This window comes from Ostrinia furnacalis, unplaced genomic scaffold, assembly GCF_004193835.3.
Source record: "Ostrinia furnacalis isolate ACB-3 unplaced genomic scaffold, ASM419383v2 OfSCF0283, whole genome shotgun sequence".
NCBI lineage: Eukaryota > Metazoa > Arthropoda > Insecta > Lepidoptera > Crambidae > Ostrinia > Ostrinia furnacalis.
The window spans coordinates 214,684-503,041 of NW_021130522.1; the positions used below are offsets into that span (position 1 = coordinate 214,684).

At 37.5% G+C, this 288,358-nt stretch overlaps 14 protein-coding genes across 25 annotated transcripts in view; 7 read left to right on the plus strand and 7 right to left on the minus strand.

Annotated features, from left to right (window-relative positions):
• The first annotated feature begins 49,805 nt into the window (after window positions 1-49,805).
• LOC114358284 (synaptonemal complex protein 1-like) lies at window positions 49,806-54,773 on the plus strand. Its single transcript, XM_028312204.1, has 2 exons — window positions 49,806-50,164; window positions 53,538-54,773. The coding sequence occupies exons 1-2, from the start codon at window positions 49,806-49,808 to the stop codon at window positions 54,388-54,390; spliced, it is 1,212 nt and encodes a 403-aa protein (XP_028168005.1). The 3' UTR covers window positions 54,391-54,773.
• A 4,769-nt stretch (window positions 54,774-59,542) lies between these two features.
• Window positions 59,543-94,397, minus strand: LOC114358344 (uncharacterized). 2 transcript variants are annotated; one of them, XM_028312288.1, is made up of 11 exons: window positions 94,167-94,397; window positions 72,857-72,985; window positions 70,032-70,823; window positions 69,530-69,702; window positions 67,879-68,540; window positions 65,630-65,799; window positions 64,634-64,918; window positions 64,288-64,383; window positions 63,718-63,967; window positions 63,182-63,378; window positions 59,543-61,662 (listed from the first exon to the last, which is right to left on the minus strand). In XM_028312288.1, exons 3-11 carry the CDS (start codon window positions 70,821-70,823, stop codon window positions 60,487-60,489), a joined length of 3,801 nt encoding a protein of 1,266 aa, XP_028168089.1. In that variant the 5' UTR covers window positions 72,857-72,985; window positions 94,167-94,397; the 3' UTR covers window positions 59,543-60,486. The 2 variants fall into 2 exon arrangements, with proteins under 2 accessions (XP_028168089.1, XP_028168082.1); XM_028312281.1 differs by having other exon boundaries at window positions 64,634-64,942.
• A 3,604-nt stretch (window positions 94,398-98,001) lies between these two features.
• Window positions 98,002-100,549, plus strand: LOC114358392 (E3 ubiquitin-protein ligase SIAH1). The gene has a single exon (XM_028312354.1). It carries the CDS (start codon window positions 98,409-98,411, stop codon window positions 99,252-99,254), a length of 846 nt encoding a protein of 281 aa, XP_028168155.1. The 5' UTR covers window positions 98,002-98,408; the 3' UTR covers window positions 99,255-100,549.
• A 322-nt stretch (window positions 100,550-100,871) lies between these two features.
• Window positions 100,872-117,397, minus strand: Rabex-5 (Rabaptin-5-associated exchange factor for Rab5). Of its 2 annotated transcripts, XM_028312308.1 has the most exons (11): window positions 117,027-117,397; window positions 116,514-116,676; window positions 115,500-115,682; window positions 114,748-114,971; window positions 112,808-112,917; window positions 112,065-112,231; window positions 110,621-110,754; window positions 105,590-105,700; window positions 104,345-104,455; window positions 102,716-102,850; window positions 100,872-102,010 (listed from the first exon to the last, which is right to left on the minus strand). In XM_028312308.1, the coding sequence occupies exons 2-11, from the start codon at window positions 116,659-116,661 to the stop codon at window positions 101,048-101,050; spliced, it is 2,286 nt and encodes a 761-aa protein (XP_028168109.1). In that variant the 5' UTR covers window positions 116,662-116,676; window positions 117,027-117,397; the 3' UTR covers window positions 100,872-101,047. The 2 variants fall into 2 exon arrangements, with proteins under 2 accessions (XP_028168109.1, XP_028168103.1); XM_028312302.1 differs by lacking the exon at window positions 117,027-117,397 and having other exon boundaries at window positions 116,514-116,983.
• Window positions 116,514-121,993, minus strand: LOC114358398 (DNA oxidative demethylase ALKBH2). Its single transcript, XM_028312367.1, has 5 exons — window positions 121,824-121,993; window positions 121,516-121,697; window positions 121,020-121,199; window positions 120,779-120,942; window positions 116,514-117,397 (listed from the first exon to the last, which is right to left on the minus strand). Exons 2-5 carry the CDS (start codon window positions 121,683-121,685, stop codon window positions 117,258-117,260), a joined length of 654 nt encoding a protein of 217 aa, XP_028168168.1. The 5' UTR covers window positions 121,686-121,697; window positions 121,824-121,993; the 3' UTR covers window positions 116,514-117,257.
• On the plus strand, window positions 117,440-120,832 carry Ttc30 (tetratricopeptide repeat domain 30). Its single transcript, XM_028312331.1, has 3 exons — window positions 117,440-117,449; window positions 117,547-117,670; window positions 118,837-120,832. Exons 2-3 carry the CDS (start codon window positions 117,617-117,619, stop codon window positions 120,769-120,771), a joined length of 1,989 nt encoding a protein of 662 aa, XP_028168132.1. The 5' UTR covers window positions 117,440-117,449; window positions 117,547-117,616; the 3' UTR covers window positions 120,772-120,832.
• Window positions 121,994-122,278: 285 nt separating the features above from the next.
• LOC114358383 (uncharacterized) lies at window positions 122,279-125,353 on the minus strand. The gene is made up of 3 exons (XM_028312342.1): window positions 124,947-125,353; window positions 123,687-124,845; window positions 122,279-122,506 (listed from the first exon to the last, which is right to left on the minus strand). The coding sequence occupies exons 1-3, from the start codon at window positions 125,050-125,052 to the stop codon at window positions 122,344-122,346; spliced, it is 1,428 nt and encodes a 475-aa protein (XP_028168143.1). The 5' UTR covers window positions 125,053-125,353; the 3' UTR covers window positions 122,279-122,343.
• Window positions 125,354-125,369: 16 nt separating this feature from the next.
• Window positions 125,370-126,222, minus strand: Coa8 (Cytochrome c oxidase assembly factor 8). Its single transcript, XM_028312377.1, has 2 exons — window positions 125,692-126,222; window positions 125,370-125,583 (listed from the first exon to the last, which is right to left on the minus strand). The coding sequence occupies exons 1-2, from the start codon at window positions 125,977-125,979 to the stop codon at window positions 125,371-125,373; spliced, it is 501 nt and encodes a 166-aa protein (XP_028168178.1). The 5' UTR covers window positions 125,980-126,222; the 3' UTR covers window position 125,370.
• Window positions 126,223-126,314: 92 nt separating this feature from the next.
• LOC114358416 (MICOS complex subunit MIC10-like) lies at window positions 126,315-128,285 on the plus strand. Its single transcript, XM_028312390.1, has 3 exons — window positions 126,315-126,543; window positions 126,977-127,159; window positions 127,295-128,285. The coding sequence occupies exons 1-2, from the start codon at window positions 126,459-126,461 to the stop codon at window positions 127,123-127,125; spliced, it is 234 nt and encodes a 77-aa protein (XP_028168191.1). The 5' UTR covers window positions 126,315-126,458; the 3' UTR covers window positions 127,126-127,159; window positions 127,295-128,285.
• Window positions 128,286-131,635: 3,350 nt separating this feature from the next.
• Window positions 131,636-141,456, minus strand: LOC114358369 (uncharacterized). Its single transcript, XM_028312318.1, has 8 exons — window positions 141,313-141,456; window positions 140,961-141,075; window positions 138,943-139,115; window positions 137,924-138,061; window positions 137,590-137,691; window positions 135,039-136,239; window positions 132,989-133,121; window positions 131,636-132,600 (listed from the first exon to the last, which is right to left on the minus strand). The coding sequence occupies exons 1-8, from the start codon at window positions 141,441-141,443 to the stop codon at window positions 132,500-132,502; spliced, it is 2,094 nt and encodes a 697-aa protein (XP_028168119.1). The 5' UTR covers window positions 141,444-141,456; the 3' UTR covers window positions 131,636-132,499.
• A 5,292-nt stretch (window positions 141,457-146,748) lies between these two features.
• NGR-A35 (neuropeptide receptor A35) lies at window positions 146,749-215,401 on the plus strand. Its single transcript, XM_028312400.1, has 8 exons — window positions 146,749-146,834; window positions 158,219-158,361; window positions 172,736-172,962; window positions 200,748-200,853; window positions 206,365-206,462; window positions 211,271-211,439; window positions 212,306-212,398; window positions 213,851-215,401. Exons 1-8 carry the CDS (start codon window positions 146,749-146,751, stop codon window positions 213,883-213,885), a joined length of 957 nt encoding a protein of 318 aa, XP_028168201.1. The 3' UTR covers window positions 213,886-215,401.
• Window positions 215,402-221,978: 6,577 nt separating this feature from the next.
• On the minus strand, window positions 221,979-226,052 carry LOC114358437 (uncharacterized). Its single transcript, XM_028312409.1, is given in 6 exon segments — window positions 221,979-221,986; window positions 222,034-222,210; window positions 222,909-223,006; window positions 224,262-224,382; window positions 225,771-225,842; window positions 225,977-226,052. Coding segments are annotated over 4 exon segments (399 nt in total). The 5' UTR covers window positions 224,378-224,382; window positions 225,771-225,842; window positions 225,977-226,052.
• Window positions 226,053-235,109: 9,057 nt separating this feature from the next.
• LOC114358222 (transient receptor potential cation channel trpm-like) overlaps window positions 235,110-288,358 on the plus strand; it is a 60,379-nt gene continuing 7,130 nt past the window's right edge. Inside the window, exons 1-20 of one of the 10 annotated variants that reach the window (XR_003656367.1) lie at window positions 235,110-235,365; window positions 240,024-240,207; window positions 250,427-250,616; window positions 252,355-252,566; window positions 253,384-253,536; window positions 256,135-256,332; window positions 258,809-258,966; window positions 260,202-260,392; window positions 260,925-261,070; window positions 263,291-263,512; window positions 264,605-264,838; window positions 265,225-265,347; window positions 265,422-265,613; window positions 270,427-270,513; window positions 272,859-273,057; window positions 273,652-273,793; window positions 276,029-276,171; window positions 278,937-279,105; window positions 286,993-287,166; window positions 288,087-288,249. Coding sequence is in view for 9 of the 10 variants with exons in the window: in XM_028312110.1 (XP_028167911.1) it covers window positions 235,124-235,365; window positions 240,024-240,207; window positions 250,427-250,616; window positions 252,355-252,566; window positions 253,384-253,536; window positions 256,135-256,332; window positions 258,809-258,966; window positions 260,202-260,392; window positions 260,925-261,070; window positions 263,291-263,512; window positions 264,605-264,838; window positions 265,225-265,347; window positions 265,422-265,613; window positions 270,427-270,513; window positions 272,859-273,057; window positions 273,652-273,793; window positions 276,029-276,171; window positions 278,937-279,105; window positions 286,993-287,166; window positions 288,082-288,249 (3,527 nt within the window). In the remaining variant the exon portion in view is untranslated. Of the gene's footprint in view, window positions 235,366-240,023; window positions 240,208-250,426; window positions 250,617-252,354; window positions 252,567-253,383; window positions 253,537-256,131; window positions 256,333-258,808; window positions 258,967-260,201; window positions 260,393-260,924; window positions 261,071-263,290; window positions 263,513-264,604; window positions 264,839-265,224; window positions 265,348-265,421; window positions 265,614-270,426; window positions 270,514-272,858; window positions 273,058-273,651; window positions 273,794-276,028; window positions 276,172-278,936; window positions 279,106-286,992; window positions 287,167-288,078; window positions 288,250-288,358 lie in introns of all 10 variants that reach the window. The other 9 variants (XM_028312110.1, XM_028312144.1, XM_028312119.1 and 6 more) reach the window with 9 other exon arrangements.
• LOC114358274 (transient receptor potential cation channel trpm-like) lies at window positions 262,178-262,748 on the plus strand. Its single transcript, XM_028312192.1, has one exon. It carries the CDS (start codon window positions 262,433-262,435, stop codon window positions 262,637-262,639), a length of 207 nt encoding a protein of 68 aa, XP_028167993.1. The 5' UTR covers window positions 262,178-262,432; the 3' UTR covers window positions 262,640-262,748.

Sequence of the window (288,358 nt, forward strand, 5' to 3'; positions counted from 1 at the left end):
GGCACATTTCGTGATTTTTTACCCGCCAAATTAACTCGGGATGCATGTTCGAGTAACCACTAAACGACACGTGCGTGGTCACGTCCTAAGGGTGAAAGTTCTTTTTTTACAGAGAAGTTTTATGTTTTTTAAATTAGGTTCATTCACTGGCATTAGCTGGAAATATTACACCACAGATTACAAAATTAATCTAAATTAATAGCATGAAATTGTATGCGGTTTTTGGTTTGTGGAAGGTAGTTTTGCCATTCATTCATACTTTTATTTATAGTTTCCTACTCTTTCCGCAATTTTGCACAAAATATGATTTAATACGAAGATTCCATCATAATAAACCACCGATCGCAATAAGGATGAAGTAATAACAAACCTAATAAGTAATAAATAACTTCCGAGAAGCCTCAAATAAACCTATTCTACGTCGACGTAATTTTAATACTTATTATTATTCAAAATCCACGCGTTTATCGCACACACGACCGCTATCAATATCGCCTTTACTGCTCAGTTTACGACTAAATCAACGGTTTCATCTTGTAAATGTAACCCTTAAGTCGGTCATAAAATTATGCGATCCATTCAAAGTTGGTGTTGCAATAAAAGAGAGATGATATAGATCTTACAGTTTGAGTTTCAAGTCTTTGAAGCCCGCATCGTTAAGTATTTTTTGCNTTTTTGTTGCACTAATTATTCCGTATTTTGTAGGATTTTCAGTTTTATGTCATTGCGTCACTTGAAAGATGAGCAAACGAAATAGTTCGCAATAAGAACGGATTTTATTATCACATTCGGTAGGGTATGAAATTTAATTTGATGTGTTTTTATCGGCGCTATAAAATAAGATTTCACAGAATGATTACATTTTACGATTGCACATTTGTGCCGTATAATATTAGATTCCTTTGCCACATTATTATAAATTTAAAAAACAATTGACCATAGCCAACAAACGTCAATGTCAAATTAGCAATGTTTAGTTTTCGTTCGGCGCCTTAGTTCGGCGCTTTTTTCGTCGATTGTTTTATTTTTTTTCGGGTCGTGTTTTGGAGTTGATTACACAAAAATAGTAAAAACAGTGCTTATTTTTGTTCAATTTTCACTACCGTAGTTGTTTTCACTGCGAAATTAACAAATGGAACGCTCCAAAGAGATTGTTAACATAAAATTGGTATTCTAACCTAAGATTTTGGAGCAACTGGAATCAGGATTACGTCAGTATTATATTATTATTTTTAATAATTTAATTAATTTACTATTTAGTAAAGATTTATCAATTTTATCTATCTTATGGCTGATTTTTCAATCATCAGATATCTTTTAACTGAAGAATAAGTTTGGTACATTGACAGTTACAGTATGGGAAATATGTCAAAATGACAAGTTTCTTCTTCAGTTAAAAATTATCCGCCGATTGAAAAATCAGCCCTTAGACGAAGAGACGCCGTTTGTTTTGGACTACTGGCGCCATCTATACGCTACCGAGGAAGGGCGAGAGCTTTCTATGTAAGTTCAAGATTTGTTGCTACGTTTTCTGAATGTAATGATACAAATCGTTGTAAAATATTTACATTTTGATTTTAGTTGTTTTTGGTGTCACTTTTGAGATTTCGTTTTTGCTATGATTCCAGAGTTTTATAGTGAACTATGATCAATTGCTGACTGTAACAGAGTAAATAATCCGTAAATGAAATGACGAGTGAAATCACATGGAATTCTACATCGGATCAACTCGGTATCTTCAAAGCTCTCAAAAAGGAATTCAAGATCCTTTTATGAAACCAACCTCCACGAAGACGCTTCGCAAATCTTGTAATCGAATCGCGATGCAATATCGCGGCATTAAAAATGCTAAAATACCTCAGGCAACCTACCATTACCGTTACAGCCAGCCGTCTAATTAATACCCTCGCCCACTCGCACCTCGGCGGGACTCGAACCCGTTTTGAAACCCTGGAGTGTTTACAGTGCACGCCGCGCATCTACAATGCAAATCCTCAAACCATATCTACTATTCAATACGACTTACACCGCGCCGATACCACCTACGAATACGAAAGCGAATCAAGACTATCGATTTAACTCCACACGAGGGCCGTAGAAAGAATTCCTTACAACAATGAACCGGTGTAACAATAAATACCTTAATGATATCCCGAGATCCGAGAGAAAAGGCGTCCGGCGGCAGGCAGAGACCCGTCCCACACTTTTCAACAGAAATCCACTAGAACAACTCGTGCAGAGAACATCACAACATGAAATGGCACAATCTTATTCACAACACTGATGGGAATCCACAGCACTGGTTTGGTTTTGGTACAAAAGATGTTTTTTCGTAACACAACGCGACGCAGCGCTTCCCTCCGTGGGTCGACCGTTGCGCGCGGCAGCCGGGCACTCACTGAACTGGTTTGTCGGGGGCGCGGGCGCGCGGGGGGCCCGGGTGCGTTTGGCTCGCTTTTATGAAAATATTTCGTGAGTAATGCACATGTTATGTTTGAGTGCGTCGGCCTAGGAAGGCCTCNCCACGACTAGGGCATGCAATTCGGATATCCGGATATCCATATTATTCGGATATTCGCCACATTTATTATTCGAATAGCATCTATATAATTATTCGGTCTTTTCGAACAATACGAATACGTCTTTCCTATTAAAAACTTGTAAAAATATCTGACCGCAAACTACTTCATAAAACTTAAAACTATTAAAACTGCAGGCAAGAAGTTAGCGGTAAGGTTAGATGAATGGACAAGTACGCGCAATCGCAGATATCCCTTCAAGTGCCAACCAACATTCGCGAAAAAGATTAAAGTGGCTACTACTAGGCATATGGTTTCCGATGGTGCTAGTGTTATGGTGTAGTTATCTCCTGTTGTAATGAGATTTTTTGTTCGTAGTAAATCAACAGGAGCCCAGTGACTCAGTTGCCCTCAGTGGTCATGGTTTCTCAACTGTCCTGGAATCTACTAAGGAGACTCCTGACACTAGCTCTTTGCAGTCTGCTGAATAGGAAGCCTTCAATGGTCATGAGTTGTTGGACTGATGAGTTTGGATAATTTGAAAGTTTATCCTTGCTTGTAGCGGAGTGTGTGGCTCTTTATTTCCTCTCTGACTGTGGGCAATGGCAAGTTCTGATAGATGAGCCTGTTGCTGATATACCACGGGATTTGGTAAATCAAACGTATGGCTTTTGTCTGGAAACGCTCGATTATGTCGAGATTGGAGTTGGCAGCTGTTCCCCACAACTGTATCCCGTAGGTCCAGATAGGTTTAAGGATAGTTTTGTAGACCATCATTTTGCCACCTCTTATATGCTTTCTCCATTAAGTTTAACCAGTGGGCAGGAGTTTCTTCTGAGAGTGAAGGTTACATAAACATGCACAGATTTTTCTCCGTTCGCTTTAATACGCCATGAATGGTACCATTTTCTCCATTTCCGTCAGGTTTTCCTGGAGATTTCCTGGATCGTCGTGTGTTGCCATTGTTAAATTGTCGTCAGCAAAGGTTCATGTGAATGTATTTGCAGTTGTTGGCAGGTCTGCGGTAAACAATAGGTATAGCACGGGCCCCAAGACACTAACCTGGGGTATACCGGACGTTATATTGCATAGGGCAGAACAAGAGTCTCCAGATCTGACTTCAAAGCATCTGTCTTTCAAACACGACCTTAGTATTTCGTAGAACGGAAATGGGAGGTTCTGTGTCAGTTTGTATAAGAGCCCTTTATTTATGCCAGAACTTGTAGAAGGCTTGACTTATGTCCAAGAACGCAGCTGAGCAGTATCGTTTCTTTTATAGTGCTTCTGAGATGATGTTTATGGTTCTGTGGACCTGTTCAGTTGTGGAGTGTCTTTCCCGGAAACCAAATTGGTGTTCAGGTATCAGATCACCGATGTGGGGCTTCATTCGTTTGAACAGTATTTTTTCGAATACCTTCGATAGCAACGTTTTTTTTTTCAAGTAGTTATTGAAGTTAGATGATTGTATTAAGCAAATTGATCCTTATTAAAATGATTATAGACAAAAAAGTGTTTCTTTTAATTTACATTATATTGAAAATAGCAGTATTCGAAAAAATCGTTTTATTCGAAGTATTCGAATAACATAAATTTTAGTATTCGAAATATTCGAATACCAATATCGAACGAATAATGCATGCCCTAGCCACGACTCAGCATTGTATCATGATGTGTTGTCGACGTCGAATATAAAATAATCANACGGCCTCGGATCTTTTGATTGAAGTGCAGCAAATACCGCGATAGATAAAGCTGCTAAATGCAGCAGGTCAAGCCGCTAGATGCGCGGCCTTTGTCCCATGCCACGCCGCGTACCTGCCAGGTACCTACGACCGGGCTGCATTTCTATCAGCAATCAAATTTACAACGTATTGCTACTTGTTTGGTATTAAGTCCGTATTATGCCTTCATTACCGTTGCTTATTATTGCGAGTTACTGTTATTACAGCTAACATATCGATGGACAAAAGGCACAGAGTTATCAGTTCAAAGAATCTCCGTGAAGCTTCACAAATAAAAGCTTAGGGCATGCTCTTATTGCATCCCATAAGCGAAATTAAACTCACATCCATGATTGAGGCGAATAATGAATTGGATGCAAACATTCCTCAAGATAAGAAGTTAATATAAATTGAAGATGTTCTGACAGCCTTTTAAACTTCAAATAGGCTTCTGTTAGCAACAACAGTACCACTAATTAAAAAAGAGGTACTAATAATAAAATTAAAGATGATAAATAAGATCCTGAAGCCATTGTAAACAAGGACGATAAAATGAAGCACGAAGAAAAATTTTGTAAATTATTTTGGCAATATTGGTAAACTGCAAGGTTTCTCCAAAGTTCCAGCTTCTTTTGTTAAACCTCTAGTTAAATGACCTCTGCTTAACATCAACTTTAGTAAATTAGCGGTACCAAATGTTTTGGCGAAGAAAACATGAGTTGCAAAATGTTTCTGAGAAATAGCTGACTTAGTTGTGGGTATATTAAGCTATGTATTGTAAGATTCTACATACAAGCAATCTTTGTACTCCACCATTACATACAAAGTTGCAATGTTTCTTGCATTCTATCCTATATCTACATAGTTAATTTTCATGCTTAATGCATACAATTTGGTTGCACAAATCTTCTCAACAAACAAGAAAGGAAGAGAATTAACTATCCCAACCACTTCAGGAAGATGGTGAAATTGAAACAGTATTGTTGAAAACTGGAAGAATTTTACTGGAATTACTTCAGATCGATCTATACTTACTTTTATACCGAAAAATTGTCTGGGTGAGACGGGCATTTTTTTTTTATTGAGAAAACCAACAGCGTGTTTATACAATTTAACCATACATAAATTTAACATACAATATGGCCAATAACAGGTTTCCCTTAAATTATTACCAATAGTACTAGTAAAGGTTGGAATGCTACCAATACCTATCCACACAAGTTCACACAACACTACCTAAACAATACACAACAAAACAAAGCTCATCCCGATAGCCAACTCAATGTCAGTTGAGAGACAGAAAAGATATTATGTAGTTTACATCCTACTATTATTTTATCAATTAAGTATACTGAAATACAATGTAAGTAGGTACTTACTCAATAAGAAAGATATTCTAAAAAGAAACAATGTATCTACCCACGCTAAACAAATAGGCACCTATTCACTATGTATAAAATTATATTTATCTACAAACAATATCATTTCAATTGCTCTTACAGTGTTTCTTGTTTGCATATTACCGTTTTTATGTTCTTTTTCACTTACAAATTAACCTGGAGAGTCGTAAAAATGATTTAAAGCTTTAGCGCCAATTGTTTGTATACCTTCATAAGCCATACAATACCCATCGATATTATGTACAATCGATTTAAATGCAGTAGCATCAGTGATGATATCGTTATTAATAAAAATGTTATGACTAGCCCATAGTGTTTTAAAGAATAATCATGATGGATTCAGAGATAAACGGAAATAAACAAACTTGATTTGTTTAATACTCAGGGATATTGTATTAGCATCCGAAATTGCTTTTTGATTGTTTTAAGCAAATATTGAGTAAATAAAGATATTACCTATGCATAACATAGCTATGCTGTCTTTGTTATTTTATAAACATTTTTAGCAAAAAGATTTAATTAATTGACTTATGCCCGTTTTCACCATCATTCCCTAATGTTTAAGTGACCCCTATGTAAACAAAATTCCTGTTATTTGTTACCATAGGGGTCACTTAAAAATTAGGGAATGATGGTGAAAACGGGCATTAGACGATTAAATATCTCAGACTGGTATTGTAAACTGACAAAGCTTTTTGAGCTTTAAAAGTTTATATAAAGACATTTAAGTTGATTACTTATTGTACCTACTGACCGTGTAACGCAACGTCTAGCTAGACCATGAGGTCTGTCACTACTTGGAAGTGAACCCACTGCTATCCCTCTCTTCATGTCGATATTTAGCACTCGCAACGTTTCCGATACTGCTCATAAGACCCAGATTAAGGGGCACTTCCACCGTTAAATTAAAACCGAGTGAGAGGCAGCCTAGAAATTTTACGATATTAATAAACCTCTATTAGCAGACAAGACGGTGTACCGCGGCAATTCTGAATAATAATTATGGGGCAACGTTTGGCCGACATTTTAAATTGGTAGGCTTAAAAATACTTTGAATCTACGGTGGATCAAATGCTCATGGATTCCAAGTGCACGCCCTAACATAAACGATTTTCAGGACATTGGTTAATGGAACTGAAAATAATAAGCACAATGCACATATTGAATCGGGAACGGTGATAAAAAAATAATAATTCTAGCATCACAAAAGTTCTCGAATTAAAGTGCGAAGAAATAGAATGAAAAAGCGATCTTTAATATTCCAAATCCAATACCAATAAGCTTTATCACAGAACACAGAAAGGAAGAAACACAAATATTAATAAAAGTGTGTTATTTACAAAGTTCGCGTTTGTTTGGGAATAATATTAATGAAAACCTGAAAAATGTTTTGGGATTCACGTGTGGAATTTAGTTCTCCGAAAAGAGGGCTGAATGGGGACGAACCTAATTTCAAAGGACGTGAAATACCTCAAGTCCGGCTTTGAAGATCGCATGTGACCATAGACAATGAACGGATCTTATCCTCGAATACCCGCGATGACCTGCCTCCTGAAGGATAGCAAATCGGCTGAGGCTCATAAATTCTTCCATCCGCAATTCGCTTACAAAATCTTCGATGTCAAAGCGGGTATTTATATAAAAACGCATTTTCAGAATTGCGGTGTCCTTTGATGTTAATCCTTGGATTTGGGTTCAACGATTTAGGGGATTCTTTTGCCCGCTGTGTGTTTATATGGAAATGTATCACGGTGCACAATTTAGAGTAATTGAGCCTTCCATGCCCTTCCATGTAGCCTTCATTGAGGTTTAAAGAAGATTGGGTCCGATTTGGCTGGTGGTGGTGACCACAAGGTAGACAGAATCATAAATAAAGGTGGCGCTGTATGCAGGCCATTGCTAACCGGCCAATCTGGAAATCATTGGGGAATGCTAATGTTCAGCAGTGGACGTCCTGTGACTGAAATGATGATGATGACGTTTTGGTTGGTGGTGAAAGAACGCAAGACGAATGCTAGTGGAAATTTCTGATGAAGTTTGCCTTGCCTTTCTGGCAGGCTTTGCAATTTTATACATTTTCCTGACAAAAAAATGGTTGGTGGTGGAACGGTGTGCATTACTAGCGACACCTAGCGGGGGGGTAGGGATTACCTGTCGCCCCCTGTCGGCGAGACGCGTCAAGTGTCGTCAAAAACTGGGAGAGAATTGGTGGATTTGACGCTCGTTTCGACTTGATATTTGAATGTGTTACTGGAAGTACAAAACATTTATATATATTGTTGACCGATTAAACTGGTGGTCTGCGAACCGAAATAGTGGTAGTAGTAGTGTAGAGTAGTAACCCGTGGTAGCGCATTTGAGTTTAAAATTAGTCTAATCTTATAAATGGGGCAAATGGTACATCCTACTTAACGTTTCTATGAATACTTAGGAAAATTTGAACAGATAGTTAAGTATTTGACTGTAACCTGAAGATCTAGATGAAACATAATGGTGTTATAGCATTACTCGTATTTTTGCGTTAATAATTATTAACTTTATTTTTACCCGTTAGTTTTTTGTTGTATTTAACTGCAGGATATAAAAAATGAGGGTTTCAACCAAACTGGCTGAGCTGTAAATCTTCAATCTTAAGATGGAAATGATACTCCTTTTTATTTCCATATAAGTTTCCCGGGTTTAAGTGTTGTTTTTATTGAAATTAATAAAACTTGGCGATGTTTTTACCGCCGGGGTTTTGTAATAAAACGAAAACATTTTGGGGAGTTCATAATTTTCCAATGAAGTTATGTTTCTCTTGTGATCAAGTAAAATTTTCGAATGAGAGAAGTGTTTCATTTTTTAAATGAGCCATTAATTTAGTTGATTGTTTATAGTTTTATTTGGATGTAAACTTTTCTCAAGGAACCTAACAACATCTTAGATTTTATTGGGCGTTTGTGATAATCGATGTTGATATTGACTAGACTATACTAAATTATTATTATTAAAATAATCATACAGTCAGATACAGCTACAATAAATTACCTGTAGTAACTAGTGTAAAAGAGTCCCAGCACATGTGACCACTAATTCTACTGGTGGTGCGTCTGTGATTCATGAAATAATCTAAATATATTTAAGGCCCAGAACAGACGGTGAAACGCAACTGCAACGAAACTGCAACTTTGTGATGATTCTGATGAATGAAACTGAAACTGAAAGTTTCAAACTGGTCGCGTCATGCGTGGTCTCTCAACGGACGCTATGGCAGAAACTTAGATGCAACTCAAAAGTAACTAGCAGTTGCAGTTTCGTTGCAGTTGGTTGCATTTCACCGTCTGTTCTGGGCCTAACTTAAAGGTGACTGACTGACTGACATAGTGATCTATCAAAGCACAGCTCAAACCACTGGACAGATCGGGCTGAAATTTGGCATGCAGGTAGATGTTATGACGTAGGCATCCGCTAAGAAAGGATTTTACGAAACTCCACCCCTAAGGGGGTAAAACGGGATCCACGCGTACGAAGTCGCGGGCGGCCGCTAGTGAAATGTAAGAACCCTTAGCACATTTAAATTAATCATCTAGTGTCGGCACAGAGTAAGTATCGGCAAATATCTAACAAGTGTGCAGCGGCTCTATTAAAGTTCCCTTACGAAACCTGAAATTAAAGGCAATACATTAATAAAGCGACCATTAAACTGCAATTTTATTTAACTGCCACCTGTCACTCAATGCCAATTAGGCAGAAACTATCGAGTCACTCTAGGCTAAGTCTATAACTTACTCAAGTTAGGTTCTGAATTTTAAAGTCAAATCACCGGTCGTTAGAGTTATTTGGAAACTTTGGCCAGTGATGGGATGGGACCTTGCCGATGTCTATACCGCTATCGATATAATGAACTAACAAGCTTTTTGATACAGTTTTTGGACCATAGTTAGTAAACTAAAGCATCGCTTTCCATCAGGTGACATGAAGTTAAGGGTCTTCCTCAAACTGAAATAACTACTCCTTATAACAAAACAGGGTTTGTTAGTCAATATTCACGCCCGTATTCACAAACATTACTATGGGGTCTCACAATGCGCGTGGACGCACAGGGTGACACAGGAACCAATCACAGAGCTCTATTCAACGCGGTGCGTTCGATTTGCTGCTTTACTTGACCTACGGGCGTAAGTCGCTGTAAGATTTTCGAATTTTTTAATGTAGTCTTGAAACATCATACGAATATCTAACTATCAGATGCTCATAATATACCAGCTTGTCTAGTTATAAGCTTACTAAAATTTTATTTCTGCGGTGTTAATAAAATATAATCGTCTCACCATAGTAGTGCACAAGATCTGGGGCCTAGCCCTAAGATTAATGTGATTTCTGACAAAAATATCATTGTTGAAAATCCTTATTTCTACAAAAGTATCGATATACGAGTACCTATCTACGTGTTTGTTCACATCACTGCTTATAGAGTAGACCTTTAGTTATTTTAATACAACTCATTTGTCTGTTTGAAATATTGAGATGACAAGTTCAAATAAAGTTGTTCTGTTTAAGTGGAGCCTTGTAAGAATTTTAAAGTGCCCAAAGCAATCAAATTAAAATAATTGATGAACAAATTTTCCAAATACACGAAAAGAAAAGAACATGATCTCTGAATCCTTCAGTTTATGTTGAATTTCATAATTACAAGAGTATTCCTATCTATAAATGATCAAACATGTATTTCAGGTTTTTCAGAATTCATCCCTAAAGAGAAACATAGACTAACAGTTTGAAAATCAACATTGGTCACATACCTACTCGTAGTCTAAAAATTAACACGAAAACAATGTGCCATGAAGATTTTCTGAGTGAGAACGAAAAACACGCGGGCGAAGCCATGGGAAAAAGCTAGTCTATGTAATGTATGTAGGTACAATGTACTGAGATGTTTAATTTCGTGTACGAGTATAGTTCTTGCAGCTCACGAAGGCGAGTGAGCTTTACTTGTGTGTGTACGTGTACATGCACATAACGATAGTGTAACGTCTATCAAAACTCTTGAAAAAAACGAACAGTAGCGAGCCACCACACATTAAAGCCCACTCGCCTTCGTGAATTGAAAGAACTACCTATACTACCTACTACCTACCTAATTAATTTATTTCTTAGATCGTCTTTCCTAGGTTTTACTTATTTAGGTAGATACTTAACTATATTTTATGAAATAACTTCCTTGGTTTACGGTATTGTATGCTTTTTAATACTAAGGAAGTACGTAAATCTGTACTAGAGGAAGGACAACATAAAATTAATAAATATACTAGTAATGTACTGTAATTTCCTGAAGTACTATATTTTTCAAAGTTTGTACATAAATTCTCAAGGTTTATAACCCATGTTTATTATTTATTTCGCACTCGGCTATTTCCCGGTAGTGAAATCGATATTGGAATATTAATTTATAGCTATTAGAAAGGATATAGACACGAGTATATTATACGTAGAATACCGTAATATACTTACTTAAATATCAATATAATAAATTATGATATGCCTTTGCTAGATATTAAGTAACACAAATCTAACAAACTAGAGATACTTAGGCTGGATTGCAACACCTTAATTTAACCGTCAGAATAACAGTAACCGGCGCTTTTTGTATGGAGTTTGACAGATTTTTGACGTTTTTCAAAGTTAAAGTAAGATAGTGCAACTCAGCCTTATAGTTACACATGCTCAATACTAGCACGAAAACATGCCATTATTGAGCATTGATATTTAGTGAGTGTTCAGCAGTGGACGTTCTATGGCCGAAATGATGATGATAATGATCATAAGCGTGAGTCGAGACATTGCTTAATAAGCATGCTCATTTCAAGTTGATCAAGCACGCTTCTTTTAAGCATGCCTATTAATAAGCATGCTCATTTCGAATTGTTCAAGCAGCTTGTTTAATATTAAGCTTACTAATAAGCATTACATTTTATGAGCATGTGTCTGTACCTTAATCTTGATGATCGTATTACAACCATTACTAAAATTTCAATATTTGTTCTTAGCTTTTATATTTACTAGAAATATACAAATATAGATATTTTATTTGGTTTAAAACACTGTGGAGTAATATTTACATTTCAGTGCTAGACCAAAATGTACAGTCATTGCGCTGCGAAGAACGCCTACAGATGCTAAATCACGGTTAATGCTTGCTTTCCACTTAAAGCTACTAAATAAAGCCACTTTTTGTAACATTATGGATGCAATAAATTATTGAGTGTTGAAAGCTCTATGCGTTATAAAACTAAACTCTTAGACTGATTTAGATGAAACTTTACTTCAACGTCAGCCCTGCACAGAATAATCCTACAGCTGAAAATAATTACGAACTTCAAAGCAAAACTTCTTTTAAAGCTCTAAACATCAAACAAGTTAATTTTCAATTAATTTAATCATTAGATATCTAGTTATTTTGTAACAGTAAGCATCGTGTGTGTCGTAAAAACTTAAAATTGCTTTACAAAATCGTACGGGGAAGTCTCATTTTGACAGATATTAAGATTAAGTACAGTCAGGGAATGAAAAGGTTCGTCAGATTTCAAATTGATTCCTTCAACGAATCGCGAGCACATATTACCTTTTGAAACTATGTTACAGAATAATCTTGAGTTAGAGAAAATAATCTTTAACTGTTCGTCAGTAAAGTTCAAAATTATTCAGATCAAAGACGTTGTTTGACGATTTATCTTGTCAAGAAGATTATTATGATTGATAAACTAAAACCTTCTTGTTGGTTTAAACTGCCATTATTATTTCTATTAAATAAAAAAACTATTGTCAATTGGTCAATGTCATCATTGCATTGCACTGATGGGATAGAAAAATAAACAAGCAAAACCTTATTTGTTAGCAAACGTCATATTTATTTCAATGTTAGCAGCACTGTTTCTTGCACTGTTATGTTGGCAGGTTTGACTCTTACAGAACCTAGTGCAAGCGAAAACCGACACTAAGGTGACGAACCTTTTCATTCCGCGACTGTACTTACCTAAGTATTTCGTTTATGTGTAAATAAATTTTATTGAGCCAGAATTTAAGTTTTAAAGCCAACTATAGCATCGAATATTATATCACCCAGTGGACCACAGAAGATGAGCTCACCTTAACCGGTGCCCTCTGTGACCCAAGACGCGTAACTAGGAGTTGTCATGCGTTTACTTGGATTCACCTTAGGTTGTCTAAAGGACAATTTTGTATGGTGAACTTTGTTAAGACACGACCTAATGATTTTAAGCCGACAATTTACGTATTAGGTGTGTTTTTGTCACAAAAATATAGGAACGTATGTCTTTTTTTTTATTCACAACGAGAAAGCTCTTGGCCTGTGTCTCACCTGATGGTAAGTGATGATAAGGCCGAAGGTGGAAGCGAGCTTCACCCGGAAACCTCAACCACGGAGGAACTGGCTATCTTACCTCTAACTGCCGGAACACAACAATGCTGTTAACATTGTTGTTATGGCGACAGACTTAGGTAAGATGGTGGTAGCTAGCCAGGCGGACTTAGAACAAGCCCTACCACCAACCAAACCGAACAGAAAAATCTGCTCCCACTGGGATTCGAACCCGGGACATCTGCGTCTGAAGCAGGTGGTCTTACCACTAGACCACAGAGGCGGTTAAAGTCTTCTTCTTCTTCTTCTTTTCCCTAGCCCTTTTTCCCATGATTTAGGGTCGACTTTCCTTGTTCTGTGGCGAAAGGACACTCTGTCCTGGGTTGTCGAAATATTTATGTTCTTAAGTAAGTATATCAAACTATTTTAGATTTAGTGCTGACTCTACCATCTCAACTGGGTCACCTGTTTTTCAGTAAGACGAGGTAATATTTCAAACTTTTTTAACTGGAGTTCGTTTTATCGGCAAAGAAATAAGTTAACTAAGAAATAAAAATTTACATTAAAATAGGTACTTCGGCTAATTATTATGTGACACACCTTTTGTTTTCAGGCCTATAATAATCGGTTGGGTTAGTTTTTCACCACAAGCATATTATATTATATAATCTAGTTATAGTATTTAATAATCCCGCCGGTCTTATTTTCCGGCGGCGTGTCTAGTCAATTAAAACTGTTTGATAGCGCCTCTAAATACTCTGCAATATTATCCACACATGGAATCTGCATACGAATAGTGGTGCCATGTTGTCGAACGAGATTGTAACGATGCGACCGAATTAAAAGATTTTCGTTCTTTACTTGCAAAAGTACTTTAGTGAAAATTATTTATTACGTCCGCCATTTGGATCACTGTTTCACTTTGTGTTTTTTTTTTCATACCTGGTAGACCTCCGACGATAAAATGACTCCATTTTATGAGTAACTGTTAAGCTATGCACAAACTGTAAAAAGAGTAAGTAAACGCACAATTTAGCTTAAGTGTAAGCAAGTAATTTAAGTATTAATTAAAAAAACCTTTCATCTGTGTAGGTAATGCACATAGTTTCGCCAGCTGCTGTCTGTCAGACAAAACATAATAACAAAATAAAAGTTGATAACTAACATCAGTTGTTTCAGTTGTCCCATACCGTACGGATACCGATGTATTCTCGTTTCTCATACCAACCCAATCGCAAGCGAACTAGCATCAGTGCATCTACGATATAAATTAAGTATCTTATGGCCATTCTTAAAGTCGCACGCACGCGATATTAATTATTTTATAGCATGAGAGTAAATAATATAAACGATGATTAACACTCGCAATCAACTCCCGGGGGCGAGGCTAGTTTTATTGTTGTTACCTGAGAAATGCTGTTGTTTTCGATGTTAATGCTATGAGTTATAAAAGCTGTATATTATGAACAATTTATTTGAAATATGCGTTTTAATCAGATCTATAGAATTAATGCTAAAATATTTATGATTAAGTTAATGTAAGAGACAGAAGTAGGCTCTCAAAAGTCCTGGGTTCGATTCTTGGGTGGGTAACGAGTCTCGGAAGCCACAGTTAACTTCTTAAGACTTCACCAAATAATCTCTAATAGAAAGGTAAATGTCCCATAGAAAAATAAATAATAAATACGTTTAAAAAAAAGCTCTACATCTTGTAATTTTTGGTTTAAAAGGTTATGTAGGATTTACATTTAATTATAAAGTTTGACACGGGCACATAATAATAGAAAGAAAGAAAAAACGTTTATTTGGTAGGTACTAAATAATAAACTAATAGTCTCACAAAACTAAAATTTGAAACAATTTATGATTCGATAACTGTGCTTACCATGGGTTTACTTTAGGTGTGCGACTGCGTAAAAAATGACATTAAGGCTGGGTTGCACCTTCTTTTTTTAACTTCAAAAATCTGTCAAACTCCATACAAAAACAGCGGTTATCGTCATAGTTACCGTTAAAGTTAGGTGGTGCAACCCAGCCTAAATGTAAGACATTTGTGCAGCGCCCCTAGCGGTTACTTTCAAGAAATAAAACCTTCATAGATTTTTTTGACGTATTCGCTAGCGAGCACACCTAACGTAAACTCATGGCAAGCACACTGTACTGTACACCAATTCATTGTTAAAAATAAAAATCGCTCACAAATCACTATGTAACAACTCCATCTTACCCTTCACTTATCACAGACTAACATTATTATCCATTCTAAACCTTATTTATGATAACAATGCATACCTAAATCGAGTTAACCAATCCCTTCCATTTCTGTCGGTTGATGTTTAGATCAAAGAGCGCTTAAAATTCTTCAACATGGTATTTTAGTATTTAGTTTATGTCAAATAAAGTAACACGTGCTGCAACAATAAATAGATCTTGTCGGGAAGGAGGTGACGTGTATGGTGATATGAGGAGCGGAGAGCGTTGAGATAAGCAACAGCGAGTTTTGACTCATTGAGCAGGTATATCTCAAATTGTTTCGTTTCAAAACGACCCGTCCTACGCTTCATGTAGTTAGAATATGCTTTTAAGTTTTTTTTTTACTTTAGTAGTTGGCTAAAAAGCTCTCTGGGCCTCAATACAAAAGANAAGGCCTCGGATCTTTTGATTGAAGTGCAGCATGTACCGCGATAGATAAAGCTGCTAAATGCAGCAGGTCAAGCCGCTGGATGCGCGGCCTTTGTCCCATGCCACACCGCGTACCTGCCAGGTACGGCCGGGCTGCATTTCTATCAGCAATCAAATTTACAACGTATTGCTACTTGTTTGGTATTATGTCCGTATTATGCCTTCATTACCGTTGCTTATTATTGTGAGTTACTGTTAATACAGCTAACATATCGATGGACAAAAGGCACAAAGTTATCAGTTCAAAGAATCTCCGTGAAGCTTCACAAATAAAAGCTTAGGGCGTGCTCTTATTGCATCCCATAAGCGAAATTAAACTCAAATCCATGATTGAGGCGAATAATGAATTGGATGCAAGCATTCCTCAAGATAAAAAGTTTATATAAATTGAAGATGTTCTGAGTTTCTGACAGCCTTTTAAACTTCAAATAGGCTTCTGTTAGCAACGACAATACCACTAATTAAAAAGAGGTACTAATAATTAAGGATGATAAATAAGATCCTGAAGCCATTGTAACCAAGGACGATAAAATGAAGCACGAAGAAAAATGTTGTAAATTATTTTGGCAATTTTGGTAAACTGCAAGGTTTCTCCAAAGTTCTCTTCGTTTGCTAAACCTCTAGTTAAATGACCTCTGCTTAACATCAACTTTAGTAAATTAGCGGCACCAAATGTTTTGGCGAAGAAAACATGAGTTGCAAAATGTTTCTGAGAAATAGCTGACTTAGTTGTGGGTATAATTGTAAGATTCTACATACAAGCAATCTTTGTACTCCACCATTAGATACAAAGTTGCAATGTTTCTTGCATTCTATCCTATTTGGACTACATGGTTAATTTTCATGCTTAATGCATACAATTTGGTTGCACAAATCTTCTCAACAAACAAGAAAGGAAGAAACTTAACTATCCTAACCAAATCAGGAAGATGGCGAAATTTAAACAGTATTGTCGAAAACTGAAAGAATTTTACTGGAATTACTTCAGATCGATCTATACTTACTTTTATACCGAAAAATTGTCTGCATGAGACGGGCATTTTTTTTTTATTGAGAAAACCAACAGCGTGTTTATACAATTTAACCATACATAAATTTAACATACAATATGGCCAATAACAGGTTTCCCTTAAATTATTACCAATAGTACTAGTAAAGGTTGGAATGCTACCAATACCTATCCACACAAGTATACACACAACAAAACAAAGATCATCCCGATAGCCAACTGAATGTCAGTTGAGAGACAGAAAAGATATTATGTACTTTACATCCTACTAATATTATATCAATTAAGTATACTGAAATACAATGTAAGTAGGTACTTACTCAATAAGAAAGATCTTCTAAAAAGAAACAATGTATCTACCCACGCTAAACAAATAGGCACCTATTCACTATGTATAAAATTATATTTATCTACAAACAATATCATTTCAATTGCTCTTACAGTGTTTCTTGTTTGCATATTACCGTTTTTATGTTCTTTTTCACTTACAAATTAACCTGGAGAGTCGTAAAAATGATTTAAAGCTTTAGCGCCAATTGTTTGTATACCTTCATAAGCCATACAATACCCTATCGATATGTACAATCGATTTAAATTCAGTAGCATCAGTGATGATATAATAATAAAAATGTTATGACTAGCCCATAGTGTTTTAAAGAATAATCATGATGGATTCAGAGATAAACGGAATTAATTAAATGATTAGTTTATTCAGGGATGTATTAGCATCTGAAATTGCTTTTTGATTGTTATAAGCAAATCTATAAAAATAAAAATGAATTGCTGTTCGTTAGTCTGATTAAAACTCGAGAACGGCTGGGCCGATTGAGCTGATTTTGGTTTTAAAATGTTTGTCATAGTCCAGGGTAGGTCTAAACGGTGAGCAAATAAGGAAAAATTGCGATGGCTTATTTATTGCCTTTAAGGCGGAACAGAGTTCGCCGGGTCAGCTAGTATGAAATAAATAAAGATATTATACCTATGCTGTCTTTGTTATTATTAAACATTTTAGCAAAAAAACAAAGCTTTTTCAGCTTTAAAACTTTACTTAAAAGACATTAAAGTTTATTATTGTACTGACCGTGTAACGCAACCTCTAGCTAGACCATGAGGTCTGTCACTACTTGGAAGTGAACCCACTGCCTTCTCTCCCTTGACGTCGATATTTGGCACTATTTCACTTTAAAAGTGTATGAGGACTTTAACACTGATGTTGGAACTGACCCTGCATTTAAGCTCTAGAAACTAAACCATGAGTTGTCACTGCTTGGAAGTGAACCCACTGCTATCCCTCTCTCCACGTCGATATTTAAGCACTCACTCGCAACGTTTCCGATACTGCTCATAAGACCCAGATTAAGGGGCACTTCCACCGTTAAATTAAAACCGAGTGAGAGGCAGCCTAGAAATTTTACGATATTAATAAACCTCTATTAGCAGACAAGACGGCGTACCGCGGCAATTCTGAATTATGGGGCAACGTTTGGCCGACATTTTAAATTGGTAGGCTTAAAAATACTTTGAATCCACAGTAGATCAACAAATGCCCATGGATTCAAAGTGCACGCCCTAACACAAACGATTTTCAGGACATTGGTTAATGGAACTGAAAATAATAAGCACAATGCACATATTGAATCAGGAACGGTGATAAAAAAATAAAAATTCTAGCTTCACAAAAGTTCTCGAATTAAAGTGCGAAGAAATAGAATGAAAAAGCGATCTTTAATATTCCAAATCCAATACCAATAAGCTTTATTACAGAACACGAAAAGGAAGAAAAACAAATATTAATAAAATTGTGTTATTACATAGTTCGAGTTTGTTTGGGAATAATATTAATGAAAACCTGAAAAATGTTTTGGGATTCAGTTTTACGTGTGGAATTTAGTTCTCCGAAAAGAGGGCTGAATGGGGACGAACCTAATTTCAAAGGACGTGAAATACCTCAAGTCCGGCTTTGAAGATCGCATGTGGCCATAGACAATGAACGGATCTTATCCTCGAATACCCGCGATGACCTGCCTCCTGAAGGATAGCAAATCGGCTGAGCCTCATAAATTCTTCTATCCGCAATTCGCTTACAAAATCTTCGATGTCAAAGCGGGTATTTATATAAAAACGCATTTTCAGAATTGCGGTGTCCTTTGATGTTAATCCTTGGATTTGGGTTCAACGATTTAGGGGATTCCTTTGCCCGCTGTGTGTTTATATGGAAATGTATCACGGTGCACAATTTGAAGTAATTGAGCTTTCCATGCCCTTCCATGTAGCCTTCATTGAGGTTTAAAGAAGATTGGGTCCGATTTGGCTGGTGGTGGTGACCACAAGGTAGACAGAATCATAAATAAAGGTGGCGCTGTATGCAGGCCATTGCTAACCGGCCAATCTGGAAATCATTGGGGAATGCTAATGTTCAGCAGTGGACGTCCTGTGACTGAAATGATGATGATGACGTTTTGGTTGGTGGTGAAAGAACGCAGACGAATGCTAGTGGAAATCTCTGATGAAGTTTGCTTTGCCTTTCTGGCACGCTTTGCAATTTTATACATTTCCTGACGAAAAAAATTGTTAGTGGTGAAACGGTGTGCGTTACTAGCGCACCTAGCGGAGGGGGTTGGGATTACCTGTCACCCCCTGTCGGCGAGACGCGTCAAGTGTCGTCAAAAACTGGGAGAGAATTGGTGGGTTTGACGCTCGTTTCGACTTGATATTTGAATGTGTTACTGGAAGTACAAAACATTTATACATATTGTTGACCGATTAAACTGGTGGTCTGCGAACCGAAATAGTGGTAGTAGTAGTGTAAAGTAGTAACCCGTGGTAGCGCGTTTGAGTTTAAAATTAGTCTAATCTTATATGGGGCAAATGGTACATCCTACTAAACGTTTCTATGAATACTTTTTGAACAGATAGTTAAGTATTTTTTTTTTTTTAATTTTTTTAACTTTATTTTTACCCGTTAGTTTTTTGTTGTATTTAACTGCAGTATTTAAACATGAGTGTTTTCAACCAAACTGACTGAGCTGTAAATCTTCAATCTTAAGATGGAAATGATACTCCTTTTTATTTCCATATAAGTTTAAGTGTTGTTTCCCGGGTTTAAGTGTTGTTTTTATTGAAATTAATAAAACTTGGCGATGTTTTTACCGCCGGGGTTTTGTAATAAAACGAAAACATTTTGGGGAGTTCATAATTTTCCAATGAAGTTGTGTTTCTCTAGTGGTCAAGTAAAATTTTCGAATGAAAGAAGTGTTTAATTTTTTAAATGGGCAATTAATTTAGTTAACATATTAATACCTGTAGGTATTCATAGGATCATTTTTGTAGAATAACTAATCACTTTCTTAAAAGTTACTTAAAAGGGTCAAAAGTATTTTAATTGTATTGAGGTCATACAAATAGACACAAATTAAAATACAATTTATTTTGTGTTAATAATCAATTACTATATTTAAATTTTTATGAATCAAATCAAATCAAAAACATTTATTTCTTAGAAAGTGGTAACAAGATATTAAATAAGAACGGGTTCAGCACCTTCTGCCACTTGTGGCGTAGAAATATTTACATTATAGCATTAAGTATGAATGTCAGTTTTTATGACAGTCTTAAATAAATAAATGTCCTTAGACATTTTACACAACGCTTCTAGTCCCAAACTAAGCAAAGCTTGTAATAGGCACTAGACAACGAACAATAAAACCTATACTACATAGAATGTAAGAACCCTAGCACATTTAAATTAAGCATCTAGTGACGGCACAGAATAAGTAAGTGTCGGCAAATATCTAACAAGTGTGCAGCGGCTCTATTAAAGTTCCCTTACGAAACCTGAAATTAAAGGCAATACATTAATAAAGCGACCATTAAACTGCAATTTTATTTAACTGCCACCTGTCACTCAATGCCAATTAGGTAGAAACTATCGAGTCACTCTAGGCTAAGTCAATAACTTACTCAAGTTAGGTTCTGAATTTTAAAGTCAAATCACCGGTCGTTAGAGTTATTTGGAAACTTTGGTCAGTGATGGGAAGGGACCTTTCGATGTCGATACCGTTATCGATATAATGAACTAACAAGCTTTTTGATACAGTTTTTGGACCATGAGTAGGTATTTTTGGTCCATGGCAAACTGAAACAACAGGGCAAACCTGAAGCTCACTTTCACCTTCATCAGGCGAGATGCAAGCCAAGGGGCTTTCTCAAGGGGTTTGTTTGTCAATATTAGGTCACAATTAAGTAACATTTTCAATTTAAATGTAGTCTCTGAAACATCATACGAATACGTAAGTATGTGATGCTCATAATATATGCAGCTTGTCTAGATGAGCTTACCAAGACATTTTTCTGCCGTGTTAATAAAATAATCGTCTCATCATGGTTAGTGTACAAGATTTGGGGCCTAACCCTAAGATTAATGTGATTTCTGACAAAAATGCCAATGTTGAAAATCCTTATTTCTACAAAAGTATCGATATACCTACCTACGTGTTTGTTCACATCACTGTTTGTAGAGTGGACCTTTAGTTATTTTAATACAACTCATTTGTCTGTTTGAAATATTGAGATGACAAGTTCAAATAAAGTTGTTCTGTTTAAGTGGAGCCTTGTAAGAATTATTAAAGTGCCCAAAGCAATCAAATTAAAATAATTGATGAACAAATTTTCCAAATACACAAAAAGAAAAGAACATGATCTCTGAATCCTTCAGTTTATGTTGAATTTCATAATTACATCAGTACTTCTATCTACAAACGATTAAACATGTAGGTATTTCAGGTTTTTCAGAATTTTTAGGGGAAAAGGAGGAAAGAGGGTGTACCAATGGTAACATACCTACGCCCGTATTCACAAACATTACTATGAGGTCTCACAGTGCGCGTGGACGCACAGGGTGACACACGAACCAATCACAGAGCTCTATTCAACGCTGTGCGTTCGATTTGCTGCTTCGCTTATGCAAGTATCGTTTGTGAATGGCCGGCGTAACTGGCTTTTATGAAGTAACTTCCTTGGTATACGGTATTGTATGCTTTTTAATACTAAGGAAGTACTTAAATCTGTACTAGAGGAAGGACAACATAAAATTAATAAATATACTACTAATGTACTGTAATTTCCTGAAGTACTATATTTTTCAAAGTTTGTACATAAATTCTCAAGGTTTATAACCCATGTTTATTATTTATTTCGCACTCGGCTATTTCCCGGTAGTGAAATCGATATTGGAATATTAATTTATAGATATTAGAAAGGATATAGACACGAGTATATTATACGTGGAATACCGTTATTATATTTAAATATCTATATACCTTTGCTAAATATTAAGTAACACACGACTAGCACAAAAACATGCCGCTGTTGAGAAATTGCTAATTAGTAGCATGTGTATCCAACAGTGGGTATCCTACGGCTGAAATGATGATGATGATGAGAAGCAGGAGAACCAAAGCAACTGACATAGCCCGCAGAATCGCTAAAATCAAGTGGCAGTGGGCGGAGCTGATGGCCACTGGGACAGGAAAGTTCTTGAGTGGCGACCACGAGCTGGAAGACGTAGCTTAGCGTGGGCAGGCTACCACTAGGTGGACCGACGATCTGGTGAAAGTCGTGGGAGGTGCCTGGATGCGAGCGGCGCAGGACAGGCCTTTGTAGAAATCCTTAGGGGAGGCCTTTGTCCAGCAGTGGTCGTCTTTCGGCTGAAAAGAACGAACGATGAGGAGGAATGTGTCAAAACATTGCTAATAATAAGCATGCTCATTTGGAATTATTTAAGCACGCTTGTTTTAAGCATGACATTTTATGAGCATGTGTAACTGTACCTATAACTCGATGATCGTACTACAACCATTACTAAAATTTCAGTATTTGTTTTGTGCTTGTATATTACTAGAAATATACATATTTTATTTGGTTTAAGATACCGTGGAGTAATATATTTACATTTCAGTGCTAGACCGAAATGTACCTACAGTCATTGCGCTGCGAAGAACGCCTACAGATGCTAAATCACGGTTAGAGCTTTCTTTCCACTTAAAGCTACTAAATAAAGACACGTTTTGTAACATTATGGATGCAATAAATTATTGAGTATTGAAAGCTCTGTGCGCTTTTAATTCTCTATGCCTGTTAAGTAGATGTTTGTTACTTCCACATGCATGAACTAACGCTAGATTCATTTAGATGAAACTTTACTTCAACGTCAACTATGCACAGAATAATACATAGCTGAAAATAATTAAGAACTTTAACATACAACTTCATTTTAAAATCCACAACACCAAATGAATTATTTTTAAATTAACTGAAACATTAGACCTCGTTGTTTTTCTAATAGTGAGTTATTTTATGAGTATTTTATTTGTACAGACAACAATAGAATCACGAATACAAGAAAATGAATTACCTATTATAAACTAAAACAAGTTTCAACAGTATAGCTCTTATAGTTTCGGAAAAAAATGGCTGTGACATACGGACGGACAGACAGACGGACGGACGGACGGACGGACGGACGGATAGACAGACAGACATGACGAATCTATAAGGGTTCCGTTTTTTGCCAGTTGGCTACGGAACCCTAAAAACATAGACAAATTGAGAACGTCCTTTTAAGTCGGTTAAAAATACTAATAAATAATAATAAATAAGTGTTAAAAGTGTAGTTTATGTCCTAAAAACTTCAAATATGCGTTTTGACAGCTATTAAGTAAAGCTGGGTTGCACCATCTTAATTTAACTTTGGCAAATGTCAAAAATCTGTCAAACTCCATACAAAAAGCATCGGTTAATGATATTGTTACGGTTAAAATAAGATGGTGCAACTCAGCCAAAGTATTTCGATAGAAGTTTTGAATAGATGATGTTTATTGAGCCAAAAAGACGAGTAACTAAATTTTAAATCCCAATTATAGCATCGAATATTATATCACCCACTGGACCACAGGAGATGCGTTCACCTTAACCGGTGCCCTCTGTGACCCAAGACGCGTAACTAGGAGTTGTCATGCGTTTACTTGGATTCACCTTAGGTTGTCTAAAGGACAATTTTGTATGGTGAACTTTGTTAAGACACGACCTAATGATTTTAAGCCGACAATTTACGTATTAGGTGTGTTTTTGCCTAAAAAATATAGGTACGTACGTCTTCTTCTTCTTCTTTATCCCCAGCCCTTTTTCCCATGATTTAGGGTCGCCTCTCCGTGTCCTGAGGCAAATGGACAGTCTGTCTTGGGTTGTCGAAATATTTATGTACTTAAGTAATTATATCACACTACTTTAGACATTTTTTTAGTGCTGACTCTACCATCTCGACTGGGTCACCTGTTTTTCAATAAGATGAGTGATAATATCAGGCAGGGCACATAGCACGCAGAACTGACGGCCGATGGGGCAGCAAGGTTCTGGAGTGGAGGCCACGTACCGGAAAATGCAGCATGGGACGTCCACCCACAAGGTGGACCGACGACCTGATAAAGGTAGCAGGAAGTCATTCCGGGAGGCCTATGTTCAGCAGTGGACGTCCTATGGCTGAAATGATAATGATGAGTGATTTTTTAACCTTTTTTGACTGGACTTCGTTTTATCGGAAAAGAAACAAAATAAAAGCCAACGAAATTCAATTGACATTGAAATACGTTCGGTTAATAATTATATGACACATTTTTTGTTTTCAGACTTACAAAATGTTCGTTTTGTTTTTCTTTTCACCACAAGTATTAAATTATTAATCTAGTTCTAGTATAATCCCGCCGGTCTTATTTTCCGGCGGCGTGTCTAGTCAATTAAAACTGTTTGATAGCGCCTCTAAATACTCTGCAATATTATCCACACATGGAATCTGCATACGAATAGTGGTGCCATGTTGTCGAACGAGATTGTCACGATACGACCGAGTTCGTTAAAGGCTTATAATTTCGGTTTTTGATTACAAAAATGCTTAGGAAAAGTAATTTCCTATGTATTTCTTTATGATTTATTTAATTTAAGACCAAGACGTGACATCATTATTTTAGCCATAGGACGTCCACTGCTAAACATAGGCCTCCGCCATAATTTCCGGTTGGTAGAGGCTTGCATCCAACGCCTAAAGAAAAAATCTCTTTTCATATTGCACGTAGCCACCTGGCTAGGTCCGCCCACTGCCTGGCGCAACAAAATAAAAGTTGTGAGTTTTGTAATACCGTTTAATTTGTCCCACATCATACCAACCATAGAGATATAGAGAGATGCCAACTAATGCGCTGAGTTCGCACACACAAAGAAATCAAAATACGTGCTCATTATCCACTGCAGTATCAGTATTCAACGTTCAAATAATCTTTAGTACTACGCAAGCAATGTCAACTGTTTACATTATGACGTCACTGCTGTCATCATTGCTGTCACGAGCAATGAGTTCTGTTTTTGGGCATATTGCTGCGACACCGGCCACGCCCATTTGTCACATCTCCCTTTAGTTTCTGTGATCTGTAATACCAACCTATTCTCGTTTCTCACACTCACGCAGTCGCAAGCGAACTAGCATCAGTGCATCTACGATATAAATTAAGTATCTTATGGCCATTCTTAAAGTCGCACGCACGCGATATTAATTATTTTATAGCATGAGAGTAAATAATATAAACGATGATTAACACTCGCAATCAACTCCCGGGGGCGAGGCTAGTTTTATTGTTGTTACCTGAGAAATGCTGTTGTTTTCGCTATTAATGTAATGAGAAACGTTATAAAAGCTGCATATTATGAACAATTTATTTGAAATATGCGTTTTACGGTCATTCTCCGGATCTGGATTATTTTGTTGATTACCCCGACCTTTTTTATTTTTTAATTTAGAATAAGTTTAGGTAAAACATTTCAAAATAGACATTATTACGAGCATATTTTTTATATTGGCCCATCTGTAGCAAGCAGGAATAAAAAGTTATGCGACATCAAAATTTTCATGGTCGGGGTAATCAAAGTTGGGGGTCAGAGTAATCAAAAATAAAACAAAATATTTTATTTTCTAAAGTTTTTTTTAAGTTATGGTAAAATAAATGTTATTATAACTAGCCATTTGTTATTTTGATGTATAAACGACAATATTGTAAAGTTTCAACAAAATCTGTTAAGTAGTTGTTGCGTAAAAGAGTAAAAAACATACTGTATAATTACATTAAACATATCGATAATGTATAATTACATTAAACATATAATATTAGTGACTCAATTTCCTATGTCTCCTATATGGGACAGAAGGCGTCCACAACAGTCCTCCATCGCATTCGGTCTTGAGCTTCGTGTTTGATCTCGCTCCAAGTCTAAACAGTGCGCCGCTATGTTTTTTTGGCGCGACCACGTTTGCATTTTCCCTGGAGGTTCCAATCTAGAGCCTGCTTGGGGATGTGATCGGGGTCCCTTCGGAGAGTGTGGCCGATCCAGTTCCACTTGCAGCGTTTATTCTGCTGAAAGATCGGTATTTCGTGGCGGCGTTCCAAAAGTTCGTCGTTTGAAGATTTTGGAGAATTCGGTGAAGACAGCGGCTGAAGAAGATCTGCAGCTGGTGCGAGATAACCTTAGTGACCTTCCACGTTTCACGCCCATAGAGCAGAACTGGTTTGACGTTGGACCCGAATATTTTGATCTTGCTTGGGTCAATTTCCGTGACTGCCATACGGCTCGAAGTTGTGCGAAGGTAACTCTGACCTTGGCAATGCGCGAAGTGATGTCCTCTTCGGTACCTCCAGGCTCTGAAACGATGCTCCCGAGGTAAGTGAAATTGTGTACTCGTTGGACATCCTCTGCACCAACGGTGTGCAATTCCTCACTCCAGATCGCATCTCTTGGGTCTTCCGGTACTGATACCCTTGCTTTACCCTTTTTTCGGCACAATAATTAGAAGCCCCTATGACAGTCGTCTGGGAGTTCCTCTTCCATCCAGATGTTTTCGAATACAGGTGTCAGGACGTTAACGGCGGAGTTTACATCGGCTTACAGCATTTCAGCGGTGATAAGGTCGAGTCGAGGGGTCTTGCCAATTTTGAGGGATAATATTATGTATTAATAGGAGATAGGATTTCATTTTACTAAAGGGTAATTTTGCTTATTAAACGTTATTTAGTTAATCATTCATTAGTAAAATTACAGTATAATTGATTACTCGGTGACAAAAGTCGGGGTAATCAAGGTCGGGGTAGTCAAAAAATTAAGGTTTATCCTGAGCCCTGCCCAATCTGTAAGTTGAATCCCATATGTTTTAATACAGAAAAATGCGGTTACATGGACCATTATTCCTGTACATTCTCAAGAACTTTCCATGTAAAGAAACCTAAAAAAACAGGATAGAGTAAATCAATCGTACACTGAACCAAGGTCGGGGTAATCATATTCTTATCTCGATAACTCCGAAATCCTGCGACGAGTTGCATTACCGATCACCTCGGCACGCAGGCCACCACTAAAGGTTCACGGGGGAGGATAGAGCTCGTTTCTAAATTGCGTTGCTAGGGACGTAGGCGCACATTAGTGACGTGTCGGGGTAATCACGGTTAACGCCCGGACACAACTTCAAATAGTTATTTTACAGAACCTTTTAGTCATACAGTGTGAGTCACGTTAAAGTGTACATATTAAAATAGATGAAACTAGACCTATTTTTATCGACAAAAAAGAGGTCAAAAATTTTTTGAGATTTTTTTTAATTTTTTTATAGATTTTTTTTTCTTTCAATTACTTATTGTCAAGAAAACATAATAAATTTTAAACTAAGCGGTATATCTTGATAAAATAAAAACAGTAACAATACTAAATAACAGGCAATACTAAAAAAATACATAAAATACACAAAAAAGGCCAACAAATAATAAAAAATTATACTTTTTGAAAAAAATCCGCTTAAAAATTCGTGTTTTTTTGGTTATTTGATAAATTTCTCCAAAAAATGCCCCTATAACAGGTAGTTTTTATTACTTTGTATTATTCTCTATCATATTACCTTCGTAAAACGAAAAATTACATGTCTNAACCAATCCCTTCCATTTCTGTCGGTTGATGTTTAGATCAAAGAGCGCTTAAAATTCTTCAACATGGTATTTTAGTATTTAGTTTATGTCAAATAAAGTAACACGTGCTGCAACAATAAATAGATCTTGTCGGGAAGGAGGTGACGTGTATGGTGATAGGAGGAGCGGAGAGCGTTGAGATAAGCAACAGCGAGTTTTGACTCATTGAGCAGGTATATCTCAAATTGTTTCGTTTCAAAACGACCCGTCCTACGCTTCATGTAGTTAGAATATGCTTTTAAGTTTTTTTTTTACTTTAGTAGTTGGCTAAAAAGCTCTCTGGGCCTCAATACAAAAGAGATTACCCTGGATGAACGCAGGTGTAAAACTCTTTAGCTTTTTGTTATAAGGGAATAAACCTGTTAAAACCCATGGTACTACCGCTTCAAGACAAGTATTGAGAAAAAAAAATGAAATTTTATTGTACAATATGATTAGCACAGAGTTTGTAATGCTAAATGCATTCTCTCCTAGTTAATCAACAATGACCTTGCGGTCAAGTAATTCTAAGAAGAAATAGGTACAAATAGTGATTGTTTCAGCTATAGCAGCAACAGCAGTGTATAAAGAGCTTTTTTGAGCTTTTTGAGAAATAAATTCCCTAACCATATTAAGTCAGTTGGTATTCAAAAATCGCTTGACCTATGACCGTAAACAAGTAACAAGCAAGCGAGCGGTCACCAGCTGCCGGCGCAAGTGGATTAAAACAATTGATTAATTCAAGTACAACTGTTGAATGGGCTGGACCGCTTCCAGATGCCGTTAGACATGCAGTCCTTGTTATAATTTAATGACGTATGAACATTTATTTAATTTAATTGCTGTGTGCTGAAATAGCTTCAAGAACAATTTAATGGTCTCTCTACCTGAGTCACCTGGAAGAAATCGCTTTCATATGTGCCTTTCTATCTTTGTGCGGTGTCCATTGCATTAAATGATTCTTTCTTTCTTTCTAACCTTATGAAATAAAAATGACAGTCCGATGTTTGGGATCGCATAAATTGCAAATGTAATGTATCAGTCGTAACTACATACTTACCTAATTGTGTGCCAGGTGTGTTATAGTAACAAATACACAATTTATTACAATTTAAGGCTTGAAATTAAAATATGACCATACTTTTCATATCAAGGTTGGTAGTATAAATAATACAGTAAGTATACGTGCAATTTTAAACATAAACGTAGGTAAAACCTAGGTGATACAATCATACACCTACTTCAACATGTTGTCTGACATTATCGTGTTCCAACAGCACTGGCACAATTATGTTATCATCTATTGACATTTCTCCGACAACCGTGGGAAATTGCGATAAAAATAATGTATGTTAGAAATATACAAAAATAATATGATTGGTATTTTAAAATAGATGTTTGTATGTTTATTTATAAGTACAATTAAACCAATTTTATGCACCTCATAGACATACATAAAGGAACAGGCAACAGGCACCTCTATTTCAGACCGATTAAGTTCTGGTGGACTGATGATAATGGTTATAACTATCAAATCCAAAGTTGTTCAGCGCCTCTTATAATTCCCCAAATCTATCCCGAAGTACTTAACTATTTAAAATATCATTAGCTAATTTCTTTTAATATCATTATTGGAATATCTTTTCAATTCAACAATAAAAGCCATTTCAAAAGTCCACTTCTCTTAATTCCCGTAAAATTCTTAACGGATTCGTAAAAGAAGAGTCAGTAATCGGTAGATACACATCGGATCTCAGCCCCAATAATTAAAGAGCTACAATACCTAATGACGTGAACAAAAAACTGTCTGAATGCGATCCGATGCTGACAAAAACAAGTCGCCGGTTGAGCAAAGGAAAATAAGTACAGAGGGATAAGACACAATCTGCGGATCAGTTACTGCCTACGTCGGGCGAGCTTCTGAGATACGAAGACAAAACTTGTGACCACTTCTCAGCACTTTACCACCTCATAACATTAACCTGAAGCAATTTATATTGAAAGTATTGGGACGAAAGTGAAGTGATTGAAAGTGCTCTTAAAGCTTATTTGCCTAAATTATAAATGATTTTTTTGTAACCGTGTTATTAATTTTCCATTAAAAATCTTGTTCATGCTTACAGACAATAGTTACAGTGATTTTACTTAATCGTAAATCACCAAGTAATAATAAAATACTGATTTTTAATGAAGAAACTACTACTTTGCCTGGCCCATTCCCATTTTATTTGGGGTCGGCCCTCCGCGTCATGCGTCTCCAGGCGGCTCGGTCCTGGGTTGTCTTACTGTTAACTTGGGCTTCTTTGAGGTCGTTATTGATTACGGACATCCATGTAATTCGGGGTCTTCCTCGTCCGCGGGGCTTAGTTTGGATGTCTAGCACTTTTCTGGTCATATGGTCGGGTGGTCGCCTCATGACGTGTCCGTACCACCGCATGGACCGCAGTGGACCATTTCAAATACCTAGGGTCAGTCATGAGTAAAGATGGGTCGATAGACACTGATGTCACCCATCGCATAAATACTGGGTGGATGAAATGGAGAGAACTATCCGGCGTGCTATGCGACACCCGAATGCCCGTGCGCATAAAGGGACGAGTATACAGAGCAGCCGTCAGACCAGCCATGACATACGGATCCGAATGATGGCCGCTCAAAAAGCAGTACGAAAACCAATTGCACTGCGCTGAGATGAAGATGCTCAGATGGGCAGGTGGTGTAACTAGGCTGGACCATGTAAGAAACACACACATAAGAGGCACCTTTAAAGTGAGACCTATCCCAGCTAAATTGCAGGAGAGCCGTCTGCGGTATTTTTAATGAAGAAACATTTAATTTTAAAGATGCAGTTTTCTACACCTTTCAAAGCATCGTCCATTCTGCGCCGGGTTACTTTTATTCAATGCCCGGTCGTGCTTACAAAAAGTTTGATATTAAGTAGAGACGATGTGTTGCGAATGGGATGAATCAGCGGTTCTCCATTCGGTATTCGGTCCTTTGGTCAAAAGGTCCAACACTTCGAGGCTTGGAGTTCGTCTATTACTTAGTTTTGTTTATTTCGACCTATTCATCGAGTGTTTTGGAAGTTTAGGCAGTAAACTAAAACTTAGGAGTGTCTATACTTGTTTTTTCATTATTTCTAAAGTCAATAGGTATTATATTAGTTTCTTTTGTGTATTATAATAATGGATATGACCGAAGGCGTAGTGTGTTGTAAATTACATAGAATTGATATGATTTATGGTAAATTCTGGAACTTATTGAAATAATATTATAGACAGCTTTTGCGTGTTTTACCTAGAAGCTTTTACAGATAAAATATTCACTAAAATATTTTGCTTTGAAGCTAATTTGTGGACTCATGAATCAATTATTTGATATACAAACTATCATCGAATCGTACTAATATTATAAATGCGAAAATTTGTATTGATGTCTGGATGTTAGGATGTCATGATGTATGTTTGTTACTCTTTCACGCAAAAATGGTGTCTATGGGCGACGGTAATCACTTACCATCAGGTGATCCGTCTGCTCGTTTGCCTCCTGTCACATAAAAAAAAATTGTTTGTAACCTAGATTAACATAGGCTAAATTTATTCCGATCTGTGACACTAAATTTCACGCGGGTTAAGCCGCGGGCAAAATCTAGTGTTTAATAAAAACTTTTTCTAGCCGTTTTAAAAACTTAATCTTTAATTATCAAGGATAGAGACAAGAAAGACTGATCGTAGCAATATTTCACATTGGTTTAAAATAATATGACATTCCCAGTTTATTAGACTCGGGGGCTCAAGTCTACGATCAGACTGAATAAGTCCTATAGATAGGGTTACCAGATGTAAAATTCAAAATTCCGGAGAATATGCCTAATTTTCAATGAAAAACCAAAGAAATCTTAAAAAGTCGCATTTTTATTGTTTTTTTACACTGCGGATTACAAGGGACAGGTAGGTATTGATTTTAATTGTACAAAATTAATGAAATTAGGGAGTTTTTTTTAGTTTGTTTAACTTTTATTAATGAGATCATTAAAATGTAGGCATGAACGACTGGTCGTTTAGGGACAAGTCGAAGGAACCCGATCGCGTTGCAGGTCACCAATGCGCTGGAGCGACTAAGTGAAAGCAGCAGTGGGAGACGGCGTATGTGACTGCACCAGACAGTCTGCCAATAGAGATAGATGGAGGGAGATCGTGTGGAGAGTTGTATCCGCCTCTACAACCGATGTGAACAACGCCTCAACGTGACCACGACCGCTCTGCCAAGAGCGTAACGAATAGGAAGATGCTAGTATTTTATAAGAAATTCTAAAACCCTGAGTTTTCCTTAGAAATGCAAAATCCGGCCGCAATCCTGAGAAGAGTCCAAAAATCCTGAGATCTCAGGACAAATCAGGATTTATCAGCATATCTCAGGAGATAAATATGGTAACCCTACCAACAGACGACAGCATCAGACTATTATTTTTTGTTAAAAAATCGCCTCTATTACTAAGGGCATACGATTCCACAGTACAGCTTGACGTGTCATCTGTATCTGAGGCTCAGGTCTTCGATTCAGACTGAATAAGTACCTTGATTGGGTTCAATGACCCCACACCTGGATCAGATAGGTAGATCGACTGTCAGTTAACAAACGGTACTCAAATGTGAATTTAGACTCAAGATCAGCTTCAAGTTGTGATTGATCAAATAAAAAGCTCAAACGATCTCATGAATCTACGCTTGATTCTGAATCGAGTTTTGAGTTAGACACTCAGACACTAGAAACTTACAGCTACTGTACCTGGTTTTATGTATGACGTATATTATTAAGCTCATAGCAGACTTATCAACTCGGAAAGGGATCAACAATGTATCGCCTTTCGCGCACTGTCAATCGCGAGGCGATGCGTTTATGTTACGGTGCAGATAAGTGTGCGTTGCAATGTGGTGTTTCATGCAAAGAATCTCAACGCCTCGAGTTGATACGGCTACGATTCCTTTCCGGGTTGATAAATGTGCAACGGCCTTAAATCGATCATCGAACTCCTATGTTCTTCTGATTAATTTCGTTCGGGTCCAATGACAGTTTAACTTTCCCCCGGGAGAAACTTGACCTTCACTGGTTGGGTTTTTATGGCGGTCAAGCTGTAGATCCTGGCTACACAGGAGTTGCAGTGGTGGGAACGAGAGGTGGGAATAGTCCCTAACTTAAATCGGTCAGCTATCCTCAACAGCTAACATTGTAAGTAGGTAAGCTTAACTTCACAATCACATACTTCCCCATTACTATGTAGGAGCGGTTTTTACAGAACACACCGAGACAAGAACACTCACATAAATTCTAATTCTAGCAACATACAGGGTGTTTTTCTGAAAGAGTATCTTGCATTTTATCCGACTACCGAAAAAGGGCTATTTTTGTTGTATGTAGTTATTAAGATGAGTATGTTTCTATGACTCACTCTCTAGCTTAAACCATTTTGACAAAGTTTGATGAACGGAACAATAAAATTTATTATGAACTTCATATAAACGTGCAACTAAGATATGGATACGTTACATCTATGCTACTCGCGAGGGAAGTAACTAGCATTTATCTATCAGAATAAAATTAACAAAAATTAAATAACTAATGAGAACTAAAAAAGTATTCTCTTTCTCCATACCAATTGACCGATCAGCTGTATTAATCGTCATATTCGAGTCGGTCGAGAATGCTTTAGTGCATTAAATTCGCTGATTGAGATATGATGATTGAGATTTCATTATTGAATGTCGGTTCTTTACAAACATTCTGTGATTGAGAATCAGTATCACCAATTTCAGATTGTTGTTTAATATCCAACCAAATATCAGTTACCTACTCAATTCAAAAATGTCCATCTTAATTTACAGAATGAGTTAAGTAATAAAAAAGTATTTGAAGATAAAACTTCACATACTTATTCTTACTTGACACACCCTGTATAGGTGTATATCAAGATGCGAGGAAGCAACCAGTCTAGTCTAGCCGCATGTCCCTATCGCCCGCCGACCTAGATTCAGGGACAGTCCCGGAGTTTGTCTAAAGCTACCATTCCTGTGGGACCACTTGGGACGACTTGGAAATCAATTTTATTATTTTATCTTGGAGTAGACGCTTTCTATTAAACGAAGGGAGTTTTAAAGGGATTTATTGATAAAAGTAAACAAGTAAGTAAGTAGGTATTATTATCGTTTTAGAAAACGGGTCTTAAAAATACCAAAATTAGAAAATCGGTTGACTCTACCTACTCAAACATTTACGCCCGTATTCACAAACAATGCTTGCTTAAGTGAAGCAGCAAATCAAACGCATAGCGTTGAATACAGTTCTGTGATTGGTTCGTGTGTCACCCTTTGCGTCCACGCGCACTGTGAGACCTCAAATAAATGTTTGTGAGTAATAATATGGACGTTACTTAGTTCTTTTAGATAAGTACAGCAGGAAGTTTTCCATATCCGAATATTAATAACTTTAAGAGCGTTGTAGCAAAAAGTTGGCGTTCGAATTTTAGGTTTTTATTGCTTGACGTCGCGTAGTGAGTGCGCAAACTGCATTTATCTGTACAATTTCAACGCTGCGTCGACTAAACGATCTTAATCCTTAGTTGTATCGTACCTAAGACAGTACATCATACATAATAATAAAGAAATAATGTATAATTTACCTATTTGATTTTTTCTCAGATCAGACTTTTAGCAAAATCAAGTTACGTAATTAATGTATTTTTTACACTAGTAAATCCCGCGACAAGTTTTTAATCTTTAAATTGAGTAAAGTAATAAGTTGATGGGTTTGAAAGAATTTATGTTTTATTTTATTCTTTTTACAGCACCAAAAGCTTGTTTATGAAAAATATTTACAATTTAAATTTTACTTTTGACTTTTTAGTTTTTATGATGCGGGATGGAAAAATTAAAATTAATTCTGATTTTGTGACGTTTCCGCACATAAATATGGATAGGTTAAATAAATAGAATGAAATGTATGAAAACGAGCGTGCCATTTTTTAAACGTTATCTATAATATCTGTGTCCATCAAAGAGCTCGTAACTAAACATCGTAAGCGCCATTCACAGACCGGGGTCCATAGCGGCGCTGTTTTGTTTTTCACACAAATGAGACGTTTACGGTACCTGGGAACGATATTTGTTCGTGCTTCCGGTACTCGGATCATTCAGCTCGGGGTTGACCTTTAAGGTTATAACATTGTTTCTTTGATCCCTCTGACGTAGTTGGGTACAGCGACAAGGTGAATAACACTTGGTGTTGTTGAGCGAATTTCAATTGTGTTGATTGGGTAATCGATTAGAAGCCTTAAAGAAGGCTGAGTTGCACCATCGTACTTTAATAAATAACAAACGTCAAGTCTGTGAAACTCCATACAATAAACACCGGTTATGGTTACATTTATGGTTAACATTAAAGTACGATGGTGCAACACAGCCTTCTATTTACAGCAGAACCTGTAATTTTTTTTAAGAACCCATACAAGGGTGTGCGGTTTTTTTGATGATTACTGTCTGATATGTCAATGTATTTAAACCCTTTTAAAAGAGGAAAGACTTTTTGATACATAGTGGTTTGTATGTTATATCAAACCCTACATTAGGGGTCATCCATAAAGTACGTCACACGTAAAGAGGGGGGGAGGGGGTCGACAAAGTGTGACAAGGGGTGGGAGGGGTCCTAAGTTTCGTGACATCACATTTCAATTGTTTCAAATATTTGATATAATGTTGATTTCATAAAAATCAATGACTTCCACATCGCACGGTTAGTAGCGGCCTGCATCCAGCGCCTTCCCGCTACCTTTATCAGGTCGTCGGTCCACCTTGTGGGTGGACGTCCTACGCTGCGTTTTCCAGTACGCGGCCTCCATTCCAGAACCTTGCTGCCCCATCGGCCGTCAGTTCTGCGTACTATGTGCCCGGCCCACTGCCACTTCAGCTTGCTAATCCGTCGGGCTATGTAAGCGACTTTAGTTCGTTTACGGATTCTTTGACTCTCTATACCTAGTAATTACTAAGACTTTGAACTCTATATTTTTCTGATAACTTTTCCCGGGACAAACTCAGCCTTCACTGGTTGGGTTTTTATTAGCAGTCAAGCTGTTCCTGGTTACACAGGAGTTGCAGCGGTGGGAACGAGAGGTGGAAATAGCCCCGTTAACTTGAGTGACACAAACTAGTTTTAGTAGGTAGGAAATTATTTTTAACTACCGGCCGCCCGCGACTTCGTACGCGTGGATCTCGTTTTACCCCCTTAGGGGTGGAGTTTCGTAAAATCCTTTCTTAGCGGATAACATCTACCTGCATGCCAAATTTCAGCCCGATCCGTCCAGTGGTTTAGGCTGTGCGTTGATAGATCACTATGTCAGTCAGTCAGTCACCTTTGAGTTTTATACATATTTTATATGTATTTAAGATATGTGCATAAATTATGTAATCACATCATTTATCAAATATGATTCCTTCCCTGTACATAATATGCCGTTTATTGCAAAATGTATTCATTAAAAAAGGATACTCATTAGAGATAAATGATAATATAATCATAATCATAATACCAGGCCTAATCAGATTATAACGACAAATTCCAGCATGATCTACATAATCTAAAGAAGGAAACGTGTTAAACGCCTATGGCAACTCATTAAATATAAACTACTAGCTTTCCGCCCGCGGCTTCGCCCGCGTGGAATTTTGTCTGTCACAGAAAAACTTTATCGCGCGCGTCCCTGTTTCAAAAACCGGGATAAAAACTATCCTATGTTCTTTCCCGGGACTCAAACTATCTCTATGCCAAATTTCATCAAAATCGGTTGCGAGGTTTAAGCGGGAAAGCGTAACAGACAGACAGACAGACAGACAGACAGACAGACAGACTGTATTAGTTGGGATGGGTCTATTGCTTCTTAAATCAGTCAGTACCTGAGCTATGGGAGCAGGAGCGTGTGTTTAAGAAGTAAAACGTCAGCAAAACTTCTTATGCTTCTGATTTCTATGCTCCGTCATGTCACAATCACAATACAGGGTGACCAAGAATGGGTGAATCAAACTGCTAGGGGAGGTAGCTCTACTAATGTAGGTACTATCCCTAAAAAATATGAAAAAAAAAATGTTGAGTTAGGATTTTTTTTTTAAATAAAGTGCTCTAAACTCGAAATCTAGTCCATTGTTTTCAAAATTTTGTTTACAGATAAACGAAGCGATCATGTACAATTAATATTAGTAAGAAAAAAGTACAAATAAACTCCAAACGCAGCAATTATAGCCAGATACCTACTTGCAAAGCTGATTTATTTTCACTATTTCAAAACAATTTTTGTGTCCTTTATTTTTTTTTTTCATATATTTTAGGGATAGTACATTAGTAGAGCTACCTCCCCTAGCAGTTTGATTCATAATAAACAGATATTTTTTTAAAACTAAGGCAAACTTAACTCTAAACAAAATAAAAATATAAACTTATTTATGTGCATCTGTACCGAGTGATCTTTTTTTCAACTTTTAGTAAAAGAACAGAGATTAATGGGAAATGTAGTAAACAATAATAAAAACTAATAGCATGGGGTCACAAATTTCTAAAACTTTAGTTAAATTTGTTATGACCAAAAAACTGGAACACTCCATCCAGACATTTTACTCAAAAATAAAAGTTTGATTCACCCATTCTGGGACACCCTGTATATCAATGGCACCCCTCCCGTGCCGCTCCCATACCTCAGGCACTGACTAAGTTAAGTGCCAGACCTATAGCGTTGTAATGGCCACGACAAGTCACAACTAAAGCCTGGTCCGTGAGCACGTAGAATTTTGTCCAATGACCCCAAGCTACCCATCCTTATCGCTCGCGCGTAATTATATTGCTGTCGCGACTGTGCGACGCGCGCCCGCAGTGAGTGTGCGAGCGCGACAGCAACATAATTACGCGCGAGCGATAACGATAGGTAGCTTGGGGTCATTGGACAAAATTCTACGTGCTCACGGACCAGGCTTTAGTCTCTTCGATACACTCATTAGTATAAAGAGTTGCTAGTTTAATAACTAGTCTGCTAAGTTGAAGTTTTTTAAGTGGTAAGAGCTTCTAGCGTTATTGTATAATCTTGAAATTTTTAGATGAAGTTCACTAGAGGTTAAGCTTTCATAGTTATGCTATTTTATCTAGACACGCGGCAGCGCGTGTCAAGCCAAGTTCAAGGAAAGGAACTGGATGGCCAGCGCCGAGTGTAATATTACACGTACCATTTGGTGCCACTTTTGATCCTTTAAGATTTTACAAGAAGATTTGCAGCGGTGGGAACGAGAGGTCCTCTCTATTCTAAAGGACTATTACCAATAGTCTCGTTAGATACTTATTATTAATGAAATAAGTAAGTACTTACTTGGTAGGCGACAATAGCTCGACGGTGTCAGTTTCGGACTCCAGATTCGAGGGTTGGTAGTTGGAACCCCGTCGTCTGCTGGTTTATTGTGTTGAACTCACTCCTAACACAAGCATTAACTTAACTGGAGAGCATCAAATCCCTATACATGAACAAAATCTAAAACCCTCCGAAGACTGTTAGTTCTTCTTTCTACACAACGGTCAAACAACATCCTTCAACTAAGTGACATACCGTTAAGTCCTTTAACCTCCTGCGTACATTTGTCCTACACACAGTACATAAAAAATAAAAAGTCTGTTGGCTTCATTTTACTAGAAAACACTAAACTATGTAACTTTTAATGTTACTTGGCAACACTAATCTATGGTAAAAAATAAAAACTTCAACTATTATCTGTAATTTGGTCTAAAATGGCGTCCAGAGATAATACTGTGACTTTGATTCCGCGCAAAGGTAAATAAATCTTTATTCATCTATAGAAATAATAAGTAAATATGTGTTATTTTGTGTTAAATAATATATTAGTTGTATAAACTAAGGATTTGAAGTTCTATTTTGTTGAAGAAATAAATACTGTGGTCCTACCCTCAATTTCATTTTATATGTCCTTTGCAAAGTACAATAGCACGTAATGAATACTAAAATTCTAGAGTTCTGATGTTCTATGTAAAGTACATATACGTAAATTTAAGTTTTTTACAGCGGTTAAAAAAAGATATCATTGCAGATATCTTGATGATTCCAAATCGGACTTTTCTGGTGATGATTCCGATGAAAATCCTGAGTTATTCCCACCAAAATTCCAACAAAGAACAAATGACCATCGTATCAGTGAATCTAGTAGCTCGGATGAGGGAGAGATAGCTTTGATCACTCCTGTGGATTCTCAAACATCTTATGCATCATCAGATTCCTCATATCTACCACCAATAAGAGGACGACTTAGTATTGCATCGCGGGAGCGGGGATATTCGCGTGGCTTTAGACGTGGCCGTACCGAGGTGTTGGTTCGCCATCGGTATCTACACCAGATAGCTATGCAAAACAATGCTAACACTCAAAATAGATGGCTAAATGACACACTAAAAACAGAAAATCAAAAAAATGATGCAACCTGCCTATTTTCCAGAACATAGTGTAAAACAATCGCGCTGCAGAAGCATTGGTTGTAATAAAAAACTACAGTTCTCTGCAAAAAATGTGGGATCTACCTGTGATTCACTCCTAATCCCAACTTTTTCACCAATTTCCATGTAGAATTCATAAATTTAAGTCTTAAAAAATAACTATTATGAAGAACTGACTGATCTCTAATGTTTCTAATGTTTAATTATAGTGATTTTGTAAGAGAAAGTTAAATTTTGAGAATTATGTTGATAAACATTTGAATTTCGTTAATTTTGATAAAAATCAATAAAAATAAATATTATACATCTAAAATTGTTTGAAATAACCTATTATTTGTAGTAAATTCTAGATTAACCCGCAATGTCCTTTACAAATGACATTTTCATTAAATACCGTTGTCCTTTATAAAGGACATAGTGAAAAACAAGATTTTCCAATTTAATAATTTTTTTTCTATTTTTTTTATACTAACTTACCATAATGTAATGCACTACAAAAATTTCATAACGAAACTCTAAAAAAAGTATGTCTGGTACTCAGGAGGATAATTGTGACAATACTGGAATTACCTTAAAAGCTTCCTGGTGTCACTCATCTATCCCATTTATTAGTGTCCACTATTCTATAGTAACTACACATTATGTTTCACATTCTGAACCTTATGGCTCTTGTTATAAGATTCAGGAGATGCATTCCATGGCAAATGCACATTGTATTGCACATTGTGAACCTTATGGCTTTCGTAATAAGGTGCGGGATAAGAACGAGCTGCACGATCATTAGGCCAGTGGCTTTGGAAGCTTGAGATGCAATGTGTAGGGACACCATTAGTTTTTTTGCTATTCGGGATTTTGTACGACTAGTGGAATACACGAGTGACGTAATGAAATAAGTTGATTTTTTTTACATATAAACCCAAATACAAACAGATTGTTTTGTGGAAATCCTTGGGGGAGGCCTTTGTCCAGCAGTGGACGTCTTTCGGCTGAAACGAACGAACGAACGAACAAACAGGTTGGTACTTGGAAGAATGTAAAATGTAATACACTATTTTTGCCCTGTGCTGATTCGAGTATAATGATTATCAAAAGATAAATACCGTTGTTAAAGAGTGATTCTGTTATCATACACCCAATAGTTGGTCTAATTGTACAGAGGAGGTTTTTGTGCCGTTACACTTTAGAGAGACTTTAGATTTATGCTTCTTCTATGACCTGTCTCGTCATATGTCGCCCCTCCCTTAATTTCGAACTCCTCCTATGTTCTTCTGATTAATTTCGTTGCGGGTCCAATGACAGTTTAACTTTCCCCCGGGACAAACTTGACCTTCATTGGTTGGGTTTTTGTGGCGGTCAAGCTGTAGATCCTGGCTACACAGGAGTTGCAGTGGTGGGAACGAGAGGTGGGAATAGTCCCGTATATGTCGCCCCTCCCATGCCACTCCCATACTACACCCGTAGTTAGTTACCTATGTGGTTGACAGACTTAGGATATCACTTTAGCCTTTAACAATCTCATGGTCACCCCACTGACCCCATAGCACTAGTGGGCGGCGTGTGGGCATGACGCGATGACCATACCGATCCTAACGAGCCTCCAGCTAAACGATGGTTTACATCTTAATCTAAGTTTTGAGCTATGGAATCCATAGACTATGCAGATCAGATTCTAGATTCTTATGTCGGGTGTGGTCGACCTAGATTTGTCTGATAACAGATAGAAACAATGGGAAGCTAGATAATAATTCGAATATTTAAACTTGTACCTAAATAAAATAGGACGTTGCTTTCACAAGACTTCGATCGGTAGGTATTGCAAGGAAGAATAGCTTAATTTGGCACTAGTAACAAAAAGATGATTTTTCAAAAAGGACACTTTAATTACTCGAACATTATACTTAAGGACTTTACACTAAGCCCGCCGATAGCCCAGCGACCTGATGTCGGCGGCTTTATTTCAAGAGAAACATGTCTTTCTATATCTTTTGTTAATATGTCAAAAGACGACAGATGTCGGCGAGTTTGGTGTGTAGACTGCATTAGGCTTGCTTCTTTTGCCAATTATCACACCGTTTTTCAAAATATGTTTTAAATACCTGCAACAGAGAAGCTCTTGGTCTGCATCTCACCTGATTGAAAGTAATGGTCAGGCCGAAGGTGGAAGCGAGCTTCAATCTAGCTGCCGAATCATAACAAAAGGTTGTAGCAATTTTATATTACATACTACTACTAGTACCACTATACACTAACACTGCGTTTCAGAAATTAATAACACTTTTATAGTAAAAACTAATTTTAGACACGAAACCTTATAAAACTCTTCCAATGCTATTTATAGTTTGATTAATTGTGGCTTGATACCTTCATCCTTATTTTCCCTTAACATCCCTTCAACCTTCACACATGCGGGTTCACTGACCCGTCGTTAAGCCGGTTTCAATTTTCAGGGGGTTCCGTATCAATATTTTTACAGTGTACTGTTACTATCATTAACTGTTCATCAACCGAATGGATTTTTATCTATCAGATAGCCATTGTAATAACCGTAAAAGGTTGACGATTATGATGTGATTTGGTAAAACAATAAATGGTTATCGGGGTAGTAAAATATTAATATTTTATTTGTTTTGGCTGTTTTTATTTTGGATTATTCCTGTTCTCAAATTATAAATAGGTATTGTGAGAGTAATTAGAACGCTACCAAAGTAAGATTCATATCGTAAAAGAAATTAAGACTGAGTTGCACCACCTAACTTTGACCGTAACTTTAACATTCATACATAGTTATTTTGATACTGAAATAAATTACTTATGTTTGTATGTTACTTTCTCAGTTCTTTAGTAGGAATAAGTGGAATAGTTTTGACACTCAAATGGGCCTTATTTACTTTCAAATATAAATAAATTTATTATCATCATTCCAGTCACAGGACGTCCACTGCTGAACGTAGACCTCTACCAATGGTTTCCAGGTGAGCCGGTCGGTATAATATAATATATACCTGCTGGATGCAGGCCGCTGTAATATAGCGGCCTGCATCCAGCACCTTACTGCTATCTTTAAGAGGTCGTCTGTCCACCTTGTGTGTGAAATAATCCTATCAGAACTAAAATCAAGCCTATGATTGGTGGCTTATAAGAATCAGAATAAGTAGAGCGTGACACTTCAGAAGTAGGCAACAAGCTTTATTCACATTTTATACAAAATCGAATAGAATCAAAAGATTTTTTTATGCATAACAAGGCAGGTATTTGACCGCAATCGCACCTGGTGTTAAGTGAGATGCAGTCTAGGATGGTACATATCTGCCCTGTAAGTGCCTATTTATTTTTTCGCTTGTTACATCGAGAAGCGAATGTTAAGGCGTGTGCACACGAGCAGATGAAGTCCAATTTAAGGCAGCGGAACAGTTTAACTTAATGAGACGGGCCGCGTGCGCGCGACGCGAGCTTTATTATGCCATAGGGTTGTGCACACTGCAAGATATGATTGTTAAAAGATAGTATGGCGATTTTAAATACCTAACAAAAGCCCATGAGGGCTACTACTGCACAATATTTCACACTTATTACCAATGCAAGGACATTTGCATGAATTGAATTTTTTATCTATAGCTACTGAGTTCCTAAACCCACAACGAAATAAGGATAAGATAAAACCAGAGAAAGTCCTCGAAGAAAACCGTCTTGGAATCTGAAACGAATGAATTTGAATTAATTTCGAACTAATAATGTCGATATGCTACTGTTGTAAAGCGAGAGACAGATGACTGAAAGAAAAGTTTTCTTTTTTTTCTACTGACAAACCTTATGTCGGCTTATTTAGTCAATTGACTAGGAATAACGTTTTCAACCCACCACTGGCACTCTCACGTAAGCTATTTAACCCCAAAAAATCACAGTTATAATTTTCATCAAATGAAAAGAGCGTTGAAGGGTGGCGCGGCGCTTCTTGTCTCCTCCGAACACATAAAACAGTACTGAAAATGTTAGTTCATATTTTGACCGACCGCTCATTACGATAGATATAAAGTAAACTTACATATTTTCTGCTTCGCTTTCACTGGGCTACAACCCTAACTCCTCGCACGTGAGCACACGTGGTCACAATATTTACACAGGGGACGCTCTCTGCATATTTTGTGCTTATTACGCGTCGCTTGAGATATTACAGCTTAATCTGGACGGCGTGCATGTCGGGAGTTTATTTGGGAAATAGTTTACGAACTGACCGGCTTTTGAACAGTAGGTGAATAAATCCTTTGGCCTACAGTTAGGATTATTTGTAGGTAGTTTTTATGATATTTTTATTTACGTTTGTGCATAGGATTTCATGCATATTTAGAATTCTATAATAGCTCTATATCAACAATAAGGTTGTTATTTATACATTACATAATAATTGCAGGATTATATTACTTTTAATCAGTAGACTCAGGCGATTATTACTTTTACTACGTCATAATCCCCTGGGTTTACTGATCTAATTTTTTCTTCGAAATATCAGGGTAACAGATTTGAATCTCGGTGGTTCTGTATATTAAACACTTGAGGCATTAATACTCAGAAAGGATGTTCCATAATCTTGCGTTTCAACTAATGCGTCCAGTAGGTACGATAAAAAAGTCAACTTTTAACAACATTCTGATAGGTTTTAGGTATACATCATAACTTCGGTGACTATTTTGATAAACAAAAAGGAATAACGTAAAGAAAGGCAAAGAATTCTGAACTCTAATATGTTCTAAGAATCTAATATTTCTAATAAATAGCGACATACTTAGTAGTGAAAACACCAAAAATACTCTCATCAATAAAGAACAATAAGTCTGTCTGTATCACTCAGACGTTGATCCCGCTATAAGACGAATACCTAGAAGTGTATTAATGCCCCTAATCCCTAGGAATTACTACTAGTTACAGGATATTATCTTTCTGTTGATATTAAATACACGCACGAAAACTCGCTTTAGGAAAATTAGGTTAAGTGATAGAGAAAAAGAAGGTAGTAGAAAAATACTTTGTGGTAAATATTAGAACCACTATTAAGTAAATAGTAAAAGATTAGAGTAATGCCCGTTTTCACCATCAATCCCTAATTTTTAAGTGACCCCTATGAAAACAATTAAAAATTAGGGATTGATGGTGAAAACCTAATTTGATGCAATCTTAATTTCATACATAATATTTCCTAGAAAATTCTACTTTGTTAATAAAATATCACTGGAGGGAAATTCAAATTGAAAATTTATTTATTGTGAAAATAGTCGGGAATAAGATACTTAAGTTTTTTTAATCTTCTCATTTTGTTCTGATCGCTTCGGGTTTCTTCTCATCAATATCGTTTAAATAACTATCTCTAAAAGCATTTTTTTACCTGAACATCAACATTGAATGTACCTAATTATTTTTGCACCTTAATGAACTCGAATATTAAAATATTATTAAGTCTAATCCGCATACATCCTCCCCATCGATTAATAAATCGGTGATCGAAAAAAACACAGATCACAGAAACTAAAGGGAGATGTGATAAGGGGGCGGGGCCAGTGTCGCAGCAATATGCCCAAAAACAAAACACATTGCTCGTGACAGCAATGATGACAGCAGTGACGTCATAATGTAAACAGTTTACATTGCTTGCGTAGTACTAAAGATTATTCGAACGTTGAGTACTGATACTGAGCACATTATTTTGATTACTTTGTGTGTGAATTTCTAATGCGACACTGAGTTTCGAACTCAGCGTATTAGTTGGCATCTCTCTATATCTCTATGGAAAAAAAGCATAATCGATTACTTTGAATAACAATCGCGCATCGATGTACAGCAAATAAAATTTGTTCCAAAATATCACCTATTACAACTACATAAAGTACTATCTGAGTTTAGCTTGATGTACCTCATAAAAATCGGCTCGCACTTGACCGCATTGTCTATCCCTGTCATTGAGGTCATCGCCCCCGCCCAAACAATAAACAGATCAGGTTTTATGACTTGTTTACATTAATTTATGAGGACGAAGCTTATTGGGCTAATTCTCGATAGTGCTGGGTGTGTATCGATTGTTGATATCGATAGATTATTAATTAATTAGATAAATTAATAATGTATATAATTTAACCGCCTCTGTGGTCTAGTGGTAAGACCTCCTGCTTCAGACGCAGAGGTCCCGGGTTCGATTCCCAGTGGGGGCAGATTTTTCTGTTCGGTTTGGTTGGTGGTATATCTTACCTAAGTCTGTCGCCATAACAACAATGTTTAACAGCATTGTTGAGTTCCGGCAGTTAGAGGTAAGATAGCCAGTTCCTCCGTGGTTGAGGATTCCGGGTGAAGCTCGCTTCCACCTTCGGCCTGATCACCACTTACCATCAGGTGAGATGCAGGCCAAGATTAGAGCTTCCTCGTTGTAGATATATATAAAAAAAAACAAGTGTGTGTGTTGGATTACTAAAATCGTTTATCGATTGTCGATATCGATACATTGGACAGAGTATGTGTATGGTGGTGTGGTGGTGTGTATGGAGTATGAGAGGGGGGCGCCCCGCACAAGTAAATACGCGTTTTGTTTTGCTCCGTATTCAAAACATAGTTTCGAGTGAAAAAAGTAAACGTATACTAAAGTGCCGTACACCATTAGTCAGCTAATAAAATCCTCAACAGAATAAGTATTTGAGTGAAGCAAATTAGTGAAGTAATATCCAGCAAAATTGAAGAATTTCGTGGAAAAATAAGACCGGCGGCCATTGCCCTTGACCTATTAAAGCGCACGCTACGACCATAAAGCGCTTCAAACGGCTGCAGTTCCGTGCGATAACTAGACGCCAAGTTGCTGTAAAGCGCTTTTTACGCTGCACCGGTAACGGTATACGAAGTGAACAAGGTGTTTTGTGATTGTGAATTTAGCTATTTTTTGCTGATAATATGCAAAANTCCATCAATCCATAGACTATGCAGATCAGATTCTAGATTCCTATGTCGGGTGTGGTCGACCTAGATTTGTCTGATAACAGATAGAAACAATGGGAAGCTAGATAATAATTCGAAGATTTAAACTTGAACCTAAAATAGGACTTTGCTTTCACAAGACTTCGATCGGTAGGTATTGCAAGGAAGAATAGCTTTATTTGGCATCAACAACAAAAAGGTGATTGAATATTCAAAAAACTATCACCATCAACTATCGCACCATTTTTACCCGACTGCGCCAGAAGCTGTTCTTTTTCTTGTCATGTCGACAACAAACCTATACAGTGTCAGCCCAAAACTCCTTTACAAGAGTGGCGTTATCAGTAGCATTCAAGTCTTCCTGCGTGCAGTTGGGCACTCAGGGCTTGACATCGTATGCTTCATCGACTGGGGAACAAAACCGCATGTGAACTTTAAGTTTGAGCCATCCAAGAATCCCCACCTGACCAGATTGTCCTTACTACGGCCTACCGTCCGTCCGAAGTCTATTTAAAGACGTCCAGGTCAGCCAAGGGAGCTCATGTCTAGGTGGAGGACTCTTAGACATAGGGACAAAAGGGCAGGTAAGATCAGTAGGTTATTTAAAAATAATGGTAGGGCAAAAAAAGAATGAGACATGTATAGGCTCCTTAAGAGCATTTAACGATTTGCAAGAACTAATTTAATTAGTCTAAACAAATAGAGAAAATTTTGATTTTGATTTTAATATGTTTTTTATATCCACAACGGAGAAGCTCTTGGCCATATAAGATAACCAACCAATAGGATGTTTTAAGTGCCGAAACACAACAATGCTCTTATTAACATTATAAAATGTATCATGGCTTACTAATAAAAATAGTGTAAAGTATGGTTTAGGTTTAAAACGTAGTACTAGTACGTTTATTAATAAAACTCATACTAAAAACTAATTTTAGACACGAAACCTTATAAAATTCTTCCAATGCTATTTATAGTTCTATTAATTGTGGCTTGATACCTTCATCCTTATTTTCCCTTAACATCCCTTCATCCTTCACATGCGGGTTCACTGACCCGTCGTTAAGCCGGTTTCAATTTTCAGGGGGTTCCGTATCAATATTTTTACAGTGTACTGTTACTATCATTAACTGTTCATCAACCGAATGGATTTTTATCTATCAGATAGCCATTGTAATAAACGTAAAAGGTTTACGATTATGACGTGATTTGGTAAAACAATAAATGGTTATCGGGGTAGTAAAATATTAATATTATTATTACGTTTGTTTGGGCAGTTTTTTTTTTATAATTCCTATTCTCAAATTATAAATAGGTATTGTGAGAGTAATTAGAACGCTACCAAAGTAAGATTCATATCGTAAAAGAAATTAAGACTGAGTTGCACCACCTAACTTTGACCGTAACTTTAACAATCATACATAGTTATTTTGATACTGAAATAAATTACTTAAGTTTGTATGTTACTTTCTCAGTTCTTTAGTAGGAATAAGTGGAATAGTTTTGACACTCAAATGGGCCTTATTTACTTTCAAATATAAATAAATTTATTATCATCATTCCAGTCACAGGACGTCCACTGCTGAACGTAGACCTACCAATGGTTTCCAGGTGAGCCGGTCGGTATAATATATATACCTGCTGGATGCAGGCCGCTGTAATATAGCGGCCTGCATCCAGCACCTTACTGCTATCTTTAAGAGGTCGTCTGTCCACCTTGTGTGTGAAATAATCCTATCAGAACTAAAATCAAGCCTATGATTGGTGGCTTATAAGAATCAGAATAAGTAGAGCGTGACACTTCAGAAGTAGGCAACAAGCTTTATTCACATTTTATACAAAATCGAATAGAATCAAAAGATTTTTTTATGCATAACAAGGCAGGTATTTGACCGCAATCGCACCTGGTGTTAAGTGAGATGCAGGTTAGGATGGTACATATCTGCCCTGTAAGTGCCTATTTATTCGCTTGATATATCGAGAAGCGAATGTTAAGGCGTGTGCACACGAGCAGATGAAGTCCTATTTAAAGGCAGCGGAACAGTTTAACTTAATGAGACGGGCCGCGTGCGCGCGACGCGAGCTTTATTATGCCATAGGGTTGTGCACACTGCAAGATATGATTGTTAAAAGATAGCATGACGATTTTAATGACTACTTATGTTTTTGTGATAGAATACTGACAATGGGCTACTGAACAATTCACACTCATTGTCAATACAAGGACTTTTTCATGAATTGAATTAAGGTTATCTATAGCTACTGAGTTACTAAACCCACAACGAGATATGGGAAAGATAAAACCAGAGAAAGTCCTCGAAGAAAACTGTCTTGGATTCTGAAACGAATATAAGAATTCGCAGTAATAATGTTGATATGCTAGTAACTGTTGTAACTTGTAAAGCGAGAGACAGATGACTGAAGTTTTCTTTTTTTTTTCCACTGACAAACCTTATGTCGACTTATTTAGATAATTGACTAGGAATGAGGTTTTCAACCCACCACTGGCACACTCAATCTACACCAAAAAACACAGTTAAAGTAAAACGATATATTAACAGCCTCGCTTTCACTGGGCTACAGTCCTAACTCTCGCACGTGAGCACACGTGGTCACAATATTTACACAGGGGACGCTCTCTGCATATTTTGTGCTTATTACGCGTCGCTTGAGATATTACAGCTTAATCTGGACGGCGTGCATGTTTGGAGTTTATTTGGGAAATAGTTTACGAACTGACCGGCTTTAGAACAGCAAATCCTTTGGCCTACAGTTAGGATTATTTGTAGGTGGGTTTTTTTTTTTTTATATTTACTATTGGGATTTCATGTACATTTAGGCTGGGTTGCACCATCTTACTTTAACTTTGTACAAACGTCAAAAATCTGTCAAAATCCATACAAAAAGCACCGGTTAACGTCAAAGTTAGGTGGTACAACTCAGCCTTAGGATCTTATAATAGTTCCATCCTACCAACCGGGCGATGTGGAAATCATTGGAGGAGGCCTATGTTCAGCGGTGGACGTCTGTGGCTGAAATGTGATGATGATGAATAGTTCCATACCAACAAAAAGTATTCTTTATAACTTACCTATTTGCAAGAAGAAATATCAGGGTAACAGGTTCGAATCTCGTTGTTTCTTGATATTTATTAAACACTTGAGGCATGAATAAGGTCCTATATTAATACTCCGAAAAGTTGTTTTTTACTACTAGATACAACATAATCTTATAACAGCTTTCCTTTAGCTTAACTTTTGGAATGATTGTATGTTAAACCAAAGGGAATAACGAAAGAAAGGCAAATAATTCTAACACCAGAACCAATCAAAGAGTTCAATTCAACGCTGTGCGTTCGATTTGCTGCTTCGTGAATACGGCCGTAAGAACTCTAATGTTCTTAGGATCTAATATGTATTTCTAATCCCATCAAAAACAATACTTGTCAAAAAAACCAAGTCTCGCAACTCAGCATATGCAAAAAATGGCGCCCTATGGAATGTGTGCGGGATGTAAAAGTAAGCTAACGAATAGACTCTTTATGATATGCTGTAAGTGCAGCGAAAAATACGATATAGAATGTGCTAACATAAATGAGAAAATTTTCAATCTGATGGACAAACAACGAAAATCACAATGGATATGTCAAACATGTAAAAATAGTGTACCCAAATCTGACAACCAAAATACACCACTACGGGGATCATATTGTACACCTGAAGAACTTAATCCTCCGTCAAGTGAAAACTTGCCTGTTTTTAACCAAATATCGCCCGAACACAACAATATCACTATAAGGAAGCGAATAGAAAACACCAAAAACGACACAGCAAACTCAGATGACCTAAGCCTGCTAGGAGACACACTAAATACAGATGACAGAGACACCACCTTGTTGAAGAACCTGAACGAAACAATAGTATTACACCTGAAAGAAAATAACCAATTAAGATTTGAAGAATTGAAAAGATTGTNCATAAAACCGCATAATTCAAAAAATATATACAATTGTTTTAGGTACAACTCTGTCCAAGGTTCAACAGGTTCCCCTATATGTCTGTCGTTACACAATATATTTCAGAAGCAAGCAATTACTTCATCTAAAGTCACTTTTCATTATTTTTTGTAAGGAATTTTTATGAGGTACTTATTTATTTATTTTTGGGAAACATACAGTTATAATATAATTTAACTTAAGTGCAGTAAGAAATTTGAAATTAAGTAATGAAATTTTATAAACATGAGTTAAATGACCATTACTCTTAAACTAACTGACTTATCTTATCCGTTATAATTTTCCTTGAAAGTTCATAAAAAGCACTATTGTTATGAATTTTTCCAGATTTTTTAAGCCAACAGTTTAAAGTAGGGGGACGCCCTACTCAAACAAAAATTGGCACTTTAAACTTTAATAATTTGCAAACAGATTCCTAAATGGAAAAATAATCTTAGAAACCCCTAAGCCATTTTTAAAGACCTATCCAATGATACCCCACACGATGGGGTTAAAGATGAAAAAAAATCGTCCTTACGATAATGTAGTCCGCTCTACCCTAAAAAAATTGTTTTTTCCAAATTTCATTTTACCGTTTTGTCGGCGTGATTAATATACTATACCTCCACAAAATTACAGCTCCCTACTGCCAATAGTTTCCAATCAAAACCTCGGACAGACAGACAGACATATCGAAACTATAAGGGTTATCAGGACTACGGAACCCTAAAAATACCTTGTACAGTCGATCGTGGACATATGTGCAGTCGGTAAAATTCAGCGTCAAGGTTTGCTTAGAAGTTTCAGCGTCCACATAGCAGTCAATATTCGCAACGCATACATTGTCCCCATAGTTAGGGAAGTATACAACAAGTCCATCTTTAACGGTCTTATTAAGTGCTGAAAAGGTTTTATAGCATGAAAATTCGTGGTTACTTATCTTTTCAACCGACTTCAAAAAAGGAGGATTCTCAATTCGACCCGTATGTTTTTTTTTCTATGTTTGTTACGCGATAACTCCGCCAATTATGAACTGATTTGAACAAATCTTTTTTCGGCGTATAGGTAATACCTCAAGGGTGGTCCCATTTAAATTTAATAATAGAAAAAACAACCCCCAAGGGTGGAAAATCGGGGATGAACTTTTTTATACGCAATATCTCCGCCGATTATAAATAAATTTGAACGATTATTTTTTTGTTGAATAGGTATTATCAAAAGGATGGTTTCATGCGAATTTGAAGAAAATATTTCACCCCCAAGGGTGGAAAATTGGGGATGAACTTTTTTATACGCAATATTTTTAATTTTTAGTTTTTTTTTGTGTTCACGCATTTGAAGTCGGTTTTATTTTTTTTAAAAGTTAATTATTAATCTTAATAAAACAAGATCGAAGAAATTAAAAGACCTTTATATGTAGAACCGAACCGTTGGTCGATAATTGGGCCCGATTCTAATTTGTATGAAGAATCGACCGATACCAAAACGGTGTAATTTGCGCACTTTCATACAATATCTCCATACTGATTAACAGCCCGACCGGACTCAACTACGGCCAACTAAAAGTCGGTAGTGTGCGCCCAGGCTTAAGGAAGACTACAGACTTTTTTATCGGCCGATAGTTTCGGGTTGTTGACATGAAAGTGCGGTCTTTAGATACACCGATTTGGTATGGGTCAATTCATTATAAAAATTAGAAGCCATTGAAACAATCGGCTGAAAAAAGTCTATAGACTGCGGGGATTCTAAAGGTTGCAGTTGCAAATGTTGCAATGCAATTTAAACCGGAGAATTGAAAAACTATTTATTATTGTAGAGAATCATAACTTACCAGCGTTTAGCGTTTCATTGACTGACATGACTGGTTCTGTTTCACAGCTTTCGTAATAAATTTTTACCTGCCGACAATCAATCCATGCTTATGAAATGTTACTAATGATCATAATTATGCTTTATCGTTCGTTCGTTTCTGCCAAATGACGTCCACTGCTGGACAAAGGCCTCCCCCAAGGCTTATCACTTTCTATCAAGTGTTTATTTTATTAAGTAGAAAAAAGACAATTTCGTAGTGTCATTTGGCACTAGTTCAATCTATATATTTTGTGAATTAATTCATACTAAAAAACCTAGAAATCGCAGCTGACATATTAGGTGATTTTTCGACTACAAATATAATATTATGCTTTGTTCTTCTATCGGGGAGGTTGTTACAACTAAGATCACCTTTTATCTATAACCACAGGTTACTAATAAGTTATGCTATAACGTAAGACTTTATGAAACTACTAGCTGTGCCCGCGACTTCGTACGCGTGAGTGTTTTGAACATTTTGGTTTGAGTTTAGCCTGCTATGTCCTAATGAAAAGAATATTACCACCAAATCTGTAGATGTTGAAGTATAAAAGTTAAAAAATGAATTCATATTTAAGTAGGTTCTTACCTAAAAAGGATTTGTTGCAAAATCACAACCTGTATAATATATTTTAAATCAAAGACATCGATGTGAGTTTTATTATTGTTTTTATTTGTTCAATTAAAACTGACACCTTAAAAACAGTACATTGTATTCTTTAAACATTATATTACATTTAAAAACAGTACATTGTATTCTTTAAACATTATATTACATTTTTATAATATAATATAAATACATGATAAATATAAATAGTCAAATACAATATTTAAATTCCAAAATTTCTTTACAAAATTAAAATTATTTCTTATCAGACGGAATATTCAGTATAATGATAGGGTCAACTTCCAGTCTTTGGACAAAACACCCCTCAAACGTATTTAATGAATATTACTACAAATGCAAATTGCAACTTATCACCTTTCCTTCCTTTCCATCATCCGAATCTCTTGGTTGTTTAATAAGTAGAAATGCTATCTTTAATCATTAAATATCTGTCCAATAGCCCATAGTAGACCCCTTATTAATTAAAGTTAAACCCTAGTTAAACTCAGGCTTAAATTGTCATTTAGTATGGAAATGTCATTTTAATCCAGGGTTCATCTTAGGTGTAACTTATTAATAATAAGTGGGTAAGTGTCCACTGACTGGAAGTTTGCATAAAGAACAGCCTCTTATGAATAAAATACATGAAATCCAAAGATTTCAAGTAAGACTGCCAAGTGGAACGTGTAAAAGTAGAGACGACGGCACTGTGTTACGTAGGTAGTTGTGATAAATGCGATTTTACAATAAAAATAAATATATTATGTGCTGGTCGTCTGTAAATTCACATTGCAAGGGTGTTGTGACGCGTAGTGTTTCGTAATTCACATTGCAAGGGTGTTGTGACGCGTAGTGTTTCGGAATTCACATTGCAAGGGTGTTGTGACGCGTAGTGTTTCGGAATTNAACCTGAACGAAACAATAGTATTACACCTGAAAGAAAATAACCAATTGATAGTTGCAGAGCTGAAAAATACTATACAATCTGAAATTCAAAAAGCAATTTCGAAATTAAGAGAAGAAGTTAACGACAAAACGAATACACTGTCAGAACAAAATTTGAAAACAAATGAAGACATAAAGTTAATAAGCACTAAGATAAAAAAACTACAAATGGAAAATGAAAAATTGAAACAGGAAATAGAAAATTTATCAACCAAGGGAATGTTACCTGCGAGCAGAACGGAATGCTGTGATACAAACACTAAGAAAATTGTACTTTACGGCTTCGTCGAATATTACAAAGAGCCTGAACACGACCTGCACAACAGACTCATTGAATTATTCCAAGAAACCATGAATGTAAACCTAATGGGATATATAGAAAATATGTACAGAATAGGAAGAACCGGTAAAAATAACCGCCCACTTGTAATTGAGCTACTGAGCAAGCGGATGGCGAAATACGTGACTAATAACAGTCATTGCTTCAAAGGAACCCGACTCTCAATATCTACATTTTTGGACGAGACCGCAAGAAAGGAAAGATACTTACTACGGGAAGAGATGATTAAGGCAAGAAAAAAGGGTATGCATGCAATAATCCGCAATAACCAACTATTTGTAGACGGGAAAAAGATGGAAATAAAGCAAGACACGAGCCCTAAACAAGATAACTACAACATTATAAATGAACCAAGAGACTACCAGATAAAGAGCAAAAATGGTATAGAAACACACCCACCAGGACAGTCTAGCAAGAACATTCAGAATAATTTATTTCGAAACCACAGATCTACAATTTAAAACGCTATTTCAAAACATACAGAGTCTCTATAACAAGAAACATATACTAGAAGCCTTTATAGACCAAAAACCAATATACAATGCAATATGCATAACTGAGTCCTGGCTAACACCTGAAAAGCTGGAAAATATGCATGTTACCGGTTATAAAATAGCATCCTCATTCTCCAGAACCAAACGAACTGGTGGTGGGGTGTGTATCCTACTGCAAGAAAATATTGAATATAAAGAAATAATTGCTCTCACTAATATGTCTATTGAGTATGTTTTAGAAGTGTGTGCATGTGAATTATTAAACGAAAATTTACTACTAGTAACTATGTATTGGAATAGAAGAGAGGAAGATGTCTTTCTTAACCAACTAAAACTAATTCTAAAATATATAAATAGTAAATACTCAAAAATAAATGTGATAATAGGAGGTGATTTTAATATAAATATATTAGATAACAGTCTGAAAACAAACCAATTTTTAGACCTCATGTTAGAATACAAATTCACACAACATATAAAANCGTAGTGTTTCGAAATTTACATTGCAAGGGTGTTGTGACGTGTTTGGATTTAATATTCACAAACTTTAATAACAAAAAATTATTCACAACCGTCGAGGAACTGGGATTTTCAGACCATAGTGGAACAGTTATTCATTTAGATATACCCCAAAAAATTAAACCAACAGCTTGGTACACTAACAAAAGAAATTTTAATGAGAAAAACATGCTACAATTTAAAACTCAATTAACCAATATTAACTGGCATGAACTTCTTCCAATAAATCAAGATGTAAATGTAAATTATAATATATTTAATAACACACTACTAAATATTTTAAACGAGAGTATACCTATTTGTAAAACAAAATTAAAAACAAAATTTAAAAAGTACTGGTTGACAACGGGTATAAAAACATCATGTAAAAATAAAAGACTTTTAAAAATACTTGTACAAAAAACCAAAAACTCAATAATTACACAATATTATAAACGATACGAAAAAATACTAAAANCTGTATCTGCTGCAGCAGATCTGGTTCTCAACCATGTACAACTTCAAGAACAATGACATATCGCCCAAAAGTCTCTCTTCGAAACTGTTGTCTCTCTTCGGACACGTCATGTTTATTTCTGTATTTATTTATCGAATTATAGTCACATCTATAAATAATAAAAAGACCTTAGGTATAAGCCGTGTGGCTCTCTATTATGATTTGATTTCGTGCTGCGTTGGATTTGTTTTAAATTTTATGACTTTGATTTACAACCGTCGTAATAATGCGAAAATTATTTCGCAGATCAATGGAATCAGCAAATTGTTAAACAGTAAAAATTTAATATTGAATTTTAGGAAGTGGAATTGGTATTTGTTTATTCCTATTTTCTTAAAATTTGCATGGATGGTTTATTTATCAGTATACTTGGAGGGGATCGCTTATCTTGTGTGGGGTTTTCCTTTAATATGCTTCGATGTGTGCATTTATCACGCAATAAGATCTATTAGTTTGCTAAGGATGCTGTTGCTTTTGTGGGTTAAAGAAATCGAAAATGATACTGACATTTCTGAAGAGGACTTGGAATATGAGAATAATAAAGTGACGGTATTGAAAATATTTTTCGATATTATTGAAACTTTTTCCTTGATTACGGGGACGTTTAAAGTGATGGTAAGTTTTTTTAAATGATGTAACAAGTGACTCTTAGGCTGAGTTGCACCATCTGACTTTAACTTTGACAAACGTAAAAAATCTGTCAAACTCCATACAAAAAGCACCGGTTATTTATTGTTAATGTTGCGGTTAAAATAAGGTGGTGCAACACAGCCTTAATATTTTAACTACCTAGTGAGTTTTAAATATAGATGTCAATCATGAAATCTCGATTGTTCAAGGTGGCGTACTATATTACACATAATTTATTTTTTGGTTTATCGCAAGTGAATGTTTTAATCACAATCTTACTATCTTTCCCTGAACATCATTATTGGGTGAGTAAAATTGAAGCGAGCAGTGTGCTCATAAGTGTACCTAATGGTTGATAGTTTTGAAAAAATACCTATATAGTATTCCTTCTTTTTGCAAATGGGTACATTCTTCATCTGCAAATCCTACTATCCTATTTCCTACTAGTCTATAAGACTCGTCGTAAAGCGACTAATATTATAAATGCGAAAGTTTGTGTGGATGTCTGGATGTTTGTTACTCTTTCACGCAAAAACTACAAGACGGATTTTGATGAAACATTACAGTATTATTGTTTATAACCCAGAATAACATATAGGATATAATTTATGACGATCTGTGACAAACTAAATTTCACGCGGGTGAAGCCGCTGGCAAAAGCTAGTTATGTCATATTTTAACTTTTCTTAAACCGCAATAAAGACTTGTCGTAAAGCGACTAAGGGACAAATATGCGAACATCAGGTTTCCGCAACCCGTCTGTCCAGCGTGGAGACTGAGAGTGTAGGCTTAATTGTCAATTCACCTCTGGTATTAGAGAGGGACAATGATTTAACATTACTTACCTATATTATTTTCAGTTCTTTAAAGTCTATCCAGTAATTTTACTGTGGTGGTTAAAAAATATGATCATCATAAGTGCCCTCTGCTCGGTATGCGAGCTCTTTTACTCCGGCGTGAGAGACGCTGAGGTGGCGTGCTTAAAGTATATGGGCTCGAGGAAAAATACNTACTAAAAAGTGCTGTAACAATAGCGAAAAAAATACACTATAAGAGAATAATGAATAAATCTAATAATAAAGTAAAAAGCATGTGGAGTATCATAAATGAACGAACTAATAAAACAACAAAAAAGGAAAAGCAAAATATAAAACTAAAAATAGATAACAACCTTATGACAAATCCAAAACAGATCGCCGACTACTTTAATTCATTTTTTGCCTCTATTGGAAACAAGAACACACACTCATCCAATAATAGTGAACCGTCAGGTGTCCCAGTGCTCCAACCTATTGAAAACACCATGTATCTTAGACCTGTAGAACTTCGCGAAATCAACTTGATCCTAAAAAGCCTAAAATCAAAAAAAAGTCACGGGTTAGACGAACTTCCACCTATCCTTTTTAAGTACTGTGCAGATGAACTAACTTTGCCATTATTCAAATTAATAAATCAATCATTCGATGAAAGTACTGTACCTGACCAACTGAAACAGGCTCTAATAAAACCGATTCATAAGAGTAATTCAAAATTTGATCCTAATAATTACCGCCCTATAGCGCTTCTACCCACTGCTTCAAAAATTTTTGAAAAAGTCATGTGCAATCGTATTTATTCTTTTTGCGAAAAATACAAAATACTCGACGACTGCCAAAATGGGTTTCGAAAAAATAGATCTACAACTCTTGCAGTATATAAATATATTCAAAAAGTACTTGACATCATCAATAGCAAACAATATGCAATAGGAATTTTATTAGACATGACCAAGGCATACGATAAAGTTAGATTCAATATCCTATTGGATAAGCTACATGGAATAGGTATACGCGGAAAAGCCTATGAATGGCTTAAGTCATATCTAGCCAATAGGGAACAAATAGTAGAAATAGAAGTTTTTGATGAAAATACTAACACAATAGGAAAAATTCGTTCTAATAATAAATATCTAAATGCCTCAATACCTCAAGGAAGTGTTATTGGGTGCTTACTTTTTCTCTTATATATAAACGACCTGCCTAAAAACATACAGGTACCAAGTGTTCTATTTGCCGACGATGTATCCTTGCTCCTCCCATGTAAAACAAACCTAAATCTAGATGTAACTCTGAAGAATGTACTTACCACAACAGTAAACTGGCTGCAAAAACACAATCTAGAAATTAATTTCAAGAAAACTAAATTAATGTCTTTCCATCCACATCAAAAGCCACCTATAAATATAAACTTCACCTTTGAAGGGGCTCAGTTGGAGGTAGTTAACGAGTTTACATTGCTCGGATTAACAATAGACACTCATCTTAGTTGGAAACCCCATATAAAAAAAGTAAGAGCAAAAATATCCAGTTTCTCATATGCCCTCCGTGAAATTAAAAAGACCACAGACTTATCCACAGCATTAACCACCTACTATGCATATGCCCATTCATGGCTCTCCTATGGAATTATATTATGGGGAAATAGCACTGACGCACCTACAATTTTTACTCTACAAAAAAAATTAATTAGAATACTTGTAAATATAGAACAGACGGACACTTGCAAACCACATTTTAGAACACTTAAAATTTTAACTTTACCGTGTATCTACATCTTAGAAATATGTAAATTTGTCTTTAAATACCCTGAATTCTACACTAAAAGAGAACATGTCCAAACCACCCATCAACTTAGACACAGAAATAAATTAAACTTACCTTATTCCAAAATGTCAATGTTTTCTTCCGGTCCGTTGGTAATGTCTATAAAAATATTTAATAAGCTACCCAATTTTCTCAAAACCGAAACTAAACTGAATATCTTTGTTAAGAAATTAAAACTCTTCCTTATTAATAAAAGCTATTACAACATTAAAGAATACTTAGAAGACAAGTTCTAATAAAAATGCAACTAAGTATGTATGGTAAAATATAATATAATGTGCAATAAATAAACCTCAAATGCTATAAATTTTAAATAAATAAATATACCAGGTATACAATAATAAATAAATATGCTAAGTATATAAATTTTAATATAATAGGATATAATATACATAACATACCAAAACTAAATCCTGCCAAAAAAAGTAGCCCTAAGTGCAATAATTTAGATGAAAATATAAATATAAGTATAATGAATAATAAATATTAAATAAGTATAATAATAATAAATACAGATTAAAAATAAATTTGATAATTAATAATCATAGAATAATTAATGCAATAAATCTAAAAATCTTCCTCTCTCCTAAAATGCAGTGCCCGACAGGGTCCATAATTGTATCTTACCTTACCAATAACACCTTTTGTAAACATTATGGAAGCAATAAACTATTGAGTATTGAGTATTGAGTATTGACGCGTAGTGTTTCGGCGCCCGCAGCTCTCATGTCATCGTGTATTTAAATAATAAATTACTCTTTTAAAATGTATGCAGAAATAATGTACACACCCGCCCCGTAGCAATGTGAATATACCCCTTTATTTTATTCCGTGGCACCTTTGCATCTCAAAAAAAAATAACTGTGAACAGAATTAATATTTTTAAGGCTGAGTCGCACCACCTACCTTGACCGTAAGTTTGACGACAACGTTGTTTTTTGTATAGAGTTTGATAGATTTTTGACGATTGTTAAAGTTGATGTAAGATGGTGCAACCCAGCTTAAGACTAGATTTTTAATTTTGTAATAACACTTTAGTGTCCTCAAATATTTTTATACGCTTTATAATTTCATATTAATTATATTAATATTAAATAATGCTGTACAAATGTTTACAATAGTTTTCAATTAACTTAACATTTGTCTTCACGTTTCTTATCTAAACAATACTACAAGGTACTGGTAAAGTTTACTATTATAACTATTCTTAATCTTTGGAAAACATAGCTACCTGGCATCCTAAATAAATACTTATACGTACAAAGTCTATAATAGGTGCACTTATCCTATATTTTATATGAACACAACAAAGGAATTTAAACATGGATTTTAAACGACGAAAGGACTAGAAACGGCCTTGCACATATTATTCTCCATATAGTTTCGTTCTCGGGCAAGATACGTCATAATACCACTGTACATAGACAAAGTGTAATGTAGACAGCAGACAGATAGTGTTTTAGAATGTTCTTACGCAATATTGTCGAAATTCTGATAAAAAGCACTCGCAATACTCAGCAGCCTAGAATACCCAACAACTTCACATACATTTCCTACGTGTAGGTACATACCTAGCATCGATAGGTTGTAATCAAGTATAACAGAACCAACAATTTTAGACTCAAACTCACTGTCTTACGAAAGGCATTTAAAATCTGTCTCTACATTATACATTAAAGCACTGTACACCTGGAATGACTGACCCTACTTGCGACCTATTTGGAAGCGCTCGCTGACGTCGCGGCCACCTTGAAGGCAGCTCGCTCCCGGCGGCGGTCAGGAGAAGCGCGAGTCGTCCGGCGACGTCAGTGACCGCGGCTTCGACGTCTTAGCCTCGATCGACGACGCGCCCTCCGTCCCGGCGCGCCAGCCCGGCCCGATGCTCCTATTCGTATAAGTGGACGACGTGACCGGAACCTTCCTCGTCTGCTTTATCTTCAACTTATTCAACCAGAGATCTCTCGTCTTCTTATTGCCGACAACGAAGAATATGAACAGGACGAACCCCTGATACGTGGCCGTCAGATTGAAAAAGTAAGCCATCACGACGTTGGACGCAAAAAGACCGAAAATCCACGGCAAACCGAACAGAAACACCAGGAGGCAGCTGACCGAGGCGCACCGGAGCGCCTCGTTCGAGTCGCCGTGCCTCTGGATCCTGCGGGAGGCGAACACGGAGCGCACTATCAGGAGGAATAGTACCCAGTTCGTGAGGAGCATGAGCGCGATGGGCGCGTATACGGCGAGGTAGAGCCCGAGCCCGGTGGGGTAGCAGAAGCTCTGCGCCGGCTCGGCGTCCTCCAGGCGGCCGGCGTAGGAGCGCGGCGCGGCGGCCAGCAGCACGCCGACCACGGCACACGGCGCTCCCCACGCGAAGGCGGCGGCGCGCAGCAGCTTGTGCGACACGTCGCGTGTGAACACCAGCACCAGCCGCCGGTACGACAGCACCGCCGCCACCAGCATCCAGCAGAACGACGCCAGCACGCCGTAGTGCAACAACACGCCCACCAGCATGCACGGCACGTCGTAGCGCTCGAAGTCCACGAACACGATCGCCAGGAAGCATGCGGACACGAGCAGGATGGCCGCGCACAGCTGCAGCCAGATCTTGTTGCTGTAGTCGCGGCGCCACGAGCGGAACAGCGCGGCGGTGAGCCCGATGAGCAGCAGGCCGGCGATGGAGAAGCAGCAGCCGACGACGGAGAGGATCTCGAGCGCGCGCTCGTCGCGCTCGGAGAACACTGTGCGCGGCACGAGCACCTCGGCGAAGTGCGTGAGGTGGTCGCAGCGGCAGGTGTCCATGGCGCCGGCTTGCGTGGCGCGGATGAGCCGGCAGCCGTCGCGCGCCCAGTCGCCGCCGGAGCCGTCGGCGCGGAACTGCCAGTACGCACACACGCGGCTCTGGTTCCGCTCCGGCGTCCCCACCAGCGGCGTCAGGTGGATGTCGATCACCTGGAAATTGTTACATTTCTCAGTGAATTAATAGCGAAGAAATACGAGCTAATGTTATGGCATTCTCGGGCGAGATCATGCGCAAGCCTCCTCTTTTACAGGCGTCTTCAATGCTCAAGCGAAGCGGGCGGCAAGCCTCTGCAGTTTTATCGTTCGACATACGTAATAATTTTTTTGCCATTTAGCACTCGATTAGAAGCATATAAGTATGTTTTGTACAGAATTACCTACGGAATCCATTTTAGAGTCGATTTTCAATTACATCACTTAAGATGGGCATTCCTAAATTAGAAGCGACGGTAAAAATGAACTAACACTTTTAATAATCACCCGCTCCACTGCCGTTTTTAACCAAAACCGATTTATCCCAAACCGGGATTTGAATTATAAACCAGCAGATCAATTCCAGAATAAAAACATATCCATGACTTACATTCTGCTATCATATTTATTGAAAATGTCCACAAATTGAATAATAAAAGTTCGACATATTATTATAGGTACATTATTTATTATTTCAATAATCTAGCTAGAAGGATATGAAATTGTTCTGCTGATTTCTAATACACCATCAAATATTAAAGTGCCCAAAGCCCTCCATTCCAAGCGGCACGTGGTATGCATGTGTGCTTCTCTACTTGTGTTCAAATTATTCAATTAAGTGTAGATTTAAACAAAATACGCACGTAAAAACTAAAAACGTCCAATGGGTCTCGCTCATCAAACGATATACATAATAGTAATATTGTCCACTACAACTTTGCTAGACATCGCAGTACATCTTTTACTCTCATTCGCTTGCAATCGACTAAATAATCACCCACCCCTGTAACTTCTGTGTAACCAGTACCTACGGCTTGAACGCCAATAAAATCTCAACCAGTGAAGGTCAAGTTAGATAAGTAAGCGATCATTGGAACCACAAAGACACAGATCAGAAGAACTTAGGAGGAGTTCGAAGTTAAGGATCGCCTTCCCTCCAGTGCAAGATATGTGCAAGCGTCACAAACAAGAGCGTGCGGTGCTCTGTGCAGATAGGCAGTGTTTACCAGGCAATCGGTGTTTTGTTAAAATCAATGTTTGGATGTTAAAGCTCCCTGCCTTCAAACATAAACCAAATCTATTGCCTGCCACTGGCTGCAAGATGCTAAGTGAAGAAGGCTAACCAAACCATAACCAAAAATTAAGAAAACCTCCACATTAAAGCTGAAAAGAGCGTTACTGCGGCGTATGTAGCTATGGAAAGGTACTATAGTTATTGTAACCCACGTTGTTCAGAGCGGGTTCACCACTATAGTCCAGTGGCGTCTAGATAGACGGCTAGCCTCCTCTCAACTTGCCCAGGCCCCCGCCATTTTAATGAGAATCTGAAGTTGCGCTCAATGTGTTAAAGACTGCCTCAATGACTGGAAGGCTCGTTGGTAAACTACTGTGACGCGCCTCACGGGTCACGGACTCCGGCAGGTGCACCACCGCCTAAGACTCACTGCTCACAGCCCTGTCAAGCTCATGTCCTCACCTCTCCCCGCTCGAAGTGCGTGAGGTTCTCCACGTTGACGCTGAACACGCGGCTGTTGACGCTGTACTCAGACTGGAAGGCGCGCTCGTTGCGGAAGGCCACGAAGCTGATGCGGCGCGCCTCGCGGGTCACGGACTCTGGCAGGTACACCACCGCCTCTGACTCACTGCTCAGCAACTCGGAGCTGGTTAATTCACCTGAAAGCAGACGGAATTTTGTCTATAATAGGATATTGACTTTCTTGGAAGATAGTATTAGATTCTTTGAGAGAGCTGAACGCGATCCTAACAGAGTTTGTACGGCTGAGATAAGCTAGACAATCATGAACTTCGATGACACCTTTCATTGTGGTTATAACTAATTACAACTGTTAACTCATTATTTTTGGTAATAAGTCGCTTATCATGGTTCTCTATTTTACTTAAGCGCTTTTTCTAATAATCGTTTTTTAAACATTACCTACCTATCTACCCGATAAGACCGGCTTTGTGTTTTATTCTCTTTAGTTAGTTTGTGTGAAATACGCAAAAATTAACCTTCTAGAAAGTCAAATGTTGCGTTGGTGAAGACGTCAGTTCCTCTAGCGTCTGTCGTGGCAACTACCCGGACGCCTCTGACGGGGTTGTCCGGGGTGGCGTCCGCCATCATCAGCGCCACGTTGTCCCGCACCTTGATCGCGCGCGCTTCCCCGTCCAGGATCGCGGTCGAAGCCAGCTGGTCCAGCAAATGGAGTAGGTCGCTGGGAATCTCTAGTTCTCCGTCATCCACGTCTAAGATTTCGTTAACCTGCAATGAGTATGTATTAGCATTAAATTAAGTAGGCTGCCTAACCCCAGTTTAGTTCTCAACTGACAAACATCATCATCTTCAGGTCATTTATCCCTTGACGAGCACGACCCTCTCTTAATTTGTATTATCAAAAGCTAATAACGGGCTTAAAATCGAGTTTCTGGAACCATCCTCCTACAGTCATTTGTCCGTTATTGTACTGTTTACCAACACAATTTTCTGTCGGCAAATGTTTCGCTAAATCTTACAATCGAGCTTAATTCCAGTATGTATTCGATTAATTGAAGTTATTTTTTTTATCAAAGATCGAAACGTACCTGGTCAAAAGGCCGTTCAAGACTCTCCAGGGTCACTGTACCATTCAGGAGAAGATTTTCTAGTTCTGTAATAACCTCGTTCAGCTGCTCTTGAGGCTGAAAAAAAAATTATTAGATTTATATGTGACTATTAAGTATACCAAGTTTTGAGAGATAACACATGGTACAAACATGTTTTTTTATGTTAGGATGACACCTCAGTTAGAAACATTTAAGGATTGGAAAATAAATAATTAGAATATCGTGTTACATGCAAACAACAAGCGAATAATTAGTCATGCCTTAATTTGAAGGTAAGTCATAGAAGATGAAGATGAAGTTAGTGTTGACAGCGTCATGCACTTACAGGCCTCTGCGTGGTGGAGGGCAGCTCAGGCGATTCAGTGGTTTCCTCAGAGAGCTCAGTAGTTGAGTATGGAGTGTTCACTGTGCTGACTTCTGTGGGGTCATTCGTGGATAAGTGTTCTGTGGAGACGCTCCAGGATGTGTCCGGGTTAGTGATGTTCACGGTCGTCTCCGGGAAAGTGGAATTGTTCGGTTCGGTTGTAGTGACGTTCACAGTGTCCACTGGCGGTGTCGGCGGCGGCTTGATCTCGGAGGATTCACTGGAACTGGAGCTACTCTCTCTGTGCTTGAAGTACAAGTGGTTTTCGGTCTACAATAAAGCAGCATGTTATGCGCCTGTTAGTTTAAATAGCATTAGTGGCTTTTGATTAAAGTGCTGGGTACATTCATGTAGGCTCGATTGGTGCGATTCCTTGCGCATGTAGTCAAAATACTTAGTTTTGTTAAATTTTCAGGTCATGCAAATGAATGCGTAATTTTACAAGTTTTTAGATAAATACATACCTACATATTTCTTAATGATGTCTGGGGTCTGCGTGGGCAGGCCTCCTACTAGGTGGACCGACGATCTGGTAAAGGTCGCGGGAAGAGCCTGGATGGGGGCAGCGCAGGACCGTTCATTATGGAAAACCTTGGGGGAGGCGTTTGTCCAGCAGTGGACGTCATTTGGCTGAAACGACGATGTCTGCCGAGGCATTTTGTAAGGCCTCACGAGGGAGAAGGATAAAGAAGGTCATCAGTATAGATCAGTCTTTCCCAAAGTAGGCGATAACGCCCCCTTGTGGGCGCTGCAGGCTTAAAGGGGGGCGGTAAGAGACCCAGAAAAAAAATCGGGACGTTGTGTAGAGGCTTGGGAGGCGTCATTTACTAGGAGGTCTCTTAGACACCGACTGAGCACTCGACTCTCGACTACAAATAGGTGCGCTAAAAAGAAATTATTCTTAAAGTGGGCAGTAGACAAAATAAGTTTGGGAACCGCTGGTATAGATAGACCTACCTTATTAGGCAGGGGTATAGCGGTAGGCATCGGCGGTATAAGGGCGAATTCGGCGACCAGCTCTGTGGTCGTCGGGGTGCAGTCTGGTTGAGCCGTCTCCAGCCACTGCACACCCTCGTTGAAGTCCCCCACACACGTGAACACGCTGCAACCAGGTGTCTCTGATTCTCCTGCAACGATATTAAAACCAGCTGATAAATGTTCACCTGAAGTGGTGGATAACACCGGTCAACAAAAAAAAAATGTTTTGCGCATGGATTTCACTTATTATATTCTGATTATACAAGGTGTTAGGTAAATGGGTATATGAGCCGACACTAGCCCATGTTAACATGGTCATATAAATGGTATGGTGAAGTCAGAAAATTGATATCTTCATTTTAATTATTTTAATTTTCATACAAATCGGATTTTATAAAATTTATTTTGTATGAAAATAAAAAAAATAAAATGATAATATCAAACTGACTTCACCATACCATTTATATGACCATGTTAACATGGGCTGGTGTCGGCTCATAAACCCATTTACCTAACACCCTGTATAAGCTTTATATAAAAAGTGCGATTACAAATTGAAAATATTTGCTTTTTAAGAAGTTATAGCGATTTGAATTTTCCATTCTCATAGTAGAATGTCTATAAAGATGCACGTTACATCCTCATTGGGATACATTTATAAAAGCAAACTCAGAACAATTTTTTGTTGTTATTCTATTTCTAGGTATTAATTTCTAGGTATTAAAGCACCTACAAATTTCCTAAAAATAGATTTGAAAGGCACAACTTTTACATATTATTCATTAATGTAAACACCTATTTAACACCTACCTATATCATATACGATAAACACTTATGGATAGAAAATCAATCAAGATAATTTGATAGTACAATAATTTATTTAAAGCCTTAATTCTTTGAAGATCCAATACCATGACCGAGGTTTTAACAGTCATCTGTGACGGCACCTCTCAATACAAGTGCACTTTAACTAACACGAGTGTAGGCAAATATTAAAACTGAACACAAGTATCGCAAAACATTGTCTTCACCTTTGCGAACGCGTAAATTATAATAGAGCCTTAAATTATTTAAAACTCGTGATTTTTAAATGTCAGTGCCCAACAACAGTTAACTTTTTACTACTTATCGTTTAGATAAACTCGGATTAACTTATTTAGGTAACTGCTCCATAAATGTAATAACTGTAATAACTTTTTGTGCTGTCTTTATTATATTCCAATTCATAAAATAAGATTTTGTCAAATGAATAGTTGTCTTTTACATTAATTTAGTAATAATTGTTCTCAGTACAGGACTTATTAATGAGTTTGATTGAATCCCACGTTGGAAATAATAAATTACTCTTTTGTCAAGATTTTAGAGCAGTGGTTCTTAACCGGTGGTCCGCGGACCACTGGTGGTCCCTGGAGGCATTCCAAGTGGTCCACGAAGACATCGTAATAAACAAGTGACGTGACGTGATGAGTCGAGTCAACACAACGCAAACGGCGCACAGTGGGCGAGAAATCGACCTCCCCTTTCATAGGATTTGGAAAAAAATATAAGTGGTCCCTGACAAGACAGAAATTTGGTAAAATGGTCCCTCGTGACTTAAAGGTTAAGAACCACTGTTTTAGAGGATCATTGGAAGAAACGAGCAGTGTCTCGCCTTTGACCCATGAACCGGCACTAGGGACTAAATGAGATGATTATAATTGCGTGACTCACCACTTGTGGCTACTTTATGAGTGTAAAACTTCGCTAATTACCATTTAACAGTTCTCAAATAATAAGCCAAAAAAATCACAACTTATTTGACCCATCACCTATATCCTTATAATAACTACAGGGTGACTCCGAAATCGTTGGCATCCTTTTAATATAAGACTCTACTCATGATACATAGTGCATTCCCTAAATATGAGACAAATCCGATGAGATTTTTTGTCATTATTTTTACTATGTATTTCTATTAGTATGCTCTCTTATAAAGAGTTTAAAACTATTGTTCAATCAACAACACATCAGCCTATACATTTTATTGCAAAATAACACTTAATACATCGAAATCAGATGCTACACTATTAAGCTTGATGTGCTGTCGTCTGAACAAGATTTTAAATGTTGAAATTTTAACTCATTGGATTTGCCTCATATTTGGGAAATGTACTATGTATCATGAGTAGTCTTATTTTAAAAGGATGCCAACGATTTCAAAGTCACCTTGTATAGCAACACCAACTTACCAAGTTTTCGGCTGGGCAGAGACTCGAAACCCTTGCAGACGTACGCAGGCCTCATGAAGACCACATCCAAATAACTGAAGCCATCCCCAGTATACCCGAGGGATATCCTCGTGCCTGGAGGCAGCGGCTTCATCTCAGGGCCCAGCTCGATGTGAAGCAACACCGTCCTCAAGTCTAAATGTAATCTCTTTATTCTCGAATCGCGTATCACCTCCGCTTCAGACATTCCCCACACATCTTTCTCCCCCATGAATGATCGCAGCATTCCCTCGGTGATGTTCTCGGAATCGCCGAACTCTTCAATGTACCGGGTCCGGTTAAAGATGAACTGTTTGATCTTCTCCTTCCAAGATCGGTGCAGTGAGTCTATATACTTGACGTTGTAGTCGCTGCTGAGACGGATCTTGGTGGCGTAGAGGTTAAGGGTGTCTTCTTGACGCTTCACAAACAATGTCTTGTTGGACGCTGACACAAAGTAGTTTTTGTAGTCTCGCTGCATGCACCAATAGTAGCCGTCGTACGTCGGATCTAGGTGAAACTTGTAGTCATCATCGTCCTTCTCAATTTTCACTTGCGAAGCGTAATACTTCATGGAATCCGTGAAACAGCGGATTTCGTTTTTCTTTATGGGTCTGTCAACTGTTAATACTAAATCGTTGTCCCTGAAAACAAAAATGTCTGCTGTAATAGCGCATACTTGGGCCACTTAATTTATTATCTTAGCTGGGGTACCATATAATTAGGTATATTTCAGTTCTAAGTTACCTACAAGCCTGAAATACACTACTAGTAAATAATTCATATTTTTACATAATTAATTCTACACTAAGAACTATTTAATAAATATCCCTAATTAAATTAATTATTGTTATCACAAATAATAATTAACATTTAATAATAGAGCACTATTTTAGAATCTTTATCCTGTATACACTTTGAGTCTAATAAATATAATGAATTAATAGATTTATTAAAGGAAAAACAATTGAAATGACAGATATCAATACTGAATAATCAAATTCATATTTATTTATTATTACTTTTCGTGTCTATTTACGGTAAATAATTATTGATTATTTGTCTGTATATCAAAATAGTTTGTTTCCCTAATATATGTAAATACAAAAATAAATTGTCATTTCACATAAAAATTACGTTCGTCTAGTATTTTATCAACAATCCCAATCCCAACTAATATTATAAATGCGAAAGTAACTCTGTCTGTCTGTCTGTCTGTCTGTCTGTCTGTCTGTCTGTCTGTTACGCTTTCCCGCTTAAACCTCGCAACCGATTTTGATGAAATTTGGCATAGAGATAGTTTGAGTCCCGGGAAAGAACATAGGATAGTTTTTATCCCGGTTTTTGAAACAGGGACGCGCGCGATAAAGTTTTTCTGTGACAGACAAAATTCCACGCGGGCGAAGCCGCGGGCGGAAAGCTAGTATCATTATAGACTTGCCTAGTAGAGCGACCGTTATCCAGTAGAGGGGTCAGATATCTCTGGATATGCCGACATTATTAATTGAAATGAAATGAACTTACCTTAATTACCTTACTTTAAGTAACAAAGTCATTCATCGTTATATGAACGAAATTCATCATCAACGCTTAACTACTTGATTTTAATACCTGGGTAAATGTTAAGACTTACTTTTCAACACTAAGTTCCAACTTGATGTGCTCTAGCTTAACCGGTCTCTCGCAAATTACTTTGTAGAAGATGAAAGAACTGTTGACCAGTTGCCATGTCTCGTTGGCGATCGCAACATAACGTCCATCTGGGCTCTCGGAAACTCTATCAAAATGCCATTCGGATTCTGGAACCTGAAAATATTTACGATTAGGCTGGATTGCGGCAATAACCGTAAGTTTTGCAACTCTGAACCTGTTGTCATGAAATCTATATAAGACAAGTACTTGAGTCTCTCTAAATAAGGTAACAAATTCCTTAATTTTAAAAACTTTATGCCAATCGTTAAGGAATGAGGGCTATTGTTTTAGCGCTCACCAGTTAGCGCCACTGTAGAGTAAGGTCCTGTCAATCGCCAGGGGTGCCAACTGTTAAGTATAAAAACGATAGCCCTCATTGATAAAGTGCTCGCGCTTTTCATTAGTGCCATTCTCATATCCATTTATTACTCACATCAACTTACCCTAGAAGTATCAAATTCCGAATCAAGCCTCAGCAATTGATTGTCAGGAGTCATAGTAAAACCCAGCGGGAATGGGTACATAGAGCGTGACTCCGCTATATTCAGAACCGGACTATTCAGGAGCCTCCAGCCTCCGTTGATCACGGTGCCTCCTCTCTTGAAGCACATGTCCTTCGCTTGAGCGAACGTCGCGCGCAGCCCGCCGCCGCCGGCACCGCTCACTACCGTCAAACACGTCGACGCCGGGCTAAAGAACCGCGTGGAGTTATCAAACCCCTTACAATCTTTCCTAATTCTCTCATCGCTGTCTGGATATGGCTTCACAAAACAATATCTATAATGCCTCTCGTCCGCGTTACATTCCACCGCCGTAAAGTTACTCACTGGGTCTATCACCACGCATAACTCCACGTCAATTCCCAGCGACGCGTCGTATTTCACATCATACGTGTTATAAAAAGGTCTTCCGGTGGAATCTGTGTACGACCAATCCACGAATGGTCCTCCCGGATAAGTAGATTTGAAGTCTGTCCATATAACATGATTCGTTTTGGTTAAGTTCAGACTGTGGTACAGTTCAGTCGTGAATATGTTGCCGGCGCAGTCTTTGAATTTGTCTGTGAATAGTTCTGGGGTGTTTTTGAGGCGGTAGCAGACGGGTTTTCTGTCTGTTGTGTAAGCGAGGTCGAATCCGATGGGGCATAGGTGGGTCTTCGGTTTCTTCGCCGCGGCGTGCTGGGCCAGCGCCAGAAGCAGGGCCGCGCTGGCGAGGAGCCCCCGCGGCAGTCGCATCTGCAACAGGAAGGCTCGTGTGATGAGTTCCGCTATCATATCTGACAGATACGGCCGCCAATCAAGCACTTACAAACGCAATTATCGCTACACGGACTTTATCGTGCTGATTGAACTACGGCAACCTTTTGTTTTGCTATGTCATAGTAGAATCAAATGTTTTGTAGTCCGCAATAAACAACATTTTAACTTTGTTAGTCCTAGTCCATAGGGAATTCGTATATTTTTGTAAATAAAGTTAGTAGTTGGTACTGAGTCACCGAGGTCAGTGCTAGTGGTCATTTAAATGTGCAGATTACGTTTTAGGGAAACACTAACAAAGTACAATGACATGTTATCAGGCTTATCGTTTTATTTGTTGCTAATTTGTGTATTGTATTATTTCAATTAGGAATATCCAATACTATTATTAATAGAGGGGTACTAAATAGTATTTTGGTTGCCATAAAAGTGCATTACGATTACTTATCTAATACTATACTATGGTCTCATTCGTATTACGCATGACACAAAGCGAATCTGGCAGATGATGCCTTCATTGCAATCGTTCACCTTGTACAGTCACGGAATGAAAAGGTTCGTCAGTTTTCAAATTGATTCCTTCAACGAATCGCGAGCACATATTACCTTTTGAAACTATGTTACAGAATAATCTCGAGTTAGAGAAAATAATCTTTAACTGTTCGTCAATAAAGTTCAAAATTATTCAGATCAAAGTTGTTTGACGATTTAACTTGTCAAGAAGATTATTATGATTGATAAACTAAAACCTTCTTGTTGGTTCAACCTGCCATTATCTATTGAAAAAAAAACTAGACATGTTGTAACATTGCACTGATGGGATAGAAAAATAAACAAGCAAAACCTCATTCGTTAGCAAACGTCATATTTATTTAAATGTTAGCAGCATTGTTTCTTGCACGGTTATGTTGGCAGGTTTGACTCTTACAGTACCTAGTGCAAGCGAAAACCGACACTAAGGTGACGAACCTTTTCATTCCGCGACTGTACATGTACAGTTCTATGGCATCAAAGCTTAAATAAATAAATAAACCTCTTAACTTCATAGCCAGACCCTAGCAAACCATTTAGGTAGAGCACACAGCTAAAACATGACAAATACTTGAAGGTGGCCAATGGCCATTGCATTATTACGTACTCCAAACGGGCAAGTTAGTACATAATAACAGTACGAGGATATTCGTGCAGGCAAATGGAATGATCTTGATATCATGATAACGTAATAATAAATTCAAATTCAAAATTATTTATTGCGAAACATAGGTGTTATATTGCACCAATCAATATACTGTGCGTTCTGCAACCAGCGTAAATGGTCAGCCACAAAAAACAACTAATCTCTTAAAATTCTTGTGTCACAGTGTTTGCAACAAAACTCCTCCGAAACGGCTTGACCGATTGTTATGAAATTTTCTGCGTGTAACCCATAGGTCCTAAGCTGCCCGCATCCAGGCTCTTCCCGCGACCTTTACCAGATCGTCGGTCCACCTAGTAGGAGGCCTGCCCACGCTACGTCTTCCAGCCCGTGGTCGCCACTCGAGAACTTTCCTGCCCCAACGGCCATTTCATTCATTCGGTTCATTGTGGAAAACCTTGGGGGAGGCCTTTGTCCAGCAGTGGACGTCATTTGGCTGAAAAGAAAGAAGAAGAAAGAAGAACCCATAGGTCTGAGAATAGGATGTAATCTATTTTTCATGCCCATAGTTAATGAGGGTTTTTCAATAAATAAAAATTCTTTCGATAACTACCAAAACTCTATTTTGAGGTCAGAGATTGTACTAACTACGAGTAAGTAATCGACTAGACCAAATAACGGATATGCTCACTTGCTAATGTAATACAATATACCTACTTATTAATTATTATCCTTGTCCCACTTACGATTTGCCGGTAGGTGGCCGTCAGTGTAATTCCCATGATAAAAATATTACGTCTTAATAACCATTTATTTCCGTAAATATATCCCGGAACGAAATTAACACCCTGTATGAATTGTAAAATGAGTTTTTTACCTTCGCGGTCAAGCGTGGTCGTCCGTTCCGCTGTCACCGCACATCGTTATCCGGCCTTGCTTCCCGGAGATAAAGCACAAACTTGCTTGGTCGCCCGTTTTCTCACAGATTAAAGTTCCGCTGGTAGGTCTGAAACAAAAAGTTTATTGTTTACTTGACTCGTCGAATACTGTTACCGTGACATCACAATAGTGTAAACAGAATCAGTAGGCAACAGTCTGCTTAAAATCGTGTAGGTATGTATTAATATTTCTTCGTAACCATTCAGTTAGCTTCTTGACACACGAAAATGTAAACATAACAGAACATCCGAAGTTTAACTCTTAATAGAACGACTCATAGTAACAATTTATAGTCAATTTGAAGTACATTTTATAAGCTTATCAAACGCGACTCTCTCATAGACTTTTTATGCCACCAGTTCGTGAACTTAAAGGTACTAAAAATATAACTATACAGAAAATTGAAAGTCATCAAGATTTTCAGGGCTAGATAAAAACAACAGCGTTTTTGTAATTATTGGTTAATTACACCATTAACGACATAACATCTAAATAAAATGGATGGCCCTTCTGACACTTTTTTCTTTTGCACCTGTACCGTAATTCGCTCTGGGAACCAGGTATTTAAGCCATAAAAAGATGCCGCCGTATTCGGGTATTACAATTATAATTAGAATTTAATTTCACGCCATTTTTAGCATCGGATCGCTAAGTAGCTCCAACATTACGTGCTGCTTGCGTAAATACTTATATTTTGTGCATGTACTAAGAGCTTGTATTATTTATGTAATTTAACAATTAATTGGTGTTCTTGATGAAATTACATTTTTATTAAAATAAAAATAATTGTATATTAACTATTTGACTTTAATAGAACGACTTGTTTTGGAAAAAAAATAACTAAATAACGTTAAATTTTAGTTGACCATATTAATTTAAGTAATTAATTAAATGTGGGGAAATATGAATATACCTAGTGTAGCAAAGCGCATGAGCAAAATTGTGACATTGAATGCATTATTTACATTATTCACTATAGCACACAACATATTAAGTAGATACGTAGATAGTAACATATTAAAAAAAATTTGGTATTCTTATTCGAGTTTCCAAGTAAAATGCCACTTAGCTTTTTCTTGAAATCGATTTAAAGATAATTTTTGTAAGGCGAAGGTTAATTTTAATGTTTTAGTTCGAATGCAGTTTTAATGTAACCTGTATTAAGGACAATGCAATCACTGCATTCTTTGGTTAATAATGAGTGCGTCGCAAGGTCCTATTGTAAAAAACATAAGCCTCCTTCTAGCGCAGTCGGATAAAAACGGTTGCGGGTAAATATATGTGACAATATTTATGCGCAACTTTTAAGCGTCTAATAAATATTTGTATTTTTTGTAAGTTTGTTTTTATTTCTTATCAATTGATAAGTAAGTACCTAATAATCTGTTACGATAATATTTTTATTGTGTAAAAAAACCCTAGCCAATGATATAATTATGTAGGTAACACGTTTATTGCAATAAATATGCTCCTCTTATAGCATAAAAACACACTCATTATCTACCTACATAATTATTATATTATTAGAGATGGAAACATGTTTGTAACGCATATTCGTGTGCCTAATTGTTACATGCTATCAAAATCATGCTAAGAACTACCTATTTAAATAACTAACTATTTAAATAAATCAACTTTTTATGCCAAACATCTAACCACTCTAATAGAACATTTTCAATGACGTTAGATATTGTCTTATACCTAAACCCTGATGTTATCGTGATGCTGTATCAAATACTTTACCTCAAATTCAAATAATTTATTAGCATTTACATCATCATCATTTCAGCCAGTCATTGCTTGATAAGTTTATCATTGACGAAATGTAGTATAAATACGAATTACAGGACTTATGTAGAATCATAGCAACAATAAGCACTATTAACTTGGATTAATATCATTGCCTGCAGGTTACATGTCATCTCAATTAAAACAAATAGCCACAATTTTGTACGCTGATGGAGCTAGCGTGATCCTCAGCAATTAATCTAGGAAGTGATCGGTCTACGTCACGTAAAAACCTGTTATTATTTATGTTGTTACACGTTATTAAGTTCATTCATTGATTTGACGCTGGCATCTTTACAGAAATGCTAAGCGGATGTCTCATTATCATTTCAAACTGGGCATTTAAAGGTATATTCCACTTGATCACCCAGGTGATCAAAGTGGATTTCAGGCAACACTTTGGAGTACTTTGATCATCCATGGATAAAATCACCTAGGTGATCAAATCAAAACCATGAGTGATCAAAGGACACCAAAGTGTCATCTAGACTCCACTTTGATCACCTGGGTGATCAAATCCAGGTGATCAAAGTGGAAGACGATGGACGGTGGTCGCCAAATGCTACCCTAAAACGATGTTAGAGGCAGAAAAGAACAAGACACGGTAAAGACTTCTAAGAGGTATTTGATACAATCTTGTGGGATTCTATTTGGCTATTGCACAAGTCATTTAGTAATAATATTTATCGTTAAAGAAACGTTGTAATGGGCATTCGTAATTATCGGGTCAAATTGTTATCATAATGTGTATAGCGCTTAGCTTTCCCCGGGTAAACTGAGGAGGCTATCGCTGCTTTCCGAAGTAGTCAGTGTTCAATGAAAAAGGCAAACATTATCTTTCGGGATCGGGATATAATGCTGCTAGATGCTTTCCTTAACTTTGAACTCCTTCTATATTCTTCTGATTCATTTCGTTGCAGGTCAAATGACAGTTTCAAAACTTTCCCTCTTGACAAACTTGACCTTCGCAGGTTGGGTTTTTATTTGCGGTCAAGCTGTAGATCCTGGCTACACAGGAGTTGCAGCGGTGGGAATTGTCCCGTTGAGGTGCGTTCGTCCGTTACGTCGACCCAGCCATCAGAGAGTACCTATCTTCGCCTAAAATTTTATTTTATTTTTATTTTCACCAACTTGTACTATATCTTCACAGGTCAATAAATAAATGTAACTTGCCATCAATTTAATACCAACATATTTACGATATTATGTTCGTGCAGAGTCAAACAACAATATAAATAGCAAAAAATTGTGCAGGTGGCAATCAAAAGTCGGTCGTTTATCAATATCTTTGTTGGACGTGTTTTATCTGTTTGCTTTTAGCACACCTTGCAGATTGCGACGGTGACGTCACGAATACAACGAATCTTCATTGTACATGTGCACTTAGGATTTCTAGGTTTCAGATTGCTTCAGAATAACGAATCGGAAAGTGTCAAGGAATCAGGAATTCCCAAAATAATAGTATCCTAGTAAGAATTTTGCTTCTATCTTTAAAATCCGGGAAAATTTTAATCTATCTAAATATTGTACTCGTATATTTTATGTCAACGTGAAATTGTGAACTCTGTCAGCTTATAATATAACGCGTTAGATTGTAAACAAACAGTGGGTTAGGTTAGGTTAGATTGTAATTTAACTACGTCAGATTATAATCTGACGGAATTCACAAATTTACGGTGACATATATAACTCAAAAGTGACTGACTGACTGACTGACTGACTGACTGACTGACATAGTGATCTATCAACGCACAGCCAAAACCACTGAACGGATCGAACTGAAATTTGTCATGCAGGTAGATGTTATTACGTAGGCATCCGCTAAGAAAGGATTTTACGATACTAAGGGAGTAAAACCGGATACACGCGTACGAAGTCGCTGGCGGCCGCTAGTATTTCATAAAATTAATTCTTTTGTTAATCAGTTAACATGTCGTTTGATGTACTTAATTAAATTTTTCGTACTAAATACATAGGTACGAGTATGTATCTACTTAATTTATTTAACGAGGCCCGTCCCTAGCTCTGATTAAAGATAACAGTAGTTCAAGGTGACTAAACTTCGCCTCGGATCGTCTAAATGTGTCATTTTTCAGTAATTTGCACATTTCAGCTAATTTTGAGTCAGCACGACTATTATTAAAGACGAGATTTTCGCAGAATTCGTAAGTTTTCGAGGATATTGAAGCCAGATAAATGAGATACGAATGGCTTATACAAATACAATCTTAAGATAATTAATCCATGGGAAATATAATCCAATTTAGGCCCGATTCGACCAAACTTTTATCCGAGAATAACTCCAAGTATAACTGGCACATTGACAGTTTCAGTATGGAAAATCCTTGTCAAAACTGACGATTTATTCTGAGATTAATATTTACTCTTTTTTGGTCGAACCCACGCTTAGTAGGTAGTAGAACCGACATTTAAGCTCTACTTGAAATTTAATAAACTGTAGCATTGGATGACCTGCCTGATGGACGGACGATATCATTATTTTTCCGAGCATTGCTGGAAGGTCTGGTTCAGCAGTGAACATCAATGCTGGGGTGATGATGAGTTTCATTACAATGAATCATCGATAACAACCGTGGAAAAGTCGGAAAACGTGCTGATAATATTACCGAAAACTTATCTAACACTTTGATTATGATACACATTCGTGTAAACCTTTAATGACCATGATTTTCCCTGAATGGTGGGTGGAAGGGGAGTGCTGCTAAATATATCATTTTTTATCTTGATATGCAATCTCATACAATATACTGGTCATATTAACGACTATGTTTTCCTTAATATTTCAAAGGTTTTTCAATTTCAATAGTTACTGTTTTGAACAAAATCCTCTATTCTATCAAAATTAGCCAACTAGTTGTACCCGTGACTTCGTACGCGTGAAAATTGGATCATTTTTCCCGTTTTTTACAACATTTTTCGTTGATGCTCCGCTCCCTTTGGTCGTGGTGTGCTTGTAGTTGATAGAAGCAGTATGTTTCCTTAAGTTTTAGAGCGTCCAACCAAAAATAGTCTTCAACTTTATAATATTAGTAGAATAAAAAATATAGTATAATGTGCAATTTGTGCATTACAAATTAACTTATAAGTCTATTAAGAAATACTCAAAGATTGTTCAGTTTTGTTTGAAAGAGTAACAAATTCTCATCCAAGCTCACAAACTGTCACGTTTATATTAGCAGGATTACTCATACTCATAATATACTCAAGTAAATTCTAAAATTATATGAAAGTTTGCTTAATCCATCAAAAACGAGTAAACATCTTCTGAGAAAACACTTGACTTTGCAATGTCGAAGACATGTGATCATGCCGTGGAATCAGATAGAGTTAGATATACCTTATTATTATATTACGTACTTCTAAAAAACGTAAGCGTTTCTATAACTTCAAAAATAAGCATTTTTATTATAGCGTTATTGGTAGGTAAAGGATGAGAAGTAAAAGAAGTGTGCAAGTTCAGTGCGTTTACCATGAGTTTACGTTATGTGTGTTCGCTAGCGAATGGGTCAAAAAATTCTATGAAGATTTAGTTCTTGAAAGTAGTCGCTAGGGGTTCTGTAGACAGTCGCTAGCGAAGTCGTCGAAGAAGCTAGTAAAGTCATGGTAAGCACACAAAAGTGTCAGTCTAGCCATACCTTGAATTGAATGACCTAGGCGACCAACTTGCTGACTAATTTAACTATATGGCTGCTACATTAGGTAGAGCTTGGTCGGTTTGGATCTTTGTGCATGAAGAAGACTCGGATTCAAGTTCTGTTATGGATGACTTGACTTTCCAAAATCATTTAGGCTAATCTAAATATATTATAACTCAAAGGTGACTGACTGACTGACTGACTGACTCACTGACTCACTGACTAACTGACTGACTGACATAGTGAGCTATTAACGCACAGCCCAAACCACTGGACGGATCGGGCTGTAATTTGGCATGCAGGTAGATGTTATGACGTAGGCATTCGCTAAGAAAGGATTTTACGAAACTCCACCCCTAAGGTGGTAAAACGGGATCCACGCGTACGAAGTCGCGGGCGGCCGCTAGTTATTTCTACAGTTACACAAATCATTTAGCGCGGTAATTGCTACGTTATTCGGTGTAAAACGCCCCGACAAACATTATAATAAGTATCTACCTTCCAATAGGCTAGTTGCCTAAAAAAATTTTTTTAGTCCGTAATGTTTAATATCAAAAAATATTGGACACGTATAATTTTATTTGTCAATCTAACAAATAATTACATAGTTATGGTGCGTTGAAGTTGCGCACGACGTCACAACGTGCGGCATTTTTAAGCAAGCGTTGACGTCACGGGCCTCTTCTTATGAACTTTGGGGCGCTTTATCTCTTTAAATTTTCATTAGTTTGAAAAAGTGAAAAATAGGTGTAGAGTATTTTTTGATAAGTTAACTGACGGACTAATTAAAACTCTTGCTTTTTGACCCAGGCAACATCCCCATTAGTCTAATAAACATACATAAGGTTGGCAATGATAATACAATCAGACTGTGTTCGCCGCATTTGCTCTGTGACTCAGCCGAAGCATTCCGAAGGAAGCAGATAAGTTATCGGTTAACAAAATAATGCAGATAGGTTTTTTCTAGTCACCTGAAGCAAATAAACGCAGTGACGTTTATTCGTCATGATCCTGGGTTGTTAGAACAAACGACAATGTGCGTATTTGTTTGTTTCTTCTGTTTATAATCGCTCTATTTGTCTTATAGTATTGTCAGTAAACACACAACAATCTAAAAGAGTTGCTGAAAAAATTTAAAATCTTTTTTATCAGTTTATTTGATAGGAATGGACGACAGGTTTTCATATGTATTCGAGATAAGAGCTGAGACTCACAACATTTAAATCTCTTGTCAATTATGCTCATCAAAACTATGTATATGTATATTATAGGTTCATTAAATCGATCAAAGTTCAGTAAAACCAATCTGGGTTAAATTACCACGCCACCATGAGCAGACTGCAGAGGGTGTATTATAACAGACTGTGCGTGCAAGGCATGTGACATCGACACATTTTGTTATAAGCCACTGAAATTCAGGCGTGCAGTGCTGTAATCCTTTGCAGCGGCAGCAAATAAGTAGTATTGTGTTTTTCGTTTCGTCGTCGTCGTCGTCGTTTCAGCCAAATGACGTCCACTGCTGGACAAAGGCCTCCCCCAAGGTTTTCCACAATGAGCGGTCGTTCATCGTCGTATGCAATGAATGAGTTTTTCGTTTATTATTTTTTATTTATTTATTTATTTGGTTCACCAATACATTGTTACACTAATACATTTTAGTTTATCAAATGCAATTATTAGGACTAAGTGTACAACTATAGGTAAGTAGGTAAACACCACATGCATAAGTCAGTTGTTAAAGAGTGTAAGTATCTAATATAAGTAAAATTTTAATGCAACAATTGTTTTTTTTTTTTTTAATTTTGTAACTGTCCACATTGCATGCCGGGGCAGCCTTTAATTAAGACATCACATAGTTCTTAGTACTTTTATTTACAATAATTCTTTTTCATGTATGCGTGTCTGTCTTGTTGGTTGTCCAAATAAATAAAATAAAATAAATAAATAATTGATTTGAGACCTGCAATATTTAAGTCTCTTGTCAATTACGAGTATGCTCATCAAAACGATATTACGTGGTCATTTAAAAACTTTGTTTGCGATATCAATGTTGCATCCCTACTTATTCGACGTATTCGGTAAGTATCTAAATCACCACCTGTATAATGGATGGATGAATGAATACTAGATTGATTGATTTATTGCTACCTTATTAAGTTTTTCCAGATGCAATAAAATAGTATTCATTTGCACAAAACACAAATAGAGATGTTAGGTTATTCAATAAGGAAGATTGCCTTTAATAAGCCGCCTATGGCTATCGTTGCCTACGAGGAAGGCGCGGCATTGCTATTGCCCCAAGTTGATGGTGCAATCACCAGAGAATCAGCCAGTTATTACTCACTTAAGTAAGTATACTTGGTACTTGCCAAGGAAAAATATTGAAAACGTTATTTCATCACGATTAAAAATAGTTTTCTTAGTTATCATTATGCTCCATGATATTTTGACCAATGCCTACAATGCTTGAAAAACAATACCTATAGTCGAATTTAGGCTGATTTTCCATATTTTCACCTATCAGTAGATACGAATTCAAAATTTTGCAGGACTTGTATGGCTTTACATTATTTTAACACCTAGTCTTTCTTGGTAAAATCTACCTACAGTCTTTTTTATACTTTAATTTATTTGGGAAATAGGAACTTTTCGGAATATAAACATTCTCATTAAGATAAGTAGATACCGCCCATTTAATATGTTTTAAGTTCAAAGTGGGCAGGCCTCCTACTAGGTGGACCGACGATCTGGTTAAAGGTCCCGGGAAGAGCCTGGATGCGGGCAGCGTAGAACCGTTCATTGTGGAAAACCTTGGGGGAGGCCTTTGTCCAGCAGTGGACGTCATTTGGCTGAAACGACGAAGTTCAAAGTAACATCATCCTTGTTTTATACGTATTCCTACTGAAGATATTACAAATGTTGTGCGTACCTATGACTTGTGGTATATTAATGAAACGCTAAGATATTAGAATGAGTTGTTATTGCTCAGATAATGACGGCATTATCAAATGCAATATTGTTTGTTTTATTATACACAATGGTTTAATTTAACTGTAGTTTTACGACCTGTTTACATAATCATAATGGGCCCTCCAACCACAGATAGCTGCAGTATGACGTTTCAACGGGAAATAAAAATATTTTTATGGTGCGGCGCGGATTGCATTTTGCTAATAGACTATAATCCGGGCCTTTTCAAGGCAAGAGTGAATAGGCACTTACAGGGCAGATATGTACCATCCTAGACGGCATCTCACTTAATACTTATAATAACTTATTCTCATTATTAATTAACGTTAAATAATTATTTTTCTATTTATGTATTATGTATATTGTTAACTCGATTTGTATGTTGTGTGCACTTGTTATTGGAGCTGCAACAAGTTATACTGTATAACCTGCTTTAAACGTTTTGTATGTTATGGTTGTATCCCTGTTTTGTGCACCAAATAAAATAAATAAATAAATAAATACTAGGTGCGATTGCGGTCAAATACCTGAAGGTTAATAAAATGTTTAATTAACGTTTTGCTAGGGGAGTGTTGGCCTCCATGTGCCTCTAGTAGAGACGATCGTACTCCTGCAGTGGAAACTACCTAAAGTGACATTCTGCGAAAGTGACTTTTTAAGAAGGTGACCAAATTCGCGATGACATTTTACGAATAACGATTTGCGTTAAAACCATGCTGTTAAAAATCAAAAATATTTATTCAGTTTAGACCACAAGTGGCACTTATGAACGTCAATAGAAAATAATAAAAAAAGAAAAGGTAGCCCTTATGGGGCACTTTACATGTCTCCTTATCTTTTGGGCCCTACCAGCGCTTCGAGACAAACATATGGCAAGTGCTGAGAAGAACGCCGGAACAAACTCAGTTTGTAATTGTGTTGATAATAATATCTTAATATCTGGACTTTCTGGTCCCGTGAAAAAATGCTTATGTACCAAATGAAATTATATTTACTGGAATAAAATAAGAATGGATATTACTTATAACACGCATGCGTGGTAAATCGCCAGTGAATGTGCAGTATGTTTATATTAGTGTAAGCTGAACAAAAAACAATTTGAGTTCTTTCGCAGTATACAAACAACATTATTGAATTTAATTGTACGTATGAACAGCTATAAAGAATTTGAAGCATTTTGATACTTACAATACACACAGTTTCAAAAAGTAACTTCAATTCATGGGTAGTGTCAAATACCCTAGTTTGTTAGTGTTTTCTGCAGCATATAAACGGCGTATCTTTTTTACCCTAATTTAGAAATTTAATATTTTACAGCTTGAATGGACAATAAACCTAAGTATTATGGTTTTAATTTCAATTCGATATCTCCACGTGTTCTCAAAATCTTGAGAGTCAGATGGACAACAAAATCATCTTATAGGTATGAATTCCGGTTGGTTTTCTTTTGATGTACGGAAGCCTAATAACGGTCATCTAAATATCGAATCAAGTCTAGACGCAGACCACCGACTTTTTGGCTGATAGTTGAGCCCGATTCTAATTTGTATGAGGAATCAGCCGATACCAAATCGGTGTAATGTGCGCACTTTCATACCATGTCCATACTGATTAACAGCCCGACCCAACTATCGGACGACAAAAGGTCTGTAGTCTGTGGCTAGACTTAATTTAATACATGAAATCTTATACAAAACAGGTAAAATACAGCCTTATGGTAGTGACTTAGTGCAATTAAACAAAAGTTTACGTACATTTAAACAAAAGCGTAAGTAATGATTAAAAGTATAATAACTTCCTTTAGAAGCAAGAAGTGTATTTATTCGCATGACATGTATTATGAAGTATGTACAATATGTAGTTTTCCTTAAACCGATACGATCTACTTTCACGCGCCATATAAATTAGCTTTAATAGTCGACAACTGTGTTTCTTATTATTATTGTAATAACAAATCTTTGCATTGCAAGAACAATGTAGTTCGCGGTGTCTATGCGCTTTGTTCTTTTAATTTCAGTACGCAACGGATTTTAATGCTGTTTTCAGCAAGAAATAAAGTGATTTTTAAGGAAGGTTTACCTTATTTTAACCGTAACAATAACAATAACCTGTGCTTTCTGTATGGAGTTTGACAGCTTTTAGACGTTTGTCAAAGTTAAAGTAAGATGGTGCAACTTAGCCTTAGAAATGTATAATTTACATATCACATATGCGAACTCAGGGCGGTAATATGCGTTATAATCGATCGCTAGTAAGATTTAATTTGAATTTTATGGGGAACGACAGAAACTACTGCCACAAAACATAGTAACAGAAGACAATAACTGGCAATTGGCAAGTAGGTACTTCATTTTGCTTTCGCACACAGAAGCGTGTTTCAAACGGGCGACATTCACAGACAGGCGCTTGCACTGGTTTAGACTGGTTTGCGACACTTTGTATGTAGATTGTCTTCTGCTCCCATCTATTTTGTGCTACTCATAAAAAACTGAGTTACCTACATCAACAATTAATTGTGAAAGGCTCATACTTTCTTCATTTCAGTAAACATTTGTATGAAGGAAGTACAACTTCCGGACTTGTATTACATCAATCTTTACCGTTAACTAACAGAAATTTTAATTAATAATAATACATCAAATCAACTGTAGGTACCTACCTATATCCGCTCGTTAAATAAATAGGTGATGCATACTTACGAGTATGTATTTAAGGAACTGTTATAGATTCATAACATGATGCGTAATAATCATTGGACTCTTAAATACAGTTTTTAATTATAATTTTGGTTAATTTAACGAATTAAATCTCTTTCAAATAAGACTTTAATTGGTGTTTTACCCGTCTGCGCCAGAGTTAAGGAAAGGAAAAACTGATTTGATTGTTGAAATAATTTATATTGATCCATCAATTTTGCCTGAAAGAACGTTGAGATAAAAACAGAATCGCTGTTGAATTGACTGGCAGAAAACATCCTAAAGGTAACTTGATATTTCTCACATATGGATAGAGGTAACTTTAAGAGATATCTTACCTTGGTGAAGCTTATTGTGTGTATAATTGTTCGACAAATACAAATAATTTATTTGCTCCAAAGATTGTATTTCCAAAAATGTGATATTTTAAAACCATGGTCATGGTCAATAAATGGTCGTCTCTCTTTCAGCTATAGGAATATAATTCTAATTCGTGAAGTAGTAAAATCACTGTTAACAAGACCAGACAAACTTGATGGTGACGCTCACAATAAGTATTGAAGTGGAACTATAGATGGCATTGCCATCGGCCCTGACACAGTGCAAGAGCATGGCGACTCGGATATCGAAAAACTGATCTCGATGAATCGATTAGTCGAAGAACAATCGTTTTTTGCCGCGGCGGCAGTCATGCGCGAGCGGCCGCTGTTGAATGTCTCTATCACTTTCTTGCGAGCGATTTCTTTGTCTCCACTACTAGAGAAATTCAATTATAACAACAAAAAATTTAATGTTAATAAGTTGTAACGACGATGCTAATGGCAAAGAAAAGAACGTCGAGTAGTTTTTTTACTGACTAGTCAAGTTGGACCTGCTTACGTATTTTCATTAGACCAGCCTCCCACTTGGTGCACCGACGACCTGGTGAAGTTGGCGGGAAGCGGACAACGCAAGATAAGTCGATCCGTGGGGATCATGAACGTTCACGAAGATATTGTTTAGTTAGGTATAGTCAGTTGAACAGTTTGTTTAAAGTCATTCTATTAAAAGATAGAGCTCTTCGCCTTTTCCTTAGAAAAATGCATGCAATCTTACTTATTAAATATTATAAATGCGAAAGTTTGTGTAGATATCTGGATGTTTGTTACTCTCTCACGCAAAAACTACTGAACGGATTTTGATGAAACTTTACAGTATTATTGTTTATAACCCAGAATAACATACATTTAGGCTATAATTTATGACGATCTGTGACAAACTAAATTTCAGGCGGGTGAAGCCGCGGGCGAAAGCTAGTTGCAAATAAGTTATCGTTAAGCTGTCAATTTGTTAAATTGAGTATCACTTTAGTAGAGTCTAGATTTTCAGAGACATTCACTTTTTCATCTACGTATTGTATGTACACTCGAGAGCTCATCGTGCTAATACTTTATGTTGCAATATCGTTCTTATTACGACTACAAAAGACGCCACAGCTTGATGTGCTACTGAAAGCAATAACAACAACGAAATATATTACAGTTGCGACTTCGCTAAATGGCGTCACTTATTCAAAATCAAAAATCAAAATCAAAAATATTTATTCAGTTTAGACCACAAGTGGCACTTATGAACGTCAATAGAAAATAATAAAAAAAGAAAAAGGTAGCCCTTATGGGGCACTTTACATGTCTCCTTATCTTTTGGGCCCTACCAGCGCTTCGAGACAAACATATGGCAAGTGCTGAGAAGAAACGCCGGAACAAACTCAGTCACCACTTATTGCCAGGAATTATCTAACGGTAAGAATAGTCAAATTTAAGTACATCAAATATGTGCAGACTGAACTGACCACGCATCCTTGTCATCAATATAGTCTCGAACCTTGTAGTACCCTTTGGACATAAGGGTATTTTTTATATGTATCTTAAATTTGTTTATTGGCAATTCGACAAGGTTGTGTGGTATTTTGTTAAATATGGTAATACATTTCCCCAAGAATGAATTACCTATCTTATGCAACCTAAATGATGGAACAGCAAGTTTATTCTTATGTCTCGTGTTAAATGAGTGGACGTCACTTTTCTTAGTAAATAAATGTATATGTTTACGGACATACATAATGTTATCAAATATGTATTGCGAAGCCACAGTCAATATATTGATTTCTTTAAAAACTTCTCTAAGCGAGTCACGTGGTTTAAGACCGTATATTGCCCGAACAGCTCTTTTCTGTAAAATGAAAATTGATTCTATGTCTGCTGCTGAGCCCCACAGTAAAAGACCATAAGACATAATACTATGAAAATAACTAAAATATACAAGCCTTGCTGTTTCAACATCAGTCAAGTTTCTGATCTTTCTCACCGCAAAGGCAGCTGAACTAAGTCTTCCCGCCTATTCTGTGATTAATGAATATCTAAACTATAAAATGTGGGGCATCATCCCGGCAATTAGTCTGTTATTTAACTAATGCAATAAGTTTTGCGCCACGAACGACAATTATCGTCGGACACGACACTCGCTAACGCGCTTGACTTATTATGGTAATGTCAAATCTACTAAATGCGACTGTTTTTTATGCTGTGATGATAGCAAGAAAAAAGTAGAAAAATAGAGTTTTGAAGAAGATATCGTATAAAAATTCTACAGTTAAGAACATTAACTATAATAAGAAGGATCTGTGTGACGTGTCACATGGATGGATGAAAAGTAATTGAATGAAAGAGACATCATGCTCTTAGGTGTTCCTTGCAGGAGGCTAAGCGCAGCAGTTCATTACCATTCATTGGCTGTATGACGATTAGCCATCACCAATACCGTCATATCAACGGTGAAGTGACAATACCTCCTAACTGCATTTATTGTTTTGGTTTTGAGGAGATAGAAAATAATACGTAAATAGGTATTACTTGCGCAGCTATTTCCACACAAAGTTTTATGGCTATCTCAAAAGAAATATCAGTAAAGGTCTTTCGAATGGAAAAAGTCCACGCGAAATTAAATTTAAGCCATTTTATATTAAGATAAAACCATAATAATGCATTTTGAAAGAAATAAGTAGGTAACCTACGACCAAATCAAATCTGTAAGGATAAACCCGTATAAGACCCGTTTTTTTCAATTTCAGTTTATTTTAAATTACTTATTTTTTTAAATAAATATAACATGTATGATTTCTACAAAATACTTTCACTCGTAACATTTATTGATCTCATATTCTCCCAGATAATATTTATTCCTGCTTTGCTTCTGTGTTGCAACTCGAGTCATCGGAGAATGTAGCCCAACTGGTTGGTTCGCACAATACAATTGTTCGTAGGAGTTCCAAGAAACCACTCGTGCCGGTGACATTTATGAAATTAAGCCATTGTCAACGGGAAAAAGAGATAAAATTTAACATAATGTTAATAACAAACTACTTGTAGGTATATCTTAATAACTAATCATATTTATTTATGGGAAATCTTCGCATGATATATATTTTTATCAACGTCAACAAGACCTCTCTTTCTTAAAAATGTCAAGGTGGGCTTGAAAATGCATGCTAAGTTTAATTGGTGGTTTCATTCAAGTAATTTATCCTATTTTTTCTATACCTGGCAATAAAAAGCAATACAGATCGGCTGTGCGGAGCGATCCGCACTGACACTAAAACCAGCCTTATGAGTTTAATACAGCTTATAAAAATATTCCTTCAATTGCAGACTATTGTACAAACCTTTTTATGTCGACCTTGTATAATGCTTTATTGAATGAAATTGCACTAATTGTCTAATTATTTTTTTTGCAATATCCTTCCTGATGAAGAATAAATAACCTATTAAAAATACAAAGTGTTAAACCTGAGTAGGTATTTAGAAAATTCAATTGTAGTTTATTACACGTCCAAATAATAAATTTTCTCTAACAGTTTTTGTTTAAATCTCTCTACTTTAATACTGGATAGATTATTCTGCTCTGAAACGGAATGTGAAACTATTTTAAACAGTTACAGACAGAAAGTTATACAAGATAGAGTGACAAGTATATCTTGTAATACCAGAAATGTTACACTTCAACGAAATTTTAGCGCGATAGCATTTCTTTGAGCAATAATCGACATAAAATAAATAAAATCAAAATCAAAGTGTCTGTTTGTCGTGTCAAAAAACAGCTTCTTGCCATATTCATGAAACGCAGGCGAAGCAGCGGCTAGACGCTAGTTTATAAAAAAAAACTATAGTCTCTGCTGATTAAATCATTTATTACGTCTTCACAACTATGCTGTGTTGACTGCTAAGAAGTTAATACTCGTTGTCTTTAAATTATGTCCCGTTGCATAAAGCATTAATTAAATATCGATGGATCTATTGTAGAGTCCCACAGTTCCGGATCGCGCACACCGCGCGAATCCTCCCACATCCGACATTGTGTCTGGCGACCTTTATGCTGTTCCTTCAACCTGAGAACCAGGGCTGTCACTCACCACCACAAAAATAAAACAATTTGACTGTACAGAGAGGCAGCACCACCAGACTGGCTGGATATCATTTTTGTTCCAAAATAGAACTAACATTAGAATTTTGCCCATCTCAAAATAAAACAATTGCACATCGAATAAAAGAACAGTACCGACAACACAGCACCAATGGTGCTCAACTAAAATAGGACCTATTACAGATACATAAAATGCTAGTAGTAATAGTAATACCAAAAAGTACAAGACGGTGCAGGCTGTGTGATTCCCATTAAAAATACCAATGTTACTATAAATTCTACTTCATTCACACTATGAGTAATGTTTTCACATGTGTAATAGCAATTTATGAGCATGGTGTCAGATTTAATTATTGTGAGTGATATGAATCATGTATGTACTAACAACTTCTAGAAGCAATAACCTAGCTAGTTTATCCCTGACGTCCATTGCATGGATCTTATCAAAGAACCAATTGGATTCAAGCCTGTAGATCCCAAATTAAGAAGTATCTCACACGAATCCAGATCCAATAGATTGAAACAGCTAGTCAACGCGTGGCTCTTCCATAGATTTTGTACAGAAAAAGAAACCTGAAAAGAAAACCTTATGACGACACTAATTCGCGAACTGTGTTGACACACTATTATTGATTTCAAAGCATCTAAAATCGAAGTTTACAGCTTTAAAGCAAACTTTTAATTCTAACATTAAGATTTTTTTAAACCTGTCTAGAGTTCTGTCTGTTCAAGTGGCAACCCTGCGCCTGCTCTCACGACCTCGCGAGGAAATTAAGATTTTTCCACAGATTACGTTAGGTCGTTTCGTTCAGTATTTGTTTGCTTCTAAAGTAATGGGCCCGTAATGAGCTAGGCGCGGCGGTACACTCGCGCGCCGAATCGCGACGATATTTCAACTTGACTTGGGTAAATACCTGAACAAATGCTCGCTGGGGCGACGAACCCGTCAAACTTGGTTGGTCACACCCTAGCGTAAGGTTTTTTGAAAATTTTAACTGATTGACCGTGAGACGTATAAGGGAAAATGCTGTTGCTAAAATCGAATTTTTTTTTCAGTTGCTTGCTTGCAACAAAATCTTGCTAAAATCGATTTTTTTTTCAGTTATCAAATCGCCCTTATCGTATCATAATATACTATCGTAGCGCTTTAAGTTGAAGTTTGGAGAGCCCCATTGAGTTGTTACTAACAGCCCTATACGTAAGACAGTGAGTCACCATGAATCGATAGATATACCGGAGACCCCCTTAAAATGGATTGACATGGTTTAAAATATCATTGCAAATTACTCGTGTTTACGCATTATTCCCTACTCCATCTCGTAGAACCTTAAGTGGTCGCATTATGACCAGGGTAACAATTGATTCTTAATAATTATGTCTCGATTCGGTAACGAAATTATGTAAATAATACATTCTCTTCCCGCAATTTTCGGATTCTATCACGTTCGAACGTAATATTTTTAATCACTTTCGAATCGACTGTACTTGTTTATTGTATTGTTGTTAAATTTAGTGCAGCCCAAATAGGTGTGTTCGGAAGCAGTGTCACCTTTGGTATAAATTAACCTTAATGAACTTTCGCCAGAAATAATTAACTAAATGCACCCTAAAAATAACGTGAGCTGAAAGTATACTGCGCAATTGTTGAAACCAATATTATAGTTACTTATTCAAAGTAAATGGTTTGTAATATTCTTTTGAGAAATAAACTTTAACCCTAACAATACTCAGCTACCCTGTTCATTTAAAACTATGTCTGAAGCCTTCAACACCCTTCTTTTTACACTAACTGTATTACCAAGGGAACTACTGCAAATATCAAAGATTAAGTTACGTGCATGTGCATCTCACGACAGCCAGCGGAGAGTGACGAGCGATGGGAGATAAGGTAACTGCTCTACATAAATGTCTAACGCCCGTATTCACAAACATACATACGTCTCACAATGCGCGTGGACGCACAGATTGACACACGAACCAATCACAGATTCAACGCTGTACGTTCGATTTGCTGCTTCACTTAAGCAAACATCGTTTTTGAATACGGGTGTAAGCAAGCATTGAACTAGCCTTGTGGTTCCAACAGAGTAAAGTAGGACAATCCCCACTCTTCCCGTAGATTTAAGGAGGCAACTAAGAGAGAAATATGGAAACTTTAGGCCTCTCCAATCTGTCTAACCAGGGTGGGAAGTGCAAGCCAAATTATCTATTTGCCTCTGGTGAATCAGGGAGTCGTGTCCCTGCAGTGCAGAAATGACCAACTTGAGCAACAAGTCAAACAAATTAATTCGAAGTCAAAGATATGACAAACCGCAAGCGCCTCTCACGGCAATCAGTAGACAGTGACCAACGATGGGAAATAAGGAAAATTCTGTCTGTTTTAATTGCAAGCTGAGTGCTTGTCGACGCTGAATCTTGCAAGTATAGGCACAAATACCGACACGCGATGCAATGAGGGTTTTCGCGATTGAAAAATCCGCCAGATGGCAATACGTAGACGCGAGGTCCAAATGCTGCATGATTGGGTATTTTTGACATGACATTGACAGATATATCAAAATCCACCAATCATGCAGCATTTGAACCTCCCGTCTACGTATTGCCATCTGGCGGATTTTTCAGTCGCGAAAACCCTCATTGGAAGGTTATTACCACACAACCGGCGAAAATCAAGTTATCCAAATAATACTTCATCAGGGTAAGGCCTAAATTTCTCTAGACATTGGTTTCAATTACAAACCTCCCATTCCGACAAATTGGAACTCTCTGGGTGGTAAAATGAAAGTACCTACCTACTACTTACTTAATTTAAAACAGAAATAGATTTTTTTATGCTTATCAAGGCTCTCTCTCTCTCACTCTCGCCTTGAAAAGGCCCGGATTAATAGTCTTCAGGAAAGACAGCAGCAGGCAGCGAATTCCAGTCCCTAGCTGTCCCTAGTTGCAGCTCTAGGTTTTAGTCAATTTAAACATGTAGAGAGGGTATATTTTTAATAGTAATAAATACGAATACTTAACTTAGGTACCTACTACTGCCGCAAAACAAAACTCGTTCACGTTTATGAGTTATATAAAACTACAATTAATAACTATAGGTAGGTATACTAGTTTATTCAATAATAAGTTATTATACTGAAAACATTAAAGATTTTCAGGTATGCGCACGCGTTCTTCCGATGTCTCAAATCGCTGGCGGCGGAAAACGAGCGAATCGCCGTGATAACGATAACGTTTATTGCTTTGTAGAGACGCCACGTCCTGCGTGACGTGGTTTTAATCTTTATTTGCTTGATAAACTAACTTTTGCCCGCAACTTCACTCTAGGTCTGTTACTGAAAGACTTTGTCACGGCTATGTTTCGCTTTTAAAAACCGGGATAAAAATCCAATTTTCCCCCCTGGGTTTCAAACTATCTCTATAACAAAGATTCGTCATAAATGTATGAAAAATCTGAATCGTCGAACGTGTATAACTTGCCTTAGAGTAATCTTACAACTTTGATTGCCGTGTAGTAATCTTACTATTTTTTTTTGTTGGTCGGCACTTTCTAAAAAGACCCATAAATGTATGGTGCCTGAATGCTCTCCTTCATCTAAAGCTTTTCAGAGGTTGAAGCATGAAAAAGTAACCTAACAAACAGACAGAGTTACTATGTTACATAGTTAATTTTATTCGAAGTTCTGGATTTTCCACGTCCTGTAGGCAGTATAAATAAAGCGCTATAGCTAAATTGCCTCCCCTTATCTTAGATAAGTACTGGATTGATTTGTTTTTACACATTACACATTGGGACACATTAATTCGTGTCCATATTACCTATTATCACTGATGGCGCCATTATACAGGTTGTACTCCGACAGCATGTCAAGATAATCACGTGACTTATGCAGTTCTATGTAATGTTCGATATTGCAAAATATTTATGATGTCGACAGTAACAATTTGGTGTTTGTTTCAAATCAAATAATTTATTCAGTAACTAGGTATAGGCTCTTTCCAGAGCGTTTATTTGCTATAGGTAGTGCCCTTTGGTTAATGATTTTCAATTGAGAGGAATGTTTTGATTGAAAAATATACTAATTAATTATTTGACTATTTGTAGGAATGAAATATCGGAAAATTATATTGCATTTTTGCCATTTTAATAACAAGTTTATTTTCAAACTTTCGTCGAAAGAATTTGACAATATGTAAAGTAGGTAATTATCCACCGAAAGTGAACTTGCTCCACGACATTCGTCACCTGAGCACGTTGATTGGCAGGGATCCGCATATCATTGCCTCAGGCCAGAACTGGCCCAGTCTCCATTGATGACATCTTACGGCCTTGTGGACCCGGTACAGACCAGCTAAATTCTGTGGGCTCTTATCCAGTTGTAATAGAAGCTAATTTTCAACAATTTATAGTCTGGTGTGATGACGTCTGTACCTACATAATTGCTTATTTAGCAGCCAAACGACATTAAAATATTATTTATGCAAACAACCTGTTGAAAAAGCCATTTCGCAGATTTGAGCGACACCTCGTAAACTAGGTACTACAAGCTCATTTGGATTTGGGAATTTAGGGCTTATAATGTCTAAAAATAATACTTAAAACTGATCTGAGACTCTATATCTGTCAATTGTTTTAAAGGCGTGTATCTAAGTAGAGTACCTAGGTATATAGGTATCTGTCTGTTTTACGTTTCATACTAACACGGTACACGATTGAACCTATTTTGATGGGTTTTTGTATGGAACCTAGGAGGGACATGGACTACCTTTATCTCAATAACAAAGGTGTAATAGAGAATAAGGGTTATGTGCCAAGCTTCGAGCAGAAACAGCTCTAAGCTTATTTAACTTTAATTTTATCCCAGGACAAAATTTTGTAATTGAAATATGTTTGCTTCCTTTCTGAATAGTTACACTTACTTTCTGAATAGTTCTCTTAGAACAAAAAGATATTGGACTGATCGATAAACTATTTTTTTTAATTTACTACTGTATTTGTCATTACAATGGAAACACCGAAAGAGTGATAGACTGATCGCAGATAAAAGTTTTAAAAGTATACTTAGTTATTTATCTTTATAATCAATCACCTTTTTAATCAAACCGATATTATTACTCAGAAATGACAACATTCTCAAGCGATTAGACTCATTAACGATTTGTTAAAGATAGTAATCTAAATTTAATTAATTCCAATAAAACACCGCCCCTACTCTCTAAGTATTTAGAGCTACTAAAATATCATTATTAACAAGTAATATTTTGTGATACATCAATTTTAATATACTTACTTGTTCAGAAATAACTTTGTCTTCGTCATGCACGCATTTAGTTGTAAGTTTAACAGTTTTATTGCTTAAAAGATCTGCTTATTAAAAACCTGAAGAATCCAAGTAGAGCAAAGTTTCTTCTCTGCTTTAAGAAAATACAGATAGAAGGTTTTCAAGATTATGAATTTCTACTTCATAAACTATTACAACTAATTTATCTAAACGAAAATCTCAACATAATTTCACTAATTGCGTGATTTTATCTCTACCCACTTATCATCAAAATCAAACGTTTAGGTACATTAAAAATAAGAATTTTCCGCGAACAATCATAAAACTAATGATCTAAGATTGATGTTAAGACTGCTCAAATAATAATAACGTATTGTTTCAGTTAAACACGAATAACTCACCTGAAATTTTTATTTACACAACACAAAACTACTCATTCACTTCACAGCGCACTGGAAATAAATTCAAACACGAATTGATTATTTAAACCTCCGTGTGTTCGTCATCAAGAACAACCAGCACCCCTGAAAAAAAAGTTTGTCAGGCGCGATCTATCAGTTTTCGCGCCAATAGCACTTTTCAAATCGCCGCGTGCGCTCAGAAGCAACGCTTTCCACAAACTAATTTACTTTTCCTGCGCATTGCTCGCAATCGTAGAAGCAAACCGACCAAGATTAATATCAGTTGAATATAAAGATGTATTCGTATGTTATTTGCTCTTTAACGTGGTTGCATAATAATGCGTGTGATTGCTTGATTTGTTAGCATAAGTAGTTGTTTTGTTTAATTAACATGATGTTGCCTAAACTAGCAACGTTTTCAGGGACTGATCACAATGAAAGCTTTGTTTAGATTCTCGGTAACAACATGTTTTGACGTTAATTGTTGATATTTTCATCTTAATTTGCTATTTACACCAGTTTCAGAATATGTAGGTACTCGACTCTGTCTTTTCAGGGTAATTACAAACAAGATAAATTATATCGCTTGCAGCAGCGGCGGTTTTGCCCAAAATATTCGGTATCCGGTATTTTAAAATAGTTTTTTGAACTTCTTTAACAGCTATAAAGCAGCTTGATAGACATTATCGTGGTTCTTGATTAGAGATAACTTTCGTTTTGCTATCTTTATCCTAATCTACACCACTTGACACATTTGAAAGTATTTTGCTGTTTTTTTACAAAAACATAGGTACCTAAGTATCATTTCTAAATGAAGAAAGACACTGGATCTCCTGATAGATCAGTGATTGATGGGGCCAGTGATAAGTTCAAGAGATTGGGCAATACCTTTCTTAGGGATTTCAAAATAGTCATCGAATATTTTTGTTGCATTGCAAAATACTCTGTTTGCCTGTGATGAATTACAAGAACAATTTATAGTTGTTATCTATCGTATATGAACGCTGTCTATTACTAAACAGAATATTTCTTTTCAGAATATAAATATGACTAAGTATTACATTCAAAGAATAACTGTTAAAAATCTTATTAATGCATTAGACAATATTAAATTTTAGATTAATCAATATTATCAGCAAAGATTCTGTTGTCTTGTAAACTTTAGCGACTCTATCGCCAAACATTTAGGACAAACCACGGATGGGTCTGCAAAAGAAAACATAATGGAATCTCACATTGACAATATATGTAGTTACTTACTTGCATCTACAAAATTACTTACGTAAGTAAAAGATATTTAAGTGACGAAATCTGCAACTTGAAGTTTGCAACTTTTTAGAAGGGTCACTAATATTAGCATGCCAGAGAACGGTTCACGGTCTCTTCAAGGATGTGCGCGACGGGGAAAACACTTTTTTCCCATTGTTATCGGCCCAGCGATCTAAGACCTACCTTATTTGAGCTGTATTGGCGTTTGACGATTCTCATATTACTTTTGCGGATTTCCTTGTTTCGGAAATCTACATGACTTCTGATGTGTCTCATTCTTCATACTCTCATTAAGGGTAAGAAAAAATATGTGTGAAATAATGAAACGCGGGTAACCCGCATGCGGAGATCTGCACGCGTGACGAAATCCGCGTCACAGGAAAAGAGCACAAAAAGATTTTAAAAAAACTCATGAAACTCATTTACTTTTGCAAATAGGCTTTTAAAAAGCAGTTTTACACGTTCCAATATTAATAGGGTTAACCCTACCACTGCTTCGGAACAATAAATGGGCCAGTGCTGAGAAGAAGCAGCGCAAGAAACTCAGTCACTATTTAAACAATTAACATACAAGGTATAGGGTGAACTAACGCGACTAGGGTGACCTAAAAAAGTTACTACTTACCTCCATAAAAAATGTTACATTGGCGCGAAATTTTATAAACAGGTAATAAGTCCGTTGGTTTGTATGCCATTAGCTCCGATAATAGACACCAAAAGTTATCGTAATTAGTATTGATAAGCATCACTAATCAACTGATAAGTGTTTAATGCGAATGTAGGGTCTAAACATATTATTTGCATGTAAATAATGATTATAATAAATTAATAATAAAAACTATAATTTTAAAATTATAGTATAACCTACATTAGGACCTAATGAGTCCAGAAAACCACGGGAAACGTTGAGTGCAACGCTTTGCCTGTTTTGATGTTAGATCATTAAATAATAATACATAAACTATTACATTGTGTCCTACTGACTGTACTGCAGTGTACACATGGGTCACAATAATGTAACTTTTACAACGCGATAAGGCTGCCGCTGCGAAGTAGGCTGTGTAACTAACCATGCTCTGTGTAACTAACTACTATACATCGGTTCCGAGAAATGTGCGTCAAACAGCCGGATTTAATATCTTGGAGACAATCGATTGTATTGTCTATGACGAAAGGAAATTTGGAGGTATTTCCAGACTAGTCACAAGAATTTATCACAATACAAGCAAAGTAACTAACTAAAGCAAAAGGAATAGCTGTGGCAAGCCAAGCGGAAGTCAACGTCTACAAATATTGCTAGTTAAACCTCGTACCTACCTACCATGATGATGATGAGAATGATGGTGCGCCTGGTGCTTTAGACACCGCAATATCGCGTTAGCACGCATTTGATATTAATTTTTCAAACTAATTTAAACTCGCCTACATTACACGCCCAAACGATCCAAATACCCTACAGCAGCAAGCTTAATAAGTCGATAAAGTTGTATTAATTTAATTTAAAAAAATGTATCAAAATAAATCAAATATAGCCTGACCAGGAACATAAAAACCCTGGCATAGAGGCGCGTCAATTGCATTTGATAGTGCAACACTGAGTACAGTCGTACCTGTGTTAAATTAATAGGCTAACTTTATGTATCAGGATTCAGGATTACGGGCTAATTTGATATTTTATTTATAGATATTTTATATTTTTTCATAAATTAACGAAAAAATATTATTATAGGTAACCTGATTTTAATAAATTAAATGAAACCATCAATCGAGCTAGTAGATTTATTTTATTATTCATCAATAATCAAATTCAGAACTTGAATATTCAACTGCAATGTCTGCTCATGAACGCTTCAAACTCGGTACTTCTTTCCCAATCCCATAAAATTCAACACTTAGAAAGTGACAAAATTTTTAAAATAGGTAGTTGAAACAAACCACAGCTAATTTTCATAGTGGACTGTACTATACGATAAACATGTCAGTCAATTTGACAACCTTTGTCGGGAACATTATTCAATGAAAATATTGTCCGAACCCTTAGTATTTCTTTAACAAATTGTGAACCACTTTTCTTTCACGACTATAAAAATATTTTAGCAATTTAATTCATAAAACCAATTGCGCACATTTAAAATAAAGTTTGTTTACACTTTGACAGCAATAGACTGACATGCAAGGTGACATGTCAATGAAGTTTTCAGTTACTGTTGCCATTAAAAGAAATTAGTACCATTAGTTTTCCGCAACATGGCGAGGGTTTTTATGTTCCTGGTCAGGCTTATAAAAGAAACAAACAAACTTTATTTCGAGCCAAAGTAGACAATCATTAAATATTACTTAACGTAGGTACTTATTAAATGGTACCCGGTAATTTTGGCACCTTTTATTATGAAATTGAAGGTTAAAAATGTTTTTAGACATTCATTTTTGTAATAATCAGTGAAATTAGATTTAAAATACAATCATGTTAATAAAGTCAGTGTGTTGAAAACTTAATGAGAATAGACAAAATTGAATTTTTCTACCAAACGTCATAATAAATGATCTTTTCTCTATGGTATGTCAACATGGTCGCCATACAGCTGTCATTTTTGAGAACACGATTGGTCGTCACGGAATTTTACGGCGAATTTCATCCTTGTGTGGTGAACAAGAACATTCGCATTTAATTTATCTAATAATCACTTACAAATTACCGATTGCTAAACAAAATTAAAAGTTATCATAAATGTAATTGTGTTCAATACGTCCTTGAAGTCTTGTCTACCAGTAGACCTATTTTCACACTGCGATTCAATAGAATACAGTTGCTGTTGTAATGGAAACTAATTTCGGCGCAGCGACGAGACGGAGACAATCAGCTGTCGAAGGTTACAAATGAAATCTTAGAAGCAGGTGCGTAGTGTTTATCAGTTCAGTGAGGGGACACAGTTGATCGCTGATCGACAGGTTTTATGTGCGTGTGACGGTGACATGAGCACAAACAACAAACGGCGTGGAGCTAGCGGTTCCAGTTGTCCTGTGTCTGGAGTACCAGCTCTCGTGAACGTGCCCACCGCTATGTCGGCCGACCTAGCCTCGCTGTTCGAGTGCCCAGTGTGCTTCGACTATGTCCTGCCGCCGATACTGCAGTGCCAGAGCGGGCACCTGGTGTGCTCCAGCTGCCGGCCCAAGCTGTCCTGCTGCCCGACGTGCCGCGGCCCGCTTGGCAACATACGGAACCTCGCCATGGAGAAAGTCGCCAGCAACGTCATGTTCCCCTGCAAACACTCTAACACAGGCTGCACAGTCACTCTTGTGCACACTGAAAAAGCAGAACATGAGGAAGCTTGTGAATTCAGGCCATACTCCTGCCCTTGTCCCGGAGCGTCCTGCAAATGGCAGGGAGGACTAGATCAAGTCATGCCGCACCTTATGATGTCTCACAAAAGCATTACCACACTACAAGGCGAAGACATAGTGTTTTTAGCTACAGATATCAATCTTCCGGGAGCTGTTGATTGGGTGATGATGCAGTCTTGTTTCAACCATCATTTCATGTTAGTTCTTGAAAAGCAAGAGAAGTTTGATGGTCATCAGCAATTCTTTGCTATTGTCCAACTTATAGGATCTCGTAAAGAAGCAGAGAACTTTGCGTATCGTTTGGAGCTCAATGGTCATCGTCGGCGCCTCACGTGGGAAGCTATGCCGCGATCTATTCATGAAGGAGTATCTTCAGCGATAATGAATTCAGACTGTCTCGTGTTTGACACATCCCTTGCACAACTGTTTGCTGACAATGGGAACCTTGGAATCAATGTCACAATATCTATTGCCTAATATCCACCATGTCGTTATAGTTGGTACCAACCACTGGGACATTTGTTGACAAACTAAAAAAATAATCTAATTATAATATTGTGTCAATGTAATGTCCCCTCATAATTTTTTGTAATAGATGAAAATAATATAACTCGAATATTACATAAATACCTTATGTGTAAACATGAAATCATATTTTGTTACAGTTTGGGAATACAATTAATTTTGACTTGACATGTTTTGTATTAATTAATCTGCAGTAATGTAAGCCAAAAATATTATAATTTCTTTGATTGTTTGTATGTACATGTGTGTTCATCTTTAGGGTTAAGTAGAGAAAGTTTAAATTCTTCCAGTGCGCTTCGTCACTATGGAATGGAATGCCTTGTAAACATAGTTTATAAAACAAATTATGACCTCTCGGAAGAGAAAGTGATTATTTTATTCCAAACAATGAACAAATTTTGTACTAACATTAATCATTTGTATATAAATGCATGAAAATTATCTACACTTAAGGAATTTTAAGCAATTTTGTGATGTTGCTTTGTTACAAGAATACTAGTGTGCTGGCATTGCCGGACTTAACGGACATGATGCTGTAGTACAAATTGTGATGGTTCAAGTTGTGTGGATATGTTGCTGAATATTCGTCACACTTGTGCTGCCTGGTCTTACACACTCAAGTTCTTCTAGATGTTAACTTGAGCCCAGCACTTTATCTTCAAATTAGTGGGAACAGTGCTGTAATATAAAATTCAGAACCGTCATTTGGGCCTTTTTCCACCAAGAACAAGGGCACACAGAATAAACTGCTATTATAGGAGAAATTGCATTATTTATTGATGTGAACATCATAATACTTTATATGTATATTTCATCTGCAGTGTGTACAGCTCTTCAATATTTCTTCTGGATATTACTGAAGCCTCTCAAAGGCATAATGTCAGTGATCAAATAATGAATATACCTATATAATATATGTTTATTCCATGTTTTTATTAAAGCTGTTACAACCATGTCTATAACAGACCACTAACTATGTTTTGGAGCAACAGCTCAATGTACATAAGTTAACCAGTTTCTTTGTGTCAATATGACTGAATTATTTATTAGTTGTGTTAGGCTTCATCTTATTTATACCTATATGTTACTTAATTCTAGTTATAATTATGTAATTTTCTTCTATAAACCCTGTTTCCACTGCGGAGGCGTGTTTAAATTGTTTTAAAAGTGTACTATACCTTATGAATATGATATGATAAAGCTGGTTAAATTTATGAAATTGCTAGAAATAAATTTTTGTAATGTAAGAACTTGTTTTAATAACACTACTTTCCTACTGCTGATCTTGATGTTGTGTTGGACAATTTAGCTGCCTTGATATTACAGCAAAACTTCATAGGGTAAAAAAAAAATCAACTTGATTTATATAAATTTTATTTTCATAACAATTCTCAATGTAATTTACATAACATACATAAATATAACTTTTAAAATAAATAACATAACTAGAACCATAAACGATTTTACAATTTTTCGCACTGGTATTTATTTTGGATTAAGACCATACAACAGAATCGAAAAAATTAACTTAGTCAATATTTACTTATTATATTAATCATTTATGCATACTATAATCGACTATTTAATTTTTATCTCATTGGGCAATTCAAATAATTATTTGATTATAATCACAATGTCCATATTATGAACTATCCAGTGAGCCAGATCTCCAATTGGACTCGGTTTAAAGCACCAACCAAATTGATTTTGGCTATACAACTATAAATAACATTTTTAATTTAAAGTTACGTTGGCTTTCCACTACTTTGCGGTAGTAATGGCGAAGGCAAGAGGCACGCAGCGGTCGGAGAGTCACTGTTGTCTAAAATTGACGTCCCTTCATTTTGTGGTGAGCTGATCGGATCTCCCTGCTGCGGTAATGTGACCGCTAAAGCTGCATTGAAAGGGTCACTATTCCTTTGCACAATTTCAAACGGATCGTACGTTCTGTTGGTCTTCGTATCCACTAGGCTGAACTCGTTGAATTTCTCTAAAGTCTCACTGAATGTACTCGGTTGTGGCGCGAAGGGGTCGAATGGTTTGATGCCGTCAGGACTAAAAGGGTCTTTAGCTTCTTTCGGTGCATCCTCCGCTATACTATTATCGCCACTAAAATCTGACAAATCAATATCGTAATTTATATTGCTTAGACCTGGAGCGAGGTGATCAGAACCAAACTCGTCCGGCGTCATCAATTCATCTATGGATCGCGAATCGAACGGAGTGAATCCTAAAGGTGACGGAGTGAGTAGTTCTAGTGAGCTTATCTGTTTCAAGTCCCAGGTTTGGTCCAAGTTTTGTGGCGATTTTGGTGAAGGCCTCTCGATAACTTCGAACCCTAAAATGTTGAGTTTTTCAGGTTCTGTACTACTTACATCAACTGTCAGGATTTCAGGTTCTTTTTGTTCAATTTCTGTTCTTAGAGGTGGTGCTGGTAAGGGAATTGGCACACTTCTGTCTACAGTCGGCTTAGCCATCTCTGTTTGCTCTATGGTTATAAGTTTATCTATGAGCGATTGTGGGTCTGGTGTTTGAGTGTCCGGTTGTGCCGAAGTTGAAGTGTTTTCCTTGGAGGGTGGACTGGGTTCGATATCAATGAGAGGTTTAGCACTGGTTTTGAATTTCCCAATTTGTGGCAGTTCCCGTCGCGGTTTTATTTCCAACGGCGTCTTCGATAGTACGTCTTGTACCTTTTTAACGATTTGCTCCTGTAATATAAAAATATTCAATTAATATTTAATCTTTGGATCACCAGAACAATCAGAGGTTCAAGTGGGAAAGGTGTGTTCATGAGCGGTAATTTGGCTTGGCACATAATTATATTGCTGTCGTGACTGTGCAACGGGCGGCCGTAGTGAGTGTGCGAGCGCGACAGCAATATAATTACGCGCGAGCGATAAGGATGGGTAGCTTGAGGTCATGGACGAAATTCTATCTGCTCGGCGACCGGACTAGTAAGGCCCCGAGTCACGCACGTTACTCTTGCGCGAGTGTGGTCCAGCGAGTGTCACCTCGCTACCCATCCATATCGCTCGCGCGTAATTATATTGCTGTCACGACTGTGCGACAGGCGCCCGCAGTGAGTGTGCGATTGCGACAGCAACATAATTACGCGCGAGCGATAAGGATGGGTAGCTTGGGGTCATGGACGAAATTCTATCTGCTCGGCGACCGGACATTAGTGAGACCCCGAGTCTCGCACGTTACTCTTGCGCAGGTGAGCAGGGATGTTATGGATATCCGTAACCGTAACCGAAACTTTCGGATATTCGAATTAAAAAAATATCTGTAACCGTAACCGAAACCGGTATAATATTATTCCTATATCCGTAACCGTATCCATAACCTTACCACATGTCCATAACATCCCTACAAGTGAGCAAGTGTAGTCCAGCGTGGTGACGGCCACATACCTCGAAGGTGACGGCGTTGTGGTGCATCTGGTCGGCGTTGTCCCGCAGGGTGGTCGCGGCCGCGCTTAGCTCTTGCGCCGCCAGCCGCAGCTCTTCCGCCTCGCGCGCCGCGCCGCACAGAGACAATGCCGCCGCCTGCGCACAACATTAAAGCTGGTTTTAGGCTTGATTTACTCCTACCAGGCCTGTTCATCTCCGTGAGTTTACATCGAAAACAAAACACGCACGATGGCCCACCTACAGGATACTATTCGACAAGGCCTCACATACGAGCGAACATTGACTCACGCACGCGTATTCTTGTGTATGATGGAAAGAAAATAAAGAAAATGGTGTATTAAATAGTCTGCAGTATTTAACTGCCTAAATAATAATAAAAACACAGAATTTACTTTTTTAAGTTGCCTCAAGACACTGAGAGGTAAATAAGTAGTTAATATTATTCATGATAATTCATGCGAAATCCTGCTAAATCATGTATTTCCTCCGGCATTTTCCGCAGTTTGGCATCTCACGTCACATCATTTTACCGACGTCAGCCCTATAGCTTCGGCGCAGTGCCGATCACTGACGTTTGTCAACAAAATGGTGCTTGACTCTTGAGACAGGCTAAATTACACCATATTGTTAATGACATTGAGCATACATTTTTTTAAATACCTTCGCGAAGTAAAACTTCTGTACGTAGTACTTATTATTATTCTGTGCTCCTACGCTGACGTCGGTCGCGTACATCGGTCGAGCGTACGAATAAACACAATGTTCTATGAATCACCGCACTGCAACGCCGTCGTCAGCGGCAGATGATTACATAGAACTAGTGTGTCATCGTGCGCGCCGCTGACGTCGGTCACCGATGTCAGCCTAAAAGGAAATCAAACCTTAGAGTCACGCTGACCGTCAGCGCTGACAGCCGAATTGTATGAAGCGTCGGCGCCGAGCGATCAGCGTCACTTAGGAACGTTCCCTCCAATTACATACAGCGCCGACGATCAGCGTGCGGTCAGCGCGACTCTAAAACCAGCCTAACAATTCATTAATGGTCCTAGCTCATTAAGTCACCATGGTGGCGATACCGATCGCGTCACCAACATCATGTTGCCACCACCCTTTTGTAACATTATAGAGGAAAATAAATTATTGAGTATACATACAGTTCCTGGGCCTGGTCAGATATCAACTTGGTTGCGAAGCCATCTTGAAAAATGTAATAAGATAGGGCCCAAAGTCTACTGCAGAAGCACGTGGACGTGGTCTTATTAGCCGGGCTAGGATGCGCGCCGTACACTCTTATCGACGTCAAAATGTATGGGCAAAATCGATAAAATAACGTGATAACCACTTATCACGGCGCGCATCCTAGGCCTACAGGAAAACGTTGACTGCTGAACAAAGGCCTCCCCCAATGTTTTCCAATGACAAAATTAAATGAGAGATCCTGCTCTGATCGTATGTAGGTGCTTCTAGTAACCAGTTGGCGGCACTGTCTTAACCACTAACAAACCTTACTGTAAAACTTAGGTTAGCGCTAAAACGGCAGCGCTCATTCCGTGCACATCTTCGTTATTTATTTATAAAATTATGTTCTATACTATGTCTATTCGCGGATTTACAAGCGCTTGTTCTTACCCAAGCACTGCCGCCGATGGACGCCGGCATCGCCATGTAGCAGTCGAACTCTGTCTTGTCCATGCTCAAAGATTCCGCAGTCAGGTTTTCAATGAACGATACAGCACAACACTGAAAGTCGAAGGACATCGTTTAATAACATGCGAAGAACTAAATAGTACTATATCAAACTGTAACCGCGCTTTCACCAATGAGAATTATCTACAACCGATTAACCGAGTTAAATGCGCACATGGCAGCCGTGACGTCACATAGAACGCGGGGAGGTGTGCGAAGGAGTCGTATTCCAGCGAAGTGCGCAGTTAGCTCGATCGATTCGTAACTGGTTCACTCGTCATGTCTGTGAACAGGCGCTGCTTTCGGGGACTGGTCAATCCAAGTTATTCAAATTTATGTATGCGAGGCATTTCTACTAGTATCTTAATATGTAAGTCTAGATATTAGCACGTCACCACCTTGTTTAATATACCACGCAATCTTGTATACCCATTCTTATAAGATACACCATAGAATGCATGGTAAATTCAGTGAACTGCTCCTGAATCGAATGTACCTACTACTACTATTTCTATTTATTTATAATATTAACCGGCAGACAGTGGTGACTGAGTTTGTTGCGGCGCTTCTTCTCAGCACTTGCCAAATGTTGGTCTCGAAGCGCTGGTAGGGTAAAAAGATTATGAAACATGTAGAGGCTCCTTAAGAGCAAACTGACGATTTGTAAGAACTATTTATTAGTCCAAACAAATAAAGAAATTTTGACTTTGACTTTGACTTTGATTTGTAGAAGTAACGATGTCGACCAGTGATTACTGATGTATATGAACTTTAGGGCGGCGCTACAGTATACCCCTTCAACAAATATAGCAAGTTTTCATTGATTTTGGACCTTAATACAAGCGAATAGGTTAAAAATAAGGTTGAACTATATTTCCTCTATTTTATAATAGATACCAGAGTAAATACAAATGAGTAGGTCATCTTCATAGAAACGCCCGAGCGCGGTTTGTATGTGAGCGCGCCAATACGTATGCGGCGCGCACGCACACACTGACAAAATTTAGCGGTGAGTTGCCCCGAATTTTGTCAGTGTGTGCNTGACAAAATTTAGCGGTGAGTTGCCCCGAATTTTGTCAGTGTGTGCGTGCGCGCCGCATACGTATTGGCGCGCTCACATACAAACCGCGCTCGGTGCGTTTCTATGAAGAAGACCTACTCATTTGTATTTACTCTGTAGATACTGACCAGGTTGGTGAAGTAATAACCGCCCTCGCCCGTCATGAGGCGCTGCGCGTTACAGAAGCGCGTCACGAAGTTGATGTTGCTGACCAGACGCGGAGGGTTCGCTTTCAGCACCTACGAAACAACTGGGTTACTCAGCAGTTGAAATTTATCAAGCCACCAGATGTCGATTTCATGGCTTGAGCTGTTTTAATTTATCTTTGAATAATGTAAGATTTAGAATAGTCTCTGGTCCTGCTAGAGCCGTATTTGGTGGCGCTCTCATACCTCAGGCACTGACTGTTACCAGAGTAAATACAAATGAGTAGGTTATCTTCATAGAAACTCACCAAGCGCGGTTTGTATGTGAGCGGGCCAATACGTATGCGGCGCGCGACAAAATTTAGCGTGGATTAGCGGAGTTGCGCCGAATTTTGTCAGTGTGTGCGTGCGCGCCGCGTACGTATTGGCGCGCGCTCTCATACAAACCGCGCTCGGTGCGTTTCTATGAAGATGACATGGCTCAAAATCACCAAGGTTGCGAATTTCAAAATCGGTTTTATGACAAAAAAAATTGCAAGCTATAATGATGACTATTAGTTTATACTGTTGCTTAATTTGTATATTTTTAAACCTTGACAGGGCAGCGCACAGAATCCTTTATTTTTTTAGTAATATTGCTTAGTAGTAAATATCTTGCAGAAAACCATCAATTCGGGAACGTTTTCCTAAGTTTCATAAAATCCGAAAAAACCAAACAAAGCGCATAATTTGAGCTTTGTTTACAACATGGGTATATTATGTAACTATTTTGAATAAGCAATAATGAAATCAATACATTCAAAATTTTCTACAAGCAAAATACGTCAAAAAAATAAAGAAGTTGCTATTATTCCGCATACAATTTAAGAAATTTCATAATATTTAAAACTCTTTTAATCGAATTAACGTAATATGTACAGAACAAAAGTTCTGTAATGTAATAAATATATACATAATATTGAAATACCTCCATTTATGCGTATTTTATTGAAATATTGTAATTTACCTAAACAAATAAATTAAAAATACTTGCGGATCAAAAGTACTCAATCATACTACAATTTACGAAAAAATCACGCGTGACGCATATACGTCAGTGGGCAGTCAACTGACATAGACCCGGCGTCTACGAGTGCCAAAGCACGACTGATTTATGCCATTTGATGCACCCGATTTTATAGTATTTTCAAATTAATTTTTCATTTGAAGATTGAAGATAGATATTTTTTCTTTTTCACACAATAATAGTACTATGTTTCTTCTTAAGTATAAAGTAGTTTATGTTGCCAAATGACTTTTAGATTATGAGATGTGACCTGTTTTCTTGCAGTAATTTTCTCGAATTTTGACTATCTTAGACATGATAAAAATGCATTTTAATGAATTAAACATCAAAATTTTCTCAATACACTTTCTTCTTCAGGGTATGCTTATTCTAATGAATACATTCTATCTTCTTACTTAGAAATAAATTTGTTGTAATATTAGTTCAAAGTTGTGCCTTCGCGAGTTACCTGGAAATCGGGCTTTCGAAATTCGCTGTTTTCGTAGGCAAAAATCCAATTTGAACGAAATTTTGTCAATAGACATTCCGTAAAAATGTATGATAATTACGATGATATAAGTCAAAAGAAGCTATAACAATAAATTATATGACTAAAATCATTTCGAAATCTGCCAAATTCTCGATTTCTGCATGAAAAATGTGACAACGCTTTTAAGACGTAATTTAGCTAATAAGTCGTATTACATTGAAATTGAATGACTAAAACATAATGGCTATTATTAATTTATAAAAGATCGATTCATCACTAAAAGCAACCGACCGGGCGCCTCGCTAGTCATTAGATATTTAAGAGCACTTTTACACTCGTATTTTTAACGCAGCGTTAGTTTTGAAGAATGCATTTGTTTTAAAGTAAATTGATTTAAAACTCACTCGATTCCCACTCAAACTCAATTCTATTTGAATTTAAAAATAAATAAATAAACAGCATTACTGGTATCTTCGGATCTTAAGCATTATTTTTAAAATATTTTTTAATACAAAACAATTTTACTTGTGGGGGTCCTTGCATAAATGCTTTAAATTGACTTATTAGATATCTCTTATTAATAAATAAACTTACTAGTTAGTCTTATTTTTGATTCAGTAATAGAATAAGCAAATTAAATTACTATAGTATTTTATTATTAGCAAAGTATTTTATGAAATAGAAAGATCAAAGACAAGCATAATTTTCCTTTAAATTACAAACAGGTTCAATACCTTCTGACACTAGTGGTGTAGAAATTACATTACAATATGGTAATATTTAAGATTACGCACTATTTTGTATGAGTTCCTACAAACAATATTATTTAGTTATAATTTGATAGAACATCGAACGTCGCTCTAAAAACCACACCAATTATAACGCTACGTTTCGACGCGCGTTTCTTTTTCTGATGTAAAGCCTCCTTTACACTCTCACGACTATTGCATCGTGCATTTCTCAAAGGCGGGCGTTATAAATAGTTTCAAACGTAGCCCAAACGGACTAATGCTATTAGTAAAAGAGACCAGTGCCCTAAGCACGAATAACTCTCATAAGGTTGTCGACGAGTATACTAATATTATAAAGCTGAAGAGTTTGTTAGTTTGTTTGAACTCGCAATCTCAGGAACTAGGTACTGCACTAATTTTAAAAAAATACTTATGTGTTCGATAGCCCGTTTATCGAGGAAGGCTTTAGGCATAACAACATCATCCTACAACCAATAGGGGTGGAGCAGTAAAGGAAAATGTTACGAAAACGGTAAAAAATATTACAATTTTCACGCGTACGAACTCGAAGTTGCGGGCACAGCTAGCTTTGATAACCATATTTGAAATTGAATTGAAAAAAAAAATTGACAGACCGGGGTCCATAGCGGCGCTGTTTTGTTTTTCACACAAATGAGACGTTTACGGTACCTGGGAACGATATTTGTTCGTGCTTCCGGTACTCGGATCATTCAGCTCGGGGTTGACCTTTAAGGTTATAACATTGTTTCTTTGATCCCTCTGACGTAGTTGGGTACAGCGACAAGGTGAATAACACTTGGTGTTGTTGAGCGAATTTCAATTGTGTTGATTGGGTAATCGATTAGAAGCCTTAAAGAAGGCTGAGTTGCACCATCGTACTTTAATAAATAACAAACGTCAAGTCTGTGAAACTCCATACAATAAACACCGGTTATGGTTACATTTATGGTTAACATTAAAGTACGATGGTGCAACACAGCCTTCTATTTACAGCAGAACCTGTAATTTTTTTTAAGAACCCATACAAGGGTGTGCGGTTTTTTTGATGATTACTGTCTGATATGTCAATGTATTTAAACCCTTTTAAAAGAGGAAAGACTTTTTGATACATAGTGGTTTGTATGTTATATCAAACCCTACATTAAGGGTCATCNAAAAAGAGGATCAAATATTATTTTTGTTTACCAAATATTAAAAGAGTATGTTAAACATAAATATTATGTTACCTTTAATGAAGATCATTCATAATTTATCCGTAGATCAACTAATATAGACCCAATAATTAATATAAAGATAAAATATAATAAAAAACATCATTTATTTTTAAAAGTGCACATACAAAAAAGATCAATTAGTTTTTAGAGGATCAAATAATTTTGTCCCTTATAAAAACACAAAATTTTGTAATAAATGTATTAAATATTGTAAATGATTCGCCCTTACAAATAATAATCATCATTCCGAGAACGCAACAGTCATTTCGGGAACGTGCCATCATGTCCGGGAACGTTTCCAAAATGACCGTTCACGAAATGACGATTTCAAATAAGCGTGCGCTTTAATTAGACGGCAGCCATATTAAATGCGATCTGGGTTTGTCAATAGGAAAATATTTGAGATTACTTTGTTATTTCGTGTAATAAAAAAGAATTTTATCAATAATTAAATGTAATAATTACGTTCACGAAATGACGGATTATTGATGTACGCTTTACGAATAATGAATTGAAAGGTACTTACCATTTAGATTTATTTTATTTAACGATAAATACTCTGACAGCCCGTTTTGTTATTGTTTTCTTCCTCGACTAACGTTAGACACCGAATGGCTGCGTTAACTTAAAATATTTTTTGATCGATTATCAATACGTTCACTGAAATGACTTGTGCGGTATCGGACAAACTATATTGGACATTTTTATAGTTAAAAATAAATATTTTTTTAGTATCCTTTTTAAAACTAAATTTTGTATAAAAAAATACGGTGTATTAAGTAATGACATGTGTAAATTACCTTAACTTTTTATGTAAAATTTTGGACTTGTTGCTGAAGATTGTACATTAGGACGCGTTCCCGAAATGATTATCCATGCATGTATATTGATTTTATTTAAAATTTGCTTTATTAATTAGTTATATTGTTTGATGTACACACAAAACAAGTTAGTTGAAGTAATTTATTATTATTATTTTCTCAAATAAGTCAAGATTTAAGACATTAAATTGCTAGCAAAGCCAATTCTGCACCTTGGTGATTTTGAGCCACATACTCATTTGTATTTACTCTGCTGTTACGCCCTAAACGTATAGTAAGACCACAGCAAGCAATATTTGCTGTTGTAATTAGTTTTCGTATCTAATGTGCTATCGGCCACAGTTCCAGCTATCCATTTTCGTTTTTCTCTCGCTCTCATCAAATGGTGATTCTTTGCGATAGAACGAGGCGACATGACCGCAAATGGGTATAGTCTGGTCTGTGAGCACGTAGAATTTTGTCCAATGACCCCAAGCTACCCATCCTTATCACTCGCACGTAATTATGTTGCTGTCGCGCTCGCACACTCACTGCGGGCGCCCGTCGCACAGTCGCGACAGCAATATAATTACGCGCGAGCGATAAGGATGGGTAGCTTGGGGTCATTGGACAAAATTCTACGTGCTCACGGACCGGGCCGTAGCTGGAACTGTGGCCGATAGTACGTGAGTGTTGTGCGAGGAGTACTCACGGTGAAGATGAGGGCGGGCAGCAGGTCGTCGGCAGAAGCAGGCGCTCCACACAGCGCCAGCACGTGGCGGCAGCAGCGCCGCACGCGCGCCAGCTTGCCGCCCGGCGACGACGCCGCGTCCATGCCCAGGAGCTCTGTTACAGATCAATTACCGCTTTAAAACTTGAAAGACAATGGCCTCAGGCTGGGCTGCAACTTAATAAAACCCACGCTAGCTAAAGGTGGCGGTTCGCACCGAGACGGGAGACCGCGCCGGTACTTGACTTTCTGTCTCTGACGCTTATAATATTATGTAAAGACAAGCAACGGCAGTCCTGGATCTGTCAGTAGGCCGCGGCCTAGGGGCGGCAGATTTCAGATGACGCTTACTCGATTTCAGAAGATAAAAGTTAAATAAAGATCCAACCCCACCCTAGCCTACGGGCGGCAAAACTGTAAATCCGCCACTGAGTAATGGTCTCGGTCTCCTGTTTCGGTCGCAACGCGAACCGCCATCTTTAGAGCGTTTACAGACTATGCCGCAGCAGCAACGGCGCCCGCCGCCGCCGCGTAGTAAGGCCCCAACAAATCTAAATAAAACTAATGCAACGACTGCCGTGGCAGCATAAAATTCACCCGTAAGGGCGGCTATATTTCACCGGGACACCATGGCGGCGCATCCAGTCGCCGCTACCAACAAAATGTATACAGCTTTGCGCAACCAAACGGACACCAGGTGAGTAACTCTCTATAGAGCTGTATACATTTTGTTGGTAGCGGCGACTGGTTGCGCCGCCATGATGTCCCGGTGAAATATAGCCCTTAATAACCTGATTATGGTGATAATGATATCCAATTGTGTATTCCAGGTGTCGCTCGCCCACCCATCCCAGCTGCTGGTGACGTCACACTCACCGCTGATAGCCTTGTACAGCAGCTGGCGGCAGGTAGCGGAGCCGCGGTCCAGCTTGCACTCCAGGTGTCGCTCGCCCACCCATCCCAGCTGCTGGTGACGTCACACTCACCGCTGATAGCCTTGTACAGCAGCTGGCGGCAGGTAGCGGAGCCGCGGTCCAGCTTGCACTCCAGGTGTCGCTCGCCCACCCATCCCAGCTGCTGGTGACGTCACACTCACCGCTGATAGCCTTGTACAGCAGCTGGCGGCAGGTAGCGGAGCCGCGGTCCAGCTTGCACTCCAGGTGTCGCTCGCCCACCCATCCCAGCTGCTGGTGACGTCACACTCACCGCTGATAGCCTTGTACAGCAGCTGGCGGCAGGTAGCGGAGCCGCGGTCCAGCTTGCACTCCAGGTGTCGCTCGCCCACCCATCCCAGCTGCTGGTGACGTCACACTCACCGCTGATAGCCTTGTACAGCAGCTGGCGGCAGGTAGCGGAGCCGCGGTCCAGCTTGCACTCCAGGTGTCGCTCGCCCACCCATCCCAGCTGCTGGTGACGTCACACTCACCGCTGATAGCCTTGTACAGCAGCTGGCGGCAGGTAGCGGAGCCGCGGTCCAGCTTGCACTCCAGGTGTCGCTCGCCCACCCATCCCAGCTGTTGGATGCGTTCTGACATGGCGCGGTCTAGGCGCTCGTCGTCAGTGCCAGCGGGAGAGAACACCACTGATGGCAGCCTGGGTTGGAGAATGAGAAAATTTTACTTTGCCGATCCACCGAGCGATCCACGGCGCTGCGATTGCATGTGGCAAGTTTATAAATATTTGATCATGTGCCTACAGCCCGGTCAAGTACACCTGGCGGCCGTGACGTCACATCGACGCTCTGGTACGACCAGGGCGAACGCGAGATGTGTGGATCGAGGGAGTTGCATTCCATCGAGGTGCGCAGTTAACTCGTAAGTGTAAGTGCATCTGTGCATCGCGCGATCAGAGCCCATTTTAACCGTTGACGAAAAATGACGTCATAGCTTGTCTTTGACATACAAAATCTAAGACAGAATCGCGTTTTGAAAGCTACCCTATTTTAAAATCCTGAAACGCCTATTTGATGGTTCTTTCTAAGAATATTTATGTTCTACATACCTAAGAAAATTTATATTCTATCTATCTGTTCATAAGCCATCCATCTCAAAAAAATACTTAAATATAGCACCACTATTAACTTTCATAGACATTTGTGGCAATATTTTGAAAATGAAGACATATACAATTTAACTAACTTCGAAAACAATATAAATAACTTGTACTTACTCATGTAGGTACGTCATGGCGTGCTTCTCGACGAAGTCTACCAGAAGCTCCTTGGTGTCGGAGTCTACGTTCGCGAAGTGTGGCGCCGTGTCCATGTGCTTTATAAACCTCTGTAAATAAACATAAAGAATAATGTTATACTACGTAGAACCAAGTCTTCTCCATATTAGATTAAAAGATATTACCATCATCATTTCAGCCACAGGACGTCCACTGCTGAACATAGGCCTCCCCCAATGCTTTCCATGTTGATCGATTGGTAGCGGCCTGCGTCCAGCGCTTCCCTGCTACCTTTACGATGTCGTCGGTCCACCTTGTAGGTGGACGTCCCACGCTGCGTTTTCCGGTACGCGGCCTCCATTCCAGAACCTTTCTGCCCCATCAGTGTATAACCAATGTGTGTTACCAGTGATAACTTATGGCTCGGAAACGTGGCCTCTCACTATAGGCCTTATACAGAAGCTAAAAGTTGCACAGCGTGCTATGGAGAGGGCTATGCTTGGTGTTTCTTTGCGAGATCGAATCAGAAATGAGGAGATCCGTAAACGAACCAAAGTCGCTGACATAGCCCGACGTATTAGCAAGCTGAAGTGGCAATGGGCAGGGCACATAGTACGCAAAAGATATTAGAGAAATAAAAATGTTTAGGCAGGTCTGGATGCAGGCCGCTACCAAGCGTGCTATGTGGAAGTCATTGAGGGAGGCCTATGTTCAGCAGTAGACGTCCTGTGGCGGAAATGATGATGATGAAAAATGTTTAGTCTTATAAATTATCTTTGTAATAATCAATCAAGATATAAATACAAAATTAAAACCTACAAGTTGTTATTATTTTTATCCACTTAATCCAAACAAAGTATAACTTTTAAATGAAATTAGGGTATGGTTTTCCCCTTTTTAATGAGTTATTATAAATAATACTTATTGATGGAGTTCAGAACAATGGAATGTATTCTAGTGACGTTTTTAATATCGATAATATTATTATGTGCAATCGCCGCCATAAAAACGATAAACTTTACAACATAGTGTTGTTGATAGATATTCTAGAATATTCTATATAAACAGTCCTTGAAAGGTCGAATCAAACAAAGAAGAAAATGACATGTAGTTTACATAATTCAGAAGGACTTTATCACATGATTTTTATTTACTTTTATTGATATGCTTATAAGTTACTACAAGAGTTCTCACAGGTAATATGATATGAACATAATAAATAAATAGACATTGCAGTTATCAGATCAATCACCTGACCCACGTGAGAAAGCCAATATAAAAAATAATGAATGATGAGTAAAGAAGTCAATTTCAAAGACCATCTTTGAAACTATGCAGCCATCATAGTCTACACCACTAATGCGCCATATCGCGTCATCGTGGTGACTTTCTTGAGCTGCCCAATGATTACATTTTCGTTGCCGGCAACAATTTTGGCTGCGCAATCAAGCTGATACCAGCCGGGCTAGGATGCGCAACATGATGCAATCTTATCGATGATTTTAACGACAAATGTATGGGTTTATAGTGTAAAATGGACGGATCGCGCTGAATTTTGGCATGCAGGTAGATGTTATCACGTAGGCATCCGCTAAGAAAGGATTTTACGAAACTCCACCCTAAGGGAGTAAAACGGGATCCACGCGTTCGAAGTCGCGGGCGCCCGCTAGTTAAAACATATAACGGCGCGCATTCTACATACATAAGCCTACAGGTGAAGTTCTCTCCATAAATATAGTTTTGACTGTAAGACCATAAGTTTTTTGAACTTTGAGTCAAAACCACTTTTGACTGATTTTTGCAGTCAAAACCACTTTTGACTGATTTTTGCAGTCAAGTGGTTTTGACTGATTATGAGTTTTACTGCAACATATTTTATACATTTAGTTGGTGAGTCGACTAGTGGTGTACCAAGTCTAAATGAGATAGTGCCCTCTCACCTGATACTGCCTCTGCACCCTCTCCGACAGCTCATCCACGCTCATGACGTTCGCGCACTTGATGACGTCCATGATGAAGTTGTGCGCGAACGCTCGCGCGTCTCGCTCCACTTGCGTGCCCAGCGCTGGGAAGCGCACGCGAAAGTCCTGCTTCATGCCCTCATTTACCATGGAAGGGATCTTGAACTCAGGGAGGCGCTTCTCAGGCGTGTGCTCGTGGTCATCTAAACAAATTAAGGAATACTAAGATCAAAATCAAAAATATTTTGTTCAATTTAGACCACTAGTGGCACTTATGAACGTCAAAATACAGTAAAAAAATGGTAACCCTTAAGGGGGGGGGGCACTTTACATGTTTCCTTATCTTTTGGCCCTACCAGATAGGTCAAAAACTACGCATCTCATCTTAATTTTATGCAAAGGACATTGTGTGCTGTATCAAAGATACTAAATTAGGGATAAAGTGTTTTTAATTATCATATCAACATAGATGTGCCCTCTAAGCAGAAGAACCCTATAACACCTGCTTTAGCAAGCAAGAATGTGGTAGATTAACAGGTTTATCCAATATTCAGCATCATGACTGTCTAGCCTAAGAAGGCTGCTAGTATTCTAGCCTGGCCAATCTAAGGGGAGAAACTATGTTACACACAGTAGCAAAATCAGATCTCAATCAATCAGTGGGAAAAAGCAATCATGGATGTACTGTTCACATTATTTCTATGCAGCCTATAGTATAATTTAGAAATTACCTGAACTACTTTTCTTAAACACGCTGAATTTGAGCAGGTTAGCCTTCTTCAAAGTTTCAGTCTGGCGTAGACGCTTCTCCTCAAACTTGGAGAATGACGAATGAGACGACAGTTTGAGTCCACGGTCTGGTTTCTTCTGCTCCGGCTTTGGAAGGGTTGCAGAAGGATTTGTTGAGGCTTTTTCTGTTTATAAATAAAGATATTGTAAATAGCCAGTATTATTATATCACACTTCATCACTATGTTAATCTTTTGTAATTAGTTGTAATAAACAAATCAAATAAAATTTTAAGAAACAGGTGTGGTGTTAAGTCCCACTATCAAATACAATTGTTTTAAACTTCCTGTAATCAATTTAAACTTTCAAGGTACTACACACCTTGGCAATTATCAGATGTTATGTCAAAAATTACTTTATCAAAACCATTGTTATGTGATAATATTGCATGAAGGTTAAGTTCACTTTATCTTTGATAGAATCAAATCACAGATTGGAATACTTAAACAACAGTAACTTAAAAGTAAATTACCTATAATGAATCTCTTTATATTCCAACTGGTATTAAAGATAATTCTTTAAATAATGTGAACATTATCATTGACCTTACTTTCATTTCTTGTTCTAATAAGAAACATTTGAGGTTTTCTGAATAAAGAAAAATAAAAATAAAATAAAATTTATGGAGAACAAGGCAGGTATTTGACCGCAATTGCACCTGATGTTAAGTGAGAAGCAGTCTAGGATGATACATATCTGCCCTGTAAGTGCCTGTTCACTCTCACCTTGAAAATGTATACCTTGAATATCTAGGAATATGTTTTATAAATGTTTGAATGCGATCTGTGTATGTACAAGAGAGAATATTGTGTTGAGTAAGTTCTGATGATGTGAGAATGAATTTTAACAGGAACAAAGGTTAAGCCTTCCAAACAAGAGGGTATGAAAAGCAATTTATCGAAAAAGGTGAGATACAGCAAGAGGTTCCTCAGTGTGGATAAAAAAAAAACACGAACCTGCTCTCCGCTGCCTCATCATCTGCTCGCGGTGGCACTTGGAGCAGTAGCCCTGCCACTGCGGGTTGCCGAAGTAGTCGCAGCCATTCTTGCACTTCAGCTCGCTCTGGTCGATCCGCAGCGACGGCATCTTCGACGCGAAGCTCATGTACTTGTACGACCGCTGCAAGTTAGGCCCGTACCACATACTCACTCGAATCCCTCACACAAACTTCAAAACCCTACACTCGTACAGCCTACCCAAAAACAGGCTGATGATCTCAACCCATCTTACGTTAAAGTCACGAATGATAACACTTTCACAGCGTAAATAATTAACATACATCGCAGAGTTACACGTTAACGGCGGCCGTTGAACGATTTTCATCGTTATATAGGCTACTCTTATCATGAAAATGTACTTGAGTAACAGCGATAACCAAATCAATCTTGACAAAGCTGTACACGTAAAAATATTAAGAATCAGAAGGTAAATTAGCTACAACTTAGTCCGAAATTGTTTATGAAACTTACCTCTTGGTCAAACACTTTATAATTTCACTTTTTAATTAAATTAAATGGATTATTACACAAAAACTGCAACTGCATAGTACCTCCAACAATGACAACAAAAAAAATATTTTGACGTTTTTTTTACTGACGTTTTGGCTGTTGACATTTGTTTTTTTTACATACAGACAGATAGCAGTAACTGACCCAAGGACTTTCCCCAAGGTATAAATTATAAATTCAATTTATTTGTTTTTATTTAATGCGCATTTTCCTGAAAGTTAAGTTAATTCTAGCGCCTAAAAGCTTCTTTCTCACAGGTAACGAATGGTACCACACTTCATTCGTCGGCGGATTCATGAGTAAGATGCTGCCATGCTCTAAGAGTATTTTAACTGCAAAAAAGAGAAAATACAATACTTTAATATTATTCTCACTGTTGAATAGGTACATATTTTATCCTAAAATTTATTTCCAAAAATAGTAATTTGTTTGTCTTTGTTTTCCATTTATCTTTGATGTTGTTTTATTGATGTTTCCATAGCAACAAGAAACTGTAAACAGAAGTGCTGTGCTTGTGACTAACAAAATAATTTATTTTACGCCACAAAACCATGGAATACTTGCAAATTAAAGACGGACAATATACGAAAACAATATACACAATGGTAATGTTTAGTTATCTGTTATTATTTTGTTCTCAATAAGTTCAATAACTTTGAAACTTCTATGCAAATAGGTAGATACGGTCAGCAAAACAATGTTAAACAATCATAGGCAATTCTATAATGATGACGAAATAACCAAAGTAGTAGATACCTAGGTACCACACATACCACTTACTAAGTTAGATGAGTCTATAGACTATAACTATACCTAACTTAATTAAATGAACCAAAAAAAATAGATTAGGTATGCCATATTATGTAAGTAGATATGCCTACCTACATGAGTCCACAATCTATCTACTTAAAAATTCTTCCTTAAATTGCGCAACAAAAACATTATCTATGACATAAACTAACCCAACCCAAGATTTGCAACATCAATCATCGCACCCATGCGGAAATAATGGTAACAACATCATTAAAAACGTAATTCGATAAACGAACATTATCATAAACCCTCGCCGTTGTATCTGTGCCAGGTCAGAATCCGTTAAACGGGACGTAGATTAGATTAACGATTGCAACGATAAAGATTATTTGATAACATCGTGAAATAGCGGTTTATCTTTCGACAGACAAAAGATTACGAAATGTACCTACTTACTTAACAATAATTTTCTTTGTTAATAAATTGTCAACAGACGAAATAAACAGCTTTTATCTGTGTGGTGCCTACCTAGGTATTTGCCACGCGCCAGGCATAAGTAATCCACTTGCACGCGTGGCTTTATGGCTTTTCTATCGCCCAAAGACATGTAGGTAAACAAGCACTTGATGACTCATCCCTTATGTCATTCATCATGATAAAACATTAACACAAAGACATTCTTCAGCCTTACCTTAGGCTAATTTAACGACGATAAACACTTAGCTAACCTATTTTCAGACTGAAAAGGATACACGAGTAATTATCAATAACGCAGTGCGCACAGTCGTTTCTAGTACGTAGCACCTAATTAAAATAGGACACTCAGCGGACTCATGTACAACGTCCTTTTGCTACCCACTTGTTTACTTACACTCCTCGAACCTAATCTATTATGATAATCAATCACAATAAAGGACTTCTATAATGTATTATCATGTTAAATCGAGGTGATCGTCAACCAAACAAATAGGTAATACCCATTTCAAAATCGTATCCTGTAACCAATGTTCATTTTCAGATAAAAGAAGCTCGGTTTGAGGACGCAATAAAAGCACTGAACGACGCCATCAACTTCAACCCAAATCGTGCTGGCTTGTCCTTGCTCGGCTATTGCTACTTTAGAACACAAGCATTCGTCGAAGCTGCTAATTGCTATGAACAATTAACGGCAATGCACCCTGATGTGCCCGAATATAAACTGTATTTTGCACAAGCTCTCTACGAAGCCTCCATGTTTGATGAGTCTTATAAAGTCACGATGCAAATCAATGCACCAGAATTAGAGCGGAAAGTTATTAAATTGCAATCTGCTGTAAAATATGGGGAAGACGATACAATAAGTGCTAAAGGACTTGTAGAATCATACCCTCAAGAAGATCCTGACAAAGATATAAACCTGGGATGTCTCCTATTCAAAGAGAATCAGTATGAAGAAGCACTGCAGAAATTTTCTAGAAGTCTCAATGTTTTGGGATTCAATGCGCACTTACATTACAATGTAGCTTTATGTTACTTTAGATTGAAAGAATATCCACAAGCCCTAAAACATATCACTCTTGTTATCGAAAGAGGTATTCGAGATCACCCAGAATTGGCTGTCGGTATGCAAGCTGAAACATCTGAAGTAAAATCTGTCGGTAATACATTGACTCTACACGAGACAGCGCTGACTGAAGTATTCAATTTGAAAGCTGCTATCGAATATCAGTTGAAAAATATCGAGTCTGCAAGAGAAGCACTAAGCGACATGCCACCAAGACATGAACACGAACTTGATGCAGTAACATTGCACAATTTAGCACTCACTTCAATAGACATAAAGCCAACCGACGGATTTGAAAAACTTCATTTTTTGCTACAACAAGATCCTTTTCCACCAGAAACCTTTGCTAACTTACTGCTTCTTTATTGCAAATTTGAATATTTTGATCTAGCAGCAGACGTGTTAGCTGAAAACGCTCAGTTTACATACAAATATTTAACCCCGTATTTATACGACTTCCTAGATGCTATAATCACAAGCCAAACTTCACCAGAGGAAGCATTTCAAAAGTACGAAGACATTGCTTCGAAACATGCTGAGCAATTACGAAAGCTTACAAAAGTAGTCCAAGAAAGTCGTGCTCAAGGCGATAATGACCAAGTCAAAAAAGCCGTTGTAGAATATGAAGAAGCTTTGGAAAGATACATACCGGTAGTTATGGCACAAGCGAAGATTTATTGGGATATGGAGAACTATGGACAAGTTGAGAAGATATTCCGGAAATCTGTGGAATTCTGCAACGAATCTGATGTCTGGCGTCTGAATGTAGCCCACGTATTGTTTATGCAAGAAAATAAATACAAGGAAGCTGCTAGCTTTTACGAGCCAATAGTAAAAAAGCAGTATGATAATATTTTAGACATAAGTGCTGTCGTATTAGCTAATTTGTGCGTATCGTATATAATGACCTCCCAAAACGAAGAAGCAGAAGATATAATGCGAAAAATAGAAAAAGAGGAAGAACAACAAATTTTCGAGGATCCGCAGAAGAAATTCTATCACTTGTGCATCGTCAACTTGGTGATCGGAACATTGTATTGTGCAAAGGGTAACTACGAATTTGGTATTTCTAGAGTAATCAAATCGTTGGAGCCCTTCAACAAACGTCTAGGTACTGACACTTGGTTCTACGCAAAACGATGTTTTCTGTCGTTTCTAGAGAACTTGGCTAAGCACTTGATAGTCGTTAAAGATAACACTATTAAAGAATGCTTGCAATTTCTCGAAGGATGTGAGACATATGGCAGACGAGTGAGCACTGTTATCGAGAGCCCTTTTCAAGAGGAAGATGCAAACACGAAAGCCAAACAGACTGTCACCTATGAAGCTCGTTTACTTCGATATATGTTTTTTAAGCTTAAGAATATTGATGATTCTGTAACAATTAACAAATATGAAGACTTGAAATAAACATTACCTGTGGGTATATCTTTTTTGTCTTTACCAGGTTTTCTTGCATCTTTATGTTTCAAAACGAAATCCCTTTCTTGACCAAGAGAAATTGACGCAATGGGATAGTTGTGATCTAATTCTGGTTCATTGTCTCTGTGCTCACCCATGTGGTCATTACCATTTCTGTACCTGAAAAGAAATCGCATCACTAAATCTAATCAATTTGCAATAAGTCTTTTATTTTCAATATCTTTAGTAGAACTTACTTGTTCACCAGAACGAAATCATATTTAATGCCCTTAAGAGCAAATAGAAAATCTCTCAGGGCTAAAACTGGCGCAGGCCAGGGCAAAGCAGGCACAGTCGTTCCCGAATATGTGTAAGTTATTCCTGGGTCTCCATAAGCGACTTGTTGACGCGGTAGAGGATGCACTTTGCCAAAAACCCTATAGTATACAAAAACATTTTAAAAAGCAAGTAATATGAAACGGTTTGTAAGAGATAATATTGTTAGTTATGTAACTACCTATGTTTTAATTAATGTACCCTCCTACTACTACTAACTATTCTAACTTTGCTATAGCTACAATTTTGTACCTACCCCCTGGTGAGGGAACTTTTTTTAAATTTAGTACTCGCGCTCATTTAGTTAGGTATAATACTTTAGTTATTATTAAATCTTGTCAAACCAAGTATCGCGAAAAAAAATTATATTTTCAATAGTTATGTAGGTAATAATAGTATCAATATTTTCAGACTTACTTTATGCGCGCCAGATCTCCTGCAAAATATTCTAAAGTATCTTCAAGTTCCTCCAATATTGTATTGGCTATTGGTCTTGGTATAACAACCGTATAATCAAGGTTTAGGCCGTCATTTTTAATAGACTTCCATATTACAGCATTTATATCTATATCTTTGAGTTTTTCCATAATTTAATTAACCTAAAAATTAATTATACTTAAAGGATTAAAGAACTATACCCATTGCCATTACCTAAATGAAATATTTTAAAAAGAAAAATGTCATAACATTATTTTTGAGCCTAAAAATGAAGTTTTTAAACGTACCATTAATAACAGCCAATGTGTTTTTATTTAATTTAGTAGATGCTCTTCACATTTATACACATCTAGGCTCTTTTTCGCTTAGGTTTACATAGCCAAGCACAATAAATTCGCAAAAAAATCAAACCACAAATACCATAACATGGTAACACTGGCAAAATAAAAATGATACCATACTGCAGTACAAGAATTACCACAATCAGATTTTTAATTAAAAAAAAAGTACCTAGTACAATCCCTACTAATAATAAATGCGAAAGTAACTCTGTCTGTGTCGCTTTCACGCCTAAACTACTGAACCGATTTTAATTAAATTTAGCATTGAGATAGTTTGAGTCCCGGGAAGTCATAGGAAAGGTTTTTCCTGGTTTTTGAAAAAAAAAATCATGCGGGCGCTGCCGCGTACGGAAAGCTAGTATGATAAATAGTGAGAAGTTTCAATAACACAAAAATACAAATAAAGAGAAAATAAAATTTATTTGTCTCAAATAACACACCATCCAAAGTTAAAATCGTTATAAAATCATCCACAAAGAAAAGGAGGAGCGGGTGATCTAGATGGAACTATATTTTTGTTGTTTTGCAAAAACTTTTGGAAAGCTTCAGAGCCGGTCAAAAATCTTTCACTTGTTGGATACAAAGTGCGAAGTGTGATAGAGCTGGGTTCTGTGATGATTGTTCTGGAACTGAAGAAAAATATAGATGGGTCATTCCATAAAAATCTGTATATTTTCGACGTCATTTTGTCCTAAACTTTTTTAAGATGCTTTTGAATACTTTATGAGTGTAAATTATAGTTTATGTATTAATTATGTTATGTCTAAAAGGGCCAGTCATTTTATGCTTTATTTTAGGAGAAATTATAATTTTAAGTTTTTTCATACTACATTACTCCTATGTGACTTTTAATAAAGTATAAAACTTACAACCTTAACACTTATAGATAAGTTAATATACTTAATGTAGTTGTTTTGTTAATAATACTATATAAAAAACGTTATTCCCTAACTAGTAACTTAGTCCCTAGCGCCGTTTAAAGCTAGGGCCTGACGGTCTAGGGACTGACGATTTGAAGTAAAATTTAACAAAAATGCAGATTAACTTTATATTATAAGATGCTTGATACGATGTGCCGAAAATAGCCGAAAAACCACACTTAAATACTATTAAATTATATACAATTTCCTATTGTAATCAATAAAGCTACTCAACTAGGGACTGACGAAGTGACTGTATCAACACATGTTTTCGCAACATCTGGCACGTTTGCACTAATTCAAAAAACGGCTGCCGCAAAGCCAGTATGTTCTGAGGATAACTTCGTATCGTACTTTAAACTCAACTAAATGTCATTCACTCTAAATACACATTAAAGCGCAAAATTATAAAATCAGTGCGTGGCGAGGGAATGACGCTAAAAGCTGTGGACTCTTTTTCAACTAAAGAAAATCAAATTATTGTTTATTGAAATCGCAAAATATTAATAGAATTTGGTGTAATATAGGTTTGAATAGAATATTCGTTAATTATAATAAAGGATCAAGTTGATGTTTTTATAAATATGGGTTCCAAAACACAAACTTTTGGAGTACGGACATGCCTAGGGAATGACGTTTTGGGTCATTTAAAAGGAATTTAAGATGTTTGAAAAATAGTTTAAAAAAATATAAATGGGTGATAAATAAAACACCATTGCGAGCTGTTATTTAACAATTTTGGAATAAAATATTAACAAATATTTCTTGTGAAATGTGGCGCGGACTAAGAGTTGACATATTTTTGTGGAATGACCCAGATAGGTAAATAAATAAAAAATAGATTATAAGTAATATTAAATATAACTGATTATGCTCTATAAAAAATTACCTCGAAAAATCTAACAGGCAGTCTTTGTCATAGTAAACTGAATATTCTCGAATCCTTCGGATAGTGTCGCCATTGTCAAAGTCAGATTCATAATCGTATTCGTACAGTTTTTCGATAATGCCATCTTTGTCTTTTACAGTCCATATACATTCGCCTGGAAGTCCTTTCAGTTTTGGAGCATCGGACACCAGAGGTGCTAAGCTATTTTCTTCTTGTAAGATTTCTGTTATTCGAGAACTAGCAGAGGGTATTTTTTCGTCGTCCTTGGCACTGTCCGCTTGACTGGGAACCTGCCAAGATGATGTGGTAGCTCCAGATAAACACGATTTTTGTAAAAACTTTTGCACTTCAGCACTTACGTCATTATTTAGTAAGTTATCTTTAGGCCGTACAATAAAACGGCTACAATATACTTTCAGGTCATTGTTTTTTGACTGATATACCTGGTTTATGACTGACATTAGATCCTTTTCTGCATCATCCTTTTCTTTCAATAGCTTTCTTATTCGAGCTTTTAAAAACATATTTTCTTGATGGGTGACCAAATACAAATGTTGGAAACTAACGTATCGTGACCTGTTTTCTTTAATTTTTTTCTGTGTATCCTCTATATGTCTCACCAGCCTATTCTTTGCCATGCTTTCTAATTGATATTGCATTCGGATATTTTTGTTTTCATGAATGGCCGCAATCAAAAGTTGGCCCAACTTTCTTCGCTCTTCAGCGATTTCTTTCAACTTCTTAAGTAAAATAAAGTTTAACTTCTTATGTTTCTCTACAACACTAGTTTTAAGTCCACGTTTAACCAATTTTAATTTAGAGATAGTTTTTATAGTGATTACCCACAAAGTGGCAAATATTTTTTCTATGGCAATGTAAAGTAAAATGGCGGTTTTTTTCAAATTATTCACAGCAATATTTACAGCTGCATTGAAATCGAGTTTTGCTATAGTATTCTTGGTGTACGATATAATTTCGCTTTTCTTGTTGAATACAGATACTGCAATCGCTCCCGCGAAAAACATCGCGTAGTGCAAGGCAGCCGTATCTGGCTGGTACTTTTGCCCATACAATTCTTTTTCTACATGTATTTTTGATTCTTGCTCCATTTGTAATGTTATATTTTGATAAGTCCATTCGTAGGATTCCATTCTTGAACCTGTAATGAACACTTCTGTAGTTTTATTTCTGTTCCCATCCACAATCTTTATTTTTATGAGAGCAATACAAAGTACATACATAAGACTTTGTTACACTTACCGTTTTTATGATTTTTCTTAGTTTTCTTTACACATACATCAATAACACACATGGCCAACCACATGGCCAAGGCCAACCCAGTCAGCCATTTAAAGGCAATATACATTTTATAAAATCAATTGTTTCTTACAAGAAATATTTACGCCACATTTAAATAGACTTATGTTGTGCAGGGAATGAGTAACATGAATTTATTTATTTCTATCTAAACCATATTTTGCTTCAGAAAAACCGTGACACAAGATGACATTTCCATAGAATGCTCCTTTTTTAATTTTTTTATGGCCAGCATTGCCATCATTAAATGTTTGTTTAAAATAGATTTTAATTCAACTCAACATGTTTTGTAATATTTAATAATCTTCCTATAAATTAAATCTATTGATAAGTATTAAGTTAAATGCAAAAATAAAATTAATATGATTTACTTTGAATCTTTTATTCTAAATAATTTCCTAATTTTAATTTGTAATGCTAATCCTAACAAGGTTATATTTTTTTTGTACCATTCTTTATTATATGACAAATGTGCCTTCCAATTTTTGTCCAGGAAAGCTTTGTAGAAGACGCTCATTTCATCAGCTGTTAAATTCTGTTTGCCTTCTGGTAAATTGTTTTTCAGATATTCTTCTCTTTCCTGTAAATGAAAAAAGTCTTACTATGTCATCACTGCAGGACACAGTTTATCCCAGTTGTAGATGGTGAAGAAAATCATCAATATAAAAGACATTATTCTAAAACCAACCTGGAAAAATCTAGTGTTGTGTTGCGTCCAAAACTTATGATTCCAACTTTGCACTTCAGTTCGTAGCTCCCTGTACTGCTTTTCTAGTGGGGTTTCATTGGACGGCTCTTTAAATATAATTTTCCGTAAGTTTGAAACAGGATCAGGTGGTCCTACCATGTCACTGGTAATCTTCTTTGGATTTGGAGTTTGTATCGACTTTGAATCGGGCGCTGTGGTGATTTGGTTTGACAATATAGTGACATAACTTCTAGGCCTGCAGGCCGTCGGTATTCGACTTAAAATCATAGTTATTTAACGATTAATGCATTGTTTTACAAACGGCGGAACTGACTTCCTTCTTGTGTTATCACAAAGTATTCCACACAATGAAAAATAGTGTACAAATTCTACGAAATTCAACTAAAACTTCTCGTTCTCCTGCTCGTAATCTTGACCTTTAAACGTCAATGTCAAAAACAGCTGTAAACCACGGACAATATTCGTTTTTTTCCAAACTCATCGAGCACCAGAAATTGTATGATATACAGCTGATAACAACAAGTGTAAGTTCATAAGTGTTTCAAAGAGTGCTTTGGAACGCCTACGTCGTATGTCAACGTCAGTGTCAAACTCGATCGAAATCGAAATTTTCTTTACTGCCGAATTATGTAAACGTGCGTGAGATACTGGAAAAACTGTTTTCGAACATTAAATTACATTGCTAACGTTAAATCGAGGGATTCATTTTTGTCTAAAACGAGTGTTTATAGTTAACAAACAACAAAATGGCCAGAGGAAAGAAAGAAGATGCTGAAGATGAGTATTCAGCCAAACTGGACATGTGTCTCACTGACGGGATCGTGAAGACCGGTAATATTTTGTTGTTAACTCCTCAACTTCCTTGAATTTCATTTAAATCCTTCTACTACAGTAAACCAATTCACACTATGCAGCTTCGCAACCAAAGCAGTTTATTATAAATACCACGAATCTCGTGTTGTTTTTCCACTGCAGTTTAAGATCTGTGTCATACAAATACTATATGGTGTGTAATGTTGCCTGTAAAGCATAAGTTTTAATAGTTAAATAGGTATTTTCAAGCTTTAAGTTTGGATTACAAAAGTATAGTAACCTATTCACTATGAATTTCTGTGAGAAGTAACTGGTTTTGGGATGATTTCCAATAAATAAGCTCAATAATTTAGTATTTGAAGTGATATTGTTTTGAGTTTATTTAGATTGTGTAAATAAGGAATTTTGAGTTCATATTATGTTACTTATGAAGAAATTTTTCTTTTTCCAGGTGGTGGAGTGTTACTAGGGGCATTGACTTCAGTGCTATTCCTTAGACGGCGGAGATGGCCAGTCATAGCCGGTATGGGTATGGGAATAGGCCTAGCATATGCCAACTGCGAGTATGAACTCAACCCAAAGAAGAAGAGTACGGCATAAGATCAGTTTTACTTCTAGGGTCTACAATAATCAGGTGTGAATATTTGAGTACAAATGAGATAATATCTATTAAGTATTATAGTATAACTTATTGATTTATACTTAATATGGAACATGAATTTAATTGTCTTGCATATCTTTTTTTACCCTTGTATTCTCTTATTTTCAGATATGTAAGGGCTTCTGGAAAGTTATGTCAATCAAGTTAGATCAACTTCGCATTTAAGCGACACTTGTTAACATAAACAGGTCCTGTAGACATTTTGTTAGAAAATATTGTAATTTTGTTCATGTACAAATGATTATCTAATTATAATAAATGTCTTTTATTTATTTCAAACAAGGGATTTTACTTGATCCTTCTAAGAAAACACAAATTGTAAAGAACAATATTTAATAATTTATTGTACAAATTGATACTGGAATAAAGATAAAGGATAGATTTAGTGTTTCTTAATCATAAAATAATTTAAATACATTTGTCATAATAATAATAATCACGTTTAGTAAGAATAGACAAAGCTTCACCAACATCCCATATACAGACACCTAACATGGTGGAAAATTTAAAAAATGGCAACACTGGTTATAGAGCATATAACATTATGGCAACTCTATTCATATTGGAGAAATCACAAGCACTCCTTATAACAATTTCCATATTTTCAGAACTCTCCATTCCTCTCCCATAGCTATAGGAGGATGCTGCTTTTGAGGTACTACTACAGCATTAGATACTTACAGAAACTGCTTTAGGGAGTAGCCCATGCTAAACTGTAAATGTATTAAACATTTATTTTAATCAACAAGCAACAACAAGTTCCATTAAACCACAAACAATACAATGTTGATAAAATATTTACTAAACACTTGGTATTACAATATACAACACAAAATGTCTTTTTATACATAATCAAATGATTTCATTAAAAATGCATTTTGTTTCATTCAAATTAATTAATAAGACAATATCTACAATACAGCCAACATTAATTTGAAAACCAGTATAGGGAAACCTTGATAACCATAAATAGATTTAACCATCAGTCAAAGTCCTTCACAAACCAAACCAATACCAACATTGTAACTATAATATTTTGTGACTACCCGCCATCGACCATTGCCTATCGCAAATACTTATCCCACTAAATTTACTATATTTGGTAAAAAAAATTGACTAGCACAAAATACCCGAACCTCTCCCACAATAGTAGTAAGAACAGATAACTACACTCACTACAGTATAACTATGAAAGAGTGTGAAAGTGATATAAATTGTAGGTAATTTTTAAGAGTAATAATTATGTTACAGGTTTGAGTAAAGTATTATAAAAGGTGAACACAGACACAATGTATAACTGAGACTCGAAAAGGTTGGGCTGCCTTGAAACAGAAGCCGCACTGATACACAAAAGCATTATTAGGAAATTACGACAGCATTAAATACCTATTGGTCACTCGTGCTGCCTTCATTTCCAAAATGCTTTATCAAACAATATAAATTATACTAATCAAATACTATGTCTCTTTCTAATTTGTATTGAGACTGTAAATTTCGGACAAAAAAAGAGGCACTAATTAATTTTATATTTTAAAAATCCTTATCAATACGCGTCACAGTATACTGTAAAGCGGGGCCTATTATAATCTAAAAGATATAAACGTGTAAAATGGCAACTATGTATCTTGACACTGTAGTATAGAAAGAAGTGTTTGAGACCGCGATAGAAACAAGAGACCGCGAACGTCTGAGCGAGACAGAGGCATAAACATAGGTTTATGTCTCTGTCTTAGACAGGAGACCACGACCGTTACTTGACCTATATCAAGTAACGGTCGTGGTCTCCTGTCTCGGTCGCTTTATCTCTGTCACAGCGCGAACGTCATCATCAAATACTTGATTTATTGAACTGTCAAAACCCCGAATATCAAGATTGTATTTGGAAAATGTAGTGTCAAGATTCACATCTGCGCTAGCGCATATTGTCGATATCAAGGAAGTGCTGTGTGACATAATACTGTCCTTATTTCATTACTTCTATTTGTGACACTTTGTGAATATGGCAAATTTACAGCTAATATTTTTTTTACAAAAGTGTAAGTATTTACCCTTACTGCGAAAATGGCAGATTCTGTAAACGTATGAATGAATAATAATAAATAAATAAATAAATAATAAAAAATGTATTTATTGCCTTCGAACAATGAACCACATAATTAATTCCCTTAGGGGACTCCCCTACCATTTGCTAGTGAGGCAGAAATGGGGGACATTAAGAATACGCCCATGATCGCATCTGAAAAATGTTATTCCCATGCACGTCATCTGCTGAGTTAATCCCAACGTTATCCAAAGCGTGGAATGTTTCCATCCCTTACACGCAAGGCGAGAAGCCAGCATGAGCGACGGCAACAGACAGAATAGGAAAACTAAATCAATTGAATGACTCAGTGGCCCCTGTACAACATCTGTGATTTTCAGAACCTGCCATTTTCAGAATAAAGAAATTGTTTTTATGCTTCTCGACCACAATATCTAGAGTTCATATACCTACTTTTTATTTATTTAGAATTACGCTAAACATGCCGCATCGTGTCTGTCATCTATAACAACAACATCGAGACCCTGCCTTACTATTGTGGTCGAATAGCACGTCAAGAAAGGCATGAACCATTGACATTACAATAGCATTGGTTCACATCAATCTGCATTAATTTATCGACAAATCCTCATCTCGCCTAAAATTTTGCTATGTTTAATACTACGCAGTGAAGTTTCTCGGAGAGACAAATCACTTTCATTATGAATTTAATAAATAATGCAACATCCCCGTCACTGTCCAACAAGCCCTAGATAATAACAAATCGATTAACTTATCCTTTTCACTATAATAAGAACACAATTTTTATAGTTATATGATTTTAACGAACTCCACTCTAAATATAAGATAATGTAAATAAAATTAGCATTCTAGATTTTAGTACTTAGAGCATTATTTACACCCCACTGAAAAACGGTCATCCAACTTATTAAAAACACAAGTTTTTAAAAGAGGTAGTCAAGAAATATGGGAAAATTCATGGACCTATAAAAAAAGTCGGACGGATTCTCATCAACAAAATACTGTGACATTAGGATACACCAGCTTGCCTGTACGTACAGGCCGGCACGCACACATTCACACCCTGACGCACCACTTCGAGTGCAAACTTCACACAGTTGACACATTTAGGCGGCGAAAAAACAACACGAATACGACATGTCTTGTGTGATGAAATTGTGTGAAAACCGTTCTGTTCGAACAAATAAAAATTAAGGAATCACATTTCACAGGTAAAATAATAATCCAATGACTTATTTCCCGACATTAAAATATTGAAATTAATTGAAATCAAACGTCATTCACTCGAAAAAATAATACGTCAAAGACCAGTGTTCTCAGTTATTTACGTGGGAAAATTACCCGAAATATGGGAAATTAATAATAATTTTAGGACTTTTTAGTTATTTATTACGCATTACTATAGAAAATTTATCATAATAATTGTGTTTTAATGGGATATATTTTCATAGGCAGATTTGATCCTTCCCAAAAATGTGGAACTGCGAAATTCAAATTTTCTTACATTGATTGCAAGTCAGTGTCAGGTTGTATGTTAAAATCTATCAGAGATAATAATAATTATATTGATGATGCATAAGAATGATTATAATGTACACAAGATTCGTAATTTGTAACTGCGTGAATCATTTTTGATCAACATTATGTACATACCCTGACACTGACTTGCAAACAATGTAAGAAAATTTGAACATTGAAAATTTCGCGCCTACCTCAACGCATTTACCTTTCATCCTTTTCAAATTCTGTCTACATTTCCAAGTAACATCTGCCGATCTATGTTTTTCTTAAAATAAATGGGTAAAATGTTTTGGCTAACATGGCATCCCTAAATTCACTCACACAATAGACAAACGCCAAAATTTTGCGTCACAGTTTTGTTGTAGCGCGAGTTCCGTCCGCCTTTTTTTATAGGTCCATGGGAAAATTATATTCTGAGACAATGTCCACTGTGACACTGTCCACAGTGTTATAAGGAATTGAAAAAACTTGGCAAGTAATGACGGCAATTTCATATTGAAAAAGGAAACATTTCTTAGAATGTTGACTCGACGTTATCTACGCCCTTCCCACGTTTCAATATGGCACTCGTCGTCACGGTCATGCACAGGAGCTTGGCACGGAGCTCAAAGCAGGACGTAAAGCTGGTTTGTCAAATATGTCAGATTTGTCAGATAAGTTACGCTGCGGTTGCAGCGCACAAACCAATGCGAAATGTTTATGAACTTTACGATCTTGTTTTGTTTCACGCCTCGTGGCACGCTCAGCTTATAAAGAGGACGACACATCGCTGGAATCTTATTACATTCGTAATAAGTGCTATTTTCCAGCAAAAATAATGTGCCGTCGCTGCACATGAACGCGCACTAACTTTCATAAGTCTTAAAAACAATTATAAAATACAACAGACGCCTTAATAACGAACAAGAGACACACGAAAACAATGGATTTCTTAAGACGTAAACTGGGCAGTACAATGCTTGATAACGAGTGAAATAAAGATTCAGAACCTTTTAACTAATTACAATTCAATTTAGACCCATAAATGAAGGATAATACTACGATAATACAAAAGATCTAATTCTCGTTATTTACAAACTCTTAGCCTAAGTTGCACTTTAACTTTAACCGTAACTATTACCGGTGTTTTTGTATGAAGTTTGACAGATTTTTGACGTTTGTGGTGCAACCCAAGGTTAATTTGGAACACATACAAACGGACAGCACAAAAATAACTATCCAGTTTTCCATAGACATATTGGCATAGCGTTTCGCTTGCACTCAGATATCGTTCACGTAAACGAAAAGTAATATTCTGCCGCAAATGCCACTAGCCCGATATCCAGGTTCAAGAGAAACGCGTTCAATTAGGTTAGGTTTTAATTAAACTTATTCGAAACTGCTGTCGAATAGAAAGATTTAGCAACGCGAAGTAGAAGAGTAAATGGGCGTACGATAGTACTTATTAGGCAACTACAGCTTTTCATTGCAGCTAGTAAATGGCCTGCATTCATATTCGTATAATTTGACTACCCACCGAGTCCACAAGTTATTTGATAGATCTGAAAAAATTTGCTGAGTGAACCTTTTGCAATCAAAACGTTATTTTTACGTTGACCATATCCCACTACAATACTGATGTCCCTCTAACTACGTTAAAATTATAACAACAAACCTATTTTGGGTCCAAATCGAATCGCCAACCGTCTTCTCCTGCGAGCGAGAGTGACCGTGCGTTGATGCGCACGCGCTCATTTGGTCGTCATGTCGGGCCAGTAGTTGACGTAGTAGCGGTGTGTGCTGCCCTCGAATAAGCGGTCCAGCCAGTTCTCCAGCCCGTCTAGAAGGTTCTCTGTGAAAGGAGACGTTTGGTTGGATGAGTAAAAGTTAGATATCATTTGAATTAAGTGTGACATTTTAATGTGAAGGTTAATTACAGAAAATGCAATGTGATGAAATCCGAACACACTTTCCCACCACTGCAACTCCTGTATACCCAAGATTTACAGCTTGGCCTCCAATGAAACCCAACCAGTGAATGTTGAGTAGTCGTAATTATATTTCTGTCGCGCTCGCACACTCACTGCGGCCGCCGCGCCCGTCCCGTTGACGGTCGCGACAGCAAGCAAATTACGCGCGAGTGATAAAGATGGGTAACTTGGGGTCATTGGACGAAATTCTACGTGCTCGGCGACCGGACTTCATCTATCTTGGAACCCGTTCGTTAGCTAGCGGCTCACCTTGCAGCAGCACGGGCGGGTCGGGCGCCTCGTCGCAGGAGGAGGAGTCGGGCTCGGTGTGGAAGCCGATGAAGGCGCCGGCCTCGGGGTCCTCGCAGCCGCCGCCCAGCGACCGCGTCATGCGGGACATGCGCTGCAACAACCATTATCAATTTATCAATGAAACAAGATCGAACAATCTAATGAAATGGTTAAACTACTAATGCCCGTTTTNAGGTATTACCTAATATATTTAAAGGTCGCTTTAAAATTAGGGATTGATGGTGAAAACGGGCATAAGAATCTTTCAGCGCACGGTCATGCCGCTGCGACCAGCTATTTCTTCCGTGGTATGGTGTAAGTGCACGCACTACGCGACCTGGCCGTCTAATGCTCAGGGGCACTTTAATGTACAGTCACGGAATGAAAAGGTTCGTCAGTTTTCAGATTGATTCCTTCAACGAATCGCGAGCACATATTACCTTTTGAAACTATGTTACAGAATAATCTCGAGTTAGAGAAAATAATCTTTAACTGTTCGTCAGTAGCATCGACCGCGACCTACGTGCTAGCCGACTGGCTCATGAACTCTCAACGTGCACCGTAGGCACTCTACACCGACGGCACATTGGACTGGACACATTGAATTGTGTAAATCTTGTATATAGCAATAGCATAACAGTAATAAACCAGATATCAACCGTCCGCGTTGTGTTTCATTTACCCCCACTGAGGCCAAGAAAGCCTTAGTGCAGCCCTCCTTCCTATCAAATCTTTATTATATCTAATTATAAGGTATTGTTAGGGCTCTAGGGACTACAAACGAAGCCAGAAATATAGCTTTGTTATGAGATAAGTTATGAGTGACCAAAACCTACTATCTATACCGTATGTAATCCTGTCTCACTCTATAATATTTTTATGTAGCCGCCTGAATAAACTTGAGTGAAAAAGTGTTTCCACTGTCTCAATTGCATAAAAAGCTTCAAAAAAATCATTTCATTCAGTTTCCATTTTGCCGAATAGGCGTGATTGACAATATATAACTGTCACCTAACACTTAGGCGGCCGAAAATCGGGCCCCTGTTTTAAAGTGCTCCCATAAGGCCTAAGGTGTCCCTTATGTGTTGGTGAAAACGAAATTCCTGTTAGGTATTACCTAATATATTTAAAGGTCGCTTTAAAATTAGGGATTGATGGTGAAAACGGGCATAAGAATCTTTCAGCGCACGGTCATGCCGCTGCGACCAGCTATTTCTTCCGTGGTATGGTGTAAGTGCACGCACTACGCGACCTGGCCGTCTAATGCTCAGGGGCACTTTAATGTACAGTCACGGAATGAAAAGGTTCGTCAGTTTTCAGATTGATTCCTTCAACGAATCGCGAGCACATATTACCTTTTGAAACTATGTTACAGAATAATCTCGAGTTAGAGAAAATAATCTTTAACTGTTCGTCAGTAAAGTTCAAAATTATTCAGATCAGTTGTTTGACGATTTATCTTGTCAAGAAGATTATTATGATTGATAAACTAAAACCTTCTTGTTGGTTCAACCTGCCATTATTATTTCTATTAAATAAAAAATAACTATTGTCAATTGGTCAATGTCATCATTGCATTGCACTGATGGGATAGAAAAATAAACAAGCAAAACCTTATTCGTTAGCAAACGTCATATTTATTTAAATGTTAGCAGCACTGTTTCTTGCACTGTTATGTTGGCAGGTTTGACTCTTATAGTACCTAGTGCAAGCGAAAACCGACACTAAGGTGACGAACCTTTTCATTCCGCGACTGTACAACTGGCATAGCCGCGGTGCCCGCGGTGCAAGTTCTGAGATTTTCCATTAATTACATGAGGCTGTAAAGAGACGGGAAGTGGGTTCAGAAAAACAATAACATGGGGTGTAAAATATCACGTGACGTGATTAATGGACGACCCTTATCTGTGGTGATAGTTGATAGTGACTTTAGTCCCAGTCCGCGGTCATATACCGCGGCTCATGGGTTTTGGTTAATTGGCTCATCAGTACTTATTGGCTCAACGATTCAGCAGCCGCTGGAAGGTACCTTGTGCGGCTTGGCGCACTCGGGGTGCTTGGCGTGGTAGATGCTGAAGTGCTTGCGGTGCGGGTTGAGCGCGAGCACGGAGCCGACGCAGTGCGTTGACGCGGGAGGTACCTTGTGCGGCTTGGCGCACTCGGGGTGCTTGGCGTGGTAGATGCTGAAGTGCTTGCGGTGCGGGTTGAGCGCGAGCACGGAGCCGACGCAGTGCGTTGACGCGGGAGGTACCTTGTGCGGCTTGGCGCACTCGGGGTGCTTGGCGTGGTAGATGCTGAAGTGCTTGCGGTGCGGGTTGAGCGCGAGCACGGAGCCGACGCAGTGCGTTGACGCGGGAGGTACCTTGTGCGGCTTGGCGCACTCGGGGTGCTTGGCGTGGTAGATGCTGAAGTGCTTGCGGTGCGGGTTGAGCGCGAGCACGGAGCCGACGCAGTGCGTTGACGCGGGAGGTACCTTGTGCGGCTTGGCGCACTCGGGGTGCTTGGCGTGGTAGATGCTGAAGTGCTTGCGGTGCGGGTTGAGCGCGAGCACGGAGCCGACGCAGTGCGTTGACGCGGGAGGTACCTTGTGCGGCTTGGCGCACTCGGGGTGCTTGGCGTGGTAGATGCTGAAGTGCTTGCGGTGCGGGTTGAGCGCGAGCACGGAGCCGACGCAGTGCGTTGACGCGGGAGGTACCTTGTGCGGCTTGGCGCACTCGGGGTGCTTGGCGTGGTAGATGCTGAAGTGCTTGCGGTGCGGGTTGAGCGCGAGCACGGAGCCGACGCAGTGCGTTGACGCGGGAGGTACCTTGTGCGGCTTGGCGCACTCGGGGTGCTTGGCGTGGTAGATGCTGAAGTGCTTGCGGTGCGGGTTGAGCGCGAGCACGGAGCCGACGCAGTGCGTTGACGCGGGAGGTACCTTGTGCGGCTTGGCGCACTCGGGGTGCTTGGCGTGGTAGATGCTGAAGTGCTTGCGGTGCGGGTTGAGCGCGAGCACGGAGCCGACGCAGTGCGTTGACGCGGGAGGTACCTTGTGCGGCTTGGCGCACTCGGGGTGCTTGGCGTGGTAGATGCTGAAGTGCTTGCGGTGCGGGTTGAGCGCGAGCACGGTGCCGACGCAGTTCCGCGCGTTGACTCGAAGCTCGCCGCCGCCCAGCGACAGCTGTAGTACGCGCCGGAACCACTCGATGTTGCGCTCCACCATCAGGTACGCGAAGAGTAGCGTCTTGTTCCTGAAAACATTTATAAACTTAAGCGCCTACGCAAACTTACGCGGGTGCACAAAGCGCCCGAAGCGCGTGTCAGACGCATGCGCTGCTCACACTATTCTTCGATAGTAATGCGCACAGTGTTTTTTTTTACCCAAAAAAGTGACATTCTGTTTTTATCACTAATATCCAAAGTTTAACTTATTATTAATGTTAGACTAAAACACCCAGGTGACAAATAGCTATAGATTATTTTTAAAAAAATATTTTAAAAAATTTATTTTGTACTGGGTCAAACTACAATTTTATTATTATTTAAAGAAACGTACACACTAAGCTTCTCTTTGCATTGCTGGTAGGTAGGTTGGTGTATGGCGAATATAATTGCACCTATAATTATTTAAAAGTAGTTATAGGAACGACAGTATGATTATTTTTTAAATTTAATAAATTATTATTTTTCTCTTTTTCTACGCCGAAGTAGAATCTCTGCTTAGGTCAGATACATTTCTTAAAATAAGCTCTATCACCTATAATTTTTCTATATTCTAACTCGGCCGCAATTTCGAGAAAAAGTATTTTTTCCAAAATGTTAGGATTGTCACAAAAAATGACCTTACGTAGTTCCACTTTCTTTAGGGTTCCGTGGCCAAAAAAAACACTGTGATGCGGTCGCCTGCGCGAGTTGTAGGCCCTAACTCTTTTTAAAGAGACTGGAATGTGCTTGCGCACCGTCTCAGCGGCTCCCTGTACAAAGGGCTGCAAGGGACGCTAAAACTTGCGCGGACGCACGCAGCGGGTGCCTGCACCGGTCGTCTGACGCGGGACCACGCACACTCGTGGCGTGCGGTCGGCCACCTGCCTCGCGCCTGTAGGATCCCGTGTCAAGCGTCCACGCCACACTGCGCTATTCTTGATTCAAACACTAGCGTAGCGTAGGCACTGAGACTCGTCTTATTTAATATACCCACCCTACCCACTAAACTCTCCACCGTGTATAAAAAAACATATTAGTTGCGGGCATCGTAGTTGTCGCACGTCGTTTATCTACTATATAAAAATAAGTCGGGTTTTCCTCCCTGACGCTATAACTCCAGAACGTACGAACCGATTTCCACGGTTTTGCATTCGTTGGAAAGGTCTCGGGCTCCGTGAGGTTTATTGCAAAGAAAATTCAGGAAAATTTAACAAACGAAATTCCACGCGGGCGAAGCCGCGGCCGGAAAGCTAGTGTATACTAAAAGCTGGATATTCATGTAAAGATAGACAATGTAAGCCAGTTAAATTGGAATTGCTTTTATTGACTTCAAAAACTAATCATTCCTATTTCTGTAGGGTAAATAACGACACAAGACACTTTAGCTAGCCACTTACTTGCGATACGGCCACACGATCTTGTGGAACTTGGATAGCAACTGCACCCGGCTTTGCATGTCCACCAGTAGTACTATTGTCCGGCAGCCCGGTTTTAACAACCTGCAACAAATTTTATGAGTACTACAACAAACAAACTCTTATTAAGAACGAAAAAGTCGCCATCAATGTTCGCAAACAACTATGAAATGAGTAGGCGCATATAAAACAGGCCACGCCCATATAAAAACATGCCACGCCCATATCTGACTAGATATTCGAAGTTAGATTATTAGAAAACACAAAACAGTGTCGCAGGCTTGCCTTAATTTCACTGATACATAATTTAGTATACCTGACTAATCCATTGTATTTCTCGGCCCTGAGTTCGTGGAGCCGCATCTCGGGCTGCGGTTCGTTGTTGTTCTTCTTGAGGCCATTTTGTTTCTTCCTCTCGTCCTTGTTACGCTGCACCGATTCTTCTTCGACACGACTAGAAAGAATACAAAAATAATCAGATTATATGAAGGTCCATAGTGAAAATGTTTATGAGTATGGCTAAAATGCAAAGTGTTCTTTTTCTGAACTCTTGAAAAATTAGCTGACATTAGTGACCGAGTTTCTTGCGCTACTTTTTCTCAGCACTTTCCCATTTATTGTCCCGAAGCAGTGGTAGGGTTAACACTGGGACGTGTAAAAGTACTTCTTATAAGCCTACTTGCAAATTAAATGAGTTTTTATGAGTTTTCTCATTTCCATATTTTTTTGCACAAAATAGTGGCCATCAGCGAGCCCGGTTCGCTCTCAAACATCAACATGCACTTCATCATCATCATCATTTCAGCCATAGGACGTCCATTGCTGAACATAGGCCTCCCCCAATCAGTAGCGGCGTAAGGGGGGGGGGGGGCGGTGGGGGCGGTCCGCCCCGGGTGCCAAGCATCAGGGGGTGACACAAGTCGCGCAGATTAGTACTCACTGGCGCATCTGCATGGCAAATCTGTGGTCTATGTCATGATACAGGGGGGTGCGATTGTCTTTCAATCTTTGAATAGGTAGGTAACCTCAAAATCCTGGGGGGTACCAGGGGGTGCCTTAGGACTTATGACGGGGGGGGGGGGGGTGATCGCCCCGGGTGCCAACCCGTGCTACGCCGCCACTGCCCCCAATGCTTTCCATGTTGATCAATTGGTAGCGGCCTGCGTTCCAATGCTTCCCTGCTACCTGCACTTACTTGGAGTTGATGACCCTCTGCGCTCACCTATCGCCCAATAAAGCCGCCTACTGCTACCGAAAAATAGCCCATACTTCCTGTAAACTCATAAATGAGATAGGCTATAGCTCATAGATTATGAGGTACACAGGAGCACTCACATGAGGTACGCCATGAGGTACCCGGCGGCGAGCACGAGAGCGACGGTGGCGAGCACGGACAGCGCGGACAGCGCGTGGTGCGAGCGCAGCGCGAGCAGCGAGCGCTCCGCCCACTCGCACATGCGCGCTGCGAACGCGCCCAGAGCGCTTCTACCCGCTTCGTCTACGAGTTCCTGCAGATTTTTATACTAGTAATAAGCAAAATTAAACAATAACACACGGTTCGGCGGGCGGAGAGTCTGGAGGCCTGAAATACAGGAATTTCCTAGTTTAGGCTCCAGTCCTCTCCAATATTATGTGTTTACTTACCTTATTTTAAACATAACAATTCTCAACTTCATTATGTAATGTAATATCCCACCAAAAACATTCTGTAAAAAACTAGCCAAGTCTCGATGGAGCTGCTTGTTTATCTCTAAAAAGTAATGAAATCTAGACAAAGTCGTGCCAAGTCTATGGTTCCTTACTGCGATTTCTTTATTATTATAGTTAATGTTGTGTGACTTGGCCGTTGAACAATCTTTATTAAGATAATCATACAATAAGTATTATTGAAATACGCAGCTTTATTAAGCCTACAATTGACTGGTTATTGAATCAACGTTTTCCAAGTGGCAATTTTCCATCGCCAATGGGTAGCGGTTCTGGCGACAGATTGGTGCAATGGTGTCATGGATTACCTGGTTTTGTACCCTTCAACGGCCAAGTCACACAACATTAACTATAATAATAAAGAAATCGCAGTAAGGAACCATAGACTTGGCACGACTTTGTCTAGATTTCATTACTTTTTAGAGATAAACAAGCAGCTCCATCGAGACTTGGCTAGTTTTTTACAGAATGTTTTTGGTGGGATATTACATTACATAATGAAGTTGAGAATTGTTATGTTTAAAATAAGGTAAGTAAACACATAATATTGGAGAGGACTGGAGCCTAAACTAGGAAATTCCTGTATTTCAGGCCTCCAGACTCTCCGCCCGCCGAACCGTGTGTTATTGTTTAATTTTGCTTATTACTAGTATAAAAATCTGCAGGAACTCGTAGACGAAGCGGGTAGAAGCGCTCTGGGCGCGTTCGCAGCGCGCATGTGCGAGTGGGCGGAGCGCTCGCTGCTCGCGCTGCGCTCGCACCACGCGCTGTCCGCGCTGTCCGTGCTCGCCACCGTCGCTCTCGTGCTCGCCGCCGGGTACCTCATGGCGTACCTCATGTGAGTGCTCCTGTGTACCTCATAATCTATGAGCTATAGCCTATCTCATTTATGAGTTTACAGGAAGTATGGGCTATTTTTCGGTAGCAGTAGGCGGCTTTATTGGGCGATAGGTGAGCGCAGAGGGTCATCAACTCCAAGTAAGTGCAGGTAGCAGGGAAGCATTGGAACGCAGGCNCGCTTAACTTCGGAACTAAATGACCAACAGACTTGAAATTTTGGATTTTAAGTACGTGATTATAGCTTACTAGATGACGAAAATTTCTGCGTTCTGGTCTTATAGGTTCTCAAATAGGGGCCTGAAAATGCGGCGAAATGGTTCCAGTAAAGGATGGTACGGCAGTGTTTGCTTCGCGCTCGACTTGGCGGGGGCACTGCCGTGCCCCCAGATAGTGAACATGTAATGTTGTGGTGGAAATAAAGAATTTATTTAATTTAATTTAATTAAAAATATGTCACAGTCATAAATAACCTGAAAGATAATCAACATCACGCTTAGTGCGAGTTTCCATCAAACGTCTTCGCTAGCCACTGCATTAAATGTATGAAGGGATTGTACAGCGTCCTGCTATACAAAAAAATCTATGAAGATTTTAGTTCTTTTAGCGGATGAAAGTACTCGATATCGAATACGTTTCATGTAAACTCAAACTGACCCCCCAGATTTCCACATGTGACGTCAATATACATGGATTCATTTTAAATAGTTTTCTCATTCATGTTGTATTAATTTTGAGTTCCGATATCAGTAATTTCAGATACTATTTTCGATGTAGTCAGAAAGCTATTCGATAGAAGACATTCTTACCTGAACATGTGCTTCGTACGCCAGCACTTCTGTGGGTTTTAGAAGTCTCTTTATAAGTTGCTCCAGCGCTCGCTTCGTCTCGTTTAGACGCTCTTGATACTGTATTACTTCTTCCCTATAAAACAAAAATTGAACTGTAACTTGACTAAACAAGGTTTCCACATCACGGCACGGTCGTTTGCAATACACTCTTGAGGACTGCAATTTGTTAAAAAAAAACATAAGCAAGTACCTACTCCCAACTCCTGAATTTGGTACCAGGGAACAAAGAAGGGAGAATTTAGTAGTGTTGACGCCCCTAAACTAGAATGAAGTCAATGACTTCTATGACTTCTGTTGACTTCAAACGAACCTGTGCGCGGGATCGGCGGGATATTCCTCCGTGCAGTGCGTGTGCGCACAAACGGGCCACGTCTCGTTAAGCCACTCGTACTGAATGCGCGTGGGCTCGCGGCGCCATATGATCACGATGCGGTGCTCCATCTGAGACGCGTCGCCACCTAGACAAGTAAAATGTAATCAGGTGGCCACTTATTGTGAAAGATTTTTAGCATTAGTAGTGTGACTTTTTTATGGACCGAAGCCAGGACGAGAGTTTAGTGTGTTGTACTAAGTAGTTGTGGGTAGATGTTAAGTAAAACTCGGATGCCGTAATAAGACTGAGATATTTATTTCCAAAACCAGGGTTCTTATATTATCAAAAATGTATTCCAATTAGTGGGTCGTCAAAATAAAACTGCGAACGCATCGCATAGCTCGCTAGTGTAGGTAGGCCGCTGCAGCTGAAATCTACGCCACATAAATACGGCGCGTGCCCGTTGTCTCGCTCAGTGCACGGCGAGGACTCGTACGGAATGGTCACGCCGCTGCTCTTGCGCATGTGACGTCACCCATCGCCGGCGCACGTAAATACCGCGCGCAGCCGCCGCTCGCGCCAGTCAGTCTCAGGCGCGCGGCGCGTGCGGTCAAGCGGTGGAGCAATATTGATGATGCGATGACGTATGAGCTAGGTGGCTACATCACTCCCCCCTCAGCGAAGCGTACGGGAGGCTTCGATGTTCTTCCTGTTCTTGTGACGTAGGTGTGCAAGTTGTTTGAGTGCTTGAGTGCTTCAGCGCCTTCTGCTTCCGTGTTTATGATGAATGCTGGTTTCAGTCTTTCAATTGAGATGTTCGTGCGTCTGAGTGGCATTTGAATGGCGAAGTATTTGTCGTTGCGATCGATGACTTTGAAAGGTCCGGTGTAACTTGGTGTGAGTGGCTTGCGTACGGCATCGTTCCTTACAAATACGTGGGTACATATATGTAGATCTTTATGCACGAACGTAGGCCTCGACGACGATCTTTGTTTTTGCGCTTTGTGCATAGCTTCTGTGAGGTCGTTATGAAATTGTGACGATGTGAATGACGTCACCGGTTCACCGTAGAATTCACCGGGTAGACGAAGTGCTTGATTGTACAGTAGTTCGGCTGCGCTGTGTCCGATGTCTTCTTTTATCGCTGCTCGCAATCCCAGTAGGACGGTAGGTAGCTCGCGTGTCCAAGTCGTGTTGTTTTGAAGGCGAGCTGTTAGTGCAGTTTTCAGCTTTCTGTGCCAGCGTTCGATGATGCCATTCGTTTGAGGACGATAAGCGGTAGTGCGTGTGCGATGAATTCCTAGGCGTTGTGTTAGGAATTTGAATATTTCTGATTCAAATTGCCTGCCTTGGTCTGTAGTTATTATCGCTGGGCAACCGAATCTTGATATCCAGGCTTGATAAAACGTGTCGGCGACTTTTTCAGCAGTGATGTTTAGTTGAAGTTTCACAGGTGATAGGTATTGAAGTGCCGGGCATGATTATTGTCTTGAACTCGTGCTTCTTGTCTTCTAATATTTTTTGTAGTTCTTCGTCTTCGTTCTGTTGTTTAGACAGTGATGAATAATCAATCGATGAAGGACATGTTATTTCATCAATTCTTGACAGGGCGTCGGCGACTTCGTTGTCTTTGCCGGCGACATGACGAATATCGGAGGTAAATTGACCGATGTACTCTAGGTATCGAGTCCGCCGCGGTGTTTCATTTTTGCTGTTTGCAGTCAATGCGTATGTTAGCGGTTTGTGGTCGGTGTATATTATGAGTTCTTGCCCTTCAAACATGTGTCGAAAATGCCGGATTGCCATGTAGATTGATAACATCTCTCGATCATAGGTGCTGTATTTCTGCTGGGCGTCGCTGAATTTTTTTGAAAAAAATCCGAGCGGTTTCCATCTACCCTCTATTTTCTGTTGTAAAACAGCTCCAGCGCAGGTATCGGAGGCGTCGGTCATCAGGGCGAAAGGAGCGACTGTCGACGGATGCGAGAGCAGGATGGCATTAGTGATGTCTCGCTTGCACTCTTCGAAGGCTTGTAATGCTGCGTTGTCCCAATCAATTCTTGTTTTATCGTTTCTTTTTGAGTTGTGCATGTATTTGTTCAATGCATTTTGATGTTGAGCGGCGTTTGGAATGTTTTCACGGTAGAAGTTAATCATTCCTAGGAATCGCCTGAGTTCGTGAATTGTAGTCGGTTGCGGGTAGTTTTCGATAACTTTCACCTTCTCGTTTGTTGGCTTGATACCTTCAGAAGAAACATTGTATCCCAGGAATTCTATGTTTTCTTGGCCGAAAATGCATTTGGCGGCATTAATCTGTAGGCCATTTTTTTCTAGTCTGGTGAATACTTCTTCTAGTAATAACTTGTAATGTGTGAAATCTCGTCCTCCGTAACGCAGAGTATGTCATCAACAAACGAGAACACAGGTAGGCCTCGCATGATGTCATCGATGTGTCGTTGAAACGTTTGGCCAGAGTTTCTCAAACCGAAGCACATTCTTGTGAATTCGAATAGGCCAAACGGTGTGATGATGGCGGTCTTCTTAATATCCTCTTCACGGATTTTAATTTGGAAGTAGGCCTTTTGCAGGTCTATTTTAGAAAATATCTTCTTGCCTTGCAGGTTGAAGGTGAAATCGTGAAGTCTTGGTATCGGATATCGGTCTGGAATCGTTACAGCGTTGAGTCTTCTGTAATCACCACAGGGACGGTATTGGCCATCTTTCTTCGGTACCAGGTGAAGTGGGCTTGCCCATGGGCTGCTGGAAGGTCTGCAGATGCCCTGATTCATCATTTGACGAAATTCTTCTTTAGCTACGTTATACAGTGTGAGTCACGTTAAAGTGTACATATGAAAATAGATGAAACTAGACCTATTTTTATCGACAAAAAAGAGGTCAAAAAATTTTAGAGATTTTTTTTTTAATTTTTTATAGAATTTTTTTTCTTCCAATTACTTATTGTAAAGAAAACGTAATAACTTTTAAACTAAGCGGTACATCCTGATAAAATAAAAACAGTAATAATGCTAAATAACAGGCGATACTGGAAAAATACATAAAATACCCAGAAAATGCCAACAAATAATAAAAAATGATACTTTTTGAAAAAAATCTGCTTAAAAATTCGTACTTATTTGGTTATTNGAGAGCGTCTTCAAGGCCTCATGAATGTTGAAAGTCACGTAGAACCTATTCTTAGGCGATTTAAAGCTTATTCTAAAGGTCTAGAAAATTCCCAAAGGTTCTGTGCACTTATTTTCGTGACTTTAATATTGCTGATGGGGTTATTACCCGTCTCGCTAAGCGCAACAAACAGTTGTTGCTCGCCTCATTTCCCACTATACAGTGTGTTTGGGATAGGGCTAGCGATAATTTAAGGCGATGTTATTATGTCAAACTGACTTTTTTGACAAAAACTAAAATTCATTATTTTTTAAAAGTTTTTTGGTCATTATTTTTCATTTTTTTTAATGACACATTATTGGCTTACAAATGCAATTTTTTATTTATCATTACAAACAATTTTTATGTAGTCAAATAAAAAATCAATCCCCCCCCCCCCTTTCCAAGAGGAGGGGTTGGGCCTACATATGGGGCACTTTTGTCGATAAAATTGACATCACAACATCGCCTTAAATTATCGCTAGCCCTATCTCAAGCACACTGTATAATGGCGTCTAGTCTGCACAACACTATTCGCAAGGCAGAGTGAAACTGATGTTTCTGGCTTGGACTTTAGGGAACTGTTAGTGAAATTGAAGAGCAGATAAAAACCATTTTTTCCTTAGGACAATAACAGGTTAGTGTATGAGTACGCGTTTAACTCATGTATTATAAAAATTCATACCTAATAAAAACATAGTACCTTATAAATATTCCTTAGAAGAAAATATTAAAAATGACTTTCGATGAAGTAATTGCTTGCTTCTAAAATATTATTATGGTAACGACGGACAACTACGGAACCCTACACTGACAATTTTTTTTAGAAATGTGTTATTATAATAAAATGTGTACTAAACCTTAACCTGAATGAATATCCTACTAATATCCTATCCTACTAATATTATAAATGCGAAAGTTTGGATGTCAGGATGTCTGGATGTTTGTTACTCTTTCACGCAAAAACTACTGAACGGATATTGATGAAACTTTACAGCATTATTGTTTATAGCCCAGAATAACATATAGACTATAATTTACGACGATCTGTGACAAACTAGATTTCACGCGGGTGAAGCCGCGGGCAAAAGCTAGTAGTTTATAATTAAGTAAACCTCTGAATCTACTCGCCAATAGAAAATGGAGCCACATTCCTTGGATGGCAATATTTTAACCACCGTTCGATATAAATGTTGTAGGGACAGCCGCTCTAGTAAACAATTATGACGTAGTTAAAATAATAAAATATCTTTTGATATTTTACTGCCATTTAATCATAAATTACGAGTAAGAACGATGTTATATTGAGTACCAGATTCCAGATAAATCTACCTAAGGATGACTTGCATACTTTTTGTAACCATACTCTTATAAACATCGAACTTACTCGTAGGTACTCTAATGAGCTGCTGTCATAGTGACATTGACGTAGTGTCAATGTCACACTAGAAACGTCAGGTTAGCGGTTAGAGGAACGCGCGTGGACGACTCCCCGCGCTTGTGCTAATTGATGAATTATTGTAATTTAAAATGAGGCAATATTGTATAGGTAATGTGAAAGTAAAGTATCTAGTGTTTTATTTAATGAGAAATTAAAAATAGATCTACCGGCTCCTAACGGTTTTTTACGCTAAGATTGTGCGGGGAACGAACTCTAGAATTCTAGATCACTGGCATAGTACTTGAAACGCGAGCCAAAATAGGTCACGCGGCCGTCTAGTAATAAAATGAAATAAAATATTCTGTAATATGTATCTTCTAAAGTAATAATTACGGCACGTAAATCTAAACACCATTGTCTAAAGTTCTTGTAAATAGAGCTACTTTGGAAGAAAACAAAATATTGAACTATGCCGCTAAAGTCTGACTCCTGTTCAAAACAAGTAAGTTCGAGGAATCGCCTTGATTTTAGCTGACAATTTCAGACTAATTAAATAATGTCAATCAAGACTTAGCACGTCTTAACAGAATAAAGGGATTTAAAACTTTCTAGTTTGTTTTAGTTCGAAATTTAAGTTAACTCAAGTAAGTGGATTTAATATTTGCATGGAAAATCTCAATACAACGTCGGAAGTAAATTGAATTTATTATCAGGTCTTTGAACCTGTCACGAGTCGCACAGAAAATGGATTTTAATTAATACGTAACCGCGACTGAAACCTTACTAGACGTTAAGGTTTAAAACTTGGTTAGCCTTGATGTTTATGGTTAAATGTAACAAGCCCTTATAATACATAAAGACTAATGTTCTGTAGCTGTTACAAAAATACAATGTTACGAGTATGCTACGAGTACGCTACGAGTGCGTTACGAGTGCGCTACGAGTACGCTACGAGTGCGTTACGAGTGCGCTACGAGTACGTTACGAGTGTGCTACGAGTACGCTACGAGTGCGCTACGATTCCGCTACGAGTACGTTACGAGTGTGCTACGAGTACGCTACGAGTGCGCTACGAGTACGCTACGAGTGCGCTACGATTGCGCTAAGAGTGCGTTACGAGTGCGCTACGAGTACGTTACGAGTACGTTACGAGTACGCTACGAGTACGCTACGAGCACGCTACGAGTACGCTACGAGTACGCTTCGAGTTCGATACGAGTACGCTACGAGTACGCTACGAGCACGCTACGAGTACGCTACTGAACTGAAACTAATTTGTGTACAGCCAACAAAATGAGTGATGTAAAGTAATAAAAATCAATTAAGAGTTTGTAAGATTCATAGGTTTGAATATACAAACTCAGTCTAGCACTCTTGATCATGATTCAGGTGGGTCTCAAGGTATGGCTCCATTACCTACCTTCCAAACACTAAACGCCTAAATGCTTCGGTTTAAAAACGATTTTAATTCTTGTGTATAGAAAAATAACGTCAAGGTGGTTCAAATAAGAAAGACGTTGATCCAGAGTAAACATGTTGCATAGTCAATTCACATTGATTTATTCTGTACAAAGTTCGATCTACCATGTTGTTGTGTGACGTCATAAATAAAAAACCCGCACATTTTATCACATCATCTGCTGAATTTTGTGCACTCTGTACCAGTCGTGTAAGAAACTTTGTCCTTATACATATTATGTATGTACTCGTAAGTAGTGTATGTAAATGGAAACAGTAAAAACAGCTTTTATTAAAATACATTGTATTTTGAGCGTGCCCAAACAAATATTTCGACTACCCAAGATAGTGTCAACGAAGAGGGCCGACCCCAAATAATAGGAAAGAGCTAGGAAAATAAATTATTTTATTTTGATACCTTTGGACCACCAATATTTAGCACACCCAAAATACTCGAAAAATAGTAAAGATATACATTAAAAAACTAATACACAAAGTGCGTTAAATTAACGACTAATTTAAAAGTTCGTGTTACACCGTGGTGTTACAGTACGAAAGAAGTACAAGACAAGGCAATAAATTATAACTTGGATAATCATAAAAGCATTGCTTTTAAAAAACAATATTAAAATACTTAATCCGATTCCCTCAAACAAATCTAAGTTTTAAATCATTCGCTCGAATTCAGAGTAGGTCTTTCTTTATCAATAATTGCTTTTATTGTGTTATACAAAGTTATTATACAGGCTGTAGGAGCACGGCACACTGACACGAAATATAGGGACGAAGTTTAAAACTTAGAATTAAATAGATCACTTAATAATAATTGAACTCATAAATCTACTAATACACGGCACAGGTGGAAAAGTTTACGGTGGTTGATGTCAAAAGTCAAATGCAGAGCTTACTATCCAGTACTTAGGTCCTTTCCAGGGCGCTTACTTATGTCTCAAATATACTCGTAGCTTGCCCTACTACCACTTCGGGACAACATATGGGGCTGGTGCTGTAAAGAAGTGGCGGAAAAAACTCATGAGCCAGAGCCAAACATTGAGTGCTTAGGAGTGTGAAAAGAAAATGCACAAAGAATTATGTATTTTTTTTTTATATAATACAGTTAATTATATTGCGTTATCAACAGTAGTCTTCATTTAAAATGTTGCCCCTCACATCTTGTATACCCAGAAAATTGAATCTCGTTTCAGTTCAAATCCCAAATAACAGAGTTTCAGCCTGAACTAAGTGAAGAAATGTATTTCTAAGTGATACAAGATAAATTGGATTTAACTTCAGCCATTTCAGTTTGGTGTAATCTTGAAAGTTACAGTAATTACTTTTTACACTGATTTCTTCAAGTTTCATTCTCTCATTAAATTGAAAGATTAAGGTCTAAAAATAATACCGAGATAAAGTTCAGCTCAAAATATTTCTTCTTCTAATCTATTTTAGCCATGACCTTCAACTAAAATAATATTTTAGATGAAAAATATAAGTAAATGTTAATGTTTCAGGTAAAAAGTGATACCTAATTAAAACTTTCACAAAAAGCTTTACCTGATGAAATATTTTCACTTAGCAACGCCCACACGATGGCACTGTGTGGTTTTCATCAATTTCTATTTGGGATGTTATAGAAATAAAATAAATTGAAACCTTTGATTTAGCGTACTAGTGATACTAGTGAAACTTGCATTTTATTCTTTGTTGGAAAAAAATGTGCTTATTAATGTTTACATTAAGCTGTGCTCAAAATGTAATGTGCAATCATGAAAACACGTGTAAATTAAATTATTTAGTGCGATGGCCAAGTCAATATATTTATGTAAAAAGTTAAAGATTTCCTGGCCTGGACTTGGTATTACATGGATCTCACAACTTTTTACCGTAGAACAACTGAGTTGCGAGACTTGGTTTTTTTGACAAGTATTGTTTTTGATGGGATTACTTAGACACCTACTTATTTTCTTCAACTGAACAGTCCCTGCTTGTTCATTATTTTTCAGAAACCAAATTTTCTCAACCTTAAAAATAAACATTTGTGTCTTGGGCTACAGCCTTAAATAAATAAAACTAACTGAGAATCTTTCCTTCCATTATTAAAGCATTAAAACTAATATTTGAGGTTTTTATGCAGTTTTTAGTTGTTTTCAACACCTCAAATTTAATAAAACCAACCTTCGTAGAAACTTGTCTGATATTCGCAATTCCCGGAGTAAAAGGCGCAAATAGAACATTTTTATTGGAGCATAAATTATTTCACGGCCAAATCTACTGTTAAGTTTTTATGAGGTGTTTTCTAAATGAGAATTTTACCTTCTGTTAAATGAAATCGCTTTCATACTTTTCTAGATAAGATATAAGCTTGTTACAATAAAATACTCGTATATGGAACATTTAAAATAGAAAAATACCGGCCTCAACGCGACATTTTTATATGAGTTACATTATGTGTTAATAAATGAAATCTTTTGTAGAGCATTTAGTTTTAACGAAACGGCATCAAATCAAAACTGCGCTGGATGGAGTGCATGCTATCTACACTCGGCATCAAATAAATCGCACCTCCTGCGACAAGCACTTATCAAACGGATGCATCCCCACTTCCCACCAACATTGGTACCATTTGAAACCTTCATTTCATTAAAGGAAAGGTTTTTACCCTAAAAATGTGTCTTTAGAAGGATCCAGAGTCACTTCTTCAAAAAATAGGAAGTTACGTTTGAGCCAACTTTTATGGCTATTATAAAATTGTTACATTGGAATTAATTGTATCGAACTGTTGAAAAGATTATTTGGTTTTATAACCACAAAAATTGGTCTACTTGGTCCCAGAGGTGACCAGAGGCCTTTTTTCAAGTCACATTTGTGGTACCTGTTAATTGTTTATAAAAAAATGTATGTGTTTTTCTTGTTTATTTATTGGACTTTCAAATAACACCAATATTGTTGGGGCACCATGATTGTGTCAGAAGATAATCTTTAAAGTTCGCGTCGCGGAAGGTGCGATTTATTTGATGTTGAGTGTAGTTCTGTGCTATCTAGTAGCTCTAAAATAGAGATGTGACAGCTGCGTCTGTTGTTGAAGACTTAAAAAGGACATGGAGTTTGGACGGCCACAAGGAGTGGCAAACTTTGGCCTTAAATAGGGATAGCTGTAGATATTATGGAGGATACCTTTGCGCAGCAGCGAATATAAAATAAAGAATGAACACATTATTATTTTTTCAACATATAAGTGCCAGTTCCAATTTGTGTAAATATATGAGGGCACTTATCATTTTGGTCCCCATGGCTTTTATTCTCCGTGAAATAATAGAAACACGAGGAAATTACAACAATTTATAATGTTTTTCTTCGCAGCACTACAATTAGGTATTACAAAAAGCTCTATCTTGATAATAATAGCTTTTTGGTCTTGAAGGAATTTTATTTCGGATCGTGTGTAAATTTTCTGCAACAAGGCTATTAAAAAGCACTTAGGTATATGACCTAAAACTGTATTACTACTTCATAAACTTCCTAAATAAACTCTAATATGCTTAGAAAAATCGGCACAAGAACGAGTTTCTATTGTCAGCTAGCCAATCATGGTCGAAAATTACTAAATCTACGAGTACTTTCAATATGATACAAAATAATGACGTAGGCGTATCCTAAACTAATAGATTAAGGCTGGGTTGCACCATCTTAATTTAACTTTAACAAACGTAAAAATTCTGTCAGACTCCATACAAAAAACACCGGTCATCGTCATACGATCAAAGTTAGGTGGAACTCAGTCTAAATATTATTGCCTGATGTTAGAGCTAAATTTGGAAATTACTAGAAATACAAACCCTTTCAGGGTTCATTTCATTGAGGATTTAATCTCGAATTTAATGAAAATGTGTGGTCAAAGTGTTGGTTAAACTATTTAATATCGTAGGGTCAGAGTCACCGTTTACGAGTATTACCTAGCCATCTGTTGTTTTCCTAGTTTATCTAATGACATCCTAGATAAAACAAAATATTTAGCATAGAGCATTCTGGAGAAATCAAATGGGAACATGTGAATTTTGTCTGAAACAAGGATGTAGTAAAGTAATAACCAAGTCGACTTTATCGTTTGTATAGTTTGAAAATAAATTTTAACATGACGTGTATATTTTACAGCTTTGAATTTAATGAAAAACAATTCGTAAAACTGCCTAAAACAGGACAGTTTTATCATGGAGTATCTCAAAAGAATACATTTCGCATAAAGCAGATTTTGGTTTAACAACAATGTTTATAAAAATGCCCTGCAGGGATGCCTTTCGTTTTTACGCGTGGCAATCCACAAAGGGGTTGTAAATAAGAATTGTTCGTTCATAAAAAGGCATACTCGTGAAGTGACGTAATCGAAAACGTGTAGACTTACGCACCTGTGGGTGTGTGAGTGTATCAGGTGTGTTCTAAATTGAACATCGTCCCGAGTGGCTCTTTTAGACAAGTGCAGATCTTTTTCGACAATACTAGTTAGTAGTTTTGGACAGCACGAACCCAATTTATGGAATTTTATCGAGAATTTAGTGCAAGTCTTAGGCTGAGTTGCACTAACATACTTTGACCGTAACTTTAACAATAACCGGTATTTTTGTATGGCGTTTGACAGATTTTTGACGTTTGTTAAAGTTCAAATTAAGATGGTGCAACTCTGCCTTAGTTTTAAGCTTTTGGAATTCGCTCGTGATGATTTCGTTCTGATAAAGCTTCCGTAGCGTTCTACAATCCCAAACAGTCACGAATCTATCCGATTCAAAAAAATATTGATTGACCTTTCACACGAGTATTCCTAAAGGATATGAACTTTTGGGTTTCAGTAGAAACATTTATTCTTCAAGTTTTTATACAAAAGGCTATCAATAACATATAAAACCGAAACAATGTACAGAAGAATATATTATTAAACTCGTGTGGATGTAAAAGGTCTTCACGGGGTAACGGCCGCGGGCTAATGTTATAAACAACGCCTTCCGGGAATACCCTTACTTTTTTCGAGCACAATACGCCTATTGTGAATAACAATTGACAACATTCATGAAACAGCGGGTGATCTGACGCAATAGAACGAAAGAAAAAATAATATACGTGTCCATTTAGGTGGTGGTTTATTTACAAAGAGTATGTCATGTACAAATAATCCTACTAAAGTTTGTATGGATTAAGTATGAGTGCTTGTTATTTATTTTATTTGTTTATTTTCCATGTAAATACACATAGTAAACATTAATATCTTAATTCTACCAAACTATGACACAGTTTGTCGGCAGCAGTTACTTTTCCATACAAAAACTGCTGAACGGATTTTGATGAAACTTTACAGTAATTTTGTAATGATGTGTGACTATGGTGTGTGACAAATTGAGTTTAATGTGGGACGAAATTCTAGTGGTATCTAATAAATTTCTTATATTTTTCGATATCTTATAAGGTAATTTAAAAATGATAATATATCTACCTAATAATATTATCTACCTAAGATAGCTATTGTTTAATTTGAAATGCCGTTGACCGGACTTATTGCTAGCCAATTACGAAAAGTCGCCAAGTTTACCAATTAAGAACTTGCCAATTTGAGATTCCCTAGAAATCAATGTTCTTTCATTAGCAAAATGTCATAAGTAGGAAAGCATAGCCAGTTTAGTTTCTTGCTGGAATTTGCTAAGAACGCCTAGCTACCGAGGAGAAAAAAAATCAGCCTTACACAAGCTTTATTGCCAATTAGCAATATTCGTAGCTTAAATCCTTTTCGATTTTCGCCTTAATCTTGAACCTCACCAAAGTAAGAAAGAAATGAAGGTATATGCTAAACTTCATGTTAGTAGGTACATGAAGTTTTAGAAATACCTACATACTAAGTACCTTGGAATCTACCCTTCATACTGAAGACTGCCCCTAGTGGGGCTTATAAGGATTACGTGGTCTACGTATTATCTGTAAAAAGTTGGGCAGAACTGTAATACAATTTAGACCTTAGCACATCACAAAAAGAACTAGAGCACCGCAAAAAGTCCGTGGGTATAATCTTTTTGTCGACGAGCCTCCGTGGACAAAGGCCGAAGTGGTACTTAGGGTATTTCTTCTGTACTTCTGTTTAAAATAAACATTTACCCTTTGGGATAAGTAGAAACATGTTTGGGAAATTGAGATTTTACTCAGAGATACAACACTCGATATTTTTAGATCTAGTAAGTTGTGTGAATTTATGTATTAATATTGCTTTTTGTAGATGATCCTCAAAAACACAGTAGTCGTTTTGATTTATTTTGTTTTGTGAAGTTTAGAGGCGATAATGCAAATAGATGTGTACCAGCCTATGTATGTAAACGGCTAAGTAAGTCCTTCCATACATTGTATTACATACGAGTAGACCTATTTCACATACGCAGAAGATACTTATTTATTTAATATTTTGTACATTAAGTCTAGTCTTTATTATTATCCCAACTAATATTATAAATGTGAAAGTAACTCTGTCTGTCTGTCTGTCTGTCTGTTACGCTTTCCCGCTTAAACCTCGCAACCGATTTTGATGAAATTTGGCATAGATATAGTTTGAGTCCCGAGAAAGAACATAGGATAGTTTTTATCCCGGTTTTTGAAACAGGGACGCGCGCGATAAAGTTTTTCTGTGACAGACAAAATTCCACGCGGGCGAAGCCGCGGGCGGAAAGCTAGTTTTAATTATAATTTACTTGAGAAGATAATAAAGACTGTCTACTTAATGCATCTCATCGTTTTGTTCGCGCACTGAATATTATCCAATAGATAAGTAAAAACTTAAAACACATTTTGATAACACATCCTATGTAAAAAATAAAGAGCTTTCATACCTAAAACAGCTTGCCACCGATAATGTCTTGAAAATGTGCAAAAACTTACCTGAAACAAAAAAAAAACAGTATTATTATCAAGAAGTTTTCCAAAGCACTGAGATATAATAAGCGGCACTGAATAATGACTAAAGATCTATAAACACGGAGTGGTTATTAAGTAACAAGAAATATAATCAGATGAATTGCTATAGGAAATAATTGAATCGATTTTAAAAGTAAAATAAATTATGTAGAAACTAGCGGCCGCCCGCGACTTCGTACGCGTGGATCTCGTTTTACCCCCCATTCATCTACACACACCGGCAGATTTAGAGGAACGGAAAAAAAAGCATCAATATCATCATTATTTTAGGAAAAAAATGCCTAATTATGACATTATTTTTTAATTTAATTCTAAATATGAAAAAAATAATTGCCAACAGTATATTTTTTTAATTATTTTGTTTAAATTACCCCATCAACAGTTTCGTTGAGTGTTTTGAATTGAATGAAGCTTTTGCTAATTTGGATTTCTTTTACGTGAAAGATGTTTTTTTCTGAGAATATTGTTGTGTAAGCATTCAGTTACTTATAAGGGTTTATTATGCCCAGCTTAGCACCGTCAGAAATCATTAAGGCAGATGAAATGAGAAGTAACGGCCATGCATACAAATCGGCTGCCGTAAGACGTCGTTGATCAGTATCGACCACCCATGGCAGTAACCAACGGTACAGATTGATCATTTCTGTCGTTAGGAGGAGGGTTCAAGTCAGAAAAAGGCGTACTTCGCGACGGGATGACCGTTTTTTACAACTTCGAGTTTTCAGAAAGTCGCGGTTACCTGCTGTTCAAGCCAGAAATAACCTTAAAGACACTCGAGGAGTAAGAGTGACTGAGCCCACAGTTCACAGGAGATTTACTGAAGTTGGTATAGGGTCGTGCATACCCGAGAAAGCTCCAACTTGTGACACAGCACCGAAAAAACATATTGAACTTTTCACGTGAATATCGTGATTGGGTCTTGAACGACTGGAGGCATGATCTCTTCACTTATGAGTGCAGAGTTCTCTTAAACCAGATCGATGGAAGATAGCGAATATGGAGACACAAAGAGAACGTAACATTTAGTCTTAATTTTGAAAATATCGTGGTTTATGGAGGTAGCTTAATTCTGGTGTGGGGAAGGATTTTTTTGGGAGCTCGCACGGAGTTAGTGGTGGGTGATGGAGGAAATACGACTTCTGAATGGTACACTAGGAACATTTTAGAAGAACATGATGTGCCATTTACTCCATTTATTGTGGACTCCTTTAGTTTAATTCACGATAATGTTCGTTTTCACAGTGCTCGCTCAGTACAGGCACATCTAAACCATTTGGATATACCCATGATGCAGTGGCTGGCAAGATCCCTAGACAAGAATCCTATAGAGCATGTCTTGGACTTTCTTAAAAGATGTGTTAAACTCAGAATACCACCGGTGGTGTTGAGAAACGCGTTACTAGAGGAATGGCAGACATTGCCCCAAAATACCCTTCATATCATTAACTGCAGCATGCTCAGATGAATGGAAACCATCATCAGAGCAAGAGGGGGAAATACCCATCATTAATTCATTCATTTGGATAGTGATAAGCTACCCTAATTTTTAATCTGGCCACAATTTCTAATTTTTGTTCAAAACTGAAAAATTGAAATTTCGTTTCGATGATTTTTTATTAAATAAAAACGACTAAATATTTAAAAAATATATGTTATTTTATTTTATTTTAATTATCTCTTTATTTTGTATAATAAATATTTCATAGATCAGTAGTAATTTTCCTTATTTTCATACTTTTTTTTGCGTTCCGCTAAATCTGCCGGTGTGTGTATCTTACGCGGTTCAGATTTTTTCATACAAATGTTTTTTCCCGCTAACTCCCGTTCCGGTGGGAATTTTGCAATAACCTGTTGTAACTAAGCTTCAAGTTTACTAAGGTACCTGCATGCCAAATTTCAAGAGTCTATCTTTCGCGGTTTAGATTTTTTCATACAAATGTTTTTTCCCGCTAACTCCCGGTCCCGTGGGAATTTTGCAATATCCTGTTGTAACCCAGCTTTAAGTTTACTAAGGTACCTGCATGCCAAATTTCAAGCGTCTAACTTAAGCGGTTTAGATTTTTTCATACAAATGTTTTTTCCCACTAACTCCCGTTCCCGTGGGAATTTTGCAATATCCTGTTGTAACTAAGCTTTAAGTTTACTAAGGTACCTGCATGCCAAATTTCAAGCGTCTAACTTAAGCGGTTTAGATTTTTCATACAAAAGGATTTTCCCGCCAATTCCCATTCCCGTGGGAATTCCTAAGTAGCCTATAACCTGCCCAGGAGTATGAAAAATAATTGTACCAAGTTTCGTTAAAATCCGTCCAGTAGTTTTTGTTTCTATAAGGAACATACAGACAGACAGACAGACAGACAGACAGAAGTTTACTAAGGTACCTGCATGCCAAATTTCAAGCGTCTAACTTAAGCGGTTTAGATTTTTCATACAAAAGGATTTTCCCGCCAATTCCCATTCCCGTGGGAATTCCTAAGTAGCCTATAACCTGCCCAGGAGTATGAAAAATAATTGTACCAAGTTTCGTTAAAATCCGTCCAGTAGTTTTTGTTTCTATAAGGAACATACAGACAGACAGACAGACAGACAGACAGACAGACAAAAATTTTACTGATTGCATTTTTGGCATCAGTATCGATCACTAATCACCCCCTGATAGTTATTTTGAAAATATATTTCATGTACAGAATTGACCTCTCTACAGATTTATTATAAGTATAGATAAACACTTTTGTTAAAAATAGAATTTTTGAGAAACTGGTAATGAAATCGGACTGGAATCGGACCGAAATATTATTTCGGATTGAAAAATGTTACGTTTACTAGTTTTAAAAGTTATTATTTCCTCAAATGCATTAGCGAGAACACTACTACTAACGTGTTCTATGAAATACAGATATACTTGTGATTAATTACTAAAATATTTTGTTTGGAATGAATGAAGAAAAAGAGTAAGACTGCAAGTAACGAAACCAATAAGTAATGAAACAGCAGCATGAAAAGATTGCATTTTTTTTCAATACTCTATACTCAAATCTTTATTGCATTTATTTATTTATTCATTTATTTTTTATTTGCATTGTTTTTTTTTCTTTATTTCTTTTCCTAGAATTTCCTATGTCATAACTTTTCATTCGTAGCTTGAATGGTTTTGACTTGAATAAGATAGTAAACTCATTCCAAAATGATAAGCACTAAATTTATCATAAGTAGTAGGTATATTAATGGTAAACATTATACAATTATTTTGAACTCTGTTGTAATTTCTACCGACAAAAATAAAAAGATTGTTTTCACATTCAACACACATTGCACACTGGCGGTCGGTCGTGCACATGTGATGTGGGTTCCCATAATACAATCCTCATAATCTTCTGCCCTCGGTTTTCCGTGTCCACTTTGGTTCACGGATTTTACTAAATCCGTTTTTAAAGGTGACCCGAAGGACGTGTTTTATTTTGAGACACAGTAAAAGTGAAAGTAAAACTGTTCTTACCGCTTTATTCACAAAAAAAAATATTCTTATTGCTTGTATATTGAAAAATAAGTTTTCCTAATAAGAATACGTTGTGCTACCTCCGTATGTGTTGCGTATTTTTGAAAAGCAATAGCTAAGTGTAAGGTCGTGTGATTATTTGTTTGATATACGCTAGGGCGTATGTATGTATCGTTGATGTTCCTTCACAGTACCTATATTTTATTTAATCGTAATGCCACAAATTGTTAAATAAGGCGAACGTAATACTTTTGCCTGTTAAACTTTGGGTGAAGAAAAAATCGTTACCTACTTTAAAATTGTGTAGGACATTGTTATGTAACGAGAATAATCGTTTCCGATTAAAATAAAACATACGACGCAGTTTGAAGATGTCTTACTGTTTCTTCCCTTTGAATATGGTCATAAGAACCAAGCCTCTCTTACTATCATTACATTACAGCAAGCTCTTCGTATGTTTGTTCCAGCGTCACCAACATATTCCTGGTGAACCTATCGGTGGCCGACCTGCTGGTGACGCTGTTCTGCATGCCGGTGCAGATCGCCAAGTCCGTCACCCTCATCTGGTACTTCGGGGAGGTTATGTGCAAGACTGTCAACTTCCTTCAGGGTAAGTAGATCAATTTTAGTTGATTTATTTAAGAAAAACACGGTATAATAAGACGCAGAACTCTTTTGTCGACAACTAACTATACCAACATTAGAAGAAAAGTTCTGTATTTTGTATGTTCGTAATGAATAAACTACTGAATCGATTTCAAAATTTCCTTTACAATTAGAATGCTACATTACCGTAATTAATATAGACTATAACAGACATATGCGGCGCGCACGCACACACTGACAAAATTCGGCGCAACTCCCCGATAATCCCCGCTAAATTTTGTCAGTGTGTGCGTGCGCGCCGCATACGAATTGGCGAGCTCACATACAAACCGCGCTCGGTGCGTTTCTATGAAGTTAACCTACTCATTTGTATTTACTCTGACTATAGCGACCGAAAGCTAAACATAAGATGTCCCAATGCATTCTGTACATCGTCTCTAGCGGGATTCAAACGCCCTACCTACACTAAGTGGCAGCCAATCTTAAATCATAAAGATCTAGGTAATCATCTGAGTAAGCTCACTCAATTCCCCCTGAAACAATGGCGATAAATGCGAGCCCATCCAATTAAACAAAATCAGGATTCATTGCAAGCATTAGTCTTGTGTCCGTTAAGCGACGTGCAAGTCTAAGATTAAGGTAGGAACGAAAGATAAATAAATCGATTTAGATGTGAATCCAGTATGATAATTTAAGTTGGTGCTTATTTTGTATTTATTTAGTTTTTGTCTTATCTGACCTAGAAATTTATGAGTGTTACGTAATTGCAGAGATAAATTAGGATATTTATGACTAGCGACCCGCCCTAACTTTTCATGGGTGCTAAGTTATACATAATAAACCTTCCTCTCGAATCACTTAATCTATTAAAAAAACCGCATCAGAATCCGTTGCGTAGTTTGAAAGTCCCTAAGAATACATAGAGACAGACAGCCGAAAGCTACTTTATTTTATACTATGCCCACCTAGTGACACAGAATACATAATAGTAGCAGTGACATAATAGTGCTAGTGATAAGCAATAATAACCAAAAAAAGCAGTAAGAAGATTAAAGAGTACATATCATTAAGCTTTGTAGGTCGCAAAAGCAATTATTGTAGCAGCTGATAAGAAAAGAAATATGATATGCTTTTGTTTATTTTCCTCCCCAGCACCTTTCACAGCTAACAAAGGTTCCCATTAAGTGTGATATAATGTACAAGCGGAAGCATACTAAGATAAACACTGTGGTATCATTAAGTAGACTTAACAAAGCGGTAATAGCCGAGCGACGAAGGTCTCTAAAATAAAATAGGTTCTTTCCAGGGCACTTATACACGTCCTAATTAAAGCTTGCCCTACCACCACTTCAGGACAACATATGGGCTGGTGCTGAGAAGAAGTGGCGGAAGAAACTCAGTCAGCCTCTTTTTTCAATCAAATACAGTAATTTATAATTTACATGGCATGTAATAAGTGCGAGCTATGGTAAAGTCCACGCACTCTTCTCATTTAAATAATCGTTTCCCCGCCGCTATGGACTACATTTGAAACTGCCTAGCTCACACTAGTAGGTACATAATCTTGTAAATTTTTGAAAAGAGGCTAACAATAGTGACTGGGGATCTAGAGTTGCTTCTTCTCAGTACTGACCCATATTACTGTCCCGAAGCAGTAGGGTTGGGACGTGTAAAAGTGCCCTTTGTGAGCCTATTCGCATAAATAAACAATTGGATTTTAAGGTGTCGTGAACTCGTGAACCGTCTCGTATCACAAGTATATTTAGCTTGCCACAAGAAATTAAAACATATGTGCTGTTTTATTACAACAATGTATGTCTGACGCCCTGCAACAATGTAGGTATGTACTTAAGAATCAATTTGAATCCAACAAGGTAAAAGCTAACTACTAGCAACAAACGAGGTCAAGCTCTGTATAAGCATTTAACGTAATTGCTTAACTTAACAATCCCGAGGACAGCTTTATTTATCCAATACAATATCACATTTTATACTTTTTTGTATTCAAAAAAGTTCTTTTTTATCTTTAGCTACTTTAATTTTCACAACACTTAAAAATATGATAGATCTAGGCACACACTACTAATTTAATTAGAAATGTAGCCTAGTATCTGAAACAAGTAATATTCTGTGGAAACAGCTAAAATTAGACACTAATGTGCCTTACATTAAACATTATTTTTAAGCTAGCAAAGCTTAATTAAATTTTCTTAATCAAATATCACAATAACTTAATTAAATTTTCTTAAGATTAGTTTTTGCTCTCTAATAGAAGAATAGTTTTTCCAAGCTGACAACCGAAATAGGTACTCCACTCACAAGATACTTATTCTATCCAGAAAAATATTTCAGCCTAGAAATAAACTAGACAAACAATTTTTGTCAGGTCGTGTTCAGTGAACAGACACTTCAATAGCGCATCACTTGTCGACGACATTGACAGTGAATCAAACTTTAGGGCTTTAGTTCACTAAGTTGCCTGGCGCGTCGCTAAAGTTTGCTTTGGTAACTTTGGATATAATGAATGTGACTATAGATTTATTAGTAAGTTTTTAATGTAAATACATTATGATAAGTCTTCTAAGTAGTATGTACTAATATTTATCTATTTATTTACGAAAGATACATTTATGTTTATAAATTCGTCACCTGGTATGTACCCTATAAGTCACCTATAAGTTTTGCTTAATTTGGGAGTAAGGTGCAGTATAAAATATCCAAGGAATGTTTGTAATTTACAACAAAATTTTAATCGCAGCGACTGATTTAAGGGTTACAGGAATACTTTTAAAAACCAGTCACTAACTTCAAAAATGTAAACATACATTTTCAATACATGAATTTGAATGTAACTCTACTTATACAGGTGGGTGAATGTAACTACACTTATGCAGCTGCTTTTTGTTTTGTTCTAAAATTGCCTCTACTTTTAGTTATGTCACTACGGTGAGCAAAGTCCCTAAAATCCAGTGTCAGGATTGAACTAGATTCCATTGTCAATATTCTCGCGTGAAATAATAATCGATGACAGACGTGGTTCAACTTTTACGGGAGAATGGAACAAAACGAACAATGAAATATGGATGCCATAATATAAAAAACTTCAAACGACAAACGGCAGCCAGAAAGAAGAGAGTTTTTACTTCACAAAAGGTTCTGTAGGATTTATTTCTTTTTCTGAACGTAGGCTTTGAAATAAATACTCACTTCTACAGTCATTAATGCGTATAAAGGGGTGTTTTCAGAAAAGATACCGCTGCAATTTATTCCATATTTTATGCAAATATGGACTATCCTTTTTTACGGGAGAATGTAACAAAACAGCAGAAACATGAATGTGCCAACATGAAAAACTTTTAAAGCGACAGCTAAAAATACTAGAACAGTTTTTACTTCGCAAGGGGTTCCGTAGAATCTGTCTCGTTTAATTAAAGTACTGTTACTTAAATACACACTCGCTCATTATTACGCTCAAGGAAGTATTTTACAAATTCTCTCTAGTCTAATTAGATGTTTTATAATAATATGCAAATATTACTTATCTGACAGACATAGAATACTAAAGTAATAGAATACTAATACTAAAATACTAAGAATCTGACTTGCTCAACTTTTCCATCATGTTTATGTGCATGTCTAAATTATTATTCTCGTTTTCATAAACTTGACACTCTCGACAGTGTTATTAAATTTTCAAAAGTTTTTCGGGTTATAAATTAGATTGGCCTTTAACAAGATTGATTTGAGTATTCACCGAGGGAACCCTAAATCCATCAATGGCGCGACGAGTTTTTCGCGCTAGAATAGGTTTAAATCTGCTGGGAAATTCAGGTGTATAAATATAAATGAAATACGCATACATCGCTTTTTTTAAGTATTAATTTGTTTAAGCACTATTTCGGTACACAACTTTTAGTAATACATAATATTCTCGTCAAAAATGTCAACTTTTTGGTTCTATGACGAAGTAAGAAAAACAAGTAGGTTAACAACTTTTTTCCAATTTTTTTTCACCCTACATAACGTTGTAAAAGCAATCATTAGATGTTTTTATGTTGTCATTAGGGCATTAAGTACTAACTTATAGAACAAAATGATTGGTAGTGTCACATCTTTAAAATATTTATTTTATCAACCATAATTTTTGATCACATAATAATTATTATCTTGTAACTAAATTAATATTATCTATGTATAGCTGTTGGTTGGTTTCTATAAATAAATAAAATAATAAACTCCGTCTATTTCAATCCAAGTATGTAGCGTCTCAACCAAACTTAGGCGGTTAAACAGCAGCCATGTCGAGTCATCCTACGCGACTTTTACCGCAAAAATGTAATAATGTGCCAAATAAGGCTTTGTGCTATTTGCGTAGTTTGCTGGGTATGTGCAGAGCAAAGCCAAAGATCACACACAGGCAGTAAAGAATGTAGGCAATAAAATCTTAGTGTTCGTAAACACGTAGTTCCCCACACGTATACTTATAAGTGTCCTTTAATTGTTTTAGATGGAAAATTAAGTTAATAATTAACGTAGATGGTTTTAGTCCCTTTTGGAAAGTAAGTAACTAGATTTTGCCAACGGCTTCGCCCGCATGAGATTCAGTTTATCAAAAATCTTTTTAAAATACAGCCTATAATATTATTCTGATGTATAAACAATAATACTGTAAAGTTTCATCAAAATCCGTTGAGTAGTTTTGGCGTGAAAGAGTACCTAAGAAACATAATATATCCATACATCCTTACAAACTTTCGTATTCATAAATTAGTAGGATAAGCGGTTGTATAATACTATTGTATCTCAATATCATCCTCGTTTGGTTAATTACACCGTAGGCATGAATCACCTAGCCTGATAGCTATAAAAATACCAATGAAGCATACCTATCAAACCGGAAACGGTAACCGTATAAATTCGAGGCGGTCAGTATTCTTTTTTTTTTTATAAATATCTTTATATGAAACTCCGTACTGCAACGCACACTTATCCGCACCGTAACGTAAACGCCTCGCCATTCCTACTATAAAGACACCACAAAATAAAACCTTTCCGACTAGGTACAACGACATAAATCCCATTTCTTTATGAGCCAACATGGAGCAATAAATAATTACAATTAAGTAATTAATATTGTTAAGAAACTAGCACCTTTTTCTAACCCTAATCCTAGTAATTCATACAGACACGCACGGCAAGAAGAAACAGCTACTGAACGAAAGAACTTGGGTACTTGGAAGTAGTTATGTGTAGAACGAAGTAAAGCATAGAAGAATAAATAAAATAAATAAATCTTTGGACAATTTCACACAGCGCCAGCTAGCCCCAAAGTAAGCAACTTAATGCTTGTGTTATGGGTGCTAGTTTAACGGATATACTACTTATATACTTTTTTTTTAAATACATACATATTATACATAATAACATCCAGACCCGTCGAACATTTATTTTGAAACTGAATATTAACCAACGGGTAAAAAACGCTAGCGGGCTCTGCAGGCCTGATACTCGTATTTGTCTGAACAGTCTCCCTACGATATTCATGTGGTGTGGGCTTCAAATCGCCTTTTTCACCATCAATCCCTAATTTTAATCACTTAAAATTAGGGATTGATGGTGAAAAAGGTATCACCAAAGAAGAAGAAAAGAAGTTACCATAGAGGTCACCCTCTATGGTAACTTCTTCTTCTTCCTCGTTCCCTCACTGATGAGGATCGCGACCACAGATAGTGTTCCTCCACAGTTCCATGGTAATACATAACAGGAATTTTGTTTTCAAAGGAGTCACATAAAAATTAGGGATTGATGGTGAAAACGGGCATGACTCTACTATATTGGAACATCAAGTAAAAAAAACGTTTCCTAACTTTAACACACAAATAATTAACAGACAAACCATAGTAAAGAGTAAATGGAGTGTCAATGATTATTAAAAGTAACTTTCAATATCGGAAATTGTGCGAGGATTAAAATACAAGGAATAGTCTTTATGAACAAATTAAATGTTTGACTTTGACAAATGATCGTCCATTAAAGAACCTACTTTGATTCATCAACGAATTCATCAAAGCCTATCATGGTTCCGATCAAAATAAATGTTAGCTGTCAAAATAAATTTACTATCATTTCTTGTTAAAACGGACTGTTATTAATACAGATATTTTAATAATGAAATTTTAATAAATAAATAAAAAACCTACTTGCTGGACTGATTATGAAGTTAATAGGGGCCATGTAGATAAATGCCTTCTATGTAGGTAAATCCCACCACCACCCATGGTTCTTCCTGCCTCACGGCGTACGAACCGAATCTCGGGAGAGCGCGCAGGTACTTGCTCAGGGCTCTTTCCCCGGGCGCTTTGCTTGACTCCCTACAAATTTCTCTTATCCTTGTCCCTTCTCATTGTCAATTCTCCCCCTTCTGGGGCTTGACACCACAAATACGGTACTTCGCGTCGGGCTGCTAACGTTGATGGATGGATGGATGGATGGAACTTCTATGTAGGTAAGTCGAGTAAAAGATACATACAAATTACAACGTACCAAAATTACACGAATACTATAAGAGCGTTTCCAGATTTAGGCAATTTCGCAGCGCGACAAACGCGCGACAGACGCGCTGCCGAATATTTCATACTATGTGACAGCTGACGCCTCCCTTCACATCACAAAAACGCCGCTGCCGCGCTGCTGTCGCGCTACTAACGCCCTTATGTGAAAGCGCTCATGAATGTCGTTGAAATATTTTCCACACAATTAGGCACACACTGCCCCGCGCTCCGCCGCGGAGCGTGTGATTTTCATATAAAAAATCACGCGCGCGGACGCGTTGTCAGTGTGAGGTGCCGCGCGTGTTTTCTATACAAACTGAGGTACTTGCATACAATAATTAAATCTGTCGCCCCGCGCTCCGCGACGGAGCGCGGCGCAGTGTAATAACCGCCTTACAGCGACTACCTATTTTTATTGCACTGCCACCTCAATGTAGTATCAAATTTTCAGTACATGTAACAATCAACAAAGCTTCTTTTGTGTTTTTCTCGTTCACTCTCCATTACTCACAACTGACCAGTAACTAAAGATTATAGCGCACCCTAACAGGAATGGACCCACATTAATTCAATTTATGGGAACATTCTTACCACAATGTGATACGGGTTACTGCGGTAACAATAATGCTAACAGGAAGGTAATGTAATGTAATGTTAGACGGGATCACACAAGACGAGAATTAATCGTATCACACAACCTCGAGACACCTTACTGATGTAATATCGTATTACTTTTATGATATTTCTATTAGTAGAGGGAAACATTTTTTTATGATACCAAGATACAAACAACGGAACATCAAGGTAAGTAATGTAGCAACTTATGTAGTTTAATTAGTTATATTATGCAACGAAAATGGTTACTGTAGATTTGTAGACACTCGCTGAAAATTGGTGCCTAGTAAAGCTTGAAGTTGTTAGGAGTATACTGGTGTAACGAAATAAGTATGAATATTTTGTCTTGTTTCTTCTGATACTTTTTTGTTACGAGATTTTAGTTTGGAAAAGCCAAACTGCCAGCTGGGATGTGAGAACTTAAAGTGTATGGAAAAACACACCATTTGTCATGGTTCCTATCTCGTGAGAAACCAAATCCTTGTGTTACGAGACTTAAGTGACATAAGATAGCAAGTTGTTATCACCCGCATTTCATTTGTTTTCCAGACGTAACATCAACTGTACATACGAAAGCACATAAGTAAAAACTGTAGCATCTTACGTTTTGATAATAGGTGTATTTCTAAATATATGTATATAAGTCAAAGGTGACCGAGTGACTGACTGACATAGTGATCTATCAACGCAGAGCCCAAACCACTGGACGGATCGGGCTGAAATTTGGCATGCAGGTAGATGTTATGACGTAGGCATCCGCTAAGAAAGGATTTTACGAAACTCCACCCCTAAGGGGGTAAAACGGGATCCACGCGTACGAAGTTGCGGGCGGCCGCTAGTTGTAACATAAATGTATAGTCTTTGCAGTTCCACGCTTTACGATTTCTCCGGGTGTATCCCCATATAGCCCAGAAAGCGTTTAAGCCACGTTAGTGATGGATTGCTACTTGCTACTAAGCTAAAGTGAGTGATGTGTGCCCTAGAATATATTAATTTATCGAAAGGAAAACTGATCAGCTGTAACCTTTTACTCTGGATTTTAAGGGATGCTTCCCTGTATGAGTTTTGTGAATTAAGACCTAAGGTATTCTTAATTGACAACCTGTTTTTAGCGACAAAAGTCCAACTTTCATATCGCGTAACGACAGAGTTTTAGACCTAGAATTATAAAAGATGAACCTGAGATTTATCCGTCTTAGTTTCCTAAACCATTTATTTTACAATATAAAATCAAACATAATTTATTTATTTATTTATTTAGGAAAACCAGGGTTTTACAGTGTGTAATAATGAAATAAGATAGGCAACGAATAAACCACTTATAGGTTCCCACAGGTAAAAACAATTTAAAAAATTTAGTGAGCCTTTGCACCAGGGTTACTACATACTACGTACTACACTACCATAATATACTATGTATACCTAAATAAAAAGTATTGGAAAACATTGCCAAACAGAAAATCAATTTAGCTGTCCTTAAAAAAACGGTCGCCTAGCTTTCTCCTCGCCACAGCAATGCTAGTACAAAATATGTCGATGTTAGTCTCCTTGACAAATTCGTTCAAGTTCCTACTCGCCCGCTGAGTTTGCTCATTCTCTAGATACATAATAGCTTGGTGACGAAAGTTATTTATTTGTAAGGAAAAATTGCCAATTTTTATCGGCACGGTCTAGATAACAAGAAAATACAGTGACAGATTCTTTGCAATTTCACTTTAAAAATATTGTGTTTACGACCCAATAAAGGAAACTCTGGCATCGAAACTATCTCCTACCCCCATTCTCCGGCAGTATAGATGGCCCGGTTTGCTTGATGGCAACTGAAATGTGACACATTTCGTCTTCTATCTATAGAGATATACTTTTTGTGGTCATAACTCCGCCATAGTCATTTATTTAAGGAACACAAACAGTGTATAGTACAAACTTTCTTAACTCTAATGCTTCAACAGTGGGGTAGGGATGAAAAATGAATGAATTTTATCCCCACCCCACTGTTTTTTTGACTTGACTCGGCTAATTTCCGCGCAGTGTAAAGGCGCCTTAACACATTTTTAAGTCTCACATCTAATACTTAGCCTAGGCGCAGACCACAGACTTTTAGTAGGCCGATAGTTGGGTCGGGCTGTTAATAAGTATGGAGATGTAAAAAGTTCGCACATTACACCGATTTAGTATCGGCCGTTTCTTCATACAAATTAGAATCGGGTCCAACTATCGGCCAACTAAAATTCGGTGGTCTGTGCCTAAGCTAACACAGATAACATGTGCGTCCACGACACTTACAGCGAATATCTAGATAAAATGGTCATATCATAGCGGTAGTATTTCAACTTAACAGCCTACGCTACTACAATTGATTTAATTAATCTGCTATATTACAGTTTTAGGAACCGGCAATAGAAAGTCTGTTCAAACATTTAATTACAATCTGAATTGGTTAGCTCAGATTATATTTGCTCAGCCAATATTTGCCTCCGCTATCTCAAGGATGTCTAGGTATAAGGAATGAAGCTAATCATTCCTGAATTACTTTGTGATGTAATCAAATAAAGAGGACATTTATTGTTGAACTTTTTCCACGAATCCACACGCGTGTTTTCGATAGTTATTATTGTGAAGGTATTTCCTGCAATAATTAAAACAAGTTAAAGGAAATTGAAAAGCTCTTGACCTGAAGGTTTGGTTAGTTAGTAGACAATGCTAAATAATGACAAACTTTAACGGTGACTATAACTATAACCGGTATTTTTTGTATGAGTTGGACAGACTTTTGACGTTTGTTAAAGTAAGACGGTGCAACCCAGCGTAAGTATAATATTTACTCAATATCTAGCCGCCACAGTACTAGTTCTGCTTAGTTTGGGGCAAACTTATTAATAGTTTGTACACACTGTTGGTATTCCTCAATAAATAAACACAAGAAACCTTATTGATAGGTAAAAAAATAAAAAAAAGCTAGGGAGTGGAATTTGCTGCCTGCTGCAGTCTTTCCTGAACACTATAATCCGGGCCTTTTCAAGGAGAGAGTGAATAGGCACTTACAGGGCACATATGTACCATCCTAGACTGCATCTCACTGAACACCAGGTGCAATTGCGGTCAAATACCTACATGCATAATTAGTAATATTAAAATATTGTAAGAAATTTCATTTACCTGGTTAATAACATTCTGATCCGAATGTTCCCAGACCACTTGTAAAGATTCTTTTGTGTAACAAGTTTTAAAGGTTACCGCGACACAAGCTTTGCTTAGTGCGGCATCCGCTAGATATAAGGACTTTATGTATTTGGTTTTACTGGCAATAAACGTTTTTATTATTATTATATTAAAATAAGTCTACTTTGAGTGCCGGGAATCGCGTTCAGTTACATCACGAATCCAGAAATAACTTACAATCGAGTTGTGAAGAAGACTTCTCTTTGCCTGAAATTAGATCTGTTACGGGCAGCCTCATTTATTACGACGTTTCGCAAATTGCCTTTCGGTTCTAGATTATTTCTTGTTAGGCTCCAGCGAGAATCGTATGGTTAGGTCAAGTGCAATATAATAAATGGAAAATTAGATAACGATTGTATTCCTTGGGATGTACGTGATGTTTGACCTAGATATTAAGTGCCTATTTCATCGCTTGCTGATAATATTCTTGAAATTTAGGTATTGTTTCGCTATCGGAAAAGTTGGCCTTGAATCAAATTATTATTAACTTATTCATATAAGTGATGATCATTAATTGCAAGTAGTCAATAAATTATTTTATAGAGACGAATAAAAAATTACCTTTTAAGAGACAAACCTAATAATTTGTTATTTATAATGATCATTTATCATTCCTGTAACGTGTCTAAATCGTCAAAATAAGACGTGATCAATCAATCAAGTTCAGGCAGCCAATAAAATTTAATTCTAGGTTCTAGTTTATTTTCCTATGCGTACCTACCCTACCTATATTGCTCTTGTGAGTTCGTGAAGGCGATTAATATTTCAATATAAGCCTACGTATGCCGAATAGTAAAATGGTGAGGTGTTCACAATTACGAGTAAGTAGCTGAAAACCGAGACTTTGAATGTATAATGTTTTACATTTAACTCGACATTAGCTATTTTCCAAGTAATTTAAGTTCAAACAACCGATTTGTATATTTACTACTATTATTAAAACTATTTTTGTGTGATTTTTTATTTTTTCATGTCCACATTTTAAGAGTCTGTCACTCGTATGCACAGAGAATTTTCGCACTCTCCAAAAATCATATTTTATTTTGATTTTTAATATTTTTAGCCGTGAGTTAGTGATCATTAGCATAAACATCTTTTCCAACGTATTGAGCAAATATTTTTCTTCAAAAAATCCGTTTTCTATCTAACCATGCGTAAAAAATACTTATATTGCAAAAACCCACATCAGCCAATGAACTGGCATTAAATGAAAATATTTCTGAGATTTAAGTATTAAATGAAGTCCCTAATCTGTCGGCATTGCTTAGATTTGTCAAAGGAGGTTCTCTTAGAAAAGGATAAGTTGATTAAAATAGTAAGACACGGGTCTTAACGCGACGTTTATTAATGAGTTACATTATGTACTCACGGCTTGACGTTTCGGCTGCGATGCTGCAGCCGTGGTCACAAGCAGACTGGCGGTTCGCGGCGTCGTCCGTTCGGGCGGGCTTGAAGATTTTCAACTACCCTGACCCATAATATCATTTGTTACACTACCACTAGTGATGTTACCACGACACACAACACTCACAATATCCGTATTCGTACGTATTCGTATTTGGAACGCGAAAGTTTAAAATATTATAGGATAAGTTGATTTTCTCAGAAGTCTGCTCCAGATTATGTAGATCATGATCTGTCAGCCGAGCTCGGGAATAATGGCTTTGTTACAGCAGTAATCTTTTTTATTGGCGACCTAAGTGGATAAAAACATGGTGTTGCCGTTATTTTTACGCCAAAGTTAAGGATATTTCGGGATTATTTTATTCCTTGTCGAGTCTTTGGCGGGTAAACATTAGGTACGCACTCGTGTAAAATACGGTAAAATACAAGTACCTATTCCCGTGAGTGTTCAATATAGTGATACCTTAAATGATCTACTATCTGAATAAGTATGGAAAGTACAGGCTCGCAGACTGCAGTTAATAGATAGGTAACCTTTGATCAATTATTTTTCGTAATCCTTGGTTAATAAGTATTTTCAGTTATGTCCCATTTAATACCGCCGCGCTGGTTGAAAACCACTAAGAGAATTAATCTTGAGGCTGTGGATTGTTTGAGTTGCGAGTATTGTCCAAAATCCATATTATTAAAATTATAAATGCGAAAGAAACTGTCTGTCTGTTACGCTTTCACGCCTTAACCAATGAACCAATATTGATGAAATTTGGTAAAGAGATAGTTTGAGTTCCGGGAAATGACATAGTTTTTATTCCCGTTTTGAAACAGGGACGCGAGCGATAAACTTTTCCTGTGACAGATAAAATATCACGCGGGCGAAGCCTCAGACAAAAGCTAGTGTAAAACATAATACGACGACCAACAAAGCCAATGTCTTCGCAAATGTTTGGCAAGGTGCTAAAGTTTGGAGGGGCTAATTTGTCGGTTTACCGGTAACTCGGTCCCTGACGTCATTTGGGCATAGGTAGGGCCACCATCGGCTAAATTGAGGGCACCGGATAACTTTACATTGAATACTGAATGTTATTGAGAAAAAATACTGTGTGTAAGTAGACACACTTGTAAATCTTTAAAAACCCTTCTGAGCGATTTACTAAATTCGCACAAATCCGGGGAATCCCGGCTGATGGCAGCTTTAGGTAGAGACAATAGACCCAAAACTCGCAATGCTAACCTTTCGGAGCAGCTGGGGTCACGTAGGTTAAATGAATGACATAAAAAAAACAATAAAACAATGATTAGAATGCCAACCCTTACATAAACATTTCTATTGTCTTTCTTTTCCTTATTTCTGTTCAAATTATAGTTTATCAAACATAATGTTTGGAATGAGTATAATAATATCATTCTAAGAATATCAGTTTAATTTTAAAAAAGGTGAAAGTACAAAAGGTAAAAAAGTTAACATTGCGAATACCTATACCAGTGCAGCGACGGAAACCTTGTTGAAAACAAATTGATAAATAAGCAACGCGCTCACAACTTCTACGAAATAAAGGCACACGGTGTTGATTGGCTCTATATTTCCGATGTAAATCTTATTTGTAAAGCCTTGGATACACTAGGGAATAATAACTGTACAGGGTGTCTTATTAAGTATAGATAAAAAAAAGGTTTGATTCTACTGCTCAAATGTAACAATTTTCATGAAGAGAAGGAAGTTCAAATCTAAAAAAAAATTACACACAATATCATCACTAATCAGCTAACTAGTATAAATAGGGACGTCATTTTTTTTTTTGAGAATGTCGTTATTGTTTCTACGGGAAAGTTAATGCATTTGAGCAGTAGAATCAATCCTTTTTGTTTGACCAATATTTAAAAAGACACCCTATATGTTGCGTACTATAACATCGCTCAACAACGTAAGTAGACGTCTGGGGGGCAGGCTTGTGATAAACGGCCCACATGTTTATATCGATACGGAAAGAGTTACTTCGCACTCGCCAGTGAGTGCGGTAAAAGGAGCACGAACCGGCCGTCATCTTCGAACCCACTTTCATTTGCTACAGTTTATACGAAACACGTTTCGACACGTGTTGGGTGTGTAATCACTTAGGGCTAGCTAATAGAAGTAGTACATGTTAAATTAAAACCTTGAGCCGAATCATAAGAGAGATTACAAGGCCCTTCGGGAAAAAGTCGGAACTCTAATACAATTTTATTTTGACTACAAAATCGCATACCACAACATGCATTACAAACCGTGTAAGTAATTCATAAGGTTTTAGCAATAACAGAATTTATCTAATCTTTTATGTCGCAAAAAAATGTGCCGTTTAAATATAAGCCCTCTTTTCCATCCATTCTTTGATTCACGGTCACAACTCTATATTTTTGTATATCTTGTAATTTGTATGATGTGCAATAAATAAAATAGTTAGACACGGGTCTTAACGCGACGTTTATTAATGAGTTACATTATGTACTCACGGCTTGACGTTTCGGCTGCTATGCTGCAGCCGTGGTCACAAGCAGACTGTTAAATCTTATATGTGCAATAAATATTTTTTACTCCTTCCCTCACAGGAGTGGCCGTAGCCTCCTCCGTGTTCACCATCACAGCGATGTCGGTGGACCGGTACCTGGCCATCACGCAGTCCCTCCGGCAGCCTTGGATGCCGTCCCGGCGAGGGGCGTGTAGCCTGCTCATCCTACTGTGGCTGTTCTCGCTGGCCATCTTCGCACCACTGCTGGCAGTGACAGCAGTCGAGAGAGAGGTGGTGCCTTGGCTCTCGAGGACGAGGAATGGATCGGTGAGTTTGACAAATTACTAATACTCCCGTTAGCCCCTCGTACTAAGTAAATATGCTTGTGTCACAAGTGAGCTCACCACAGTAGTCGAGCGGCAGAGGGGACCGAACCCGCGTTCCCCGGATCACAAGTCGGCCAGTCCGACCCCTTCACTATTCGGCTATAGTGGTATTATAACACTTGACACGCCATCATGTGATTCATATCTCCATATTAGTCAGAATCAGTACATAGCTGAATATTCTGACAGTAGGAGTTAAAGAGAGAACGAGAGGAGGTAAGTCCCATTCCAAGTTCTTTATTTGGAACCTAATGGCTGTTTGCACTAGCCATCTTCGCATCACTAATGGCCATGACAGCAATGAAGAGGGCTCTAAATAGTCTATAAATGTTTAATGCAAAATAGCTTGTATTACAATGAGATAAGATGCCACCGTGCTTATTTTGATGTGCTGTCATCTGTAACTAGTATGGTAACCGTCTATATTTGTAACCAGACATACCTTCTTGAGGTCTAGAGTTAATGATGAAGAAAAGTAAAATTCGCTTGCTATCCTAGCCACTACACACTTGTTTAGTAGGTACTTCAATAATGGGGACAAGAGGGATGGGATTATTAGAATTATTCCTAATAATCCCTTTTACAAATATCACGCTACAAAAATAAGATAATTTAAAAGTTCTCAGAAAGATATTCGCTCAGTAATCCTGCCATCTCAGAAACACGTCTGAAGTTAATTTCAGCGAATGTCTCAGGACGTATGATTTATTACTAACGACTAAAAATAACATTACAAGATTAAGTATATTATTTTCGAAATAAAAAATAAATTGATGCCTGAATTTAGTTTATGAACTACCTACGTTTACAGCCCGTTTTCTTTGACTAATATTGATAGAAAGCAAAAAAACACTTTAAAGGAACCGTAAATTTTGAAGCTGAACTCATTTCTAAAGTTCACTTACTCCTTGTGCTTCAAATAATAACTGACAGGCCCGAAATTTTGTCAGTCATCAATTTTGTGAAAACGTTAATACGAAATTCCTAACACCTAATATTTCTCATGACTCTCCGTTTCTCTAACAAAATAACGGGAGATTATTTTTTAGTTTAACTGCTTTATGCAAAATATTTTACACGCATGAATACCTTTTTGAATAGTCACGTTGCTTCAACGAGTAGGTATACCAAAAGTACCTATACGAGTACTTATATCATGTGTTAAGATAGTTTCAGGGGTTGCCTTTTTCTTATAAGACCCTGCATATTTAAACTGAATGGTCCTGCAAAATCACTGGGTCACCCGAGTCACGTCCACAAGCACACTAAAGGGCATCGTGTCCACGAATACCAAACAGTCCTCCATTCCCAGCGGTATAAGCGTAAATATTGCGTGGGACAATACACAACACGTGTTTGTTCACACAATATTCCAGAAATACAAACATCAATGATCTGATCAAATATTTTCTAAGTAAGTGGGAAGAAATAAAATAGAGTCACTGTCGGTAGATTCATTGAATACAATGTCAGAATTGACAGAGGCATCGCACAATCAAGGCGAGAAAGATTAGGCACTTACAGGGCAGAATTTTATTGTACCATCCTAGACTACATCTCACTTAACACCAAGTGCAACATGAAAAAACATTGTAATTAGAAATCATAATTTGGTAAAAATCATCACTGATATTTGAGCTAGCAAGTACAGAAGGCTGTTGCAGTCAATTTAGTTTCTTCAACTATCTTGAAAAAAGGGGGAGATTCTCAATTTTTTTGTATGGTTTTTATCATCATCATTAGGGTATTTAGTATCCATTGCAGGAGGAAGACCCTCTTACCAGACAGAGGCAAAAAATGAAGATGTCAATTATCTAGAGATCAACAAGCATATTTTAAATGAAGATGCAGTAAAGGTATTTCGTAGCCGACCTCACGTAGGAGCAGCAGACGACGTGTCGGCGCGAAACTTCTGGTTGCTATGTATTTCTATGAAATTACCATTCCGTACTTAACGTCACGTTGGCCGAAGCAATTTCATAAAAATGCATTGAAACCAGTGCGTCACAGCGACACGTCGTATACCACTGCTGCGTAGACTCAGCTTCAAAGTTGTATCTAAGCAAAATGTAGTAAACGATTATCTAAAGCCTGGTCCGTGAGCGCGTAGAATTTTGTCCAATAACCCCAAGCTACCCATCCTTATCGCGTGCGCGTAATTATGTTGCTGTCGCGCTCGCACACTCACTGCGGGCACAGCCCGTCGCACAGTCGCGACAGCAATATAAAAAATTACGCGCGAGCGATAAGGATGGGTAGCTTGGGGTCATTGGACAAAATTCTACGTGCTCACGGACCAGGCTTTAGTAATGTTAAGAAAAGGGAGCATGATTACTGGATCCTTACTGAAACTAATTACAATATTATTATCTTAGACCTCGTAGGTGGGGTAAACGTATTTGTACGGGTAAAGCCTAGAGCAATTTGTATGTGTCTTGTGTTACAGTTATTCTGTCTTTATTGACGGTGTTACTTCTAAAGACTACAAGGATTACTTACGATTTTAATTATAAAACTGGATTATATTACTAGCGTTAATGAATTAAATTTTCTTCAATAGATATTTATTTCTATTTATTTCGAAAGCCTAGGATCAGATTTAATAATTTACTTGTAGAAGTTGTAAGAATTATTTGAGTATGTACCTAATATACGTACACGAAAATTTATTATAAGATTACGAATGAGCTAAATATAGTTTTAACTAGATCAAGTATTTTTTACCTTTGTGTGGTTTTATATGTTTATTGGATCTGGATATCTATTGTTATGATTTGGGGTTTGATTCTCAGCTTTAGTAAACACATCCCATTATACAACCGAAAAGAAATCTAGAGATCGTCTCTGTACGAAGGGGATGTTAAATCCCGGGTTCGTTTGAGCCATGTCAAACACAAACCTAGATCTTAGGATAGGTCTGATACTGGGGTGGCCTCAATTGCTATAACCCCTACGATAGTATGAATAAAGTAAGCAAATAACATCAAGAAAGAGGCTCTTACTTGAGACCTAAATCTATCTCTACTTCTATACTAATATTATTTATGTGAAAGTAACTCTGTCTGTCTTGCTTTCACGCCTAGACCACACGCCACCACGGCTGCTCCAAAGGCTACTCAAAACCGAGGAGCAAAGCCAAAGCAAAACAGCTTGCTTAATTAAATAAGGCATCGGCGTGCGGCGGCAGCATTTGATGCTTAAGGTTAGTTAATAGTTATCTTATTTATTATCATCTATACTAATATTATAAATGCGAAAGTAACTCTGTCTGTCTGTCTGTTTTGCTTTCACGCCTAAACCACTCAACCAATTTTGATGAAATTTGGCATACAGATAGTTTGAGTCCCAGGAAAGGTCATAGGATAGTTTTTATCCCGGTTTTTGAAACAAGGACGCGCGTGATAAAGTTTTTTCTGTGACATACAAAATTCCACGCGGCCGAAGCCGCGGGCGGAAAGCTAGTTCTTTAATAATGGCGCCAAAGCAAATCATATGGGACTTCAGTCTCGATTCTCAAAATAAAAGAAAAGTTGTAAAGATAATTATGAATTTCAGCAATATTAAAAAAATACATTATACAAATAAAGCATAGGAATAAAAGACACAAATGGTGAATTTTCACTAAAGTCTCTTCTTATCCATAGATAGAAAGGTTCCAGGCCTGGTCATTAACGAAATGAACATTTCCAAACGATTTTCCTTCCTGATTCTTTTGAAAAGCCTTTTCGTTGTAATTAAAAGGGAATGTTTTTTTCTGATAAGAAACCTGCTCCAGCTGCCATGGCTGTGATTATAGGCAAGATTACTCTCAGTTAATAAAATAAAAGATATCTACCAGGGATGTTATGGATATCCGTAACCGTAACCGAAACTTTCGGTTATCCGAAATAATAATATAAGATAGCACTTAACCTATTATATAAGCATGTATAATATTGTCTAAAATGGTGTATGTCTTGTTGGTGTTAATAAATAAATAAACAAATAAATAAAAAAATATCCGAAACCGTAACCGATTCAAAAGTTTCGGATAGTTTCGGATATAGGCAGTTTAAATTGTTTTTTGTATAGCATTATATATGTAATTGCATAACAACATGATTTAGGTACCTTAATAATGCCATGTAGTATATTTTTTTATTTTTTAATACTTTTTATTCGATGTAAAGTGTGCGGCCATTAATGAATCGTGTTGGACAACTATTGCAAATTGCATTCTAAAGCACAGATATCCGTAACCGTAACCGAAACTTTCGGATATCCGAAATAAAAAAATATCCATTCCCGTAACTGAAACCGGTATAATATTATTCCTGTATCCTTAACCGTATCCATAACCGAAACTACATATCCATAACATCCCTAATATCTATCAACGACTTGAATTTCCAGATCGGCATTTCGTTGTAATAACCGCTATTCCAAGAAAATTCCAACCTTAAGGGTGGCCAGACCACCCTTTAAGCTATTTTGGAAATGTTTATTGAACGCCAGTTAACGAAAGTATCTCATCAATTTCCTTCCTAGATTGTATTGGATTTTAAAGGTTTATTTAAGCCAAATTAATTGGATTTTTTTCTATTAGCTAAAACAACAAATAATTTCTTTAAAAGGAAGAAAATAATATAAGATATTTGGTATTATTAATGCAGTGGTTTACCAATGTAGTTTGTATTAGGTATGTTCACTATGTTGGAAAAATGCACCCTATAAATAGTAAGTTGTAGAAAAGTTTCAGCATAGCAAAAGTGCAAGAGAAAGGAAGCATTTCGTACGAAACTTGGAAAAGATGGTAACGTCGATTGCTTTTAGTGATGATTAGGTAGTCGCGGGATCAAAAGTCGATAATTAAAATTGCAAATATTCTTTCTAATCACATCTCAACATATAAATCTTGGGTAAATTACAACTATTTTATGGTGAAGTCCTTTTCATGGCACTTAAAAACGTTTCAAACGATTAACTGAGTTCGTAATAACTTATTCTACTTTTTATGAAGAGGGGGATAGAATCTTGTTTGATTACAAAAACACGAGTGCAAAAAAAAAACTAAGCAAAGTAAATCAAATACAGGGTGGAATTTTGAAATGCCACCTGAGGGAAAGTACTCTTAATACTGTAGATAGACAATTATTTTACTTAAAGAAAACATTCCTTTATTTTTGAAAAGAGATCTGCATTCAAAGATTTCCAAAAAAATTCGAAAATTCACCACCATAGCCTACAATTTTCTGTAAATAATTTAAGATTTCATTGTATTCCTTTCATTTAATGTATTATGTTTGTTAGAGAGATTTTATCCTTATACTTAAACCCAACGACTAACAGATTTTAGTTGGTTCTATTCCTGGATTTTGCAAGCAAAGGACAATGTTCGTTCTCCATACATTGTTCGCCTAAAGAACCAACAATTTTGACATATTACTACCCGAAAGCGAAATAATACGATTCTGTGTGTAAGAACAATGATTCCTGATGGACACTTGCCATAAAATTAATGATTAAGAATATTAAATCACAGCGATTTTATAATATGTCGTTTATGACAACATGGCGTCTAATGTATTGTGTGAATGTATGAACACCGATTCGCGAAAAATGTTTTGTATTGTCGTCACGCCGAGTCGCAGCCAAATAGTATAAAATAATAGAACAAGTTTTAGAAATACAACTCGGCATTCCACTTTTACAATATGCCCACATATTGCACGTAAATAAACAACATGAATCGTAGGTTGTTTCCACCCTTGTCATCTGACACATGAAATAAACTCCTATTGTATTATAGATATCGAAGCCGAATCGTATATAATAATAGAATGGGTTTTGGAGATCACTCGGGGTTCCACTTTTATAAAATACGATTCAACATCGGATTCTGACACTTTTACAGTTATGATACCATGAATATCAGTTTATGGTCCTAATTATTTTTATTTTATTTACGACCTTCGACCAGTTGGACACTTTAGATATCTTCTTGTAATAGTGTCAAACTGTCAATATCTTTTTAGCTTTTAACGCAAATCTAGTCTTCAAAGCAGTTTAATCGATTTATTTTATTTTCAAAATCGATATTTTATTGTCTATGATGGCCGCAGGAACATCACTATACATGGACTCCCAGCAATAAAGTACGGTAATGCCTCGTACAGATTTTATCGGCAAAAATTATGGAACTTGATAGGTTTTAGACCATGCCACGCACCAAAACGTCCGGAAGTTGTAATAGTATTATAGAATAAACGTTAAAAGACTTATTTATTTAATTTTTCAATGCTTAAGTGTCCATTAGAATGAAAGGGTGCTTAATGTATTAAAAAAAATAGAAAATAATTATGATGGGTTAATGTTTTTGGGCGGTTTTTTAGGCGGTTTCTGACAATGTCCTTTTGGAAATCTTTAAATACAGTTCCTTTTGATTTCAAAAATGAAGGAATGTTTTCTTTGAGTAAAACTTTCTATCTACAGTATTAAGAGTACTTTCTCTCCAGGTGGCATTACACAATTCCACCGTATAATTTCTACCATGACTAAATTTATTCAAACTTTTTTCATATTCTTGATACAAAATGTAGTCTTTTTAAGAGTATGTACCTATATTGCTCACTGTAAACGATGCTAATATTATATATTTTGATTTCATCTTATTTGTCAATCGAATCTCATCACTAAGCTGCCTGCTCGAGAGAAAATAAACACTGCGGGAAAGCTCACAAAGCTATGGAAATTAGTTGCAAGTTTCGCGCTGGCACGGTATTGAGTTGTTTAGTCTTGCACCAACTAGTTACTACCCAGACCGAGCTAGACGACAAGTTTTCTGTTTAAAGTGAAACTTAAGATCTGCTCGCAGCTGGTACAGATTAAAAGTACCTAGTTGCTTTCAATTTGTTAATATTAAAAAATAAATAAAATGAAAATACTGTAAGTTTTGATTTTGTGATTCAAAGAGTTGGTCTAACCAAATACTAAACAACTCAATACTGTCTAGCCTTGAACGCTGGTTAAGCCTTCTCCAAGATGCAATATTCTGTGTTCAATTACCTACCCAATTCGTTTTAATTGATTCAGCAGATAAACGTGCAAGTCTTTCTAACTACCTCTTTTTATCCGACCAACCTAAAAAAAATTATAATACTTAAAAAAATCTAATTTCCTAGTACTTGGGCTGAATATTAATCAAAAGTTAGATAAAATCTATCCTCCTCCCTCTAAAGGATTATATTCTACCCTCCCCCACTCTATCTGATTGGGCGGGCGGCTGTGACTTCTAGTTTCAATAAGTAGTCAATAATTAATTTTGAAAGGAATATTTCGTAGTTATTAATTAAAGTTGACCTTTGGTACTTGTTTCTGGAACGGCGAAACAAGTTGTTATGTAAAGTTCAGAAGCTTTCATTCATGAATTTAGCTAGAATTTTTATTCAAATAATTTTTCGGCGAAATGCTATATCTATTACCAAATACATAATTTGCCTAGAGTTAATCCCTAATGAATGGAGATCAAATTCAAATTATTTATTTGCTTATAAATAGGATAAATACTTACATAAAATGTAATAGTATTTTATCCAAAGTGCAATCCTATTTAGCCCATGTTAGGTCAGTTAGTCAACATATTTTTTGAAGGTTTCAGTGTTTTATTTTATCCTTCAGAAAAGTTGTTTATTTTGAAGTTTCTAAATCAAAACCGTTTCTTTATCACTCGGCCTATCTGTTGAATCGCCTATCTACCGTACCTATTTTTTTGTAACACCCAGTTGAAAACTGACTTTTTTGTAAAAAGTAGAGATCGAAAACTTGAATTCCTAAACGCCGTGAAACCGAGCTCACGTATGTCAGCTAAAGGCTTATCGTTAGGTTAAATGAAGTTACATTTCGAAGGTCTGAGAGCATAATTAATTAAAATTAGGATCTTAACATGCGAGATGAAATCTAATCTTACGGGTAAAGCCACGTTTCATGAGCCTTCTTAGAACCTAAAGACTGTCATAAAGGAGCCTCTGAATAGAAAACTTCAGTAAAACATCGCATCACCAACCCTCATGATCTTAAGTGTTATGTTACAAAGAGGTTTTAATAATATTGAGGTCACAGAACTCTCAAGAATCCCCGCGGAGTACAAACTTTTTATCGATCGATAGTTTGGTCAGCCAAAAAAAAGTCTGTGGTCTGTGGGGACTCAAAAATTTAATAAAATACCATACAGTGAAAGAAATGCCAATACAGGTAGTAAATAAAGACGTAATCTTACGTAAAACCTTATTGCCGTTTACCAAATTACTAGTTGAATTCAACACTAGAACAAAAATATGAACGACATGTACTCGTAAATGAGTTTTTGCAGATAACGTTGTGACGCGCCCCGCGACGCATCGACAGCCCTAGCACCGAGCACGGAGATTTTGACAACCCTACGGCTGCGCGGCCGCACGCCGCACGGACCGAGCTAATATATGAGACGGCGGCGACCGCGGGCGCCTAGCATTCGCTCGGGAGCCATTGCAACAGTCAGACGTTCGCGCGCGCGTCTATTGTTCCCTCGACTGCATTGCACAGAGTCCCTAGCGAATAGCTACCCACACTGTTCCCACTAACCCTAACTGTTCGACTCTGGCTTGATTCGATACCTCGTTAACTCGGTCAGGTGATCTAATTGTCGATTCGAGACGTTCTATCGTTGATAGCCTTTCGGTTCTCGTCCTTACCGAGTAGTGCATGTGATACTCATTCCCGACCTGCGGTAGCAATCCCGCTGCCACCCTTCCTGAACTTCATAACCCCCTCGCCACGTAGGTCCGACGCCCTTTCCCAGTGGTATCATACTCATCAGAGGACTTTGGTCTCTGGCTCGAGCTATTGAACCACGTCCTACCCCCCTAGTTATAAGTATCCAAACTAACACTCGCTAAACCTCGCACAGGGCGCCGCCCCTCTCGCGGATACGTAAACTAGTCTCGGGACGCGAACCGGGCGCGTCGCTATTCCTCTCGTTGTAATAGATTAGTATATTGTGATATAACTTGTAAAGTACTTGTAAACTTGCTCATTATTAAACGATAGTAATTTAGAGTCAGTGAAACTAGAATAAGTAAACTATTGTGGAACCTGAATTACAAAGTGCCATTGTGTTATTAATTGTGCGTTTCCTTGGTCGAATATCCCTGTAGGCATCCCAGATAGGTACACATCCCTCATCGCAGAAAGCGAACTGGGACTTAGTACTAAACAGCGGGGTGTCAGACTGAGCTAGCTAAGACGCCCCGTTGCAATGGCGCCCAACTGAATAACCCACGGAACCTACAGGGACCACCAGATCGCTAGAGAAGCGAAAGACCACAAGGAACGCAAAACTTCGCATCAAATAGAAANAACCTGAATTACAAAGTGCCATTGTGTTATTAATTGTGCGTTTTCTTGGTCGAATATCCCTGTAGGCATCCTGGATAGGTACACATCCCTCATCGCAGAAAGCAAACTGGGACTTAGTACTAAACAGCGGGGTGTCAGACTGAGCTAGCTAAGACGCCCCGTTGCAACGTAATTAAATAAGACGATGACAAAATCGAAAAAAAAAAGCAATATCAATTCAACGCACAACAAACGCTCGAACATTCCGCACTACGTTGATATAATCACTATCCTTTCACGATCCTATATAAAAAAGATGCCAACAATGACGTTTCACGCTTAGTCACGATTGTAATTACCCAGTATTTGCCGAAAATAAATAACGCGGGATAGCCTCAGATAATGTTGCCATCTCTCAAATTTGGTAACCAGGACAAGCAAGACGCATGAAAACCCCGGATTTTGAGGCCCAGAGCCCGAATAACAACAGGTTTTTATAAAACTTAGTCACGTCATCCGACATTTGCCTAAGATTTTAATTTTTTATACCCGGCCAACAAATAAATCCCACCCAGACGCTTCCCGGACGCTCCCTGAACTAGGACAAATCCGGGGAAACCCGGACGGATGGTAACCCTAGCCTCAGACAAACGTATCGCAATAAACTCTGTAAGTGCCTGTCAGGGACCAATATTGGGCCGAGGACCATTCGAGTTAGCGTTGTCTAACGGAACGTTTTGTTTTTACGTGTGCTTTGCTCATTGAATGTTAAGTGTGATATCGAAGGTGCTTAGAAAAGGGACACAACCTATTGCATCTATAAGAGAATGTAGGTATACAACCTACATTGCAGCCATAACACAATACTATGACATTTCACCATGTCGAATGCACGCTAAAAATCAATAATTCAATGGTCACTACATAAATGGTATCATGATTTAAAAAATATCGCTATTTAGCCTATTTAACTAACTGGGTCCACGTTGTATAACTGCCTAAATTTTAAGACCTAATGTGAATGTGCTAAACGATTGAGTATTTAGTTTTAAATAAAAGCTACCTGTTACCTATAGATACCTAAAAACTTAAAAACAAACAACAATAAAAAACATACAATAATAAAATAATATACAGTGTGTAAAATAATAATTAACTAACCTTTAGCACCAGCCCGATGCTCCCTCCGATGACTGGAACCAGCATTACTCCACTGGATACCAGCTGCAGCACGAAAATGTAGAACACTGAAACGATAAAAAATATTTATGAAGTGTTTGTCTAATCCAGGGTATCCCAATTTTTTTTTGCCAAGGAACCCTAATTGATTTTACTTTTCCTAGCGGAACCCCCGTACTACTCCGCCCGCACGCCCTGCCCCTCCCTTGTGCGTAAACAAGTCGGTGCGAGCGAACGTCGGTCACGAAACGTGGATAATATTTTTTACGGAACCCTTGCGGCCTTTCCACGGAACCCCAGGGTTCCGCGGACCACCTTTCGGGAACCGCTTAATCTACTCATACCTACTCGTAGTCTAGTAGCACCTACTGGTAACAAGAGAGAGAGTAAGGCTGAGTTGCACCACCATAATTTAACCGTGACAATAACAATAACCGGTGCTTTTTGTGTGGAGTTTGACAGACTTTTGACGTTTGTCAAAGTTAAAGTAAGATGGTGCAACTCAGCCTTAGACTTAAGATAGTGTAATGTTGGCACTAAACATCTTTGTTTAATCACAATCATCAAGTACCGCTAAAATTCTAAAACTAAATAAAGGAAACAAAATCGATTAGTAAATACAGATATTAATAACTAGCTTTCCGCCCGCGGCTTCGCCCGCGTGGAATTTTCTGTCTGTCACAGAAAAACTATCGCGCGCGTCCCCGTTTCAAAAAACGGGATAAAAACTATCCTATGTCCTTTCCCGGGACTCAAACTATCTCTGTGCCAAATGTAATCAAAATTGGTTGAGTGGTTTAGGCGTGAAAGCAAAACAGACAGACAGACAGAGTTACTTTCGCATTTATAATATTAGTATAGATGATAATAAATAAGATAACTAACCTTAAGCATCGAATGCTGCCGCCGCACGCCGATGCCTTAATTATTCAAGCTGCTTTGCTTTGGCTTTGCTCCTCGGTTTTGAGTAGCCCTTGTAGCAGCCGTATGAGAGCAGAGGCCCAGCATTAGCTGAAACGATATTAATAATGACATTATTATTTAGATTTCAATATGGACATTCACGGCACCATCACTAAAAAACTTTACAAACTAAGCCAAGCTTTTTATGTGTGATGGAACAGTCAGTCAGGGTACTTTGTTCATCAGTATAACATTGGCTCAAAATATAATTGTGAATAGGTAAGGTACTTTTTCTACAAGCTTTGTGAGCAACGGGTAAAAATACAAAACTTATTTGGAATAAATAAAATGAAAGCAAAAAAAAGACCTAACATCACTATTAATTTTGAGCCAATGTTATACTGATAAGCTAACTTACCCAGCGGCATCAGACAGCGCCTATCAACCACGGTTCGGTCACGCATTTTAACCTTCTTCGGCCATGTATCTCGGCGCAGTAATGACTCCATAGAGCGTCTCGTAGTGCAGGGAAAAGTTGAGGGCACCAGACCACGTGGTAGATCACCAATGAGATGGACGGACCAGATCAAGGCTGCAACTAAGTGCTCGGTTAGCGAAAGTACCCGGAAAGCTGCAGTCCGCGAGGAATGGCGCCGTATTACGAGGAACATCACTCTGAATCGTGATTCAAAATGATGACCACGACCACTCTGACAAGAGTGTACCGACTGAGAAGAAGAACTTACCCAGATTGACTATAATTCACGCGAAGCGGACAGCGAAAATCAAGTCAATTAATGAGGAACTAAGCTTCACAAAAAAAAAAATACGCACATCCATTCAAGTCATATTATAGCAGTAGGTACCTACATTTAATCCAAATATAAACAAAATCCAAAATCTGACTTGATTTTCGATGTCCGCTTCGCATGAAATGCCCTGCAGGTATACTTAATTTTGAATTTAAAAAATAATAATTATCGTTATAAATACAATGAATCAAAGAATTTTTTCAATAAATGCAAGGGAATATCAAGTTTTCAGATTAATACATGCGATACACCTTTAACAGGATACATAATATACTCAACATCAAATAAACCGCACCTTCCGCGACGCGAACTTTAACGATTTTCTTCTGACACAATCATGGTGCCCCAACAATATTGGTGTTATTTGAAAGCCCAATAAATATCCTTAAAGAAAAACACATTTAATTTTTTAATAAATGATTAACATATACCATAAATGTGACTTGAAAAAATACCTCACTTTGGGCCCACCTATGGGATCAATTAGACCATTTTTTATGGTTATAAAACCAAATAATTATCTCACGCGTCCTCTTTAACAGGTGGATAGCGATTAATCCCAACTTTTATAGCCATAAAAATTGGCTCTAACGTAACTACCTATTTTTTGAAGAAGTGACTCTGGATCCATCTAAAGACACATTTTTGGGGTAAAAACCTTTCCTTTAATGAAATGAAGGTTAGAACTAGGCTTTTAAATGGTGCCAATATTGGTGGGAAGTGGGGATGCATACGTTTGAAAATGCTTGTCGCGGGAGGTGCGATTTATTTGATGTCGAGTGTAGTTTAAAAAACTAAAAACACGCTTTTAATTACTGCACTAAAAGGCAGGATCCTGGACATCATCTAGCACTAAAGTGCTCGAAAAGACAAATTTAATGAACCCAAACTCGATGCGATTTCGCCGTTTCGTTTAAGAGTTCCTATAGCCACCTTCCAGTTCCATCATCAGACCAGCTCGACGGTACCATAATATTGTAATGTCATCTAAATATATAAAAGGAGAAACTGAGTGACTTAGTGACATATCAACGCACGGCCTAAACGGCTAAACATAGGCACTTGAAATTTGGAAGGGACGTAGCTTAGGTACCGTAGAGGTGCACTAAGAAAGGAATTCCCGAAATTCCCACGGGAACGGGAATTAGCGGGAAAATCCTTTTGTATGAAAAATCTAAACCGCTTAAGTTAGACGCTTGAAATTTGGCATGCATGTAACTTAGTAAACTTAAAGCTTAGTTACAACAGGATATTGAAAAATTCCCACGGGAACGGGAGTTAGCGGGAAAAAACATTTGTTTGAAAAAATCTAAACCGCGTAAGATAGATGAAGGGGGTAAAACGGGATCTACGCGTACGAAGTCGCGGGCGGCCGCTAGTACCAAATAAGAAAACTGGTTCAAAACACGCGAGAAAAATAAATTAAGCAGTTTTGAGGTTAAATTTCGGAAAAAAATGAATAAAAACAACAATATCAATTAAAAAAAATAGCTCACTTAGGGTCAAATGGGCGAACTAGTATTCTTAAAATGACCTTATCTATACACCCACGAAGTTTGTCTAACCTTCCGCCAAACACCCTTTATAATAATTAAAAAAAATTAATATCAATAATTGAAACAGTAAGAAACATCCAATTTATGAGTTGGTATAATTATGCCGATGTAGATTGACTCAGGCAATTAAGTTCACTTTTTACTGAATTTTAAAAATAATATACAAGGATTTAAATTTCAACAAATGCAATAGCAGGGAACGTTAAGTTTGTTGATTAATGCTTTCGTTGCACCTATAACGATAGATAAATAACCGGATAAATAAGCAAACAGCAAAAATTTTAATAATGACAAATAGATAACTGACCTTCAGCATCGGGTGCCGCCGCTTTGCCGCTCGGTTGCTGATCAGCGGCGCTCCTCTCCGCTGCATGAGAGAATGTGTGCAGAGGAAGCCCAGCAGTGGGATACGCTGAAATGATAATAATAATAATTTAATTCACATGATTTGTAAAATGATCAGGTAATACTGGTACACTTGAGGTTTTTTATAGAATCATCTAGCCGGAGTACAGTAAAGCTGAAATGTGTGAAGAAATAATTGTTATATTGATGTAATAATTTTTCTTTTTTAATATCACTTATAATTGAAACAGTAAGAAACACACATCCAATTAATGGGTTGGTGTATGCAAATTTAATGTAGATTAACTCAGACAATTAAGTTCACTTAATACTGAATTTTAAAAATAATATACAAGGATTTAAATTTCCAGATCGTTTTCAGCCAAATGACGTCCACTGCTGGACAAAGGCCTCCCCCAAGGTTTTCCACAATGAACGGTCCTGCGCTGCCCGCATCCAGGCTCCTCCCGCGACCTTCACCAGATCGTCGGTCCACCTAGTAGGAGGCCTGCCCACGCTACGTCTTCCAGCCCGTGGTCGCCACTCGAGAACTTTCCTGCCCCAACGGCCATCGTCTCTACGAGCTATGTGCCCCGCCCACTGCCACTTGATTTTAGCAATTCTGCGAGCTATGTCGGTTACTTTGGTTCTCCTACGGATCTCCTCATTTCTGATTCGATCACGCAGGGAAACTCCGAGCATAGCCCGCTCCATCGCCCTTTGGGTGACCTTGAGCCTTCTTATGAGGCCCATAGTAAGCGACCACGTTTCGGATCCATATGTCAACACTGGCAACACACACTGCTCGAAGACTTTCGTCTTGAGACACTGCGGTATTTCGGACATGAGTATATGGCGAAGCTTCCCGAACGCTGCCCATCCGAGTTGGATTCGACGATTGACCTCTTTCTCGAAGTTGGACCTACCTAACTGGACTGTTTGTCCCAGGTATACATAATTGTCAACAACTTCGAGTGTAGAGTCTCCAACTTTCAGAGGAGTGGGTGCAACACGGACATTAGACATGATTTTTGTCTTGTCCATGTTCATTCTGAGGCCCACTTGTTGAGAGGCTCTACTGAGGCCATCGAGCATTGTGCCTAGATCCTCCAAGGTCTCAGCCATGACTACGATATCGTCCGCGAATCGAAGGTGGGTGATGTACTCGCCGTTGATATTTATGCCAAATCCGCTCCAGTCCAGAAGCTTGAAGACATCTTCCAGGGCGGTGGTAAACAGTTTTGGAGATATGACGTCTCCCTGTCTTACCCCTCGCTGCAACTGGATAGGTTTCGAATCCCGATCCTGGAGGCGGACCGACATTGTGGCGTTTTTGTACAAACCCCTCAACACTTCGATATATCGATAGTCAATTTGGCACCTTTGGAGAGACTGTAGCACTGCCCAGGTCTCGAAATTTCCAGATAACATAAGCAAACAGCAAAAAATATGATAATGATAAATAGATCTAACCTACAGTATCGGTTGCTCATCAGCGGCGCTCATCTCTGCTGCATGAGAGGAGAATGAGTGCAGAAGAAGCCCAGCAGTGGGATATTGGCTGAAATGATAATAATAATTTAATTCACATGATTTTGCAAAATTACTATGTAACAATGGTACACTCTTGAGATTTTGTACAACATCATCTAGCCGGAGTAGAGTAGAGCTAAAAATTAAATGTGTGAGGTAGTATATTGTTAGATTGATAAAATAATTTAATTATTTAACTTTTTTAATTTCAATAATAATTATTAACCGTGGAGCAGCTGCATTACGTAGACGTGCCAGCCCAGCCCAGTCGTGGCTTATTGTTTGAAACGATAATAATAAAAATTACATAATCTAGTCTGACTAATATCAGCACACCTACAGCTGATATTTCACAAGCATTAACTAAGCTAAGCAAATGAAGCTTACGATAGAATGAATGTGACATGGTACAAAAAAATCAATTAAACATTATTGTTATTTAAAAAAATCAGCCACCAAAGGATACATAAAAACTTCAAGAAACTACAGTAAGGAGCACTAAGTTTGTAAGCAAGTTAGTAAAAAAGTAAAATTGACCTTTAAACTGACCTCTAGCATCAGGTGCTGGCTGACTGACGACAGGCAGGAGAAAGCTGCTTTGCCGCTCGGTTTCTGATCAGCGGCGGATGGCTTTTCAGTTGAAAAGAGAATGCATGCAGAGGCGGCCTGGCAGTGGCGCATTGGCTGAAGTGATAATAAAATTCATTTAATTCACAATCACGATCTGTAAAATTACCAGTATTAGCTACAGCTCAGATTTTGTATGGCATCATCTCTAGCAAAACAAAGCGTAAGCAAAGCTTGTGTGAGGACTGTGAGGAAGTATAATAAAATTGTTAGATTCTAACCATTTTAATTTCAATAAATTGATGTAGCTAACTTAAATAAGCAAACAAAAAATAATAAAAATTAAGAGGCTTATTACAAAAAATTAAACTGGCGTTAAACAATTGTTCAAACAAGCGAGAAGCTCAAGACCGAACGCGATGGAGGACTGTTGTGGACGCCCTCTGCCCCATCTAGGGGACATAGGACCATAAGTCAGTAAACACTTGTTCAAATTTGTAATTGTAATAGACTGCATCCCACTTAACATCAGGTGCGATTCTAGTCAAATAATTGCCTTGTTATGCAAAAAAAAAATGACACTATAGTATGGAAAGTAGGGAAATTAAATTTTGAAATGGTTTAAGTTTTTTGTAATAACATCAATACGAGTTAATTAACAAACCTTTATTTAGCATCAGACGCTGACATCGTCTAATGAAGCAAGCCTCTTTGCTCCTCGGTTGTGGGTCCCCGGAGGAGAGCAGCTGTATGACAGACGTAGCCCAGCAGTGGCTTATTGGCTGAAATGATAATAATAATAATTTTATTCACATAATCTGTAAAATTACCATATTACCTACAGCTCCGATTTTGTAAGCAAAGAGTAGTTTTTGTTAGGTTGATATTAATGATTTTATTACTCGACCCATTTTAATTTCAATAAATTCAACAGTAGGAAACAATTTTGTGGGTTGCTGAAAGCAGATGCGTACAAAAGAAGTATAGCAAAATAGCAACATAAATAGACAAACAACAAATAAGTAAAAAAAAAAAATAGGGGCTTATTACTTAAAGTTAAACGCCCATTAAACACATGTTTAAATTTTAATTTAGTGCGGAAATGTCATTTTCAGCCGGTGATCAACGGGTGTTTAACTTTTTTGTATTATGAGCGTACAAAGAGTTTATCTAACCTTTAGCATCAGACGCTGATTCCGACGCCGCGACGTCCGATGAAGCCAGTCTCTTTGCTCCTCGGTTGTGGGTCCCCGGAGGAGACCAGCTGCGTGACAGACGTATATCAGCAGTGGCTTATTGGCTGAAATGATAATATTAATTTTATTCACATAATCTGTAAAATGACCAATATTACCTACAGCTCAGATTTTGTACAGCATCATCAAGCGTAAGTAAGCAAAGTAAAATATTTGAAGTAGTATTTATTGTTAAGTTAAAATAAATATATTACTCGACCCATTTTAATTTAGGTTGGTAAATGCAGATGTTTTATAAAGAAGTACATATAACAAAATAGCAACATAAATAGGCAAACAACAAATAATAAAAAAACAATGGGGCTTATTACTTAAAGTTAAACGCCCGTTGAACACCGGTTGAAAATGTCATTTCCACACTAAATGACAATTTAAGCAAGTGTTCAACGAGCTTTTTTTGTATTAACTTTTTCATTATTTTATTGTTCATGTGTTTATTGATCATGTGTGAGTTCTATGAGGGTGCCATCTTCTTTCAGAAGAAACCCTCCTTAAATTATAGATTAAAAAAAAAACTTTTTTGTATTAAGAGGGCACAAAGAGTTTCAACTAACCTTCAGCATCAGACGCTAATTCCGACGCCGCGACGTCGGATGAAGCCAGTCTCTTTGCTCCTCGATTGTGGGTCCCCGGAGAAGAGCAGCTGCGTGACAGACGTTGCCCAGCAGTGGGCAACTGGCTGGAACGATGATTATAATAATTTACATAATTTAGTCTAACAATTACCAGTATATCTACAGTTCACACGGCATCATCAAGCCCCTAAATAAGCAAACTAGGTAAAATGTAAGACAGTTTGATTGGTGGCATTATAATATTGTTGTTTAACTAATTTATAATATTTAAGCAATACCAGCCACATAAGCATACTTAAAAACTTCAAGAATCAAAGCAGTAAGAAACACCAAGTTAGTAGACAAGTTAGCAAAAACAACAAATAAAATTTTGAACTAACCTTGAGCTTCTGATTAATTTCGTTACGGGTCCAATGACAGCTTCACTTTACCCCGGGACGAACTTGATCTTCACTGGTTGGGTTTTTGTTGGCGGTCAAGTTGTAGATCCTGGCTACACAGGAGTTGCAGCGGAGGGAACGTAAAGTGGTGAATAGTCCGGTAACCTTAAGGATCAGATGCTGACACCGACGTCTGTTGGAGAAAGCCGTTTTGTCGCTCGGCTGCTGATCACCGGTGGTTGGCTGCTGCATCAGAAGAGCAGGCCCAGCAGCGGCCTCTATTGGCTGAAATGAGAAATAATAATAATTTACATAATTTAAACTATTACCGATATTATCACCCCACATAGCAAAGCTTGTAATGGGATGGGAAGTTTCATCGTCATCACTATCATCATCATCGCCGTCATCATCATCATCACTACTATATTTACTTTACTACTACTGTCCACATCATTATCACGGCCATTATCATCATCATCCTCATCATCAATACTATCATCACCACTATCATCATCGCCATAATCATCATCATCATCCATGATCACCACCCTCATTTCACTATCATCAACATCATCATCCCCATCATCACCACCCTCATCATCACCACCCTCATCATCACTCATCACCACAATCATCATTGCCGTCATCGCCATCATCATCATCACCATCATCGCCCTCAACATCACCACTATCATTATGATGATAATGATCACGGACATCGTCATCACCATCATCACCACCCTCAAAATCAGTAAAAAACGCTACCGGTACAATTTATTTGTAGTTAGCAATGTTAGCATTAACTAAAAACTTTACAAAATAACTAACCTTTAGCATCAGACGCTGACCCTGGTGTCTGATGACGCAAGCCGCTCTGCTCCTCGGCTCCGGGTCCAAGGTGGAGCAGCATCAAAGATGTTGTAGGCCCAGCAGCCGCCAGCTGAAACCATAAAAATAACAATGTCATGTTCAATATTCTATCAATCTTTAAGCAAGCAAAGCTTTATTTATCATGGGCACAACCTGTATTAACCCGGCGTCAATGACGCTGGGTCATATTGACCCGAGGCATTTTCAAACGTTCATAATTTTTTTTTGCGTCCATTTTGTGGTTCGAGCGTTCGTATAGCTGGAGATAGAACCTCCCTAAATCCATTCCGTTAGTTAACGTATTGTGACTCCGCTTGCGTAGCGAGATACACAGGCTTCAAATTAAAACGGGTCATTATGACCCGGCGTCATCGGTGGCGCGGTGATTTTGTGACTTACTTTTATTCGCTTATTTTGTGTTTAGTGCTAGCTGATGTTGTTCTTTTTTAAGTTTTAGTCAAAATGTCTTTGTTAAATGACCCAGCAAGAATGTAGCGTTGCTGGAAGAGTCGGATTCCGAGATTTTATTTTATTTTATTTATTTAATAGGACAACCAACAAGACATACACTGGAAGACAATCAATATTTACAACGTATTTAACTTAATCTAAGTGCTGCCTTAATTATAGGTTGCCACGGCATGCAAAAGTGGACTTATACATAAACTGTGTCTACACTGTGATTGAAGAATTTCAGGCTGTAATAGCCAGAACTTAGAAATGGCAACGAATGTGAAAAAGACGCAAGTAATGGGGACTCAGTCTTCGGATAATCTCGAACTTGCATTAGTACGACGCCGGCAAGTGCGTCATGCCACATTTACATGCCCAGACCATTTGATTACATACTGCACCAGTTGCAGCAGTTCCATGGCTCTGAATGATGAAGTAGAAAACTGATCTCATTGTATCTGCATATAAAAAGTTGATTTTATCTCTTTTTCACCATATAACATTGTTGATTCCCATTTATACTAAAAATCTTTACCAAAAACAAAAAATATAGACTCAAATGTATTTCTATACGTGATTTTTTCATGTTTTGTTTAAAAATTCATAAAAAAATATTTATTTCATGTATTCGTTTTATTTTTGTTTTATTAGCTCAGTAAAGAACCCTATATATATAGACAGTAAGTAAAATTAAGATTACTTGTACAATTTCCTAAAAAATGATCGATGAAATGTGGGTCAATATGACCCGGGGTCATCGTTTTTGCAATTATTTTCACGTCATTGGCGCCGGGTTAAAAGATATCAAATCACTCATCACCACAATCATCATTGCCATCATCATCACCATCATCACCAGTCACCACCCTTATCATCAATACTATCATCACCACTATCATCATCGCCATAATCATCATCATCGTCCATCATCACCACCCTCAACATCACTCATCACCACAATCATCATTGCCGTCATCGCCATCATCATGACCATCGTCATCGCCATTATCATCACCAGTCACCACCTTCATCATCAATACTATCGTCACCACTATCATAATCTCCATAATCATCATCATCCATCATCACCACCCTCATCATCGTCATAATCATCATCACAATCATCAGCGCCATCATTATCACGGCCTTCATCATCACCATCATCATCATCGTCATCACTACCATCGTCATAATCATCATCATCACCACCCTCATCACCACTACCATCATCATCACTGCCATCATCATCACTGCCATCATCATCACTGCCATCATCATCACTGCCATCATCATCACGGCCATCATCATCACGGCCATCATCATCATCACCATCATCACCATCACCATCATCATCACCATCATCATCACCATCATCACCACCACCATCATCATCACGGCCATTAGTACAAACACAATTTGTGGTTGTTAGCATAAACCAAAAACTACAAAATAACTAACCTTTAGCATCAGACGCTGACCCTGGTGTCTGAAGACGCAAGCCGCTCTGCTCCTCGGCTCCGGGTCCAAGGCGGAGCAGCATCAAAGATGTAGGCCCAGTAGCCGCCAGCTGAAACGATAAAAATAAGAAAGTCAATAAAAAATCACTAATTACGCGAACCACCAGGCAAGATGGCCGTCGAATGTAAATGATGATTATTATCACTCCCGCTTCTTTATGTTTATGACAAAGATCCCAAAGTTTCATTTGTACAAAGCACACTATTCAAAGGCAGATAAAGTTGACGAATCTTCCGTACAATTCCAAGAACAATACAAAAGGCAGCAAAACTATGAATACCCACATAATCTTAAAAATAAAAAATCTTATGAGCCAGTTCTAACTATAATAATGTCTCAAAATCACATGGAAATCAACGTTTTGTAATTATATTTTAACTATTACAAAGCTATTATTTTGTAAAAATGGGTCTTGCAATCCGGCGGTACCTTATCATAAAGAGGGCAGAAGAATCACTAACTACTTACGTTAACGGTGGTTTCAAAACTTTGAAAATGGCACGATCCAGGCAGAATTTCAAGTAATTATCGTTAATCCTGTCCCTTTAGCTCGCCTCACCAATATTTTCACTATTACATTACATATTTTGCAATTTCGTCGCAATTTATATGCGCACCCGCCGTACTATTTGAGATCGCGACTGAATATAAAGAAGGCTTGGGAGTGGGGTTCACAATTCGAACGTAACTGACGCGCGCATTTTAAATTTCGAACAGCGAGCAAGCATTTGTTTTTTTTAATAGCAAAGACAAATTATAACAAATGAATGTCGAGTTACGATTTAAAAGTGGTGCAAGACATAGCCGAATTTTCGAACGCATTTTGTATAGAGTTTGGACTGGGAAATTTTTTGATTTTTTAGTGTGGAAAAATGGAAAAATTGGCAAAATTACTATTTTTTCTCTCATTTAATAAGCTACGAGGGGGCAATTTTTTGATTGAACGCCCTATTTTGGAGATACGAGCGATTTAAGGTCATTTTAAAAATCTAACTGGTTTATAAAAAGGAACATATTAAAGAAAATTAGAGCACATTAAAAATCAATAAATTATTTTGTAACTTGGACCACCGCTTTAAAAATGTACGTCGATATGCAGCAAGCTCGCAACCAGTATTTATTTGCGGTGTACCCTGCATCATTTTTAATAATGTACTCATGTAGTGACGTATTTTGTCATGATGACTAAAAAAAAATCACACCGAAACAAAGTTAGTAGGTAGGTTAGCAACAAAATAAATAAGAGACATGAAACTAACCTTATGCATCAGGTGCTGTCGCTGATCTCTGTTGGAGAAAGCTGCTTCACTGCTCTCTTTCTGATCACCGATTGCACCTGCAAAGAAAGCCAATATGCAACTGGCATTGCATATTGGCTGAAAAGACAACAAAATGATCATTTACATACTAAACCATTACCACTATTACGTATGAATGTGATGAATAGTGATGCTACGGCATCATCTAGTCCCCAATTGTGCAAAAGCTAGTAAAATGGCATCATTGTCATAAAATTATCATGATCATCATCATCATCAGCATCATCGTCATGATAATCATCATTTTTGTCATGATCATAATCATCATCGACGTCATGATGATGTCATGATGATCATCATCATCAACGTTATGATGATGTCATGATGATCATCATCGTCATCGTCATGATGATCATCATCATTATCGTCATGATGATCATCATCATCATCATGATGATCATCATCATCATTGTCGTCATGATGATCATCAACGTCGTCATGATCATCATCATCGCCGTCATGATGATCATCAACGTCGTCATGATCATCATCGCCGTCATGATGATCATCATTATCATCGTTATGATGTCATGATGATCATCATCGTCATGATGATCATCATCATTATCGTCACGATCATCATTGTCATCATCGTCATGACGATCATCATTGTCGTCATGATCATCATCATCATCATCGCCGTCAGATGATGATCATCATAATCTTTATCATTATCATCACCATTAACAATTTACCAGAGGTAAAAAAACCAACCGAATTGAGAACCTCCTTTTCTTGAAGTCGGTTAAAAAATTGACATAAACTAGCCAGACTGTTTTGGAGTATGAATATTGAATATAGTAACTAAATATAGGATTGCTGGCATTATAATATCATCATTACATAGAAAAACAAAACTAACTTTAACTATTTATATTGAAAAACTCAAAACGCAACAGTATGAAAAACTACATTTGTAGGTAGGTGAGCGAAATAAAAAACCTACCTACATCTTATAAATATTCAAGTTTAAAAATAACTAACCTTTGCTATCAGGTGTCTGATGATTCAAGGCAGCATCAAAGATGCAAGCAGTCATCTGAAATGACAAAAATGAATGTCAATAAAAATTAAATATTCTATCCATCTCTAACCAACCACACAGCAGGTATACATTTTTACCGAGAAAGATGGCCGTTAAATGTAAAATAAATTACCCCCACAATAATAAAAATAAGACTACATCGCATTTAAAATATTGAAATCAACATTTGCCACAATATTTCAACTATTACAAAGCTATAAACATGGGACTTGCAATCCGGCGGTTACATTAATAAGAGGGTAGGAGAATCGTAGAACACTTACTACTTTAACGGTGGTTTCAAAATGGCTCGGCCGACGCAGTATAAAGTATTTATCGCTGATCTTGTCCCGTTAGCCCGCCTATCCAATATTTTTTAACTTTTACATTACATATTTTAGAATTTATTTACAATAATTATAAAATATACGCACTCGCGGTATGTCGAAGAAGAAGGCTTGGGAGTGGCTCGTACGACGACCGCGTGAAAATTAAATTTCGAATGCAGCGATGCGTGACGAACTCTAGCTTTTGTTTTTTTTTAATGTATTTTTCGTGGCAAAGACATTAACCACAAAAGTAATAACGTTATCGTTATGTCTCGTAACATTTATCGTTTTTACTGATAAATATTTTTTTCGGAATTTGCAGTCTATTTTAGAGCTTCATTTGTTCTGGTTTGTGCTAAATATGGCAATATAGGTACCCTTGATGTAAATTGAATTTTATGCAATTTTCCGGAGTTGACGTAGAGTTTTGAACACAATATTTAGTTGTATTTTTTATATTACGAGTATTTTATGATAAAAGATAATAAAGTTAAATTATCTTTCGATTCTTCATTTTCATTTGTCTGTCATCTTTCACTTTGTAAATAAACTTTGAAAAAAGAACACACAAAGCCTTGTAAAAGAAATAGTTAACTAAAGTAATTAGTGTTACCAAGGGAAAAATAACATTTCATTTTCGCTCGTTTTTTTATCTGCATTAAACTTAAGATGGTCTTAATCGTATTTTAAGACGAGCTGGTGATTTAAATTGGTTGCAAATTTCAATTTATGTAATTCAAGTAATCCAAAGCGAATTAACGTGTAGAGTGACATAATACATGTACTTATAATTAAAGTTATTATTATTGTTAGCTTTTCCATACTCAGATCACGGTGTTGTGAACAATAATAGCCTAGTAGAACGTTTATTACACCATAATATTATTAGTACAATGAACATCGCAGAGACTGGCATACGTGTTGTGATAATAAATTAATATTCATACGTAACTGATACTACCTATGACGATTATCTTGACAAATTGATTTTGATAATTACTAACTTTCCTCATTTAGATTGTGTGATAGCTATGAAATTCGATCGCATAATATAATTAATTAATTAGTCTTATACAAGATTTCACCATCAATCCCTAATTTTTAAGTGACCCCTATGGTAACACATAACAGGAATTTTATTTTCATAGGGGTCACTTAAAAATTAGGAATTAATGGTGAAAACAGGCATTAGTCAGATTAATAGATAATTAATCCATAAATACATAAATCTGCTAATCTAATACAGTTCTGCGTACTATATGCCCTGGCGATTGAAACTTCAGCTTGCTAATCCGTTGGGCTATGTCAGCGATTTTCGTTTGTTTACGGATTTCCTCATTTCTGATTCGATTTCGTAAAGAAATACCTACTTAGCATAGCCCTCTTAATAGCCCTCTTCATAGCACGCTGTGCAATTTTGAGTTTCTTTATAAGTCCACCCACAAGGTGGACCGACAACCTCATAAAGGTAGCGGGAAGGCGTTGAATGCAGGCCGCCATCAACCGGCAATTGTGGAAATCATTGGGGGAGGCCTATGTTCAGCAGTGGACGTCCTATGGCTGAAATAATGATGATGATGATGAAATAAATAATTTATTCGTAACGTATCGATATACATTTGCCTCTTGTTAATATTTTAGATGATATCTATAGCGCTAAATTATCAATTATTTTTAGCAATGGCAATTACTAGTTGTAGATTAAACTTTCCATAGACAAATCCAATAAACACACAGTTTAAATGGCGCTAGTAGTATATTAATATTTAAATGTTGGTAAGTCCAAACTCATTGTCATTAAGTGGCGTGATTTCTGAAACGGCCAATCAGAAGAGTGGCGTGATTTCTGTAACAGCCAATCAGAAGAGGCCTACGATCGCATGATAATATCTAGGCACCCAATGGACACACGGCTATCTCTACCGTTAAATTTTAACTTTTGTATTTGTCGAATTCGTAAAATATCACTTCCATTAGTCAATTGCTCAACCAACTAGCATTTTTTATAGTAAACCGTACATACGTATCATTTTAATATCTAATTATGATTTTATAAAATGTTTTAATAATGATGGACCTCATAAATAAGCATGATGAAAATAATTTGTAAATTATTAAGTACTTGATATAGATGTCCAAAAACGACCCGTCCCAGCTACGACATTGATAGGCGGCGCTACTGTCTGTACTGGTTTATTAGTTCCGATTTTTGCCACTTTGGAAAGAACACTGAAAATGACTTTTACAGGAGGACGCTACTATCGATATTGGGATAAGAGAAATTTAGAAAAATAATCGCGAATAAATACTGATACAAAAAATGTTTATCATAAAAAATCCTTGTCAGAAGCTATCAATATTATTTGTTGAGTGTGCTGAGAAATGAAATCAATTCTCACCACGTTCCACTTGCGAGAAGGAAATGCCCGCATTAAAATCTGTCACGTATCCGTAAAATATGCAGTACTTTTCATTTTTCTTACACGATAACTTCTGGGGGATAATAATAATAATATGACTGGGGTGGAAATGTTCGACCATTTCTTTTCCGCCGTTTATCTTATTTCTTTGCCAATTTGGTGACGTCTTTACAGACATTTTTCCGTGTTTTATCTCGAAAAGGATGGATTTTCACGTGAAGCCAGCTCGTGGGAAAAGGAATGATAAGAAAAAATGTATCAAAGTATTGTTTGTTAGGATAAGAAATAAGTTTGCTCTTTTTATATTTTTTCTGATCTATTGTATTTGTGCGATAAGCGCAGAACTGACGGCCGATGGGGCAGCAAGTTTCTGGTTCGACGCAGCCACCTACGAGGTCGACCAACGACCTCATAAAGGTAGCATGAAGGCGCTGGATAGATACAGGCCACTACCAATAGGTCACTATGGAAATCATTGCTATGTGCTATGTTCAGCAGTGGACGTCTTAGAGCTCTATCAAATTACACAAGACAAGTCGTTCGTTTACAGGACCGCACACTCTGTTGGTAATTGTAATTGATTGTCATTTTTCCAACGAAGATGTAGGTAATTCAATTTTCAGTGTGCGGTTCTGCAAACAGATGACAAACGTCCGTCTCAAAACGTCTAATTTATGCGTGCTCTTATGGCTGAAATGATGATGATTATGAAACACTGTGGCATCTTATTACTTTTAGTACAAGCTTCATCGTAACAAAGATTTTCAGCGCGCTGTGTCGAAAGGACTCTGTGAGGTAGTTTAAATATGTTTACTCTTAGGTCACATTGCAAATTACCTTCCTAGCTAACTTAGATACGTGACTAAACTAAGGTTCTAACGAATTTACCTATAACCTACGCGACGTAACATCTCACCACTGTTAGTTCTCAGCTTACTACAGCCAGAAAATAAATTTGGATAAAATGCCTTACGATTTTTACTAAGAACACGACAGTCAAATTAAAAGGTAATGCTCAATATTCTTAAGACAGACAGAAATGCTCAATATGTTTGCTATGACTTTTAAGCTTTTACCTAATACTGGCAAGTATTTTTGGAGGTCTTTATTCAGCAGTTGAATCTTTATACTTACGTGGGCAGGCCTCCCACTAGTTGGACCGACGATCTGGTGAGGGTCGCGGGAGGTGCCTGGATGCGAGCGGCGCAGGACCGGTCTTTGTGGAAATCCTTGGGGGAGGCCTTTGTCCAGCAGTGGACGTCTTTCGGCTGAAACGAACGAACTTACCATAGTTTGTACATTATACTTACTTCTAATCTTCTTTGTCTCTCAGGTGTGGGTGGAGCGTAGCATCGAGTTCTGCACGGAGAAGTGGCCAAACTCCATGAGGAAGGAGCTTTTCGGCACCTTCAGCTTCATCCTGGTCTATGCCGTGCCAGGTGAGTAACTAACGCCCGTTTTCACCATCAATACCTAATTTTTAACTGACCCATATGAAAACAAAATTCCTGTTATATGTTACCATAGGGGTCACTTAAAAATTAGGGATTGATGGGGAAAACGGGCATAAGTAAACTATTTTTTTTAATGCTTTAGATGGGTAGCTAATAAAGGTACAAGTTGGTAGCGGACGACATGAGGCAGCAGCGGACAACGTGTCGTAGCGACTACTGGTTTCTATGTAAGAGCGCTTTCACATTAGGGCGTTAGTAGCGCGACAGCAGCGTGGCAGCGGCGTTTTTATAATGTGAAGGCAGGCTTCCGCTGTCACATAGTATGAAATTTTCGGCAGCGCGTCTGTCGCGCTGCTAAATCGTCTAAGAGTAGGCGCACACCGTTGATTTTTCGGCGGCCGATAGTTTAGTCGGGCTGTTGATCAGTAAGGGCATGTATGGGAGTGCGCACACTACGCCGATTCGATTTGGCCTATTCTTAATACAATTTGAAATCGGGCACAACTATCGGCCAACTAAAAATCAACGGTGTGCGCGCCTACTAAATGTGAAAGCACTCTAATGCCCGTTTTCACCATCAATCCCTAATTTTTAAGTGACCCCTAAGCTAACATAATATAACAGAGAATTCTGTTTTCATGGGGGTCACTTAAAAATTAGGGATTGATGGTGAAAACGGGCTTAAGGCTTATTGCAAGCGACACGTCGCCTGCAAGTATTTCATAATACATAAGTGACATCATGGCGACATGTAATAAAGATATTATGATTATGATTATGTCGTCTGCTGCTGCCGCGTGGAGTCGGCTGCTAACTGATACCTTTAGTGTACAACCGGTCAATTTAACTGCGCACCTGGTGGCCGTTACGTCATATTCCAGCGAGATGCGCAGTTAGCTCTATCGGGTTGTATTTGGCATTTACATGCTCCTAAAAATAGTTAAAATAACATTTTTATAAGAAAAACAACGTTAGTTAAGCTTCTTATCAACAATAACTGAAATTACCTATCTAAAGTTAATTGGACGCTTAGCAAGTCTCTGGAGATGTAAGACTGTCTGAAACATTTCTATCTGAAATGTTCTCTATATTTTTGGTTTTCGAGGGATTGAAATTTTAATGATCATTAAATTTTTAAGTCTGAATGTAGATAAGGCTTTGCATACACTAGAAAAGGTAGGTAAGGTATTATTCAAAAGAGTTAAACGGTCTCGTTTGCAGTTTCATAAATATACCGACTTGAGAAGTAAACTCTTGGGTACGGATAGCTGTAACACGTATGTGAGTACATACCTGGTCTACTACCTGCCTACCGAATTACCTTGTAATGTTTTTTGGCATCTCTTTGACGATTTAAATTATTTTTATTATTATGACATCTAAAGTTATTAGTCTTTCACGCTCGAAGATTTCCCAAGTAAGTACTTAACAAAGAGAGACTGATAGAATTTATTATTAACGTTCTTAAAAGGGTCCTAGGATATTTTATAAATCTAATTATTAGAATTTTGCTAAAACTACTTTCACCAATGCTCGATAAAAAGCACGTTTAATTCTTTTCATCTGTACGTGACTTAGGTCCAAGCTATTGACCGACTTTACCAAGGTCTGGCTTCGTGATAGAGTCCAATCACGCGTTATTTATTTACGTTTCTATAAAATATCGCCGCTATTAATATAAACCGACCCTTTTCAGACGTATGAGTTACTAAATTCCGCTGTTCCCACACGGCCACGGGAATTAGGTACTGGCACATAAAATTCCCCCATAAAAATTCTTCACATTACTTCCCAAATTGAAATATGACTTGAATATTGTTATTACTCCTTAATAAAATGGCAAATGGCAGATGTTCCGAAGCAGGGAAATTAAAAATTCTCGGTTTATTCCGGAATCTGATGGGTTTGTCAGATTTCCGGACGTGGAATTTGAAGGCTTGTTTGCGGTTGATTTGATAATTTGATGTGAAAAGTATTTTTTGGTGAGGTTGTTATTGGAATTCGGTTTGGAAGGAGGCTATTTTTGCCTTGTCGCATTAGAATAATTTGGTATTTTAATGCGACATGGCCAAAATCTCATCCTTCCTTCCTTTTGGTAGGTACACAATAATTTTAGCGACACAAACGTAATTTACAAAGACGTTTTCACTTCAAAGCTGTGTCATTATCATCGTCATCATCTTAGCCATAGAATGTCCACTGCTGAACATAGATAGGCCTCCTCCAATGCTTTCCATGTTGCCCCGTTGGTAGCGGCCTGCGTCCGACGCCTTCCTGCTACCTTTACGATGTCGCACAAGGGGTCCGTCCCACGCTGCGTTATCCGGTACGCAGCCTCCACTCCAAAATCTTGCTGCCCCAAAAAAGCTGGGTAAAAGTTGTGTACATGAGATACATTTTATTTATTTTGGAATAATAATAATTATGATAGGAAAAATGGAATAATAATTATATTATAATAATTTAAGGATACAAATGTGTATGGGTAAAATAGACAGTAAAATATTTTGCGATAATATACATACAAGCACTTATTGAAATAACATAGATACCACAGCATCTGCCTTGATGTATCGTGGTTTGTACAGATCGTGCTGACCAAACATTTCGTTAAGCCTTGCGGGCTCACATCCCGCAACCACATTTGCTTTGTACTGGGTAGTGGTGTCTGTAGAACTGACCACTATTGAATGCACACTCGGCATCAGAATGCAAAGCAGCGGTCTTGTACAGTCATGGTCAAATATGTTTAACTTTAACTGGGCTTAATTATTATTATAATTCCGTGAAATTGAGTGACAGTCACATAATTATATCACTCACGCTCGCATAAGAAACAATAACGATTTTAGATTTTTCGATCTTAGAATAGAGGACTAATTTGCCCTTAAAACTACAGTGTAAAGTATCTTTAACTTAATAGACTTTCTTCAACAATTATAAAGCAATTAATGTTTCACATCTATACTTCTAATAAATCTGTAGAGAGGTCAATTCTGTACATGAAATATATTTTCAAAATAACTATCAGGGGATGATTAGTGATCGATACTGATGCCAAAAATGCAATCAGTAAAATTTTTGTCTGTCTGTCTTTCTGTCTGTCTGTCTGTTCCTTATAGAAACAAAAACTACTTACTCGACGGATTTTAACAAAACTTGGTACAATTATTCTTCATACTCCTGGGCAGGTTATAGTATACTTAGGAATTCCCACGGGAACGGGAATTAACGGGAAAATCCATTTGTATGAAAAATCTAAACCGCTTAAGTTAGACGCTTGAAATTTGGCATGCAGGTACCTTAGTAAACTTAAAGCTTAGTTACAACAGGATATTCCAAAATTCCCACGGGAACGGGAGTTAGCGGGAAAAAACATTTGTATGAAAAAATTTAAACCGCGTAAGATAGATGAAGGGGGTAAAACGGGATCTACGCGTACGAAGTCGCGGGCGGCCGCTATTTCTAAAAAAAGTATGTTATTACCCAAAATATTTGATTCGAGCGTAGCAAATATTTCAATAAACCTTTGTAAAGTAATTTGTAATTTTCAATTCAGTTCACCTCTATTATTAGAATAGGCAATTTTTTCATGAGGCCGATCAGAGCTAGCGGATTATTGAATATTAAGGCCGTACTTCGCTCAAGTACCGTACTTTAAGGGATTACCTTCAGCGTCAAACACAATCCGATTACGACTTGTGTAACGATCTCATTATAATATCGAAATTAAAGCTTAATAAAAAATTATGTGACATAATTGGCAACCATTTTTATCTTGTAAAAGTTACGTGGAATATTCTTATCAGGATAAAACGGGATAATCTGACACTCTTAATTAAGCCATTTTACCTCAAGGGCGGCATGATTTTGATAATTTAATTTACTTCCTCTTGTAGATAGAGTGTAGGTGGGTAATCAGAAAAAAATAAACAATAATGTTTCAACTAAATACTAACAAGGGAAAAACTAAGGTTGACTAAAATTTTTGACGGATTTAATACTTTTTTTTTTTGAGTTTTTTTTTTACATAAAACTGATAACCGATCATTTACGGATGGCTCTAGTTTTGTGAACCAGGTTGATTCTATCTCATACATACGATAAGACATCATAAGTATTTCTTTTATCAGTGGGTTCTAAAAAGTGTCTCAATATAAACATAAAATTCATTTGTAAGCGTATAACAAATAATTAATTTGTAAGCGTATAAAAGTTTAAAGCAAAAATGTATATCTTACTTTGCCCTCGACTGTGTCTAAATCCCTTTTGATCAAATTACAATTTAATAAAACGTGACTCTTAAATTAAAAATTATTGTAATGGCGTTTATTCGGATCGTTAATTTTGTATTCAGATTTATGTAATTACGAATCCTATTTCGCATTCAAATACTCCGCATTAAATTATATTTCAATTCGAAAGATCAGTATAATTATACAGAATTATTATCAATAGTCTAATAAAATTGTATTATTGATACATAAAATTATTAAAATTCCGTCCTGTGTTAAAAAAACATCCTTTTGAAAAAAGTATATATTAGTAAGATGTTACTAACAATAACGGAAAAAGTTGTGGTGTCTAATGATACCTATTGGCAACAGTATTTTCTGAGAAAATTAAATGTTTGTATCCAAACTGTATCTTTTAATTAACATCTTTTCCAGGAAAATATGATTTTATTCGTAACTAAAATTAATTGTAAGTTTCACTATTCAAATAAAGTTTAAGTTTAAAGTTTAGTATAATAATTATAACTTATGAGACAATAAGTCTGTCTATTTTTTTAGCGCAAATATACTTAGGTTTTATGAAGTGCTTTCGTTTCGACGAAATGTTTTTAGAACTGTTCAAGTTCATAATATATATCAAGAAAATATTCTAGGAATTCGAGATGGTACTCAACATTTTCATTGTGGTTCAAAAATCTTATTTGCTAGATGTGCTTAAGTATTTGGGAATATTTACGCATGAAAAATGTGTAATACGATGAAGCTCTTATTTATTTTTTGTATAAAATACTAATTCTTTTTAATCACTGAAGTACATAATTCTGTCGTTATTTAATGTTGGTAAAAAGAAGTACCTACATCATTGGCTGCGTTAAAAATAATACTCACATACTCTGGTATGGAATTCTAGTTACATTTAAATATGAAAAAAAAAAAAACAAATTAAAAGCAAACGTAATTATACTCTCGCATGAATGTCCACGTAAGTAGATAAGTTTATACAATCATGAATTACTTGAAATTCCTCGGGCCTATGTCATAAAACAAAAGTGTCCTTTTCCCTTTCAAACAAACAATTTAGTGTTTACAGAACCCGCAAATTGAAAGTACCTACACATGTAGAGGTCGAATGCTAAAATAATACTTACTTTTGTAAAAAGAGTTTCAAAACTTTCCAAATGAAAGAGGAATTATTTTGAGTACTCATAACGTTGTCAGTTTTTTTAACTAGATACCAAAGAAACGTTATTTTACTTTACAGGATCTATAGTTGTGGTGTCGTATTCACTGATGGGGCGCCGACTGTGCTCAGTGCTGCCGCCCTTCGACCAGACGGAGGGAAGCGCTAACAGCCAACAGGTGAGAAAAATAATTATAATGCATTTGCGCTGTGATGTCAATAAAATAATACACATAGACACAAAATTTACTACTCGTTCGCGCTAAGTTTGCCGGTCCGTAGAATGCGCGTCCCCTCCCCCAACCGCGACTAAACGCAATTAGTTAGTGATAAACGCAATTTTGTCTTATTTTACGCAAATACACACTTTTTATCAATATAATAATAAATAAATAATATTTTAAATACCTAAAGTTTGTCATAGTTATAGACGCTTCCCTTCGAGTGACATCATAATTATCGCCAGCAGCAAACTTAAAGCGAACGGATAGTACGCTCGTGTTCACAAACATTACTATGAGGTTTCACAGTGCACGTGGATGCACAGGATGACACACGAACCAATCACAAAGCTCTATTAAATGCTGTGCGTTCGATTTGCTGCTTCACTTAAACAAGTTTCGTTTATGAATACGGGCGTTAATCTACTTTCAATTTATTATTCCATTTATCGCATGTAGATTTTTTTATTTTGGAACTGAATAGGATCACGATAATATTCTAGCACTCGGTGGGGATCGAACTAGCGACCTATTGAATCGGCAATCCGATGCTGAAATTAAAACTATTTTTCATTTGTAGCCCTTTCCCTTTTTATGTCACTTATATCGTTACACCTATTAATATCGTACATTACCGAGGATAATGATAAAATGGATTAAACCATAGAAAAAAATAAAAGTCACAATGATATTATCGTTATAATTTCAAAATTCAGAAATGAAATTTCAAAAGCTTTCATAATCACGGTATCGATACTTTTGATTCGGTAACCTGCGAAGCTTAAAAAATTACTTTTTGATGAACGACAAAAATTCCAAACCTAATTTAGATTTCCAGGTTAATATATATTGTAAGAGTAGGATCGTTTAAATGAGTTTTCAAAACAAAATTGTTATTGGTACATTTTTTACATTATCATAACCGCTTACCTACATACCTATCCTTCTGGAAAAGGTGGGCGCTGGGATCGGCACTGGGATATTTAAATTGTTTCAGACCCTACTATGCGCATTATTTAACCCATAAGTAATATTATATAGACCGCTGGTAAAAATGTTCCTTGGATGCTAATAATCCCATCAAAAACATAAATGTGTAATGAGCGCTAAGTTCAATATTAACTTGTGACACCCTAAGGGCCCTCGCCCACGGCGACTTTTGTAGTGATGCTGTCGCGCGTTTCGTAAACGAGCGATAGCATCGCTACTAACGCGCGTTAGACGCATTTGCAACTGAGATTTGCAACGCACTACTGAAGCGATGCCAACGCGCTACTAACGCGCTACACAATTGCAACTGTTTCGACACGGATGCGCGACCGTGTCGGACGACATCGGGGAGAGAACGGAGGGAGGGTTACTGAATCGCGTTTGCATCGCATTTATGTGGGCGAGGGCACTAAGTGGTCAATTGATTTCTATTGTGTCTCGATTCACTGGTACTTGAAGGGATAAGAATGTGTCGTCATTTATTGACTTCGCAGGCCAAGCTCAAGATTTGACTTGGCTACTTTATTGAAGAGGCCCAGTAGCTTATTCATTCATAATTGTACGCTGGAGCGAAAGGCTACTGAAGCGAAACACTCGCGGCCGAAAAAGTACCTACTTTTGCTGACCTAGGAGAGCTTAATTTTGATTTTATTTTTTATCATTGACATTTAGTAGCAATTTAATTTCATGAAAATACATGTTATTTCGTACATTGTTACCTAGGTCAGCAAAAACACTTTTTCGCCGCGAGTGTTTCGCTTCAGTGGCCTTTCGCTCCAGCGTACAACTATGAATGTTTTTCGCAAAACGTACTTCGCTAAATCAACCTTCGCTACTACGTACGGGATAACGGGACCCCCTTATTCTTAGTACTTCAATAACTCTCTATACCTTTGTATTTTGTGGTTCCATATAGCTTATATCGGCTTTTCATAGCCATTAAATTCTAATTAAGCCAATAAGTTACTTAATGAACGATACCAAACTTCGAATACAAGTTTTGAAGGTATTTGAAGTATTTTGCTCAGTCTTGACTTGCGATGGAACCATTTATTTCAAACAGTTTAAAGGTGAGATAGGAAATTCTACAATTTATATCTTAGTTATGCAACTATAGTTTAAAATAAAAAAATAGATAGTAATTAAATTATATCTAGTATTTCTCATGAACCAGTAAAGTAATCGCACACAGAAATACTTGGAATTGACGTAAGTTTCTAATTTTGTCTAAGATTTAGTATATGATACTAATAATTCTTGCGCTGCTTCTCCACAGTACCCTATGTATTGTCTCGAAACATACGCTGTTTCGAAAGGATGGGATGGGATAATATGTAGGGTTAAAGTAATGGGACGACGCGAATAAGTGCAAAAATGACTTTTGACTCTACTAATCTAGACAATCAGTTAAAACATTCGGGCTTATGTGTGAATGAGTACAGAGCGTGGGTTATCAGGTTCAATTATCTTGAAATATTATCTTAACTTGAACCATTAATAGTATTATGGAAACAATTGAAAATGTCATGGCCTGTGAAGAGGGTCTGTCGACCTCCGTTAGCGGCAGGCCAATCAACCGAAAATACGAAAGCTATTATTTAAGTTAATATTGTACCTTTGATTACACAATTTACTGTTTCGCAAATCAATCTGTGACTTATATAGAATTTTGGTACTGTAATTATTACTATTTACTTGAAATAAAACAGTTAATTATAGTTTAAGTTTGATTTGGAAACTAAAACTAGTTAAAATAAATTAATGGCATTGGCAAACCTTTGATTTGTAAGTATTTTAAAATCAATGTAGGTATGATGAGTTTTAACAATATCCATTGATCTTACAAGCTTAGGAAAGTCTATAAATTCTCATAAGTTCCACACAGCTTTTGAATGTTTTATTATTCAACTAGCTTTTGCCCGCGGCTTCACCCGCGTGAAATTTATTTTGTCATTAGATCGTCATAAATTATAGCCTATGTTAATCTGGGTTATAAACAATAAAAATGTAAGGTTTTAACAAAATCCGTTCCGTAGTTTTTGCGTGAAAGTGTAACAAAAATCCAGACATCCAGATATCCACACAAACTTTCGCATTTATGATATTAGTATGATATGTTATTCACGAGTACATATCTTTATTAAAGCTTAGAAACAAGAGAAAAAGAAAAACATTATCTGAGAATGATTCAGTACAAACTCGAAGCGCATTAAAAACCAATTTTCTTGGCTTTGTCTCGTAAACAATATTTTTGCAATAAATTGGAGGAGACCCTTCAAGAGAAAATATTATGTATCTCGCAATATGTAAACATTTATTGTTCAGTGAATCATACAAAAAGGTAATGGAAGGACAGTTATAGATGATTGATTCTATATTTGGATGAAGAAAGGTCCAGAATGTTTGGAAACTAAGGCTGAGTTGCACCACCTAACTTTGGCCGTAACTTTAACGATAACCGGTGTATTTTGTATGGAGTTTGGCAAATTTTTGACGTTTGTTAAAGTCAAAGTAAGATGGTGCAACCAAGCCTAAGGGTCGACCTTGACTAATAGTAACGACAATATTAATAGTTGTATTTTATAAGCGGGTGGATCGGATAACATTGTGCGTATCCACGGAATTGAAACGAAATAGTCATTGTTAATTTCTATTTAGACCCTCTTCATAGTTGTTGTACTGTTTACCCTACCAGCGCTTCAAGACCAACATTTCAATAACAAACACAATTTTAGTTACCATTATGTATTGGCGAGGAATAAATTTTCTTCTCTCTACCAATTATCTGCAACAACAAACACGACTCTATTATCCTTACACGCCTAATCCTTGATGTACATGATTCGAGTTTGCGATACGCGTGCGTTTCAGGAGGGAAATGTATTTAGGCTCTCGCGGATTGCGTTTACCCACGACAGGGAAAAGCGCTTTTACACTTCCCATTATTATTATTAACCTACCATGGATTCGGGACAATAAATTGGGCCAGTGCTGAGAAGAAACTGTGCAAGAAACGTCGTATTTAACGAATAAAGTGTCAGAGTAAACTAATGCCCGTATTCACAAACGATGCGCGCTTAATGAACGCACAGTGTTTAATAGAGCTCTGTGATTGGTTCGTATGTCACCCTGTGCATCCACGCGCACTGTGAGACCTCATAGTAATGTTTGTGAATACGGGCGTAAGCTTGAGTAAATCTGCTGTTTACGTTAGTACGCAACTTACATAAGCCGCTTGCACGTGTACCAACGTGATGTGATATTAATTGGACGGTAATTATGAGGAGACTCGCGCCAAGACGATATAAAGCTAAGTAAATTGATGGCTTTGGAGTCGAGAATCAGTTTGAAGAGTTAATTAATTTACAGCGAAGTTTGGAGACGGAAGGCGTTGAGGAATATTTGGTTCTGGATGGAATTAAGATGTCAATGGTTAAAAGTATTTGTGGTTTCAAATAGCAAGTGAATTTAAAGCAATCTGGGAATGGTAACTTGAAAAATAAAGTTTAACCATCATCAGGTCATTTTGGTGTAAACTGCAGGAGTACAACCTTCTATATTTTATCGGAGGAAAATGGAGAAGGGTTTGACCTACAATCCCCACGCTAGTTGATCGAAAAAAAGGACGATTATTCTTCTTATCGTGTCGACAACAAACCTACACAGTGTCAGCCCAAAACATTGTCAGATAGGAGTATCGTTATTTCGCGTCTTTTGGGTCAATTTTCGCAAATATCGGTGATCAACTATTGCAACACATTTTCTCTTAATTCCAGAGGATACGCCTGGTCCGAGAAAGGAAGAGGGTGGCGTGGATCCTGCTACTCTTAGCAGTGCTATTTGCTCTCTGCTGGCTGCCGTACAATATCCTGCAGCTGTTGGTCGACGTGAACGCGGTACCGGTGGATTCAGTGTCGAGCGCGCTGCCGTATACGCTTCTTCTGGGTAAGTTGTCATTACTTGTGCCTGCATAAGTACTTGTTCAACTGTTCTTGTTCATGTAAAGGTATGACATACTTTGTGTGGATGACGTCTTATGATGATCTTCTAGACCAAAAACCTTCTTACATGATTTTGCTTGCTGAAGTCTAAGAGCTAAAGCACTAGACGCGTTGCGGTGGTGGTGCGACGTCACAGCAGTGTCGCTGCTGCTGAAATATTTGTGGCGGACACCCAAGTGGTGCGGCGCCGTGTCGCGCGTTACACGGCGAAATCTTTTCGTATGCTTTGGCTCTTAGCAAACTATCTACAAGGTGGAATTTTGTAATACCACCTGGAGGGAAAGTACTCTTAATATTGTAGATAGAAAAAATGTTCTCAAAGAAAACATTCCTTTATTTTTCAAAAGAAATAGAACTGCATTCAAAGATTTCAAAAAATTTGCTTGTCACACCCGGGAATCGAACCAACTAAAATCTGTTAAAAATTACACCCTGTATTTTTATTACATCGATCGTTAGGGTTAAGTATAAGGATGAAATCTCTCTAACATACTTGATAAATCAAATGAAAGGAAAACCATGAAATCTTAAATTATTTTAATTATGTTACAAAAAATGAATTTACGAAAAAAGTATGGTAGTGAATTTTCGAAAAAAAAAAAAAAAAACAAAAATCTTTGAATGCAGTATTTTTTCTTTTCAAAAATAAAGGAATGTTTACTTCAGTAAAATGTTCTATCTACAGTATTAAGAGTACTTTCCCTCCAGGTGGCATTTCAAAATTCCACCCTGTATAACACCATGACTTTAGAAGTAGTAGACTTTAGTTCTATTCTACTGCCACTTATAGGCCAATCGTGTGTATTCCAGGGCACGCGAACTCAGCCATCAACCCGATCGTGTACTGCCTGATGACGCGCAACTTCCGACGCTCGCTGCGCAAGCTCATCTGCCACGACACCGGTAACATAAACTCTAGTACTCTACTCCATGTAAGTTCATACAGATGTACGCTCGTTGGGTGCCAACAATTCCTTGCTATCTAGTACAATTTATAATTGAATATTAAAATAGTAAAAAAAGGTTATATTTAAAAAAAAGAAGTTATAGAACCTACTAAAATTATAAGCCTTCGTTTAAAATGTAGGCTATAACAAAACAATTTAAGTCACATCACTGAGGTCGTACAATTGATTAATTGAAACTATTTTTCAGTCGAACTAAGAAATTCATATCACTAAAGTATTCCATGCAAGAATTGTAACAAAAATATCTAAAGTTCACTGAGGAAATTTCTGAACCCAAGTTTTTATCTCTGAAGTTCACAGAGGACTTTTCATTTTGAAACTCAAAACCTTGAAAAAATCAAATTAGTAGCTTATTTAAGGCAATATGCTTTTCTTCCTTAAAAAATATCAGATTTCCTGTGCCTTCGGCTTTTATGTTATTTGAGACGGTATTTCAATCACTTTTTGACACCTAACTAAAAAGAAAACATTAATCTCACTTGATTTAATAAATTATTGAAATAAAAGGCTCATTTTGCACCAGAATGACTGATCAAAAGATTGTTATGTCAGTTTGGAGTATCCAATTTATCGTGAAATGTAATTTAAAAACATTCCCATAAAATACTATGAAACAAAGAAGCGAAAAACATCTTTCTGCGATTTTTCATCGCTTTGTCCGTTTCGTAATTTCACAAAGAGATTTTCTCAATGACCTGTAGTTTTCGTTTGTTTTGTTATTTTGTGTTTCTCGACAAGTTTCAATTAAATAAAATATGACGTTTACATCCTAATCCTACATAATATGTAACATATTATGTTACTATTTGGCGATTATCGAGAAAATTGATGATGAATGAAAAAAGTAAAGACTAATAATGAAATAGGACCTTGCATTTTATAAAATTTACTATATAATTAATTTGTGGTTAAGTAAATTATGCAATTTGCTTTTTGCTAATTTGCGTGGTTTGCAACTGAGTATCAGAAATAAATAGAAAGAAACAGTTTAAAAGTAACACGGGAATTGTTGTCAACCAACAGCTTCATGTTAACAGTATTTAATTTATTCATGCTCTTTAAATAAGTTATTAAATTCAAGAAAGTAAAATTACTTCTGAGCTTACGCTTTTAAAAATAATTTTTATTTTCAGTTTGGTGTCTTTCAACTAAAGTTCCAGTTAATATTTCCGTTAAAATTATATTTTGCAAACGCCACGCACTCTGCGTGCTTTCAAATTTCAATCTCTGACAGTTTCTACTTCGCGTCATGCTTTCTCTTGAAGAAATCATATGCTTACGCTTCTCACACTTAACGTAAAAATTAGACACCAACCTAATTACGAGTACCTAACAGAAACGCCCATAACCTAACATTTACTAATTACAGCAGGCTTATCCCCAACAGATGCGCGGATTGCATCAAAAGTCAACCACGTGTAGCTCGCGGACTTGCAGTACTCGGACTTGTAGTACGCGTACTTGTACTACACTGCAGTGCCGAGGCAGTCACCGGCGATACAGCAGCATCCAGTACGGAAGGAGTGGCGGATGGAATCGGTACCAGAAGTCGCCGCAGTTTTTGTAAACGACACCAGATTACGAAATTCCACCCTGTTTAGAGCATCTTTAAATTAATGCTATTTCTCATTGTCACTGGGCACAATAACATTTATTTCGAAATCGCTTCGCGGTGCGAACGGTCACGTACTTTGCAACTTTGTCTTGGCACTCTGATAATTTTGTAGTAAACGATAAATAACTAAATACCTATATCGGTTTATTTTATTTTAATGTAAACAACGAAATTATTACGAATGTGTTTTAAAGGAATCGAATAAAAATATTATTATGTTTAGTAATGTTTTTTATTAAATACAAAATTGTGGTTTAGTCGTAGAAAGTAAGCAAAAAAAGGGCAGGTAATAATTGTAAAAAAAAACATAAATAAAAGCCTAATGCTAATGCAACGAGCAACGATAAAAATTTTAGCTTTTAGATTTTTAATTCTTATTCTAGACCTGGCATTTAAATTCATTATAATTATGTACAATAATAATACTAAAGTTTGAACGAATTGTAAAAAGGCTAAGTTAAATGTATGTAAGGTATTTTTATACGTGTGTGATATGCAGTAAAAAGGCAATTTGTAACTACATAGCAATTGAAAGGTAAAACTATTTGAAAGTAAATGGGTCTTCAATTAGAAAAGTCAAATCCATTTGATTCAATCCACAATAAATGCAGTCTTAGTTCTTATTTCTATGCAAAATATATGTGTGAAGGAATAGCGTTTTAGCAATTAATAATAAGTAAATATTAGGTTCTGTCCACTACCCAGTAGTCTGTGAGCATTCATATAAATAAAATAAAAATTCATAATGCAGCATGTTGCTGAGGATTCAGTGCTAATTTACTATTATTACTTACAATATTATTGTAAATATCGTTGTATTAATACTTATTGTAGTTAGATGTATATTATTATTAAATAAAATGATTCGATCATCATCAAAATGATTCATCGATGTTTTTAACGTCACTGCGGTCTCCAGTTTACATAAACAACCAAAAACCAAAATAAACTATCACTGAGGTTCAATTTGGTTTTGTGGCGAGTTAATTCGATGCCGAGTATACATTTAAGTTTATTTTTAATCACAATTAACATACATTGAAGCTGAGATTGTAAAGCATTTTAATTAGACTACGCATTTAATATCTAGTCATTGTTAAGTACAAAATAAATGATTTTGACGTTTGTTGTTTATTTTTATAAAGATTGTAAATAGTTATTTAGAATAATTATGAATGGATCAAAGAAATTATAGCTGTCGACAGTTAGCTAGACAGTTTGAAGAGGAAATGTATAAAACATAATATTTTAAGAGCTATGCTTATGGCAGTAGGACTTTAAATTATATTGATGATTTCGACCACATTTTTTATAAGAAATTGACTAAAAATTATTCATGACAGTTTCGATTACTATCATCATACCTACAAAAGGGATCCATTGTACAGTCATATTTTTATTTATGTAAAATGGTATAACAAATAACAAACTGTACGTAATACTGTTGATGTATTTGATTGTAAATAAATTATATTTTAGAAAAATAATGGATTTTCATTTTCAACTTCTAGCTACTCGTAGAAAAGCATAAGTAAAATAGGCATATTAAAGTTTTAAAAAATCTAGTGAATCTCCAAAACCTTAAAAAGTCTGTATTGAATAGAACCATCACAACGTCCACGATTAACTCAAAACCTTATTTACGTCATGATATTCATAAATATTATGGAAACGAAAAAACATATGTTTGATTACATATTTAAATAGTAGACTTGTTTAATACACATCTTGTAATAACATTTTAAAACAGCGCATAAGCGTGCGCTACGAAAAATATTCAATTTCGTAGTCAGTCTAGCTCGTAGTGTTCGTAGCACCGTAGCGCGCTCTCGTAGCTTTAACATGAACTACGAGTACTTTCACCTGCTACAAGTCTACAACTGCTTAGAACCATTCAGAACTGACTTTGGGCCATTATGGTTTATAATTTTGGCGTTTATGTAAATTTATTAGCTAAAAACTAGGTTTTGTCTCTTTTGACGACACTTTGGATGAAAAGTTCAGAAGCTTTTAGTTTACCATTGGTTAGATAGATGGCGTTACGAGAACAGAAAATAGTTGAAGTTTGGTTTTTAGTATTTGTTTTTTGTTTGCACTGTGTTTGCACTCTTAGTAGGTAGGTAGAAAGTGATGATAAGGTTTCAGACGAGGACCCAAGTTACAAAATCGAAAAGACAAACATATTTACTTATCGCACGTTCATAATCAAACTGTCACTATACAAAAAAGTCGATTTTTCAGGAAAAGCATTTGAAATACTCAAATTTTAAAACCTTTGCAAAGTGTGCTAAATGTTCTTAAATGTTTTGTTTTTTGTTATATACCAGTAGTGGCTTGTTTGGCTTTTACGGGAATATAATTATCTTTCAAATTATCATAATGGTTTATTTAATATTTAATTTTTTCCCTAAAAATAGTGTCACTTTTCCACTAAAATTGAGACAGTGACAGTTTTCAATTAAAAACATGTTAATGTTGTATTATTAATTCCGGTAGAAATGTCACTATTTTCATATAAATTTGATGATGAAAGATTAAAAAATGATTATTATTAAATAAAACTAACATAGAAAAATCAGTAATTTTAATGAACTTAAAACTTTATAATTTGGATTAAGTGGTACCTATGGTAACGGTAATAAATGTAAATTCTCGATCAGAAATAAATACGTTACACACATGAAATTACTATAAAATTACATCACATAAATCAACTTCTTAAAAAATAAGGTACTCTTTTGTTCAGGCAGCCTTTAAACAACAAGAACTTGATGACCTCGATGAACTTGACGAACTAGATAGTGATTTTTCATGGGAAAAGGGCTCAGAGAAGTAGGTTTAAATTCTGGATCATTATCCAGCGGCCATTACCTCTGCGAGCTATGTGCCCCGGCCACTGCCACTTGATTTTAGCGATTCTGCGGGCTATGTCGGTCACTTTGGTTCTCCTGTGGATCTCCTCATTTCTGATTCCATCACGTAGGGAAACTAACTGAGCATCGCACGCTCCATCACCTTTTGGGTGACCTCTCAGATCCATAAAATATCACTGGCAACACACACTGATCAAAGACTTTTGTCTTGAGGCACTACGGTATTTCGGACGTGAGAATATCATTAAGCTTCCCGAACGCTGCCCAGCCGAGTTGGATTGACGATTGACCTTTTTCTCGAAGTTGGACCTACGTAACTGGACTGTTCGTCCCAGGTAGACATAAATTGTCAACAAACTTTCGAGAGTAGAGTCTCCAGATGAGTGGATACTACATGGACATTTAGGCCATCGACTTAGGCCATCGAGCATTATGCCTAGATCTTCCACAGTCTCAGCCATGATTACGACATCGTCCGCAAATCGAAGGTGGATGATATACTCGTTGATATTTATGCTGAATCCGCTCCAGTCCAGAAGCTTGAAAACATCTTCCAGGGCGGTGTTGAACAGTATCGGAGATATTATGACGTGTCCCTGTCTCACCCCTTGCTGCAACTGGATGAGTTTCGAGTCCTGATCCTGGAGACGAACCGACATTGTGGCGTTTTCGTACAAGCCTTTCAACACTTCGATGTATCTATAGTCAATTTGGCACCGTTGGAGAGACTGTAGCACTGCTCAGATCTCGATCGAATCCAAGGCACTTTCATTTCTTTATAGTTACTTTTGTGAAGCCTCAATGTAACCTTGTTGGTGATCGAATAAATAAATAAATAGTCCACAAACGCTAGATAAAGTAGTAATTACCTTGATAATTTCTTTTATTTTACTAGTGTTTGGATTGACTGGTGGCATTTTTGTTAGCTGTTAAAAAAAATAACTACTTAATCATTTAAAAATCTTTCTTGTTGTTTTAATTAATATTACACAATTCGGATAAACACAATATTCTACGAAATGATGGAACAATTTTCTTAAAAATGTAAGAGAAATATTGTCATTTTTTGTTTTAAGGCGTTTTTCGTATTACTTTATTGTGACTTATCTTAATGATTTGGAGTAAAAGCGTCTTTATGCTAAAAATGACGTTTTTCAACACAGAGTCCACATAACTATCACGGCGTGCCCGTCCAGTTCCCGTCACTACTAAAAACGTGTCACTGTTACTCACAACATATGCCGGTTTCCCCATTAAACTCCATAACGACACTAGTCATATCTGCCGAACTATTTGAGTTTTAAGCGTGGGATTTTTACAGCATGCACTTTTCGCGGAGCTCTGATAGATGGTGTTGTTAACTCAATTTCTCCCAATTTCGTATAGTGACGGTTTGATTATGAACGTGCGATATGTACAGAAACGTAGTAATAGATATAGCTGATTGGATATTATAATTATATTTTTTGTCAATATTTTGTGCTAATTAATAAATTTTATGTTTTGATGGATACACATAAAAAAAGTTATGTTCATTCTTATATTTTATTAAGCTTTTACTTAGTTGCTACTCAAATTAAGTTACAAACTGTCAATACGGTCATGATAATTTCGAGGTTTCAGTCCTATTTCGAGAAGTTGTGAAGAAAAACTTTGTAATTCCTTTATGTTTTATATAAAATGTGTGACAATCTTATTGAGTGGGGAATAAAGTTATAATTAATTCAATAAAGTTGTTATTTGACAAAAGTTGCAACTTATTTACGTAATGATTAAAAAATAATTGAGACAAATATTAGGGGCGACTAATATATCAGTTATGCTTGCGTAAGCAATTACATTTGGACCAAATAAAGTTAATTTACGGGATACCAACGTTCTTATTCTCATACTTTATTCGTTTAAAGTTTATTTTAAAAAATCTGAGGCCTTATTGCAGAAAGGTGTAAAGTAGGAATCAAAAAGAAGAGGCTCATTCGAAGCATGTGATAAAAGAAGAATAATAGCGTAACATTATTTACAAGGGTTCCACGTCGGCACGTGTTAACCTTGATCGTGAAAAATTACGCAAATTACTACAAACATTCATTTTATTCGAGGACATTTCTTTTGCTAATCAAAAGAAGCCGTGAAGGTTTGGGAAAAAATTCCGACGGTACAGGACGTTGTTATAAACAACATAATTTCACAATAAACATCCTCAACATAACCTTCCTTTATGCTGTGTTTATTTCATTCGGAAAACAATGATAAAGACTAGCTTTTGCCCGCGGCTTCACCCGCGTGAAATTGATTAATCACAGATCATCATAAATTATAGCCTATATGTTATACTGGGCTATAAAAAATAATACTGTAAAGTTTTATCAAAATCCATTCTGTAGTTTTTGCGTATAATAACAAACATCCAGTTATCCATACAAACTTTCGCATTTATAATATGTATTAGTAGGATTAAGTATAGTAAGAAGATGATAATAAAATATACTCCAAGGTTTAAAACTAATACGTTAATCATTTATTTCATACAATGGCATGGACAGCTCGACGCAAGCCTCCCCAAGGAGAGCCATGCCGACCACTATCAAGACAGTGCCTCCACTTAGAGCCATGTTGTTTATAATAAATGGTGATTCATCAATTCTGTCACCTATTTAGCCGGTCCACTGTCACTTTACTGAGATACACATTTTTTTCTATTAATCATGATAAATGTGCTACAGTTATGTCTGAACAAGGTCAGTGTGCGACTACGTAAAAAATGACATTAATTGTATGACATATTGTGCAGCGCCCCTAGCGGCTACTTTCTTCATAGAGATTTTTGACGTACTCGCTAGCGAGCACACCTAACGTAAACTCATGGTAGGTACACAGTTCAACTAGAACGAAAATAGGTATTATGTCGATCATTTCTGAATAGTTAGCTGGCATCTAAATGCTTAATATTACACGTCACTTATGGATAAATTTTTTTAAATCTTATGAAATGATACTTGTAGATTGAATGTATGTTGAAAATATGTCAAATAAATTTTGATCTATTGCTATCTGCATATTTGATATTAGTTTAGTATCAAATAATTTAATATTTCTAACTTTAAGCGATAAATTTTCTATCGTTTCTGACACCTAATTTGAAACTGAATACATTATTTCATAAATATTTTCATCAAAGTACCTTCTAGACATATTATTAACTAGTACACATTGCAAATATTAAACTACGAGTAGCCGTCATATTTTCAAAATACTATGAGATCAAAAATGAATTTATATTACCATTTCTGCATTAGATTACTGCCAAACTTGCTTTTAATAAAAACACATACCAACCAACTTGAGAAACTCGTCCTTTTGTTGAAGTCGGTTAAAAAAGAATGAAATTATCTTTTGAAGTAAAGAAGTTGATTGGTTCACGTAATAATACGGAAATAATACCTATTTTCATAACAATAGGCAATATTATTACTAGCTGAAGCTAGCCGTTGAACTAAAAATAATTAGCAGTAACTACTAACTGGTGGCGTGATCAAATCAGAAATGAGGAGATCCGCAGGAGAACCAAAGTAACCGACATAGCTTGCAGAATTGCTAAAATCAAGTGGCAGTGGGCGGGGCACATAGCTCGTAGAGACGATGGCCGTTGGGGCAGGAAAGTTTCGAGTGGCGACCACGGGCTGCAAGACGTAGCGTGGGCAGGCCTCCTACTAGGTGGACCGACGATCTGGTAAAGGTTGCGGGCAGCGCAGGACCGTTCATCGTTGCCAAGGTTTTGTAAGCGACAGCGGTATAAATGTATATCATGAAAATGAGTCTTCATTCGCACGTTTTAGGCTAGGTGGCACCATCTTACTTTTACTTTGACAAACTTCAAAAAGCTGTCAAACTCCATACAAAAAACACCGGTTATCGTCATTGTTACCTTTAAAGTTAGGTGGTGCAACTCAGCCTAAGAGAGCTTAAAATAGTCCTCATTAAATTCGATCCCTGTGTATTTACGTGCTCATCTAACTTGGTTACACGTATTGATATTGGTTTAGTCTGTTAAATCCTACGTGACAATATCTAAGTTTAACGTTATTTAATATCTAGTCGTTAGTGAGTGCTTTATTATTGAAAAACAGTTTTTTTTGTTAACTTTAGCTCGAACTTGAAGTTTCATGTTCATAAACTCTGTATAAGATGCCCCCTTGCCACTACCGCAAGACAAACTACCAGACTGAACATTTCTGTCTGACTTATAACTTAGTAACGTTGACGAGGAGCCAAGTTCCAACTTTGGTAATAACATGGTATCCCCTCAACTAAGTAAACATAATGTACGGTAGATTAATGACGCTCTAGTTGGGCATGCTTTCATTGACTACTGAGCAGTAATTATTTACAGTTCAATGAACTAATTGTCAAAGTTTAATTAGACCAAGGTCTTATCAGGCGACACACTGTCGTATAACTTCACGTTTAAAGTCAGATTTTGCAAATAACTCAAAGCTCTACATATTAAGTTTTCGCTAAAGCATTTACGTAAGCGTGTCTGCCATATGATTTTTAAAATGTAATATGCATCAGTAGAATGAGTTCAAACTTGCTAAAACTATTTATTTCTAAAATTCTATTAAAAATAAGTGTTCTTATTAAATGAAAAACTTATGAGAAAAGTGTACTTACATTATAGTGAAGTAGTATTTTAATGATGAGGGTGAATGGACTTTACCTGTCTAGCTCGTTATTTCATATCTAAGATTATTTACACAAACAAAGCCTCACTAAGGGAACGTACTTTAAAGGGACGTACGGCACATTGAAAGGGCCAATAACCTAATAAAGAAATTGAATTTCAAAGGCGTGCAAACTGAACCCTACACAAACTTGTTACCGATCTAAATATAATATTTTGATTTCGTGTGAATTTATGACTAGGTGGACCGACGATTTGGTGAAGGTCGCAGGAGGTGCCTGGATGCGGGCGGCTGGTCAGACTGCAGGACTGGTCTTTGGGGAAGACCTTTGTAAAACAGTGGACGTTATTCGGCTGAAACGAGCAAACGAATTAATGACTAAAGGAAAGTTTTTTACTACCGTTCGTGAATTTAAAGGACAATTTGGATGCAAACTCTTCCTTCTTCAGCTTTCTCTTGCGAGATTCCTTCTTGGTGATGATCACGCAGTAGGCGAGGTCGATGATGAAACACAGCAGCTCTATGATGCTGATGATGGACCCGCCCACGCAGAGGCCGAATATCCCTCCGAGGTTTGCTGGAAAATACAAAACGATAATGTTCATAAAACCAAACATAATTATATCTTACTAGCTGACCCGGCGAACTCTGTTCCGCCTTAAAGGCAATAAATAAACCATCGCAATTTTTCCTTATTTGCTCACCGTTTAGACCTACCCTGGACTACGACAAACATTTTAAAACCAAAATCCGCTTAATCGGCCCAACCGTTCTCGAGTTTTAATCAGACTAACGAACATCAATTCATTTTTATTTATATAGATAGATATCACTCATAGGCTTGTGTAAGACTTATTATTTTATTCTACTTGTATCATAATATTATAAGCTGTATGTTTTCCTAATAAAGAAAATAAATAAATATCTGTCGCCGGGTTTCAATGTTCAATTACAGTTGACGCAAACTTTTTGGTAGATGTAAGCATAGCTACTCTATTGGTAAAGAAGATACAGAATTTGATTAGACTTTACAGTATATTACATCTGAATAATATAGGATTTACAACGATCTGCGACAAGCTAAATTTCACGCAGGCGAAGCCGTGAGTAAAAGCTACTAATTTATATTATTACTTATACCTTCGTATTTACACTAGAAATAGAAATAGAAAAACCTTTATTTGACATGAAAACAAACATGAAAAAATGAACAAATAAAAGAAGAGAAAAATAAAAATACAAAAACATAACTGACACTAGGTACAGTGAAAATACCTAGCATTTGGTCCCACGAGTAAAGCACCTCCCGCCGATACTTCATGCAAGAGTTATCGGCGAAATGTACCAGAAACCAGCTGTAGTGGCTTGACGACCTGAAAGAAGGCTTACGAGTACTCTGACTTGACTTCAACTTATTATAATAGCCGCCCAATTCTGTGGAAACGGTATTCAAACGTGAAATGATGGATGGTAGTCTAAATATTATGAAATGTTACAATGAAACGTTGAAAGCATTGATTTTGGTAACGGACCTTAAAAGAGTACGATTTATTTCCACTGATATCATTATACTTGCACAATATTGTACGAATTATAGGTCTATTACTTTATGATTTACGTGAAAAGTGGAAAATGTATCGCCATACAGAATTTAATTCTCATTAGCGACACTGTTGATTTAATGAGTTATTTGAGATTTAAAGTAAAAAGCATTTATTATTTCACCAGTGTGCTTACCATGAGTTTACGTTAGGTGTGCTCGTTAGCGACTGCGTAAAAATAAGACATTAAATGTATGACATATTGTGTAGCGCCCCTAGCGGCTACTTTCGAGATGTAAAATCATCATAGATTTTATTGACGTACCTATTCGCTAGCGAGCACACCTAACGTAAACTCACGGTAAGCACACAGTATAGTTTAATGTTTCTCATTGCTTATTACGTCTTCTTTAAAATTATGTTTCTTAAGTGCTTTTAATATCAAAATAACTTTTAATATTTTTATGTGTATTTGTTAAAGATAAGTGAGATGTAAGCTGGGAAAAAATACCATCGATATTCGAATGTGTTATTTTTTAGATAAAAAAAATAGATGTCCATTCCAATATTTTCTGAGCGGAACGCCCAGTGTGCCTACCATGAGTTCACGTTAGGTGTGCTCGCCAGCGACTGCGTAAAAAAATGACATTTAAATTAAGATTCCCGGCCGGGCAGAAATTGAAATGATGAATTTTAATTTCTGTGACGGGTCTGGGTGTAAATATGTATAATATGTATGTTTTTAATAATAAAAAGTATATAAGTAGTATATCCGTTAAGCTAGCACCCATAACACAAGCATTGAGTTGCTTACTTTGGGGCTAACTGGCGCTGTGTGAAATTGTCCAACGATTTATTTATTATTATTATATTTATTTAAATGTATGACATATTGTGCAGCGCCCCTAGCGGCTACTTTCAAGAAATAAAATCTTCATATAAATTTTTGACGTATTCGCTAGCGAGCTCACCTAACGTAAACTCATGGTAGGCACACAGTTCTCAGAAGGGTCATCAGTACGAATTTATACTGTAGCTGCTCAATTTTCAGTAACAATGTTATCCCAACCATAAATAATTTAAATACACTTACGCGCTTTCCTTCTCCCGTCTGACGTATTTCACGTTCGTTTCGTACTCGACGTAGTCGCACTTTTGGTAGCATCCACTTTCAGCTGTAAGGTCTTTGAGCGTGGATATCATTGTTACTGAAAAATTAATAAAAGAACACCAATTTATTATCTATAACTAGTATTAGCATAAAAAGTTATTCAACTCTTTTAATTGGCATTGCTAGTCTGTAGGTGTGACAAATTCGTATTATATTGCCTGACCGATTCTAAAAAAACACACTTAGGTATAGCGCTACACTACCTCTGGAAAATATTATTATTCTGCTAAGCGCTAATGCCTAAATTATCTTCTATATATATAAAAGAAAGTCGTGTTAGTTACACCACTTATAACTCAAGAACGGCTCAACCGATTTAGCTGAAAATTGTCAGGGAGGTAGTTTAGAGCCAGGAGAAGGACATAGGATACTTTTTATCCCGTTCGAAATAAAAAAAAAGTCTGCTTATTTATTGCCATTAAAGCGGAACAAAGTTCGCCGGGTCAGCTAGCGCGCTAGTATTGTATACAGGGTGTTAGGTAAATGGGTATATGAGCCGACACTAGCCCATGTTAACATGGTCATATAAATGGTATGGTGAAGTCAGAAATTTAATATCATCATTTTAATTTTTTAAATTTTCATACAAAATAAATTTTATAAAATCGGATTTCTTTGAAAATTAAAATAATTAAAATGAAGATATCAATTTTCTGACTTCACCATACCATTTATATGACCATGTTAACATGGGCTAGTGTCGGCTCATATACCCATTTACCTAACACCCTGTATACAATACTAGCGCGCTAGCTGACCCGGCGAACTTTGTTCCGCTTTAATNCCGGGTCAGCTAGTATGTATATAAAATCTGTACCTCTAGTAGGAAAAACTTTCGAGTTCGTTTCGTTGCGTATTCAAAGTGTCATCGAAAAATTTTGTATGAAAAATTAAACAGCGCCCCCTATATTATAGCCGCCCTAGGGGGCGCTGTTTAATTTTTCATACAAAATTTTTCGATGACACTTTGAATACGCAACGAAACGAACTCGAAAGTTTTTCCTACTAGAGGTACTGAACTAAGTGAATCTGAACGAGTATACGTCAGTTATTCAACATTAAAAAATTAATACTCTAGATAGGTAGTAGGATTCTTATTAGCTAGATAAAATTGAAGTTTTATTATTTAAGAACAAGTTTAGTAAATTATTTCTCAGAATTTCTGAAATGGAAAAATAAAGGACTTAACCTTTACCTAACTAAGGTAAGCTACTTATTTACATCACTTACTTATTTCGGCTTATTTCCAGAGATAATGAAATGAAATGTACCTACAATTATTACCAGCTCTTAATTTGTAAAAAGAAACTAGAGAAAATAGAACCAAATAATATCTGATGGCCAATGTAAAATTATTTTCAGAATAAGCGCCACTTTCAGTTTTTCAGACTAGCTGTCATGTAAAAAGAAAATACATTTTCTTACCTAAAGTACTATGAACGCAAAAAAGTCTGTCCCAAGTACATTTAGTTGTAATCGCCACTTGTAACTCTTCAGCTGGAATGGAAAGAAAGAAATTTGCATTTTAGCTTGGAGTGAAGTTGTAATGGAAGTAAATATTGGATTATTTAACATTTTCAACAGAAACTGCACTTTTGCTAAATGAGAGTCTTTAAAAATATAATACTTACAAGTGTAGTTGAAAGGTACACATCGACAACTGTCAACAACTTTCTGAAATATCGCCACAGTCAGGCATCCTTGATAGAAATCAAAAATATTATTTTCCTGAAAAATAACAATACAATTTGTTAAAAAAGCACACACATTTTGCCATGAAAGTACTAAATAAACACAAAATACTTATTTCAAGCCTACGTCGCAGTTGTAATTAGATAGTAAATTATGTATGACAGGTCAGCCTCAACAGGTTTGCCTACAAGCCCATTTTAAAATTCACTCATGTTAATATAAAATATTAGATTAGATGAATCTCGTATTGATCTAGTTCATAACTCTTCCACCTTTGGAATACGAATAAAAAAGTAACTAACATGAATTTCATCATGGCAATTCATTTGATAATAATGCAGGATTTAAAATGGTTATAAATTATGACTTGGTAAAATCTAAACTTTTTTGCACCAGGGCAGGGTCATCAAATTAGAAACCTAGTTTGCTGTAAGTAAAAAAACATCAACTTAAGAACGACTCAGAAATAATTAATTTCCACTCGAGTCTGTGCGAGTAACACCTGCAACTCTGTAATTTCCGAGCAAATGGACCGCGAATATTCGGTTTAGCTCGGACGGGGCGGCAGATGTTACGCGAATATCGCTCTGTCCAATGCCTACACTGTATTTGATTTGCACGGATTAGTATAAAGTGACATTGTGTGTATTGACACTTGATAGCGCAGTGGTGCGGTAAATCACGTTAAACCCAATCGGTCCGTCGAGATCCGTTTGATTCAAACGCGGAAGTGTCGCTTTAAAATTGGCTGAGAGATTCTGGGAAACACTTTGTGTACCCTCCTCTAAGTAACACAAGGCTCCTTTGTTTGAGGCCGTGACATTGTCGTGGTATTAACCTATCAAGTACAAGCCAATCCAGGCATAATAGAAAACGAGGCTGGCTGTCTCATGCGACGGGTTGGGCTTATGGATTAATTAATTTCCAGAACTGAACATTTCAGACCTAGGTATTTATCTGTTTTAAAAAAAATTAAGAGTATATTCGTTAAATTAAATGTATAATTAAATTTATTACTTGAGAATTCCTGGATTGATTAAGGTTAAGGTTTATTCATCAAAATTGGTTTTTTATAGTGATTTCTTTTTTTCATTTGACATTTTCCATGGCATTTTTATGTGACAATACTTTTAGATCACCCTTAACCGTTCATGGAATGCATAATGCCCGCAAAATATTTTCAATTGGCTAATAAAATGCTTCGGGAAACGATTACGCTTTTTCTTCGGCCTGAAAATGGCTTCACTCGCTAAATCCCGACTTTTTGTGGCGCAACACAACTCAACTGACAGCTGGAATGGCTACACTACACTAGTAGAGTCGATAAGCTATAAAAATATACATAAAATCTAGTAAACAGTTAACTTTTGTAGTAAGTATTCACTTGTACATGAGTAAAATGAAAACTAAAATATGAAACTATGAATAAATAAACAAACTATGAAGTTTTGCACATTATTGTGACTCGATCAAAGTGGCGTTAGACAGACGTTTAACAGATACGAGTATGAATGATGACTAAGAGACTGTTGAAAAAAATCTAACATCATCCATATTAACTTGCATTGTTTACCTACGTTTAGAACTAACCCTTGAGGAACCGGTGAGGAAGACGATGGGCGGAAGTTTGCATCGTGCGGTCCACACAGCTTATGACCGCAGTCTGTGGAGGAACACTATGTGTGGTCGCGATCCTCATCAGTGAGGGACCGAGGAAGAAAAAGAAGAACTGATGATTCTGATTATGATTCTGAACTAACCCTAAATACTGTAGAATATTTTGTAGTTGTTGTATATCAAATTTTAAATAATACCGTTAATTTTAAGTTATACCTTGGATGCAGTATAACACCGTCCTTACGATTGGCTCGCCCGCTGTTTTCAATTTATACTGCAGCATTTCCATCCCAGCGGAGCTTCAAAACGGCACATGTTTTGCGGTCCGCAGTCACTTGTTTAGAGTGGAACCGGAGTGAGATAAAAACTTGTGGACTTTTTTGTATGTAGCTGTTGAAATTATCTTTTTAAATCATAAATATGATTTTGTTGAACGTTTTTCAAATTATTTAAGAACATTAAACTATTATTTAAACTCTAGAGCTACTGAAGAAGATAGGTATGAAAAGAAGTGTACATTAAATCATCATTAATTTCAGTCTATGACATACTTCGGCAGTAAATCTCACCCAAGGAACGCTACCTAAGTACCTACCTACGTTCTCAGACTTTTTATCCATCTATTTACTGCTATATTTTTTACATCATCGGCTCTATACTGCCTAAAAAGACGTTAAAATTTTGCGCGCAGTCGCAACAGCCCTAGGTGCCTACTTTTGCAGGAATACCTGACCTTAAAATATAATTTCCTATTTTATAGACCAAGTTTTGGCGAACGCATTGTAGGATGCCTCAAAGCATAACAGATAGATAGAGATATTTAATAGTCTGTCGCCAAAACAACGATGTTAACAGCATTGTTGTGTTCCGGCAGTTAGAGGTAAGATAAACGGGACTATTCCCACCTCTCGTTCCCACCACTGCAACTCCTGTGTAGCCAGGATCTACAGCTTGACCGCCACAAAAACCCAACCAATGAAGGTCAAGTTTGTCCCGGGGGAAAGTTAAACTGTCATTGGACCCGCAACGAAATTAATCAGAAGAACATAGGAGGAGTTCGAAATTAAGGTTCGACTTCCCTCCATTGCAAAGCGGATGACAGGTGACAAACAAAGGTTTAAAACCTTTAAGAAAAAGATTATGCACCAACTCTTAGAGACACTATTTCTAGTCTTTATTCCAGTGACTTTATTATGTTCCCATTGTCGTCGATCTAGTTAGAGGTAAGATAGCCAGTTCCTCCGTGGTTGAGGATTCCGGGGGAAGCTCGCTTCCACGTTCGGCCTGATCGTCACTTACCATCAGGTGAGATACAGGCCAAGAGCTTCCTCGTTGTGGATAAAAAAAGATCACTACATTAACCAAATTAACTCACGTTGTTCAACAAGCACTTCCTGCTGCCAATAGGCAGATCCTTCACGTTGTCGGAGCTGTCGATCGCCCACACCTCCACGTTGACGTCGTAGAATGTGGACGCCGAGAGAGTGATGGAGCTGTCCAGAATGGTGATGCTATCCTTGTGGTCGAAGAGGTAGAGCTGGAACAGAAAATTAATCCTATTCATATTTGTAATCGTGTGTAACTAATATCAATCGGTTGTCAACTGTAGTAGCTGTAGCTGTAGTCATTTATTGTCCCGAAGCAGTGGTAGGGTTAATATTGGGACGTGTAAAAAGTGCTTTTTAAAAGCCTATTTGCAAAAATAAATGAGTTTTATGAATTTTTATGAGCTTATAACAAATAAATATTCAAGGAAACGTAATTAAGCTATATTACAATAACCATACATATCATGTGAATGTCAATGATAAGTACAATTTTATTTAACTAAAGCATCAAATAACAATATTTTTCCATGAAAAATGAAAAACAAAATGTAAAAATCTTATTTAAGATCCGTTCTCAGTTTGATTGGAACTTTTCAAGATTGATAGATTTGGTTCTACGATAGTAGAAAAAGAGAATGGTTTGTTTTGAAGTAAACTGTGATTCATCGTAATATTTTTTTATGATCGTCCGTTCCAATATAGATTGATGAACTTGCGCCGACCATTATCAGTGTTGAACCATCTAATTAGAAAGTGTCAAAGTAAAATTAATATTTTGCCTCAACTTTAGCACCGTTAGTCCTCCGGGGATACTTTTCAAAAACTTTTGTTCATTACTTTTTTTAGCTGGTTGCTTTAGTTATTTATGAAGCCTGGGTCTGGCTTGAATATTTTGTAATTAAGTCAACAATATCTATACTTATAATAAATCTGTAGAGAGGTCAATTCTGTACATGAAATATATTTTCAAAATTACTATCAGGGGGTGATTAGTGATCGATACTGATGCCAAAAATGCAATCAGTAAAATTTTTGTCTGTCTGTCTGTCTGTCTGTCTGTCTGTATGTTCCTTATAGAAACAAAAACTACTCGACGGATTTTAACGAAACTTGGTACAATTATGCTTCATACTCCTGGGCAGGTTATAGGATACTTAGGAATTCCCACGGGAACGGGCATTAGCGGGAAAATCCTTTTGTATGAAAAATCTAAACCACTTAAGTTAGACGCTTGAAATTTAGCAAGCAGGTACCTTAGTAAACTTAAAGCTTAGTTATAACAGGATATTGCAAAATTCCTACGGGAACGGGAATAAGCGAGAAAAAACATTTGTATGAAAAAATCTAAGCCACGTAACATAGACGCTTGAAATTTGACATGCAGATACCTTAGTAAATTTAAAGCTTAGTTACAACAGGATATTGCAAAATTCTCACGGGAACGGGAGTTAGCGGGAAAAAACATTTGTATGAAAATATCTAAACCGCGTAAGTTAGACGCTTGAAATTTGGCATGCAGGTACATTAGTAAACTTAAAGCTTAGTTACAACAGGATATTGCAAAATTCCCACGGGAACTGGAATTAGCGGGAAATTCCTTTTGTATGACTGACTCACTGACATACCCACGCACAGCCTAAACGGCTAAACGTAGGCATTTGACATTTATAAGGGACGTAGCTTAGGTACCGTAGAGGTGCACTAAGAAAAGAATTCCCGAAATTCCCACAGGAACAGGAATTACCGGGAAAATCCTTTTGTATGAAAAATCTAAACCGCTTAAGTTCTTAGACGCTTGAAATCTGACATGAAGGTCTCTTAGTAAACTTGAAGCTTAGTTACAACAGGATATTGCGAAATTCCAACGGGAACGGGAGTTAGCGGGAAAAAACATTTGTATGAAAAAATCTAAACCGCGTAAGATAGATGAAGGGGGTAAAATGGGATCCACGCGTACGAAGTCGCGGGCGGCCGCTAGTCTTAAGGCTTGGTATTTCGTCTAAAGTAGGTATTTCGCNACAATTTTACTGTTTAGTACCTCAAAAATGAAAAATGAAAACCTCATTTTCGCCATTTTCTCTGTTACCCGGCCTTAAGTGAAGCAGCAAATCGAACGCACAGCGTTGAATAGAGCTCTGTGATTGGTTCGTGTGTCACCCTGTGTGTCCACGCGCACTGTGAGACCTCATAGTAATGTTTGTAAATACGAGCGTTAGGCTAAGTTGCACCATCTTACTTTAACTTTGACAAACGTCAAAAACCTGTCAAACTCCATACAAAAAACACCGGTTGACAGATTTTTGACGTTTGTTAAAGTCAAAGTAAAATGGTGTAACTCAGTCGTGTCTGGGGGCCTTATAAGTAGTGATCTGTCTGTATAATACCCAGTGGGTGCAAATTATAATCGCAAACCAGTCGAAAAGTGGTCGAAAAGCCCCTTTTTTGTATGGAGTTTTGACGAATTCGATTTTCGATTCGATCAAAAAGTGCGTTTTGTCTAGAGGGGCTGGACTGATATCGATTTCTTTTTCAATTTCCAGTCGAAAAATCCCAAATCAGTTGATATTGGCGTGATAGTGGCGAATACAGTGATAAGTGGCAATAGGGGGAATATAAGCAGCAGGTGCGCCTAAGTAATGGATTCAGACAAGTCACTCGCGGGTATTGGGCGCCTGCTGAATAGTAATGAGCGTTTCCCTTTCCACACGCATTTAGGCTTAGGCTACACTTAGGTAAGGCTTTTTGAATAACCTAGCACGAGGCGGGGAGGTTGAGAGCGTTTTGCACTTTAATAAAGTACCTAGATGGAGTTCGAAAAGCTTGCAAGTCATTGAGATTGTGTAATTTCTTTTCTAGATCAACTTTATCAGGCTACAGTGTTTGTAGAGAATAAAAGTGATGTCAAAATAATTATATTTTTTTATCTGTCTTTATTTTGGGACTTTTGTCTAAAAACATGTCAGTCCCATCGACAATGAAGACGCAAAACAATGAAGGCAAATTATATTCTACTTGGGCAGTTGTTTAATACATATTAAGGAAATCTCGTTTCCCTAGTGTGCCCTCAGCACTTGGACAAACCCCTACAGCCATCAATCGGAATGGAGTATCGCTGACAGAGACTGCCGCCGTTATCTGTCACAGCTATTGACTCTTTCATTATGTATGAATATATTATGTTGTTATATAATATGTTATGTTTATTTTCCGACGAATGTTGTATCTATGTCGCAGTCGGATTGTATAATCCGCCGTTTTACATTACCACTAGACATTTTACATTACAGCTCTGTTTTGTAATACGGCGGCTTAACGTTTAGGCGGATTGAATACGGCTGAATGAAAATCCGCCGGAATGTATTCGGCGCCAAACGTTCTTCAATACGGCTAGCCGCAATGTAAATCAGCGTGTCATTACCCGCCGCTTTGACAGTTTTTAGTTCCCATTTTCAATACCGTGGCGCTGCCTGACATAACAACAACAATGGCGTCGGATGCAGAAAATGTGTTGCTAAATTACGGAGTTATTTCTGAATCTAACAAAGAAATCGTTATAAATATGTGTGTCGACAGTGAGTTTAAGAACAATTTTAACTTGCAATTGAATAATTTCTATTCATCACAATGTGGAACAGTCAGAAAACCGTGGACAAGGGACCGAGTTTTGGAGGTTATCAAAACCGCTAAAGTGGCTATGGATTCTGGTGTTCGGCGGAATCCTACTAAATATTATTTATTGGTGCAAAAAGACTGAAGCCGGATATTATCATTTCTTAAAATGTTTAGAAAAGTTTAATTGTTTTGAGATATCTTTTATTTCAAGATGTTTGTACCTTGTGATTACTCATTATGTTTAAAAATGACTAAAGCCAAATATATAATTTACTTACTTACAGTAATAATTGTTACTTAATTACTAAGGAATATCGTGAGAAGAAATTTGTCTTATTAAAATTAAAATTTATTTTCATTAAACATTGTTTTATTTTGTAAGTATTGTCACCCTACAATCTAAATAGTAGTACGATGCGGCTAAACGTGGGCCGCCGTATTGAAGAACGTATCGCAATGACAATCCGCCTAAACGTTGAACCGCCGTATTACAAAACAGAGCTGTAATGTAAAATGCCTAGTGGTAATGTAAAACGGCGGATTATACAATCCGACTGCGACATCTACACATAGATACTTGACTTGGTGTTCTAGTGGTAGGTGAATGAGATTCTCTTTGAGTTGTTGACACCAATCCAAGATAACATTCACTTTGTGTTTGGTTAGATTAGCTACCATCTATCTCACCATAGCTATCATCTCTACACTGCCATCAAATAGCAACGCCCAACAGGGTCCATAATGATCTATACCGTAATTGTATCATCAACCTATGTACATTATGGACGGAATTATAAGCTACACTAGCGGCCGCCCGCGACTTCGTACGCGTGGATCCCGTTTTACCCCCTTCATCTATCTTACGCGGTTTAGATTTTTTCATACAAATGTTTTTTCCCGCTAACTCCCGTTCCCGTTGGAATTTCGCAATATCCTGTTGTGACTAAGCTTTAAGTTTACTAAGGTACCTGCATGCCAAATTTCAAGCGTCTAAAAAAAAATGGTGGCCACGTTTGTCTCCAAAACCGGCCATGTTGCGACTATTCCTCTTGGGGGACAAAGAACGGTTAATGCAGATTAGTATGCTAGCATTTGTTTGCCACAGGTCGTTTCTGAACTCCGTAAAGAGAACTGCAACCGCCGCATCATCCTCCATCACGACAATGCGAGTTCTCACACCGCGCACTGAACAAAAGAGTTTTTAGAGCAAGAAAACATAGAATTATTAGTCCATCCGCCGTACAGCCCTGACCTAAGCCCTAATGATTTCTATACTTTCCCTAAAATAAAGAATAAATTGCGTGGTCAGAGATTTTCATCACCTGAAGAAGCTGTGGAAGCCTACAAAACGGCCATTTTGGAGACCCAAACTTCCGAATGCAATGGTTGCTTCAATGATTGGTTTCGTGTATGGAAAAATGTGTCAAATTTCGCGGAGAATACTTTAAAAAGCAATAAATACATTTTTAAATAGTAATGTTGTTTCACTTCCTGGATTCCCGAAATTTTCAGTGCCGCCGAGCATAGTCAACCCAATTCATGGATTTCTATGAAATAAATTATTACAACTTTTTTATGCATCCTTTGATTGAAATTTTGCTTCGTGCCTGTGATAAATTTTAGCAATTAAGTATTAATTATTTTTCCATCTCTTTGTAACTATTTTTATTTTAACGAAGTTTTCATGCTCAATTAGTCGTCGAACTCAAGTAGACAAGAGAAAAGGCATCAATTATTTTAAAGTACTCCTAAGTACGAAATAGGTACTAACTAAAATATTTCAATTTTGCTATCAGAATTTCGATATTAAATATACGTTATATTCTCATATCTTTTCTCCTAATTCTGCCATTTATAAACACCTAAAGGTATCATGAATTCAAAACATTTCAAAATTTCATTTGCACATAAAACAGAATCCTGAATCAGATAAATTTGATTACCTTGCACTCAAAATGAAAGGCGTAAAATATTTGTATGAAATTAGAAAGATAATACTGAAACTTGACTGAAAGTTAGTTAAACTTGGTACTATTGGGAGCTTTGTTGTTCAAGAAACATTTCGATAACAAATTTTATGAACAGGTATTAAATATCATCATCTTACTTAGAGTAAAGTATTCCACTTTATCTGGCTTTCGAATTTAATAATCAAATAAAATTCGAACAAAATAAAATAATCGATTTTCGTAACCCCATCTTTAGGGATAGATTCCCCATAAAAACTTTCGTCTTCAATTTACCTTTTCAATTTTTTTGCAACAAAAGGTACTTAATTAGGCCTAGGTTTGTGTAAGACTTATTTTTTGTATGCCACCTGTGTTATAAGTAATGTAAGCTGTGTTTTCCTAATAAAGAAAATAAAATTCTAAATTTTGTAACTTGACTCCACTGCAAGAATACGACCATCTCTAATGTACCTGAGGCAAATGGATTTGGTCTACACTCCCTAAAATGTCTATGACCATAGATTCACTAGTCTTTAATTTTAATCATCTCTCATCTTCCACAGGTGCACTCGACGAAGCCATGATGCAAGCCCTCGAACACGACAGGATAGACTTCGTCAAACTGCTCCTGGAGAATGGAGTCTCCATGCGAAAGTTCCTAACCATCCCTCGATTGGAGGAGCTGTACAACACCAAGAGTGGTCCCAGCAACACCCTGCGGTATATCCTGAGGGACGTCAGGCCTCATTTGCCCAGAGGATACGTGTACACGCTGCACGATATTGGATTGGTCATCAATAAGCTCATGGGAGGTGCTTACAGGTTAGTATTTCTATGTTCAATTCATTTTTCCCCCAGATTTAGCTACGTAGGTTTAGAGAAAACCAAGAGTGACTCGTGTAACATCCTGCGATATATCCTGAGGCCTCATCTACCCAGGGGATAGGTGTACACGCTGCACGATACGTGTACACGCTGCACGATACTTGTACACGCTGCACGATATCGAGCTCGTGTGCTTACAGCCTTTTTGTTGAACTAGCTTTTGCCCACGACTTTGCCCGAGCATATTTCGATGAAATGTGCCATGAAATAAAATGGAAATGAAGCCCCTTCAAGTCTTCTTTATTTGCTATAATTGGCTTTTTCCCGTTGTCCTTATGTAGGTATACATATAAATAAAACCTGTGTACTCAGGTCGATAGCAGGTGGTGATTGTGAACCTTTCACCGATAGCGTGAGGGCAAACATCGTAAATACATCAACGGCCCAACAGAAAATACGTGCAGTGGGTTCCATCATTGTGATAGTTTGTAGTTCTTGAGCTTTTTGATTGTTACAGTTTTTGCTATATAACTAGATTCAGAGGAATCAGAATCATCATTTATTTGCTTTAAATCAGTACAGAAGATTGTGCGCCTTCAGATTTTTTAATTCCCCGTAAATGATGGCATCGTGCCTGCCTGAAAAAAGTCCTTCTTTCTCTTATTAACTCATCATCCTTTCTCTACGTTGATGTCTATGATTCCTTACTCTATTTATGATATTGTGTATAACGTGTCTCAGTGCGAGGCGACAACTGTCAAAATGTTAAACAAAGGCTTTTATGACGCGTTTCTGAGCCTTCTGTACTATCTTATACTTTGTCAACGATGTCAACAGATAGTTACCCACTAATCATAGCTTACTGTGACCCATAAATAGCTAATGGACAGCTGGATTTAACCACGGTTTATTTTTCCTTTTAACAAAATTTGCTTTGGTCCTATTGTTAGACATCAATTTATATTATTCCGTTTGTTTGATGTTGCCGACGCATTTTAGATTAGATATCACTGTAACAAAAAAGTAGGATATAAATTTCATTCCTATTGTTTCATTCCAATACTAACGACAACCAGTAATGAGTATAATGAATACAAGAAACATCAACGTCTTTCCTCTTCTTCTTATGTATTTGAAATTTTTCATATAACATTGGTACAAAGTATTTTTTTTCCTTCTTCTGCAATTTTTTTCATTTTGGGATACAGTTCAGTTCATTATTTCTCAAAAGATAAATAATGGGAACAAAATGTATTCATAGAGATTTAAAATAACCCTACGGCATTGCTACTTCGGAAAGTTGCAAAAGCTTCCAAGAAATAAAAGAATTTCAACATTAAGAGAAGCCTTGACAATAATTCATTCAGGCAGTCCATTTCAAAGAATTGCATTGCTTCGGGCCGCAAAATACTAAATATTTTTGTTCTGTAAATAAGACGGGACTATGCTTATAAAATATTGTAGAGGTTGTAAGATTTTCTTCTTTGATTTCGTTCCCTTGTTCTATCGGGGTATTGTATTGTATTGTATTGTATTGTATTGTATTGTATTGTATTGTATTGTATTGTATTGTATTGTATTGTATTGTATTGTATTGTATTGTATTGTATTGTATTGTATTGTATTGTATTGTATGTCCACATCTTAAATTACTTTTTCGTTTTATGTTTGTTTTCACTCCATTTTTGGTTCCCTTATTCTGTTTGTTGTGTGTCTATATCTATAATCTATATCGTTCGTTTGTTTTTCATTTCATATTTATTTTCACTGTATTTTCTTCCGTTTATTGAACTCTTATCATGTGAAATAGAACAAACAAGCTTTTGTAGCAAATATTATTCGAACATCGTACCAATCGTACGACTTATATTTGTTGTTTATTGTCCAAAACAACAGTTGTGAGACGTTTATAGTCGATTTCCAAATATTGTTGTAGCCAAATTGATAAGTTCTTTCAGTTTATTGGATGTATCTTTTTGCCTTATAACTGTTGCCGATTCCCATAAGTCTTTCAATAATATTTTCAACTCTGTTATTGGCAGTTTTCTCAGATCAAGGTTCAAAGATACTGTATCGCGTAGATAATTTAAGGGCTTTTTATCGCTTTTACTGCGCTACATTTTCTTTAATTTATGGGGGCATAAAAAAGACATTATGATTACTTGTCATCACAATTTTGAGAATAATTCTGTTGAACATCTGCCTTTAGAAAAAAGGTCATTAACACTTGTGTGTTTTAAAGGTAACAAAATAATGAAATTAAACACAAAAGCCCGTTGTCACGCTAAATCTATATTAGTGTCGCTGTCACTCCGTAAACTTTCGTCGTTACTTCGGCTTGTGCTTCGGCTGCCACATTATTAGGCTAGCTGGTTTTAGCGTATGTAGGTACAGAAGACAGCAGCATATTTGACTTTAATTTATCTAACTACAAACAAAAACCTAAACGGGAGTGAAATAAAAGAAATAAAGGCTTTGATGGCGCCTCAATTAAAAAGTTCCGTATCACAATATCACAATGAATCGGCACTATCGGTCTATTTATCTAAATGAACCTAGCCATAAAACAAATACTTCCAAAGTTATGGAACTATCCAACGTTTGTTACGCTAAATCCGCATTACGTGTCGCTGTCACTCTCGCTAACTTTGTCACGTCTGGATATCACGTCAATTAGCGTGGCTTGTAAAGGTGGAGCATTTGCCTGTAATATAAAGTTAGGTAGAGACTCGAGCTTTCCCTCTGAAAGTAACTATAAAAAGGTAAAGCAGGAATGGCGAGAAAAGTAATAATTGTAATAATAATCACAGTTAATTTTCTAGCCTTGGTAAAAATGTTCAAATAAGCTTTACTTACCTTTTTCGGTTCCTTGAACTAATATCCTACCTCTCTGTAGGTACCTACAAAATTATTTACCCAAGTTCCTCTACTCTACATTGATGATAAAAAAACAGTGGCATATGAGGCAGTAGAAGCCGAAAGTAAAAGTCGAGATAAGCATAGCGTCAAATAATGATTCCTTAAATCTGTGATAATGTTTGATCTTCAATATAAAAGACCGGCCAAATGCAAGTCTGGTTCGTCTACAAAGTGTTCCGTACCGTACGTATTCGTTTCTTTTAACTGCTGGACAAAGGCTTTCCTTAAGGTTTTTCCACAAAGACCGGTCCTGCGCCGCCCGCATCCAGGCACCTCCCGTCCCGTATTACTGTACAATATTTAAAATTAAGTTAGGTACACTACATAATAATATAATTTATTTTAAAACGCGTAAACTACATAATAATATAATTTATTTTAAAATTTATACAGTTTTAATGAAACCATTTTCAGTTCTCTTATTTTTGTTTACTTACTGTTCCAAAAACTCAGCTGGTAATAGGCAACCCTTTTAGAAAGGAACAAAAAATACCTAAGTTAAGCGAAAAACCTCTATTATCAGCAATAACATAATTCTGCTCCACTGAACATTTACGCTAGGTTGATTATTCCGGTGAAACACTTAGCTCTCCAGCTAGACTGAATTCAGTTTGTTACAAAAAGATTTTATCGCTCTCAAGAATAATGAGAATCTAGGATGAAAGCACCTTAGAGTTAAGTACCTTTACAACTACTAAAGAAGTATCTGACGCTCGTATTCACAAACTTTACTATGAGGTCTCACTGTGCGCGTGGACGGACAGGGTCACACACGAACCAATCACAGAGAACTATTCAACGCTGTGCGTTCGATTTGCTACTTCACTTATCCATGAAATGTAAACTACTAAAGACAGTATCTTAATTTCACCGTTGATGGCATGAAGACAAGATTAAATTACGTGAAACGTAAAACCAAGTTGTCACTTTTAATACAGACTAGCGGCCGCCCGCGACTTCGTACGCGTGGATCTCGTTTTACCCCCCTTTCATCTATCTTACGCGGTTCAGATTTTTTCATACAAATGTTTTTTCCCGCTAACTCCCGTTTCCGTGGGAATTTTGCAATATCCTGTTGTAACTAAGCTTTAAGTTTACTAAGGTACCTGCATGCCAAAAGTCAAGCGTCTAACTTAAGCGGTTTAGATTTTTCATACAAATGTTTTTTCCCGCTAACTCCCGTTCCCGTGGGAATTTTGCAATATCCTGTTGTAACTAAGCTTTAAGTTTATTGAGGTACCTGCATGCCAAATTTCAAGCGTCTAACTTAAGCGGTTTAGATTTTTCATACAAAAGGATTTTCCCGCTGATTCCCGTTCCCGTGGGAATTCCTAAGTATCCTATAACCTGCCCAGGAGTATGAAGAATAATTGTACCAAGTTTCGTTAAAATCCGTCGAGTAGTTTTTGTTTCTATAAGGAACATACAGACAGACAGACAGACAGACAGACAGACAGACAGACAGACAGACAAAAATTTTACTGATTGCATTTTTGGCATCAGTATCGATCACTAATCACCCCCTGATAGTTATTTTGAAAATATATTTCATGTACAGAATTGACCTCTCTACAGATTTATTATAAGTATAGATAAATGGAAAATATCTTACAACCCAGGAACAGGAATTTTGTTCATAAATTACTGAATTATCTAAAACCCTTTCATCTTCGCTGTCACTAGTCCTTTATCTACAATTAATTTATCAGACAGTAATAATGTTCGTTTTTCCTTAGGTGCTACTACACAAGGCGCAAGTTCCGTCCTATCTACGCGAAGGTGATGAACAAGAGCGTGAACGTTCACCGCAACAGCGCGTCGTTCACCCGCCACAACGCCGGCGGGTTGTCACTCATCACCGGGTTCATGCCCGTTACTACCGAGATGGCGCTGTTTGACTACCCTTTCAATGAGCTGTTGGTGAGTACCTGACATCATAATGTTCGATATCTAGAAGTAATTATACAAGAGCGTCAACGTTCACCGCAACAGCGCGTCGTTCACCCGCCACAACGCCGGCGGGTTGTCACTCATCACCGGGTTCATGCCCGTTACTACCGAGATGGCGCTGTTTGACTACCCTTTCAATGAGCTGTTGGTGAGTACCTGACATCATAATGTTCGATATCTAGAAGTAATTATACAAGAGCGTCAACGTTCACCGCAACAGCGCGTCGTTCACCCGCCACAACGCCGGCGGGTTGTCACTCATCACCGGGTTCATGCCCGTTACTACCGAGATGGCGCTGTTTGACTACCCTTTCAATGAGCTGTTGGTGAGTACCTGACATCATAATGTTCGATATCTAGAAGTAATTATACAAGAGCGTCAACGTTCACCGCAACAGCGCGTCGTTCACCCGCCACAACGCCGGCGGGTTGTCACTCATCACCGGGTTCATGCCCGTTACTACCGAGATGGCGCTGTTTGACTACCCTTTCAATGAGCTGTTGGTGAGTACCTGACATCATAATGTTCGATATCTAGAAGTAATTATACAAGAGCGTCAACGTTCACCGCAACAGCGCGTCGTTCACCCGCCACAACGCCGGCGGGTTGTCACTCATCACCGGGTTCATGCCCGTTACTACCGAGATGGCGCTGTTTGACTACCCTTTCAACGAGCTTCTAGTAAGTAACATGTCATCAAGAAGTTACAATATTTAGAACTATTCAAACATTAGGGGAGTTCACCGCAACAGCGCGTCATTCACCCGCCACAACGCCGGCGGGCTGTCGCTCATCACCGGCTTCATGCCCGTCACCACCAAGATGGCGCTGTTTGACTACCCTTTCAATGAGCTGTTGGTGAGTACCTGACATCATAATGTTCGATATCTAGAAGTAATTATACAAGAGCGTCAACGTTCACCGCAACAGCGCGTCGTTCACCCGCCACAACGCCGGCGGGTTGTCACTCATCACCGGGTTCATGCCCGTTACTACCGAGATGGCGCTGTTTGACTACCCTTTTAACGAGCTTCTAGTAAGTAACATGTCATCAAGAAGTTACAATATTTAGAACTATTCAAACATTAGGGGAGTTCACCGCAACAGCGCGTCATTCACCCGCCACAACGCCGGCGGGCTGTCGCTCATCACTGGCTTCATGCCCGTCACCACCAAGATGGCGCTGTTTGACTACCCTTTCAATGAGCTGTTGGTGAGTACCTGACATCATAATGTTCGATATCTAGAAGTAATTATACAAGAGCGTCAACGTTCACCGCAACAGCGCGTCGTTCACCCGCCACAACGCCGGCGGGTTGTCACTCATCACCGGGTTCATGCCCGTTACTACCGAGATGGCGCTGTTTGACTACCCTTTCAATGAGCTGTTGGTGAGTACCTGACATCATAATGTTCGATATCTAGAAGTAATTATACAAGAGCGTCAACGTTCACCGCAACAGCGCGTCGTTCACCCGCCACAACGCCGGCGGGCTGTCGCTCATCACCGGCTTCATGCCCGTCACCACAAAGATGGCCCTGTTTGACTACCCGTTCAATGAGCTGTTGGTGAGTACCTGGCATCATAATGTTCGATACCTAGAAGTAATCATACAAGAGCGTCAACGTTCACCGCAACAGCGCGTCATTCACCCGCCACAACGCCGGCGGGTTGTCACTCATCACCGGGTTCATGCCCGTTACTACCGAGATGGCGCTGTTTGACTACCCTTTTAACGAGCTTCTAGTAAGTAACATGTCATCAAGAAGTTACAATATTTAGAACTATTCAAACATTAGGGGAGTTCACCGCAACAGCGCGTCATTCACCCGCCACAACGCCGGCGGGCTGTCGCTCATCACTGGCTTCATGCCCGTCACCACCAAGATGGCGCTGTTTGACTACCCTTTCAATGAGCTGTTGGTGAGTACCTGACATCATAATGTTCGATATCTAGAAGTAATTATACAAGAGCGTCAACGTTCACCGCAACAGCGCGTCGTTCACCCGCCACAACGCCGGCGGGTTGTCACTCATCACCGGGTTCATGCCCGTTACTACCGAGATGGCGCTGTTTGACTACCCTTTCAATGAGCTGTTGGTGAGTACCTGACATCATAATGTTCGATATCTAGAAGTAATTATACAAGAGCGTCAACGTTCACCGCAACAGCGCGTCGTTCACCCGCCACAACGCCGGCGGGTTGTCACTCATCACCGGGTTCATGCCCGTTACTACCGAGATGGCGCTGTTTGACTACCCTTTCAATGAGCTGTTGGTGAGTACCTGACATCATAATGTTCGATATCTAGAAGTAATTATACAAGAGCGTCAACGTTCACCGCAACAGCGCGTCGTTCACCCGCCACAACGCCGGCGGGTTGTCACTCATCACCGGGTTCATGCCCGTTACTACCGAGATGGCGCTGTTTGACTACCCTTTCAATGAGCTGTTGGTGAGTACCTGACATCATAATGTTCGATATCTAGAAGTAATTATACAAGAGCGTCAACGTTCACCGCAACAGCGCGTCGTTCACCCGCCACAACGCCGGCGGGTTGTCACTCATCACCGGGTTCATGCCCGTTACTACCGAGATGGCGCTGTTTGACTACCCTTTTAACGAGCTTCTAGTAAGTAACATGTCATCAAGAAGTTACAATATCTAGAACTATTCAAACATTAGGGGAGTTCACCGCAACAGCGCGTCATTCACCCGCCACAACGCCGGCGGGCTGTCGCTCATCACTGGCTTCATGCCCGTCACCACCAAGATGGCGCTGTTTGACTACCCTTTCAATGAGCTGTTGGTGAGTACCTGACATCATAATGTTCGATATCTAGAAGTAATTATACAAGAGCGTCAACGTTCACCGCAACAGCGCGTCGTTCATCCGCCACAACGCCGGCGGGTTGTCACTCATCACCGGGTTCATGCCGGTTACCACTGAGATGGCGCTGTTTGACTACCCTTTCAACGAGCTTCTAGTAAGTACCTACCTACTGACCCTACTGTGATATAAAGAGAAGGACAATATCTAGTCAAACATTACGTGAGTTCCCCGCAACAGCGCGTCGTTCACCCGCCACAACGCCGGCGGGCTGTCGCTCATCACCGGCTTCATGCCCGTCACCATCGAGATGGCGCTGTTTGACTACCCGTTCAACGAGCTACTAGTAAGTACCATGTCATCAAGAAGTTACGATATCTAGAACTATTCAAACATTACGGGAGTTCACTGCAACAGCGCGTCGTTCACTCGCCACAACGCCGGCGGGTTGTCGCTCATCACCGGCTTCATGCCGGTTACCACTGAGATGGCGCTGTTTGACTACCCTTTCAATGAGCTGTTGGTGAGTACCTGACATAATGTTACGATATCTAGAAGTAATCATACAAGAGCGTGAACGTTCACCGCAACAGCGCGTCGTTCACCCGCCACAACGCCGGCGGGCTGTCGCTCATCACCGGCTTTATGCCTGTCACCACCGAGATGGCGCTGTTTGACTACCCTTTCAACGAGCTTCTAGTAAGTACCATGTCATCAAGAAGTTACAATATCTAGAACTATTCAAACATTAGAGGAGTTCACCGCAACAGCGCGTCGTTCACCCGCCACAACGCCGGCGGGCTGTCGCTCATCACCGGCTTCATGCCCGTCACCACCGAGATGGCGCTGTTTGACTACCCTTTCAACGAGCTTTTGGTGGAGTTCGGCTATTCATACGTTTCAGCCAAATGACGTCCACTGCTGGGCAAAGTCTCCCACAAGGTTCTGTTTTTTTAAAGGATTTTTTACCATTTTCTCCTTGAGTTTTCGTTCTAAAGTAAATAAGGTTAGGTAACAACAAGTACCACTTACCTAAAAGCGTCACGTAGCTAATCTACATCGTTCATTCTTTACCTGGATTTATGTTGAACTGGTTATTTGTATCTTTTTTCTCTTCCATAGTAGGTGCCTACTTATATCAAAATACATTATACATGGTGATCATTCAATAAGTCTCGCTATTCTGTAAACACAATTTAGTACCATATTAAGGAGAAAAAACAAATTGTGCAATCACATTCTTGTATAAATTGTTATAAACAAGAATTTTGTCAAGTTTTAATTTCTATCTCCATATACCTACTATAACGAGTATGATCGATATCTCATTTTCAGACAAGGCAAAACTTGATTGAGTTACGCAAATAGTACCTAAATCACATTTACATAACAGATTTTGCGTAATGTATTCTCACATAATATACTCAAACTTCGGCTAGGGATAGAATTCGGAACTTCTAAAACTAGTTCTGGACTTCTAGGCAGAACGAATATTATTAAAGTTAGTGGTAGTTACCTACGCAGCTACGTGCCCACTCGAACGGAGGACCGTTGACCTAATTTTGACAAGTTAGCGAGTTGGACATAGATTCTCAATCTGACTAATGACTAAGCTAAAAATATACATGTCCGGTGTTTTGTTTTAATTTGACTTCCCTTGTAATTAAACTATACCTTCGAACTTCTTACCGCTAATAAAAAGTTGCCCTAACCCAATTTTATAAATCGCAACATTAATTTCTGAACGTATCCTGTTTGACAGCAGTGGTGACAGATTATGTTGCGGCCGCGCACATTCGTACCTACTCCTTAGCCGCGCGCCACTGGCCACGAAGAAAATTTGTAATATTTTTTCTCGACGACCAATATCGCTATTCTTTTGTTTTTTCCGTCGCTGACGAAGACATGTAAAAGTAATTTTATTGTAAAAGCTTTGATTAATCTCCTCTTATGTCTGATAGGTGAAATTAGTCATTCGTAACCTAATTATCTTTTCAAATGTCAAACATGCTGAATCACGTAACTTTTGCAATTATTTGTTACATTAAAACTTATTTACTACAACTACAACACATACTACTGCGTAAATGATTAAAAAGGGATTCTCATTATGAACGAAATACGTCACCGACACTACGAGAGATTATTTGATTGAAAGTCTTTGTGGTGTAAAATAAAATTATATTGTAAAATAAAATCAAGTTACATGTTTAGTTCGAAGTAGAAAAGTCAAGAAGAAGAGAAAAAAGTGACAATCGAAAAAGAACACGAAAAATAAAAAGAAGTTTCTAGCCAGCCAGGCGAGCGGCCAAGGAGTTTGGTCGTCCATTTGAGACCTCTACCATTTTTCCTAGGCCGTCATTAGACAGACCTGTACATTCCGCCCGCCAAAGGACATTTATTGCAAAATGTCCTTTAGAATTATCTTAAAAACAAGAAACAAAAAAAAAACTCTTTTTTTAGAGGTAACACATTACACACCATACAATGACATATATTATAAAGTAAAGAAACATCCTTGCCTACAGCGAGGCATTGTAGTAAGTATATAGCCTGACCAGGAACATAAAAACCCTGGCATAGAGGCGCGTCAATTGCATTTGATAGTGCAACACTGAGTACAGTCGTACCTGTGTTAAATTAATAGGCTAACTTTATGTATCAGGATTCAGGATTACGGGCTAATTTGATATTTTCATAAATTAACGAAAAAATATTATTATAGGTAACCTGGTTTAAATAAATTAAATGAAACCATCAATCGAGCTAGTAGGATTTATTTTATTATTCATCAATAATCAAATTCAGAACTTGAATATTCAACTGCAATGTCTGCTCATGAACGCTTCAAACTCGGTACTTCTTTCAAAGTTCAATATGTTTTTTCGGTGCTGTGTCACAAGTTGGAGCTTTCTCGGGTATGCACGACCCTATACCAACTTCAGTAAATCTCCTGTGAACTGTGGGCTCAGTCACTCTTACTCCTCGAGTGTCTTTAAGGTTATTTCTGGCTTGAACAGCAGGTAACCGCGACTTTCTGAAAACTCGAAGTTGTAAAAAACGGTCATCCCGTCGCGAAGTACGCCTTTTTCTGACTTGAACCCTCCTCCTAACGACAGAAATGATCAATCTGTACCGTTGGTTACTGCCATGGGTGGTCGATACTGATCAACGACGTCTTACGGCAGCCGATTTGTATGCATGGCCGTTACTTCTCATTTCATCTGCCTTAATGATTTCTGACGGTGCTAAGCTGGGCATAATAAACCCTTATAAGTAACTGAATGCTTACACAACAAAATTCTCAGAAAAAAACATCTTTCACGTAAAAGAAATCCAAATTAGCAAAAGCTTCATTCAATTCAAAACACTCAACGAAACTGTTGATGGGGTAATTTAAACAAAATAATTAAAAAAATATACTGTTGGCAATTATTTTTTTCATATTTAGAATTAAATTAAAAAATAATGTCATAATTAGGCATTTTTTTCCTAAAATAATGATGATATTGATGCTTTTTTTTCCGTTCCTCTAAATCTGCCGGTGTGTGTAGAAAGTGACAAAAAAATTTAAAATTGGTAGTTGAAACAAACTACAGCTAATTTTCATAGTGGACTGTACTATACGATAAACATGTCAGTCAATTTGACAACCTTTGTCGGAAACATTATTCAATGAAAATATTGTCCGAACCCTTAGTATTTCTCTTCGACAAATACTTTAACACATTGTGAACCACTTTTCTATCACGACTATAAAAAGATTTTAGCAATTTAATTCACAATATCAATTGCGCACATTCAAAATAAAGTTTGTTTACACTTTGACAGCAATAGACTGACATGCAAGGTGACATTTCAATGAAGTTTTCAGTTACTGTTGCCATTAAAAGAAATTAGTACCATTAGTTTTCCGCAACATGGCGAGGGTTTTTATGTTCCTGGTCAGGCTATACTACAAATATTTACATACACACTTTATAAAACATAGAAACAATTTTAACACAATAGGTTAACAAAATACAATTTAAGATTATTTACAAAAACAGTATTGCCGCTTACACATTGAGATAAGTGTTTTAATACTTGCATTACTATGCATTACCGCAACGTTAGAAAATTACTCTATTTTAGTTGGTCAATTTGTATCTACGACGCCTGAAAATATCCAACCTAACTTCGTATCCTGAGCTAACACACGCCTATCTCTACTGCGTTTGATGCTCGCTTGTATGACCTGGCTGTATACCTCAGCGCCTAACAAGACGTCAATTTTGTGAGGTCTGTAATACTCAGGATCGGCAAGGTCCTGTGGTAACAAGTAGATCGAATCTACTGGACGTGTCTCTACTGATGGAATGACAGATGTAATTGACTTCAGGACGAACGCGTTAACCTGCATACTGAAAGTCGGGTCCAACCTAGACTTAATTCGTAGAGTCACTGTGGATTTTGATATACTACTATCCCCGCCTACACCTGTCACAGCGTGTTCGTTAGGTTTTTCTTTCAGCCCTAAGCGTTTAACCATTGCTTTCGTTATGAAAGATCCTTGCGAACCCTGATCTAACAAGGCTCGCACACCGCGGTATGTACCATTTTTCGACTGGACTTCAACCAAGGCAGTTGGTAATAAGACCGTTTCATTACCTGTCGATGAAAATGATACCACCTTTTCATTAGGCTTCCCTACTTCTTTGCCTGAATTAGCTTTAGTCCTACCTTCCGCCCGCATGGCAGAATCTACGCCCTTCGCCAATTTATCTCCCGTATATTTCGATAACCCGCTGGGATGTAACAACGTATGATGACGTTTCTTACAAATATGACATTTGAAGTTGGTTTTACAAGCCTTGGCAGAGTGATTGTTGAACAAACAAATAAAGCACAACCCATTCTTTTGAGCAAAACACCGACGAGTTTCAATACTTTCGTGGGCAAACTTTTTACAATTCGCAATCTTATGACTAACTTTACAATATGTACAAATTATATTATTATGTACACTTCGCGAATGATAAGACTGGGAACTTCCTGTCACCCTCTCAGAACTAGTCCTTTCATTCAAGTTTTCTAAACCTCTGAATCGTGCTGTTAAAAACTGAGCAAACTGTTCGTAGGTCGGCAGTTCATCGGTCCCATCCGATGAAATGTTTAACTCCCATGCCTTCCTAGTCTCCTTGTCAAGCTTCCCACTGATTAGGTGAATGATAAAAATATCCCAAGATGAGACATCCACACCTAAGTTCTTAATAGACTCTAAGCAGTCAGAAGTAGTACTTAACAAGTGTTTGATTTCCTGAGCTGATTCTGTACTTGAGCTTTTTTGATTAAACAAACGTTTTAAAATATTATTCACCAAATACCTTTTATTGTTGTACATAAGCTCGAGTTTTTCCCAGCAACTTATGTAATTTTCAGCTGAAACTGAAATATTATTTAANTAAAAAACGACATAACCCCATAGAGTTTGGGCTCATTTGATTTGTATTGACGGGAACTTCCATCCTATATGGTAACCGGGGTCTGATGATGAAGCCGGAAGGTGGCCATAGAAAATCCGCACTGAAACGACACAACCTCATCGAGTTTGGGCTCATTTGGTTCGTATTGACGAGAACTTCAATCCTAGTTATTTAATTTTTAGCGTTAAGAGTCGCATCTCAAACTAATTTGAAAATTATAAATAACTTGAAAATATCGAAGCAAGCGGAAGGTCGTGGGTTCAATTCCCGCCTTAGGCAATTCGATATTTTCAAGTTATTTATAATTTTCAAATTAGTTTGAGATGCGACTCTTAACGCTAAAAATNTAGTCAGATTCCTGCCATTCATCCTCATCAATAGTGCTTACAATCTCCTGTTGTGTTTTAAAAAAGACTCCCCAATGCTGTTCTAGAACCTCTAGCCTGGTCTCAAGATAAGCTTGAGTCAGTCTGTCCTTTGGAAGCTTTTTAAAATTTGTAAATGCCCTTACAATTGCGGCCTTAGTGGCCTCCTTGACTTTAACTAGCGGCTCCATAGTTACAAATGTATCCTACACAATACACATAGCAAATAAAAATACACAAAACTACACAAACACAATAACAGAATATACAATTAGTTTAAAAATTAAGATTAAATATGAGAATTGCAAAGTACTAATGTAGAATTTAATGTCCCAAAGTTACGTTTTAAATCTTCTTTTTGTTTCAATAAGTAAGGTTTAAAGTACTCACGATTTTACACTTCACAACACACACTATGATGATGATACGCACACCAGCTCCGACTCCTCACACTCACGCTCGCCGTGCTCGTTCTATGTAGCGCTCCCTAGCGCTCCTCGGTTGCCGCCAACCGCTGCCAAAGACTCTCTGCTGCTCCTCCCGTACGCCTTATCTAGTCTTTATCAAAGACTGGACCCTTCCGCTGCCGTGTAGGTAGTCACCGCTGACACCACTGCAGGGACTCCGAAATAGCACCTTTGCTATCCGGTAATTTCGTACGGGCGATATTCTGAAGTATGGACTACCGTAATTTTCCTACCATTACTTCAAAGCCATTCCGACTCGTAGGACCATGAACGAAATTTACGTCTTTCACTCTACGAGGGATATTTATTAATTGAAAGGCTTTGTTAAATGTAAAATGTAAAATTATATTGCTTCAAATAAAATAAATTACATTTCGTTTTGGTAGAAAAAAAAAAAAGTTTCTAGCCAGCCAGGCGAGCGGCCAAGGAGTTTGGTCGTCCATTTGAGACCTCTACCATTTTTCCTAGGCCGTCATTAGACAGACCTGTACACATTAATTTCTCCGCCATTCTATTTTCATCAGAAAAAAACACAAAATGTACAGTCACGGAATGAAAAGGTTCGTCAGTTTTCAAATTGATTCCTTCAACGAATCACGAGCACATATTACCTTTTGAAACTATGTTACAGAATAATCTCAAGTTAGAGAAAATAATCTTTAACTGTTCGTTAGTAAAGTTCAAAATTATTCAGATCAAAGTTGTTTGACGATTTAACTTGTCAAAAAGATTATTATGATTGATAAACTAAAACCTTCTTGTTGGTTCAACCTGCCATTATCTAGGTATTAAATAAAAAAAAAACTACATTTTGTAACATTGCACTGATGGGATAGAAAAATAAACAAGCAAAACCTTATTCGTTAGCAAACGTCATATTTATTTAAATGTTAGCAGCACTGTTTCTTGCACGGTTATGTTGGCAGGCTTGACTCTTACAGTACCTAGTACAAGCGAAAACCGACACTAAGGTGACGAACCTTTTCATTCCGCGACTGTACATTACTCAATGTTTGTTAGCAGTTTGAAAGATACCTAAAAGCAAACTTCTTTTCAGATGTGGGCAGTATTGACAAAGCGCCACCAGATGGCGCTGCTCATGTGGACGCATGGTGAAGAGGCCCTGGCCAAGAGTTTAGTAGCCTGCAAGCTGTACAAGGCCATGGCCCACGAGGCAGCCGAGGATGACATGGAGACCGAGGTCTATGAGGAGCTCAGGCACTACGGGAAGGAGTTTGAGAATAAAGGTATTTGACTGAAGATTTAAATAATTCGATTGAAAATGGGAAACAATTAAATTATGAGCCAAGACACGTGATTCGTTATTTTATAAACTAGTAATATTTTAAATTACTTTAAACTACTTGTTTAACTTGTGCTTGATAGTTTCGTCCTTTAGAAAGGTCTAGATAAAATATTATACTAGGTAAATAATATTACGGAGATTTGAATATTAAGCTTTCAAACTTAGCGTGTGCTTATACTGCAAATTGCGGTGAGTTTTAGGTAACCTAAATTACTAACCAACTTTAGAGGTTCAAGATTTCTTAGCTTGATTACTTGAATTAGCTAGACTTTAAGCATATAATACCACCTCCAAAAATACTTTTCTACCAACAAAAAATTCCATCCATCAACTGTTATCGTTTCTTGACAAACAGTAACCACGCTTAACCCAAAACTAGAAGGTGTTTTCGGTAAAACGTGGTTTCTATTTGTTACAAGGTTCCAAGTTACTGATTTTAACGGCATTACGAGTAATTTCTTATCATGAAACGTACATAAATTATTAAGTCACTGAAAAGTGTTGCCATTAAAAATACACAGCCAATCAATCTTGTGTCGCCTTTATTTTGTGAGTCATTGTATGATGGATAGCGTCAGAACAGGTGACCGGCTGTTATGGAGATTAAGAAACCTTATTTATAGTCATATTATGGTATTTTTTAAGCCAAATAATGTAGGTAGGTACTGTAATTTAAAAGCGCAAGGGAAGCATCTTAGGGGAACATAGTGACTCAAGAAAATTCTCATAGCGATTTGTCGCTATAATTTATTTTCAGATTATGATTATGTATGTTGTACAAAGATACCTTGAAATACTCGTATAAGTTTATACCGAAACATTTCAATTAGGTATGCTTTTCGCTCGTGATTTGCGCTTTGTCTCGCGTTTGATTTCCAAATGATATTCACAAACTGAACTGAAAAATGACTTGAGTAAGTTTTTTTTGTTAGTTAAATCATAAATGACCAATCTGGCTACCTTCGGTCTCATCATTTGAGAAGCAATATCAAATGAAGGGCGGCTCATAAAATCTTAACACGGTTGAGACTCCAGTAGATAGACTATAAAAGTACTCATAAGAAAACATTAAACTTACCCAATAAAAGTTGTTGATAAAACTTGCAATTCCTTGAAAGTTCACAGATAACAGGTGCACGAATATAACAAAGAACAAACATAAAGATGTTCGAGATGCTCTCAAGTTTAATAAGCGCACTCGCAGCGAAGTTCAATGCTTGGATTAGTGTTTTTAAACACAATTAAGTATACGAGTCTGGCAAACATCTTGTAAAATTGCGAACTTCGTCGTCTTGAGCACAAGTTCTCAATTCACAAAATTAGTCAACATTTAGAAAAGTCTGTAATTTTTCTTTATTTGCCAGTACAATAAAGTCGACAGTGGTAACTAGTTTGCCAGTTTAATCAGACTATATCATTTGGACTTCTTGTGCGTATTTAGTGTTAGTTACTCCTTTCATTTTTAGAAGGGTTATTTATTAACTTTAAGATTCCGAAAGCTTAAGATTGTGACTTCGGATTCTTAAAGTTAATAGTTAACTCGTACTTTTATATTGACAAGCTTAACGTGGTTCGATGCCTACTCCCATTTGTCTCTCACAAAGAACCGAGAATGTTGAGAACCACTAGCCTAGACAAATTAGTTTGATTCCGTTGTCTAAACGGCTTTCCCCTTTCAGCGCTGGAGCTGCTAGATTACTGTTACCGGCAAGACGACGACCAGGCCCAGCAACTGTTGACCTGCGAACTCCAGAACTGGTCGGGACAGACCTGCCTCAGTCTAGCCGTAGCAGCAAACCACCGAGCTCTACTTGCACATCCGTGTTCTCAAATAATCCTCGCCGATCTTTGGATGGGAGGACTTCGAACACGAAAAAATACCAACTTGAAGGTAAAAATCTTCTTACACACCTCTCTTTTTTCTTTGTTCCTTGTTAACGCACAGATTATCATAGGCACGATCATAGTAGATTCAGTGTTAGAATAACAAATAACGATCGTAACGATTAGGCTATTGGAAATATTCGATGTTTGTGAAACGAGAGCTTCATAATGAGTTGGTGCATGCGATGCGTCGACGCCGATTTTGCAAGTGACCTACATTTTGATCTTTTAGATGTTTTATTTCGGGGAATGGTGCGCTGATTTCGATACTTTATTTATGTTTTGTTCTATGTTGTCCTAATATTTTACGAATGCATTTCATAAGATAGTATCTAAAACCATTTATTTGTTTGTTCATAACCGGAATCGGCCATTGTCTGGTTCACTTTCACAGTTACATTAATTATTCTGTACGATTGTGACTAATTAAAATATTCGATTCAATCAATTGTTTTAAATATGTTGACGATATCAAAAGGTCTCGATTTGTACAGACAGCAGCCATTCCCTTTATTCAACTTTACCTCGAATCTCTTTAATTATTCTGATTGTTCTGTGTAGTGTTCTGAATAGTCTCGCAAAGAGCACTTAGGACGTGCTCTATCAGCCATTGTGTAGTTACACTTTTCTATGTTAGCATTCGGCTATGTAATGTCCGCTTGACAACACATCGCATTCTGACTTGCTATTTGTTTTTATTTCGAGTACTGTTCACTTGCACAACCGTCGTCCAGTCTAGTGACGTAGCATGTCGCTTGAGTCGAAGTGAATAGCATCGATCGAGCTGGTTTCCTTTGCCACATCGGCTTTGTCGTCATGTCAAGGTAATTCTGAGCCTGCTGTGTCCGCTCTACATACTTCAACTGGAGTTCAAGTCGAAGGAGGAGTTGCAGCTGATGCCGCAGACGGAGGAGGAACACTTAGAGAACGAGAGTATGGAGGACGACCGAAGTACGAAGGACCCGAACGACGCCGAGGTAAAGTTTTGTGTTCAGTTGCTTCATCTTGCTTCAAGCCATCAACAACACTAACTGTAAAAACACTGGTGATGGGCATCACTTATACAAATTGCTATTTGCCCAAGATTTCAAAAATGGTGTTGGTTTAGATTTGATTAAGGGTTTCAGTACTTAATATAGTCAGCATAAGCCCGCAATTATCGTAGATGCACTGGTACGATTGAACATTGTTTAAGTACAAAAATAACCTTTTTTTGTGAGAAAATGGTATTGATACTGTTGCCTAAATATAGGTGGGAGTTGTGAAAAGGCGTACGCTTTCTATCAAGAAGATTATCCCCCCCGGCCAGCCGAGTAAGACGCCTAAGGTAGAGCCGGCGACCATCCGTGATACGAACACATGCACACTACACACTAAAGCCTTTCGTACGGCACATCTATTTAGTTTAGCTGTCAAAAAGTTTCGTATCAATTTCAGTATTACCATTTTATAGGATATGCATGTTTGTTTTCCAATTAATATTTTTGTACAACGAATTTATTATTCCTAACGGAATGGATTTTTTCGCAAAATATCTTTCAACATTTTGCTGTTCAGTGAATACTTAAAATCCGGTTGGGCATCCATCAATCATTATTGAGTGACTTGATAGCCTCAATCTGCCATTTTCTCTTCGCTTTGTATTTTTATTTACATTGTCACATATTTTTAAAATTCGTAGCTTTTATTTCTTACCAACTTGGTCTATTCCAGACTGAAATAACTAAAATCAATTTTGATCTAAACTGCTATGAACTTCTTCAATATTTCGAAACTTTGGCACTAAACTGTAACTTTTTATTGTCCAGATGTGCCTTATAAACGGCTGTCACATGTTGCACTAAAAGCATTAGAAAATTAGGATTAGATGAAAAACACGTTAAACACACATTTCTTTAGGTTGAAATTATTTTTATTAGGTTGATAGAAAATTTACGTAACCGCTAAATTCAATTTCGAGGGAGCGAAAACTGTTTTGACTTGTGAAATCGTTTTCATATCTTAAACGAGGGCTTGAACTCGTTCTGTTTTATTTTCTAAGACATTTTCACATTTGCTCCAACTTAAGTTTTTACGGTGCTTTTGTAAGAGCACCTTTATTTAGTTAATGTTAAAGTATGTAAAGCCTTTTTTTTTCCTAATCTTTTGTCTAAACATTGTTTGCTTTGATTCTTAAGGTTCAGATTTGCAAAAAAAATTAGCCTGATGTAACCTACGTGTATAAAATATAATTATTACTTAGTTCAAAACACTTCAATAGTTTAATACCTTTGTCCCTCGTAATAACGTTGGTTACTAGAGTTTTCTATAGACTTATTTTCAGTTAACAATTCTGTTCGAGAACAACCTCAGTTTCAAAGTAGTTTTTATTTATTTTCAAGCAACCTGCAAACCAAAGTCACAAACACAGAAATAACAAAGGTTTTACGGGAGATGTCGCACGTATTTCGTTAAAAATGTACCGGCACAGTGTCTTAGTGCCAATAAATTCCACACAAAACACAGTATAGAAAGAGTCTTGTGTTCGTATGACTTTTTCGCACACGCAAACAATGTATACAGGTTGCTAAAATATACAGAAAGATGAATCTATCATTTATATTGAAAAGTTATGAAAAATAAATAAATAATCACAATGCTTACAAGTCACTCAGTGACGAAAACAGATGTTCCGATTTTCAGTAGCCTTTAATTTTACATATAATTATTATGTATTAATTAAATACTTCATTACGTTTAAATTAAATACACTTACGTTAGCAAAACAAGTATTTTTACTTATTTCGAGTTGTCTTTTATAATTTGTAGCAAAACGTGAACGTACGAAAAAGTTGTTTTTATAGATCTATGTTTTTTCTGAAATTTGCATAAAAGTTTTTTCAAGCTTTTCAATATACAGGATGGTTTTATATCGCACATCTCCGTATATTTTAGCGCCGTAACGCGTACACGCGCTTTCCGTGACGTAGGCTTCGTTCGTCTTATATTTTACCTTCACACCTTTAGTACCTTGCTCGTCTTATAGACATTTTCCGTTTATGGCTCACCTCAAGTTCTCCACTCACCCATCCCTTATCAACGGATGGAAATTTATTACCCTACCCAAAATTCGGGGCCAAAAATCGACACCGCATACGCAAATGCCAAAAATTACACTTTATTAAAAAATGCGCCCGGTTCACGATCCGAAATGAGTTTGAATCTTTTAATTAAAAAGGCGAAGTGCTTTATTAAACACGAGGTGAGCCTTGAACAGTGACGAATTTCCTTTTTTGAGAGAATAAATTTGTGTCGATGTTCGTAGTTAGAGTACTTATATGTGTTGGCGTTGCGTTTTCTACGTATAATTAAGGTCTTGCGACGCTTCGTCTTGGTATTTCGATTTCCTTTCTTCCTTCAAGTTTGATTACTACGCTCAATCCGACGGCTTGGACTTGCCTGGACTGCTTATCGAGCGCTTATAACTTTACTAACTGAAGCATTTCGTGCATTTTATTGTGACGATTTATTTTATATTTTTGGAGGTGTGAACATGTTATTGTAATGTTTATACGTATTTGTCTGGACTCAAGCAGGCGTTGATTGGCTCAGGGGCCGAGTGCGATACTCGCGTGGATCAGAACGGGAAAGTGGGTAAAATAGGATGGGAGCCCTCGTACCGGGAGCTCCCGGAGCACCACACGCCGGAGGACAAGCGGATGAGGCCCCTCCGACTGAGGAAGAAAATCTATGAGTTCTTTACGGCGCCGATCACCAAGTTTTGGGCTGATTCGGTGAGTGTATTCTATGCTTTTAGGCTGAGTTGCACCATCTTATTTTGACTTTAACATACTTCAAAAATCTGTCAAAATCCACACAAAAAGCACCGGTTATTGTTAAAGCTACGGTCAAAGTAAGTTGGCGCAACTCAGCCTTATTAATCTTGATCTAACCCGCTGACTTTTGTCACCGTGACAGTATGCTTATCCATAGATAGTAATAAGTATGTACTACGTTGTCTCTCTTTTTCTCTTTATAAAAGTGTAAAAGAGAAGGATTATATTGTCAAGGTAACAAAAAGTCACTCGTGCGCACAGCTTTAGTGTAAACATACCTACATCATATCTGAATACTAATCCCATCTAATCAAAGAAAGTTTAAACAACTGTAATAAATAGAGCAAAAAGCACCATCACACCAGTTAATCTCCAACACGTGCAAAACACTCGTGTAGCGGGAAACCTACGTGTAACATAAAAACACTATCCATCAATGTTTACAACAACGTAGCAGATATACAACTGAGCATTTAACACTTTTTCGGAGGCTATGCAGCGACCACACTGCATAAAAATCCTGTCGTATCTACATAACTATAGTTTTTTTTTTTCGATAGCTCCAATCTACTGTCGCTCGCGAAAACACGACGGTATTGGAACGTGCAACAATCGCTAGAATGCGAGATTTCGATACTGCGATCGAGTCCATAAAATTCAGAATTTCGATTCCGTAGAGTCACTCGTCAAGTTTAGATAATGTATCAATACGGTTGCAAATTCGCTAATTGCTTTGGAAAACCATGTATCTGTCGCAGAAGTATTGTATAATCCGCCATATTACATTACGACTAGCCGTTTTAAAAAACTGGGCCGTTTATACATATTACGTCTCCACCTCCTGAAAGCGTTATTAGATAGAAAACATTATGCCAGACCAATACAAACTGTCTGCACATTGAATCCGGAATATCCTGAATCCTGATAGCTGGGTTCTCGGCCATTACGCCAAATAGGTCGTCAAACCTTATGGATCTGTGGCAAAAGTAGCATGTCTGTTTTCTTTAGATAACGTGCAGCTACTCCCAGGATTGCGGCTAACAATGGAGCACGACTTGTATTAATGATACCGTGCCACCATTAGGCATTTTTCCGCCGACTCAGCGCTCTCCCGGGCGAAACGTTCAAACAACTTGTAAAAAATTCCAGAGAATTCTCTTTATACACTTTTTATCGCTATGGAGTTTATTTGACGAGACTTGGATCGCGCTTTCGCTGTCGAATCCGACCACAAAAAAAGAGTTTATTTTTCAATTTCCTACAGTTTAGAAAAACACTGATCAATAAATTAAAGACTAGACGCAGACTACCCCTTCTTACTTGCGACCTCCTTGAAACTTATATCAAAATAATTAATGAGTATTTAGGCCCTCTTCTTAGCCTTAGCTTAGCCTTAAAAGTACCTACTGACTTCTTCAATCAGCACAATAAATTCATGACTACTTATTTGCTGGGTAGAATCGCATCATACCATTTATGTTAACAGATTGCTAAATAAAAATAAGATATTATCGTCAATACACGAGCCCCATTACCACCCTTAAGTGAAAATCGATAATCGAATGTAATTTACGAGTATTTACTGTATTTTTCCATAGACCGTAATGGGTTTTTGTTTATTCCATATCCATAATCTTTATGGTAATGTAAAAAGCAATTATACTCGAATCTGAAATGTTACGTTACAGGCAAAAGTAATATAAGGTGCGCTTATTAAAATTTTATTAATAAACGTTATTTTCTTTACCAATAGGGGAAAGTGAAAAATTAATTAAGTTCTTTGTTTCAGTTTATATGCCAAATTAGGATAGGTCCATTATTTTTTCTTTGACATGAATTGAGAAATTATTAGTATCGTGATCTTTTGTTTTTTCCACGTAGTCTTGCTTTATTTTTAATATAAAATAACTTTGTTTTTCTCTGATGGAATAAAATGTATTCTGCATATCGAATTTAATGAATAAATCAACATGTTTCATCTGGGATTATTTGATTGTACCTCGAATGCGACGGGGCATAAAAACTGTTAAATCCAATTTTCATTTGGACCGCAAAACGCTATCGCATTATTTATTAAAATATTGATGCATTCATGATTGAGTGAAATGAACGAGGGAATAAATATGTAGGATACGAGTATCTATTCGTTACCTACTTGACAAAGCATAAAAAAGTTTTTAATTATTTATAATGTTAGATTAATAAGCGCTGATCCTTTAATACAAAAATCATTCAATACAACATACCATGCACTCTCAATTGAAACTATTAAGTAGGTATTCTGTATTTCTTGGAATTGAAATTGATTTGAATTAACAGTGAATTAAGTTTGTGCCAAAGCTGTCCCCTACACCCCGTTAACATGTTTCAATATTTCATTTATTTATCATGATTAGTAATATTACTTATAATAATGATTGCTTTTTCATTTCAGATTGCCTATATATTGTTCCTATTGATGTTTACGTATACAGTATTAGTCAAGATGGACCCAACGCCGTCTTGGCCGGAGATATATTCTATTTGTTATATATTAACTTTCTTATGTGAGAAGATAAGGGAAATCATTACGTCCGAACCTGTTGCTATTAGGTGAGTAAACAAAGAAAAACAAACTATGCACCTTTCATTCCCACCACTGCAAATGTATAGCAAAGATCTATAGATTTGCTTCCATTGAAGGTAGAGCCATCCCGAGGTTAGCTACTGTCTTGAAATCCACAAAGAAATTTTAATCAGAAGAATATAGAAGGAGTTCGAAAGACATAAAATATAATATCGACTACTCGTTGCTAAGCCACCCTGAGGTAATCATGTTTCTCTCAAATTGAAGTTGAAACTTTCGTATTCAGAAGCAGCCACAAAATTATGGATCATAATTTTCGAACTCCTATACAGGGTGGAAACGATAAGTGATCTCACTCGATTATTTTTAAACTATACAAGATATCAATAAACTAGTTACTGATCCTGAAAGTGCTTCATGAGCTCTATCAAATGGTATTAATAATAGGTTACAGAATTAACTGGATCTATCCGAAAATTCAATGTTTCCAGCTTCCATACATTTCGTAAAATCACATTATTTTAAAAACTACACATGATATCGTAAAACTGATTACTGATTCTAAAAGTGCTTCACAAGCTCTATCCAATGGTATCAATAATAGATTACAGAATAAGTTCAGTAACTCTTGTGGTTTTCTTTCTAGACATAAGTTCAGTAACTCTTGTGGTTTTCTTTCTAGACATAAGTTCAGTAACTCTTGTGGTTTTCTTTCAAGACATAAGTTCAGTAACTCTTGTGGTTTTCTTTCTAGACATAAGTTCAGTAACTCTTGTGGTTTTCTTTCTAGACATAAGTTCAGTAAATCTTGTGGGTTTTCTTTCAAGACATAAGTTCAGTAACTCTTGTGGTTTTCTTTCTAGACATAAGTTCAGTAACTCTTGTGGTTTTCTTTCTAAATATAAGTTCAGTAACTCTTGTGGTTTTCTTTCTAGACATAAGTTCAGTAACTCTTGTGGTTTTCTTCCTAGACATAAGTTCAGTAACTCTTGTGGTTTTCTTTCTAGACATAAGTTCAGTAATTCTTCTAGTTTTCTCTCTAGACATAAGTTCAGTAACTCTTGTGGTTTTCTTCCTAGACATAAGTTCAGTAACTCTAGTGGTTTTTTTTCTACACTTATGTTCAGTTCAGGTTATTAATTCAGTTAATAAGGGGTCCTGCAGTGGAGACTGATGATTATATTCCTCCGTGCCGTACCTCCTTCCTATATTATAAACCTCTGTGTTTTCTAGACAGTAACTCTTGTGGTTTTCTTTGTAGACATAAGTTCAGTGTATGGGCCTGGAACATGTGGAACACGTACGACGCGGGCTTCATCATCTTCTTCCTGGTGGGGTTGAGCCTGCGCCTGCGCGCCAGCAGCATGGACGTCGGCCGCGTCATCTACTGCGTCGACATCATCTACTGGTACCTCAGGATACTCAACATACTGGGCGTTAATAAGTACTTAGGTCAGTTCTTTGTACACACTTTCTACCCTGTCTTACTTACCTACACCTTCTATGAAAATCTTATTTACTTTTTGAAAACTTGTCATGCTTTCTTTTTCACTTTTTTTTAGTGCTCCGAAGATTCTAATTAAATTTTTGCAATCTTGAATTTTGCTTTACATATTCTGGAATCTTCCGTGTTAACTTGCTGCCTATTTTAAATACCGTGCCAAATCATAAAATTCATTAATTCTTATATGTATAGCACTTAACTCAGTCAGTACCTGAGGTATGGGATAGAGAGGGGTGACATTGACACATTTTGACGTGACAGAGCATACAAATCTGAAGTCGCGCTGACGTTTGACATTACAAAAACACCTTCCCGTGCCGCTCCCATACTGCTACTGCTGCTAGGTTGCTTTTAATGAGATTTTTAGAAACATGAAATATTATTTTAAAAAATATCAGAAATTCTCCTCCCTACCAGTATTAAGTAGAATATCTTGTGCGCAAAGAACTTTTTCAAATGCTACCTTTTTCTCCGCCCCAGGTCCTCTAGTCACAATGATGGGTAAGATGGTGAAGAACATGATATACTTCGTGGTGCTATTGCTGGTGGTGCTGATGTCTTTCGGGGTGGCGAGGCAGGCCATCCTCTACCCCGACAAAGAAGCCAGTTGGTATTTGATAAGAGAGGTAAGAAAATTTGTGATAAATCTGTTTATTCTTAGGATAAGTACTGAGGATATACATCATACGTTAGCCGTCTGAATAGGAAATGTTGAATATTTTTTAATTGGTTTTTAACTTCATGATGAGGACACACTAATAAAGTTGATGATGATTGAAATTAGCTAAATGTCGATTTCTTCTTCAAACACTACGACCTAAGTCTTTTATGACAAATTGGCACTTCTAGGATCTGTTAATTTAAAGCCTGCATTAAGAAACGAACTCAACACTCGATATAATGTCATGCCTAGATTCGTTGAATACAATATTTAGACCGACTCAATCTATTCTGGAGATAAGATTCATAATACACAAATGAGTATAATTTCATAACACAGACTAAATTCAGAGAATTCGGTAAAATAACATTCGTTCAGAGAAAAGTATCCTCATACTTATTATATTTACTAAATTATTTCAACCAAAGTAGTGTACCTACTCACTTGATGGGTTTATTTCGTTGTAAGAGCATAGTGTATTTATAGCGCAATTCGCCGTAAATTCTCTTAAACTTAACTAATAAGGTTTCATTCAATCCAAGAACACATTATAAGACGATATCTTCTGTGTGCCTACCATGAGTTTACGTTAGGTGAGCTCGCTAGCGAATACGTCAAAAAATTCTATGAAGATTTTATTTCTTGAAAGTAGCCACTAGGGGCGCTGCACAATATGTCATACATTTAAATGTCATTTTTTTACGCAGTCGCTAGCGAGCACACCTAACGTAAACTCATGGTAGGCACACTGATCAAGTCAGTCATTTCTAAAGTTACAGAAATTAATAAACTTGGAATATAATACGATTCTCATTAAGATTATGATGAGTGGGCGGCGATTTGCTCATTAACATTCAAAATTATTGGGGTGTTAAATGTAGAACGAATTTAAGCGCGAGGAGTAACATCAGTCAGAAATTGCTGACGGTTCCTTTAAATGTGTGTCTCAAATACAATAACAGTGTCCCATAACATGTTATATGTATTTCATTTTCAAATGCGAATGTCTCAATAATCAATTCATTTACTTAATATGGGTAAATTGCGTATCATCAAATTCATTTTAATTAGGGCAAAGCGTTATTGTTAGGCATATAAAAACAAAAAAAGATTTTGTTATTTCATTGTTCTCTTTGTGTTTGAACGAGGATATGGCGCAAAGAAATATAAGTCATGAATATACAACGCTAAAGGTTATTTTCGCCGATCACATGTTGTTCTAGAAATCAAACAACACTTATTTACTTTGAAAACTAATTCCCAACTAACAAAATCTAGGCCATTCTCCATGTACTAACATTTGCAGGTGTTCTTCCAACCGTATTTCATGCTGTACGGAGAGGTGTTCGCGGAACAGATGGCCCCTCCATGCGGCCTGCCAGGGCTGGAAGAGTGCCGCGTGGGCCACTGGGTCCCACCGGTGGTCATGAGCGTGTACCTGCTCATTGCCAACATCTTACTAGTTAATCTACTCATAGCGGTGTTCAATAACATTTTCATTGAAGTCAACGGAGTGTCGCATCAGGTTTGCTGATGTTATAGTACTCGTGCAATCGATTTTGTTTGCTTGTTTCGTTGTTGTAGCCCTGTTGCGAGATTTGATTACGGTATTTGGTGAATGGAGACAAACGGGTAAAATGGGAATGACTAAACCCAGAAAAAAAACTATTTGTAATTAGTTTGTTGATCACTTCATGGTAGGTAGATGCTATAGTAGATAATAGTATTGTAGATTTTTAGTTTTTTAGTTCTATTTATATTTTAGGTAAATATCTAGTCTAAAAATCCCAGCCATCCACCTTTCTTCCTTTCCCTTTGATATTAATCTTTATTTAAAACCTACTGATAAACACGCAATATTAGAAAATTGCGTGATTTTCAGTATTTTATTTGGTTTGTGAATAAGTTTCAGCACCCGTATGTTAATACCTTTAGTTACTGAGAAGAGGACAGTTAAGGCAAATGACAAGCTTTTCTAGCTTCATTATCTTCCTTGACTCAAAGTCACTTGAGTAAGAAAATAAGGCTTTAACCCTTTAACAATCAAAACAGGTTCAAATTGTTGTTTTGGTCCTAATGCCAAAGGAATAGTTAAAAAAAAAGGTTGTAACTGCTAAGGGTTAACATACGGGTAGCGTCCTTTTAGTTATTACCCCCTTTTACCTTTACTTTTTCCTTCCCCTAGGTGTTCTTCCAGCCCTACTTCATGTTGTACGGGGAAGTATTCGCTCCGGACATCGACCCCGACTGCGGGCTGGAGGTCAACGACCACAAATGCGTCACCGGCCGCTGGATCACCCCAATCGCGATGACGATATACCTCCTCGTCGCCAATATACTGCTCATAAACCTGCTAATTGCCGTGTTCAATAACATATTTAACGAAGTCAATGAAGTCTCGCATCAGGTTTTTGCTTTTTTCTTTTGTTTTTTTTTTGTTTTTGGGTGGTCGGAATCGGACTAGATCTACAGGTGTCCTTTAAAGCTTCGACCTCCTATGTTCTTCTGATTAATTTCGTTGCGGTTCCTATGACAGAATATAGCTTTCTCTGGCGACTACTTAACTTGCCTTCACTGGTTGGGTTTTTATTGGCGGTCAAGCTGTAGATCCCGGCTACACTGGAGTTGCAGTGGTGGGTACTAGAGGTGGGAATAGTCCCATACTTCCTTTGGGCAAACTTTTGAATCTACTTACGCAATTAGCCAAAAAATCATTTATAGCTCTCAAAAAATAGTTTCTTCCTTCCTTTGTGAGATCTTGTCCGATTCTGATTAGACCAACATTGCATGACTGTCAGTCGCGTTGTAAAATAGTGAGTCAACTTGTTATTCGTTTCATTTGGTGTCTCTTATTATCTTGTATTTTCTTTTTGTCTAATTACAAAGTTTGACTCGCTATTTTCTTGGTGACTCAAGGTAAAATATTATTTTTAATTGCAAGCTATGCTAGTTGGATGTTGTAAGTAAAATTTTCTTTTTATTATTTTCTCTTTTGTTTAGGTTTGTTTACCTTTTTAGTTTGCAAACTTTATTAGGTATTGAAAATTTTAGTACAAAGCGCAAGTTATAGCAATTAATTTACCTTAGAAAAGACAGCTATTACATAAATATATTTCTACTTCCGTATTAAGGCCTAAGGACTTAGGGTACCTACTGGGAGTGCCCAGTAGGTGCACTATAAATCTGGCATGTTAAGAATTCTTTAAGGATTTCTCACGAGGATACCATATTTTGGTAACAAATTCATACGAACTAATCGATCTAATGGATATTTCCAAAAAAAAACATTTATTTTTGTACATTTGCATGAGTAATGGACAGGGTTCTTTATAGCCCTCAGTGTAATAAGGGCGTAGATTTTTAGATTAAATGAGTATGATTGTCCTTATTCAATGTGTCGATGCGATTACCATCGTGGTATGACTCAGTCCTAACTCTATAACAATAACGTCGTGTATCACCAATACAAGTATCACCATCTTCACCCACCACTCCACAGGTGTGGATGTTCCAACGATTCACTGTGGTGATGGAGTACGAACAGAAGCCAGTGCTGCCACCACCGATCATCATCTTTTGCCACATCTACGCTACATGCAAGTGGGTGACGAGGAACGTGTCGCACAAACGCTTCCAGTACGACAATGGACTGAAGCTGTTCTTGGAGAAGGAGGACATGGAACGGCTGTATGACTTCGAGGAGGAGTGCGTTGAGGGGTATTTTAGGGAACAAGTAAGTTTTACTAGTATTTTGCTAGTCGAATTTAGTCATAGAAGCTTAGCTTTTATTCGAAGTGACTACGTTTAATACAGTTGTTCTTTTTCGTCCGCTCATTGCTGAAGATCGTTTTGTTAACTATTTGTCTATCGTTAAATTAATCTATTAAGTTCACCTTTATTTGCCGCAATATTAAAGTTTATAGGAAAGGTCATTTAAACTTTTGTAACATTCCTAGGCCACCATGTAATGAACTATATGTATTTGGTGGCACTGACGTGATAGGCTGAAATTCAAAATCAACCTATCTGACTTTTAAGAATTCGATGAAATCTAATGACGCCTTAAATAATTATCTACTTTCATAAATGCTGTGATGAATGTTGTTTTTTTTTTTTCAGGAAGTTAAATTATCTAATTCAATAGAAGAGAGAGTAAGAAACACTACAGACAGGGTAGAACATATCACGACCAAAATGGAGGACTTAAATCAAAAAGCTAATTGCCAAATACAGTCTATGCAGGTAAGATAACTAAATCATCAAGCTATTTAAAGGTCTAAACTTTCACGCAAACTTACTTTAACCTTATTTTTCAGAGTGTAGAGTTCAGATTGCGTAAGCTAGAAGACGTAGCGGAACAGACCATGAACCACCTAGCAGTAATCCATCGGTTCATGGCGACCCACCCTTCGCTGGTGAACCGAGGGTCAACAGACACGTTAGGCCCGCCGCCCCCCACTTTCCAGGCTGGGGGGTCGCGGCTGAGAACTGCCAGCGATCGGTCTGAGGTAAGAGTTATGATTCTTGTCGATTCTTTCTTGACTTGTTAAGATTTTGATCCAAGTAAATTGCCCCAAACTAAGCAGAGCTCGTACTGTTGTGAAAGATAACTGATAAATACCTACTACCTTAATCAAAATAAGCCATTCAGTGTTAACGATCACTAAAAGAAATTTACATTTTTGTCCGAGCGAATTAATGATGAAAAATATGTTAGAAGCCGATAAATTATAATAATATTTGCAAGCACTTTTGAATAGTTTATACATGCAAATATATCTTGACTATCTGCCTCAATCGAAACTGTCACTCTAAGTAGATGCCATGGAATCCTTGGGGGGCTGGATTAAAGCGTAGGGTCGTTTATCCCAGCTCCACCCGATCCAAATTCCGATCATTAAATTATAATCGTCGCTCCAAATTAATAGCTGCAGAGTAAATCAGCAAAGTTCTAAATCGGTTGAATCATCGGCGATTCATCAATCATAGACTGGCAAGATGCTCGCTAAGTTCGCAATAATCCCTCACGGGTCGTCTTGATGATATTAATCTCAATTAGTTTCCAAACTGGCTGATATACGGCACGGGAAGTCTAAAATTATCTGCTGCCATGTAATTAGGTGAAACAATTAACTGGAAATTAATTTAAATTGTGTAGTTTAACCATCTTTTGAAAGACGAAACAAGAAGAAAAAAATAATTTCAAAGAAATCTTTATTTTGATCTAATCCTAACCTAACCTTTTTTTTTTTTTTTTTTTTTTTTTTTTTTTTTTTTTTTTTTCGACTGGAAAATGCATGAAACTGCATACTCACCGGCCCCGGCTTATGTGGGACTCTCCTCGCCTGAAGGGCAAGGCCTACCCACTAAAAACCAGTCGGGTCCCTCTGGTCGCGCTTAGTGGGGCAGCGTACGAGTCGGTGAATCGTTCGCATGCCTGCCCCCACGCATCGGCCGCAGCCTCGCTCTACAGACCCCTTCAAGGGGTCATCTCTCCAAAGCACGCGGGGACTCCGCGCGCACTTCGGGCCTCAGTGTTAGGAAGCGGACGCCCCCGCGTCCACCTCCATGAGGCTAGCCGTTCGGCCGGGCCCAGAAAGCACCGGTTTCGACTTCTGCTGCGGCTGAGGGCAATCTTTTGTCCCCAGCGTGTGGTCCGCTGCCTTTCCTACCGCTGAGCAAAGTAGACAGCGGGGTTCATTGGCGGGACACTCCTTCCTCTGGTGCCCAGGCTGACCGCATCGGAAGCAGAGTGCACTGCGGTCGCTGACGTTGGCAGCGCATTTGTGAGCAACATGCCCATCGCCCCAACAAGACACACACCTCAAAGGTCTCGGTTTTAGCAACGTAATTTGCACCGAGGCCCATCCTACAAGTAGCCGACGTAGACTTGCCAGCTGTTTCGCCGTTTTCGACGGCACCCGCGCGATGACACTGCGGGTGTCCCGGGTTCCGCTTATTTTACCCACTTTAATCTGTTCTAGTGGGCACCCAGTTTTGATGGAAATAGCCGTAGCGAGTTCCGACTGTTCGATAGATTCATCCAAACCGGACAGTCGGATGTCTTCACTCTTTATCGGTCGCCTTATAGCGACCATTTCCGCTGTGAAAGCGGGGACATCACGGAGGGCAGCAGCCAGCCTATCCGCCTTCTCCTCCGCGTCTGGACCAGAAAGGACGAGGAGCTTCGCTGCCGTTTGACCTGGCTTAAAGCGGAGGCCGTCCATTATGCCCAGTTGGGCGAGATCCACCTGCTGCTTTGCAATGTGCATAAACCATTGGAAGTCACGAGGTGGATCCTGACGAGCGGCCTCCGGCGTAAACACGACCGAGATTGCGGCCGTTCTCGGGACACGAACCCTGCGGGCTTTGCCCTTCTCTCTGCCCGGCCCAGCCTTCTGTTGGCTAGGCGGTTTGGCGCTGGTTAGTGTGGCTTGGCCTCCTTGCTTCTTACCCTTACCACGCTTTACAACCTCCGTCCACTCAGCATCCATGGACACGGGGGGTGGAGGAAGCGGGCGAGGTTCTGGACGGGTAGGCATGGGGGTAGGTTGAGATTTGCCCTTACCTTTCTTTCTAACGCGGCCTCTTTTAGGAGGCGACGCTAGTTCCACGGTCGCTACGAGAGGCTCGGCAACCAAGGATTCCTTCTGACTGGTGTGCGCCTGAGGGGCTGCGGTTGTTGCAGCTTTTGCAGGTGCACTCTTTACGGAGGGTGCTGGGGCAACCCTTTTAGCCGACGCCCGTGTGGTTGGGCCGGTTTGTTTTTTCGTGGTGAGAGCGGTTGAGTCCTCGGCTGGGGCCAGTACTTTCGCTTTGTCTGCTGCCAAAGATGGGCGAAGGCGCTTTTCTGGGAGGAGTCTTTCCTCTATGCCTTGCAGTTTGGCGTCAACCATAGTTCCTACGCGAATCATTATTTCCCTCTCCATATCACCCGCCTGTGTAGAACATACGGGGGGAGGAGCAGTGATGATGGCTGGGGTGACCTTGCTCCTTTCCTCTTTGAGGTTGCGAACCTCCTGACGAAGTTCCTCCAATTCCTTTTTAAGGAGGGAGTTGGCAACGTTTAGTCTGTGAATTTCTTCATCAGGAGGCCGATCAGCCAGTGCCGTGATTGCTGCCTCGATAGTCAAAGCGGCTTCCTTAAAGGCCCCCTGCTCAGTGCCTCTGATCTTACTGCACTTTCCCGCGCACTTGAAAACCGCCTGAGCACTTGTGCGGATAGTCTCCATAAGCTCTGCTGCAGTAAGTATGCACGATTTATCCTGAGCGCGAAGTCGCGCCGTCTTCATTTTGTTAGTCAGTCGTATGGCTGATTCTTCGGAGTCTTCAAGTTGCTCCTTGGCAAGCAACCTCTCTTCAGCCCACTTCTGTCTCAAGCCGATATATTCCCCGCTTGTTTGAGCTCTACCACGGCCCCGGGGTTTTTTGCCGCCACGTGACGATGCTGTGTGTTTTGTTGACGGAGCCGATTCAGTCGACATGCAAGAGTCATCCGTGTCGGCTGCTAAGCATCTTTCAATGAAGCGATCAACCCTTTCAGAATTATCGGTTTCTAAATCCGAGTACTGTGACTCTTCCGATTCCTCGATCCGCCGCTTGGTGGCAGCCCGAGTGACGGAGTCCTCACTATTGATCCGGGAGCGGCTGCGGGTAGTGGGAGTCAGATCCCCGGGTAGAACCGGGGGAGTCTCAACCACCACCTTTGCTGTCGTCAAGTCTGGGTTACTTTCTGGGACAGGAGTCACACCGCGGGTTGTATCCACGGCAGTCTCAACTGTCTTTTTAGCGATCTGGTCGATTTTAGGTTTAGCTCCGAACATATTCCGAAGCCCTCGGTCAAAGCTGGTCAATTCGACCTTGCAAGATTTCGGCGCATTCGCCGGCGAAGACACAGAACACGGTGCGGCCCCCCCAGATACGTGGGCCGTGACCGCCGTAGCGGCAGAGGATTCTCCGGCTTTGCCGGTACCTCCCTGGGGTAGTTTAGTTTTCCTTGTGTCCATGTCATAGTTTACTGCTTCCGGGCGCAGCTGCCCACACCCTCTCTCAAGCAGGGTAGCGGCCGTACACCCTACGACCACGCGTCCCCTCGGCCCCTGTAGACCTTGGGATTGGGGGGGTTTCTGAGATGTCCCCTGCATCGCGGCCCGGGCAAATGCCCCGACAGCCCCCGGCCCACTCCGTTGTGGGTTACGGGTCGCCCGACAGGCCCGCCGAATTGACGCAACCTGCCGCGCAGGTGAGAAGTCAGCCGCCCGCGTGAAAAGACAACGCGGACGTTGCCCGGGATGCACCACGTGGAGGTCCCTCACCATCGCACCCCAACCTAACCTAACCTAACCTATCTTATTAGCTCTTATATTTTATTTTTGAACTTAATATTGATGTTAAGTGTCCTAGTTAAGTTTCCATATTATATCGATATTTCCAAGAATGCATCTGAGTCTACTAATGCAACGTTTTGTGTTACCATTTCAGCATGTTTATCGATGTCGATGTATTTTGTTGTCGCCGAGTATCGATTTACATTCTCATTCCATGTTTTGTGTTAGAACAAAACGCCAGAACTTTTATTTTAGTTCATTCAACTTTTGAGAAAGTCTTTGGAGGCTTAAAGGTTTTTATTAGTTTATGCTACTTTAGTTTATTGTACAATTATCTAGTAACAAAGTTCTTAGTTTTTTATGTGTAGAAACTTTGTACTAATCTGTTTTAATGATTGAAGTATTTAGATCTGGCCTTTTGTTCGTGCTTATTGTGTAAATTGGTGATTTGGCATTGTTGGAGGCGGGAAATCGAATTTTGTAGATTTTGTATTAGTGTTGTAACTCACAACTTTTACTCAGCCCCAATGTTATGAAGAATGCCGGTAGTTGGTGGTACCTATCTAATAATGTTATAACTATTCGTTTGTCGATAAAATATAGACATTAAATGTTCAATTCTTTCAGTGTGTAGAATTTAACAAATATTTCAACTCATTTTCATGAAAAAACCATGCTATTACAATTTAATTAAAAACTAGGTATCTGCTGAAATAGCACACTTTCTGGAGACTTCTCGTTACGTTTTGGATACCTCTTAACACTTTTTCGATACCTCTCGCCACTTTTGCGATACCTCTCGTCACTTTTGCGATACCTCTCGTCACTTTTGTGATACCTCTCGTCACTTTTGTGATACCTCTTGTCATTTTTGCAATACAAGAGGTATCACTGTTGAGATATCTCTCGTCACTTTTTCAATACCTATCACTCGATACCTCGCCCCTCCAAAGCCAAACCACCCCGCTGTGTGTGACGTGAGTGGTCGCGGCAGGTGCTGTCAGACAGCGACACCGGCGCCGCGCGTTTCGCCGTGCGCCCCGTGCAAGAGGAGGACGAGCAAGCCTCGCAGCCCTCCGACGTAAGCACTTATTACCTCTGCGTTTCACTGCCCGGACTCTATGCCTGTGATTAGGACTTTCGTTAGATGCTTGTGGCTGTACTGAGAGAGTACGAGACTATAATAGATGCCTGTTATTTGAACTTTCTTTAGAATCTGATGCTTTGAACTGTACGGGACTATAGATGCCTGTGAATAGGAATTATTAGATGCTTGGGACTATGCTGAGGTCTGTTTATGAAACGAAGCTCGAAACTTAACTCAAAGTCTACCATAAATTAAAATTAGTTGAGTTTTTAAAATTAAACTTTATTACAAACAAGTCTATGGACGAGTTTGAATCGAATTCTCAGTGTCGTTTTACAGCATGTATCTGAAACTGCTTAATTAGCTGCTTTCTATTATTTACATGCTTTTATAATCTAGATTAAGCATATCCAATCTATGAAGTAAAAAAAAAAACACATGACTGTGTAATTGTAGAATATTTTAGCCGCAATTTGGATCAATTCAGCAAATTAAAGTACCTAATTACTGAAAGTCAATATTAATTATTTTTGGAATAACCAGGTGTTTTGTAAAGTACCTCCAGTACTTCTCTGTTGCTAACTAAACATCAATTAATAACCAAAATGCTGTTTGTTTGCTGAAATTCATGCTATGAAAACATTTCACACAAGGGATGAATTTCAATAACACTTTCGTTGTTCTGTTATTGTAGGTACGCAAACATCATATTTAATTTACTGACTGAATTTCAATTTACATTAAACTGTTTGGTTTCGTTTGCTAAACGCAAACATGAAAGCAAATGATTGCTTTTATTCTGCAATTTAATGCAGAGTGCAGACTCTGGTAAAAGCATGTAATAATTTTACTTGAATTGCATTTTTTTTTCATAAGCTAACATGAAGCAAGTAAAAATGTATTTTGATGTTCAAAGTCAAATTCTATACTACTTGTAGACAAGATATTCTGTATATTCTGTTCAAAAGAACACTTAATACAAGAATTGCCATTTCTCCTTCTGCTTTGACCAGTTTACCGATATTGATATGATCGGTATCTACCTACTTGTACAACACTAATGCAATGGCTAACTTAGTTATAATGGTAATAGCAACCTACCATTTACGTAGATTTAAAACCGTGTTTTATCTTTTTTTAATGCATGGAAATATGGAGCATTGCCCCTCATAACAATGAATTATAAAAGTTTCCACCTGAATGTAGGTTACAACTACAATAACAGTTTCATTACATGCTTTAGTTAGCTTCACCTGTCTATCGATTCAAAAGTTATATTTGATCCAGTTTTTGGATAAAATTTAACTATTTGAGATAAAGCAAAAATTGCATAGAAATACAGAATTTCTTAGCCAATAACACTGGCTGTTTTCATGTTTCAGACAACTAAGGCTGGGCACCATCTTATTTATCTTTAACAAACGACAAAAAATACCGGTTATAGTTACTGTTAAATTAAGGTGATTGTGTGTGTGTGTGAGGTCAACTCAGCCTAACATCTCTAGTAAAGCATCTTAGCATGTAAAAGATTATAACAAGCCTCTTTTATTATTGCTTTTGCTATTTTCCATTCTTACCAAATGGGCAGTGAAACGCGTAGTTTAAAAAGTAGCCATTTTACAATATAAATAACTTATCTAAACAACGCTGTTGCGGTTAACAAGACAAAAGTTGTTTAACGCCAATTAGCTAAAGTAAAGACTAAATATTTAAGCGCTCTGTGTCGTCCGAGGCAGCACTTAACTACTAAACTTAACTAAATGTTGTTGATTTGTTCGTAAAATCAAAAGGCAGACCTTTCCACTTTATCTGCGGTAGCATTAACTCCTTTTGTGATGATTTTGCAAGCAGCAGAAGGAAAAAGTACCTACTGATTTATTTTGTTATTACAAGTGTTTTGATTGTTTTATTTTTATTGCTTCAAATATTTCAATTTCTTTGTTACACAGTTTTTTTTTTCAATCAAACAGACCATAATAATTATTTTAACAGTTTTTATTAATTAACAAGCTTGCAGACCAATATCTTTTCATTTTTGCAATTTTATGTGGAAAGGTCTACTTCAGTGTACTCGTAAGTAGAACATTCTCACTTGTTTTATTCTTTTTTGACACCATTTTAACTTCTGTGTTTTCATTTTTTTTTCACGAAACTCTTTTGTTTTAGTGTATTAATTACTCAATTTTATAGTTGCATTACTTTGCCTGCTGTTTTTTTAAATGTTTTAACACATTCTCACATAATTTCGAGCATGATTTTACACCGAACGTTTTCCAAATCATACGAGCATCAAGTCTACACTTAATTTTTCATCAGCTAAGTATTTAATCTTTGGTTAGGACGAGCTGCCTCACTCAGCGCCAGAAGTGGCAGTGGAGAAGGAGCCCGAAGCGGACTCCATTTCCACGTCATCAGGCGGCAGCGTGGCGGGGCCTGACGTCACAGTCATACCGATTGTGCGCCCCCCTCCCCCTGTCACTCCGGCGAGGCAGAGGTCTTCCGATAGCAACAGGACAGAGCCCAGCGATGAGAAGAAAGGTAAACAACCCATTTGAATATACACCTATTATATTTCCTATGTCTTTGTACAGCATGTAAAAAACACCCCTGTGTGCTTACCATGAGTTTACGTTAGGTGAGCTCGCTAGCGAATACGTCAAAAAATTCTATGAAGATTTTATTTCTTGAAAGTAGCCGCTAGAGGCGCTGCACAATATGTCATACATTTAAATGTCATTTTTTTACGCAGTCGCTAGCGAGCACACCTAACGTAAACTCATGGTAAGCACACTGATCCGAGTGTGATTAAGGTGCTGAAAATAAAAACGAATTACTCTTTCATAATAAAGTAATTCAATACACGAGGATGTTGCTCTCATACTAAATGGTGTTATTTCGGATCGGAGAAGGTTTTTTGACTTGCTGCAGAGTTTAGAAAAAATATTTCACAATATAGTGTCTATTATTACACGAATTTATGTCGCAGAATTTTTATTCAAACCTTTGGAAAATTCGCTGACCTCTACTTATTTATTGTTTGCATTTTGAAATATTACTTAGCTTTTCTGTGCTCTATTTATTTTCAACTGCAATTTTAGTTTATCTGTGCTTCGACTTCCCTTTTGTTCTTAGATATAAAGAGGTTACTTTCGTCAGTGCCCTCGACGACGGATGACGCTTTCCTACCGGAAGTGCGCGAAATGCCCGCCGACCTTCAAAGCCTGCGTCCGCGCACCACTTCCGCTGGCACGCGCCGGACGGCCAATACTAGAAGGTACGTGATGTAATACTTCATTATACATTAAATATACGAAACAATTGAAAGTTAGGCTGAGATTTTATTGACTTACTCATCATAATTATTTTAGGTTCTTAATTTGATTTCAGGTATTTTAATTTCTGTATTTTAGTGTCAAGAGATGATGATTACAAATACAGTACAGTACAGTCTCTAGGACTGTTAAGTTTATTTCTCAAATTGATGATAAAAATACTTTCAAATTAGTCTGAAAAAAACTTGATAAGAAGTTTTTTTTAATTGTTGAATAAGATATTGATATGATTGTAAAAATAATGTAGAATTACAGAAATGGATATAAACTACACACAAGCTCAAGCTAGGATTCACTGGAGTAAGCATAGTGCCATACTGACCATCATGCCACGATCGAAGCATGTGTGCTGTGCCATTTTATATTCGATTGACCCATCCTCATGAAGTCCCAGGCTAGACTACTCTGTAGGTTACAGCGTTTCTGTCAGAACTGTCAAGGTGACGTAAACTCAGGCGCTGTCAATTGTTAAACTTTCATAGATGTTATGTCTACATGATAGAGGTAAAATAACAAAGACATAACTTTCAGTAGTATTTTAATTTTATTTATAGAGAGAGAATAAAGTACATAGAGTCATACCACAGTCATACTAGTTATTAACGCCAGATCAGTTATGGATTTGGAATGTAAATAAAATTAACTTATATTTCATTAATTAAATTGTTAAATGTAGAGGCCTGATACTGACAGAACGCTGTATATTTGTAAAATATAGAACTGTAATCCAAAATTCTAATAAATTCCCCCGATTCAGAGTCATCCATTTTGTTTCCTCACACGATCGGCAAAGATAAAACCAAAATTTTCACCGTCATGATTGTTTTTATAATTTTATTTTTTGTTACTTTCTTGCATCTGTTAGGAGACGGTTGTGGAAACAGTAAGTCAATTAGACTCATATGGCGATTGGCTTCGCTTCTGCATAGCTGTAGTTAGAAGTAGCTTAGTGTGTAACACTCGTAGCACACACGTCACTTGTAAATATATGACGTCATAACAACGCACTGATTCTTGTCACAAAGCAAATCTATTAATTTTTATGATCTTTATTTTCTAATCGACACAACATTCACACACACTTTTCTGCAAAATTTTATCACGACTGGTAAAATGTTAACATCTCTATGTCTAGCTTATACGGACTGGCGTTTTTACTAAATACTTAATACCTGTGATGATTTTTGCAATTCTCACGTAATAATTGAAAAGGTAAGTTTATACAGCACAGTTTGAGCATCACAACGCCTTTCTTCATTTCCTAACTTTACAATTGAAATACAATGTTAATAAACTTATTGATTCGGGCCTATTGTTTGGTCTTACAAAAGAAAATACCTACAGAACAAGTATTACTCGATTCAAACTATTTCAATTATTAATTTCAAACCTCGATTCCCTTAGAACCTTATTGTACTGTTGTTGTATAATGGTAAGTAATATAGTATTGATTTATTAATTAATATGTAAATATTCAAACTTATTTTATATTTCGTAATTCGTAATAATTTTATTACATACAAGTATGTCTAATTACTCGTATATTTATATAAATTATTTATTTATTTATCTAAAATATCTACAACACGGCTACGGCAAACTTTAAAGTACAAAGCAGCTTCAACTTTCTTACACAGTGTTATACACAAAACAAAACAATGTAAATCTTATTATATCTTTTCAAATGGATAAAAAATGTTATAACGTCACGGTTACAATACAAACTTAAAACACGTAACTGAAGCACCATATTTATCTAAGCCACATGAAATGTTTTAGGGTCGGTAGTCGACAATAGAGTGTATGAAAAATGTGTCTTTATAAATAAAATAAAATACAAGTAAACAAAGTATTAATTTACTTAATTAACTAAAGAGCTGGCCCGTATTATGAAACCAGTTTATACACTCAAGAACAGATTCAAGCCCGTGATTGGTTTCTCAAATTAAAATCACCGGCAAAGACGTGATATCGCGCGCAATATTCAACTGTCTCTAATATAATTATAACCCTGCCACACAGTTTTAAAATATTGAATCATTTTCAGTTGCTCTATGCAATGTTAGTAGACATCTTAGATTTATCGTCGACAGCCGATCCTAAAATCATTCATGTGCCTCGAAGACGTAGCTCCATATTCTCCAGCTTCTGTCATTGACACAATCCTACACCTGCAGGAGGTCGGAAGGCGGGAACGACTGCGGCATGGGTGGCCACCACTCTGCCCAACACCTGGCTCCGAGGAGGCAGCACAGCCAGACTCACTCAGAGCCTGATAACTCCGCGGTCGACGCTGGGTCGGTCCACAACTCAACAACCGGTGAGTGTTCTGTCGTTGACTTTTAGAATTTCAACGTACAACCTATTCGAATTAACTGTGAACCTGGCAGCCGTAACGTCACATCGACGCTCTGGTACGGACGAGGCAAACGCGGGGAGGTGGCATTCCAGTGAAGTGCGCAGTAGTTAATATAGCTTATTCTATCAAAAAACTAATTCAGTATCATAATGATGATTATGAGGAAAGACTAGTTACAAATACATTTGTACCTACTCAATTTGGAGAACAATGTAATATGAGACGAGATTTTTCCTGTCTGACCTTTGTTAAGAAAAAACTACTTGGAAACCTTAAGAGAACCTTTTACCACATACTTATTTGGATTCTGATAAGTTGGAAGCTCAATATCTTTAATGCTGTAAAGAAGTAGGATTTGGCTCAATACCCAGGGTAAATTTATGAAGATTAGATAATATATTTCGTAAATAACACCAAATCCCACCTAGCCCGACGAAAAGTCACCTTCAAAGGTATTAGGAAACGCTTTTCTTTTGGAGAGGTGAGTCAAACATATTTTTTCAATTCTACATTATTTTTCTAAGATTTGCAAGCTTATAATGTAGAATTGAAATTTTTATTTTATTTATTATGTCACCGTGTAGGATCATACAATATTTTTCCCTCTGAAACTGTAGCACATAATGGCCTTAATTTTAAGCCCATTCTGCGAATGCATATATCCGAGGTTTTCTTTAATAAGACTGAAATTAAAAATGCTACGTAAAATATGGCGAACCTTGCAGCAATTTTCCACTAGACTTCGCTTGCACTAGCAGGATTAGCTAAATTACAACGCTCTTATGCTTGGATAAAGAGGGATTTGTATTAATCAGAGTGGCTGATGAGTCACTGCTTTATGAGGTGCTCAAAACTGTAAAGGATTTATGAGATAAACACATTTGGATGATCATCTCATTTTACTTAATAATAGTATGTGTATTGTGTAGGACGTAGGTTATGCCTTGAAATAAATAAATAAATATAGGTAGATAATGATTGTGATTAGGAGATTAATTCCCACCTGACAAATCGTAGCAAAAAATATCTTTCTAGTTGATTGTGTCCATAGTGCTTATCTGTAAGTATGAAACTTTCGCCCCAACTTCATCGTTATAAAAATGACAATTGAGTTCATCAAGCTCTACATTATTTTTTAGTTTTAATGAGGTGAAAACTCAGAATTACATTGTGTGAAGGGACGTAGGTACTACTCTCTCATTTAGCATACATTTCGTTCCAATAAATTACCAAATTCGTATGCATAGTTGTACAGTAGTTTGTCGCCCCTTTGCTATGGAAATTCGGAATGTAAAGTGACGTGTGGGAGTTATGCAGTTGAGTCTTGGACGATGTAACTAGCATCCTAATGGACATACATCTTAGCAAAAACTACTTGGTAGTGCTGCATATGACGTTGGTTAGACGAACTCGTCGACCGAATTTGCACAGTAAAGCTACTGTATTAATTGCTTAATGTTCTGTACCTCGTCGCCAGCATAGCAGCTGGATGCAAAATAACGACACTATGCTTTAAATGAGATTACGGTACACTTACACACAAACTAAGATAAGGTTCGCAGCACATAGAGTACCTACACTAAACCTACTTATCGGAAAATACGTGATTTTTGTATGGTACAGTCATGGTATGTGACACTGGGCAAGTTGTAGAGCCACGTAAATTGAACAACCACGTTATATTGAGGAATATTTTGTCCCAGTAACTGAATAACTAAACCAACTCCTAAGTCCTAACTACTTTAATATTCAGTCACAAAGCACCTTTTTCTTTTAACTTAAACTTTTTAAAACTTTATCTTAGAGAAAGTTATCAGAGTGCAAAATCTTGCTTCTTATTATGATTTGATATTTAAAAAACCTTTTCATGAGAATGAACGATGGCTGGCTTTCTTTGCATATTGGTATATCAAACTATGCAACAAAAAAATAGTTTGATTTGCTACCAAATTGGCGCCTTTTTATTCTAGCAACTGGTGTAATCAGCTGGCAAACCGTATTAAAAATACTGCTTTTTTTCCATTGGCACGGAGAAAAACAGTATTTTGCTATCCGGACTACATTTGGAATTTAAAACATTATAGGTACTACAGTAGAAATGAATTCAGCATACTCTATCAGCAACAAGTTACGCTGAAATTAAAACCAACAGTTTTCCTGTCGTACTGAGAAATCAAGACGTGTACTAAAATATTTGTTTTTAATTAGAAACAATGCATACATACATCGTATAGTAAACTTAGAACACACGTGGTGTTTGTGGAATGGGTTTGCTTTACCCAACTTTGTTGCGACCGAACGATGCATTATGCAAGAAGCATCTTAGACGCGGGCGTGGAGCAAAATATTAATATTTACTCAAGATTTATTTCTCGATTTGAATTTTTTACATGATATTAAAATGTGAGAGCACGGTTGGATATTTTCAGTCTAAGGTCGGAAAATTGAGCAAGAAATGATTGATTTCTTTTCAAATTCAGGAATATACAATTCAGTTAAAGCTTCGGTGATCTGTGAAACAAGTATTGAAATGAGCGGGAAATGAGAAACATAGACTCAAGCACGCTCAAGCGTTCAACTTTGTTTGAAATAAACTTGCTCAGTTGACGTCACATAACAGCGTGTCGTTTTGGACTGTCAAATGACGTCACGAGATTTCAAATATTTTTGGTTTTTTTTTTCTTGCATATTTCCTGCCGTTCCTACAACGCCTGCCCGTTTTCCAGGGCGGCAATCAGGCTGGGAAGCGACGGGCGGTGCGGCGGGAATTCCGGCGGGCCGCACTCGCGTCGGCAACACGCCGCGCTCGCTGCTGCTTGCAATGCACGAGTATACCAGCATCACGGATGAACTGGAGACTGTGTATGGACTGTTCTCGCCGCCGCACACGCCTAGGTAAGTTCCACATAGGTACCTTTCAGCCAAGCTGGTAGATGACAGCGGCAGGGATCTCGTTGGCAACACACCGCGCTCGCTGCTGCTGGCAATGCACGAGTATACCAGCATCACGGATAAACTGGAGACTGTGTATGGACTGTTCTCGCCGCCACACACACCTAGGTAAGTTCCACATAGATACCTTTTAGTCAGGTTGGTAGATGACAGCAGCGGGAATTCCGGATGGCGGCACATGAGTCGGCAATACACTGCGCTCGCTGCTGCTAGCAATGCACGACTATACCAGCATCACGGATGAAGTGGAGACTGTGCATGGGCTGTTTTCGCTACCAGACATGCCTAGATGAGTGCAAAGTGTAATCCTTGCAAAGACTGATGTTGTATTCTACCAGACAAACTGTTCTTGCAGAGCAGAATAGGGCCACTACCATTCTTCCCGTGGACGTAGTAAAAAGGGACCTCGGAACAAACGCGAACATCAGGATTCGTTTTAAAGATCCGGGTGATTCTGGCAGAATAGAATAGGACCACTCCCACTCTTCTGCAAAGAACTCAATGCTGTAAATAAGAATAAGGGCCCAATGTGCCAAAATCAGACCATTTGACCAGCGCGTGGGGAGTGTAGACCAAATCCTCCATTTCCTTATATCATTAGGCTATCGAAGCAGCCTACTGCGGGACGTCGATTATACTTAAAGTAACCAAACTTTCAAAACATTGCCTTTTATATGTATTAGTCGATTCTCTATGATTATTATCGATACAAGCGTGTAGCGATGCACCCCTAGTTAATGACTTTTCCTGGAATAACCCAATACTCCAATACAATGCCACTTCAATACCCAATTACTGTCAACAGATGTACAATAAACATACATTATAGATGTTTACAATGGCCCGGAGACAATTACCTCCGTAATCATTCCCTGGGTACAGTCAACGGCACTGTGATATCTTATGTAGCAGGAATAGATGCTATTTTGCTACAAAAATATGTAGCTGATGTGCTGTCAACTGTACGTACAGGTCGAACATAAAATGGGAGTGTTCAGAAGGCATGTCCTATTTTTAATGTGCATGTGGNGCTCTTGAATTTTCTCGAGTCAATTCCATTTTCTCAACGACTAAACAAGTTTGACAAGACCTTGTGATTAGACCGAGAATCTTTTTTTAAATAAATAAATGGTATACGATTTTTAAAACCCTGGAGTTTGCAATTAAATAGATTTTAATATGACTGGAACAGTGGAAATATTCCATTCCCGATACTTTTAGTGCAGCCCTCGTACATTATAACTCAATGTATTAGGCTGGGTTGCACATCTTACTTTGACTTTAACAAACGTCAAAAATATGTTAAATTCCACACAAAAACACCAGTTATCGACAAAGTCACTGTAAAAGTTAGGAAAAAAATAGGTAACTCTTTAATGAAAGAAAGAAAGCGATGAGCTTGATAAAGTCATCAACTATTTTTACGACAGTAATGAGTGTATAAACAGACAATTATTTACAACCTGTCGACAATTTGGAAGAACCCACAACAGAGTGGACAAAAACATAACAATCTTCTGCATTCTCCAATCAAACAGTGTGCTCAATTTGATACTATTAACTGACAGTTAGTGAATGTAACGTTGTGGTCTAAACGGTATCAACATTCAACAGTTTATAGATTCGATAGTGATGTCCAAATGTATCGATTTGAACAAAAAGTCTGGCCATAATTTTAATTCAACCTTTTTGTTAGAGCTTCCATATCGTCGTACACGACCTAAATGTAGCTTGTCCTATCACCTCTTCGGGATAACATATCGGCTGATGTCGGGAAGTGGCGGAAGAAACTGTCACCTTTGTTAGCCTAATTTATGACAAGAAGTGCCTACAAGATAACGACATCATCATTTATTTCTCTTATTAGAAACGATCTATTCTTAAAGTCAGTACTACCTATAGGACAATGTCCCATAGCCCTTCTTAGCTTGCATTATACATACAATGGATTCTAGCATCATCTGCCAGAACTGTCCATGGGGCATTCACATGGTCTCTTTTCTTGACCATCGCTGATCCGTCAATTCTTTTCATCACGAGCCCGATGATGACCTATTCTGTCTATGGAGCCTTCACAGAGTCTCTTCTCTTGATGATGATGTCTCATGATGACCCATCTGCTTTGACTTGCCAAGTCCTCTGACCTTACCTCCAGCGACATTGATTTGTTAGTGACGTCAACTGTTCATTATTATATTTTTTGATCCACAAAAAGGTTGGACATGAAATCCAACCCGATTCTTAATGCACTGCCAGACGATGAGGTCACCCAATCACAACCGTCAGACCCTTGTTCTTTTTCTTCTGATTTGTTCCAATAAAGGATCAGATATAGCGAATAGTTGGCTCAATTTCGTATGTTCGATATCTGTTTCATTTAGGACCAGTCAGACTAAAAACAGAACCTTCCAGTAGTGGCGTGAAACGTGGACCTTTTCTTGCAATTACAATGGAGAAGTGGCGTTTTGACAGTCCGGGACTATTCCCACCTCTGTTCCCACCGCTGGAACTCCTGTGCAGCCAGGATCTACAGCTTGACCGCCAATAAAAACAACCAGTGAAGCTCAAGTTTGTCCGGGGGAAAGTTAAACTGTCATTGGACCCGCAACGAAATTAATCAGAAGATTAAAGGAGTTTTGACAGTTTATAAAAGTATATCAATTGACTGGTGACCGGTCTGAGACCGATTATTCGCATCGATTCGAAATTGTACCGATTACTGCTATAGATGGTATCTAGAGACTCCAGACAGATGAGTGTTTACTTTTGACTTTCCTAGCCTCAAGCTATACGGTCCGAGCTGGAATCTGTACAATACCAGACTATACATTTTCGCTGCTAAATCGCCTTTATTGCCACTACATAAGAACCCTTGAGTTTTTAGCTTGACGTGCTGTAGACTGTACAACATTTTGTTGCAATATCGACCCTATTACAAATTCTTTAGATGCCACAGTACTGCGCGGTCGTCTGTTCATCTAAACAGTGGTAAAGGTGAAAGGTGTACATGCAACTGGGTGGAATGGACGCGGAAATGAAAAATGTACGTCTCAGTGCTCTGTCAGTTGCCGACGAGCGTTTCCTAGTAAATAATACCCTCGGAAGAGTTGAAGGTTAGTAATTATTGAGACGACACCTTTGAGAAGTGTTGGGGAAAGTTAAACATGTGGTTAAGTTACATTAACTAGGTATTGAAGCTAAATAGCGTGGGGAGGGTAGACCAAACCAACCACTTCCTTGGTAAATAAGAGATGGACGTGCTCGTGGAGACTTGATGATGATGGTGATGATAATGATGATACGTGCTCCTGCAGTGGAGACTTGAGTCCTGGTGATGATAAAATAAAATGTTTCAAATGCGTCAAACATGAAAAATTCTAAAGTAATTGATGTAAATTCTTGGTGGTTTGACAAAACATTATCTTTAGCAAAAGATATAATAACTCAATGTAAAATATCGAAATTAAAGTTTTGATGATCAGTCAAAATAAATAATGATTTGTTTTATGTTTCGTGATTCTAAAAGTAATAGTACGATTTGTGGAACACTGACTTACAAAAGTGAATGTATTACGAAAAACACTTACAACATTCGTAATTAAAAGTAGCTTAAGTGAATGAGGCGCAAATTGAATGGAAACATGATTTATATGAAATGAATTTCCATTTCGTTTACCATCAATTAAAAATCTCTCAGCATCAGTTAACATTGATGAAACTTTGTAGTTTTAAAATTACGGCCATAAAAGCTTTAATTTCATTCATTTCGAATATAATTCTACTATTACAAAATCCGATGATTAATCAATTAAGAATTGATATTATTGAACCGGAACATCGATTCTACGAATAAGTAATCGATCTTAGATCGCCATTCCTAATATTGCTGTTGATTTTGACCCACTTTTAGGGTTTCTTTTTTACAAAAAGGCAAATTGAAGCTAAAATTGGTGGAATTTCAATATTTTGTCTTCAACAGACTTGGATATTCATACTTGAGGGTCGTCTTTTTTTTCAGAAGATTTTTTTTTACACAAATTGGACAACAACAAAATGTTATGTCGTAACATTAGGTAAAGATGGAAAGCTTTAATTTTTTAGACCTATTTGCTATTTCACTGAGCGTGTCCAAATTTTACCGCGTCAAATCGTTACCCGTTTCGTACTTAAAGTACAGCCGCTGTCCCGTTAGCGACCGGTCGAGAGCCGCGTGCCACACATTGTTTAGTTGATCGATTACCTATATGTTTACTGTTTTTACTTATCTGTGCGATTTGTTGTCTGTGAGATGAAACGTCAATTTTTGGCGGGATCCTTTAGTTGGAGAATATTCAATGAAAAATTCCGAAGGTTTTGAGACAAAAAATGTTGCTTTTTTCGAACGTTTGAATGTTTGAATTTCGATTTAAAAATAAATGGCAAAGTTAAAGGCAGAAATACGGCCAGTGCGGTAACATAAATATTAAATATCTAGATCTTTATTAAAATTAATCTAAGCCTAGACTAGATTCTTTATAAATTAGCTTTAAACAAAATGATGGCCTTAGTAGAACTAAATAGAAAGAATTTACATAAAAAGTTTTAACAGAGTTTGCTGAGCCACAGTCAATTTACTGTACATTCCATTTTGAGGCATTTGCACTATTAATAGAAATTGTCTATGCCCTTAACTAGTGCAGCCAGAATTTATCGCCCCGTCTAGACTTTATGTCTTGTAAATTCAATCGAATTTCGTTTTGAAAGTCTACTTTCGATGTTTTCTCTTCTTGTAGGGCTGAGCTGTCAACTTGTGTTAAAATGACTGTCATATTTACTGGGAAATCGGTTTGCAAGTTGTTGTTTAACTGTACATTTAACAGCACTATCAGATTAACATTTGAGATGATTAGGTTTTTGATTTGATTGTGGTGAAATCAAAATATTTTGATAGCTTCCTAATCCGATGTTGGCTTATTTTTTGTGGCGCATTAAATTATTACGCCCGTATTCACAAACATTACTATGAGGTCTCACAGTACTCGTGGACGCATAGGGTGACACATGAACCAATCACAGAGCTCTATTCAACGCTGTGCGTTTGATTTTCTGCTTCACTTACGCAAGCATCGTTTGTGAATACGGGCGTCATACTCGTAGGCACGAATCGCCAGCGAGTAGGTACTTACTTTAAATTAAAAATACAGTGATTAGATAGTATAGATGTATCATCAATCATCATCATCAGGTCATTTAGTCTTCACTGCAGGAGCACGACCCTCTAATTCAGGGTTTCCCAAATTTTTTGGCAAGGAACCCTAATTGATTATACTTTTCCTAGCGGAACCCCCGTACTACTCCGCCCGCACGCCCTGCCCCTCCCTTGTGCGTAAACAAGTCGGTGCGCGCGAACAACGTCGGTCACGAAACGTGGAATAACCCCAGGGTTCCGCGGACCACCTTTCGGGAACCGCTGCGAGTCTAATTCACTAAATAAAGAATTTGGTCTACACTCCTTACGCTGGCACTTCTATGTGACGTCCCTTAAAATTTTCCAAATAAATAATAATATTACTAGGATTGGATCATTCCAGCTCAAGCACTGGTTTTCGTTGAAATGACGCAAATTCTAAAAAATGTACGAATTTAGTTTTTAATTGTTGCAATCAAAGACAGTTAACAGAACCGGTTAAGGCCGGGTAACAGAGAAAATGGGTGTGAGTGATCCTAAATAATCGTCATAACTTTGGAACGGGACGTGCAAGGAATTTCTGAATTTGTTAATAGTTATAACATATTCTTAACAATTTTTCTATATTATAAAAAGAAGTGGAAAGGCTTTATTTTCTGAAATAAACATGTTGACGTTTTCTTAAAGCGTGCGGTATGAGTGCTCCTATTTATTGGCCATAACATTTTTATCTTAGGTTTAACAAATTTTTTAACTTCATCGCAATGTTTTAACATATTTTAAGTAAAACTTCCTCGATTTTTGTTAAGATTGAAGCAAGGATCACTCAATCCACATGCACATCTATTTTTAAGCTACGTGTTTTTAAACTTGCTAATGGCTGTATTGTTTCAAATGAAAATACGCACTTTCTTGTATCTGTTTTTGAGGTAGCATATTATCTTGCCACTACTTTGTAAAGCTGTAACGCTGTAAGTATGAAGGGAATTTTTGATATTTATTCAAGTAAGCTTAGATACCTACGCATATTTCTTATTGCTAGGTATAATGCATGTACCTATTAATGTTCTTACTTATTCTATAGACCGTAGGTACACAAAAGTTTTCTTCCAGACTAACCGATTCGAACCCACAAAATTAAATACCAGACGACATACATGGACCGGACCTACTGCAATTACATTGTGTAGGTACGGGTCTTCCACATTAACTCATATTGGCTGATTCAATCTACTAGTCCAGCTAGCTACCCGCTGGGCAAGCTGAAATTATTAGGTACAATAAAAGTAATCAATGAATATCAGTAAGGTAATACCTAACCATATTAGTTCCTAAGTAATAAAGTCAGTGATATAAAACACGTTTTTACCTCTTCCCTGCATAGTGAATTATATTAACTAAGCAGATATCCTATCCTATAGACATCATAATCCGAAGATAGGTGTCTCTGGATTTTCCAATAAGTAAGTATTATCACAGAATAAGTAAGTAACTAGCTATTATCTTTTACCAGATGTAGGTTTTGTAAATGCTCCTACTTACAGTCACAAAATACCTACGTGTACATTGACAGAAAGAGGGAGGACTGTCTATTTTGAAACTACGACCGATTTATGTCTTAGAAAGGCTACCTTTCTAACTAAGCGTCACAGACGCAGCGTGTTTATCTTTGGTCTTGTGCCACCAACGCAGCGTCACTAACTTGCTTCGAAATGCTACCTTTAAGACCAAAGCCTTTTACCTTTAAATGTATTTAGTATGTACCTACAGACGACGGTATGTCAAACTACGAGTGTGAACGCGCGCGTATATACCTAAAATTTTAATATTCAAATATTAAAGCTGAATTACTCCACCACTCTTACTTTGTCGCTCGTCCCGTTTGTGGGTGCGGGCCTTAAAGTTCGCAATTTAACGGGCCAATGTGATTCAGCAATCGAGAACGGGTATTAAATCCCATACAAATTAGCTCGAATTATGGATCAATCCCGCGTAGATTGGGAGAAATGGGGGAATATTAGTTTTGATTGTCATATTAAGCTGTCATTGCAACTTAATAGTGAATAAACAATTGGTTTTATGAGGGTTTACTGAATCAATTTTAATAACAAGCGTCGCTTTCTATTGAAGAGTTAATAACGGCTCCGTGGTCTAGTCAACTCTAGTGGTCTAGTGGTTATAGAGTTGAATTTTCTTGTCTATGGTCACTGGGCTCGATTTCCATATGGATCACACACACGTAATGTAATTATGTTTATTTCATCCCAATAGATTAAGCTGATTATACAAAAGATAAAATATTATTACGTAAGCACATAGAGAGGCAATCTAGTAAACTTTTGGTATAAAACAGCATTGCCAGACAGACTACTATGAAGGCTGTCAGTGGCAATACCTCGGAAGAACGTCGAAAACCGTCGGTCTGATTAAGTGATGTCAAACGTCTGTAAAAGAAGACTAAGGCTGGTTATAGTGTGCGGCCCCGCTCCGCATGGATAATCTGTATGAACCGCTCCTCTCCCTAGCAGTTCATACAGATCGGCTGTGCGGAGCGATCCGCGCTGAATACATAGGTATCTTCATTGATTCCAACCGTATCTCCAAAGCATAAAGTTGACTTTCACTGCCTGGTTATAGTTAACTAACGTAAATATTGTTCTCAGGACTCCCATCACGTCTCGCCTGCTGTCCCCCGCTCGCGCCACGTCACCCTCAGTCCGTCGACGTCACGCCAGCGAGATGTCGAACCCGGAGTTCGCACTCTTCATGGAGAAGGAGCATCTTAGAGGCGCCGAGGAGGACGACTACATCATCATGCAAAACCTCATCCAGAGGCGGTGAGGATCTTACTCTTACGAGGTGGCGGGGTCTGTGTGGTTGCTAGACCGATGGTCTGATATTTGCTTCACATTCTTTCTCCAGTAGGCTTAGGATGCGTGTCACGATAAACTTTTATCGAGGCATTTTATCGATTTTGCACGATAAGCCCATACATTTGTCGTCTAAACGATAAAATTTTATCACTGCGCGCTTCCTAGCTCAGCTGGAGAAGATACTTTCAGAAAAACCATTGCCACTTATGTATACTTATTCGCTTCATGGTTAAACTGTTCTATACTATATCCGTTGTCTAGTACCCATAGTACAAGCTTTGCTTAGTTTGGGACTAGAAGCGCAGTGTAAAATGTCCAAGGATATTTATTTATATTTACTATAAATGGAATAACCATTGCTGAAAAACGTATAGGATTCGTGAAATAGATAAGTTGTTAAAGCATTACAATTCCTATTTTATGAAAGTCGTAATGAAAAATTTAATATGACGACGTTGAGATTTATTTTTCAGAAACAATTTTCTTCTTTAACTTTCATATTCCCTTCCGCTATACGATATTAATGAAGATGAACTTTGATCCTATTTTAAAATAGTTTGCTACGAAAGTACCTAGTTTAAATGAAAATTAAAAACTGCTGGGTTGTAAATTTATTGACTAACTCTCGTTGAGCTTACACAAGCTAAAGATTATTTTGAAGTTGTGTGATATTAGGATTGATGGTAGAGCACATTACATGTTAGAAATTTTCTTTAAAATAACTAAGTTTACTGTGACATGCTACAAAACAACCAATCTTCTTTAACATCTTAAAATTGTCACATACCACATTATATGTACAAAATAGCTACTGTATATGTCGCCTCGCTTCTTGTGGCCGTCCCCCTAAGAGCCGAGACTAAGCTGCGCCGTCAGTAGCGTAGACATGGCGTGTGTGTTGAGCAGATACGAGGAGGAGTGCGGGGAGGCCGAGGGGGAGGGCGGGGGCATCAGCATCAGCGTGTGCGTCAACAGCGAGGAGCCGCACCTGCCGCCGCAGACCACCACGCTGCTGACCGTCAGCGACCGCCGCCTGCCGCACCAGAGGTCAGTCAAGTTGACAACTTACTGCAATGTATGTGTAAAGCCCGGTCCGTGAGCACGTAGAATTTTGTCCAATGACCCCTAGCTACCCATCCTTATCGCTCGCGCGTAA

Excerpts from the sequence above, each read along its gene's own strand:
- LOC114358344 (XM_028312281.1), bottom strand. The coding sequence starts at position 70,823 with ATGCGACTGCCGCGGGGGCTCCTCGCCAGCGCGGCCCTGCTTCTGGCG. Across the intron at positions 65,800-67,878 it reads TCTGCCCAGCCGAAAACTTG|GAGAATCAGAGACACCTGGT; the intron begins GTAAGTTGGTGT and ends ATATCGTTGCAG. Across the intron at positions 64,943-65,629 it reads CTATACCCCTGCCTAATAAG|ACCGAAAACCACTTGTACTT; the intron begins GTAGGTCTATCT and ends GCTTTATTGTAG.
- Coa8 (XM_028312377.1), bottom strand. The coding sequence starts at position 125,979 with ATGATTTTAAGTCGAATACCGACGGCCTGCAGGCCTAGAAGTTATGTC. Across the intron at positions 125,584-125,691 it reads ACAACACTAGATTTTTCCAG|GAAAGAGAAGAATATCTGAA; the intron begins GTTGGTTTTAGA and ends TTTCATTTACAG.
- LOC114358416 (XM_028312390.1), top strand. The coding sequence starts at position 126,459 with ATGGCCAGAGGAAAGAAAGAAGATGCTGAAGATGAGTATTCAGCCAAA. Across the intron at positions 126,544-126,976 it reads TGACGGGATCGTGAAGACCG|GTGGTGGAGTGTTACTAGGG; the intron begins GTAATATTTTGT and ends TTCTTTTTCCAG.
- LOC114358392 (XM_028312354.1), top strand. The coding sequence starts at position 98,409 with ATGAGCACAAACAACAAACGGCGTGGAGCTAGCGGTTCCAGTTGTCCT.
- LOC114358369 (XM_028312318.1), bottom strand. The coding sequence starts at position 141,443 with ATGGAGCACCGCATCGTGATCATATGGCGCCGCGAGCCCACGCGCATT. Across the intron at positions 141,076-141,312 it reads CCCGCCGATCCCGCGCACAG|GGAAGAAGTAATACAGTATC; the intron begins GTTCGTTTGAAG and ends TTTGTTTTATAG. Across the intron at positions 132,601-132,988 it reads CCCGCCCGTGCTGCTGCAAG|AGAACCTTCTAGACGGGCTG; the intron begins GTGAGCCGCTAG and ends CTCCTTTCACAG.
- Ttc30 (XM_028312331.1), top strand. The coding sequence starts at position 117,617 with ATGGAATACTTGCAAATTAAAGACGGACAATATACGAAAACAATATAC. Across the intron at positions 117,671-118,836 it reads CGAAAACAATATACACAATG|ATAAAAGAAGCTCGGTTTGA; the intron begins GTAATGTTTAGT and ends GTTCATTTTCAG.
- LOC114358398 (XM_028312367.1), bottom strand. The coding sequence starts at position 121,685 with ATGGAAAAACTCAAAGATATAGATATAAATGCTGTAATATGGAAGTCT. Across the intron at positions 120,943-121,019 it reads GATTTCGTTCTGGTGAACAA|GTACAGAAATGGTAATGACC; the intron begins GTAAGTTCTACT and ends ATTTCTTTTCAG. Across the intron at positions 117,398-120,778 it reads CAAAAAAGATATACCCACAG|TTAAAATACTCTTAGAGCAT; the intron begins GTAATGTTTATT and ends TCTTTTTTGCAG.
- Rabex-5 (XM_028312302.1), bottom strand. The coding sequence starts at position 116,700 with ATGTGGTACGGGCCTAACTTGCAGCGGTCGTACAAGTACATGAGCTTC. Across the intron at positions 105,701-110,620 it reads TGCCCGCCCTCATCTTCACC|GTGCTGAAAGCGAACCCTCC; the intron begins GTGAGTACTCCT and ends GTTGTTTCGTAG. Across the intron at positions 102,011-102,715 it reads ACAACGCCGTCACCTTCGAG|GAGCAAATCGTTAAAAAGGT; the intron begins GTATGTGGCCGT and ends TTTATATTACAG.
- LOC114358274 (XM_028312192.1), top strand. The coding sequence starts at position 262,433 with ATGCTGTACGGAGAGGTGTTCGCGGAACAGATGGCCCCTCCATGCGGC.
- NGR-A35 (XM_028312400.1), top strand. The coding sequence starts at position 146,749 with ATGTTACGAGTATGCTACGAGTACGCTACGAGTGCGTTACGAGTGCGC. Across the intron at positions 158,362-172,735 it reads GACTGTCAACTTCCTTCAGG|GAGTGGCCGTAGCCTCCTCC; the intron begins GTAAGTAGATCA and ends CTTCCCTCACAG. Across the intron at positions 211,440-212,305 it reads GCCGTATACGCTTCTTCTGG|GGCACGCGAACTCAGCCATC; the intron begins GTAAGTTGTCAT and ends TGTGTATTCCAG.
- LOC114358383 (XM_028312342.1), bottom strand. The coding sequence starts at position 125,052 with ATGTATATTGCCTTTAAATGGCTGACTGGGTTGGCCTTGGCCATGTGG. Across the intron at positions 124,846-124,946 it reads TAAGAAAAATCATAAAAACG|GTTCAAGAATGGAATCCTAC; the intron begins GTAAGTGTAACA and ends TGTTCATTACAG. Across the intron at positions 122,507-123,686 it reads TGCCTGTTAGATTTTTCGAG|TTCCAGAACAATCATCACAG; the intron begins GTAATTTTTTAT and ends ATTTTTCTTCAG.